General features: G+C 37.6%; 1 protein-coding gene across 4 annotated transcripts; it reads left to right on the top strand.

Annotated features, from left to right (window-relative positions):
* Positions 1-80,814: 80,814 nt before the first annotated feature.
* On the top strand, positions 80,815-274,597 carry enox2 (ecto-NOX disulfide-thiol exchanger 2). Of its 4 annotated transcripts, XM_023328395.1 has the most exons (17): positions 80,815-80,986; positions 85,222-85,317; positions 120,163-120,252; positions 169,819-169,965; positions 205,766-205,897; positions 224,549-224,704; positions 235,616-235,822; positions 238,683-238,916; positions 240,464-240,676; positions 246,510-246,616; positions 250,910-251,024; positions 255,337-255,524; positions 259,702-259,842; positions 263,657-263,713; positions 265,541-265,646; positions 268,044-268,129; positions 272,764-274,597. In XM_023328395.1, exons 3-17 carry the CDS (start codon positions 120,219-120,221, stop codon positions 272,893-272,895), a joined length of 2,055 nt encoding a protein of 684 aa, XP_023184163.1. In that variant the 5' UTR covers positions 80,815-80,986; positions 85,222-85,317; positions 120,163-120,218; the 3' UTR covers positions 272,896-274,597. The 4 variants fall into 4 exon arrangements, with proteins under 4 accessions (XP_023184163.1, XP_023184164.1, XP_023184165.1 ...); XM_023328396.1 differs by lacking the exon at positions 85,222-85,317; XM_023328397.1 differs by lacking the exons at positions 80,815-80,986; positions 85,222-85,317 and adding an exon at positions 120,361-120,389.
* Positions 274,598-288,358: the final 13,761 nt, after the last annotated feature.

The following is a 288,358-nucleotide window of genomic DNA, read 5'->3' as shown; positions in this document are numbered from 1 at the left end:
TATTGGTGCCGGGGCTTTTTTTAAAGAACTAGTCTTTAGAAAAAGTATTTTTTTAAAAGACTTTGTCTTAATTTTAAAGAAAATAAAGTATTTTTTTAAAAGACCAGGTCTTTAAAAAAAAAAAAAAAAAAAAAACCTACGCAGGAAGCGTAAGGTAAGATGATGGCGGGATGGAGGAGGAGTTTTTGCCCTGAATTATTTATTCTATGTTGGCAAATCAGCCTTTGTATAATCACTGAATATTGTAAACACTGAACATTTTCACTAATGCAATTATCCTCATTTATTTGTTACTGTGACAGGACTAAGACAGTAGTATTAATCTTAAGAGTAGTTTAGAAAATTACTAATAAATATTACTAATAAATCCTAAAATATTGTACATATAAAAGAACAAGAGCTACACTTAAATATAAGTATATTTCACATACAGTAAGTGCTTAATAGCAAAATATTGCAACAACAACAAAGAGAAATTCTTCATCTTTCAATCATTGACTCAGGCTTGGCCACTGAAGACTACTCTATAGACCAACACACAACAGTTGCAGACTGAAACAAACTACGACAGAACAAAACGCTTTAAAGTGTCACTTACATGATAAAACAAACATGATTTAAAAATATTAACTGCTTTGCCTTCATTTTATTTACAAAAAAGCTTTTAAGCCCAATATACTGAAACCACATGTGCCCCATATAGTGTTCCCATTTCTGTCCCACTCCCAGTTAGCCCACATTAATGCTGAATAGGGCCCGTACATTTAGCCCAAATGGGCCAACAATATGGGTCCCATTTTAGGTTAACCTTATGGGACTCATGCAGTTAGCCCAGATAAAACCCGTGCCCACTCATCATTACCTACATAGCCCACAACTAAACGATTCAGTGCAGCTTCATTTAAAAACTGCACCCCTGCATGGGTGGGTCCCAGCCAAGCCAGCATGCTGGTTCAATGTACACAGAATAAAAGCACAATAGTTACTCTTTTAAAATCAAGCAAGTGGTTTTAACCTGTCAAGACACTTTGAAACAACCTTCTTGAGTGAACCCATTTTATTCTGCCACGTTGGCGCTCAAATGGACCCGCAAATTGAATATGGCGCCGCTGAATTTGAAAACGGTTTGGCCCACAACAGTGCGGAGTTTGAAATCGCTCTGCACCAAAATATGCTTATCGTGGGTGTAGCTGTGTGTGTTAACAATATTATAAAAATGATCAAAAACAGAAAGAAAAGCAAAAATAACAATAAAAATCAAGTCTCTTTTTGGGGTACTCCGGTCATCCGGTCCGCTACGAGCAGCAAATTCTTTTAACTAGCGATTTAAAATCTCTCCCTAAACTTTTATACAATACAGGTAAAACAGACAGAAGAAATGTACTTACAGATTCTTTTGTAGGACAGAATTAGTAAATGAGCCAGATACAGGACCATATAGCGAGCATGTTTTAGGTTCAAATACAATACACCTTGGTGACCTCCAAGACGAGATCACCATCCAAGGAGAGCCTTTTCTTTAGTGGAAAGAAAAGCTTATGCAATTGCTTCTACAATTTGCCTTATATCAACTCTAGTTTAGGTCAACTATATGGGTCCCATGCAGTTAGCCCACAACAGACCCATGTGGGACCCACCCATGCATGCTGGCTGGGGAGCGTCACACACGACACTGTGGCAAAACTTATTTGCAAGTTTCAGAAAACTGGAAATGTTGCACAACAACCACAAAGTGATCCACGTATTAATCTGTGTATTCAAAACAATGCTAATCATATAGAGAACATTATATAAATAAGAACGGTTGTCCAATATAAAAAAAAAAAATTTCTATGGAAACTTATGGCCCATCCTGTAGATATATGATGTAGATATGTAGAAATAGATATTCAAATCTACATAAGGAGCAGTGCAACTTGTATATACAACATATATGTAACAGAGAGAAAAGTGTGTATGTGAATTTTGCCCAAAATAATAATAATAGTGTGTATGTGTTTGTAATGAGATTGTTGTATCCATGTGTTTGGAGCCACCTAGTGGTGTGATGAGTGACTGCATGCAACGGGTCCTTCAGGCGCTCTCTCGGCTTCCCCCACCAGGATCCTGAGGAACTGCTGGTGGAGGGAGGTGCGTGAGAGGCAGCTCTTCGCTATTGTTTTTACTTAGGGTCATATTTTTCTACTTCAACGATTAACGAAATACTGTAAGATCATTTAACAAATATAATTTATAAAGTTTTCTTGTGGTTGGGCTGGAAAAAATATGAGCCTATGAGTTGGAGCTGCGCCAGTTGGCTTTGCGCTTTTTTTTAAGACCTTGTCTTTTTTAAAAAATACTTTTTTTAAAGACTAGTTCTTTAAAAAAAGCCCCGGCACCAATACTTTTATTTTCCGTCTCCCTTGGCAACACTTGTGAACGAACCCTGATTTTCAGTCTTTGCTAAAACCTAAATCTACAAAGATTTAGAGACGGACGGAGAGAGAGGTAAGAGACGGGAACGATGATCTATCCTAGGATAATCTATCTAGACTGAAAATGAGGTCAGTCTAGATCTATCTAGACTGAAAATGAGGTTTAGATAGATCATCATAGGATAGATCATCGTTCCGTCTCTTACCTCTTTCCCCGTCTGTCCCTAAATCTTTGTAGATTTAGGTTTTAGCAAAGACCGAAAGTGAGGTTTCGTTTACAAGTGTTGCCACGTGAGACAAAAACAAAATGATTAGTGACCGAGTAGAAAAATGATGCAGAGGGTCTACATTCAAAGACTCCGCTCCGGCCGGTCTATGACGTCAGTCTGACGTCAATCTGTGACGTCACAGATGAAAAAGTAAAAGGACCTGCACTCAAATACTGTATGTAAATAGGATTGTGTGGAGCGGTCGCCTGCACCTGATTTGCTCAGCTGGTCACGTGATCCTCGGGTGGCATATTCAAACTCCGAATCACACGTCACAGACTGACGTTTTTTGAAAGACAAATTCTTAAAAAAAAAAAAAACCTACGCAGGAAGCGTAAGGTACGATGATTGCGGGATGGAGGAGGAGTTTTTGCCCTGAATTATTTATTCTATGTTGTATATACAAGTTGCACTGTTCCTTATGTAGATTTGAATATCTATTTCTACATATCTACATCATATATCTATGTTATGTGACTATTAAAGTTTAGTCACATGACACGGATTGCCGTAAGGAAAAGCAATAACCTGCTCAGCCAATCAGGTTTGGCCTCCAGGACGCGCAGCGCCACCGCAGCAGGGGCAACTACTCTTCTCCCACCCGCAGAGCGCCAGTTTCGTGAGGTATGGGGCTTTAAAGACAAAGTCTTTATAAAAAAGACCTGTTTGTTAAATGATAATAGGAGGTCTGTGTCATGTGATCATGGTCACATGACATGTGGGAGGGGGGACAAATAACGGGTGGGGAAAAAGTTTCCATACACAGGAGAATGTAAAATGTATATTTTTTATATACCCAATGTACCCAACTGAAAATAGATCAATAGCTCCTACACCAAAGAAGATGCGTTTGACAAAAGAGCAAAGAATTTAAATTATACTGATGGCTGAATCGGGAAGCTGTCACATGGTTGTACGAAACTTTAACAGAAAACATGGAACGAGCGTCACGACACTGTGGAAAAACTTATTTGTAAGTTTCCAAAAACTGGAAATGTTGCACAACAACCACGAAGTGATCCACGTATTAATCTGTGTATTCAAAACAATGCTAATCATATAGAGCACATTATATAAATAAGAACGGTTGTCCAATACAAAATGTTTCTTTTTTTCCTATGGAAACTTATGGCGCATCCTGTAGATATATGATGTAGATATGTAGAAATAGATATTCAAATCAACATAAGGAGCAGTGCAACTTGTATATACAACATATAGAATAAATAATTCAGTTCAAAAACTCCTCCTCCGTCCCGCCAACATCGTACCTTACGCTTCCTGCGTAAGTTTTTTGTTTTGTTTTTTTAATTGTTTTGCATGCCTTACATCCACTCATTTAAGGCATGCAAAACAACCATGCAAACCTCAGTCATATTAGCCATTAGTCTTAAAAATACACATGTGAAACTTATTTGCTGTGTTTGCAAACTAGTGAGAGCTATTAAAAAAAACATCTTTGATATATTGCGAGAACATGCATGCTTTATGTGGAAACCCAGCTCCAGTTTACGGAAGATTAATATCGTGAATGAATGGGGAAAAAAAAATCTAATATAATGTAAAGCTACTATTGTTACACGGGGAGTCTGTTCTGGATGCACAACAAAGAGCCCAAGACTGAACAGTTTCCCTTAAGTCACACTTTGAAAGGAGCTTCCTGCCAGCAATACATGAGAGAAAGTGCAAAGAGCCACTTCAACTTGTTTAAAAGCCACTGGCTACTTGTGATTTTCACATCCATTCTCGTGCCTTTTCACATTCTTACCGCCGTAAACATTCATAAATAAACATGAAGTGAAGAAAGGCTTCACCTGATGGAATTTTTCACACAAAAGTAGTACAAAAACACATTTCACCAACTTAAAACGAAAAGCGAAAGGGTGAAAAGTTTTAAGTCAATTTTGACAACAGGGCTAAACAAAGAGGAAGATGGAAAAAAAATTAAAAAGTGAAGGGATGTTAAAAATGAAACACTGCTGACAGCTTTAGTTTTACAACTGTCTGTAAGTCTGAAGGGAAACAATTGCTAATTCTCTAAAATTTAATATAAATATGTATGCAGTAAGCTTGTCTATATATTGTATTATAGTTTCCAAGTACTAGAGCAACATTTCTTACAGTAAGTGTCAAGAGAAATTTGTCCTCATACACATTACATTTTTTCTTCAGTCAGCTCTGAACATGTTTTTTTTCTCAATTTGAGCTCTGAACTGAAAACCATTGTTAACTTGAGAAGCAATTAGCCTTCCTTGACACTTGTTATTCTTAACAATAAATGACTTCTTCCGTCATTAAATGTAAAAAGCTTCCATGTAACTGCTGTTGTAAACCCATAATATTGTTGAAAGAAAGTGCATGAGGAGCTGCTACAACTTTAATGAATCAGAATGACAAGTGAGCAATTGCTTGCATGAATTCCAGGACAACAGATCCCACATTGGGTAGAGAAAGCTAGCTGGTGCATCCAGCTCACACCTGCGCATACCAATTATTCCACAGGCTCTGGCACTGACTGAATACCACAACCCAGGACCAAAAAGGCAGCAAGAAGATGTGGGAATATTCTAGAAAACAAAGGAGAAAAAAACTAATCTTTTTCCCATTTGAACTAAACATGCACAGTGAGATCTTCATCAACAAATTATTTAGTTAAACTTTCACAAATTCCTACCAAGAATTTGTGGTACAGCTGGTGACTAGGGGCCCACATGTACCAAACAAATAGAGCCAAAATTGAGGCTCTGCATTCTTTGAAGGCCACATTTGAGGGTGATTACATCACAGCGTTGGGTTGAAGGCTAACTAAATTGGAAGGCTCCTCCAAGTGCAACCCACAAATGTGTCCTCCTTCTTTTCCCCAGATTTGAGGGGTGTGTCTGTTGTATCCTTCGCAGTCCACCAGAGATTTATTGGAGGCTGAATTGGAGACTTTTGCTTCCTGTGACAATGACAGATAAAGTGGGAGTAGGCTACAGCTACAGTAAGTATATTAAAATCTGGGGGTTGTTAGAACGGTTACATTGTTTGGCTTCCGTCATTTGTCTTAGTCTTAAGAGTAAACATGAACCTTCAAAGGCAATCAAGCTTGACATTATGGGTGTTAGGTTTTTGATACTTCCTAATATTGTATTTATGGTTTAAAGATTATCAAGAAAATCACTCACTGGCACATCTTGATGTCCTAATATCCTTATCTGGTCTGTCTGAAGAGTGATGCAGCTGACTCATTGCCACTACTGATGGTAAAAATGCTGCCATGAGAATAGGAGATAAAAAGATAAGGATTCACCTCTAAAATTCTGGTGTTTTCCCTCTCACCGCTCTCCCTGCAGCAGTCATTCTGTCCCACAGCCGCCCAGAAGCAGCTTCAAGCAAACCATAAATAATTCATCACCTAAAATGGACACAATGAATACCAATTCTTTCATATTTTCTCGCGCCATCATCAAGGCCGCTCAACTTGAGGTCACTGTCGTTATTGGGCGCGATATGTCTGCAATATTAAGCGGTCACTGTGGACTGTTGACACCAAGACTTGAAGGAAACTTCTTGAAAATGCTTCTTTCATATTAAGTGACCCTTGTTTGAGAATCCTGTAACGAGTCTGCGGTGCTGGAGGTAAGCAAGTTGGCAGAAAATGGATTAGCTGATGGAGTATGTTTTTAAAGCTGTAGGCTCTCTGGAGAGGTAAATTGGAGGTCATTACTGGTACAAACGGATCATGCGACTGCAAAAGAATACCCAACATGTGCGACGGGATGTCATTGTTAAGCCTATTAGGATTGTTTTTTTTGTGTGTTTGAACACTAGCAAACGGCATAAGGGATGCCCAAGGCAAGGAAAAATGCTGGAAATTCCCAAGAGCTGCTGGAGGGGTTGAATCAAACCTCTGTGTATTTATTTGCGAGTTTCATCCACAGACTACTGTAGATTTTACACAAGACTGTTTAAACAAAGCAACGGGGAACAAAGTGAAACATTGTGTTAATTATGTCTTTTCACAACTCTCAAACAAGAACAACCTGGTTCGTTGGAATAAAAACAAGAAAAACAATGATGAGAATGCTGCTTTCTCTAATTAGTAACGCCAATGGCTTGCAAAATATAAAATAACCATAGCTCAGACAGATAAAAAGTCAACAGACTCATGAAGCACCATATTACTTTGTTCCTCTTCACATTATTTTAGTAATGTTTCTTTTATTTCCACAAAGTCACTCTCATTGTCGTTGCAGAATTGCCTGGTAATGTTCCATGCATGTTTTCTAAGACTGGAGAATCAGGGGAAACCCACACTGACAGTAATATTATGGGACTGACCTTGCTGCAGAGAGCACCACTGCTTGGTCTCTGAGAGAGGCGAGAGGAAACGCTGGGAGCACCATGGCAGCTTCCAATATAAAACCTACTTTTTAAATAAAACATTGCTTTTTAAATATTTACAACAGTCAAATCCCTTTGCAATGCCAGATGCATTTTCTGATATGCAACTTGCCAGGAATAATTAGATAACTTTAGGACTCTGTTTTGTATAATGTGTATAGGGAAATATAAGGATTCATTTTAGGCAGATTGGATTTAGTCCACTCACAGGTAAATTATTTGCAAGACAAAATACGACTTTTGGCAAATGCAGTTCTGATGATTTCAAAAAAAATTAAATAAAGAAAAAAGTTCAGTGAACAATTTCTGTCTGCTGTGGACAAAAACTATCTATTTCATGCTCAAAACATTCCCTTTCCTCCTGTAAACCTGTTAAGTTGCACAAAATTCGAGACCAAACTTCAGCTTTAGGAGATTTCCTTCACAAAACCTTAATATCTCACACAAATGCTCTGGTTTTGACCAAGTGTAAATTTCTGACAAATTTGTTTAAGGCTTTTTCCCTCCTGCCAATAAGATATTGCTGACTTTATTCGCAGATGCTCTGCTAACTTCTTTTGGAGACAAAGTGTTCAATATCCAGGAGACTGAAAACCAAGGTCTGTCAACCATTGGTAACTAAAAATAAGTTTGGTGCAGTAAAACAGACACATAACCACAAGAATATCCCATGAATAGTGGACACTGTTGTCGGTTTCTTCTTTGACATTTTTCCACACACTACTCTACTCTGTGCAGATAAGTACAGAGTCTTGGCCTGTATCAAGTTGTCTCACTGGGGAGAGAAGGAATGTGTTAACAAGGATACGTATTAATCCAAAAGTCATTGGTTAGCTGTTTATATAGTTGTAGATTGTTCTCGGTGAAAATATTTCTATATGCAGTTCCTGATGTCTTTACACTAGTCAGTTTTTCTTTTCACAACAAATTCTGTTTCACATTTAGACAGATTCAAAGCTTCCCCAGCCTCACAGAGAGAAAATTTGTTTTAATATCAATCAATCAATCACATTTTATTTGTATAGCACATGTCAGCAGCAAGGCATTTCAAAGTGCTTTACATCATTACAAACACAGAAACACAAAGCAACATAGAATCAACGATCAAAACACAGCATTAAGTCAAGTTCCATCAATAAATTTGTAATTGATTACATTTCAAATACAATTCTAAACAGGTGGGTTTTTAGTTGAGATTTAAAAGAAGTCAGTGTTTCAGCTGTTTTACAGTTTTCTGGAAGAGTGGTAGTTTAATAGTGGTAGTTTAATAAAAACAGGAAAGAACTAGAGAAATAAAGACCAGCACATTATCAGACATGGAAAACCAAACTTCTATTAAACAAAATAACTTAACCCTGGTTGCTCTCTAAACTCATTAACTGATTTTGCCCCCTGGGTGGCAAGAACTGCCATCAAATGTTTGCTAACTAGTAATAGGTAGTTTACCTCACTGTGGAGGAATTTTGGCCCACTTATTCTACGCAGAGTCGTTTTATTTCAACCTCACTTGGGGGGCTTTTCAGCATGAATGCCCTGTTTAAAGTCATGCCACATCATTTTAATTGGATTTCACTCTAGGCTACATTATGGCATTGTACTTCTTTCAAACCTTTGGCCAAGTTCGGCTTTATTAATTATTTGCAGACATTGCTTTTTATCTTCAGTATTAACAAGGAGATTCATTGAAACCACAGACCACTCTTTCAATTACTGTGTTTACAGACCTTTATTGTCAGTAAACGGTTTTCTCTGTGAAAAGTGGAAAAACAAATAACTGACCTTAACTTGTTTTCATACTTAAATGCAGACCTTTCCAATGTTCACCGTTAATACAAAAGGTCAACCTAATTATTACCAGGATGTACTGTGAGGTATGCCTTTCCTGTCTTATTTTAATCCAGTAGTATTGTTGGAAGTTGTAGGAAGTCAAAGCTGGGGCACAAATGGGATTTCAAAACTGATAGACTCCCATGCCACCAAATTACTAAGAAAATGATTTAAGGAGAATGTTAATGTTTTGGAGTGGCCACTGCAATGCCCTCATCTCATCTTTATAAAAAAGGTTTGAGCAGAGCTAAATAAGTTCACGTGAGAGAGCAAGGTAGCCTTCAAACTTGACTACCATTTCTGTCAGGAGAAGTTGCTCAAAATTCCCACAAAGTATTGTGAGAAGCTTGTGGAAGGATAACCAAAAGGTTTGACCAAAGTCATACAATTTAAATGGCAATTCTACCAAATAAAAACAAAATACATGTAAACTTCTAACTTTGAAGACAGTAAAATAAAATAAAAAATCTGTTTCTCATTATCCAGACTTATACAAAGGAAAGGTTTAGTCCGATTCAATATCAGACTAAACAGAGAGAAGGAAAAAATGTCATGTTTGCGTTTATATTTCTTTTATATTGTATGTAAACAGGTGTCAATAATAGCTGCTATTTGACCAATCTGTAAGAAAATGTGTGGGTTTTTGAGTTGTTTGGGGCAGCAGAACGTGCATTGTTTTCCTGACACTGGTATCAATGTCTATTAGCTTTTTTCTTCTGTGAGACTCCCCTATAAGCTGTTTTCACATTGTTTCTTATCCTCCCACCAGTAGTAAACCATGGCTCAGTTGCCAATACTCTCTGACCCTCTCCTCTTGCATGCAAGCCCAAAAATTCAAATGAAAAATAAAGCTGGCATTTCAAGAGGGATTCTTCTTGGTTTGGGTGTGAGAAGTCCTGGGTTCAAATTCCGGATGATCCCCCAATTTGTTTTGACTAGTCCAAGGTCATAACAAAAACGAGAGACCATGCTGTGGCTAAAGTGCAGAAAAATGAATATTTACTAACAAAAACTACAATGATTGTGAATATCAGTACCTGTGCCGGTTAAGAAATTGTAACCATTTCTAATAAACTATTGCACTCAGGAACTATTGGTCTAACACATAGTGAAGCCAGTAACAGAGCACAAAATATAATATAAAAAAAAGAAATTGAACAAACAAGTCAGAAACTGTGGTTTTAAGCTAACAGTGGCAGCTTGACTTAATATTAGAATATGCATGCTGTCTTTATATTCCACAAACATGTAAGATAGACAAGCAGTAAGAAAAAGGTGCTACTCATTCTTGAAATAGAACATTTTCATTTCAGGAACATTTGTTCACCTAGTCCCCCTTATAAAGCAAACTATCCTTTTGAACACACTGATGTATGAAGAAAATGTATTTCTTTCTAAATTGCTTCTGTATTATTCTCACTTTTTCCCATGACCTTTAGCATTCACATGCAGTGCTATAATCCTCTATTTATCTTTCCCTTTCTGTCAGATTTTCTTTCCACTGGGCTATATCAGTTGTACATGTTCTTACTTTTTTAGAAAATCTGAAAGTTGGGCCAAGGTAAATGGAAAGTCAGACAAACAGAACAACATCAATGTCCTTCAAAACTCTCTTTCTGGTATTAGATTTGCTTGTCTGAAAACAGTAACTTACAGGGTAAGAAATTTTGCAACACTTGCAAGAAGAGTTACATTTCCTGCAACACTTTCCGCTCTGCTAACCATCAATACAACATATCGTCTTCACTTGGTCAGCATATAAATGGCCGCTTTTTGATATTTGAATCCTAAATGAAGCATAAACCACAGAATATAAGGAAAAAATAAAATCTGGTTTCAATTTGCAGCATCACACATTTGACACAAGCCAAAGATTTACTCACAAACAGGATACCTTCACTTGGAAATGTAGACATTTGACAGCTGATAAAAGAAGGGACAGAATTGTTTTTCTAATACTTTTCAGAAAGCCTTTTATTCACGAAGGCTTTAAAGTTCCTCTCCAATAATCTGTAAAATACTGGAAAAAACCTTTAGCCTGACAAGACTTGACAGGTGGTCTTGTTTCCTGCCAGTGAAGAGACACAAAGCTTGATTCAAACTGAATCTAATATTGTCTTAGATTCTGAGCAGCTTCTGTTATTTTTATATCTTTTAATTAGTTTTACTTTGTTTTCTTTGAGTTAATTGTTTGTTGCCATTCTCTCAGTGCAATCCAAGTCATAGACAGCATTAACATCTGACGAATTGCAACAGACTATCTATGGAGTGTATTTTTCTCTGTAAAAGCAGAGGAAACCGCTCTAGCAGGAAAACGCTTTTAGTTTTCAGCTGCACAAGGTAATCACATTCCCCTGTAGTGACTAACTCAGTTTTCATGCTATGTCTTTAGTTTACTTGTGTTCTCTGTGTGTCTTTTGGGTTTGTTGGACTTTGTCCCGTTGCTATTTCTCAAAGTTTTTGTGTGTATGTTGGACTTTCTGTTCTATTGTTTAAGTTTGTCTATAGAGGTTTTGCTGCAAATCTGTGAATAAAATTAGTTTGTTTATCTATTAATACTTTATTTCAGAAGCATTTTTTTCTACTGGGCAATTGACTTGTAGTTAGGCTCAAAATTATTCATAGCACTGGCATATGTACTTTTTTCTGGTAGGTAACGAGACAGACTTCTCTAAACAAAAATGAAGTCTCACTTTTTAATCACTTGTGTCCTTCATTGACATCTATCAGACATGATATAATTGGACTGTTAAGGCCTACAACCTTAACAATCCAGTTAGAAGAAATGTTCATCAATGCCTACACCCATCTATTTTTGAAATGTCTTTACCAAGGCTGGGGTCTATCTGCAGTGGTCATTGTGCAGGAGGGGTTTACACCCTGGTCAGCTGAACACAGGATCCATCCCAGGGCAACACAGAGACACGAAGGGCAAACTACAATGCAAAGAGCAATATAGAGAGACTAAATAATATAGCGCATTATTATTATAATTATTTGGACTGCTGGAAGAAGGCTGAGTCAGAGGAAACATACTGGTAAAATTAAAAGACACTTAAAAAATGCCAGGCGTGCGAATAATCTTTGTCTTAACTGTGTGTTTGCAACATACTGACATGACAAACGTTCCAGACATTAGTCTGTGCCAGTATGATACAGTAACATAGACCAGCCCCTCCCTTGTGGGATACAAATTTCTCTGTGCATCAGCACAAAAGACTCAAAAAGACTGAAACACACACACATATATCCAGAGTAACTGTATATAAACCAGTATTGGCAGTCGCTGTGTCAGCAGAAGAAACAACAGGTGTACATGAATGTCCCAGCACTGCTGTGATTCCCAGAACTGCTGAGTTTAGTTGGTCAAAGTCAGCATTTTACATCATATTCTGTATCATACAGAGTACTTTTAAAGTACTAAAAGGTCTTTAAAAAGTTTTTCAGAATTATTCCTACTAGTCTTTTTAATATATGCAAAGTATAAGAAGTATACTACATGCCATGATGCTTCTCAACAAAGCAAAAAAATGTTTCACAAAGCACTGTCCTGTTATTGTCTGCATGTGATTTTGTTAAGAAGCTATTAACCTAATAAAAAAATGGCAAATTCCATAATTGATTAAAATCATTGATTCCCAAATTGTGTGAATGAATAAAAAAAACTCTAATTCCATAAAAGAATTTAAGTTTAAAAGGACACTAAAGTAGCACAGAAATGCTTAAATGTCTACATTAAAATAATTTTTGTCAGGTAACTTCAGTCAATCATATTGATTGTCCCAAAAGCAAAGACATCGACATGTTGCAGAATCATACATGGCATCCATTTTTAAGCCAATCACAGACCCATTCAATAAATTAGAATATTATTTAAAAACCTAGTTATTTCAGGTACTTTGTTACTTATTGAAACACATTATATACATTAAGTTTGAAAGCCTTTATTTCTGGGTTTTTTTCTTAGACTTAATGAAAATGTAAAATTTAAAGCTAGAATATTGCATCAGATCAAGAAAACCTACTTTTAAAAGCATAAATTCTGTATTATTGGAAAGTATGTTTCATACCACCCCAAAGTTTGTTATTTTCAAAATGTAGTTTTGAGCTGACAAATGAGAATCATCGGGGCATATTCACCAAATTTTAGTTACCTTGTGTGGGAAGGTTGCTATACAAAGTTGCCTTGTTTTGCCTTGACAAGAGAGGAAGGGATTCTTTGGCAATTACAAGTTCTCTGGACTTTTGCTTTGACCAGCAGAACCAGAACTCCCTGAAGAACATGCGCTTCCTGCAATGCAGTTTGGTGAAAAGAAGATAAAACATTCCTCTCTTGTCCTTTTCCACTTTTCAATCTCAGGAATCAAATCTTGGATGAGAGGTCGGAGACTGAAAGACCTGGACTTGTGATGAGGCCAAGACGATTGTTTCCTCCCACCCATTGGTTCTGTGGATGAGCAGTCCGCTCATCTCCGTCTGGCCTTGTTGACTGATAGATTTCCAAACTCTGCATCAGCCAAAGCTATTAAGTGGTCTGCTGGAGCGAAATGGCTTTACCGTTGTTGAGGTGAAGCAATTGGCTCAGCGATTCCTGCTCGCTATTGTTTCAGACCTCTGTGACTAAGTTAATTTCTTGCCAGACAAGCGCAGCCACAAATATGCTGACACACACAACAAATAGCAGGCAAGGAATGCAGCAAATCCCATTCACAGCAACATCGTTTGTTCCACTACATAATCAGCAGAGAATTATGAAAGAGGTGACCCAAATCAGATGAATTTCTCTCTGAAGACCTTTCTTACAGGCCTTCCCTCCCTGTGTAGCTTATGTTCTAACAATAACTTTCCTCCTAAATCGTCCAACTGCCTCTAAAATGGCTATTTCCAAATTACTGTATTGATACATTTTTTCTTATTACTCTGATTTAACAGCCATAAATCAAATCTGACAGTTCTGTGGCACAGAGTCTCTGACTTAATTTTACTGAGATATGAGACATATGAAACTGCTCTCATCTCCCATCAGTGCTTGCTTTACCTCCTCCTACATTATTCATGGTCATATTTAAGTCTGAAGAGATAAAGCCTGGTTTTACATTTACGGTGACGAGCTGGAAAGTGCCCGGTGGAATTCAGGTCCTGTGTGATTTAAGAGCCTGACATGGTTGGTCAGACACAAAACTGGATTTCCGGATTTGCAGAACAAACTGGGTACAGTTATTTCCCATAAGGTCCTTTTACACACGCAAGGGACCTGGAGCAACAGTGAGTCTAAAGAACAAATCAGGAAAGAGAGGAAACTTCCCCTTTTTGTTTAAAACTTAATGTTCAGCAAGATCATTTTCTGTCTCCAGAATAGCTACACTAAAATATTGAACATGACTCTGTTCAATGTATTAAAATGGTTTTTGCTCTTATCTCAAGTCAATAACTCTGTAATTCTAAATACAGACAAGAAAAATGGTTTAATGTGAAAGGATGTTTCTCATGAAAACAAGAAACTAAACTAAGCTGTTGAGATATAGAAAGCAAAGTCTGTTTGGCGCTTTTTTAAATATATCAAATATCTCATTTCAGCAAAAAAGCAGTTTAAGGTGCCTTATATCACAAAAGCCTTCAGTCCTGTATATTCTATGATTATAGAGGATTTATAATCATTCATAAAAAAGTGCAAATAGATCCCACTTTTATCAGGTTTTGTCAAAAAAAAGAAATAAAATCCACAAATTTATTCTACGTATGTATAAAACTGACTGCAACTATGTTTTCTGAGGAAAACAAAAGGTTATTGAGCTCATTCTTTTAGTTTTTATAGTTGTTTTTTTTTGTTGTTTGTTTGTTTTTTTGCTCCTTGGTCCACCAATCTTTGGGGGGAAAAATTATGTTCAGAAATATTTGTCTTCTTTTGCATTATTCAGTAATAAGAAGCAGCTCTGCCATATAGCTCAGGTCTTTTGGGAAATTAAAACAGGTTTTGCAGTTAGTTGAGATGAAGGAGTAATAGTCAAAGCAGTTGATCATGTGCTGTCTTTGGTTTGCCTGATCCATTGTCGTAAATGGGGTCGAGTCGGAAGAGTTGCTCAGACTGGAGGTCTTATCTAGCTGTAGAGCAATGAGCTCTGTGCTGCAGTCTCCATTGACATGGTGATAGAGGGTTAAGGCCTGTCTTCCCAGATAAACCCTCCCTCTGTTCTCCCAGCAGCCTGTCAGGCTTTCTGTTTTCTGCAGGCGTTGAGGGGAGAAAAATGCTCCCCAAACCATTAGACATCAACATGTCTGCTGGCGACAAGCTGGCCTCCAGGTATGGTGAAGATAAAGGATGTGGAAGGAGGAAAAATGGAAGGTAGCAGAACATAAACAGGAATACAGATGGCAGCATGGAGGGGAGCAACGATGAGGGAATGGGAAGCTGATGAAACCAGGATGAAAACTATTAATTTTTCCGAGTAATTTAAAGATGCCATTAGCAGGGAGAGGCAGCAAGTAAATCTTTCTTGACAACTTTGCAAAAAAAAAACTTTTCTACACTTCTCACTCTGACCATGTTATCAGGTTGCTCTTGAACTTCAGTCACATTGAACTCAGTCATCTGAATTATGTAGAAATATGTCCCTTCTGTTTCAGTAGCTAACGGATAAAATAATAAAACTTTTTTTTGGTCAATCTTCCATTGTTGTACTTTTTGCTTGCCGATTATACTGCTTATTAAAGTCTACACATACTTTGAACTTTTTATGTTATTGTCATGTTACTACCACAAACTCACATGTGTTTAACTGGGATCATGTGAAAGACCAAACCAAGGTAGCATACAATTTTGAAGTGGAAAAAAAGTGTTTAGCACATTTGCATTCAGCAAAATTAAAAATATAATTCAGACTGATCATTCTGGCCAACTACCTTTTACTGCAGTTGCGACTCATTTTGGACGAGAGAGTAAACTTCAAAGTGACAACAAAAAGTCTACTTACCTTTATTTACAACTCTCATACAATTGAAAGTATTTTGGGTCATATCTCTGATAACTTTACACCAGGGGTGTCAAACTCCAGTCCTCAAGGGCCGCTGTCCTGCAGTTTTTAGATGTGCCACAGGTACGAAACGCTGGAAGGAAATGGCTTAATTACCTCCTCCTTGTGTAGATCAGTTGTCCAGAGCCTTGCTAATGACCTAATTATTCTATTCAGGTGTGGTGCAGCAGAGGCACATCTAAAAGTTGCAGGACAGCGGCCCTTGAGGACTGGAGTTTGACACATGTGCTTTACACATTTAAAAACTTTTACCCATTCTTCTTTGCAAACATGCTCAAACTCAGTCCAACTGGTGAGGAGATCATCAACTTTCAAGTCTTGTAAAGATTTGTTGTCCTGCTGGGGGAAAAAAAAAGCCTCAGAGATTTTCTTCCATTGTTGTCCTGTGTTCATCTCTCTCTATCTTAACATCACTGTCCAGCTTCCCTGTCTGTACTGAAGAAAAGCATCAACACATCATGATGCATTGATACCAGTGTGATGCATTGATGCATCATGACGTGATGCATCAATGCATTAATGCATTGCATATTTTATGGTAATGTGCATTGTTTATTTTGCTCCACATACAGACTTTTGCAAAAGTTGACCTTTGGTTTCACCTGTCCACATTGCCTTCAGTCACATGTTTGGTGTGTCACTGCTTGAAGAAAACTGTTCTTCTTGTAAATAGCAGTAGTTTGGTTCTTGTCATTGTTCCATATCAGTCTGATTTTGAAGAAATATGAGCCTTATAATTTAATGTTATAACAACCTTTCAGATCTTTGAGTTTGAGTTGCTTTAGAAGACACAATCCTTCTCTTATGTGTCTTTCTGCAAGTAAAACAGTGGAGATTCTGTGCTTGTGAAATTCCATTGCCTAAGATGATTGACATGCAGGTTCCCCTGGTTTAGAGGAATGCATCCCATGGGTACTGGAATAATGCGAGCTCATCTCTGTAGAGGTCCCCCTGTGCACACTCCTGCATTGTAAATTTCCCTCCTAAGCCCTGCTTGGTTCCAACCATCCAGTAAAATTAAAAATATAACGCCTTTCAACTTTAAAGTCACAGCTGTGATGTGGGCATGACATCACCTACAACTTGGCTCTGTTTAGTTTGTCAGTGCTTAATAGGACAGTTCCCATCTACTTGAATGCTCTCGCAAGGCCTTGTGTCCTGACTCTGTCACTCCAGTCGTCAATAGATAGTCGACTAGTCACCCCTACACCTCGCTCAGGACAATCCAGACTCTTTTATTCATTACCAGAAGAGGAGCGTGCAATCTTTCTGCACTTTCCTCCATCCTGCACTCTATTTCCATGCAGTCCCCTTGTCACATCTGCCAGACCCTGACAAGAGGACTTCCCTCTAAGAAGCTTATTGTAAGCTTTGATTTTGACCGCATTGTTTTATCTTCATATGTAGCTGACTTTATTCTACCATATGCATAAATATAAACACATATTGTACAGTATAATTCAACAATTTTAATATAATACAAACTTCCAGACATTCAAATAAATAGTCAGTTATTGCAGCTAACACCAAAGTTAATACTTGAATTTTCCCTGCATTGGTCAGGAGGGATTTTTCTTTCCAAATTAGGTGTTGATTTGTCACTGTTCGGTTTGTAGCTTGCTCCACTTCCTGAAAGCGGATAAAAATGTCTTAACAGACCACCTAAATTTTGTTTACTGTATGAAATTCAGATTTGACCCAATGCATGTGTGCTGCAGGAATGAACTATTTGCAGAAAAGCACACAGAAAGGACAGATACTGAAATTATAACCTCGGGAAGTAAAAATAGATCTGCAGACCTGAGGAATCTAGGCCAAGAAGGAATCAAACTTTTCTGCCATAGTAACAATTTGTGTTGGTTTTTCTTGCACACTGAATGAATCTGAATCAGTGGCCCCTGCTTGTTGATTTGGCTGCCTCTAAAAGGCATAGATTATGTAAAGTATAGGTGCTTTAGAGATGATGTTCCAAGCAGCGCCCCAAACAAATACTGCTACAAGTGAGTGTTTTTCAAGTGACCCTTGAACAATGGAGAGGTTTTACTCCAACACTTATTTCTCTGAAGCGTGATATCACTCGACATGTTGAGCTGCAGTCAGTCAGCTAGGAATTATCTCCCATTTGAAATGTCACTCTGAAAATTTCTTCATTTTAGGATTTTGAGGTTTCACAGTCAGTTCACCAGATTCAAGATGTATTTGAGAAATCATAAAATTATTGAAAAGTTCATTTGTTTCAGCAACAGTTTAACAAGCTACACACAGACTGTTGTTTTTAAGCCTTTATTTGTTTTAATCATGATGATTTTACACTTACATTTAATGAAAACATAACATTTAAGTTTAGAATATTGCATTGGACCAATAAAAAGCATAATACAGATATGTGGGCTTAATAAATATGTTTAATTCTTGCATAAAGGTTCTTTTTTTTTTTTAAAGGTGCTTTCATTCTGACAAACATTCTAATTTATAGAATATGCTAATAAAAACTAAAATGTTAAAACAGAAAAGGTTTTGGCTGGATAGTGTCAGACACTGAGATAAACAAATATATATTTTTTTTTAGCAGTGCATTCGCTTGTTTCTTTTCATGTACGTTTTGAGATTTAGTTACCAGCTGCTTCTTTGCATTTGTCTGACTTACTTCAAACATCAAATCCAAAGGCAAGACTTGAGAAAATAAACACAATATGTCAGTAAATGTACTGTTTGATTTCACACTGGTATCTAGCATCATATAGGATGCAACCGACTCCTCATTGCACAACACCCCATTGTGTTCACCAACTAAGTGTCATTATGCCCCCACACATTCTACTACAGCAAAAAGCTAGGCAATGCAGGTAATTTCTCATCCCACATTTGTGACCTTTTTAAATTTGGTTATGAGTATAATCATGAGAATAATCAATGAAAAGGTCAAGGTTGCAGAAACAATCATCTTTGACTTGAATGAGCCGAGTTGCTGTAGCTTAGCAACACACATGCACTTTAGTTTCATCATGCATTTAAATAAATACAACCAGAAAGAACCACTAAATGTGGTAGCTATATGTTTTTAAAGGGAGATGTTTTTTGGAGATACTAGAGTCAGTTATTCTCCAAAAGAGCAGTTTCGTTACAATTTGCCAGGGAAATGTGCCATCTGCGGACAATCTAAGGTCACTGTGAATGTGGGGTAAACATCCACTTCAGAGCCTCAGCACCATGCCAGGCAGCAAGCAGGACAGTGAACAGGCAGATTAGACCACCTGGCCCTGCCAGGCTGTCAGCCTATTTATACCCAGGGTGGCAATTTGCACAGGATTCCTCAGCACCACTGACAAGGAGATCCACAGAGGGGGAGGCTCTTTGTGAAGTTATCATTGAGGAGAAACGAGCGATCTAATATAGATTCTGATGACCTTCTGCCATCTTGTCCCTATGATCCTTTCCCAGAGGAAAAAAAAAAAACAAAAACTGCCTTCTCCACTGCCAGCTGTCACCCCCTTCACCAGAGGAGAGACATTAATGATCTGCAGAGAAATATTGGCTCAAAATCTACTCATACTCTTCTAAGACATGTATTCACAGTGGAAGAAGAAACAGTACTTATTAATCCCATTTTTTTTAGAGTTATGCACTGAAGCATGTAAATTTCCTTACATTTGAGTTGTACCAAGGGGCTAAAACAAAATAAACTTGTTTAGTATTCAATACTTATCTTTAAAAATATGAAATAGTATGTATGTAGTACTCAGAAAAGTATTCGCTTTTATTTCATGCATGTGCTACTCTAAAAACCATAATTCAAATGTATTTTTTTTATTCGAAGTTTTATGTAAATAACCTTTTACATTCAAAGTTAGTTTGCCCTTCAATTTACCAAATGTTGTTTTGTTTTTTTAATGAATTTTTAAAATCCAGTCACATATTTTATGGTGAAGATAAAGGATGTGGAAGGAGGAAAAGTGGAAGGTAGCAGTTCATTGGATTACTGAAACTTTAACACTGGTCAAATTTTCATCAAGGTGAGGAAAATCAAATTCTTCACATTTTGCTGAAAAGGAAAGCTGGGAAACTTTATTCTATGGATCCATTTGCACTGTTTATGTTTTACACTGGGGTTAATAAATAAATGTTGATATGCCAAAAGGAAATTATTGGTGTTAAAATACATTCAGTGAAACTGTTCCATCAGTTATATTAGGGACATACTATAACAAACGTGGGTTAATTTATTCTCCGCCCTGGTAAAGATGCATAAAAAGCCTTGTAATTTGTTCTTCTTTTGCATTACTTAACCTATAATTTATTATCTTTTTAAGTGTATCATAGTCTCTTGGAACTTTTCATTAATAATCCATCAATTCCTGTTCCCTTGGAATGCATATGAAATGAACCAGAGACCTATTTCTTTCAGCCACTGGCCCTTCAACTGGATGATGATCCATGTTTATCCAGCCACCATCACTATTGTAAACATGTAGCTTGCTAAGCTCTAGTGGCACTTCAAATGGAATCATGCATGTTTATAAAAGGAACTTAATTATCTTTTTTGCCATCAAATGTTCCAGGTTTGCCTGAAATAAATATGTGAAAAGCATTGTTATTGCTTCTTTCAGCAAGATCCATGACAAATCAACACCGCAACAGATGGAAACTCAACCAAAACAATCTACCTTTTTTCTCATCTTCTCACCTAAAACTGGTAGAAAACCTGTTAGTTGAGCTGAAATGAAAGGACGACAATGGAGGATTTGGGACTCTGGATGCTCTGGAGAGACTGAGTAAAGGGGAATGGACAAAGATCCCTCTCTCTGTATCCTGAAGCATTGTCATATATTATAGAAAGCTGTCTTGTTTGCAAGTTGGCTCTGTGACAAAAGCAGGGAAACCAACATTTATATAAATTTTTGTTAAAACCATACAAGTTTACGCCCCAACAAACAAATGTACTTTAAAGTTTATATTTTTCACAAACGCTCAGTGTGAGGATATTACACTCCAATTAAAGATGGGTTAACATAAAGGCATTTTTAGGCATCTTAACCAGAATTACCAAAAAAATGTTTAAATAAGGACATAGATTTTTAGCTTAGGTGTCAATGTGAGAATGGAATTGGGAATAATACAGGGCGACCTTTTTAATTAGCTTACATCCTTTATTTTGGCTCTCCTTTGAACGGAGGTGACAAGGAGGCAGACAAGGCTGAAGATATTGTAATTAGTTATTGAGTGGGGTGGTTGAGTGCTGCAGCGGACAGTGTCAGCCAGCATAACATGAAAGATTCAGTGGATTGGTGACAGAAGTCTATTTGCTTTCTGTCACCTCTGCAGATGCATAATAGCGGCTTCAGATAGTGTCAAGTTGTCCAGATTTGCCTGTCCATCAATCGCATGCTCAAGTCCAAAACAACAATAGAGTCAGTATTAGAGTATTTGAATCCTTATGAGGAAGAAAACGTTCCTCTTGTAAAAAAAAAAAAAATCTCCAAAAGTCTGAAATAGTTTATATAGAAGTGATCCAGATAATATAGTACATTTGTTCAGCTAAATTAATCTAAATGCATGTATTTAGTGAAGCAATAATCCAACAATGGGGACAATTTGACTGGCATGTCAGCTATGGAGTGAAAGGAAACAGCAGCTCTGTGCTGTTGAGCTGTGAAAACAGGTGGAGAGAGTTGTGTGCATTTGTGCATGGACACATAGGCGCAGGATTACGCTCCCAGATTGTGTATTTGTGCATGTAGATTCACTCACCTGTCTGTGTGTCCTGGAGACTCACAGTTGCGAACTGAAGAGTTATTCAGTGTTGGCAAACTGCATGTGAGTAAAGCTTGATATTTTGGAAACTCGTGCAATCTCTGTTTTCCCATTGGCTCCTTGCTGAGCAGTGACCACGAGAAGAAAACTGGAAAGGATCCAAAGCAGATGAAAATAAAGACTCAAGAGGCAAGTATGTAAGCATCTTCTGTTTATGACAAAAGATTTAAAGTTTTATATAAAAAGCAAATCTCATTCACAAATCTGGACACATCTTCATTCTTTAAATGAGACAAAGTATTAAATATAAGGCTTGACATATTAGGAGATAGGCTCACTCGGTTTCTGGCAGGGCGTTAAATGGGAACATTGATACATCTCTTATGTCTTTGAATTAAACACGAAGCTGCAGCCAACACCTTGTTAGCTTATAAAACAAGCAAAGCAGCAGGTTTGGCTCCGTTGAGTGGTTTGAAACCCTCACAAACACTTGATACTGACTCTATTTAGTTTTTAGTTTTAATAGTAATATCTATTCTCAACAGTCTAATTTGCAGTCGTTTACAATTACAATACCAGAGATCCCAGGGAGAAATTGCCTGGAAATCCACTCATTGTTTACAGCTGCTAAACTCTGCTTCATGTGGCATCGCAGTAGCAGCGTAGGCTTTTGTCCATCAGGACTAATCCAATAACAATCAACATTATATTCATTTGTGTTCTAAAATTAAACATATTTCATGTATCACAGATTTCATGGAAATGGAGACGAGATACTCCCTGGACATATCACCTATCCTTCATCAAACCGACACAAACAACCATACAGACGCTCACTCAGCCTGAGGTCAATTTAGAATCACTAATTAGCGCCGCATGCATTGTGTTTGACCTGTGGGAGGAAAATGGAGACTGTGGAGGAAAATCCACCCCAGCCTCAGGTGAGCATGTGAATTCACTATAAAAAAAGCTCCAGGCAAGGTTAAAACTAGACTTTTCTTTTTGTGAGGTGAAAGAGTTAAATATCACTTACAGAAGCTATAAATACATCAGTCTGATCAGTAAACATGTTTGGACTGATTGTGTTGAGCATGTTTTATAATGCCACCTTCAGAATGCTGTAATTCAATGGCACCAAATGTTATGTCATAAACATTTTGAAATCAAATTACAAAAAGATAATTGCAGATACTTCCTTAGGCAATGTTCCTGATATTGGAGATAATTCTCAGTAAAAGTAAAATAAACATCCGTTTGAAAGTAACTTGAATCTTATCCTTAACCTTGATCCCAAAATTGTAAGGCACACAAACAGTGCAGCAGTAATATACTCATATACAATGTTTTCTTTTTGTTTTGTTTTTTTATTTTTTGGGGGGGGGGTTATGGCTGCAGTTGTCAATAGTATTGATATTGTTTGAGATTGACATCACAAACACATTACACCAGAATGCATTGAACAAATGTGTATGTTATATTTTTTACTGTATGTTGCTCTATTATCAGAATCAGAATGCTTTTGTTATTGTACAGAAGCACAACACAATTTTGTTTTTGTATGTTATAATTGCTATTTTTATGATTGTTAGTGTCATGATTCCAGTTTTGATATGCAATTTTGAGTCTTGATATTTCTATTCACTTTTTGTAGTTTTAGTGTCTTACTAACTTGGCTGTCCCGATTTTCAGTGTTCCTTGGCATCAAATTTTTTACTGCTTCTCTCATCATGCTCTCCATACAGTTACAGGGAATTTCAGCAATCATCCTCCCAATGATTTAAGCTCCTCTGTTCAGTCATTCCTTTGTCAGATCTTGCTGATATGTTTCTTGCCAGTTTGCTCCTGGTTATGTGTGGTTTGTGTTTTCCTCTTGAGATTTTTGTAATTTTACCTTTCTGCCAATCTGCCATCATGATTCTGCCATCCTGTTGGCTGTTTTTTATGTCCGTCTCAAAGGCTGAAGATTAATATTAGAGACAAACATTACATTTTGGAATCCATTAAATTGTTTCTATGACCTTGGAATATTTAAAATATTAAAATTTGCTTATAAAACAAGCAAAGCAGCAGGTTTGGCTCCGTTGAGTGGTTTGAAACCCTCACAAACACTTGATACTGACTCTATTTAGTTTTTAGTTTTAATAGTAATATCTGCTCTCAACAGTCTAATTTGCAGCCATGTACAATTACAATACCAGAGATCCCAGGGAGAAATTGCCTGGAAATCCACTCATTGTTTACAGCTGCTAAACTCTGCTTCATGTGGCATCGCAGTAGCAGCGTAGGCTTTTGTCCATCAGGACTAATCCAATGACAATCAACACTACCTTCATTTGTTTTCTAAAATTAAACATATTTCATGTATCACAGATTTCATGGAAATGGAGACGAGATACTCCCTGGACATATAACCTATCCTTCATCAAACCGACACAAACAACCATACAGACGCCCTCTACATAACAAAAGCAACTGGGGAAAAGGGTAAAGGTATGTGTTGCAGCTTTTCCTATTCGAGGTTTTTATGTTAAATACAACTAAACAACATACTCATAATATAGATTCATATTAAACTATCTTAGACAAGGCTGCTAAAAATATCCATGAAGTTGTTTTGATCATCATCCTTGCCTTATTTAGCATGTTTTCAAAATTTGACGGATTTCTTTCAATTGTTTAACATTCAAACATTAAATTTAAAAAAACAAATATTTTTCTTTGACAACAGCCTGGTCTTTAGAGCCTAATGGTAATCAAGGTGAAATATTTTTTTTCTGGTGATGAAATGAATTTGCGGAGAGATCTGCCTTTTTGTCCAAAGAAATTAATTAGACAGTTGAGGGTAAAAGTGGAGAGCCACAGTGTCACTTCTTAAATAATCCTTGGTTTAAAACTTTGAACCCAGTCCTTGATAGAGTTGATGTTCCTCCAAATCCCGATCACCAAACACTCCAGAAAGACTAGGGAGGATCTATTTCAAATCTCAAGTCAATAAGAGGAACTCTAATTGAAAGGAACCGAAAGATCTGGCTGAGAGGAGAGGTGTTATTAACTGATCTGTTGATAGACTTGTTGGCTTCTAAATTGAGAGGGAAAAAGCAGCAGACCTGTTGCTGGATAATCCCTCCTCCCACAACCAAAAACAGAAAGTGTTTTTAGACACAGCTCTGACTGCTAGAGACTATCTACACATAGAATATAGACAGCAGTCGCTAAGCTGAAAAAGATATCAGGTGAACAAAGGAGTGAAAACATGTTCCAAGGGACATGTCAAATATTCATTTGATTCAATAGATTCAAAACTCAAGGCAGTTTATGTACTAAAATAAATGTAGCTGGAGTGGCTGCTGGTATATTGCTTATATCTGTTCTGTTAGTTTAAAGATTTTTTTATCATCTGGAAGTATATGCATAAATATGCAATGTGACATAAGGACAAGAGACAAAAAGTGGGGCTTAGATTCCCTTTCACTCTGAAGAAGGAAAACAAAAAATAAACTCAGACAGGCATCTACAGCTTGATCGTGTGCAACTTTAATTTCACTCCTTGCAACACAATAAGCAGAGGGCATCACAATGTTGTCAATATATTTCTGAAATGTACCCAAGGTAGAATTAGGGGGCTGAATTAATCAGTAACAAGCCAATACATAGGTTCCTGATTCTATTTTCTGTACATACGGCAGCATAAATCATTGTGAACCTCATTAAATACCCAGCAAGCTTGAGGTAATTTCCCTGGGAGGATGCTTGGCTCAAAGCCCTCAAATCCACACGGCTGTCTCTGGCCTCAGCAGGACCTGGCAGTGCAGAGGAAATGAGAGAGAGGCCAAATCAGACAGAGAGGCAGATATAGGCAGAATCTGATAGAGGACTGGCAGGAGAGAGAAATGGATGACTTGTCAAAGCCTTATGTGCGAAAGACTTGGAGCGCCAAAAATATGGGTGGAACAACAGAACCTCCAATAATACAGCAATTTTCACTCATTTTTTGGAAGACTTGCACATTTCTTCACTTATGCTAACAAATATATTATTCCACATTGTAATATTTTAGTCAAACACGTTTGAAGTCCAAGTACAGAAGAAAAAAATACACATAAGGGGCAATTCATGAAGCTATTTGAAGGTGCTGATTGTTTGCAAACCTGAGTTTGGACATCCTTCTAAAGCTGAGAGGCAAAGCAGATCTGCTCCTACAATGATGATACCAATCAAATGACACCTTTCTGCACCTTGCCAATAGTAATATGAGGCATTGCATGATAAAAGCCTGCCAATATATATGTAATACTTCTCATTCTCAAAGCTAAAAGTTGTTTGCATTATGCAGATTGCACAGATAAAATACCATATGCTGAAAGCGTATGGTAGTGAAAACAACATAATCTGCTAGACTTATTAAAAAGTACAGCTCATTCTCTCTTTTGCTAAAACAGTTATGTTTTTTAAAGTATTTTCTAATAAAATAAATTGTCTGAATTGTGCTTAAATTTGTTTATCTAAGTTTTGTTTGTGAGCTAACAGGTTAAGGAAGGGAATGCTGATCTACCTTTCTCCAGATACACTCTCCAGCTCATTCTGGGAGAGTCCAAAGGGAAAACCCAGGCCAGAAGGGAAATATATTCCCTGCCGTGTCTTCTGGATCTGCCTAGGGTCTCCTCCCAGTGAGTCATAGGAGAACGGGAGGCATCCAGCTGGCACCGTAATCAGATTAACATTTCAGAGCTTAAAACTGTAAAACCGAGGAAACAACACTCACATACGGACCCTGTCTCGCTGATGCCCTGTATGAACTGTGAGCTTGTATATGGGGAAGGTAAAGAGAAGAATGACAGTGACACATAAAATGATGAAATGTAATCATTAGTGCAAAACCAGGAATCCTGTTTAGGTTAATACATGCAGCTGTCTAATTAAGCAGCTTTTAGCACTGTTTCCTGAAGCAGTGAGGCTCTGGGTTTGAATTTCTGCAAGAAGTGCATAGACTAACCAGGGACACGAAATAAATAAACTCTAAAAAACATAAGAGCAAAGATCATCTTTGCTCTTATGTCATTGAACAGGGAAAAAAATACAAAACTTCTGCCTTCTCTACAACCTTCACCTGCCCCCTCTTAAGTACATTCCCTCAGTTTGTACTTAATTTTTCTAACTTTGAAAAAATATATAGTGTTTCTTAACCAGCTTGATACAGAAAGAGGATCTGGGGAATTCCTCTCCAGGATAAGTTGATGTCAGGCCAACAAGGCAACAACCTTCCGCTGAGTGGAGTTTATGATTGACTCGGCTGGGGTCCAAAAAGTAGCAATTAATAGACAGGACTCTCAATGAGTTTTTGGGAATATGAAATTTGTGAAAAAACAGCAACTTTTCTCAAAACTGGAGATACTGACACATAACTGTGTTACTAAAATTAGTCTTGAATAGTGTTATTATCAGGATTTCTTGTTAAAGTGCATGACTTTCTCAGTCTCAGCCGGTGAGAAGACCATGGCCTGACACTTTTACCCGCTGACTGTCCCTCTTCAGTCACTTTCTATGTGCAGAGCAGTGACCTCACAAAACATGGTGCTTGTTGACAGTTGTCAACACCCACAACAGTTGGCATTTAAAGTGGCTCTAGAGGAATTTAAACCTGGACTTTTTTTCCTTGGAGACTGGAATGTGAGTGAAATATTACAACCCCAGGTGACATTTATTAATTTTTAGGATCTATTTTTAAGCCTTGGTGGTTATTTTCTCTGTTTAGTAAATCACATCGCTCTTATGTCAGAAAATGGATGCCGTTCTTCTAAAGGAAATACTTTATTACACAGACATAAAATGTGATTGAAGACATTCTGCTTAGACAAATAATCAGCATAAGGTTTATCATTAGGACAACATGAAAAAAGTCACAGTAAGAAAATATAGGAGAGACACTTGTACAGAAACTAGTGGAAGGTATTGACATTTTGGAAAGTTGCGTGAAAAAATAAAAGTAGAGCAGAAATGAAAAAAAACAGACCATTATACATCACAAACTAATCCATGTTTCACTAGGTACACACTGTACTGTTTACGTCTGTGACAAATCCATAATCCTGTCTTTCATTCCTGTGTAAATCTTGATTTTTTTTTTTTTCTTTGTTTTTTTTCCTGTTTTTAATCTGAAAATGTTTTTTACCCCCTTTGCTTAATCCTGTGTTGTTGCTCTGCAGTCCTAATGTGAAATTTGTGTCTTGAAGAGCTGGATATGCCTCAGTGACATGTGTTCAGATAAACAAGTTTAACAATTTTCTGTCTTTAATCAACCGTTCCTTATTATTACGCTCTGGTTTAGCTATTACCCCGGTTTGCCAATGCAGTCATAAACAACAAAAAAGGCTCTCAGGGTCTGGATATTTTACACTAATCACACAAATGTATGCCAGTGCCGAAACTAATTTGAAAAAAGATGTTTGTTTACAGTTTAGCTGATATCACACAATAATACAAGACAAACTGCCTCTGGGAATCATTTCAATTGGACTTTCAGTTTTGCAGTCAGCCAAGCGAGACCCTCAATCTGCTTTTTTGTGTGCGTGTGTATGTGTGTGTGTTTTTTTTAACGACAGTCTTTGTAATTTCTTAAGTAGCTAAAGCCAGACATGTTGGTGTTCACCCACAGGGAAAGCCTTTAAGTGTTGATTATTACTTTAAAGCAAACTGAATTCTTTTTTAAATAATTTTTGTTTATCTGTTTTGCTTTCTTTATCAAAGCTTTATCAAAATAGCAGTAACAGAGGCATGAAATCAAATTTCCACAGTTTAACAGCTGGTCATTAAAATAAGTAGTGCATGCTTCTGCCACGAGAGTGGCTTTATGTTGTGGTTAGTAATGAGCTGCAGAGAACTTGTGGAGCTGCTAAATAACTTTTAAAAATGAGAAACAATTAAATGTAATTCTAGGTTTTTATTAGCTTTCTTCCTACTTTCTGCAGCAGAAGCAAACTCTACTCAAACCTGAGAAATTTGAGAAGCAGTTCAGTTACCAGTTTATAATTTCAGCTTTTCTTAGAAAACTGAAGTAATGTGAGCTGTCCAGAGCCACACAGAATTTGTAAACTTTACTAGCACACGTCCAATTTTCACATAGAGAAAGAATTCAGTCCTTTTGCTGTTAGCTTGAATACTTTGAGCTTCACACAGACTCAAAACTAGCCGTTGACTACTGTGAAAGGTGGCATTTGACTGTCCTAAAGAATACAAACAATGAAATGTCATCTCTTTCTGTTGAGCAATATTTTCTGTAAAAAGTAGCTTAAAATGTTCAGCTTAATCAGCCTACTCAGTGCAACTGAGAGCAAACTTCAGTTTCTAAGCTGACTCAAGTCAATAACTCATCTCATCTAAAAAACATAAAGTGTTTTGTCAGTGATTGAGCACACTGTGTCACTTTCAAAATGAATAAACAAAAGCTCTACACTGCTTAAGTGCTTTAATTTATTTCTACAAAGTGCCTGGATTGTCAGATGAAGTTTCTTAATTGATTTTTATGCAATAAATCATTTTTTAGGACTGTGTCACTTTCAATTTTCTGGCTGTGGATATGTGACACCGGAGTACACTTGTCAAATCTAAATTGGTTTGTTTTGACTGACAAAAGATATTGGCCAACCGCAGAGAACAGGATGGTTGCTTAGAAATTGACCTCTGCTAGATTGCAGCCTGTCCAGCGAGGCAGCGATGTGGGTGGAGGGGGGGGTGATGACAATGCATCATATACTCTGCTTTGGTAGCCACCAGCATCTCTTTCATCACAGAGACTCTTATTCATCTTCGTCATCTCAGCTGCTGCAGTAAGCAGCTGAAATGGGAGAAGGGAGGATGTTAAAAGAAAGATGAGTGGTGGGTTCATTTCGGGAAAAGTCTCAGCCTGCTTGTCTTCAGATCCTTCAGCACCACAAGCTCAGACATCACAAAGATACTTTATGCTACAAAAATTTGACTTTTGAGAGATAAACATATTTTTGTAAATATACGTTTACATACCTGTTTGGACATGAAGAAGACAGACCACATAATTCATTAATGTCTGTTGGACTTTTAAGTCAAACTTAGGTTGCTAAACAATGTCCCAAACTTTGATCATTCAAAAATAAAGTAATTTGCAACACCTGTTTTTCTAAACTGGGTAAGGAGAAAATTATTTTAAGAAAAATATATTGTTGAAAAAAAGTCTTATTTAAGTTTACCACAAGCCATGTAAGGGGCAGCGTGGAAGAAGTCAGTCAGAAACTAACACCAAAAGTTTTGCACATTCTGGAAAGACTTAATGGAAATAATGCACATCTGAAGTTGAGAGCAAACCAAATTACCATTTGCAAATCCAGTGAGTTAAAAATGTTAATTATATATTGATTTTTCTTGTGTTTTCATAAATGGCATAAATGAAATGACAGGCATCTCTTTAGAAAATACATTTAATGAGAATGCATGCATGACTGTTATCAAGACTCTTTCAAATATTAATACATTTTGACTCAAGTCTCACCTTTTTTAAGCCTCTGTATCATTTTCTTCTTATGTTTATTTTCAATTAACAAGACTTTAATGTAAAAGTACAAAACAGGATTGGGATCACTGAAACAGAAAAGAAATCTGATTTTAATTTCAGAATTCTGACTTCCTCTCGCAAAAAAATCCCTGAAATACAACATGTTCCTTCACAAAGGTTAGTTTTCTTTTTGTACAGCTCGAATCTCTGTTGTTGAAGCTGGCTGCAGGTACCCATCTGTAATAAAGTCAGAGGTTATTGAAAGAAGTCTCAATTCTGAGATTAAAGTAATTTTTTTCAGTGGCCCTAATCTTCTGTACAAAACAGAGGTGGTTGAAAATCAAATTTTATTAAATCAGCATCTTATTATAAACAGAAGCAGAAACTCACCGGGCCCCAGGAATGCCAAGTCTCTGTTTCTTCTATGTTCACCAAAATTACAGAGCCTCCTGACTCATTCTCCCTCATATGTACTCTGCTGACTTTTGCAACTCTCTCATGTCTTTTCTCACTGTCGAAATCTCTGATAGCCACCGACAACTTAGCCCTGTAGGCGCTACTAACTCTGAAGTGGACATCCTGTCAGTTATTTTCAAGTTTCACTCTTCCTTCCATAATTGATGTATCAAATATCTTTCAAAAAGCAAAAAACGTCCACCTGCCAGCTTGATCCTCTCCTCATAATGTTAGCTAAAGCTTGTTTCTCCTCATTGGTTCCTCTCATAACCACCATCACCCACTAAGCACTGGAATTGTTCATTCACTTCATCTCTCTTGTTCAGTAATCAATCTCCCCAGTATATATATACAAAACTCATTCTCAGTTACTCCTTGCTGGTTCCTCTTGGCTCCTCCTGTTTAATGACACGTTCAGATTTTAATCATTTTTGAAAATATTCGCCCAATATCTAACCTTACTTTTATTTAAAAAATCATTGAAAAAGTTGTTGCCTCCCAGCTCCACTCCCATCCCAGCAAGCATAATTTTTATGAAGAATTTCCACCCCCACGACAATACAGAAACAACTTTGTTAAAGATCACCAATGACCTGCTGATTATGGGCTTCTCACCATTTTCATACTTCTTGATCTCAGTGCAGCATAATATCATAATATCTTTCTGAACAGCTTTGCATCTATAGGCATGTTTTACTTGTCTTGCCTGGTTTACCTCAGATCTTTCAGGCCTTTCTCAGTTTATCCAGTTTAAATCCCATTCTTCAATGTTGTTTCTCATTTCTGCAGGTGTGCCTCAAGGATGTGTATTAGGGGCCTTTTTATTCATTATTTACATGCTCCCTCTTGGCCACATATTTCACAAGTAAATAAATTTTCATTAACGACACTCAGCTTTACTTTTCCAATTCTACCTAACGCACTGTCGGACTGTCTTATGGAGATTAGATCATGGTTGTCCTCTAATTTCCTCAAGAAAGCTGTTTTACTCATTACACTGCCTCCATTTTAACCAAACCTCAGAGTTTTTCTGATAATATTCAGAACTCCCATGTTCATCCTTCTCCTCAGGTAAAGAGTCTGGGTGTCATGCTTGACATTACCTTATCATTTCAGTCTCATTTTAATTATATCACTCAGTTTGTATACTTTCACTTGCATAACATTAACCGACTCTGTCCTTTCCTTCCCATGACGCCGCCATCCTTGTCCATAACCTTATCACCTCTCGGATCGATTATTGCAGCTCTCTTCTTTTTAGTCTCCCAAACAAGTCCCTCCATAAACTTAAACTTCTTGATGATTCTTCCAGTACGCTATCCCAGATCTGCAACAGCCTCACTGGTTGTCCATAATTCTCATGTCCAAGTGCATCCACAACCTTGCCCCTCTTTATTTGTTTGACCTGCTTCCCACTGTCTGAGATCCTCTTCTGTCACTCATCTTATTGTTCCTTCTGCCCGTCTTGTGAATAAAACCTTGAGCTGCTTTGCACCTCAGCTCTGGAACGCTCGTCCTTCTGTCATTACTATCTTGCTTTTTATATCATTTTTGATTCTTTTTTCATTCATTTGTTCTTTTTTGAAAGGTAACCTTGTATTTTAGAAAACCACCCTCAAATAAAATGTGCTATTGTTATTATTATCAACGAGGTGTTGGCTCCCATATTAATATATTTTGTCTTTTTTTTGTTCGTTTTTTTGCTTCAGTCCTATTGTTATTTACATATAATTATACTCAACAAGCTGAACTACATTAGAGAATATTAGGTATCACTTAAGAAAGATTTTTATGCACAACATACTTACAAAAATTAACACCAATCACTGAACAGACCCAACATAAAGTGAACCTGATATAATTGCGAAATGATCATATTCAGGGTTGTACAAACTGCATTGTTTGTATGGCGAAGTTAATGAATACATTACTGATTTTCAATAGGCTCCATATCAGGACAAAGGTCATTATCCCACAAATAAGCATCCATCAGTACTGAGTTGAATTATCAGCTTATTGATGTGGGGATAGCATAATGAGCACAGGTCCTTGTGGAAAACTGAGGAGCCAACATCTGCGGCTAATAATAGCGCACAAGGACAGCCACACAGAATCAGTGGAAATTTTAAAAAAGGACTCAGTTTTTAGCCAATAAAAATGCAGATTTCCAAAAAAACACAGTTGGTGTGGGATCCATTAGTTTTCCAAAAATGGGTCCATAAAATGTTCCTGCAGATGATTTGAAAGGTAAAGCTGAGTTTAAGGACACTACCACAGCTGATGTGACTTGCTGGATGCTCCACAGACACTGGGGAAATTAGTGGAGACGGTGCTGCCCAAGTTTAATCTGAATCACAGTGAAAACACTCCTCAGTTACAGCAGCCCCACAGTCAATTGTGATGACTTATGTACTTAACAATACCCTGCGAGTAAGGCAATGGTAGCGTTTGAAAATGTATCAATAATGAGAAATATGTTGGGAGACAAAAACATGCATTTAGCTATAACACTAATTTATTTTAAAACAGTATTATTGGCTTTTAAATCGTAAAGCTAAAAAGAAAACTAAAAGCTTTAATTTATCATGCCTGACCTAAAGTATTGTTTTGTACCAAAGAATGAGAGAAGAAAACATGTTTTCTATTGTTTTACTTTGCTCTAAATTAAATGTATTCTTTCACTCCAGAGGAGCAGCTTTCTTTCCTACAGGAAGTCTGGATTCAATGACTGTGAAAGTCTGCATGTGGGAAATGCGTGACAGAGTCAAAGAGTAGGGAATGATAGCACCAGGATTATAAGAAGCTGGCAAAGGCGGCACTGATTGGTCCAAAAACCAGCAGCATGCGATGATCCGCTGAGTCGCTGACAAAGCCCTAAATGATTTCTCTTGAGGAGGTGATCTCCAGCTGAAGCAGGTAGAGCGACTAAAAAAAGAAAGTACACCTTCCCTGTATTAATTATACTCCTTTCCTCACCTTTTTTGCTCAACCCAGCTGTTCTGCCTCCCTCAGATTACACTCACCTGGTTTCAATGTCACCCTGGTTTTATGGTTCTTTGCTGGTTTATTCTGTTTTATTATCCAGCTCTCCTTGTGCCTCAACTGTAAGTGTTCCTTGTTTTATTATCATTAAACTCCTCTCCTTGTCTTGTCTGCTAGTAAAATCATCTCCAGAACAGACCGTGCAATGTTTAAAGAAATTGCAAAAACACCAAGAGCTCTTGTCTGAGACTCTATCCTCCTTCAGATTTCATGTTAAAATTTAAGTTTATGACAGGACAAGCTAATGACAAAACTGGAGCTGTTTCTCTTAAAATGCCAGGAGAATGTTGCCATTTCTTGAAACATAAAATGGCAACATAAGAGAGGTTTGCAAAGCTGCATTTGAATGTACCATAAGGATTCAGGAGGAATGTCCTTTGGGCAGAGGAGAATATAAAATAGTTTTCTACAATGGATAGGGCCAAATTTGAAAAATAAAAACCATATCCATACATTATGTTAAATTCAGTGGTGGAGAGTTGATGATTTGGGCTTGTTTTAATGCCATGGGACCTTGGCAAACTGCAAACCCTGCATAACTCAAGCTTGTGGAAAATTGACTTGTGCAAAAAGACAGTGATCCCAAACACAGCTGGAAATCTCAAACAGAATGACTGAAAAAGGCAAGTGTTGCTGTGTATCAATGGCCACATCAAAGTTTACTTTGAACCCAGTTGTAGGACTTTAGTGGGTCAAAATATATTTGCAACAATGTTCTGAACACTCCTTCAGATAAAAAAATATTTACTTCAAGTTATTGGTCCTGTAAGCTTCTAAAAATATAAGTTAGATACTGAAGCTTTTCACACAGCTTTTCCACTTGTAGAAAAAAATAAATCCTTGTAGATTGTATTGAATTTTCAGTTTAATCCCCAAACCGGATAAAAAAAAACATTAACAGGAAGTTTGCTAGAAGAAAATTTAAGGTGGGTAACTATTTTCCTCAGCAATATGTATTTAAACTGTAAGCAGAAAACTAGCTTAAACCAAAGCTTACTCTAAACATTTTCAAGTAGAAAAGTTTTGAGCTTAGTCTTAAAAGCTGAAAAGATTTGACATTTTGGACCATTGCAGGAAGTTGAGTCCACAATTGATAAATCTGAAAGCTGCTTAGCAATCTGCTATCAAATACTGTAGCAACCATAAGTAAACTTGCCAAGTGAAGAGCAAAGAGCTCTGTTGGGATAGTATCCAACTTTAAGGCCTTTAAAATAAGCTGAAGTTTGATTATTAACAGCTTAACATGCAGGCAAAAATTTTTTATTAAATCCTACGTTTTACAGTTTGCCCATGAAAATAACATAAAGTGGAAGAAATATTTTATTTTTATGATCAGAACTCTTGCTGTCATATTTTAGATCAGGTAAAAATTTTATATATTTTTTAAATAACTTAATTATGGACTAGTACAATTTGGCATCTTCTTTGTAACCTCTGGATTGTTTCACTCGCAGGATTGTGTAAAATGGACGACTCCGTATGTTGGAAACGTGAAATGCTGATGTCACTGAGTGAGAAAACTCCAGCGGTGAGGTAAGTCGATGTAAACACACTGACTTTTTCACAATCCAGAACTCAATGGCCACTGCAGGCAGACATGGCAGAACAGGTGCAGAATCTGTGAGGGTGCAGGTACATGAAATGAGATTCAGAGCCAAAATCAAGGTAGCTCACTGTGTAGACGGGAAGCAGGCAATAGATAAGTTACACAATTAAGGACTTGGACCCCTCTAAGCCTGTGACAAGGACAATGAAACGACCTGCAGTGCGTGAGAGCAGAGCAGGAGTTTGTAAAGGCAGCAACACAGGTGAGAGCAATCAGCAGCAGGCAGGAGAGGAAGGGGCAGAGCAGAGAAACACAGAAGTCATGCTAGAAAGAAAATAATGCAGGGACACCATTTTTTTTTTCTTTAAACCAAACATTTGAAAATTGCTGTACATATATATTCAACTCCTATTATTCTGATACACTTAAATTAAATCATTTGTAAACAATTGCCTTCAAGACTCATATAATTGTGTTTAATTAAAATCTCAGCATAAAAACACCTTTTCTGTGAAGGCTTCAAAGCTTTGTAGCAGAACATTAGTTAGTAAACAGCATCATAAAGAATAAAATGCATTAAAATGTTTGGTTGTAAGGCGACAAAACTTGGAACCACTTCAATGGGTTTTAATACTTCTATCAGACTCTGTAAGTTAGAACACTCAACTGTTTCTGTCAGCATCACAAGCAGACTTTATTCATATATAACAAATTTAAAATGTAACATTTAGGACAGAAAATCGCATCAAAGGCGAGAATGACAGACACACATCAGGACATGGTGGTAGACGGGTAAAGAGAGGGATCTGCAACTTTAAAAAGAGCATTTCCTCCCCACATGATCCCTTTCCAAACCAAAGAGCAGCATGACGTGCATCAATCAACCAAAGCCCTGCAGCAACAATGTCACTCATCTGCACTGTGCAACTGTTTCACCGCTAAATGATGCTGCAGCCTCAACACCAGGATGCCTTTGTAATCCCAGTGCTTGGCACTGATACATGCAAGTTTGAATAATTCTCTCTTAACAACGACAAAGTAGCTATGTGCCCAGAAAGTAACTGCATTCCACTCTGGTCACTAATTACAGCCAAAGGGGGAAATGGGGCAGGAGGATGGAGAGGGTGACACTCAGTTTCTAAGCCACTGAAAAATGCAGGCCTATTTATTACAATAAGTATAAGAAAGAACAGCAGCACATTACAAATCACTGCAGGGGAGATTTCTTTCAGTGGATTAAAAAGAGGGTGCTGCTCATTTCATTTTCCATTTAGTTACCGTATCATATTGGCCACATCTCTGTGGAGGAAGCTGAGGGATTTGTTTGGATAATGATACAAATATGCAAATCCAGTCAGCATGCTTATTATTCTGACCACGGTAACAGACGGCAAACACTTGTCATCTTCTCTGTAACCTATGTGGAAGTGTCCAGAGGCATGGTCTGCTGCATTAATACATATTACTTTACACTAAGGAGTCAGGCTGCTTTTAACACGGCGGTTTAGCTCACAACATCAGGATCTTCTGCTCCCATCAGGCTTCACAGTCCTGCCAAGTGAATCTGCACCAAAACTGCAGCTTAACCTGGACACCTCAGACCACTATTTATGTGGATGTAAGAAGAATTTATAGTAAACCCATCTGCAGGTACTCCAGCTGTGAAGGAAAAGCACAGGTCTGCTGTCTGACAGCCCCAAGTGACATGCATTGATCAGAGAGTCACATCAGATGGGATTCAAGTGTGTAATTCACCATGCCACTCTGTGTTTTTACTTCAGCAGCTGTCAGTTATGCTGCAGGGGGTTTGGCACAGGACAAAACAGGGAGGTTTTCTCAACAAATATTTATGATGTAGTTCAAAAGGGGCAGGGTGAATGGAAAGACCTGACAACTACAAAGTTTCATATTGAAAGAGAACAGAAAAAGATAAAGCAACTCGAAAAAAAAATGTATTACATTTTTTTTCCTTTCCATCTTGTTGAATTCAGATTCAATAAGATTGTGGAGGTGAAAATCCAAGAAGGAAACCTCATCATGTCCAGCAACAGTCTCTATAGTTTGGTTTAGAGCAGTGAATGGTGTAAAGTATTTTCACATAATCTCTAGTAATTTTTGTTCTCAAAACATATGCTTTTGCCTACAGCAAATTCGTGCATTTTTCTTTCAACAAACTCAAATCATGCAGCACATGTGGGCACCCCGATTACAATAATACTCTGTATTTATGTTTACATTTGTTTTGTTGAAATTAATAGACTTTATTCCAATAAAATATGTTAATTTTCTCTGAACTTTTAGGAGAATCTTTTGCAACAACCTCACCCATCCCATTGATATTCTCTCTGATGCCTTCAGGGTATATTTCTAGGATGCATAATTCTTACTTCTGATGTCTTGCAAATGTAACATCTTTTCTTGAATCGGCCTGAGCTGAACTTTCTAATGGGCTATTAAAATCTGAAAAAAACACAAGTTTTTTTTTTCTTTTATATTTTCATCCAGTTTAGAAAATGGAGTCTGTTCATTAATTCGTTGAGCACTCTTGAACCTTTGCTCCATAAAAACGTGCTCCTGTCAGATGTCTGTGTGATGATCTGCATGACAGCTCTTTTAAGCTGTGGAAGTACAGCAGGAATGTTGTCAAGTTGAGCCTTTTCCAGCTGAGTATTACCAAAATGAGATTCAAAGATGTGAGAGAAATTATTCACATTTTTTTCATCTTTTGACAGTTAGAGGATGGGATCTTTTAACTGGCATGAAGAAGCATCTGCACATAACTCAGCCCTTCCGTGTCGATTTACAGATAAATGTGAAGATTTCGCTGCTCACTTTTGAAGTGTTAAATTGATTGGTGCCATCTGACTACACATGTTTTCCACAGATTCACACTGCAGCAAAATCACTGGTATTAACTAACCAGTTGCTTTTCTTTTAAGCATGGAGGGGTTGAGGCATTTCTTCTGTTGACGTAAACAGGCTATGATTTAAATATGAATGAAGAACGGATGGGTCAGGCAGTGGAAAGTAAAGGTTTTATGAGAGGGGGGAAAAAGTCACGTAATGTTTATATATGCAAATATCTTTACAAACCAACATTTCTGCTCTTACCAATAAGGTTAACTAATAAGATTGAAAGGTAGGTTTTGAATTCATAGATGTATAAAACTAACAAGAAGCTCGAGAGACATTCAGCACAAATGTGCTACACATTAAAGTCAAATGAAAACAAATACAAATATTTGTTACAATTAAGCTGCGATGGACTGGCAACCTGTTCAGGGTGAACCCCGCCTCTCGCCTGAAACAGTCGCTGGAGATAGGCACCAGCACCCCTCCCAACCTCTGCTAGGAAGAAGGGTGTACAGAAAATGGATGGATGGATGTTACAATTAAGAATACTGTAAGTCTATGTTCCCAGCAGCCTAATACAAACCAAATCCATTTTTTTAGCCCATATGACCGTCTTTTTGATGGCAGTCTGAGTTGCCCGTTTCCAGTCTTTTCATCCATTTGTGCCACTTTCATATGTGGAACTGAATCTGGAAGGTGAAATATTAATTAGATCAACAGAGGTGAACACAATCTAAGGATATAAAATATACATGTTCAATAATAATAAACAAAGAAATAACAATAAACAAATAAAGCAATGAAAGTAGAAAACTAAAAGGAAATTATCAAAACAGAAACCCAAATGAAATTCAAATTTCTAATACCTAAGCATCACAACAAATTCAGGTTTCTTAATCTCCAGCCACCATAAAAGCATATATCCCCATCCTACTCCCACTGCCACTGCCAATGTGTGTGACTTAAGGCTGAAAAAGCAGCTATGGTGTTCACCACTTGGGACTAAATTTAAAGACCCATTTAAAGCTGCAAAACTGACACTCTAATCATTGTAAACAGCTTATGGGTCATGTTTCACAAAGGATTGGTGGCCCAAGCAGCAGCAGGGGGCACAGATTAGCAAGAAGACATTTCTATGAAGAAAATCACAGAGCAAACTAATCATGGCTCACTCACTCTGCTTAGTGAAGATCTGCTAAACAGAGCAAACTAGACATCTGTAGAGACTAATTTGAGTTTTTTCTGATCCAAAGAACCTGTTGGTTTACTGAACATTAAAGTCTGAGGGCATCTAGCTGAGCAGTCAATGTCAAAGTGTTTACAAGGACAGAAGAAAGCATCAGGAGTCACATTGGCTACATATTTCTTCTTTTCTTCATCCATAATTTTATCTCTTTTTGACTTTAACAACAAATTTGAATTCTTCTACACACTGATCTATCTTATTTTCATCCTTTGACATTCCTTTAACCCTCCGTCTCCTCTTCCCTCTCTGTGTCTTGAAGGTTATCCTGCAATAGTCAGCCCCGCCCACTCCTCACTACTACCCAGGGCTGCCTACTGACCAGTTCTCTGTCTAACAGGTCCGGAAAATCTCTGAGACCTGGGTATTACCCTAAAAGTACTCTATAAGAGATAATCTATTTAAACTGGTGGCGAAAGTGATTCGTCTAGCTCTAACTACCTCCAATCCAGAAGTTATGACCCTTTACAGTTAAGAAACAATCAGCTGAGTAGCCCTCACAGCTGCATAATTCCAATAACCACTTCTGTTAACGGTAGCCCACTTTCTAAATCATAACTTGCACTTGGAACCGGCTAGATTATGTTTAGTGACTTAGATGTAAGTCCCAGGGTCATTATTTATTCTCACCAAAGGAAATTATGAAACCTCCTATTTACTGGAATCATGTACATTAGTTTTACCTTAATTAAAAGAACTGAACGAAGATTAAATGACTCTATTAATTCCAATGTCCACCAACCTCTTTAGAATTTTATAGTATAAATTTATTAAGCAAGCTTAAGCAGGGATATGCGACATACAAATCAATAATCAATCGTAAATAATTCAAAAACAGTGTAATAAAATTTACATGTACAATCATACTACCCTGTCCTCTTTTCCCTGACTAAAGTCGCAAGTTCTGAGATGGAATTTCAATGAGCAGATTCAACTCATACCCAGACGATGGTGGATCTTTGGCAACAGGAATTTCTAGCATCCTTGGTTGAGGTCTTTGCCTTGTGTGGAAAAAACCCTCTTTAGAAAAGAAACAAAGCAGAACGGGTCCGAATCCTTTTGCAAAACCCAGTTCCTCATCCCTGAGGGAGCTTTGTCCTTCCTCCAAGTCTTGTTGCAGAGTTTGTAATTGCTGGGCTGAGACGAGACCGACGATCGAATGAAGAACCAGGGATGGGGCGATGGAACCCAGTCCTTTCTTGGCGGTGTGAAGTCCGAGCTCCCCCGTGGTTCTGAAGTGCGGTCCGTGGCTCAATCTGCTTCAGCAAGTTGTCTCTCCTTCTGCGCCGTTGGACTGGGAACGGCTGGTTCCTCTTTTCAGCCCCTTTTTATGCATCTCTCCACCATGTGTGTGTATGGGGAGGTTTGGCCTACGTGACTTTCTCCACATCTGCTGTATCTCATGAAAAAGTCCTCACATTGCCCAATCTATTTCTGCTGACCATAGTGGAAAGTCCCGTACTTCCCCTTTCTCCGTTGCTTCAGCCAAACTCAACACTCCAACCATCCTATGCGCTCTGACCATCTGTTCAGAACTGCTTGCGACATTTCCTGTTTCAGGACTGTGCTGTATTCCTCTCTTTTTCTATAACCCACTATTATGTATTATAGCTCATTAAACACATTAAATCTGTTGTTAAACCTGTTTGAATTAATTTCAAATGATTACAACTTCACATTATCACAAGTTTGATCCTTAGTTAACAATCAATCACATCTCTTACTTATTATAATTCATCAACCATAATCTTTCCACAGTTAATTCATTACAGAAATCATTACAGATCACATTTCAGATAATACATTTCAGAAGGTTATTATGTGATTACTTGTATTCATTTTACTATTCCTTCATATTCAATTTAATTAGCTTTTAATCAAACTACAAGATTACTTATTTTCTCTCAGGCCTCTATGCACCTTTTCTGCATGCACCCGGAAAGATCTCACACCCTATGCCAGTTTTCTTGACACCCCCTCCATGAGATCGGACGGTGCTTCGCAGAAAACACAGAGTCCAAAGTCAAAAGAGATCAAGTCCATCATCACAAGTGATAGTGAGGATGTCCCGCTCATAGCAGGTAACCGGAGACAATGAAGGTGTCCAGGAATCCACAACCGCATACTCCGACAGATTGGATGGCGGAGAAAGCCAGCGTTCTGCGCCCAAATCGTTGTCAAGTGTAGAGTCACCTGAGACGGAAAGGGTGGAACGTTCCAGCGGAGGCGGCAGAGGCGAAGGCAAGTCCATGCCGAAGTCTGGCAGCGTTGATGGATTGTTGCAGTAGCCGTCCAACTCTGCCAGCAGATCCTGGAAATCCATATCACTTGGTGATGGAGATGAAGGGGAAAGGATGTCCTCAGTCTGGCATGCTTGGGGAGATGAACTGAGGTTCTCAGTTTGGGTACCTCTCTCGTTAGTCGCACTGCTGGCTTGGCATCCGACGTCGATAAACAAATCCGGAGACACGGGACGTGTAGGCGGAAGATAGTCGCCCACCGCCACAACTCGGCCATCCAACAGATGTAAAGTTGGGAGGCATTGCCGAGTAAGTTGGTGTTCCCACAACTTATGAATTACGGGCAGCCGTAGCCCCGTATACAATGGAGATGCTGGGAAGTCGTCGTCGGCTAGGCCAAATGCAGAGGTCCACACGATTTTGTGCACCCGTTCCAGGGATCTAGATGTGGAATCCGCTATGTAGGGCAAATCCTCCAGCCCTGTGGCGCAGAGAATTGCCGTTACATCATTAAAATGGCTGCTCACGCATTTGTGACACCAGCGGGCGGACGATGCCACCCAAATGAATCCATAGGATTCTGCGGTGATCCCACATCCCACACAGCAGGTTGATGCCTGAGGAGAAACAGCAACCCAGGTAACTTCATGATCAGTGGTTATTGATTAACTACATGTACTTACAATGACGAAAATGCTAAAGCGAAAGCTGAGAGAGTAGGCTGGTTTTAAGCCCGTGTGCCAGCTTGTTTTGCGAGCCAAGGTGAATTAATCACAGGAGCCGAAATGTCATGATCTGGTGCTGGTTCACCTCGATCATAGACATGAGCTGAATCATGGAATATTGCCGCGTAGGTCATCAGCCAGACAACAATGGCGAGGTCCGAGGTCTCATGAAGCCAGTAGAGGACCACCAGGATCCCCCAAACCGTTGCCCAAAGAGCCAGAATTACCCACTTTTGCATCCAAATTCGCCGTCCTCGACCCTTGATAGCCAAGGCCTGGCGCGCTAAGTAGATGAGGATAGATACTGCGAAAAGCCCTTCTAGAATGGCTGTGAGAATCTTAAATGGGGCGGTTCGTGTAGCTTGTGCGCCCCCCAGGACCAATTCCAGTATCAGGGCTGCGGTATCGGTGATGAGCCACAGGCAGACCACAACGCCCCTGCGCCAATTGATGCGAGTACGGCCCATCAGGTAACAGGCGAAGAGGGACGAAGCCAACCCCCATCTGTGGAGAATGATTGGACGGAGGATAAGCTTGGCATATCCTTGTAGCGCGACGAAGATCCTCATAGGATGTCCCTTGGGCCAAGGACCGGTGTGGCAGAAGACGAACCAGGCCAGGGTAATCCCTAAGTGCTCAATGGTACTCACTTGAATCGGTGCAAAAAGTGAGTTGGGATTTGATGAGTTGGTCGAAGAGTTGTTTTCCATGATGTGAGATGATGGTCGCTCTGGATCAGGTCCTGTCGGCAGCTGCGATGAAGGTTGAATGGCTCGCAGGCACACGGCAGCTCTCTCTTATGCAGAAGTAGGCTCCTCCTTAGGGGGGAGGGGCTGGTAGTTCCTCTTTTTGCAACGACAAAGTGCTTTCAGCCACGCCTCCAAGACGATTTTGCCGATGAGTATGGCTACGGCGACGCCCAGGAGACCTAAAAGATATGGCCATAGCACGCTCAAAGCGTCTAGCAGCCACTGTTCAACAATGTTGAGGCCTTCTTCCACCACATGAGTAATTTCTTCCACAACCTCGGTGGCGACGGCCACCAAAGTTGCTCCCATAGTCTCATACCAGAAACAATCATGTTTATTAGAGCCTTCTCCACATTGCTGCCAATGCTCCATAGTGGTGGAGCAGGTGAGATTGGAATACAACAGGTTGGGTCCTACCCAGTCAAACCCTGGGTCGATGTTCCCTTCACACAGACTTTTCCGAAAAGCATGTCCTTCGGCGATGGCTATAAGGGGATTTGGAATGAACGGAACGGGTAGTCCAAGAATGCTCTTGCGCTTCTGGAGATGATATCCTAGGATTGCATCGGTGCATGTCCGTCCAGTCACTATGGCCCTCCGCCATGTGCCATTGATTTTCCGCCAAGTAACCTCAGAAGAGTGAGTGTCATACTCCTCTGCATAATGTTCCTCGCAGTAGCTTTCCCAACCTCGAACGGTTTGGCAGGGTCTTCTGGCCAAACTGATTGTGCATTCGAGGACCCGTCTCGTTGTGTTTCTACAGGTCATGCGCCAAGGTCTCGGGTTGACATAACTGTCAGGTCTCCAAAAAACCCCAGGCCAAATCATGCGGTCTTTCGAATAAACCGTGGCGATGTACTGGTACTTAACCCAGTAGTTTGTTGATTCCGTGAGGCATGGTGTTACCCAAGCTTCGAACTCATCTTGTTGGAGTCCCCACCACTCGTATTCCCAATTTCGAGTGTAATCTTCATACCAGGCCCGCAAAGCCCACTTAGCAGTAGGTGCTTTGTCAGGATCAGGGCAGTTGTACCTCCAGGTGGAGTGAAGAGCGTTCCCAGTTTGCCAGAGGTCACAACGTGGCGATGAGTGGGTTTTCCTCCAACAGGTGTCATTAAGGCTCTCAAAAATTCTTTTGGCGACACATTTGTCAATTTTTGCAAAGTCATTTCTAGGAACTTTCAGAAGGTCATCAGGAGTTGGAAGGGGTTGTGTACGCAAATTGGCAATGTGTAGCTCCTCCAAACCCGTATGGGAGCGAACCGTTCCCTCCGGGAAGTCTCCCATAAAGAACGTCTGGTCTTTGGCTATGTATGTCCATGGGAATGAGTTGTTCAGCCAGGTTTCAACTTCTGTGCGGACTGTGCGTGTAGAGTGCCACAAATCGGCCCAGTATTCCTCTATGGCTGTAACTATGTAATTCTGTCCTGCACATTGCACAAACTTATTCCAGAGGCAAGGATTTAACCAACTGAAGTGGTGTCTATAACAGTGCTTTTGCTCATCTTCATACATAAACCGTCTAGGTCCTTGTCTGATCAGGAAAGCCGTCATGTTGGTCAAATTGGCTGATGTAGGCAGCATCGTTGTATTAACTGGAGGATTACCTCGGGAGGCATTTCGATAGGTCCAGTTGCCCGTTGGTGCTGTTGGGATGATGTCATCCTTTCTGCAGTTCAGGTGGATGTCTCCCCAAAACTCCCCTCGTGGAAGCCAGGCCCGACAGCCTGAGGCCCTGTGTGGGGCTGGGTATACTACTTCGGTATCCCAGTACCCTTGACTTGGCATCAATAGCAGCGATCGACAAGCCATGTTGCAATGCCATTCTGGCATACCTCGGTCCGGGTGAATCCAGTTGCATCTGACGGTCCGTCGTTCTTTGTTGTGCAGAACCCGTATCCAGCAGAGCACTCCAGTCTCGAGGAAGTCATAGTTGTAGATCTCCCAGGTGCAATTCAGAAGGTCGTCCAGTGTGGAGTCGTTCAATTTGAAGGCTCGGCGTTCCACGTACTTTTTCCCGTTGTCCTTGCTGAATAGGCTGGTTCGATTCTGGACAGAAGTTTCGTTGTCCCATGGCACAAAAGTAGCCGTGGTGCTTGTATTCCAACAATTGAAGTTAGCGTACTTAGAATGTCCGTAGGTGACTCTTGTATGCGTAAGATACCACGGTCCAACTCCGATGAAGTAGAAGATAGTAGCAAGAACAGCAGCAGCAAACAGCAGGGCAAGAAGCGTTAGCAGCCCTTTCAGGCATAGGGATTTTCCTGTTATCGTAGTCGTTTTCCGTAGCAAAGGTTCGTTAGAGGTTTTCGAGTCGTCGTCAGTGTCAGTAGAGCTGTCTGATTCCGATGTAACATCCAGCAACTCCGGGTCTGTAGGTCGGCGCCTCATGCCGATAGCATCCATCCTGGCTAGATTAGTGCTTCTCTGGGATCCGCTGTATCAGGCGCTGTACAGATTTTTCTCAAAGAGTTGAGGTGGCCTTGGTTGGCAGGGTTCTTTCCAACCCGTCTGGTGGCCCTTCTCTGCTGCAGGGCTGTATATATGGGAGAGGGGTAGGGTAAATCAGGCTCCAACCCCCTCCACACCCACTTCCAGTGGAACACCCTCCAGTAGTCCGGCCTAGGGAATGGGCCTGGGGCGGTTCCATTTTTCAGCGCCTGGTCTTGCCAGGATTCGTGTTTGTACCCTATTGGGGCAGGTACTGAGATATAGGTGTACAATGATTGTCCATGCAGAGTTAGTCTAGTGCGGTACCCCCAGGTTGACGGAGTAAAAATCCTCTGGTGTGGTGGATTGGGGTAGACCCTGTCTATTTCCAATTTCAATGGAAGCCTGGTGTTATTAAATATATAACATTCTGGATTTATTTCCCTCTTTACTATAGTTCTCGCCATACTTCGTGAAGTGGTCCAAATGACCATGTCATTGAGTGAAATTTCACAATACAGTCCTTGCAGTGGTTCAAGATAATGGGGACCCCACCTAATCCGTAGCTCGATCCCCTGTAACCTGAAATACACTGTATTAAAAGTCCATGGTAGAGATCTTGGGCACATAGGGGAGATTGATGCAACATTAACCGTGTTGTCGGATCCTCTTCCTTTCCAAGCGGGCGGTGCAGTAGGGATAAATAAATGTGGCTTCATGGCAGGGGGCGTCGTGTATTCTTCACTTTCCCCCACCTCTTTTACGTTTTGGAAATTGGTGGGTCGGAGATATATGAGATACTTAAGAAAATAGGCCTCAGTGAGCGGATTGGAAACAGTGAAATCTTCTCTTGGCATATCTAGTAGAATGGAGGTGGTAGGGAGTTTTAAAAACGGGCCTCTGTCTGATAGTCCCGATGAGACTCCAACCCCCACTTTGAACAATCTAGTCACAAAACACTGTCTCCCCTTTCGTTTTTTGGTTTTTTGCTGACCTGCAGACTCGACGACTCGTTTTCCTCCTTCCGGTGCGTCCATCAGTCTTGGTTTGTCTTTCTCCATGGAAATGCTGAGGCGAGCTTCTGCCAGGCGTGAGTTTTGGATTTCTTCTTGGGAGGCTCCGGCTCCGTACTGGACACGGTGGCGTGAGTCTGCTCGTCTGGTACCACTTTGATGGCTGCTCCGACTGAGTAGATCCCTTTATAGGGGACGGTGATCATGCGCACTGACAGCTGGACATGACAGGAGGTGCTAGGATCAGAGGGCGTACTCGCCCTGTGAGCCACGCCTCCCGGGTGTTGCAAAACTCCATCCCGAAACTGGGATTCCGCTGTCACCCAGTATAGGCAAGACTTCTCTTTTGGTCTCACCGCATTGCTGCCCCATCCTTCCACCTCTGTGGTGTAGTAATACATATCCGAGCTGCGCACCCCATCTTCTCTTGGTACATCCGGCAGATCCACTATGGGTATCGTGCAGTCATTGATGACCTCCAAAATTAGATGTGCCCAGGTGGTTAGTTCCCAGGGGCCTGTCCACCCACCGTTAACGGCTTGCTCTCGGGCGTCATCTGGGAGTGCACTTAGCTCCTCAGCTGATGGTTGGTATGCATGAGGCCGATGTACCCGGAAGACCACAGGAGAGTGGTTGGCATTCAATGGTGGACACGACAGGGATGCTCTAGCAGCGTCATATGGCCAGGCGGCCTGAACAGAATCCCACAGGACATCATGGGGCCCTTCTTCCCTCTTCCACACCCATGGGTCCAGTTCCTCTGGAGTGTTCGGAGGGGCGGAAGGTCCTGGTAATATTATCGGTATGGAGCTCCCATAGTTCGGCTGTACTTGCCCATAGGTTCTGTAATATCGCAGCGAGCTGTAAAATCTTGTCACTTGCCACCCTTCAGCTTCGCCTGTCAGTGTTACCTCTCCACTCTTCAGCTGTTCCTCGCACACAGGGCAGTGGTGTAGCTCATCTCCGTCCCACGTGCAATAACAAGTTCTTGGTTTTTCCTGGAGCCACCCCCATTGGGTTTCCAACTTAAGCCGGGGCAGGTAACCCACTCGGCAGTTCCCACAGACTGTGTTGTTCAATACCGTGACTGGGGAGACGCGAAGGTGTTGTAGCATCTCTGCGGTAGCCTCCTGGTGTCTTGGCTTCTCACGGCCCGGTCCTTCCCAGATAATGGGAAGATGGTGGTCGGCTAAACAAACCGGGCAGCCGCTTTTAGCTTTCCTCCAAACCAGCATCTCTCTGTCCTCCGACAGGACTCCATTTTTGGCCCAATCCAATTTCTTCAGGGCTCGTCCTGCCCAAATCCCTGAAGGGGTTCTTCTAATTACAACCACCCCTTTCACGGTGGCCAGTCCGAGATAGGGTGGAATGGTACATGATTCACTGGCCATTTCACCGGCTTCTGTTTCGCTTTAGTCAGGAACCGGCTTGAGCTGCTCGACTCCTTGGATCCCTTTTCTTTCCAGCAATACTGTGTTCCTATCCAGTACTCTCTTGACGATGTCAGTTGTCTCAAACTTGGGTTTTACTGCTGCATGTACAGGTTGTTCTCTTGCTTTGACCCACACGCGCTGTCCCTCTCGGAATGGCACTCTGGGCGTCAGCTTCTCCTTTTTGTCGCTGGAGCCCCGCCCCACTTCCTTCGTGGTGAACGGCCGTTGGTTGAGTTCCATCGCAGGGGCGGGTCTTTCGGCTCTGCTTCTGTCGTTCAGGGCCTGCCCTATTTCCACCGCTTGGGTGCTCCAACTGTTGGTGTTAGCATTTTTAGCTATCCAGCTTTTCACTAACCCTATGGCTCGTTCCACCACTCCGTTAGCTTGTGGGGTGTAGGGTGGCGAGTAAACTCGCATTACTCCATACTTCTGACACCACTGGTCAACCTGTGAATTACGGAAATGAGTCCCATTGTCCGTGCGCAGCTCTTTCGGGATTCCCAGGGCACTGCATACTTGTTCCAGCATGCCGACAACGCTATTGCCGTTTGCTTTCCTGGCTGCTTTTGTAGTTACAAACCCCGACATAGAATCCACCAGCACTAAGAGGTACTTCTCACCTCTCCTTCCTGTTATCCCCATGGGTCCTGCAACATCCATGCAGACTGAGCCCCAGGGGACCGTGCTTTTGATGGACAACCCATCCATCCGCTGCCCTCGGCGACCTGCGTTGTATTGACCACACACTTCACAGTCCCTTAGCACGCGTTGGACTTGTTTCACTGGGATCCAAAGGTCTTGCTCCTCCAGTTCCTTACGGGTAGGTCGCACGCCTGCATGTCCAAGGGCCTCATGCACGCTCCGCACGACCTCGACCACGTATTCTTCTGGGACCTCCCGTCCTTTGGGAGTTCTGTCCCACTTCTCGGTACCGACAAAGACGATCTTCCTTTGTTGGACATAACAGTCCACTTCATCATTCCCACGCCAATGAGCTCCCTCATGCGTGTGTGCTCTTTGGTGCTGCACTTCTATCTCCAACTGCAGCTTCAGCTCAGCAATCTTTTTCCACAAATCTTTGTGTGCCACTGGCTTGCCCTTTGCTGTCTCGAACCCATTTTCTTCCCAAATGGCCAAGTCCTCTCTAAGGGCCTGAGCACAGTAGTAACTGTCGGTTACTAACCTGGCACTTTTGATTTTCCTTTTCACCAGCTCCAGCAATCCTTCCAGTACTGCCGTCACTTCTCCGGCTTGAGCACTACCGGGGGCCTTTCCTTTCTGACGGCATTTCTCTTTGCCATCCTGCTTCAGAATAAATCCCCAGTATGCCGACTGGTCGGACCCCTTTCTGGATCCATCGGTGTAGATTGTCCATTCCGGTTGTCCTGTCTTTTCAGGTGTCTCTTGTGTTCGTTTCTTACTGGTGGGTTGTGCTGGCCCAATTTCAAGCTCCGGGTCCAGCAAGATGTCCTCCCATCTTCCCCACCGTGTGTTGGTTGCTTTAGTACTTTCCACAGTCCCTTTTCTTAGGTATTTGTGAACTTGGCTCTGTGTGATGACCTTAACTGGTTGTCCTTGTGCTAGATCTTTCAGCACACCCCAATAACGAGCTAACACCGCTAGCTCTTTCTCTTCCTGCGGGTATTTCTTTTCAACAGAAGTTAGGGTGTAACTCCACAGGGTAACCAAGCCTCCATTTTCATTACTCACTTTGATCATGGCATCGTCATTCTCGCAGCTGATCTCTGCCACCAGCCTTTCTGACAAACTCCTTGGCTCCAATCTCACAGCTGCTTGAATGGCCCTTCTCAGTTCCTCTAGGTTTTGTTGATTTGCTGCTGTCCAAACCCAGGGTCTTTTTCCGTCTTTCTCGTCGTCCTCACTTTTCCTCAGGCAGTGGTACAAAGGTTTGGCATATTTCTGGTAGTTGGGTACATGGTCTCTGACATAGTTGCACAGTCCCAATATTTTCTGCAAGTCATTTTCTGACTGTGGTGGTTGAATGCTCGTCAGCTTTTCTCTGTACCCATCCGAGAGTCCCAAGTCCGACGTGACTTGGAAACCCAGATAGTTCACTTGGAACTGTCCAAATTGACATTTCTTGAGGTTTAGCTTCAAACCTGCCTTGGTGAGATTTTCAACCACTTTTCGTAGCCTCTCTAGGTGTTCTTCTTCTGTGTCATCAGCAATAAAAACATCATCAATGTACACAGTTGCACCCACGTCCCCCAATACTTCCATCACTGCTGACTGGAACACGTTTGGGGAGTTCTTGTACCCCTGGGGTAACCTTTGCCACACATAGCTCTTGCCTTTGTGGGTGAATGCAGTTTTACCTTGCGACTGTCTGGCGAGGCGTAGAGAGAAAAATCCATTGGCTAGGTCGATGCATGACTTGAACTTCTTGACTCGAAGGGTTTTCAGCGCTCCTTGTGGATTAATTAAACTGGCTCGGTTTGCTATTGTTCTCCGATTCAGGGCCTTGAAGTTGATAACTGGCCTCCAACCCCCTCCAGCCGATTCAGGTTTCTTCACCGCCTGGATGGGGCTGTTGGTGATCGGGTTGAGCTCCTCTCTGATGATTTCCAGGGCGCCCAGTTCCTTCACGATCTTGTCCATCTCCTCGACTGCTCCTGGGTTCAACGGGTACTGCCGAACAGGTGGATGAACCCCACCTTCGATGTGATGAACAAACTTTGGGCCCAAATCTCCACAATCGTTCTTGAACCGTGCTACCTGTGCTGTAGCGATGATTTCACGTAGCTCCTCTTTCCCAGCCGGGGAGAAGTCACTCTCTTCAAGTTTCTGTTCTGTCACCGTTGGTATGTCGACCGGTTTGTACCAGTCTTGCTTCTCTGATCCTGTTTGTGTTGGGCCGACTTTCACCAATCTTGCTTTCAAGCTTGTCAGCCTTCGCTCCAGTCGGCGATGTGTGCCTTTCTTTTTACTGAGTTCGTCTAAGTCTTTTACTGTGAGGAGATTGTAGGGACCTTTCACCCACACTACTCCTTTCCAGGTCCCATATGGCATTTCTTCTATTTTTCCATTGGCAAACTGAACCTTCAGGTGTCCTGCTGTTTTTAGGTCTTTGCGGGTCATCGACACCTCCGCTCCGGTGTCCACTAGGTAGGGCACTCCTTCCACTTTAGCATAGATTTCGTCCCCTTCCCAGTAGGCATTTTCTAAAACGACCCGCGACCTGGACGCCATTACTTTGGTGACCCTCCGGCCCCGGCTTTACGGGACTCACGGAGGGCCGTCCTCTCTTCTGGGCTCAATTTCCTATACTCCTCATCCGTCAGGAACTGACCTTTTCCTGGCTGGTTTGATGTAGCCGGAGGGCTGGTCGGTTTCCCTTGTGGTCCTGGTGGTTTCTGCTGGAACGGCCGGTTCCGGAAGTTGGATGGCGGTGCTCCTTGTTGAAACGGTCTGCTCTGGAAGTTGGATGGCGGTGCTCCTTGCTGGAACGGTCTACCCTGGAAGTTGGCTGGTTGTCTGATGTTAACCCTTCCAGGTGGCTTTGCCGGTTGGCTAGCCTCCTTCTTCCTTTTGTCCTCGTAGTACTGTTGTTCCAGGTCGAATCCCTGCACCGCTACATCCATCTGAGCGACCGTCGTGCTTCTCACTGGCAACTTCACGAACACGATCTCCCCTCTGCGTCCTTTTGTCACCTCACGCAGTACTTTCACATATCTCGCAGGGGAAACGGTCTGCTTAAGTGTGTGCCACAGCGGTTCCAACCGGCTTCCCTTGTCCAGTCGTCCTCTAGCTCTCTTCACCTGGGACTCTTCATCATCCATGTCTTCCAACACCAGCCTTTCATAGTTGCTCTGTGCTGAATCTGTTCCAACCATCGGGTCCGAGGTCACGCTGGTCAGCCACAACTTTTTGGCTCCCTCGTGGTTGGTGGTAGACAACACGGTTGGCCAAACATCTTTCAGATACTCCTCATTGTTTTCGTCTGCGTTTTTACTCCTAATTACCAGCCTTAGATTCTTCAACTCGGCGTAAGCATCCTGTCCCGTATTAGCGGCAGGTAGCTGAGCCAACGCCCCTGGTGGTCTCACTGGGATCTGTGGTCCTGGCTCCGAAGACGTCGCCTGAGGTTCCTCTTCATCAGCCGACACTTCGTCCAGCTTCTGTCGAGCCTCCCTGGAGTATTTGAAGGCGGCTTTCTTCAGTCGTCGCAGCATCACATCATACATAATTCCAATGTATGCATTCCTGAAGTTGGTAGTCAGGGAATAGTGTGCTGTCAGAGTGGAGCAGGATGGTGTCATCAGGATGTTAGCCCATTCTCCGATTGTCGCTTCCACCTCGAGCTGCACCCGGTCTCCCAATCTGCTGGCCCATCCTGCCGGGATCTGGTACTCGGTTTGGCCGACTTCTGGTACATACGTACGCCGTCCGTCCTTAGCCTGCACGGGACCCCAGGTCACGTCTCTTGCCAGTCTCTCAGAAGATCCTTCGATGTCAAAGGTTTCTATTTCTTTCTTCTTACCCCGGTGCTGTCCTGTTCGGAGTGTCTTATGCTCGGCCGGTAGTTGCCTTGGGTCGGAGAAGACGCTGCCGTGATCGCTCTCCTCTTCTTCTTTTCCCGGATGTTCGATCTCCGGTTGCTCCTCCTCGTCCTCCGAGTCGCTGATGTCCTCATACTGCTGTTGTCGAAGAGGTTCTCTCCTGGGGGAGTTCAGCGGTCGAATCTTAGCTGGTTTCATCGGTCCTTCTTCTATCGGGACCGTCGGCTGCTCATTCTTGACTTTTCCCGCATTGGGTTTTTTCAGTTCACTGCGGCTCTCTTCAAACGAGAACTCCTTAACGTACCTTGCTGCGGAGAACCCTGGTTCAACAGGTGCCTCCTTTATCTTTATCCTGGGTGGCTGCACGGCTTTGGCTTTACTGATCTGGGTGGTGTTTGAAACCTCACTCTGTGGAATTTTTAAGGGATATTTCTTGATTTCTTGCGATGGATGGCTAATGCGGCATTGCTCCTCCATCTCAGCTGCCAATTTCACCCCTTGCTCAGTGCGGAGTCGATGCAGACGGGGGTCAACCACCACCACCACTTCTTTGAACACAAAGAAATGACTGTTGGTCTTGGCTATATTCACCACTCCGTTCTCCGCTATTGATCTGGCGGTGTCCCTTGGCAGATCCGGCGATCTCAGTCCCTGTACACTCACTATGACTCTTCTCATGCATTCGTTGCTGGCCGCCGCTAAGCCCCGCTCGAGTCCATGCCACATCTTCTTCCGATATTCCTCCAAACTCTCTCCTTTTCGGTAGACGTCAATCGGGACTAGGATTACAGCACCATAAGGGAGACTATAGCCGTTCATCAAGACTACTTCTCCCCTTGTCTTTGGGCTACAGGTGGCTTCTAGCAATTTTGAATCCGCTTGGTAATATTGCCCTGCTTGGTCCTCAAGGCTGCGTCTGAACTTTCGATTGTGGATCTTGTATCTGTCATTGGTGAACACAATCAGTCCGTCACCCTCAAGATCCCATATTCTTCCAATAACCTGATAAATCCGGAGGCCGGTCTGCAGTCTAAAGTTGCTGGCCCCCGGTGGTATTTCGGCTAATTCTCGGGCCATCCTCCAGGTGTCCGATTTCTGAGTCTTCTTCTTAGGGCGACCGGGGTCCCGCTGCTCCTCGTCCGATTCCTCCCTGTCCTCGTCGGAACTGCTGGCCGCTGGGGTCTCCGTAGGTGGTAGTGGATGCCTCCTCTCCGTGCTGTGGGCTCGGGGATGAAACCCGGGCTCCAGACCTCGTCGCAGGGACCAGTCCCTGGCCGCTTGCTCCAACTGCTCCTCAGTGAGGCCGCCGACGAGCGCTTCCTCGGGGTCTTCCTCATTGGCTGGTGCAGGTGGGATGTCCTCGTTCCGCGATGGACCTGGTGGAGCTGAGGGACCTCCATCGCTGTCGTCGCTGCTGTCACCGCCGGCGTTGTCGTCGCTGCCGCCCGTCAGGTCTATCAGATACCTCGGAGGTTGCTTCGTCTGGCGAGTCGGTGTCGTGGTTCTGCTGGGCAGTCGGGACGGAGGCTCAGCCACCTCCGACCCTGCCTCTTCGAGGGCTCGCTCCTTTTCCTTGCCCTCTTTGTAGGTTGAAAGTCTCTGCATGGCCTCAGCGTAGTCTTTGTACTGGTTCACTCCCTTGGCGTTTGGGTCCACCAGGATTCCATCGATGCCCGCCGCCAAGGTAGCTGTTTTTACTACACGGTCATACTTTTCGGAGGGGCTGTGGACAATTCGTAGCTCACCATCCGCCCATCCTTCAAGGAGGTCAGCGAACCATTCCAGCCATCCTCTAACCTCCGGCTTCTTAGCCACTTTCACCGGGCATCTGACGACCCCCAGTCGGTGGCCGTGTCTAAGCTGGGTGCAGTAGTATATCCGTTTTTGCACTATGATTTCCATTGGGCTCCGAGCCACGTCCTTGCTCATGGTGAAGTGAGAATCAAAGAACATCTTTTTATTTATCTCAGTCCAGGATTCCAATCCATCACCAAGTAATATCAACATTACAGGAAATTGCGATAATGTAGATTTGGAAAGATGGGATTGATGATTCTTCCCATCCCGGCTGATGTTGCTTGCCTCTTGTTCCATTGCTGGCTTTTGTAGGGGCTCCAGTTCCCCTCTTTCTTCTTCTTCACTCATAGTTGTCTTTGTCTTTCGAGTCGCCTATCCCCCAAAGCCTCTCTTTGCACTTTCGAGTAGGGATGGGTCCAGGCTGTGTTGGCTACTGGCTTCACTGTCTGGATCTGGTCATTCTATCCTCAGTAGAAGCTTTCCCTCACCTGTATGCTATACAGTTACTGCGAGGGTTGTGACTGATGGCCTTGTCAGTCACCACTAACTCTCTTCCCTAAGAGTTAGAAACCCAAGTGAGCTATTCAGAGTCTCGCATCTGTTTTCACTGACTTGGTGTCTTTGGGGCCCGCCTACTCAGTTGTGCGCCGCCCCACGTTGGGCGCCATGAAGGTTATCCTGCAATAGTCAGCCCCGCCCACTCCTCACTACTACCCAGGGCTGCCTACTGACCAGTTCTCTGTCTAACAGGTCCGGAAAATCTCTGAGACCTGGGTATTACCCTAAAAGTACTCTATAAGAGATAATCTATTTAAACTGGTGGCGAAAGTGATTCGTCTAGCTCTAACTACCTCCAATCCAGAAGTTATGACCCTTTACAGTTAAGAAACAATCAGCTGAGTAGCCCTCACAGCTGCATAATTCCAATAACCACTTCTGTTAACGGTAGCCCACTTTCTAAATCATAACTTGCACTTGGAACCGGCTAGATTATGTTTAGTGACTTAGATGTAAGTCCCAGGGTCATTATTTATTCTCACCAAAGGAAATTATGAAACCTCCTATTTACTGGAATCATGTACATTAGTTTTACCTTAATTAAAAGAACTGAACGAAGATTAAATGACTCTATTAATTCCAATGTCCACCAACCTCTTTAGAATTTTATAGTATAAATTTATTAAGCAAGCTTAAGCAGGGATATGCGACATACAAATCAATAATCAATCGTAAATAATTCAAAAACAGTGTAATAAAATTTACATGTACAATCATACTACCCTGTCCTCTTTTCCCTGACTAAAGTCGCAAGTTCTGAGATGGAATTTCAATGAGCAGATTCAACTCATACCCAGACGATGGTGGATCTTTGGCAACAGGAATTTCTAGCATCCTTGGTTGAGGTCTTTGCCTTGTGTGGAAAAAACCCTCTTTAGAAAAGAAACAAAGCAGAACGGGTCCGAATCCTTTTGCAAAACCCAGTTCCTCATCCCTGAGGGAGCTTTGTCCTTCCTCCAAGTCTTGTTGCAGAGTTTGTAATTGCTGGGCTGAGACGAGACCGACGATCGAATGAAGAACCAGGGATGGGGCGATGGAACCCAGTCCTTTCTTGGCGGTGTGAAGTCCGAGCTCCCCCGTGGTTCTGAAGTGCGGTCCGTGGCTCAATCTGCTTCAGCAAGTTGTCTCTCCTTCTGCGCCGTCGGACTGGGAACGGCTGGTTCCTCTTTTCAGCCCCTTTTTATGCATCTCTCCACCATGTGTGTGTATGGGGAGGTTTGGCCTACGTGACTTTCTCCACATCTGCTGTATCTCATGAAAAAGTCCTCACATTGCCCAATCTATTTCTGCTGACCATAGTGGAAAGTCCCGTACTTCCCCTTTCTCCGTTGCTTCAGCCAAACTCAACACTCCAACCATCCTATGCGCTCTGACCATCTGTTCAGAACTGCTTGCGACATTTCCTGTTTCAGGACTGTGCTGTATTCCTCTCTTTTTCTATAACCCACTATTATGTATTATAGCTCATTAAACACATTAAATCTGTTGTTAAACCTGTTTGAATTAATTTCAAATGATTACAACTTCACATTATCACAAGTTTGATCCTTAGTTAACAATCAATCACATCTCTTACTTATTATAATTCATCAACCATAATCTTTCCACAGTTAATTCATTACAGAAATCATTACAGATCACATTTCAGATAATACATTTCAGAAGGTTATTATGTGATTACTTGTATTCATTTTACTATTCCTTCATATTCAATTTAATTAGCTTTTAATCAAACTACAAGATTACTTATTTTCTCTCAGGCCTCTATGCACCTTTTCTGCATGCACCCGGAAAGATCTCACACCCTATGCCAGTTTTCTTGACAGTCTTTACTTATCAGAGTGCTGCTGAGTGAAACGAGAATCAGAAAATAGGAAATTCAGATGCTTCACTGTATTGTCAGCATTCACTCTGCCTCTTGATACAAGATTTTTCAGATCTAATCATCATCTGCATATTTTACTATGCATGCTAAATTTTAGAGTTAGCAATGGAGATAAAAACACAGCAAGAAAACCTGTTAGAGGCTAAAAGAGACTTCAAACTGTAGCAGAGGTTAGCCATCCATCAAGACAATCATTTTAAAATATGAGTCCAGAGCCACATGGAGTGCTTTTAAATTGTATTTACATGTGTTAGACTATCTTAGTCACAGTCCAGCCTTAAATCCAATCTGAGCTGGAGCCATTTTGCAAAGAGGGAACAAAATTTTCTGTGCAAATCCAGTGGAGATATAACCATAAAGACTGGCAACAAATAGTAACTGAGTTGTTCTACTAAATATTAATAGAGCAGCGCTGAACATAAATACACACCAAATATGAGATTCTTTATAATTGATATACATTTCAATGTTTGCATTATCACATAAGCTCCAAAAAAGCACATCAAAGCTGGTTGCTGAAATGTGAGAAAATGCAGAAAATGTTCCGAGGATATGAATACTTTTGCAAAAGCACTTCTGTTTTTTATTAGACTTCTGTAATAAATAACTTTAGCTCTCTGTCCACTATAATACCTCCTTCACTGTATTACCATGCTAAGTTTAAACGATAACTGGACATTCAAGTTATACTTTAAGACAATTTCAAATACATTTTTTATTAAGACAGATACTTTTAATTTTTTTTAATTTCATAATTAATGCCAGTCTGTGTTGTGTGACTGTAAGCAGATTACAGTGCCTGAGCCTTGGAGGAATTTCTTACTGTATGATAAACAGTAACATCAGTTATAATGAACAGAAAATGGAAAGCAGTTGCGTTTGCTAATTAAATGTAGCCACAGGCTTTTATGATGTTTATCAAACCCCTTCTCTCTTGAACAATTTAATTCTTAAGCCCATCTGATGAATAGCCAGGCATTCCTAAATAAACCACCACTTAATGATACAGTCACATCACAGTGATTACTGTTTGTTAATGGGATGCGCTTAAAAGCCAAACTGACTTCAAAAAGTTTCATATGACATTATCCTCTAAGCATGTTGATTAAAGTTTGAAGTGTTATGCAACTTTATAATAGAAAACATATTAGGAGTATTTGGTAAAGTTATTGCACACGAATTATGAAAAACAATGAATGAAGTGAGTTTTAATTTAATTCATGTTCACAATCACACAAAATCAAAGAGAGTATAAGTGCAGATTTAACAGCTTTATCAGGATTTCACCTCTGGGACCTCCTCAGTTACTGGCTTCGTGAAGCTGTTCTCTAAATGGTCATGCTGAAAAGGAAGAAATCTATTTTTTTATTATCCATTTCCCTAATTTATCATATAATTACAAAATAATCCAATTCACGACTACAGGCAGGCCCCCAGAGTCATCCTTAACCTGTGCACACCTGATTGTCCAGTTAATTCTCTTTCATTTAATATCAGCTGATAACTCGGTTGACACTTTTCTAATCATCTAATTTCCAAATTATAAACAGGTTGTCATGAATAAGCTGCAGTGGCCTGGCTCACTGTCCTGCTGTCTTTGCCTTACTACACTGCTATCATCCTGCTTTCCTTCATTAGGTTTTCTAATTAGAAGGAAACAGACGACCAGAACAAAATAATTGTATTACAATCCATAGATGTTTCGGTTATTTTCCGACTTGATCATTCTTATATCTTGAAATTTTAGTTGGTTCAGTTGCTCTTATTACTTTTCTCAGTAGATTAGTATTTCTACTAGCTGTTTATTTTAGATTCAGGTTCTTTCCCCCTTCTCCTTCTCTTGGCTTTTATTTCTCCCCTCAGTCTCAGCCTACCTGTTCCCTTTCCCAGCTGTTAATCATTTCCTTATTTGCTCCTTCCTGCTGCTTTCCCCAGTTGCACCCACTCACCTGTATTTATCTCTTCTGGTTTCTTTGTCATTTTCACTCCCTCCACAGTAGATTTAACCTCTACAGTTGCATTGCTCTCCACAGGCTCATTCAGTCATTCCCATGGTTCCTTGTATTTTCCTTCCATATCCTCCAGAATCACTTTCTGTACGTTTCTCTTTTTTTTAAAAAAAGATCTTTTAGTCCACACTTTTCAGCACTTGGCTCTTCCATAAAGCGTTCAAACATAACAAGTTGAGTTTTTAACCATATGATTCATGACTGAGAACACAGCAGAGGCGTTTATCAATAAATATCATCCGGTTGATGGATTTTACTGGAGACAAACGAAAGGTTCTACCAAAATCATAAGGATCATGAAGAAGGTTTAGCATCCACCTTTGAATGTTTTAACATTTGCCTCCAAACAAACTTTGATGCAATGTCTTGGGATTTATGTGATAGAAGAACTATTTGTGATTTTGATCATTTTTTTAACAGATAAAAATTTAAAAGTGTAGTCACTCCTTTGTGGAAGCAGATTTTATTACTATTATAGCTGTAAGTCTTTGAGGCATTTCCAAAAGCTTTGCACATTTATAGACTAAAACCTCTGCTTCTCAACTCATGCTGAGTTTGATTGGATTGGGAATATCTCTGTACACGATGCTTTAAGTCTTGAGAAGATCATCCTCTACTTCTCCTATGCTGTTAGTGAATATACTTTGATCTAAACATTGTAGCTCTGGCTGTAAGTTCAAGGTTGCTGCTCTGCTGGAGGATGAACTTCTGCCCGAGTCTCAAGCCTATTTCAGCCTCTTCTTCTATTACTATGCTATATTCAGCTCTGTCTGTCTTCCCATCACCTCTGACCAGCTTCTCTGTCCCTGCTGAGAAAAGGCATCAACACAGCATGACGCACTCATCACCGTACTTCCCCATGGGGATTGTGTGTTCAGAGTGATGTGCAGTACTGGTTTTCCTTCACACATGGTGTTTTGCATGTAGGCCAAAAAGTTTAATTTTGGTCTCATCTGACCCAAACAGTTTCTGCCATATGTTTGCTGCGTCCTGTGGCTTGTGGTGCACAGCAAATAGGGCATTTTGGGGCGTGCTGTGGTGGCGCAGGGGGTTAGCACGCCCCACATTTGGAGGCCTTAGACCCGTGGACGTCACGGGTTCGACTCCTGGTCCCGACGACCTTTGCCGCATGTCCTCCTTCAAAAAAATGGCGCTGGCTGCCTGCAGACGCAGCTCCTGTCGTATGCTGTAACTGCGAAATAATTTCCCTGCTGGGATGAATAAAGTAAAAATCATTATTTTGTGGTTTTCTTTCTCCAAAGTCTAAAGTATGAATGAGATTGAAAATGTGATATCTTCACGACCAGGAAGTAGAGTCACTCTTAGCAGTTGTCTTTAACTTGTTTATTCCGTCTTGAACACAACTTAAGACACTACAGGCACTCACGTCTTCTACCTTAGTCTTGCTTGCTGAAACTCTCCTTCAGGCTTTCCACTACTCCCTCTAGTGGTCTGGGGTAATCCAACTAAACATAAATGAGGAACTAACTCAGTATACTACAGAAAATTAGTTTTCAAAAACTGAAGTAGTTGAACAGACGTTTTGCTGAAAGAGTTTTTATAATTAATGATTAACAGTTGGACTTTTGCTTCCTGTGATGGCCAAATCCATGGCCACACTCTGTCGGTAACTCTTTTTATGCACAGTTTATTTTTTCATACAAACACAACACTTTAGTTTCAATAAAAACATTTATTAGTTGATTTGAATGCATTTGTTCTATTTGTTATCGCGCACATTTAGTTAACATATGTATTTATATCAACTTAAAATTAATTTGTTTGCTTAAGATTAATTCTGTTTGTTTTCCCACCGGTTCTTACCTGCCTTGGAGTTACCAGACAGAGGATGGGGGCCAGGGCTCAGCAGGCTTACATGCTGATTGGACTGAACCACTAGTTCCTGCTGGCAGGGGGAATTTGTAGTTTCTTTCTTTAGATAAGTTTTGTATTTAAGTAAATATTAGTATTTAAAGTTTGATATTTTTGATTTTCAGTTTTGGGTCTTTAGTTTAGCCAAACTTAGCTGTACTGTTATTTGTTTTGTGTTATTTGTAATGGTATTCTGTTTAGTTACCCCTATTGTGTCTTAATTGGTCTGATCAGCCAGTATATAAACCCCTGTGTGTCATTTCTTTGTTAGGTCAGTTATGTTTGTTTGTGTAGCCAGTTTGTTTACATTTTTTGCCTGAGTTCAGTTTTGTTTCTTTGACCTCTTTTATGAGCTCAGTTTATCTTTTGTTATTTATAATCTTTGGGTTAAAATAAAAACCCTATTTTTCTAATATGTCCTGTGACTCCTCCTGTTTTTAACTCGGTCCATCACACTTCCCTTTAGACCTCATAGCAGGCCATAAGAGTGGACACCCGGTTTTGAGGGAGTTATGGATTCGAGCAAATAGCTAAACTCTGCAAGTACTTGAGACCCCCTTTAAAAATGCTTATTTTATTAAGTTCAAATACCAATATTGACTTAAAGTTTTACCACAATATTTTGTGTTGCCATTGTGATAATGATAACTATTTATTACCCTTTTTTGCATGGCTGTGACTGCCTGGCACAACAATCATAGCCCCACATTCACAAATAATGCTCTTGACAAACACACCCATTTGTTATGCGCTTTTTTAGAACACCAGTCATTTAAAAAAGTGTTATTTGTATCACTAAAGTGGACACACTATCTGTGTTTAATCACATTTTCAAATATATTGATATTTATTGACACACCTTTACTGAAGAATAGATAACAATCTCGACAGTACTGTCAGTTTTAAGGGTTTTTAAACATCATTAATTGAATTTTATCATGGCATAGATAAATCATAATCTTATAATCATTAGAAAGCTATCTTGATAAATAATAAACAATACAATAAATGCCCACCAATACACCAAATATATTTTAAAATGCATTAATGCGTAGAGTGAAAATTGTTTTAACATGACCGCCAAAGCTAACATCCACAGTCTTATTTCCACTCTTTGAGGGACAGCCAATCAGCAACAAGAAAAATAAATGGTCCTCCTGGATCACCTGCATTGCAAATGTATTGTGTCAATGTATTTCAGCTTCCAAAGCTGCCTTTTCTTCAAGTACTTTAAATATGATATATGTTTTTCTGAGTCATATTACTCAGAAAAACTCACTAGTAATGAACCGTGAAGAGGTGGTGGTCCACTGTACATTATATCAGTGTTCCTATGTGAGTAAATGCAAACAGACAAAGGATCATCAAAGGAATTGGATTTTTTGAGGAACTAACTCCACTGATTTGAAGTGAACACCAAAAATGTCTAGGCCAGATAAATGAAAAACCCCTCAGATTATCATAGCAATGCCAGGGGAGGAACATAAAATACCAAATCCTCTGATAGCTACAAGAATGTTTTCAAAGAATCATTGACTAAATAAATGAAACAACAACCTTTATAAAACAGAACAAGCAACACAAGTTTAATTTGGCTGACTTGAGGACTCAGATTGTGATCAGGTCTGAAAAATGTGACAAATCCCCTCCTGTGTGACAAAAAATCTAACTCCCATTAGCCGGAACTCAGAGGATGCACTTCAGGTTATTTACGACCGGCACAGGTGACTGAGGTAAAACACGGTAATGATCTCTGTGTCACTTTTACTAGTTTATATCAAACAGCTCATATTTCATCACTGCTGGCCACTGATGGCTCAATTCCAGCAGCAAAAAATACAATCAGAGCCAACATTGACCAGCTGTCTGAGTGAAAAATATGGTGTTTATGAGACAGAGGCCAGGAGGTTCTAGGGTGATGCTGAGGAGTAACTCAGTCAAAGAATTTACAGAATTTCCATCAAGAGCAGAAAGTCGTTAAAGAGAAAAAGATAAACGCATAATGTTGCAGCTTGTGAACATCCCCCCATCCCCGGAATGCAAACATGCCTGGGGTTGGTGTGACACCGCAACACGCCTTTTTCTGCTGAGCAGGATCTGCATGGCACAGTTGCCCGCCCGTCAACCCCAATCAGAGTGACTGTTCAGTCAGAACTGAGTTTTCAGGCTTACTGGTGTATAAAATTCATTTACTTCACACCTCTTTCCAGACTTCATCTTAAATCAGCGGCCATTCAGCACTGATCAGAGGACTCCTGACATGCAGTCGCCTGCAGCACATTCGACAGAGAACTCGGCGCTCAAGAGAAAAATATTGGCAGAATTAGATGTAGGTTTAGTAGAACGAGATGTACCTCGACTGTTATCTTTGGAGGAGATCTGCACAATGGCACAAGTGTTTGTGTCTGTGCTGCAGCAGGGAGCTGTGAATGAAAACAGTCTGATTTTAGCTTGTGCACATAAAACCATACAATGATCTACTTATTCATTTCTGTTTTAGGTTTACTTATTTGCATTTGGGCTGAACAGTGGCTGAATCTGTAATGATCTGTGCAAGCTATTTGGAGCTTTTTCTTGAAAATGTATTTTACGGTTCCCTCTTAGGTAAGCAATGCATGACAACTAGGCAGCATTAGTGAATCTGATAATCTTTTCAAAACTTGACAACGCTTGTGCTTCATACATAAAGATTTTTCAGAGTGACAAGTCAGAGAAACAAGCTTCTTCCACAAACAAATTGCCATCATTTTGTCCAGGCAGGATTTTAAAAAGATCCTCCCTGCCTTTCTTACATCGCGCTCTAATTATTGTAATTCATTGTATTTCAGGGAGAGACAGGCTGCCCTCTTTCGCCTTCAGTTTGGCCAAAATGCAGCTGCTCATCTTCAAATTCACTCAGACAAGAAAATATCACATCTTATCAGACTGCTTTTCACCTGATCCCTGTGTGCTACAGAATTGATTTTAAAATTATTTTATTTGTTTTTAACGTCCCTGTTTCACCCTCTCCAGTGAAGTTGATTTGCCCGGACTCTCCTTCATGGTCTCTACGATCAGCTTCTTCTCTGTCTTCTATTAAATCCTTTTATAAAACATATTTTTTTCCTCTGAATTTCAAAGAACATGATTTTTTTTGGTTCATTTAAATGAGGTGTTGTGTTGCCTAGTATTGTTTTATCTATTTCAGCTACTATTTTTGCTTCTTTGCTTTCTTGATGTGCTTAACTTTGATCAACCATTTGTTGTTTTTAAACACTGAAAATTGTGGTATGATAACTTAAAGATATTTGTGATGGGTCTCAGCAAGTTATAAAAACAAAGAAAAAGACATTTAAAAATCTACAAGGAAAGCAAAATAATTGTGAATGTGTTTCCTGTCATTTCATACTTTAGTAATAAATATGCGTTATAGGGGGCTTGCTATGAGTTATTGTCTGATCTGTGTAAGTTTATACTGCCGAATTTGGAAGATCTGGTGAACTCTGTCAGAAAACTGAAAACAGGTAATTAATGGGTTTTTCAACAGAAAGCCTATTCCATTCAGCTTAGTCTATTTGTATAAAATTCACAGCATGTCATAGCAAGGTACTTTACAAAAAAATCAATCCAGTTATACATCAATTCTACTGATTGTAGAAATCACACAATGTAGTCAAAATAGTTAACGAGACATAAAATCAGCCTGATCAATGGCGATATTAGTCCACAGACCTAAATCTTATAGAAAACCTGTGTAGTAAGCTAAAGAGAAGTGAGTATTAGAGGCGATATAGAACCTTTTTCAATCTAGAGAGATTTTGTGAAGAGGAATAATCAAATATTAGTCTTTTTTTATTGCTTAACCTTGTGAAATGTTACAGAACAAGAATCAGTGATGTCCAATTAGCAAAAGAGAAGTTATACAAAGTATTGACAACAGTGTCAAGATCAGTGGGGCTTTGAGTTTAGTTTGGCTGTGAGTTATTCCTTCCTTTTGTTATTTAGCTCTCTGGGTTTCTTTGATTGACAAAGAAACAAGAATACATTGAAGAATAGTTATTTTCCCTTTGTGGTGTTTTCCTGGTTTTTTTGTTTATCTCAGTCAGCCGTACTCAGTTGCTCCAGTTCAGGCTCTCCCTCAGCTGCAGCACATTCAGTTAATTAGACTCAGTTTCTTGTTCCACTAATTACTCCTCCCAGTATATACACTCTCTCTATCACTCTTCTTGGCTTTTTCCTTGTTTCATCATGGATTTTGTTGTCTGTCTCGCTCTAGATTTTTCTGTGAGTTGCCCCATTACCATTAGTTTGTTTTCCTGAGGTTCTTCCTCCTGGATTCTTCTGTTATTCACACCAACGTCCTTTTGTCTCCTCGTTATTCCTGCTTTCAATCAGTTTATCTCTTTAACAGCCATCTCATTATGATCATGCCTGCAACTGGGACCAATCCAACAACAAACCGTGGGGATCGGGGGTACCAGTTATTGTGCCACCAGTTATTAGATTAGATTGTTTATCTCCCACTGAATAAATGTTCATAAATTAAAGTTTGTTCAAGCTGTTCTAATGTGAGATCATACAACTGTTATAAAAGACAATTTCTCGACTTTCGAGACTTTGTAGAGATCCTTAATGACAGTTGCCATTGAATTTTGATCACATATAGTCTTGTTAAAGCCTGTTGCAGTGACAAAATTGATCAGATACAAATTGAGTAGATGAGATAGAGGAAAGTAAGTTTACCAATATGCAAAAGCAGCGTTCTGCAGTCGATCTTAGCATACAGAGCTTGGATTTTGATGGTATCCCAGCGTACCAGTCTTCCCCTCCCCTCTTCTCTCTTTTTAATACTCTACCTCTTACAAAGAGTCAGAAGTACACTTTTTTGTGTCAAGTAGCTCAGCTTTGTTGATCATGATTCTATTTTTGTAAAAGCAAAGTGTAAAACATCCAAAGAGCTGAACACTTTTTATGGGTACTGTATTCTTGCAAAGTTTATTTATTTAATTGGGGGTATGAAGTCATATTCCACTTATCCGCTCTTCAAAACTATTTGTTAGACCATAATAAAATCACAGCTGTGTCTGGGCATAAAACTTTATTGTCCTCTTTTACAACACAATTAGACACCCACACATGTTCTAACAGACATGAATAATTCTCCGACCACTTTTGTTTTAAAAAATGTTTCAAACAAAAGGCCAAAATGCCTTCATCAGTGTGTAGTTGTTTTTTTTTCATTTCAATACTAATCTCACTGTTTCATCAAGGACTCGCTGATTTAGCTTGTTAAGTTGCAATATGCAGCCTTCCAGTAACAGCTAATATAAATGTTAGCCTTACAACATTATACAACATACTGTATAAGGCTAGTCTTGCCAATTTGCCAGATGCAGGCTTTTGTAAAAAAAATTCCCTGTCATTCTATCGTCAAAAGGACAAAAAGCATTAAAACATTATCTGTACAGTTGAACCCAAATTCAACGGGAAAATACTGTTAAATATGCTGACACGGGAAACAGTGTGAAAAATTACAGAACCACAGCTTTGGTAAAACAGACTAATAGGGTTTTTAGTTTAGTTATAATTGTCTGTAAACACAACCACTCCTTAGCATCTTCAGAGTTATAGTCCAAGCCATAAAGTACAGCCTCCATCTTCTATGAACATTTCTAATTAAAACACTATCAGAGGAGCTCTTTCCTCCATCTAACTGTGGGGTTATTTACTAGATTTGTTGCAGGTGAGATTGTCTCACTGGCTTTTGTAATGTGATTTGCTATCTTTTAGTTTCAGAATTGATGATATCTATTAATGGTCTTAATACTTTACTGCAGATAATGTAATTCTTTATGAAGCAGCTTAATTGTTTTTCTTGAGCAGGGTTGTTTTGTGCAGCTGCAACGTCTGTTGAAGCACTGACCAAGAATTTACAACCAGGAAGGTTTTCAAGTAATAACCAAAACCTAGTGTTTAAGTTCCTTTCCTCTGGTCATCTTCCATGTTTATTTACTATTAGATCAAGGTTAAAACAATATTTTTCTTGTTTGTTTTTTGTTTAAATAGATGTGAATTTATGTTTCCTTGCTTGCTGAACAAAGTTTTTAAAAAATCAACAATATCCCACAGAGATTGAAGAATTCTGTCCTTATATTGTCTTACATGTTTTGTACTGGAGATTAACTCTGCTGCTAAAAAAAAGTACATTTACTTATAATGAGCTAATAACAGGAATAGCAAGGGAGATTTTCAAATTCTTTCACTATAATTACTGTAGATAAATGATTAAATAATAGGTCAAAACACATATTTTATTGGTCAACACAAATTTTGCAAGATGGTACCGGATTATTTTTGTCTTATTTTTAATTGGAAATTTTGTTTGTTTTGTTTTTCAGATCAGAGATATATTTTTGCAATAAAAAACACCTGTCTTACTTTTAACTTGTATATTTTTATAATGTTCTGAAAGATTTGCCCCCTTTTTAAGACAACAGCAGAAGGGGCTGATTGAGTTGGTCAGTGGAAAGTTGACTGACACACGACTCTCCTACAAGTGCAGCTTGTGCACACTCATGCCTGCAAGGAGTAGTTGCAATGCACTATGGGATTTGCAGTGTGATTGACTGAGAGCATTTCAACCAGCTGGTGGGGCATTTATAGCAGATACTCATTCACCACACTTTTTCCTTCCACAAAACCTTCCAATAATTTGTTTGGATAAACATCTTTGTATAGAATGTCAGTGAATGGCTGTTGGCTGAGCATTTGTAAAACGATTTCCCTTTATTGTGTAGGTCAAAGCATAATATTTCTGGGCTGAGAATTATTTCTTGCGTTGATATTATGAAATACTTGTACTTTTTGAGAAAATAAGCTTCTGATTTCAATAGATCCAAGCTATAAACATCAAAATGATCATAAAAAATTTTTATATATCACTGTATGTGTCTGTGTGGAATTTTGACTCTTTGTAACAACCTATAAAGGTTTGATTTTCATTTCTTCCAAAAAATATTTGCTTACAAATCTTAATATGTACACACTTGGGTCTCTTGCTTTGCTCAAACGGCTCAGAGCACTGACTCCCTGACAATTAGTCTGGCAACACTCCATAATCCAATCAAAAGGCATCTGTAATAACCTGTGGGATACTAATTACGGTGACGCATATCACCAACACCAAAGTTTCCCTCCTGTGTACTCAGGTTCATTAATGGAGCTCAGTGGTTGCCACAGACAAATATACTTCAAACTGAAATGGGACACTGTTAAAAATGATCAAACAACTCCTTCAGGGACTGAAATGAAAACTCATGTTATGAACAGAAACAGAAACAAATTCCTGAGCTCTGATCCACATATAACACTCCATGATTCAGCCGCTGGTGTTGTGCAGAGGGTAAGGCCGCTTCTGTTGTTCCTCTGACAGAGACGTACGGTCTATAAAAAGCATATTGATTGAACAGAATAAAACCTCCTTACATCTGTATCACTCCTCATCATGCCACTGCCCTTGAGAGTCAACACAGTGTCTTTGGTAATTGAAGGTACCTACCAAACACTTACTGTGAAGGACAAAACCCATTTGGCCAAGATGGCTGATAAATGCACCTAATGTCTTTGCTATTCAGATGCTGTCTGCAGGACTGAGGTTTGTGTATAAAGCCTAAGGCAGCAGAAATGTTGGTCTTCTCAGGTCAGCTCTGACAAATCTCTGAACCCAGGCGGGTTTAAACTTAGAGGAAAAATGAAACAGCGAGCAGCAAATGTGGAGAAAGCCACAATGAAAATAACCCATATCAATAACATTGACTGAGATGATGCCTCATGAAAAACAGGGCTTCAGAAATAACAAAAAGAACCATTTGACAAAGGTTTTTTTTTAACTCCTGAAGCGTGGCCAGATACCTAAATAGCTGCAGTAACACTTGATGTTCTCTTTTTTTTAAAACTTATTTTTATTTTAGATGGAGTAATAAATATAAAAAGTGAAAAAAGCTTCTGGTGTACCTATCTACTATGTGGTCTCTTGTGAATATTTGAGTTATTATAGCTGTTTAAAAAGTCCAAAGGTACATCTGAAAGTAATGAAAACTTTGCCTCATTAGTGGTACAATGCAAAATTACAGGGCCTTTCTTAAATATTAATACCCCTTTAGCCTTTTCTTCATATTTTGTCATACGACAACCACAAACTTTAATGTTTTACTTTGGGATTTTGGTCAGCAAATACAAAGTAAATCATAGAACCACCCTTTACCACAATAGGAGTTACAGGCATTTTGTGGTATGTTTCAAAACTGAAAGTTTTCTCCAAATGTTCTTGGTAAACTAGGGCAACCTCAGTCAGATTGGACTGGAAACATCTACCACCCAAAAAATCTTCAAGCCTTCTTTAAACTCTGTTAGGTTTTAGAGTTAGGCCACTGTATCACCTGAATATGGTTTGACCTAAACTCTCTGAGGTACAAGAGCTCTATGTTTGTGTTTGCTAAAGGAGGTTGCATGTGTGGAAAACAGAAGTGCAGTACTAGCAGATGGTATCGCATAACTTTTTTTTTTTTTTTTGTTACTGAAAACGTCTTATTTACCCCTGTGGTCATTCTCTCTAATATCACTATTTTGCTACTTTGTGTTATCTATCACAGAAAGTCACATTAACTAACTTAAAGTTTTTGGTTATGTGACAGAATGTGAAAAATCTCAATACTTTAGGAAAGCAGTGCACATTTATTTTATACAAACAAAAAGTTCAAAAAGTGCCTAACTGTGTCACATTCTTATCATTGTTCTGCACTTCAATATCTTAATGAAACCTGCTTGGCTGGACCTTCCAAATAAAGTTATCGTGTTGAATAATCAGTTCACTTGTTCCCCCATTTTTATCCGTATGTAGTATTACTCCAAGATCACAAGGCTTAATAAATGAGAGAGGGTTTTATCTGTAATCCAGAGGCAGTGATTGTAAGATTAGATTGTTTATGCAGTTTCACAGTGTAGGCTTAGAGCTGGTCTAGCAGGGGAAACAATCTTTGTAAAAGCTCTGTAAGTAATCTGAAATGAAAAGAGTTTTCAGCTTTGAATAAAAATTTTCATCAATGCAAATGAAATAGGCCAAGCAACGGCAGGTTATTTCTGCCACTGAGGCCTGCTATCAATATTTAATAAGCTGTTGAGTGAAGACATAAAAGAAAAAGACATAATCAGATAATGATGGACTTGTAAAGCTGAGAAATAATTTATTCATTTCCAACAATTTTAGAATTCACACAGGAAAATATTACAAATGTGTTATGAAAATTAGTTATTAACATACTTTTTAGGTAATTGAAATTGTCAAAGGACTCAGGGACTGAAATGTTTGCTGAATGTTAGTGAAAAGGGGGGATGAGGTGATGATATGACTGACTTACATGCAGTGTGGAGTGAGGTTCTAGAGCAAGCAGGATCAGTCAAGCAGTTTAATGATATGCAGAGATGCTGACATGACATAAGTAGAAGTCCTGTGGCACAGCTGGCAGTAACCTACCCAATCTAAATTATTTAATGTATGAATTTGTGCATTTTCAGAATCTCTAAAACTTGAAAACATCTCTGACTTTGCCAGGTTTGTTCACATTTACGGTTGGAATAACAAAAGCAAACTTTTGCTGCATCATTTATGACCACTGGGTTCAAATTGAAACGTTAATACACCTTAGTGCTTTTTTGGCACAGCATGGATAATGGAGAAAGTACATTTCAGTTCATGTTTGAGATCCTTGTAACCTTAGATGTTCAAGAAGTCCATGCTGAGCTTACAATGGATCCAAAAAATATTTACAGTGCTTCTCTTGTCCCACATTTTGCTATGTTACAGCCTATTTCCAAATTGTTTTAAATTAATATACTTCCTGAAAATTCTGCACAAAAGTGCCTCACTATGACAATGTGGAAGAAAGTTTTTGAGAGTTTTGCAAATTTATTAAAAACAGAAAACCAAGAAATTGCATTTAAGTAAGTATTCTTTGGTTAATATCCACCTTTGGCAGCCATTACAGCCCCAAGTATTTTTAATATAATGCCACAAGCTTAGTACACCTCTCTTTGGGTAGTTTCTCTCATTCTTCTTTGTAGTATTTCTGAGGCTCTCAGATTGTATGAGAGATGTCTGAGCAGATATTTTCAAATCTAAAACTCTAAAATCAGACGAGGTGATTACAGATAAGTAAGCAGTTTGCAGCAGGTTAGCCATGCCTTCCAGCAGAGATCCTCTATTCACGGAAAGATGTTTCACATACAAACTTTCCTTGTGTGGGTGTTAGTTTGTTTCACATACAAACAAACACCCACAGTACAGATTGGAACAGGGACAAATCTAAAACATGATAGATAGTTCTGGAAGAATAGAGTTGGACGCTATCTCTGTAAACTTTTCAGGAGGGGATTGGAAGAAGTGTAAAACTTCACTAAATATTCTCTTTTACATTAATAAAGTAGATTTATTTTATATAAATTAATTTCTGTAAAATGCTAGTGAACTTATGTGAACTGCCAAATTAGCTTTTTATTTAAATATTTTCTAACAATATGCAGATATATTCAATTGGAATCTTTTGAGGCTGTGCAGACAAGTAAATTTCTTCCTTTTTTAAAAACTTAAATCAGTTTATCGCATTTTTTCCTTGAAAATGGGAGTGTTTTTATTTTAATTTACAAAGTAATATGAAAGACTGAAATGCTTTTGCATTGAGAGATGCCTCAGTGAAGACCAAGAAAACCAGAAAACAAGTTTACCAATATCTTTTGTTCTACAGTGATATCTAATACCGGGTGTGAACAGGAAACTATAATCAGATTTCCTCTGTCTGTCAGGAATGAACATATTTCTCAAAGTGATTTGTGAGAGACACTTTTCAATTTCATTGCATTCTGTGCAGCAGCATCTCCCAGAGGCGGATTTTCCAGAGACAATTATTTGCTGCTATAGTGCCGTTTGCGCGCTTGCAAACGTGATGTGACCCAGTGGCAACGATTCTGCTCTACAGGAAAGCATTAAGTGTGAAATGTGATGTGTGGTAATATGGATTCACTGTCTTACTGCAAAATCTAATACCCTTAGATAAACTGCAGTTGTTTGCTTTCATCAAGTTTCAACATGTTGCTACAAGGATAAATATACATAAGAGAAGACCCTGCAAAGATTAATATTATGTAATTATTATGGTAGTAAGACTCTATGTATTTTGGATGTCCACTTCCACCAAAGCTAATTATCAACAATGTGGTGAAAAGAGAAAGTATCTGATAGATTATAGGGACACCTTAGTCCTCAGTATAGGATAATCCATGTTCCTTAGAGTCGAATTATGACATCTGACCTAAATGTTCCTTCCCTATAGATGTTTGGAGTGTTTTTGTTATGTTGTTGAACTGAGTCAGACCTGAGAACCAAAGCAAAGCCAGGAAGCATTTATATCCCATGGTGGGTACTTACACTAATAAATTAATAACGAAGTTATTTTTTCATTTAGCGTTTTAACTAACTTTGAAAGCAATTTGCACACTCCAAAAAATACATTTTTCCAGGTACATTCTGAAGTGCTAATTTACTTGGCTGTTTTGTAAACTTTTATTTGAATAATGTTCGACTTTTTTGTTGAAGTTTTGATTGTCGACACTTGTTAAGAATTCAGTTTAGATGTTTATATTTGTGCTCTAATTTTGATAAGTGAGTGAAGTTTATGCTGTAGTTCTGTTTCTTCTCCTCACATTCTTTCTCTCTCTTTTTGCCAAATATATTGGAACAAAATAAAACATGAACAGTAGAGAACAAGATATAAACATAAATATTTACAGGGTAACAGAACAATTAACTGATTATATTAAAATTAAATTAAATTAAGGGCAAATATAATTTGAATAGAAGTTAGCGGTTTAGCATTAGCAGAACTGATGTTTATGATTAAAGCTTTAGGGTTAACGCAACTAAGTGTTTAGTTGGCAGTCCCCACCGTATCAGCTTACAACTCACTGTGGTAAGCTGATACGGTTGGTCAGTGTACATGTGCTTTGTGACTGTGGAGGACGTTTCTCTGTTTATTTTTTCTTTTTCTTGTATGGCAAAATCAAAGGCTGTAGCCACAGCAAGTCATGTTGTTGTCTTTGCTCTAATCTGTCAAACCTAAGATTAAAAGCAAAACTCTCAATTTCCTGATCTGTGTCCTCACCTGTGGTCATGAGATATGAATCGTGACTGAACGATCGATTTCCTGCAAACAACCAAAATGAGCTTCCTCCATAGGGTTGCTGAACCCTGCCTTGGAGAAACATGGAGGAGTGAAACCGCTGCTCTGCTGCATTGCAAGGAGCGAAATGTGGTGTGAGTTTCTGATCCAAGGTGCCTTCTGGATGCCTTCTTTTGGAGCTTTTCTGGGCCCTTTCCAAAACTTGCAGGGACTAGGTACTTTCTCAACTGGAAATGTTTTAAAGCAGGAAGAGGGAAGCCTATAGGCTTTCCTTTTACAACTGATATTACAATGACCTAGTCTCAAATAAATGAAAGATAATTGATGGGCAATTATGATATGCGACAGTGAAGTTATGTGGTGATAACTATGAGCTACTGAAATAATAAAACAATTCATTTTATCATTATTATACAGGAAGAAGTAACCTGTCAGACAGATATAGTAAATTCAGGGAGAATAATGTAAATTCAGAGGTATTTAGCTAATACAGGTGAAAAGAAATCTGTATTTTATTTCAAAAAGTGAAGTTGTAATAAACCATCTGTATGTCAGATCTCATTTCTTCTGCTCTGGGGATGTGTCCTCACCTTGAATTTAATATAAAACTGTGATTTGTCATGTCTCCTGGCTTTGGTGTCCTTATCAAAGGCTTATCTTTCAGGCATTTTAGGACTTCCATTATAAGAGCTTCTCTCTCCTCTAAGTCTCATGAAAACATGTGAATCATGAAGCAGAAATCTGTGCATCTTCAGACCAACTGACCTTAAATTTGTTATGCTCAATGTTTAAACTTATTTCTTTTAGCTGCATGTTTTGTTCATTTTTTCATTTCACCAAGATGTTCTGTGTCAGCAATCCTAACGGGAGAGTTGATGCAGTCATTTAAGTGCATGTTCTAAGAGTGGCTATGTTTTAATTATCTTAGGCAATTGCTAGTGGTGTGCCAGCTGAATTGGGACATTCAGTGTTAAATGTTTCATTTCTAGATTCACCTTGCTTGGTTTCAAGTCAGAATCCATGGCCTCTCTGCTGAAACTTTTCATTTTTAGCACATCTAGGTGATTATAGATAGGACTATTGTGAAACAATACTTTTAAAATATATAATAGATATTTTTTAACTTACCTTTGGCTGTCTTCTGAGGAAGACCTTAATTGCTGTGCAGTATTGCCTTTATTAGCACTTATTTTTGTACAATAATGAAAATAAAGATAAAAACTATTGTCTTTTTTACTGTTTTGAAATTCCTCGCAACCTCTAAATACAGAATAAATCCTTGTGGATTAATTGTGAATATTTAAAGAATGTTGTGACAGCACCATATTTTTGATGAACATATAACAATACACTTGTCTGCAGACTCAAACTTTTGGTTGGTTTTCAGTTTTCTTTTGACAGCCAATGTTATTTTTTCCCCTCTTTCTTTTCTTATCAACAGTATGTTTACAATTGACTATATAGCTTGTGGACCCAGATGGATTCAGAAATCTTCTGAGATTTCAGTGGAACATTCTTTGATACTATGAAACATGTTATATTGGTGGAAGTCGTTCTTTCTGGAAAAAATAAATAAATGTTTAAGTGTTTTGGCAGCACTGCTTTTTCAGTGTGCTGAGGATTTGTATGACATAATATCATAAATTGTGGGCAAACACAATTTCTCTCCAGAAATTAAGTAAGTTTTCCCCTGAGGGCATTTTCAAATAGTAATGTTTGAAAATGCATTCAGGCATTTAATACCATGTCAGTATTGAATTTATTTCTAAGTGAGAAAAGAAACTTTTTTAGTGTATATAAATATATTATTTCAGCTGTGAGTGGGTTACAGAATAAATGTTATTATAATTCGCAAAATCATAATTTGCAGGTTTTTCTATATTCAATATATAGAAAACTGCAACACTACAAGGACAGACGGAGGGATTGATCGGTGGATGGGTGGTTGTACCTTTTAGGTCCAACCTTTCTATAATAAGGTTATTTTCTCCTACGATTGTTTCCTGGTGCATCTTTCAAATAGATTCTTGTCTTATTGAGGTTTGTGTTCAGTATCAATTCAGGATTGTTAGTTGAGCCTTACTGATACTTGATTCAAATTGAAAACACTTGGAATGAGCTTTCTGTCTCACATTTTAATTTACTAACATAATTTGTAGACTGATAGATCATTAAAACCATCTGTGAAGCAGTGATAGAAACACAAATTTGGTTAAGTACTTGATTGCTCTTTCTTGTTTTTTCTTTAGTCTTCCTTAACTAATTATTCCTTAACCTCATATTGTTTTCACACAAGGTTGTGGAAAAGTACCATAGAAACAGGATGTTATATTGTGTTATATTTGTATCTACTCATATCATATATTATTTTAGCACTATTAATATACATTGACATACACACTTAAACAGGTGTTTAACACTTAAAGTGTTCCCTTTATTTTTTTGAGCAGTATATTTTAATATGATAAACCAACGGGTAAAATTGCAGCTCTTTAAGTTTAATGTTTTGAAATTTTGTTTCACAATGAATCTGTGGCAATGTATTTTTACAGAAAATATCACAGGAGCAAAGGGTACATGTTAATTACTAAGTCAAACCTTCTTGTAGTTACACTGTTGTTGCTTTGTAGAAATAACGTTAGATTCCTTTTCTTTTTTTTTGTCTATTTCACTCTTCAGAAATTAAACAATGAAAGTGGGGACTTTCATCTAGGCATCAAAAAAAATTCTTAGTTTTAATGCTTTGTTTTAATGCTTAGTAAAAGTGAACAGCTTTTTCTTTCAGCAGAAGAAAAACATCAAATATAGCTTCATTGAAGAAAGCAGAAGAGAACAAACGTGGAATGACTGAATAGCAAATTCAAAACCACTTAAACTTTAGCTGTTGTTGCTGACACATGCCTATTTGGAGCTTTTTCCATAAATGTAATTCTATAATCAAATAAGTAGCATTTATATAATGACAGAGGAACAACATAAGCTCAATTTCAGACTGCCTGTGGCTTGGAGGGTGCACACAGACCAGGACTGAGGATATTTCTAAATGGTGGAAATAACACTTTAAGGATCTTCTCATTGTTCATCCTCCATGGATGTTTGGAGAGTTTGGGGGAAGTTCAGGGAAAACAGTCGGAACTCCATTAGACAGAGTTCAAGTATCTTATTTATGACAGATGGAGCAGGGAAATGGAGAGACAGATTGGAGCTTCATCTGCACTAATATGGATGGTGCTCCAGTCTGTAATGGTGAAGAAAATGCAAGCCACTAACAGTTTACCATTATGTCTGGGCAGAGGGACACAAGCTGAGATGTACTTTACTTATAGGGTGGTATAGGTCACCTGTAGATGTAGGAAGAGTAGTTCAATCAATTAAAGGGAACTCAGAGTTAAAGTAGTTAAAACATCTGAAATGGATGGCTCATTGGCCCCTCCCTTTGGTCATTTTTCATTAACGCACCAATGGTAGGGCCTACAACTTGCTGGATTTTCTATAAATCCCCTCCTGTGCCAAGAATGCCTTGGAATATAAAGTTTGTTATAGCTTCAGTAAACATGGCATCAGCTTCCTCTGCATTTTCTTGTCTGAATGAGGTGCACGTCTCCACCAGAAAGCTTGGAGAGTGATAAATTCAGAGGGCTCCCAAATGCCATGAAATCATTCTTCCTCCTCACACTGGTAATCAAGGCACAATCAGCTGCAGAGACACATGATGAAATCTATCCATGACTGTGACCCCTCAGTGTGAAAGACAGGCAGATGGCTTAATTTAGCAATCACCACACAGCTCAGATATATGATTGGGTCCATTTTGTCCATGTTCGTGTACAAATGATCAGTCTGTAAGAGTGGGGCTACATGCACTTCAGCTTTCAATCAGGAGAAGAAAACCCGTTATTACTCTGGTTTATGATGAAGTGCTGTGGCAGGGTACAACAAGTCTCTGATTTCTTGTAAACACATACCAATTTGTTTATAAGAAGGCATGCCCAGGGGCTGTAAAGCACACTAGTGATGGCTCTTGCCAATGCCCAATCAAAGGCAGCTTTTACTGGATGTTGCTAGGATACAAAACTTTTTCTACGTGAATCACCTGAAACATGTTGAGAATTGTACAGGCACGAAACTTGAATAGGTTGCATTATTCAAGGTATTATGTACTTCAAAAACTAATTGGAATGCATAGAAGTGGGAAACCTAATGAGAAAAGCCTAGGAGAGATGTGAAGGGACTGCAGCCCAAAAGGAGATTGGGCAGCATGCGCAGGAGGTACTGATTACTGAATTCAGTTCAGACTGTGGAAGTGATGTGACATGTTGTCTCTCCTCAAAAGCAAAAGATGCTGCGATGATAATCCTTTTTTTCATGTCCCTGCTGGGATGTTTTGGATAAGCTGAGAAGAATGGCAGGAAAATCTTCTTGAATCAAGATCTGACAACTGGCTGTCCATTTTCAACCATATATCCATCACAGAAATACTCAGTCTAAATAAACAAGGAAATCTTCATGAAGTAATCTTAATTTCCTCAGTACTGAGAACATAATTCCCTTGTAATCTTGCTGTAAAACCCTTTTGAATGAACATTTCCTATGTGTTTTAGAAAGTATTCCATTTAGACAGAATGAAAGACTGAGGTATGTTTGCATTTCTTTGTCTCTTTAATTTCTTCACTGATCAAACAAGCGTATGCTTCTCAACATTCCCAAAAATATAAAAAGCTCTCAGAAATATTGACCATGCACTCACAAAGCACCTGATAGTATTACAAATTAACAAAAGAAATTGCTTTAACTGAAGAAAAAGATCTGCAACAGTTCTATACATAAGTAAATGCTCTGGTCAGAAGTTTACATACATTGTCATTGGTCTCACTGTCATTTTAAGTTGGGGCTTTTATTAATTTTTTTTTTTTTTTTTAGCTTTTCCATTATTATGTGAATTGATCACAAAACTCACAACTGCAACAATTTTTAAAGGCCAGAATTTGTGCCTAGTTTGAATTTATTGTGGATTTTATGTCATCTTAAAATTTTTGAATTTTGGAATACAGGGTCAGGTACATTCAAACATCTTAACTAGTATCTCTTAACAAGTTGCAGAGAACCCACTTTTCATCTTTTTGCCAATGAGGTTTTGGTAAATTACCAGTCTAAATTAGGACAGAGGTTTGGTAGTGTCTACAAAAAGCATTTGACCAATGGTGCAATCTGCATTTAAGAAAATATATGTTTGAGTTTGTATAAAGTGACCGTAACTGTTTCTGCTTAACTTTTAAAGAGAGTTTCAACTGCATATTTAAAAAAAAGAAGGAAAAGAAGAAGACAAAATAAAACAGCTTTGTGCATGGAAGCTGAGAAGTCTGCATTTATTAAAGCAACATGCTGGGAACCAGCACATTTCTCCAGCTGAGAGTGACATGCTTACTGGGACTGCTACTCACTTGGCACTATTATTGGATCAGCAAACATTAATAGGAATCTCAGATAAGGATTTGCGCTTCACCAGATTCTCCCTTTCAACTCGACCACATGACACAGAGAGATGTAGTTTGCATTTATGTCTAGTCACACTGCAGAAACAGAGCTGAGCTACAGAGCAAACAGTGATTACCTGGCAGAGCACTCAAATGCAAATAAATCTAGCAAGATAAATGTGTATAAGCTGACAGAACATGTTAAACATAATTTTGAATGTGGAGAGAAGACAAGTGGCAAAACCAGAAATTACCACAGTTACCACAGTAATAAAAAAATCTTAGAGGTCTGTTCATTTATATTAACAACAATTACTGGGACCGGAAATATGACAAATACATAAAAACATCAAAATCCCAACATCCACAATCATAGCAAAAGTAGAAACATGAAGATGAATAGCAATATCCTGAAATCACATTTGATGCTAAACGTTCAGTTAATGATGTAGCTGTGTGATACATATGATAATACTCACATTTCATTGACCTTTCACATGTTACTGCATTTATAAAACATTTACCAGCCTGTCCCCCCTCATGCCCCATCAACAATAACAATAAGAAAAGAAGCGTGAGTCATGCAAACTAAAGCACAACAAATAATTACAACACTTCCTTAAAATTAGAATTTGTCGCATTAGATGGGGCTGAAATGAAATGGAAACCATGTTTTCAGTGTAATGATGATTCAAATGTGACATTTATGGGTTAACACTTCACTTCTGCTTGAAAGAGCACTTTAAGTGGTGTGGAAGTATGACAAATCATCCTAATGAATTGTCAGTCTTGGTTGTTAAGCATTAGGAAAAAGTCAAAGTACAACTCAGACCAATGCACAACAAAGACAATATGAAGTGCATAATTTGTATGACAAAGGAAAGTGAAAAACTTTTTTTTGTAGTAAACATCACAGTTACCACAGTAATAAAAAAAATCTTAGAGGTCTGTTCATTTATATTAACAACAATTACTGGGACCGGAAATATGAAAAATACATAAAAACATAAAAATCCCAACATCCACAATCATAGCAAAAGTAGAAACATGAAGATGAATAGCAATATCCTGAAATCACATTTTAACTGTGTTCAAGATATAGGGATGTTTGTCTATAGAAGTTGTTGTTGCTGAAATCCTTTTTATTTTATATCTAAAGGATGGTTATATAAATAAAAATGCAGGATTTTCATAAATACGTAAGGAAGTCTATTTTTTATTTTGTGTCATCTTGTACTTTTTAAGAGTTTGTCACTGAACTAAAAATTGTAAAGATTTTTGGTTTTTGGTAGCAGGTAAAATGTAATTGCTACAGAAAAACAAAAGTATTGGCCTTTTAGACTGTTTAGTTATTTTTTATGCTATACATTTAGCTTCGCCAAATTCATATAGAATTGCATTAACATATCTTTATATCAAAACATGTGACTGACAATTTTCTTTGGGAGCTTTATTAAAATCGTCCCATCAGTTTCAATTTTATATTACATCATAGCCTGTCTGTATTCATTTTAAATAGAATTTAGAGTAAATCTAACAAAGCACATCAAATAAATAGCTAATGAGAGGCACTAACACACACAAAGCCTAAGCAAAAATGAGAGAGCTATTTGGAAAAAAAAGGTAGGAAAAAAAACATATTTTGATTAAATAAATAAATAAATCAGTTTAATAATTGTCACAATGGATAAAATATGGGAATGTCATCTGATTCCAACAATCTTAATCACTAAGATTATGATCTTTGAAAGTAAAGCTTATCAAACAGTTCAGTTCACCTTAAATGGAATCAAACTACTTGATGCCTGTTTATGTCAGAGTAATCTGATCCAATTACAAAGAAACAAAACCATTTTTACACGGAATGCATCTTAAGTGCACCAATCACTTTGTCAACTGCAGAGTTAGCCACGCCTACTGACTTTGGTACGCATGACTGATAAACAGATCTCTAAACGGTCTTCCTTTATTGTTCACTTGCATGCGGATAAGTCTTAAGTATAAACAACATTACAGTATAATATTTATAACCTTAGCTAACTTGCAATGTATGGACCTTTGTAAATAAAATATGCTAAAATTAAATAAACAAACAAAATACTTCAGTAATAGCATATTGTATAATGAATAAAACTATTATTCTCATAATATTAGTTCTGCGTCTAGTAGATGAAGGATTTTTTTGGTTATATTTACACATAACTTAATATTTAAAAATAGATATTTATTCAACAACAAATTTGTTTTATTGCGCCGTGGAACTTTAATTTGACCAAGACGTTTGTTTTCTGTCTGAAGTAAGTTAGTTTTACATGCTTTATATGTGTTAATGTGGCCCAATAAATCCATCCTAATTTTTTTTTCATTGCTCGCACAAGTGAAAGTGCCTATTAATTTAAAGAACTAATAGTTAAAAAACACGATTTCCAGTCATTAATTACAGGAAGTGTAGGACTGCAATACATGCTTTTATTTTGAAAGTACGTTTTACTGATATGACGTATCCTAAAACAAACCAACCAAAACACAACGTCATCGAAAAGCACGTGTGCACCTTCCACTTCCCGTACTTCGCTCCTGTCACAGCTCCGCCATTGTTTGACTTTTCTCGTTGCTAACAGAGATGTTACCTAGTAACTCGGCGAAGCAGTGAGACAGAAACTTCACATTAAAACATGCGTTTGTGGGAAACCAAGCTCAGAGGGCATAAAAGAGGACACACGCCTCAGAAAGGTACTTTTTTTCCCCTCTTCGCTTTCTTATGTCACTTCCTTGGCGCTACCGTTGAGTTTGAATACATAAATACATGCATACGTTTTCTTTTTTTATCGCGTTTTGCAACCACAGATTGTCTTTAAACTACTTTTGTATTGTTTTAATATAACTTTTAGTTTAACTAAGTAGAGTCGCTGTTATGCATCTCTGTCGTAGTAATTTGTAGGTCCTGTTTTAGAATAAATATCGGAGTATCTGCTAAATCTTGAGAGTGTACTTTTTGCATAATACATTAATGCTAGGCGAGAAAGTTGTGTTGTTGAAGGCTACAAACTAAATGTTGCAGGTGTTCAGAAAGTAGGAACATCGTTTCCAACTTTTACTTTGCACAAAACATGGGAGATGCAAGTTTTGAAATGATTGAAGGCAAGAAATTTAGAACAGTTTCAGTTTTTCTGAAAGAAATTATATTGTAAACAACTCCTCGTGAATATAGCCCACGGATCTGTAAATTGCAACTCGTGAGTTAGGAGTGCCTATCAAAAGCTTTGGCTAAAATTGAAGAACCGGTTAATATTTGTACATATTTGTTAGAACAAACACTGCTGGTTTTAGCAGGTTTTTTTTCATTGAATTACTACATTGACACAACTGAATGACACTAAAAGTTATTTATTTATTTTTTTACCTATTTTTCTTTTCATCCGGTTGGAAATTTTGTACTATGTTTACATAATTTTCCACAAATATTTGTCACAAATATTAACATCCCACAGAAGAAAATGTATCCATCCTGAAATATGACACACTATTTTCAATAATTTTTTAAAAATATAAATCTTAAAAGTGTGGTATGTATAGCTCAGCAGTTATATGTGATAAATGAAATTAGGCTATTTTTTTTCTTCTTTTTTTGCCTTGTGAGTTCAACTAGCAGACACAACAAGCATCCGACATGTTACTTGTGACTAAAACAACATACATGCGCTATTCCCACTGTGACACATGGTGTTGGCAGCATTATGTTATAAGGCGGCTTTCTTCTGTAAATGTAGGGAAAATGATCAGAGCTGATGGAATGATGAATGGACCTAAATACAGCCCATCCCTGTACTTAATTTATTCCTGATCCTTAATTTATTGGTTAAAAATGTGGATTCGGACCCACAAATAGCAAATTTCACAAAGACTTGAGACTCCCTCTAAAATGCTTAGAGCCACCTATTTTAATAGTTCATGCACCAAATATACCTTAATATGCATTAATACACACAGTGGAAACTGTCATACAGTGGAAACTGTATGACGTATCCTAAAACATCTGTTGTCATACTACAATAGAAACTAATATTTACATCTTCTTCATTTCCACTCTTGGGGTTACAGCCAATCAAAATAAGATGTTATTTTCCTTGACACTGATCGGAAAATAACATTTATTTACGCTTAACTGCCTGCTTTACAAATGTCAGCCAATACCATGTCGAGTAGCATTGAACATAGGTATTTCAGCTTCCAAAGCTGCGTATTCTTGCAAATATTTCAGATATGTGCTGTGAAAAAAATCTATGAAAAAGCAGGTTTTCTGTGAATAATTGAGGCGAGTGTCTGCGTTATCTATTAGCAACATATTTTTGTTTTTGAAAGTGATGATTTTATCTCTTAATAAAAGAGATAAAATCTTTTTTTTAATCTCTTTTAAAGATAAAAAGAGATAACCCAGATGCAGCTGGGGTATCAGCTGCATCTCTTGATAGTGCAAAATTTTCTAAAATTACCTTGTGGAACGATGGTGCTACTCTTGCCTTATTTTGACTAATCCTGGAAGAAATGACATGAGAGTGGTGTGGAGGTTAACATTCTTGCAGGAGAATAACCCTAAATACACCAGAAGAACTAGAATTTAGAGTTTAGCTCAAATCATATTAATTTTGACACGTTGGCACCATAAGAGTACATAGCTAAATTCCATGGGTCTTCAAATCCAGACCTTGAGGTCTGGTGTCCTGCATCTTCTAGCTGTTGCATTTTTGACAGTAGAGTATAGAAGATGTCCAGGCCTACTTTTAGAGTCTGAATCAATGTCGGCATTCAGCCAAAATCATTAATAATAAACATACGGCTTAAGATGGAGCTCAGAGACTAATGCTCTCTTCCTCAGTTATGTCTTTTCTACAGCTATACTGAATACCCACCCTGACTGTAAAGGACTACAGCAATGAAAAATTGCTTGTGTGAGGTATCCCTTCTGTGAGCTTTATTACTTTATGAGATTTGTTCTGACAGTAAAATAGAAATGTATTAGAATATTTTAATTATTTTCCAGAAAACAAACTGATTGTTTTTTTAGTGAAACAAATGATCATGTTTTTTTGCTATAACAGTAGTATTAGCGCATAAATAGTTAGCTTAAAGAATCCTGTATGTCGACAAGATTTGTGCAATATGGTTTACTTCAGCCATGACAAGACAAATGCAGAAAGAAAACTTTGCCTAATGAAAAAATGGTTTTAGTTACATTTTTGAACCAAATCCCCAATCTTAGGAGATAGGAATGGCAGTCTTAGTGAAAAAAAATATAAATTTTAGTGCATTCAAATCCTCATTCCACTGTGGCTCTTCACAGTGTCCATTTTCATTGTTCTGTGAAAGGAAAATATATAAACTATGATAAGCTCTAATTGTGTAATATTTGTGCATAATGCTAAAGCAGTAACCAATATTTTCTCAGCAGAGATCTATACATTTTTCTTGTTTCCATTACAGGGCTGGTTTGAATTTGTGAGACACACATTATGAAGTGAGGAAGTGTGATGAGTTCTGTAATGGCAATATGAAAATAACAACAACCATTATGGCACTTATCTCAATGTTTAGAAGACCAGGCTCTTCACAGAAGAGTGACGAAGCTTTCTCTAAAAATATCGAGGATCATAATTGTAGACACCTCTTTAAATGCACTCATTTCCAGAAAGGCTCATGATGAGCTGCATTTCCTTGGGGAGATTTGAAGGATTACTGAGTCATTAATGGTAACTTAATGCCGCTGATTTATGGTGTATCATGCAGGTCTGAAGATCTTAGCCCAATAATGAGCTGAAACACATCTTCTCAGGTATAATCCTTGCTCTCATCTCCATGCTTAGCATAGAGAGGCATCTTTGATAGAAAAAGGTTAATCCTCACATTGATTAAAGGAGGATGCCAATTGTTCTGAGCCTGCTGTCAGAAATGCAACCAGAATCTGAGGTAGAGGTGTGAAAATCCTTGCAATTTGCTGTAAACCTGAGTAAACAGGTTTACTCGGGTAAAATCATGGACGTGCACAAGTTACTTTTATTTTACTGATTCGTAGCATTGCTTGTTTAATTAAGAGGACTGAAAAGTAAAAGGGTGTGACGGGATGTTCATTTATGTCAAGTTGACTTCACATTTAAAATGCAACGTGTAACTTTGAAAGCTAAGAAGAAAACCCTTGAGAGTACCTGCATGTCTTACTGTAGTTTAGCTAAGAAATAAACTCACTAAGAATTTGCTAAATAGTTTGAACATTGACAAGATGTCTGTTAAGTTGTTGTAAATAACATTATTAAATGCAATAAAATCTTGAGATTCTATTAACTAGACTATATAGTCACTTCGTCTCAGACATGACATGACTGTTTACCATCTTTGGATGTAACATCCAAGATGTTACATCCAAGTAACATCTTGGATGTAAGTGTTAAATATTTTACAATCCCAAGCACTGCAGCTAAACTGCTTCTTGCAAACAGAAATCCGTTGTATTAGCACACTGTGTGCTGCACAAGCTTAAACACACATCAGTTTTGTTTAACTCAAAATCCAAGCTGAATTGAAGCTCTCTGGATTTGTGGAAGGATTCCCATCATCCCTGTATGTTCCCTTTTAGCAGTCCTGTGTGTCAGTGCAAACCTAAAAACAAATATTTGGTGTAGAGAGACTCAGTTGTGGGTCATTTTTCTCTGCCCTTTCGACTTGCCTGGTTTACTTCCATTCTTTTCAGATGACCTAATGTTGGGCCTTTGTTTACAATTCATTTTATGTGTTAAATAGAAAATGCATTTAGGATTTAACCCAGGGGTGTCAAACTCCAATCCTCAAGGGCCGCTGTCCTGCAGTTTTTAGATGTGGCACAGGTACAAAACACTGGAATGAAATGGCTTAATTACCTCCTCCTTGCGTAGATCAGTTCTCCAGAGCCTTGCTAATGACCTAATTATTCTATTCAGGTGGTGCAGCAGAGGCACATCTAAAAGTTGCAGGGCAGTGGCCCTCCAGGACTGGAGTTAGACACCTGTGATCTAATGGATCAGATAAATCGGGTGGTAAGTTCTAATATTTCTAATATTCATTTTAATTTCTATTGTGGAGTATTTTATTTTGAAATATCTCTTATTTTGAAAAATATGAACTTTGCCCTCCGTTTTTCCAGCAAAAACCTTTCACACACGTCAGTAGTTCAGTCCTCTATTGCAGTTACTCCAACTGAACCGTTTGTAGTTTTCAGCAGCCTGCACTAGCGATTCACTTTGTTGTTTATGCTTGGAGCATTTGGTGAGTAGTACTAGGTAACTAGGAAAACCTGTAGTGGAGTTTTAGTGGTATATATATTCTCTTATCAATCAAGTGTAATGGATTCTTTCATGAAGCAATAGAAACAGCACTGGGAGAAGTAATATTTTACTGTTTATTAGCATTTGTAGATAAACTTTAATTAGAATTTATTTGGGTTACTGTTTATTAGCATTTGTAGATAAACTTTAATTAGAATTTATTTATTTTGTTAGTTTAGTGTGTGATATACTTTAAATCAGGTGTGTTTTATTTATTTGATTTTTTTTATGGCTCATTTGAAGACAGTCTATACATAAATTAAAACAAAAATTAAAACTTCAAGAAAAAATGAACAGAATCAAGTTGAGAAATAAAACCCACAAAAATAGCAGTAGGTTTTTTATTTTAGGCATACTGAATAATAAAAAAATCACAGAAAAAATATATCTCAAAGAAAAATGAGATTGAATGAGTTGCATGAACTGTCAGTTCAAAATAAGAGAACAGGTGAAAGACAAGATGTACAGCACTCTGGAAATGAAAGTAAAGGAGCCGCTTCCAAGTCAATCCTGAACATTTCAGTCTTTTTAAAGCAGCTATAAAGCAATGCTTTTATTCTAAAATGCTCACATAAGGTAAATTTAGTTTTTTCTGATTAATGTTAAAAGCATAAGCTATCCTTCCCTTTGCTTTTCTGCACATTATATTTGATATTTTGACTAGATACACTTAGCAAACCTAGATAATAAACATTTATTCTTTAAATAGTAGGAGTCATCTACTTTATTGGGTTATTATGTGTAGAATTATTCCTAATTCTGCAAAGAGAGAGGTGTAATTTTGTCAGAAGTTACCATTTTTAGTCAAAGTCCTAGTTTTCTTTTTTCCGCATGTGCTCCATTTGTTTATCCTTTGTAAAATGAAGGATGAGGTTCAGAAGTTTACCCGTCTACTCTGACGTTGGCCTGACTTATTTAAGCCCCGTTGAGGACAGCAGGACCAAGATGTAACAAGATTGTCAATATTCCTCATGTCAGCATGTAGTGCTTCATTAATCTGTCTCATTGATCCTGCATCAGTGTGTAGTTCAGTGACCTTGCTTTGCACCAAAAGGAGCTGCACCCAGGCCAGTGTTACCCAGTGTATTGCTCTTCTGATGGATCTGGGCTTGACTTATTGAAAGCTTGGGACAGAGAAGAACGAGGACACCTCACCTACGAGTTCTAAGTGGATTGTACTGAACATCAGAGAAGGTGGCTTATCCTTTCATATTATGAACTGATTTAACAGACCAGAAGGCAGTCATCTGATCTGCAACAGGTTCATTTCACATTTTCATTACTGTGGGTGGACATGCAGAGTTTAAAACATCCTTGGTTTAGCAGCTGGTGACATTTCATGTTGTTAAACAAATTAATGGTCCTGCTGCCTTTTGTGGCAAAGCTTTTACTTCATGTTTTGCAGATAAACACATTTGTTTCCCCTCGGGAAATCTGAACCACTACCATAGCAAATATGATATGTACCATATCATAGTAAATATGATAATGATTTTCTTTAAGGCACATCATTGTTCTCTTCTTCAGTTACTATCTCTGCAATCCTTAACTTGTTTAAGCTTTCACGTTTTCCTTTCTTTGTGTTTCTTCTCTCTCTTGTTGATACATAAATGACAAAGGCAGCAAATGACTGAAGTATTTATTTGACAACTTTTTCTTAATGCCTGTGGCACACATATTGTTGTAATTTGACATGAAAAGAACTTGCAGTGTGTTAAAAGAGGGACAGTCTGATCAATATTAGGAATACGCTTTGCTCATGCTGTAACAGTGCAGAGCTTTGTTTGGGAAACGTACATACGGGTTGACAAATAGATGTTATTTTTCTGCTTTCCATCTTACCAGACCTATTATACCCAACATGTAGCAATAGTCCATATCTGCAACAATCCCTTAGCAGGAGAGCCAAGTGCCTTAAAAAACGGCTCAGTGAGCACAACAATTTAAATCACTAAATTTGGCACTTCTTTTTCTACAGATATAGGTATTATCAATAAATCCAATACATATAAAATGGACCCCAGCCTATCAGTGGTTCAATATTGACGGATTGACCTATTCACGGATTTTCAGTAAAACGTAACTCCAAATTATTTGCTAAACATTTGCCTATTTTCAGCAATGTTCAAAATACAAGATAGCTTGGAAAGGTGAAATATATAGGAACTACATGACATGTTACTAGCTTGTGTTTGCAAAGCAGCCAGTCCAGGAATGCCGTTATTTTGCCTTGGCACTGATTGGTTGCACCTTCAAGATTGTAGATGTTAGCTCATATGGTAGCACTAATCTGGTTTCCACTGTGTGTATTAATGTACATTAAGGTGCATTTGGTGTATGAACTACTAAAATTTTCAGTTATAAGCATTTTTAGGGGGGATATCATGTGTGTACACGGATCTTAGCTATAATTCAATATTCTATTAATCACTTTGGATAAATTCAATATTCATCACAAAGAATTACTTTGGCAGTAATCCAATGTTACTGCCTGCTTGTATTAATATTACCCAATACCTGTTAAGGTTGTCTTAACACTGTTAGGGAAACATATTGTCTATTCTACAATATATTGTATTTCTAGTCTATTCTACTCCCAACCACAACAAAATATACCTACCCATATCTTATTGTTGTTTTACTGGCTTTACACAGTATTTCTTAAAAAAAAAAAAAAAACGTATCTCTATTTGCATTCAAATCACTTGTAATGTTACATTAGGAAACAAGAGCAAAGTTAGATTCTAACACAGTTTCAGTTAATTTTTCTTGTCATAATCTCTGCTTGAGAAGAGTGTAAAGCTGAACAGATACAGAATATGTGGTAATGTCCAGCCAGTGGATAATTTTACATTGTTTTATTATATTTTGTTAGATGTCTGTCTCCTTTTCTATCAGACAAAATTAACCGTTTTAAATGTGAGGGCTATGAATATTTTGCCCTCAATTTTAATTATAGTACAATTGAAGTAAATAGACAGCCCATAGTAAATAAATTAACAAAAGTCAATACCAGATTAATTTACAAGAGTTTCATTGTCAGTTTTCTGAATTGTTAGATGAGTTGTATTGGCAGGATGTACATTAACTCTATATGAGGTGTTTGTTGCAGTTATTCAGACAATTGGTTATAAATTACACACATAACCAGCTCATTAACTGTCAACAAATTTCTGCCGATAGAAACCACTAAAGAAAACCCAGAGATTAACATGTTCATCCTTGCTTAGAATATATATTTAGTTAGATACTGATGTTTACCAGCTAAAGTTGGATTCACAGCAATTAAGGTTTATTAATGGATACCCACCTGTGTATGCAGATAAGCACTTTATATATGTGAAATTATCTATGTTGGCCATGTTTCATATGTGAAAAACAGTTTCCTTCTGCATCGTAATGCAGTTCATTAAATTGCATTAACATAACAGGACGCCCACATTTCACCATATGGTCAGTATTTCACCACTTGTGGACTGTATTTTATGCTCAAAACCCACATATATTGTGTGTCCTTATGCATCACTGGGATGTCTGAATTTTCTTCAAGAATAAATTAAGTGTACAGGTTTATATTATTCTGGCATATATTATTGAAGCAGTTTATAGAAAATGTTAAGTACTGAAGTAATTATTTTCTATTAACTTCAAACATTATCAAAAAAACTATTTTTTTTCCAGATGAGATCAGTCTTGGTTAATAGCATTTTTCCCATAATAACAGTTCTTAATTTTATCTTGCATGAAGTTTGTGGTTGTGATGTCTGTTCATTGTGCTATTTTTTTCCACCCAACATAGATTAGCTGTCATTACCATGTTTTTCAAGAGAAACACATTTCCGCCATATCAGGTCTTTAATGGATGCAATATTTCCTTTTAGAGCAAATTAAGATGTTTTTCCCTCTTTTCCTTTTATTCAAGGCCTTCTGTCTCAAGGGCAATTGACTATTTCTCCCTTTTTCATTTTGTACATTTATAGTTTTGTCCATTTTATACAGGACTTTTCGGAGAACGAAATCTAGCCTTTTGCCACATGCATTTTGTATTAACCATAAGCTGATTTGTACCTGCTTCGACAATTCAATTTAGTTTATTTATGCAGCACTATTTCTCAACAAATGTGGTGTCAAGGTACTTTAGAAAAAAAAGTTGTTTCAATTCAGCCACACAAACACTCCAAATTGTATATTATGTAAGCTCAACTTATTCTGTAAATTAGTTTTAAATGTTTTCTGTCCAAGTAAACTCAGCAGAATTCATCAAGTCACTGACTTGCAGCATTCACTCTTGGACGAGCATGAAGCGACATGAAGACAATCGCTTGTGTTGTCGTTGACTTCATAGCAGTTCCTCATTTCAAGGATGCATTTCACGAAAGTAGAGAGAAAAACTCCCCTTCAACAGAAAGAAACCTCCAGCAGAACCTGGCTCAGTAAGAAGCAGCCATCTGCCACGACCGACTGGGTGTTTGAGAAGACAGAGCAGTACAAAAAAAAGAAACAAAGGAGAACTGACATGGCAGTACTTTTTATACTTAATTACTCCCCCTGGATATCTTAGGCTCAGGAAACCATTATGCTGTTATGTTGATTACAGTGTTTTTCCCTTTCTAAGCTTCGACCACCCCCCAACACACCCGCCTCTGTGACCTTAGGTGACTCTTCAGCTTTTTCTATCTGGAAGTTAGATTTTTATATCTTATATTTCAAGGTACCAGCATAATGATGAGATGAGGCCTTTAGGTCGTAACAAGGAATTAAATAAAAATACCTTGATCCTAAATAGGGATTTAAAAAATTGTAAAAGAACCCTGTTTAGATTTAGCTTTATGCTTACTGCTTGGATTAAAAGATTATATAGTTGTGTAAATGACAAAATTTTGTTTGCATAGTAACATAATTTATTGTGCTTCATCATAGTGGTCTTTGTTTATCTTCTGTTTCCTTATTAATTAATTCAAATCCATCTTAAAAGACTATTAATTCTGTGAACCCTGCAGTTAAAGCAGAACAGCACAAAAACGGGCTTAGACAAAAGTCTTGAAGCATATTCTTCATTCTTGTCAGGAGACTTGAAAAACAAAAAGCAACAAACTAACTACATCTGCCACTTTGAAGATTTAGAAGTTATTAAATTGTCAAATGTCCTTGCAGTGCACTCACAGTAAATAGATGTAAATGTGCTACATTGTTTTCACTATGAGGGCATAGCTGTGGGCTTTATAATGGGTTCCCTTTAATTTTAAACACTGACCTGGAGTACACCACCAATTTTAGCCTGAGGCAGTTTGAATTACTGTTGAAAATTGTCTCTACAATACAATTCATCGCTCCCATTGGTCAGTCATTTTAGTCTAGTTTGATTGCTGCTTTAGGCTTAATCTCTTCATCAGATCTCAATGAGCGCTGATTTTGTGTGAAGTCTGCAAAAGGTGTGAAGTAAATTAATTTCATACCTGAATAATTCTGGAGACTGCAGTGACATTGATGGGTGGAGAGGTGCTGGATGCATTTGAAGTTAATTCAGCACTGGAAATTGTGTTGTGTTGATAATGCCAAACAGATTTCAGATATGCTTGACCTTTTCAAATACATGAGCTGATCAACACTATGAACTGTACCCTGGTTTTGTACAAAAGAACCAGTCATCTAAGGTTCCTAAATCCCTTTGGACAGGGCAGTTTTTTTTTTTACTAAAAGCCATATTTTTGAAAAAAGATAAAAGCTACTGTTATTTATAGGGTATTTATGGCAGGTTTTAATTCTGTTTATTAAGCTAAATACTTAGTTGTGATTAATTATGAAGGTTACTATGGCAAGAAGGTGCTTACTTCATTGTTGGATAATATTTCCATTTAAAATTTTTCTTTTATAAAAATTAATATTTTTATCTTTGTTGTTCAGCTTGCGTGTCTATCTCTTTTACTCCCAGTGGTAAATCCCTCGCTGGCCGTCAGCCAGCTCTTCCCCAAACGATAAAAGTTTAAATCACTAGTTCAACAGAAATGCCATGTTATCCTCTTAGATTTCGTTGACAGACTCTCGGCTGTCACTGCAGTTTTTTGATGAAAAATTGCTCCTTAGCGGCAAAAACAATCTGAAAAGACTTCAGCTGGAAAGCCAGGATACAATTCTGGCAGAGCTTTGTCTGACAAAGACAAGCATTAAGAGCAAAAGGAGCTTACTTGTTTCTGTCCTTAAGAGCAGGTTTTGAAATCAAATATTTGAATTATATCATAGATCAGCTGTTATCCCTTTCAATTTAGGCCCTTTTTTAAAAAAAAATATTTAAAACAAAAGTATTTTTTATTTTTCCTAAAATTGTGTTTTGAACCATTAAGGAGGGTTGAAATATGTTAAACACACTAATTAATACTGTAGGCCAGTTAATTCTGAATTGTGGTGGTTATCCACTTTGAGGTATCTCCTGGCATGTTTTTTATGCATCTACAGTACCTTCCCTTTTTACATTTTCCTCATGTCATGACCACGAACTGGGTGGTGTATTTGGACGGACTAACAGAAAGTAGCACATAATCCTGAGATGGAAGGGATCTGATTCTTGCTTTTCAGGGTTTATTTTACAATTGAACATAGTTTGCCTTGCTATTGTATTCAACCCTACGAGTGAATGCTTCTATCTTTGTATAATTTAGAGACAGAATATTTTCTTCTTCTTGAGTTCATTCTGTTTGGATGAAGAGAATCTGTAAACGTCAGTTTTCAATTGTTGCTACAGATTCTCAATTTGATTGTTGTCCTTTTTGAAGGTGAACTCAAGCGTCTCAAGCGTTTTGTAACCTCTAGCAGCAGTAGTCTCCATTGAAGAGATTTGGTCCATCTGTGGAAAACCAACATGGCTTTAATATGTGAGTCTTAAAATTAGAGATACGTGATATATTGGCATTAACATTGGCATTGGCTGATGTTTATTTTTAACATATTGGAGCATAAGTAAAAGTGGGCAGATTTGACCAACTTATGTGTGTTTCAGTCTTGGTGAATGTGTTTCGGGAAGGTTGACTGTGTAGTATTTATTCGGGCATGTGATAGTGATGGAGCATTGGATTATGCTGTTTTTACTGAAGCAAAATATGTATCCTTTTCCTTTTTCAAAAAAAAGAAAAAGAGAAATATAGATCCGTATATAATATTGGTACTTATTATATGACACCAGATATTGATATCGGCCCAGATTTTCATATCAGTGCATCCAAACATTAAATAATGTGCAGAGTGTTGAGAGGACGTTACTCTTGAACCTAGAGTAGAAATAGAAGGAAAACAGTTGAATATTATAGGTTATGCTTCATTTGCTTCAAGTGTGTTGTGCTTTTGCTCAATTCAGAGAGATTGAGTTTTAATTTTTTCCTCTTATGATCCAGGCATTTTTCCTTCTGAGTCTTAACCTTTACCACTTTGTGAAATGGGTGATGCTGACCTCAGTTTACCTGGAAGATAACTGACAGCTGTTGAGAACGAGGAATAACACAGACTATTAAGAGGTTGGGCATTACTTGGCCTGACCTTCTGATCAATGCACTGCCTTTTAGAGCAGGCAGAAAGGAGAGCAGCACTCACTTTTTCCCTCACTAATAAAGATGTCTCAGAGAGTAGCTCCTATGCTGAACTGCCAATACTTTTAACACCCCCATTGATTCTCATTACTGGTAATGGTTTCTTTGCTAGTCTGAGGTGGACTTTGAAGAGAGTGTGGGTAGAAAGGGGTGTAGTTAAGAGTTTTGGTCAGGAGTTGAGTTATGTTATGACCTCAGTCAGTTGAATTTGCAGAAAAGATCTCAGGTGTCAAAGTGTTGATTCTTCCTGTTATTTTAATATCCAAAAAGTGTTTGTGACATTGTTCAGAATTTCATCAACTTAACAAGAAAAACAGTATTTCAGATTTGTATAATCCTTCCAACGTTATGGATCCATTTTTTACACTCCTGAATAGCAGTCATGCCATAGGTTATTATGGCATGACTGTCTTACCTGTCATGCTACCTGAAGTAGCTTCACAAGACAGTGGACAGATCTACAGTAGCAGGTTGAGTGAATGAAGTGAAAAACCATTGTTCTAATTGGAATTTAGAAAAAAGAAAAATGAGAACACAGCAAAAGTCTTATTAAAAAGGGAGAAAAACCATTCCTCAATTGCTATTGGTACTAAAATACATATGTATTTATCTTGAGAAACAGCAGAATTGTTGTGAGACTTTCTAAAAAAAATCATTTTCTCAATTTTTCCTTCTTGCTACAGTATTTTTAATGACATCTGCTGTGACTGCTTTAGGTCTGGCAGCTAGGGTTACACAAGGTTAGTGTAAGTCTTATTCCTTCAGCAATATAACAGCTGGACCGTGTATTGTTATTTTAAGAAGAAGGAAGAACAGCATAGGGCTTTTCTTAGTGCAAAACATGTTTGTTTTTAAATGCTAATAGACATTCATCGCTCACTGGTACCAAGGCATTCCACGTTTTTTTTAAAGTTACAGTTTTAAATCTTGTAAAAATTTTCCATCAGGATATTCCTACTGCTTCAAGTCCTTCTAATGAGATGCCAGAAAGTACAGACTTTTTCTGTACAGACTCGCACTACTGTGTCAGACTACTTTACTGATTTTAAAGTCAGAATTCTGACTTTAGTCTCAGAATCCTTTTTTTTTTTTGGTGGCCCTAATCCTCTTCCGTAATTAGATCATATTTTTTTCCTAAAACAAAAAAGATCTAATTTAATTTAAATACTTAGATTCTTCTGTGAATGCCTGAAAATGTGCTTTTTCATTGACTTTTTTTGCAGAACATATTTAAGACATCTGTAAGAAAATGCAGATTTCAGCTGGTCGCATTTAACACATTACGTGTGTGCTAATACATCAAGCTTTATTGGCTTATCTCACTGAAAGGAATGACTCCCCATAAGGTCTTTAAGTAGTTTTGTGATTCCTGTAAGTCAGTCTCTTGGTATCAAGGCAACATTTGGCTCTAATCATGAAGAAAACTTGACAATATTGTTATTTTGAGAATTCATGATTTGCCTCATTTTGCCTCAGTGAATTTACTGTGCTGCAGCACACTGCCTGTGGCATTTTTTTTCTCCTCACTCTAATATTCAGGGATTAAGAAGACATCAAATAGTCCTCATTTCTGTAGTACATTAGCGGATTCATTAATGACAATAGCACATAAAAAACATTGCAAATGATAATGGAAGTGGTGGTGTGCTGTTGATAAATGCATGTAAGGAAGATGTCCACAAACTGAGCATGTAATGTCCTTGTAACTCCAAGAAGTTTTGTTGTACTGCAGTTATTTATAGAAGAAATAATTGTTCCTGCTAAATCCTCATGCTGAGTAGGTGGGCCACAGGTTATTCTGACAGATCTCAACCTTCCTCAGTTTGCATGCTTGTAGATGCTTCATTGAGCAAAGTGATTCATAACCAGTTTGGAAATGAAGATGACATTTGTTGCCTTCTTTGGCTCAGTAACTTATGGAAATGAGTCTAGAAGCTGAAGAAGTACCAAATGTGTGTGAAAGTGTTTGTTTTGTGTGTTATTGTCAACCAAAGCAAAATGTTCTTTGTCTAAATGTAGTTTTAACCGCTTCAGTCTCGTCACCCAAAGGCTGGGTTGAAGATTTTAGAAGTGTCTTGTGTATTTTATATATTTTAAATATCATCTTTGAATTACAGGGTGAATTTGTTTTGCACATGTGAGAAGCTTTTCTATGGCTACAACACTACAGATATCATCTCCATCGAAAGCAAGATCTGTGCTCTTCAAAGCTGAATAATGTTATTTCTTATGGTTCATTAGAGTTGTGTGATGATGTTTTTGCCTGCCATGACCCTGCCTTCTCTTTGTATCTTCCTTTTTTCTTAGTAAGCTGATTTGTTTGAGACATTTTTTTTTTCCTGCTACTGCGCTTGGCTAATGGGTTTGTAATCATAATGAATGATGCAACTTGTGTACAAGGATCATAAAAACTTAAGCTAGTTCAAATTATGATGTTTTCCTCCTTTGGTGTCTAAATGTACGCTCTCTGCTGTTTTGGATTTCTTATTGTTGGTATAAAACTCTTATGTTGTCTGAGCCTACCTTGAGCCAACTCAAGACTCTATGAGTCTTACTTGGAGCTTTAATCTGAGCTGCTCATGAGTTTTTGATCTTGTGGCTCTTGTGTCATGCACATGATATGATATGGTACTAAATAAACCTGACTGAGTGATTTTCACCTAATAGTGTGTGACAAGAATGTTCAATATTGCAATTGCTTTCTTAAATTAGAGTATGTAATGCTTCAGGAGTCTTGCATTCAAAGTCTGCTTAAAGATATTCTATTTGGCTGGCTGGATTAACTGGTTTTTACAACTCTTGATATAGAGCTCAGTGACCAAGATGCTAACGATATATAACAAAGATCTGGCTTTTTGGGACAACCCAGATTCCTTACAGTCTTCCACATTTCATAGCTGATGCTTTATTTTGGATTATTTTTTTATATCTCATTTCAATTCTATAAACCAGAGTACTACTTTTGTTCCCTCTGGATCTGGACAGGCTCAGTAACTTTAAACAATTTCAATTGATTTTATTCTTCTTTCTGCTACATCGTCAGAAATGGTTCCTTTCATCACAAGGTATGAGGATATCAGGATGCTTGAGATTAACTTAATGAACTATTAATGTTGCATTTTATTCAGAACAGATTTCCATATGATTCTCAGTCGACGAAATGACGTCCTACTTTAATACCCAGTGTGGAAGCAAATGGGTCAGAGCTCGGGTTTTTAACTGGGCATGGAGTAATGTGTCCATTAGCGTGGATCTGGATAAAAATATTCAAGATTAAAAATTGGATAAAAGCAGACACTAAATGCTGTTATTTGAGTTTTTAATCACAGCCAGTGTCTTTCTGTCACTACAAAATAATTTTAAGTTTTTTGACGTTATGCATTACAAAATACCCACTGGTATCATCTGTGAAACATACATGCTTTATTTTGTGTTTTATTTCATCAAACTCTCATGCAGAAATACTCTGTGTTCTTATTTCCCGTCATTCATGGTACTAACCACAATTAAATATCTGCACTTTTTCTCTTTGTAATATTTATTCCAGTTATACAGACTATTACTGCTATGCCCTTCTTAAAAATAATTTTAACTTGTTTCTTTATGTGAGCATAAGAATGTATATATCACATATATTTTTAATTAGAAGTGACCTGAATGTGCAACCAGTTGTAACATAAAACAGTGAGCAGTATTTGGTTCTCTTCCCTGGATGCTATTGTTGACCCATTAAGGCTAAACTCCTTTTCATCTCTCCAAGCCCCTAGAGCTTGTGCAGCCTCCTGATCTCACGGCTCTATTTACTGTGTACTTATTTCTGTTGTGATTTTTATTTTATTTTATCACCTTTCTTGCTTTAGTTTCTACTTTGATACTTTTTAACACTTTGAAGAACAAAAGTTCTTTAATAATGACATAAAAAAAGACAAGAACATATCCTTATAGGTTTTCCACAGCATGCCTTATCAGTGTGTTATAAATATTGCATTGAGCTTACCGTGATTTTCAAGTTAGGTACATTAATGAAATTTTCAATTTTGAACGTTTTTGTAACCCATCAGTTGATTAATATTTCATATTTATAGTTTGTAAGCTCAGAAATATAATATTAAGTAATAATCCAGTTAAAGACATGCCAATTTAAAGCCTACAGATTAGGGAAGCTCAATTTCATGCAAGTTTGGTATTATCCTCTCTGTTTCATGACAGTCACTCAGCAGAAAGAAGTGTCTCTTTCTGCTGAGTAACGTAATGTAATCTTACAATACTGAAACTTTGGACTGTTTTTGTTCACTTAGTAACAGTAAGTCTTGTATGATAGCTTGTATGAAGTTTTGACAGTTCCAAGGACATCATAAATCATTCCCTCCAGGATTGCACACTTGTTTTTGTGATTTATTTATTTTTTTTGCAATCAAACCACTGATTTTGTGGTGCTATTAGAGAAATATTTGCAAGGAATCCTTAAATTTGTGCTCATGTATGACGGTAAATGTGACTTTTTGTTATTCGCCACTTTAACAACTGTTTAAAGACAGTTAAACCCAATAGCAAGATAAAATATAGTACATGCCATGTATAAAACATATTCTTAAATTACCTGGACACAACAGTGCACAGTGGCAGAGATTTATCTAATTTAATTTAATTTAATTTAATTTAGTTAAAAAGTTATTTGTAAAAAACATCAGGCAAAAATAATTTGCAGACAGGAATGACTTTTTGACTTTTTTTTTCTAATAATACCAGGAGCATTTTGTCTTTTTACCTGACTAAACTACCTCCAGCTTTTTCCAGCCCCAATTTTTTTCATAATTTGCATAACACGTCTCATGTAGGTAAAGCGTGTTACTACAGAGTAACACTGCTTCCTTGAGTTCTCGTTTGGGAGCAGACCTGCCTTTAGGCCTAGTTTTCGAATAAGAAGCACTAGCAAACTTGGGTTTATAAACATTTAGCACCTGTAAGCAGATTTGTGCATCTGCTTCTTATTTTCTAAAGTTAACTATTCTGAGCAGTATTATTGTTACTATTAAGGTCAATAAACAAATCATTAGACTCACTCATTTTTTATCCCCAACCATTTCCAGAGCAGCAGTTTGTTGATGGTTGTTGGTAATTATAATATCTTGAACTCATGTCTGCCTCCAGCCTTTTGTATTTTTAAAGAGAAGTCTGGGGGTTGAATTACTGGTAGGCTGGAACAGCTTTTAAAGCACCTACACATACTTCAAAGCTCTTTTTGCAACACCCACACATATTATTGAACATGATTTCTTTTTCTCCTTTTGTCTCACCAGGAGAGGTTTTGCGGAGCTGCTTTAATGGTAGAGAACAGTAAAGTATGTTACTGCTAATTTGAAATAAGTTTTAAACCTCAGGTATATGCCCCTTATGAGAAAGCTTGATCTTTCATTAAATTCTGCATCATTCATTTTTTCATTAAAATTGAAATGAAAGGGAAGTCATGGTCAGACTGGAATAGAAAATAATCCCTAGAAATGCCAATATTTGACAGTATTGCATTTTCACAAAAGGACCATTTTTATTTTTTAACATATTTATATAGCACCATATTACATAAATATATTTAAATAAATAGATTCAATCATTAATCCAGTTCAGTCCAATTTAAATTACTCCAATTAATTCCAGTACAGTTTTCAGATTCAGATCAGTTACATACAGTTTAGTCGGATCCTGATTATGACACATTACAATGAAAGCCTGCCATAACATGCCAAACTTTTTATCTCAAGTAAGCCCTGCTGATTTCATACAAGCTTTGAATTTGCATGCATGTTCTAAACTCGTATTACAATATAGTCCTACCTAGTAGTCTGTAGAGAACACAACGTTTTCTATTTCTTAAAAGAGAAATTTTAAAATTGAACAACAGTTGTCAGGCTAGAGTTAGGCCACCTAAAGATGGTCAAAACGTTTTGCATTATTACAATATCACTTTGTGCAATATACTTATTATGAAGAACCACACTGGTTGAAGTGTTGGTCTATTTAAACTCTGTATGGCTGTGATATATTTTACAATTGTTACAAATGCAATTGTTTTAAGGCTTTCAAATGGTAAAGAGATGGTAAGGTTGTCAAGTCACTAGGTAATTACAAATATGTTGCTTCAAAGGCAAAGCAGCAGATGACAAGAAGTTACTTTTTAAAATAAAGTCCTTGTGATAAAAACTTTACAAACTAACCAAACATTAATTTTTTCTTCCTGTAGCTGGATGGACCATTCGTTTTCTGGGGTCTATGAATGTTGAGTCATATTGCTATGGCAACTTTAATAAATATGATCAAATATGCATGTTTTCCTAATATGATAGCCGTAGTGGTATGTAATATTCAAAGTACCAAGTTTGCAGTTAAAAACACTTACAATAATACATCACATCGGCTAGCATGGACTTTTGTTATTTTTATGTAATTATTGAACATGCTTCAGCCAAAATGCCAAGCTGGACACATTCACTCTCAGGCATGAGATTAACAGGTAGTTGGAGGCTTCCAAGTCAAGCAAACTCAAATAAACAGGTGTACACAATTTTCAGCATGAAGACGGAGGTAAATCAGGGTCTGCAAAAGATAAAACAGCCTGACAGCAATGTGTGTGTGCTATTCAGAAAGACAATCAAGTTTTTTTTCACTGTTGACATTTACTTATCAAAGAAATTGGCAGTAAAGGAGTTGTTAGCTTTCAGTCTCAACGACACAAAATAGCTCATGGCTACTGTGTGTATTTGAAAAGAAAATAACATATGGAAGTTTTTATTTTGTCTATCTGTCTACCTATCTCTTAAATTAAACTTAAATAAGTGCTACATCCTTTATTTAAGGATTTTAGTTTTAGAGTTCAGAAAGGAAGTTGTATTTGACTAAATTTAAAATGTACTTTTACCAAAATTGGTATTGAGAATAACTGTGGTTAGTTGCATTAAGAACATTGGAAGTACACCCAAGAAGCCTGTAGATTGACCTTATTTCACACAGATGCCATCTGATCTTGTCATGGTGGCATCTAGTCACTCTGTAGCCCAATTGAGCATCTTTGTTTTTTGTTTGCTTTTCCTCTGCCAAACATAGCAGTCTTCGTGGCTTTACTGCTGGTGGAGGCAGCGACTGTCAAACAGTGCTGTTCCCATATGGGGAGTTTAAATGGTCTGTAAAATGTTTGGGTGGGTTGTTAAGTGTCAATGTGACATCCAAGTGAATGTCAGCACACAGGTGTTCCCTGGATAGCACATTAGTGGAAGACAGAGCTGCCTATTTTCTCTTTCTGTCTGTGTATGGCTAATTAGAGTTGACTATATGTATATATGTTGCATTTTTCAATTTAGGTTTATCTTATAAAATGATACTTGAGCATTGAAACATGGTGCAACATCAAGAAAAATGAATTGTAACAGAGGACACTGTCACTAATTGCCTTTTCATAGGAAACCTTGCACTGGCCCTTTTGGTCCTCATCTCTCTGCCTCTGGGCACTGGGTGTAAATTATTGTCCTATAAATAGGTTTCCAGTCTGATTACACCAGGTGGTCTAATCTGCCAGTTCCACGTCTTGCTCCTTGCTCAGGAAGGTAGTGAAGTGATTATTTGTCTACATTAACACTGGCTGCAGTCCCACAGATGGGCATGTTGTTTCACATTGACAAAGGTGACAACCTAGTTTATTTTTACATTTCACACCACCATAAAAGGAAAGGTGTCAAACAGGACTCCCACTCATTCTTGAAAAGTCGAAGAAGTTCTGGAATTTGATTTATTTATTTATTTTTTCCGTTTTCCAGCTCTAGATAGTTTTATGGCCAAGAAAACTTTGTATTTTCCTGAAGTAAAAGTTTGAAAGTCTTAATCTTCAGTTTGCCAGTTTTTACCTTGATTTCAACTTTTCACACTCCAGCATTTTGGTTTTTGATTTACTACCTGAATGAACAGTAATTCAAACATGAAGAAAGGTCAATGAATAAGAACTTAAGTCTTGAGAAAACTACAAATACAGATTTAACTGGACCCTGACTGTTGATCTGATTCTTAAACTGGGTCTAAAATCCCCAGCAAAGTACATAAAATGTTATAGTTTAGTAAGTTTATATACCAAACTGGAACTAGAAAATTTCTGAAGAAATTTAAACAGGGCCTGCCAAAGTGTGCCTGTTGGTTGGAACTGATTCTGATGCTAAAAATTAGCATCAATGCTAAAGTAAGCTACAATGTACTCAATAGCATGTGGAGAGTCACAAGCAGGTTGAGCAACATGGACTTTCAGTATATTAAAATTAGTGTATAAGATAAAATTAGCCAAAATGCTAATGTTAGCCTAAATGCTGCCAGTGGCATGTGGGGTTTAACTAGCATGTTGTCTTACATTGACCTCCTCCACTCAGTGAGCTAAACATGGCTAACAAATAAGAGAAATAGCTTAAAAAAAATAGGACTTGCCTTTTAGGGAAAAGGCTTCTGATTTTTACTTTTGCAAAAGTAAAAGTCAGATGTTTACTACGTTGCACTTGATTGCCAGAAAAGCTCTCATCTCTTAGCAACAGATTAACTAGTATTAAGTAAGTAAGTAAGTGTTATTGTTAAAAAAAACCATAAGATTTCTTCTGCTCTTTTGAAATACCACTTATCTTTCACCACATACTACTTAACAAGAATTGTGCAGTCGATGAATTTGGCAGAAAAGTGAAAATGTTTTGTTTTTTTGTCATTGATGATAAATATAAAACAGACATTCAACACAAACCCAAAATTAATATTTTAATTATTTGCAGTCAAATGTCTTTTGACACATGTTCTGCTTATTAATATGACCTTTTGTATGAACACAAAGTTTAGCTATCTTGCTTATTACTTATTAAATATGTAACTGCTACTATAACAATGTCATAATATCTGTGTATGCAAAATATAAACTTGTATTTTCCTTGCAAATATAATGTTTAGCCCATTGGACTGTATTTTCAGCAAATATTTACACTAGGGCGATGCTGTAAATTGATTTACATTTGCAGAAGATTTATTGTTTGATGCCTGAAAAGTTTTCAAAGACTTCAGGCACTGAAACAAGCTTCAGCAACATAATTGTGGTATCTCCTTAGTTTATTTCTTTGATTTTTTAAATAACTTAACAAAATAATTTAATGTTCCCTGTATATTTAAGTTTTGCAGTTTTATTATTGGGTTAGGATAATTTAAATATTAATTTAGATGAGGTTTTAGCTATATTTATTATCCCAAAAAAAACCCAAAACTTTCATGCAGTTACTTTTTGTATATAAATAGTGTTTTTGCTAGTTTGCCATCTCAGTCTAAATCACCCCACTCATTCTGTCGAGTTGTGTGTGGGGTCTGTCTACCTCGCAGCTACTCCCATCATCGCTTTTCTCCCCGTCTTCAGTTATTTCCTATCAGAGATGCCAACGTGTCACCAGGAGCGCTAAAGTCTAATGGCTATGGAAACATTTTCTGGGACACCTGCAGCAGACCTGAAGCCTGCAAGTCTGCTGAGAGAACAGAGGGAGGTTTATCTGGGCTGGCAGGCCTCGCCTTCAGTGCCTTGCCAATAGAAACAGCCGCACATAACTTGGTGCTTCACAGCCAGATAAGGCCTGCAGACAAAGAAGCACTGCTGCTAAGCTGTGCTCAATATGACTGAGGGAGAAAATAAGATGTATACCTAATAACTCATTTCACTTTGTTCTAGTTACATGTTTTACTTTCTGGCTTTAAGTTGAGAGCTTTGATCTTGTGTGAATGACAAGGGTCAAAGTGCAAGTAATTCAGGACACAAAAATAAAGTTAGGGTAGCTGGTTTGAATTCTGTCACTTTTTGCTAAACTTGGACTGTGGAAAAATAGAACAGAGAAGAAAAAGTTGGACCTAGAACTAGATGGACAGTGATATAGTTTATTTTTCTTTTGAAAAGAAATATTGAAAATGTTGCAGTTTATAAAAACAGATATCTAGATCCAGTGTGAGTATGGTTTATAAACAAAAGGTTCTCAGTATGTTATTTGCTTGTCATATAAAAAAGTACAACAGACAAAAATGAAATATGTCCTCAAACACTCCAGTTTCAATACATATATTTTAGCTCTGTTGAACATTTTTCCAACTTTTTCTGGTGCAGGTTTTAGTTTTTCTCCTCAGCAAACTTGACTAACACTGAAATAATATATTTTACTTTTTTTGTTGTTACTTGTAAAGTCGTGTCTTGTTATTATTAGATAATAATGCTTTTTCCATGAATGTTGTCATCCTTTGGCAGGCCAAAAAGTGGAGAATTGTTGTAGTCTATTCTGCAGAATATAAAAGCAAGTTTTAAAGTTGTTGCATTGGATAATCACAGTCAATCTCTGACAATGTTCTTTATATGATTAAATTACGGTAATTCCTGGCAACATTTTAATATGGGTTGAAAAGTAAAAGTACATTTTCATTTATTTAACACTAAAGTCTTTATGTGTTTAGCATATTGCTAAGCTTATTTCTTGCCCGATAGCTGTCTTTTGCTGGATGTTTTTTGTTGACCACAAGAAACATCCAAAGACACAAAGGAAAACCTACCATACCTCCATGGAGACTTGGCCAAAACTGTTCGATAGATTGCCAATATTTACACAGAGTTGTTGTCTTGTACAAGTACCAAATTAAAATAGTAGGATCATGACAGTAGTGGGAACTAAAAATTTAGAAGGCAGACTTTCAGTTCCTGTAATTGCCAATAAATTTTTAACATCTTTGCTGTGCATGGACTCTGACACTTTCTTTGATTGCTTTTTTTGGAGTTTGTTAGGTTTTGCTTTGTGTCTTTGGCATTATGACTTTAGATTGTGAAACCAGCATTGTTTCTTTACCCGTATTGAATCACACTCTACCATAACATGCCTGGGCCACACAGTCTGTCACTAATAATAATACAAATGGATGGATACACTAACAGTCATATTTGAGAATAATGAGAATAACCTGAAATAGAAGAGGCCCATCCTGTTTGCCAAAGTTTCTTATGTTTACATGTTTTCATCTGCTGCTTTTCTCTGTGGATTGTGTTCTATTTTTCATGGTTAATAAATTTAAGTAATGATTATAAATGAGTGTTTTACCTCTGAGCATGATGTTTATCTAACCAAACACCTTCTGGATTATCTTTAACTTTAATAGATAGAGACAGTGTTAATTAGCTACTGTACATAGCAACACAGGAGCTTCAGTTTTAATAGACTGTGTTTTTTTTTTAATGCTTAAGCACACAAAGAGCAAGCAATTTACTCGGATACCTTAAAGGGAACTCATTTGGCACGCATCATCTAATGTGACTAAAGTATTTGCCTAAAGCAGTGGAGAGAATAAAAGCATTCAGATGATTCAGTTTTTATATTTGTTATTTATTGTGTGTGTTGGCATAAACGTTTCTGCTTGTTTGGCAAGAAATTAACTTTGTCACAGTGGTCCCACACACAAAGGCAAGCAGGAACTGCTGAGCCTAATGTTGCGCTGTAGGGACAGTGAAGTTATTTTGCTTCGTTTGAACACTTGGCAGCTTTGGCTGATGCAGAGTTCAGAAACCTATCAATCAATAGGGCCAAACAGAGATAAAGAGTCTTTAAAGTAGGCATGACCCTTCAAGAGATTCTGATCTCAAACATTAAGTGCAAATACAGTTATTCTAAAATGTTACTGCTAAAGCTATAAAAAACTTCTTTTAAACATAGTCTGTTTTTTACTACCCGACATAAATCATGTCAAGGTTGTCAAGTCGAAACAATAAGTTACACTGCCTAGCAGCAAAAGACTAATCGTGCTTCTTCATTTAAAGAACAATAATTGGATAACGTTAGTATATTGATTTTGCTATTTCAGTAGTTTTACGTAGACGTACACGAGAGTGTGTGTACAAATTGATGCATCAATTTGCATGTTGATACCACACACAGAGCCAGATGTACCTTTCCTCTGTACAGCACTCCACTTGTCTGCAAAGTTAGTAGCCAACTTCTTCGATCTGATTTTTCAACATATCTAATGGAAAATTTAAAACAAATCAATTAAAGTATTCACACAATCACAGTTTTAATGCTTTTACCTTCAATTACTGATCTGTGGTCTACTTTTACTTGACTTTCTACATAACTAGCTGTAACAATTCACTCTTTCTTTTTATTTATAAAAATGTCTGACTCTAAACAGAGTAAAACATTTACAACCGTGTTACCATAGAGTAAGGAAACTTTTGGGATCGTACCACTTTTCGACTTCTGAAGATATATGAAAAGTTTTAAAATTGCAGAGAAAAATCTCACACTGAAAAATTGTGTTTCTTGGTGTAAGTACTATATGACAAAGTCAGTTCCTTATTACCAATGACCATCAGGATGGATAAGGACCTAAATTTATCTCACTTAAATACACAGTGAGGAGGATATTGAGTTCAATGTTCAATGGTCCTTTTCCACTAGCACTAGCGTGGCTCGACTTGCCTCGCCTCAACATGGTTCGGCTGGTTTTCTATTTCATCTAAGTAACATCTCTAGTGGGTGGAGTTGTAGTTACAAGGCTGCATCAGAGTCCAAAACGTAGCAAGACGTGGTCTGTATTTGCATTCTAGAGAAGTGCAAGAGAGTCTAATGCAACCAGTGACTCCATTCGATCGCTAACTGCGACCGCCGATCTTGCATCTCGTTTGCAATCTTACTTGACATTTTTTGAAGTTCTGCAAAGTAAGTTCTAAAAAGGGGCCTGGTAGCATGTAAACTTTATAACAGGGTAATGCTGAGTCAAGTCGTGCTGAGTAGGCACTAATGGAAAAAGGCCATTACTGGTGCAGGGCTGCAGAAAGGGCTACAGTATCTTTGGGTCAACAAGTCTCTGTAACAACCATTCAATGATCTCTGCATGCCAACTGGCTGCTTGGAGGTGATGCCAGAGAAAAAGCCTTTTCTGTCCAACCGTCAAAGACGTAATTATGTGAAGTTTACTAATTGCTTTTATGGCTCTATCTGAGCTTTTCAGGCAATACACACACCCTGGTTAGGAGAAACAAAGACTGGATATGTGCAGAAGCATCTCATACCTGCTGCTAATTTATTGGACATAAATGGGATCTGTGATGGTGTTGGTGTGTTTCTCTTCTCAAGGCCTTGTGAACTTTTTTAAAGTACTCAAGTATCACGCTTGAGCCTTTTAATCTGAGTTAGTTTCCTCGAATAATCTGGTTCCTTTGGACAGGTGTGAAAGCTCATCTACCCTGCTGTGATCACAACAGCCAAACTCTGGTTCAGCTAAGCAGCTGGGTGCTCGGGTGCTAACCGTGTTCTGTTCTGAGTGGGAAAACAAACAGGCTTTCCAGCAATCCATAGAGAGGAACCCATGTCTCCTGTATGTATAATTTATGGACATACAGTACATTTGATCTTTTCTCAGTGTCTATGTAACCCTCAGCAGTATGTTGGTCTCTTTCTTTCTATTTCTTTTTTTCTGTTATTCTGCATTTGGCTCATATATAACCAGCAACACACTGATGGCTCACTGCGTATGTATATTTAATGTACAAAGAGGATATTTAAACCATAAATCCATAATCCATTTTCTTGTAAAAAAAATTCAACTAATTCAAGCATTCTTCCTAAGACTAATGTCACGTTTTATCCATTAATGTTCTCAAAATTTATTTATCGAGAAATATTTTTTTTTACCTGGAGTATCTACAGTAGAATACCAGCAGTTCTTTGATTAAATATTAATAGGGCTTGCCATACTCACTTGCTGCTGATTTTGGGCAGCTTGATTTGATAGCGCTCCAAATGAGCTGCTATTGTAACTGTGCGATTATTTTCCAGCCAGTTTAGTTTGATTTTGAAAGTGCAGTGTAAAAGTGAGGCAAAGAAAATACAGTGAAATATTTCAGCACTCACTGACCAGTCAATCCTCAGCCCCTGAATAATATAGCATAACCTGGTGGGAAATCAAATATGTCAGATATACTCTCTAAAAAAACAAATCAGTGAATCGGTGGGTTTTCCACAAAAAATAATCAGCAAACAAGTGAATCCGCAAATACTGAGCTGTAAATAGAGTCCTTCAGTAAAAAAAATACATTTTTAATGACAAATCTCACTGGTCTCTCACAGACCTGGGCAATTTATTGTAATTTTTTACTAGAAGAGTCTAGATAAACACCTGAGCGATTTTGAAAATTAACTTGTTGACAACTTGTTGACAAAACATTGTTGAAATATTTGGGTTCTTAGCAACATTCAGAGATCTGTTAAAAGTAGAAGTCTCACCATATGATTAAGAGGGTGCAGTAAAATATTTAGTTGTTTAGGCTCTCTGCTGGCAAAAATACATAATCCAGAGATTACAAATCATGAGGTGATCTCATTTGAAAAGGATTTACAACTGGCAGCTACAACAAACCACCTTCAAATTTTCCAGCAACGGTAGGTTTATTTATCTTTGCTGTGGGCAAAGATGGAACTCCATTATGCAACTCAGGTCTCTGTGGATCTATGAAAACCTAAAAGACACTGTCTTTGCTGCACTGGTTTTTACCGAATCTGCATAAGTCAACCTTATATATGCACATTTACTATTTTTAGAATTACAACTGTAACTAACAAGGCAATGCATTATTACTGACTTTAATGGTTTAAGATCAGTGGATAAGCTTTTGAACGTAACCTCATTTTCAACAAAATTACCTGACTGGTCAGGATTGCAGACACATTGCTTATAATGAAGTGCATAATCTTATGTAACTTAATCAACCATGATGATGCTAAGTGGAATATGTGGGAATTAGTATTCACTGTGTGTCAATATGAATTATTTATACTTTCCTTTCAAGGTAAAGTAAGTATTAATGCATGACTACCTTCCTTTTCAAACACCTTTAGAATATTGATGAGTAAAAACTGGTAATTTTGATGTATTTAACGCCTACTGAGTGAGAGAGATCTGGTTTAGCCTTTATGGCAGAATATCAGTTCACTAAACAAAATGAAAATCGTAAACTATAAAGCTCTGTGTTTTTATTAACAGCTCTTCTTGCTATTAAAAATTTTGTGGATATTACAATAACATGTTCACATGTAATTATAAGAGACAGTTATATATTTTCCAAAAGCAGTTGGCTTTTCCTCTTTTTAACTTCACATCTGACCGTATTCTGCTTACACTCTTAGTCCACAATAACAAAATTATTTTATAAAAGAAAAGTTCTCATTATTTTATTGTTGTGTGAAGCTAACCAATACTTCCAGTTCAGGCAGGAATATATCAGTGCTGTAGCCCCACAGTGCACTCTGTAGATGTGCCTTAGCCTGCCTCCTACATTTCGGCCCTGACTTAACACTTTGTGACAAGGAGAGCTGAGTCCCATCTTCCTTTCACAACATCTAGCTCTGCCTTTTTAAACCTGTATTCACTATACTTCTTGTGACTCAGCACTCTGTTTTTTCTATTTTGTTTTGTTTTTTGCAGCAGTTGCCAGTGACCTAAGTTACTTATATTTAAACTGAGAATTTTTTATGTGCTTGTGAATAAAAACAAGTTTATGTAATATTTATTAAAGGCCAAACTTATGGGTAATTTTTGAAGCCACCAACAATTTCACAGTATGTAAATTTGAGATCATTAAAAAGACCTTCAAGATACACAATTATGCTCCTCCTCATATAGGTCTAGTGTTCAGTCATTTACTCTTATTATCATCAATATCCTAGTTTGCCAAACACAATTAACATGATACCCTTGTATTATCTGCTTCAGATTGTCCTTAACCTTTGTTCTCAAAGGAAACTGAGTCATGTGAAATAAAGTTCAGTCAGGATTTAGCTAGCTAAACATTTTTCTCTATCTCTTGTTCTTAATATTAAATCTTGAGTAGTTTCCTTTTTTTCAACAAAATTCAGTCTTCTTTGGCATTAACAAATGATATCCCAAACCAAAGCTCACAAGGACTGTGAACAAGTGTCCCCAACTTCCTCGGTGGGCCATGAATGCAAAGACGGCACGTGTCTACTGCTGCTGAACAGCACTCACTGGCTTTCAGCCCACTCATAAATTACAAAGCAAAGTCTCTTCCAAGACCGCCTTCAGTTAAACAGTTCATTGAGTGAGGCTGGTTCCTTTGAGCACACCAGCTGTCAGTTAATAGAGTTTTTTGATCAAGACTTTGTTTCAAAAGTAAGATTTAAAAATGAGACTTCTTGGATAAACAGAGTAGATGTAAAACGGATGAAGAGAAAATATGAAAAAGCCAAGGCCTCAACTGTCCGAAAATCATTACCAATTCTCTGACACGGAGCAATCAACCTCTCAGGTTACGTGCGTTGCACTCGCATGGGACGTGCTCTCTCTATTTCTGAGAGTGATCCCGCAGTTTTGTTCTATAGATCCCCTTCCAGTCTGATTCCTCCATATTGCGCTGCTGATAATTATGGTCTTATACTTGTGCTACCAATTTGAACATACAGTTAGACTGATGTGATCATATATACCTACGTAAAACAATAATTTGTGATGCATGGGTTTTAAAGCTCACACACGCTTGGTCAAAATGCGCTCCTGTCTGACTCTTTGTATGTGGGATTGTCCCAATGTCTGCGATGCAATGTAGCTATAAAACACATTACATGCTGCGATAAATGCTCTACCCAGGTGGCCAAACTCTCCACTGCCTTTCGCTACAGGCACCAACAAACAGATCGTCAAATGAGTCAGAGTTGGGGATCAAGTTTAACGACGTCTGTAGTATTGCAAAAGAAGAACTTCCCTTCATTAAGTTCAAATCTGAAATAATTCTTTAAAAAATAACTTGGACGTTTGGTATTCAGTTTGGTATTTTCATGAGATGAAAAGCTCTTAAAACATCTGCTCTTTTAATTTGGTTTTCTTTTATCTCATCATTCCATTTGTTTATTTTATTTCAAGGATTTTTACATTTAAACTGCAATTCTTTGAAGCTAGCTAAGCATTTTTTCAATAAGTTACTTGTCTTTACAATTCCTCAATTCTTCTCTCAATTAAAGAACTTTTTGTTTACTAGATTATTAATAAGCTGCAATGTTTAATGTGATGCCATCAAATACTAGGTTGTATGTAACTTTGGTTCTTGTTTTACCTAAGAAAAAGAAGTTAGCTGCACCAGTGCAACCAGTTCAAAAGGTTGGTCCAGAACACTGAAAAGCACTGATAACCAGACTTGGCAATGCTTTGATCTTTAAACTAAAGTCTTCTATATCTGGGAGTGACATTCTTAGAATGCATGGATCACGTTTACAAAGCAACATCGAATCAAATAGAAAAACTGCATTTTTTTTATATCAGGAGAACCATGTTTTATGTGTCTTTTACGAAAAGTTTAGCCTGTAATTTAACCTTGGTTTTCTGAAGACAAAAATAAAGGCCTTTCTTTCAACGTTTACATGAAACAAACAAGATCAGTGTGGTGAGAAGGTCACAGTTAGACCGAATCGATGGTGTCTTTGTAGCGGTTGCCAACCAGTAGCTGTGTAGAAAGACACAGTTTTAGAGAGTTTAGATGTCTGTCATCAATCATTCAAATATATATATATATATCTATATATATATATATATATAGTTTTTGCAGGTTTAAGATACTAAGAATGCTATTTAGTTGAACCAGAATTGAGCCACCTTTAGAGTGGAGTGTAGTGGGATTCAGTTTGTGCTCCACGTGTTTGCCTGGTTCTTATTATAGCTGCTGAAGGTAAATGAGCCATTAACTCAGAAGTAAGTAAGCATACCCAAATCACTGGAAAAGCTGCTATTGCCATCCTTGCAACTCCTTTGCTGCTTGTGGTAAGAAATGCAGACTTCACTCAATTTGGAAGAAAGGAAAAATCGTAATGAAAAAATAATAGAGACACAGTCGGTGTAATCCTTTTCAACAATTTCTTACACTTGGAAACTATAATAGGTGACAAGACATATCCGATATATTAGGAAAAAGTGGCAATAACACAGCAGTGGGTCTTTATTCCTTTTACTATCAGTGGGAAAGCTGTTAGGACCTGAATTACTTCCCTTGTGGCCTTTCCACTGGAAAGTGGCATTGAATCAATGTTTCGTTTGCTACCAGCCAGAAAATATTTTCATTATTGAATCAGTAACTCGCAGCACTGGCCTGTTTTATGTTATATAAAATTCACTTTTTAGGACATTTGAATAGAAAAGAAGAAAATAGAAATATATCTTTGTGTGAGAATTTAGGTGTGACTGCAGCAAAGTGAAAGGCAAACAGAAATAAATAAATAAAATAGATAAATAAGGGCAAATTTACAGCACAAGAAAAATACTTTGCAGTTACTAAAAATGACATACTCTGATTCAAAGAAGAGCGCCACTGAGTAGGATAATTTAAAAATAATGAACAAAATGTGCATGTATATTTGTACATATAAAACAGAAGCCTATTTACAAGAAATTGAAAAAGTTTGCAAATAACTGCAAGAAAGTAAACACTGAGTTTGTTGATAGCACTGATGGTTATGAAATCTAACATCAACTAGGAGGAAGAACCTACTTCAACACTCTTTTGTCCACATTGGACGCCGTAGTCTGTCACTGAAGGAGCGGTCCATTTTGAAGAAAGAGTCTGCTCTGACCCTTCCTGGAAAGCACATCATTATAGTGAGTCCAGTCTATTGATGAACTTGTAGCATCCTTTTCAGACTTACCAAATGTCAACAAGTAGCTGTCTGTACTTGTCTTACTGACTCTGTAGGCTTGGAATTTCTTAAATTTGGACATTTCTACAAGCCAATCTCAAATTTAGAAATATCACATTTTACAATTTTCTTTTATAATTGTGTTTTACAAGTGTAAAATACAATCTATTTTACAATTTACACACACTGCTAGACATTTATTGAAATATCCTATCGTTATCTATCCCTAATTCTACAATAAGAACAGTTTTGTTAAAGAAATCAAACTATGCACTGTACCTGCATGCTTAAACATGTTGGTCAGTCCATCCAGCTCCCCATTCATATCAAACCAATTCATAGCTGTCACAATAACAAATTTTGCTTGACGATAAATTGTTCCAGACGTTAATGCAATAAACAATGATATTGTTGTTTTGAGACTATTTTTAAGTAATATAATGGCAATGGCAAAATAATAATGCAAGAATACATTCTAAAAGATCAGAAAACTTAAAATTTTAATGAACATTTAACACTGAAATACTTTTTAAATATCCAAAATAAATAAACAACACAACAAATAAAATGAATTTTTGTTTTTGTAAACAAAATTGTCCTTCAAAAAAGGGCCAGTTGAAATCAAAGCACCAAATCATCCAGCTTTTAGTAGAAAGAGAGAAAAAAATGAGATAAAAGTCGGCCTTCTATCACCTGAAGAACATTTCCAGGATTAAAGGACTAATGTCTCAGCCAGATCTAGAGAAACTCATCTCTGCGTTCATCTTCAGTCGTATTGATTATTGCAACAGCGTCTTCACAGGTCTGTCCAACAAATTAATCAAACAGCTGCAGCTGATCCAGAATGCTGCTGCTGGCGTTCTCACTAAAACCAGGAAGATAGAGCACATAACACCAGTTTTAAAGTCCCTCCACTGGCTCCCTGTAGCTCAAAGAATAGACTTTAAAATACTGTTGTTGGTTTATAAATCACTGAACGGCTTAGCACCACAATACATTAAAGATCTGCTTTTATTGTATCAACCTTCCAGACCTCTCAGGTCTTCCGGTTCTGGTCTGCTCTGCATCCCCAGAACCAGAACCAAACGAGGAGAAGCAGCTTTCAGCATCTATGCACCACGAATTTGGAACAAACTTCCAGAAAACTGTAAAACAGCTGAAACACTGACTTCTTTAAAAATCTCAACTGAAAACCCACCTGTTTAGAATTGTATTTGAAATGTAATCAATTACAAATTTATTGATGTAACTTGACTTAATGATTGATTCTATATTGCATTGTGATTCTGTGTTTGTTATGATGTAAAGCACTTTGAAATGCCTTGCTGCTGAAATGTGCTATACAAATAAAATTTGATTGATTGATTGATAAACGATAAATTATGCCAATGGAAATTATTGACTTTATTTTAATGTATCATGCAATTAATTGATTTATTGATCATGTGGACAGGTATTGGACATCAATTCATTTCTCTTGGTTGTTTATACTTTCTGATGTACTGCAGAGTTGAATAATAAAAAATGCAAAATCTCATGTAAATTTCATTGTAACAGTGATTTCTAAAGACTCAAATTACACAATATTGTATTTCCGTTGACTGATTTTGATTAAAGTTTTTAATAAGCAAACTCTTATGAAATATAAAAGATTAAATTAAACTAATATTCTCACACTCACAAGCTTATATTTGCCAATTAAAAACAGTTCCTTAAAATTGTTAATGGTTTTATTTATGAATCCATGGTACCTTACAACAATTGTTTCATTTTAGGCACTCACATCATGGTTGTTCTGCACATAAATTTTTCTTTTTTCCTGTCTCTGGATGATAAAAATTGGGACTGTGTTGCTCCTCTGGCTATGTCTGTTAACATTGTGGAAAATTGTTTTCTTGCACAGCATCAGGGTTTTCAGTGTGAGACATGTCTAAGAGATGGGAGGGATGAATCCCACTTGTAACCAGCTATTTCTCTTTGATCATTATTTGCCAGAAAACTGTCTTCTTCGCTCTTTCTGCCCTCTTGTTGCCCTGCCTTTGCCCTCTGGCTGTTTCGTATCGCTCAAGTTTTTTAACTCCTTATTTCTTATATTGTCAATTGTGAAATTCGCTCTACTATAGAGTATATAATGTCAACATAATTGTACAAGTGGCCAGTCTGAAGTATGAAATAAGTACACAAATAATTCATGGACACTTTTTTGTTGTTGTTTTAGACAGCCAAAGTTGAATGGAGGGAATATCATCACGTTCTAGTTGACATTTAATAATTTGAGCATTTATAACAATGAAAGCACTAACAGGACTTTGAGGAAGTGCAGCCAGTGGCCACAGATGAACGCTTAATGACCAAAAACAAGCAATGTGTTTCTGTGCAATGATTTAAAAAAAAAAAAGGGTTTAATTACTTCTACATAATATCCTCACATATTGATGTGCAGTGGTGCCGCCCTCTCTTCAGTATGTTGTTTCACTGTGTGTAGGAAGGTTTGACAGATTGTCATTTCTCCAACATGTCAGCAGAGGCTCACTAATGAACATATTGTGCCACAAGATAATGTGTTTGTGGTGTGGGAGCATGTTTGCCTGCCTTTTTCTAAGGATACTGTGCGGTTTTAAGCAGTAAATGATTTAAATAGGCTGATTTAGCTTGCTGGTGTTGCAATAAGTTAAATAGAATATCCCAGATACAGACATGTAATGTTTTTTCTGTGCAGTAAAACGTGCAGAGGTTTTACCTCAACCTAACTGTATAGCCTGCAGGACTTCATAACCAATTATTGAGTTTTAACTGCACAAATGTCTAAATCAAGACTTTTTTCCCCCTTCTATCCAAGTTAAGTTTGATATTTTTTTCCTTACAAGTCATAATCTGATACTTAGACATAAATTAATGTGAATAAAATCAGTGTGTTTTTGTTGCCTTGAATATTTGTACTTACCCTCATGGTGTTGCTATAAAAAAAACGTTTGGTTCACATCCTTCTCAGTTGTGCAAAACGGTGTGCTCAAAACCCCGTGTCCTTCACTTTCCCTTCATATTCTTTGCATTATCACTCAGATTTACGTGGGCGAGCCTCTTGTCTGTTTCCCAAACATTAAAGTCTGACTGATGTGCTTTGATGTGTTAAATCTACTGATCCTCTTCAAAAAGCACTAACCTCATTATGCAGTGTGGCTAACCAATGATATCAACCAAAATCTACAACTCTAAGTGACGTCAATTGTACTATCATATGAAACGGCTCACAGATTGTGGAAAATTTCACTCTATAAAGGTAGAATATTTGTCTTGAATATTTTTTTGTACTTTTGATTAAAATGGGTTTTATAACACTTGCAATTTTTTGTTCATCCAGAAAAATAATTTTCTTTTCAGATGTTTTTCAATTCTAGCCAAGTGCTTAAACTGCAGAGGCATATTTAAATTCGCAGCCTAAGATGAAGCTGTCACAAATGCTTTACAAATAGCTTGTATTGCAGATATTAAAACTATCTATGCATAAAACCTTTGTTCATAATAAAGCAGTATGGCAGCCAGTAGAAAAAGATTGAAGTTCTGCCTTTAATCAGCGACCCTGATACTGAGCAGAAAAAGGCCTTGGTCATAACTCTTGAGACGGGAAAACCTCACTAGACTCTATTGTTTCATCATTTCCCTTATCACGGCTTTTTTAAGCAGACGTAGAATTAACATTGCTGTAAAGGCTTCTTTCATGAATGCATGTTGACTGTGAGTTATACATCTTATAGTATAACTCACACTCTTGGTGTTTTACTGTATATATTAAATAGATATATATATATATATATATATATATATATATTACTGTATATAATAAAAACACCTCAAGACTCATCTGTCTGCCTGTATGTTCATATAAAAATGCATATCTGGGCAGAAAGTAGAAAATACTCATTAAAGACTGTGGATGGGGGGCTTGAAACTGTTCTTGTGCTGTTTTTTTCCTGGACTTGACCTTTCTGGATTCAGTCTTGGTCCATGAAGAACTTGCCTTGACTGCATGCCTAATGACAATTATTAATTTAATACCAAGAAATAGTAGTAGTAGTTTTGGCTCAAAAATTAACCTTTTTTTCCATTAATTTTTGCATTTTATGGTGTACAAAAGACCCAATGTGCTGAAATATTAGCCAAACTTTAAACATTCTGCCTTGGTCTTGGTCTCAAAAAAATAGACCTCGACTCCGTGCCTGGTAAAGACTTAAGAAGATTGAAAGATGTGAATCTTTGCTGGTTCAAAAATTAAGTATTGTTTCTGACAGGTCATGGTTGGTCAGTTGACCCACTCATTGATTTACTGGAGATAGCAACCTTGTACGCCAATACAAGGATTGCGCAGGTGATGGATGGATACATGGATGACAAAATGCCAGTTCCTAACACCATTCTTGGTCAAAATGCACAGGACATTTCAGATGTTAACACTGTTATTGCCTTCATGGATAAAATCCTTTATTTGAAAATCTGAGTGCAAACAATCCACCCTTGTACTTGTAGAGGGCTGCTTAATCTGAATCTCTGGCTGACACATTTGCAGCTAGAATCCTATCTCTTACCATAGGCCATCCACCTGGGAAACCTCCATCTTCTCCTTAATGAGACAAGAACGCAATAGGTAAGCCCTCTCTTACTTCTTGCCTCTAACTAAAAGTTTCATCAGAGTGTGAAAAAGTCCAGTTGCTCTCTACAAAAATGGTTTCAGAGCCAAATAGGTGGATTGAATTGAAATCTCACACAAAATTGCATTCCTGCTTTTTGTGCGAGAAACAATGTTGTTGCTGCAGGACTCAAATTCTTTGTATGGAATCTTGGATTTGATATACAGTTAAGCCACAATTATTCATATGCTTGGCATATTTATATTTAAAGTAATAATTTAATTTACCAACAAGAATCGAAACTTGAATCCAAGAGTCTGTGGGAGGAGCTAAAGATTATGGAGATGGCAAAGAGGCCATCCAGCGTCAAATAGTTGGAGATCATAAACAATAATATATTGTCAAAACACCAGAAGGAATAAGCAGACTGGTCTTCAGTTGGGTTTGATTGCTGTAATACTAATAAAGATTTTCAAAAGATTTTTGAATTTTGATTAGAAATTAGGCTTCTTTTATATCTTATAATAATGTATAAGATGTTTGTCTCATTTTTTATCATAAACAATTTTTTTCTTGAATAAAAACCATCTTAATCGGAATCGCCTATACACATAATAATTTTCCTATGAAGACCCCAGCTACCTGAATTTCATGCACTAGCTTACGTGGTTACATCTTCCTTAAGTCAGCTGGTTTTGTGCCTTTAACTGCCAATAAATGAACTATGAACTGGTCCTTTCAAGTACCTAACACAGGTTGTACACAGGAACAGGTTGGTGCTCTTATGCAGTTTGGTCACAGTGCATGAGGAAATGACGAGCATATTGTCCAGTCTCCATGGTAAGGCCCCGTTATCCCTGAAAAGATTACTTACTTCCTTGGACTTATAGTCATATAGACAGATAATAAATCATTTATAGCCTGTACCCTCAAGACTCTACTAAAGACAAACAAGTCCAGAAAAATATGGCTTCTGAGAACCTGAGGATGCACAAACTCTGCGCCATGATAAGCTGAGACTTTCTCTTGCTGGTGTCTGTAAGTTCCTCCCGATAAATACCTCTGCATAATGCCTTAAGGTAAATTAATTTCTGTACACATGTAGTTACTTGACAAATTTGTTCGATTTGTCAAAAGTAGCATCCTAATCTCCCCATTTTGTTTGCCATGATCTGAAAAAAAAAAGCCTGTAGGCTGAGGGACGGCAACAGGAAATTAAAGATATCGGTGAACTACTTGTGAAATACTGATTAGTCTTTGTGATGTCACTCTGTTAACTCAGAGGCAGCAAATTGTTTCACAGGACAGTTTAATTTCTTCCATCCCAGGTTGCCAATTCTGTGCAATGGAGACAAAAGATGAATTAACCCTTTGAGACTTTTATAAGGGTTTCTCTCACTCTCCATCACTTTAGTAATCCTTTTCACTGAGGGAATCCTCAAATCCTGGTCTGACATATCTTTCCTTAATCATTTATCATGCAAAAGATCATATGTTCTAGATAAGTAGCCATGCCAGAGGAGATCATGTTGACAACTAAAATATTTTGTCATGCATATTCAACAATTCTTCTTGCATTTACTATATTTGTAAAATTTAATATTGCATTTCTGCAACAAAGAACATGTTGATTTTCCTCTTTGAGAAGTCTCTCCTTTTAACGTCATGAACATTTATACAGGCAGTTGTTCCCATTGGTAATCTATTTCTAATGCTTTGCTTATTCGTCTGATTTACATCGTTGGACTAATAACACAAGTCTTTGTGAAACTTCCCAGCTGCTTCATTCATAATCATTAGTGTGCACATTTGCTCAAGTTTGCAGCTAAAGCTTCTTCTGAACTGCAGAAAAGTATTCTTCAAGTGAGTGAGTGAAAATGAAAAATGCTGGTAATAAATGGTGGGAAGTGGGTGCCTAGAGAATGATTATTGCCATTAGTTTTTTGTGCACACAAAAGAGTTTGAAATCAGATTTTCTTTGCACTCCTCCCATTAAGCAAAAATCTGTTTTCCCATATTAAAATAGCTGTCATTATTCTCCACAAATTTTATTCTCATGTCATCCAAGTTGTGTCATAGCAGCCACATTTCCAGTTTTCACAGATGGGAAAGTGTGCTTTAGTTTGTCTTCTGATTGTTGCCAGTCCTTAAAATGGTTTGCTTGTGTTTTTGGCCATTTGGTTGCTTTTTATTAAACCACCTAAATGACCTCATCACTGTCTGCAAAGGCAGCATTACACAAGGTTGTAGGTAGAACTGTTTATTTACACAAACAGCATAGTGACAAAGCATATTTTTATTTTCTTTACTGGATATCTCTGGGTCTTAGCCATCTATGTAGATTTTTTAATTGTACTTAAACGGTCTAATCTGACAAAGAAATTACTAATATCTCCTCCTTATTTTTGTTTCTGTTGTCCTTAGTTGTCTTTGTTCCATTTTTTTAAATCTTTTTTTGGTTTTATAATGGTTGGTTAAAACTGCTTTGTACAGAGGCTACGTTATTGTGGCAAAACAGTTATTTTTTTCTGACCAAGAAACCGAAGTATCTGTTCCTGGCCTGTTTCTTTTTTATGCTAAGCATACTTTCCTTTTTATATATTTATACATTTGTTTTGTATTCCCAACTCAGAAAACAATGGCACAGTCACGCAACCCTGACAATCGCTGGTTCAAATATGCAAACATAGCTAATTATCTACCAAAACAAGGGCATAATGGCAACGCAAACAATTTCAACCTCTAGATTGTTATTATCAATTTATGACCTCAGCTTGTTTTCTCTCTTTTATAGAAATTAGGACAAAAGATCTCATCAATGATTTCTTTAAATGAAATCCTCTGTAGACACTTCACAGAGTGCTTAAATTATCCAGTGCTCAGTCCCATTTTCTAATACTGGCCTTGAAGTCTTTAGTCTTAACCATGTTTTTTGAAATATCTCACAGACCGAAGTCAGCTTAGTCACAAGCAAACGTATTAAAACGTAGATAAAAAATGTCTTGCCATGCAGGTCCTTGAACTAAAGGTAAAATTCATGAGAACGGTCCAGTAATGTCCTCCTCTCAGAATTCAGAAGCTGCTGTCAGCTGTGCGGATTGAGGTTTGGGGATCACTGTGACCTTCTCAGTGGTCTAAGAGTGTGTTGGCAAGGCATGACTGATGCAGATTATCATAGCTGGAGAAAGCCAATTACTGTGGTCATCACTGCTCCCTGAGGGTGTCTCTTGGTGGAGTGAAATGCATTACAAAATTCTCTGTGCACCCATCTGGCAGCGTTTTGTATTTCTTCGCTGATCCTCCCAGCCTGAGTGTTAATAGTGCAGTCAATGGGACCCACCCGACCCTCGGAGCTGTCTCTGGCTCCAGCGAGCTTCTGCTCCACAAAGCAGGGAGGTTGTGCCTTTTAGAGAAGCGTACGAATTACAGTCTCCTGTGTTTGTCTTCTGTCTCTGTTCAAGACAAAGCCTTCTTTTATTCTGGTCCCTTCTTAAAGCTCATCTCACTCAGTGTCCTTGAACGAGTGCCGAATGAATAAGTTGTGTTGCGGAGTTGTGGCATAGGAGACTCTGCTGTTGAGATTTGTGAACAAATGCTGGCTAATCAGGAATTTGTTCTGCTTGGTTTTGTTTCCCAAAACAGATTTGCTACAAGACCAGAAAAGCTGAGATCATAGTCCACAACGCTGCATCCGTAGGATGTATAAAGACTACAGATCAGGTCGAGTCACAGGTAAAATGCCTCTTTTTTTAGCCATTTTTTAAACCTCTGCACACATTATTGTATTGAAGACCTCCTGCAAAACTTTTAAATGCTGAAATTTCTGATCTTTCTTTTAAGCATGGAACACGTGAAACACTCTTCTACAGGTATTTTATTCTATCCATCTTGGATGATTGTACCTCACTAATCTGTTACAAATCTTCCCCTCTAACTATGTTTTTTTTCTACACATTTTACTTTTCAGTATACCCCTCCGCCTCCCACTCCCTATCATTAGAATTGAAAAATGTTCCTCAATCAATCAAGAGGCTTCTAATTTCTGATAATTATTCTGACTGCATGTCAGACTATTGTTCTGGGCAGAATTACTGCATTTCTGACGACTTCATGCAGAGACCCAGCTATTAGGCATAATCACAGTTTCAATGCGGTTAAAGTTGGTACCCTTAGCCTTCTGTATGTATTCTAAAACGATTGTTGGGGTTTGTTTTTGGAACATTGGGCTGCTGGAAAACCCACTACGTCAAAGTTTTAACCCCCTCCGTCCTAAAACCAAGCATAAAAGGACATTTATTTGAAAGTATAGGAACAAAAATGTCACAGTTTGCACAAGAACAAAGATACCACCCTTAAGGACCAATTTATATAGTTCATCTGCAAAAATAGTGGTGGTAGCACCATGTGTTGGCATTGTTCTGTCAGTAGTTTAGTAAGAAGACTAAAGCAGGATTACCAGTAAGGTCTTCTTTATACAGAAGAGGATTAGGGCCAGTGGAAAAAGGGAATCGTGACTTTAAAAAAAAGTCTGAATTCTGAGATTGATTTCATAATTCTGAGAATAAAGTCTCTTAGAGCCACTGGAAAAAAGTATCTGACTTATTTTTCTTTTCATGGGTCAGAATTCTTTAGGTTTTAGTCGCCCTCATCCTCTTCTGTATCATTACGTCTAATCAGATATGGTTGAAAGTTAAACATTGTTGGATGTTCCTGCAGGAAAATGTTCCCAAACCCAAATCAGAACTGGTTTTGGAAAATGATAATAGCAGGATAACACAAACGTTTGGAAATAACCCAGGCTGCTGCTCTGTGCCTCCATATTCTGGTTAGGTGACCCACTGCTGATTTTTACATTTCTTTGACAGCAATTGAGGCATTTCATAAGAGACAACATCTCAAGAATGCAGCAAGAGATACTTTCACAAAACAAATATGTTTTTTCATCCAAAGAGAATAAAATAGTGAAAATTCCATTCTGAGAACAGAAATGTCTTCAGCATTTGCAGAAATCATTTTTCTATACTCAACAAATAAACACGGCATTTCAAAATGTCAGCTCAAACTTGAATGTACAATCACTGGTGATCCATCAGGTTTTAATAAAGATGATCCTTAAATGCTTAAATAAATTTTTTACATAGAAATACTCAACAATCTACATCATAATGTTATTTTTGGTAGCATGTTCACATAAGGTCCAGAGCACCGCTGTCTCTGGCTCTCGACACCTCAGCCTGCTCTCAGCTCAGTCACCTCATTATAATGCCTCCATATAAGCGGTAAATGTGATTCAGGACTATATCGTTTTTTTTCCTGCCATTGCACATAGCCTAACACGAGTGCTCAACACAGGAGAAAAGATAATGATTTCCATTAAATGCATAATTAGCTTTTATACAACCCTGCTATTCGTTGTGTGTGACATTAGGCATGATATTACTATATTTCACTAAGTATCTGTTATTGTAATTTTGGAAACAATGAGATCCTGCAGCGCATTGTGTGAAAGTAGAAAGTGACAGATTACTTTGGAGGAAAGAAGCAGAAAGGGGATAAAAAGATATATTTTTTTAATGCTAAGCTTTGGCCAATGAGTGTGTCCTCCCCATTACTCTCACACAGTGCAATATGCAGGTCAGTCAGGTGATAATGAATGCTGTGTTTGATACTCAGCCTTTCTCCTTCCCTCCAGTATGTCTGCTTGGCTCTCTCGGTTACATCCTCTCAATTTCTGCACTCTTACGTTAGCGAGTCGGACTTCAGTCAGTTTAATTATCTGGCCTCATCTGTTCAGGAGCGTCTCACAATAGAACTGTGGGTAAAAAGTCGGGAAGGGAGCCAATGAAATTAAGCTTTGTCTCTTTGTTAATTAAAAAAAGCTCCAGTGATCTTGGTGTGAAATCAGGTTTCGTCAAGTTTAAATGTGACAAGAGCAACGTCTGGTAGGCATATAAATCTGTCCCTGTTTTCCGTAGCACAAAGTAACGACGTTCTCAACATGCATGAGCGTCTATTAAGTCCCTCTTTTTTGTTAAATTTCGCAATCCTTTTCTTTGTCTTTTCTCTGTGTTTTTACCCTTGTATACCACAAGTAACACCACCAGCAATCAAACATAGCTTAAAAATGACCCACTGGAAATATGTACAGTACGTGTCATTTGTATTTTCACATAACTTCTTTTTTGAACCAGTTGTTTCTGAAAGTCAGGTGCACCATTTAAACCCTGCAGGTTGTGTTGCATAAAATACAACAACATCCAAAGTGCAGGACATTTCAAGGCGTAGTGTCAAGTTTTAAAACTTAAAGCAGCATTGGTAAACTCAATCTGGATTATGTCTTCTGTCTGTGGAAAGATGCAAAGAGTTGATCTTTTAAATTAAAAAAAAGTTTCAATAAATTCTGCTTGTTGGATGTGCACATTTGATCAAGTATCACATTTAATTTGAAATAGTTTTAGACTTCACCAGCTATTGTAACGCTCTCAGCAGCATATTTGATTTAAAGTAAATGGTTGTGAGCGGTGACTACATTGTTTTTTTTTTCTTTGTTCTACAAAGTTTTCTTTAGTCTTGTGGAGATAAAAGAAAAAATAATTTGACCACAGAAGACTAAATTTCCATCAAAATTCCTTGATTAATTTCACTTATTTACCAGTACTAATATTATGATTGCTAAATTTTTTTCTTTTCTGTTTTTTTTTATCTCTCCTATGAACCAGGACTCCAAGCCTTTAATAAAGCTTGAATTGAATTCTACAAAGGACTTGAGTATTCTCTGATGTCAAAAAGTTATAAATTTGCAAGAAAAAGTTATTTTCCTTGACTAAAGTCATACATTTATAAACATTAAGATATTCTATGACACTGTGAAGTCAGAAATTGAAGAAGACCTCCAGTTTTCTGAGATCATAAAATCAGGCATTTTTGACAAAAAGTGACAGAAGATTGAGGGGGTAAATTTAAAAAGATGCACATCTTGATATTTTCCAAAGTGTTAGTGGTAAATCTGGGCTCTTTTCCTGCATCTAGGATGAGATCCAGAATGCATACATCAGACAATGAGGAAGACGCTGCAACATGGCTGCTGTTAATCCAATAATCATATGATTTGATCATTTTTAAGATATCAACTATCAACTACTGCTATCTGAAATGTTAGGCTGTAAAAAAAACGAAAAGGAAGAAATAAAATAAATTTAGTAAAAAAAAAAAGGTTGAGATAAAATAAACAAATTTTACATTCTTAATTAAGACAGCCAGTGTTGATTCTTACATCAGTTTGGTTCTCTCCCTTGATATGCAAATGTTTTGTGTGTTGCAATTTAGACCCAAACTATTTGTAAATTCATGCCTGTCAAGGCACTTGATTTTTTTTAATAGAGTGGCTTAATTTTCCAGTTAATGCTTCTTTTCCTTGGAGGTTGCGATCAGATTCCGTCACTAGTCCCTGACCTTTGACCCATACTCTAAACTCTCCTCTCTAAGTGGCTGTAGACTATGTGACTAAATTGCCTGTTGCTGGGTTTCAGCACTGTTAGTTGCTCTTCAGCAGAAACGTCTTAGTGAAAACTTTCTCCCATAAACTGATTATGCTCCCATGGGAAATTTTTGCCTTATTTAAATGTAGTGTGTTACAGTTGTAAAACTAACAAGCCAAATGTTTAATTTCCTCTACTTGAAACTATTTTGTGGGTGTAGTTTTCAAAATGAGTGATTGTCTGACCCTGTGGGATGGTAGAGCACTGCTAACAACATTTCACCAGTGCAGAGGGGTTAACGCTTGTTTTGCACTCCGTGTGAGACCCATTTCCATCAATATTCATGCGAAGGGGAATTTCTCCAGAGGAAATCCTGGCCTCTTTTCGGCTTTAGCCTAATCCTGTTCTCGGAACAGATTCTGCTGTCACCAGGACACCTGCAGTAGTTTCGTCCACTGCTATTATAATGAACACTGAGGCAAATAAAGTTTTCCCTCTCAAAACATTTGGACTAAACTTACTTTATTACTTATTGTAAACTCATTACACTTATCCTCCCAGGAAACAGCTGTATTATACTATGAAATCCACCCGGGATTTCATAGTATAATGAAAAGGTAGAGCACAGGCCCAGTGCTCTACCTTTCTTGTCTGGATCATCACCTGCTAGCCATCAGTCAGGCTGCAGGGATGTGAGATGAGAAGAGGCAGAAGGAAGAGCTGGAGATTTGTAATTAGAAATAGAAGGAATGAGAAAGAGAAGGTCAAAGACAAACTTATGAGAACCGTCTGAGACAGAGACGTCTTCCCTAACCTGGGGGATTTCTGCGTTGACTCTTGGTTCATTCTGTGCAGTGAAGTAAATGACATTTATTATGAACTCGTTATTTATTGATCTCTAAATGGAACCACAGCGAACACAAGCTCTTTAAGCTGCTGACCAGGCCTTCTGTAAAAACATTTACACCAGAATGTTGTAATTTGGTAGAGGAAATCTACATTTTGTATGGATTAGATATCAGTATTGAGTCATACCAAGATTGTTTTAAATTTTCATTTAAAATCTGCAAACATTTCCTGTGATTGAAATTATTTTTGTTTAGATGATGAGGATGCTAATTTGCGCTCTTCAACACGAGCTTATTATTTTCACTTTTCTCCCCAAATTTGATCTTGCTATTATGAAATATTTTTTACAGATTTTGATTGCAAAGGTTTTCCCAGCTGTTCATGTCACTGAAAAACGGCACTCCCTGTCTGCCACCTGCCTGTCTGCTGGGTGATAGAAAGTGCCAACACTTTTCCCTCAGAGCCAAAAAATAAAACTTTGACTGTTTGGAAATATTTCCAATAACAAATAACATTGATTGTCATGTAAGAATGGACTTTAATCTTTTTCACAATATTTTTGTTTTATTTATTATGACAACAATAAAAGCAATGATCAAAAAATGAGTTTGATCATTTCCATTCTGGTGATTAATATTTTTAAAAGGTAATTTTCTTTACAAATACATCATCATCCATTTTATGTATAGGTTTTTTGTGAGTGGTTTTTTATTTCTGTTTTGTTTATTGGTTTTGGATATTTAAAATATATTCCATTTCAGTGATAAAAGTCCTTTACAAAATTAAAATTTATTGGTCTTTGGGATGTGCTGTGGTGGCGCAGGGGTTAAGCACAACCCACATAAGGAGGACTTAGTCCTCGACACGGCTGTTGCAGGTTCGATTCCCGGCCTGACGGCCTTTGCCGCATGTCTTCCCCCTTCTCTCATTACCCACTTTCCTGTCAATTAACAATCAAATAAAGGCCACTAGAGCCAATAAAACCTTTAAAAATATATTATTGGTCTTTGAGAGGACGACCTTGCATTTTTATTCCATTGTCAATATACTACTTGAAAGTGGTCATAAAACGACAATATCATTGATTATTTCAATAATTACTTTGACAATTTATTGTACAACAAAAGTTATGGTGACAGGCCCAGTGCTATTTTTCGCAATACATCCATCGCTGCCTACAGTCAAAGCCTCACAAGCACAAAAATAGCTTTACAGCATACAATCTATTGTAAAGGCCAGATTGAGTGCTCAGGATATTAATTAGTGCAATTGTACCTCTATGGACTCTAATACTTGCAGCCATATTTTCAAATATATTACAAAACATTAATTAATTAACATTAATTATCAACATATTTCAACCTATTTCAACAAAAAACCCGATTACCTTCAGTTGGTAAACACCTCAGCAACAAAATATGAATTCATATCAAACTGCAATGACCAGTGTTCTACTTTAGCAACAATAGGAATAAAAGTTGCCTTCAGTTCTAATCAAATCGTATTGGCCATTTATGTTTTTAATTGCTGTATAAATCAGTTTTTACACAGGTTGTCACGCTGTCATAATTTCATACTGGTCCATGCCCAATACTGCACTCTTAAAGAGGGAAAAGTATTACTGTGGGATTTGGCAAGTAACTCCAAAAAGTCAACAAACATTGTGAACATCCCCAGAGAGAAATAGTCATGAATATGTAGTGAAGAGGCAAATATTGAAGGTTATAAAGGCTTGATAAGACAAGAGAATGGCTTTGCCTCCCCAAGCCCTTGTTAAACTTTTACCGTTATTGTTGATCAGATGCAGCTTTAATTTAATATGCACTAATTAAATTTAAATTATTGATTATATATGATCTTCCTTTTAACTAACTAAATGTGTTTCACCTGAGATTTAGTTCAAATGGGATTTCTGTGTTTCCGCTTTAGTACATGAAACTAATATGACGGGGCTGATTGGAGTCATGATACACATATCGGATGTTTAATATCCAGACTTTCATTGGACTCAACAAAACTCGGATGTCACCGAAAGCACTCGCTCTTCTGACTGTAAAAGCAAGCCAAGGCTGCTTTCATCTTTCGCAGCACAAAAACTGAAATTAGCGTTTCATTTCAATGCTTTGCTATACAAAGCTGGCCACGGAAATAACATTGTTGTGAAAATAAAGTAAAAAAAATAAAATAAAAATCAAGACATCAGGCAAACATTGTTCCCCACGGACACCAAAATTGAATGAGAGCATGCACTGGCTGTTACTCATTATGACTGGCTGACAGGGGTAATTGAATTTGCCTGGAAAACATTCACTTTATTTTCTGACCGATCTTTTTGGGTTTTTGAAAAAAGAGCAACAAGACAGTCTGATTTGAGTTGGTTGTCTTGTTTATTTCACTATCCTGAATACTAAATGAAATATTTAAAAGCCGTGGCTGATAGGAAACCGTGTCTTCTGATGCCTTGTTGTATAATTAGTCCAAACTTTCTGTACATTATGTTCTGTATGTTATTTTTCCTGACCTATTTTAGCTTGTGAAGCTGTTAGTTTAATCATCCAATATTTTTCAAAGCCTAGGATGCAGTCCAAATGTTCGAGGAAAACAAGTGCCCATATTTCAGCATAAACTTTCTGAGGTGTTTCCAAATATCCAGCATGGAACATATTCTCCATAATAGATATTATAGTACTGGGTTGCCTGCCTCTAAATGCTGCAGCTTCGCCTCCGTTAGTCTTCTGGAAACTATCAAGTTTAATTTTGAGCTTTAGGATTTGTGTAAAAGCTGTAAAGGATTTCTGAAACAATGGTGGGTGCAATAACAAATTAAGTCAGGGGAAAAGATTGTTTTTTTCCTTCTTTTTTTTTCATCTGCCGCCTGTAGTTGAGATTCCTGTTAAATTGTTCCAAGACAGGGTGGCTGACAGGCAGCAGTGTATTTTATTGTGATATCCTTGAACTGCGTACACTGCTTATCCTAATCAATCAAATGGAAATCTCATGAAGCATTCTTCAATCCATCGTCTGATAATATAAAGAACATGGCACAACTATGCACCTTCCCAGACATGACTCTCTACCTAAGCTCAGATCCTAGTCAAAATAGAGCGATAATAACAGAACTAACCAGGAGGTCCATGTAACTTTGGTGGAGCTACCGAAGCCTAAATTGAAGAATGGCAAAAAGGAAAAAAAAGGTCACCACTCCTTACATGGCAACACAGAGACGAACATAAAAATAAACAATGTACACACACTTTTAGAGAGAGCAGCCGATCTAACAGTCATGTTTTCGAACTGTGGGAGAAGCAGAGGGAGAACATGGTAACTCCATGCAGAACGACCACAGGCCAAGTTTTGAACCCAGGATATCTTTGGTGCAAGGCAACAGTGCTACCAACAGCAGCCATAACATGTTTAGCCATACTTACAGAAAGAGTTTTTCACTTTAAAGCTTTAGTAAGTAAAGCAAAAAACAAAGTTGTAATTTCTATGAATACTGGAAACCATCGTCAGTGCTTCACACAGCAGCTCGGGAACCAGTGAGAACGAAGAGAGGAAGATTGACTGAAAAGACCAAATATTCATGAAATTTCAACAAACTATTTTATTTGAAGTCGGGAAAATTTGACACACATTTAATGGACAAACCACATGTTGAGAACATATTAAAATCACATGAAAAGTCACTTGTTTTTGACGCCTCTGGCTCTTCATACTGGAGTGCTGCATCGTCTCCAGGGACGCCAGAGGTTATTTACTGGGAGCAAAGGGAAGAGAGACTCATGTTACAAAAAAACAATTTAACAATCCAACAATTTTTAAACAACATCATGAGACAGAAAAATTCAGATGGAGTGCAAAATCATAACTACAGTGTCAGGATGCTTCACAGCTAAATTCTGTTGCAAAGAATATAAATATGATATTTGCTCCTGCTGATAATTTACCAACACTACGTTGTGGGAAAAATCAATTGTTAGGTGAAAATCACTGTCAGGTTTGTCTTATACCATGTGCATGATATGAGATCATGATCAAAAACTCATAAACAGATCAAATTAAATCTCCAACTGAAGCTCAGAGTCTGTGTGGATTCTTTCAACAGCCAGACAACAGTTTTATGTGGAGGACAAAAAATCCTAAACACTGGAGACAGTCTGGCCCCTGCGCGGCTGCAGAAAACAATATCTAACCCTGAGTGTGAAGCCCAGAGAAGTTCATTTGGTGAGAGTTCATAAGCACTTAGAATAAAGACACAACATACCATGACCATCAGATTACTAAAGTGATAATGACATAAACTTATAATAAAGTCTTCCACTGTAATTCCAAAATATTGTGAGAAGAGATAAACAATGTTTGGACAAACAATTGTCCAAAAACACAACGAAATTAACAGATTAAAAATGACAACCTTTCTCAGGTATTAAACATAGTCTTCTTTAAACTGACATTTAAATGTTTTTTTTTTATTAAACTGATAAGGAATTGTAATCTTAAATCTCATGTTTTCATTAACTTTATATGTAATAGTTGTTAAGATTTGACTGTATTTAACCATTAACTATTATGTCAAAAAATCAATGCATTTCAAAATGTAAATAAAATTAGTATATAATTTTGAGGAAGATTTTAATCTGTTATAAATCTTTCTGGTAAAACTCAAAGGAATCATCGTTAAGTCAATGAGTCTTTGAAAACAACTGATGTCTAAACATTTTTTAATTATAGATTGCTTATTATGGCATTTCTGTAGTTTTATTATTTTTTTCCATCGGAATAGAAGAAATGCATTCTGATTAAATTTGCTTTTGATTCTAAAACAACTACACAATCTGCATCATCTTTTAAAGGTGTATCAATAAAATAAACTTCCAAAAAGTGCAGTTTGCTGTGAAAGACACTAAAATACAAGAAATGTAAAACATCAGAAGTAGGTGAAATAAGCAAGAGTCTGCTACCTCCTTGCAGATTTAATGCGTTTTAAATTGCACTCTTCCTCTGCAGTGCTTTCAAGCAGCCAACTGAAGAATTACAACCACCATCTGTTCGTGTTGATGTACATTAATTCACATTTTCTCTTTCACATTTGTGGCAATTTGCATTAAAACTCACTCTGTGTTTCTAAATGTGGCTAATTTACCTTTGGGTCTGCTTCAGTTTATGTAGTGTCATGTTATTGTGCACAAAGTCATTTTAAGTCTGAACTTCTGCATTCGCAGGTAGAAATGATCATTTTAGAGGGCTTTTCTCAATGCAGACAAGTGCTGGTGTTGTGTAGCTGACCATAGCTTGAACATACAAGGAATTTTTGATTTTTAGAATGTTTTAATACAATAGCACTGTTTTTTAAATAAAATATTGTTGAACTAAGAGTCAAAATGACTAGAATGAGCGAGTTGTAGCCTTATTTGACATTCTGTTGACATTAAATATTTCATGAATTATTCATATTAAGAAGTCATTGTCTCTCCACAAGCAGTTTTTGAGGCAAGAATAAAGGAGCCAGCTGACCGCCGTGCTGATACACGAGATAATGTTCCCATTGATATTTTGCATGTCTCAGTACACAGCTAGTGCCTAATTATGGAAGCATAATAGCGTTTGCTCTGCTGTTTTTCTTGTGTAATTAATCTTTTGACTGAGCGTTGATGAAGCCTTGTTCATGTTGCTTTTATCTAATGTGTTGTTCACAGTATGAAAACAGCATAGCATAAATGTTTGAGTGAGGAAGATATTAATGCTCAAAGAAACACATTTGATGTAAAATTAGAAATGGCTGAATGTAGGTTTTATTATTAGATCATTACAAAAGGCAAGACTGCTGACTTAATGCATTGGCGTAAGCTTTCTTACACTCTAATTCACTCATACAGATGTTTATATTGGAATGTAGTAGGTGTGGTACTACAAGCTAGTTTTTCACTGCTGATTGGACATTTTGCTACTATTTGCACCATTTTACCTGAAGATGAGAACTTTTTATTTTATTAAAACAGCCTAATAGTCCATCCTCAAGCTTCTCACAACGGTTTGCTGAATGTTTGACCCATTTCTCCAGACAGAACTGGCAAATAATTGGATGGTAGTTGTTTATCTGGAAGGCCCAATGTGCCCAACCTTAACCATCTTTAGTCTTGAGATTTTGCTTCAATATTTTCACATAATGTTTTTGTTAACATTACCATCAATATTATAAAGTGAACCAGTTCCTCCTGCAGCAAACTCCAACAGGACATTATGCTGCCACCCCTTAGTTCTCAATTAAACAATTAAGATGGTGTTCTCAGAGTTAGAACCTTTTTTCTTTGTACTCCAAATGTCAAGGCGGCCATTATGGCGAACATTTCAAATTTAGTTTCATCAAATAAATGTCATTCTTTTTTTACATTTGTAGAATAATAACATAATCTGACTTTTATATTGCTTATGATGAAATGGCTTCTTCTTCTCTGAGTGGTCTTTCAGCCCATGCCAGTAGAGGTCTTGCTTCACTGAATATAAATGCACTCTCTTGCCAGTACAAGTCTACGTCTCACATGGCCTTTTTTGTTCTGGGTTTGCTTCACACATTTTGCACCAAAACACATCCATCTCTTGGACACCGTTTATTCCCTGATGGGGCCGATGGTTCCACATTTCCATCATGTTTATACTCGTACGTAAATGTTTGACCAGATGAAAGCGGCACCAGCTGAAAATTGTACCCAAGGATGAATCAGACTTGTGGAGCTGCACAATTCCCTTCCTGCCATTTTGCTGGATTTCTTTTGATTTTTGCAAGATATTTTTTATGTATGAACTAACTCTACAGTATGTTTTGTTGTTGTTGTTGTTGTTGTTTCATGACATAGTGTTGTCCATTAAGGTTTTTAAGACCCAAACCAGTTATAATCACAACTTGTTGGGTGAATTGAGGGCTATAATATAAGAAAGTAATTTAAGTGAATATTTTTTGAAGCCACAAAAAAAAAACATTCACCAAAGAACATCATGCACTTTAGACTTCTACCACAGACTGCTAACATTAATGTACTTTGTGTTGTCCAGCGCTACTGCCTTTTCCAAATTTTATTTTTGAAAAATCAGAGCTGTATGGGATCTCTACTAGCGATTTCTGAGTGACCAGAGGCAGCTTGTCTTTGCTTGTTTGTGTCAGGAATGTTTTGTGAAAGCCACACGTTTTCCTTCCACCAGACTTTATTAATTTGCTTGGATACAAGACTGCAACCAGCCATCTTCTTTAGCAATGACCTAACAATGCTGAACAACTATCAAGTCAGCAGTCTTCCCCATAAGATTAAAATGTGTGATAAATCTGATTTTCACTGTTCAATTTGGTTTAAAATCACATTTAAATGATAAACTACTTATTTGGCATAAACATTACCAAGGACTTGACATCTTTTAGAGGGTCTTTTAATGCCTTTTCAAATTAAACTTTGTCTTTTGTTATTTTTGCTTACACAGTTCAGTGTGTAGATCATGGTTCAGAAATGAGAGGAAAGGGGTTTTACCACAGTCTGCATGTTCAGCATTTTACACTGAAACGTTGATTTCTATGCTTCTCCTCCTCCAACTGGCAAACTATTGAATGACACCTTTTACAGAAGAGCTGCCAGAAGTTTTTGACACATAGCTTTGTCTCATTTTATACAAACGCCGCTTGACAAAAATTCTTATTTTTTCCGCAAAGCATGTCGGGGCTGCGCTAAATGAATTGGATTTGCCTGGGGAGACCTGGGGAAGCTTGGAAGCAGCATTATTCCTTTGCTCTTCACTAACGCATGAACGCGCCTTATTATCGCAAGGTGTAAAAGATTAGGAGCAAAGCGTTTTTCAGCAGCAGAAACAACGGAACAGTGTCGCCTGCTCGCGGTTCGCGCGCACCAAGCGAACTGTTCGTCTACATCCGGCGAACCGGGCACGTCTAGAGGGCGGGCTTCGCCTGCCGTAGTCAAAAAGGGTCCCGCTTTGACTGGCTGCTCTCATTGCAGTTCAGTCTGCCGAGCGGAGCACAGCGGAGCGGACTGACAGAGAAACCAGCCCCGGCTCCATTCAAGGATTTTTTTTTTTTTTTTTTTAAACCTCCTACAGTTCGTCCTACAACACAGGACCGATAAGGACTCGCACCTCGCCTTCCGTGGAAAATGTTCCTCTTGCAGTACACGGGTACATTATTTTTCCAAGTTTCATCCTACTCTCGCTGGCTGTTTTCCTTCGGTGTCCTCTTCCAGTGTTGTGTTGATAACGGGGGGTGTTATTGTCACACTGCTGCAGGCTATAGCGTGTGTCTCTGCACGCCTCTTACCGCAGCGTTTCGGGACATTTATGTGCGCATCTTTGTTATTTTGGTGTAAGTTACAACTGCGAGCCAGAGGATTCACTTGCCCGAAGTGGTCGGGCGTTTTCCAGCTGTTGAGACCGCAATGCAAGAGAGTAGGGCAGCCTCTCGGTCTCAGTGTGGCTGCGCTGTTGTTTCTCTTGTCTTTGGGGCTTTTTGATGTGGAATGATCTGATTTATGATGGTAGATGTTCATGAAAATATCCCCACTCGCATTATCTCACCCGTCTCCAGATGCTGGTTTTGAATGGAAGTTTTAGGAAATGACGCCTGATCTCTGCTGTAAGATGTTGCATATTTCTCACCTCCCTTGGGGATCCTGTTTCTGAGAGGCTGCATTAGTACATCATGATCGACCTCGGTTAGGCACATTAAAGTAGACAGGTCTATCTTGAAGGGAGTTTTTTGCTTCATAAATACAAGGACTTTGGTTGGTTTTGTTGTGGGATTTCCGTGTCATTTATTCCTGAATCACCACAGCTCCATAAGTAGCTCCCTTTAAAAAAAAATGGGTCATTTTCTCTGGACTCCCAGGATCTAATTAAGCGAGGATGATGTTTTTGAACTCTGGCATTAACCTGCTTACTCTGCTTGATTCTGGCACTTTGTTCCCCAGCTTGCTCTGTTTATGGTCATGGTAAATTTAACTCAGATGTCCCACCGCTTTTCTTTATTACAATGTTGTTTATTTATTTGGCTCTTGTTTTGTGTGCTCATAGTGTAATTACTGCCTTCCTTAAGCTCATAAAAGCAAAGCCTTGTCAAAGAAAAGTCTCAAGGCTATAATTCCCCACTTCTTTTAATGCATCACTAATTAGCCCTTATATATTCTCATCCTTTTGAGCATTTAGGAATTTACTTCTCATTTCTCTGCCAAGAGCAACGATCAACTCAAACCACCTGCAGTAAAAATATAAATGAAACACTTGTGTGTTTGCACTAAGTCCTTTCAATCATTTTTGCACTTGAGGTATTTTATGCTGAATGTCAAGGTATTTTTGCAACTCAAGCAACTTGATTAATTGGAGAGTTTTGGATCGAATTTGGATGTTGATCTTAAGGGCTTGAGACTTGTGGTGTAGCACTACCAAGGTTAAACCAGGAAATCCTTTTGATGAGATGCAGGAGAAAGTGCTGGGCAGTTGCTCCGCTCTGCTATTTCCTTTGGCTGAAAGGAATCTGTATATTCTTATAAAAAAGTTGAATTTAGATCTTTAGAAAGATTTCCTTAGTCATGACGTGGAAACAAAAGCAGTGCCACTTATCACTCTTATTAAGGCAAGCAACAAGAAGGTCTGTTAAAGAGAAGATTGAAAACTGGCAACTAGAGCAGATAGCCTGACTACTCACTTCTAGAAATGTCAAAAATCTAAAAAGGCATAATATTCTGTGATTTAAGTTCTTGAAAGACGCTTTTGTATTAAAATCAAAGCAAATAAGGATTAAGTATAATGTCCTTATAAATGTACCAAATATTATGGTATATAATATCTGCAACAGTGTAGATAATTGTTGCTCTTTTGTTTTAAGTGAAAGCAGAGCATAATATCTTCCTGCTATGCTGTTTTGCTTAGGTTAACCCAGTGAAAATGTGGTATTTTAACTTAACGTTATCATAGTGTGAAAATCTAATATTGTTTTATGCCTACTTGTGAGTATTCTTGTTCTCTGAATGGTTTTAATTTTTCCCCTCATACGTGTTGCTAATCATGCACAGACGGAGCTTAGTTTCCTCCCATCCAGAGGCGCAAACACGCTTCGAATCAAATTGAGTGAACGGAGGTCGAGTGCCTCCCCGTGACCACTGGGAGGGAAAAGGTCCATCAGGCCTGGTGACAGCAATTTACCTCTGCACGGCTGCAGTTCCCTCTGATCAACTGGCGCAGCAACTTTAGATTGCCTTTAATGCGGTGAGGGGAGGAAAGCTCTTTGCTTAGATCTGTCAGCGAGATGAGATTTTAAGGTTTTACATGCAGCGCTTGAGTAGAAGCTTAAATTTTTCAGCTCTGCTTTGGCATAGGAAGGAGGTGCTGCAGAACAAATTTAGATTTTATGCAGAGCAATACTTTATAATACACAGAGAGATGTGGAAACTTTTAGGAAGTGTTTTAATTGGCCGTTGCTTGACTGTTTGAGGTTATCAAGTGGGACTCTTACTGCAGGAGTGGTTTAAGGGAAGACAAAAGAGAAGTTGACAACTTAGAAATAAGACTCACCAGCTGCTCTCTAATTTCTGTTTTCTTCAATCAAGCTATGTCAGTGGCAGCTTTAAGTCCATGGTAATGCATGTAATTGACCACTGCTCTGCCTTTTTGGGATTGTTGAATGGAGTTTGAAAGCCTAAACAGCGGCAGCTCTAATGTCATCATGGATAAACAAGCTATAATTTTAGTGTTTTTATGAATGTGGTCAAAGCTAAAAGTAATGCACTCTAGCCTGTCAGAAGCATTTTCTTCTGATTTGTTGAGTTTTTCTGGTTCTTGCAAAAAGCAAATGTGCCAGCAGAATTCAGACCAGCATGATTTATTCATCTGTGTCACAAATAGAAGCTATTTACCGACTGCCTGCCCATCGCTATTCTGCTCGACTGTTGTCACCTGACAGCTCAAAACCGAGGTGACAGATAGGTAGGAGACACTTTAGATTTCTTATGAGCCAATTTCTGCACTCAAACAAATGCCATCTACTTTGAAAGCTTTGCCAGAGTTGTTTGTAGTTAGTTATACCAAACTAGTCAGGGCGAACCATTTCATACTGGCAAGAAAGATTTGTTTTTGGAGGGTATGTGGATTTTTTTCTATTTTTTTGGCATACAACATGTTGACTAATTTTTTCAACAGCTTGAGATTTTTTTTTTTTTTTAATAAATGGATCTTAGTCAGTCTCTCGTAGTGCACAGGCTGTCTCTCTGGATTCAGAATGGATTTCATGAAGGTTTTCCTTCAGTAGATAGTAAAAAAATTTAATGGCAATTGCAATAAAAACATAATTAAAGTAGAAATTCGGATGAATTTTTGATTTTGCTTCTGAAAACATTTCCATAGGATGTCTTTCTGTTGAGTAGATAGCAAAGATATATGAAGTAGAATTAACAGTTTTTTGTATCCATCTGCAACTAAATTCATTTGGATTTGGTTATATTACCATTTAAAGTCTTGCAAACTTCAAACCTCTCCTGGACCAAAGATACTAAGGGATCCAAAATCTCGGATAAAGATTTTGGCCCAGTTTAGTTTAGAAACTAAACTTTAGTTTAGTTTCTAAACTAAAGTTTAGAAATGCAACAGAATTTAACCCAATCCTGTATCTTTGGATTCATACTGTTGTAGATTGTGCAGATACTTTTTAAAAAACACAACTCTACTACTATTTGACAAAAGTTAGTTGATCTTTAGGAGGTTGAACCGAACTTTAATTCTTCACAGAAGTAAGCTGAAGCTCTGAACAACAACCAGATGCTTGTCATTCTGTCCATCTCTTCACTATTTCTGCACATTGTTGGTTGATGGCAGCATCCCTGAGTAATACTATTTGAGATTACTCAACACTGCTGGACTGTGTTTAATGGCAAACGTTTTCTCCAAGTCTATGCGTGTTATTGATTACTGTGACGTTAGTTTCTCGTGGTGTGTGGCCTAATAGCTCAGTGTTCACACACATCCAACTCTAACTTTTTACAAATGTTAATGTTTCGATGTGTTCACATGCTAAAACACCTCACTTTAGGGAAAACTTTCTTTGATTACAAGGTTATTTCTGAGCTGATGGTCATCACAAAGACAATGTTAGTTTGTTTTGGAGTTTTCTTGTCCATTGTGGATATCTTCAGTCATCTTTAAATAATCTGTCGATGTTTGTTGTGTGTCTTCCAACCTTTACAGTTGACGAGTTCTGGGACTGAAGTGCTCATGGCAGCAAGTTGGAGTAGCTCTGTTAAATTTGTTCTGATTTGTTCTTTTTGTAGATTTTTCTTTATAGTTATTTTGGTCAGAGACATTGCTTCTTTAGACAATTATTCCCTATGGTTTTGATGCTGTGCAGCTAAGTGATTTTTGCTCTTACTGTTTTTTACTCTGACAGTGGTTATGATACATAATCGTGGCAACACGATGTTTGTGGTGGGGGGTTTTCAAGCCGGAGCAGCTGATTAGCATCTCAAAAGCTCAAATAGTACCGGAACTACAAACCCAAACCACAGAGGAGTTGAAAAGGAGGCTTCATGGATGCAGAACAGGACCAGAAAGAGAAAGCTAAGACCATCTCTTCTATTAATCATTATAGGCAAAACAGGAGAGGGATGTTAAAGAGAAGATTGTAGTCTCCACCGTCTCTCTGCCCGGCTTTCTAACCATATGAACAAGCAGAGCTTTTAAGAGGAGCAGCAAAGGCAACTGAGGTGGATTAGCAGCGATTGTTAACAACTTATATTGTCAATCAGAGCATGTTACTCACAATATTGTCTCTGCAACCTGGAAATTGATCTGTTAGCATGCTATGACAGTCATGAGACGATCATACAGCAACAGTTTTCAGTCAGAGGCTTTTATTGATATGTTGATGGACTGACTGCTACTGGAGATAGCATCACCATCCACAATGAAAGGAGTTATGACAATATTTACTGTTGAATAGTACCATTTTCAATACACTCATTATCTTAAAAAAATATTTAACATTTTAACTAATATTATTTTAGTGATTGAATTATTGATTGAGAGCCACCAAATGCTAAATGTGCACTCAAAATTATGAAAGGAAAATTTTACTGCTTTCTTGGTGGTTGTACACAAATGAAGAGTATTTTTTGCAGGTCTAGTTTGTGCCAGCAAATTCAGCATTGAAACTGTTTTGTCCTTTTTTAGAAAAGATAAAGAATAAAACATCAAAAACTGTGCTTTAAAGAACTTGTGTTTAGTCCTGTTTTGTCGAATTTAAGCACAATAGATTCTGAGAAAGAGCTACAGTGGTTTATATGTGCGAGGAAGACGTGAAGTAGCTCTAAATCGGAAGCCAACTTGAGCTTTTTGTTGTTGCTTGTAAATTTGCAACTGTTGAAATACTGTCAAAGTAAATGGTTTCTACTCGGATCTTTATAAATTTGGAAAGATTTCAAGAAAAATCTAAAAGGGCAAGGTGTGTAAGAACCCTGGAGGGAAGATGATTTAGTTTTTTCTTTCCCTTTATTCCTGATTGTTTGTATCCTAAATCTCAGAAACATTTGCTATACTTTGAGGCTTACGGTGCTATTTCGTCCTACTACAAGAGATCTTTATTTCTCAATTGAAAACTTTCTATTATCAGAAACAAAATGTTGCTGCGGGTGCTGTTGCGCTATCAAGCAGAAAAAAATCCATATTTGGACTCTTTATATCAAGAAACATTTAAATTCCTTCCTTAGAGACAGTTTGTAAATTTCTAAACCAAGAATAAAATATTTCTGTCATCTTTCCCAAGATAATTGGCAGCTTTTTTTTTTTGTAAAGAAAAAGCTAATCTCATATGCTGTGTTTCTAATGAATTTGACTGGCTTCTTGTTGGGTCTAGATTTGTGTAGATAATTGTCAGGGTTGTAACTGTTAGTTTCTGTGTAACGTTCACCTGCAGTCATATGCAAAGGTACTCACAGTCCACAACTTTTTATCTTTGTTTTAGATGTTTTGCAATTAAGTCTGTTATGTGTTAGACATTTTTATTGAGGCCCCTTGAAATTACAGCAACAACCCTCTTGTCTGTAACAATTTCATACATGTTGAAAATTACATTTCAGCCTTTTTTTCTTCTCAAAGCAACTCGAGCTCAGTCCGGTTGGATAAATTTGAAGTCTTTCCACAGATTCTTGACAGGTTTTAGGTCTTGCTACCTATAACGCATCACCTTGGGGAGGATGTGTTCAGAGTTAGTTTTCTGTTTATGGTGCTTTGCATGTCGGTCAACATGTTCAGTATTGGTCTCAATTCTTCTCTTCCTGAGCTCAGTATCACAGTGTTTAGTGAGATGTCCAAATCTTGGGATACTGTTTTGTTTTATTTAGGTGTATCAGAGTAAATAGGGACCGATGTACAGAAAACCCTCTATATGACTTTCCCTCCTCTTCATTCAGTAAGTTCAGTAGGTATGAATGTCTCCTTAAGTACCTTCTGACTTGGTTAAATTGTCCATTCTTAAACAGCATTAGTATTCTTAAAGGGAATCTAAAACATTCCCAGGTTAAAGAAATCTATGGTAGCTGGTGTAGAAGATCCCTGGGAGCAGCAATAATGCTTGCAGCAGCAGCACTTGAACCTGCCATCTGGTATTGAGTCTCTAAGAGCAGGAGAGCTCAGCAGCCTAGAGGCAACCGATTCTCAGGCTCCAACCGTATCAGCGGGGAGAGCTCTTCATTTCTAATCACTTTCATGATAAGACACCACGCAGAGAACCTTGAAATTGGGAGGTAAGGAATTTGAAAAGCAAGTTTTTAGCCACATGAAAGATGAAGTGGGCCGTTACAGTCTTATTCTGCATTTGCTTTATTTGAGCACGTGTGCGAGGATGGATTTCGACTGAAGTGCAGCTGTGTTTAAACCCAGCTAATGGTCCATTTAAAGCGGTGGAGAAAGGAGACACAGTTTGAGGAAGCTGGATTATGCTGATCAAATGAAGTTGCTGTACAAGTGCCTGTTTTCATAATTTATCTCAAAAGTACATAATTACTGTTTTTCTTTGATCAACAACAATGATATTGACTTCAATTCTGAGGGTGTTGAATATCAAAATCTGACGGAACTATTTGAGAGATTATATTTTTAGAGATTAAGTGGTACTTTGTAACATATTCATTTCTCATTTTCATTGCTTATTAGCATTAGCATTGATCACAATGCTAATGCATTCCAATGTTGCCTTAAGTTAAGGCTTTTTTTGTGATGATTTGACCTGTTAATACCATTTTCTGGTAGATTTACAAATTTTGTCTTTTGGGACAAGTTTAAGAATAGCACTGAAAATATAATTTTTTCTAAGTAAGAAGTCATTGATTATTTATATGAGGATAAGAGGCAATATTCCAGCAAGAGCATTAATGTAAGAGGATTTTGCTGTTAAAACAAAATGACTACAGAGTTTACATTTTAAACTGCTTTCGAGTCATCGTGATCACAGCGGTGCCTGGGTGTGTTCCCTCAATAACACACTTTGACTTTAAGATTTCCAAAAGGCTGGCAGAACCCAGTTTGGCCAATGACCAGCCTCCTTGTTATCTGCTGAAAGTCTTACTGTCTTTCTCAGCCTGAATGAAACACAGATTTGTCTTAGAAAATACAGTTTACTTACAAATGGCTTCTTACACGTGTGCTTCTTGCAATAACTTTTTTAACAAAGTTGAGTTTAACATTTAGGATGGCAAAATATACTGAAATGTAATACTCATTGTGGATGTTCATGAAGTATGCCTGATTATGTAGAGGCCTTAATACTGTGTCTAACTGACTAAATATTACAATTACATTTAAAATGCAAGTTCACAGCACTTCAAATAAACAAGCCAATAATTATTCCACTTCAGTTTTTCGCAATATATTGTGGCGCCTTATCCCTAACATTGTTCAACCTTACAAAGTTTGAGTCTTCTTCTCTCAGCAATAGGGTTCACACTACAGAGTGTTAGGACAAGGCAGGGCAAGCAGAAAATCACCCAAAGACATGGTGCATTTCTATTTTATGAGGAAAAAAATGTCTGTTCTTATTATTCGTTACAGTTTCCATGGTTTAAAGTAGAAGAAGAATACAATGTTACTTGCCAAAGTATTTATTTGGTCATTTTTTGTTGTTAGTAGATAAATGGCTGGACTTTTATTCAGATACTGTTTACAATCTAATAGAAAACCTTTCAACTTTAAGGTAGACCTTGGATGATCTTTTTGTTTTGTTTTTTAAGCAGATATTTTTCTGTCAAATTGTGTGTAAGCAGAAACCCTGTTTGGCTGTCAAGCCCTTGGAACTCAAATATTTAGTGACAGCTTTCCAGTCAGTCTTCAAAAATTGTGCTTAGGCATGTGTTTTTCTAGTGAGACAATCCAGAGTGCAGGTACAGCTGTCACTGTACTGTTCTGGGCACATGTTAGTTTGTCCCCTGAGATGTCCCACTTCAGTGCGTTTCTACATAGGAGAGGGTAACTGTGGTTGAAACAAGACAAAAATGTTGTACTTGTCTGGTAAGAAGGCAGTCTTAAAGACAGAAACATGCCTTTTTTTCTTATTTTCTTGTTTTTTTGTCCTTATTCAGCAGTATCAAGTGAGATGTGCTACTCTAGAAAATATGTCAGATGATGGATCACCAGATACATGGAGGACAGTGCTAAATACCTTTTTGGAGTTACTTCTTTCCAGTGTTGCTTAGGAGACAGCAGGTTATTGTTTTCTTGTCTTTGTGTCTTGTATTTTGTAAGGATTATCTCCCTTAAATTTACAGTTTATGGATACTTTTGATATACTGTGGGTTCAATTGAGAGAGACCAGAATGTATTACAAAGAAATCTCTTGACATTTATTACCCCTTTGCTGCTAACTTATGAGTATGAGTTGCTTCAGAGTTGACCCTCTTAGCCAAAGTTGTTTCATGCGCTGATGTTGAACATTCCTCCCTCATACCTGAGAGCTTGGTTCAGTGGCTCGGATCAGAGAAAGAGGGGTGTCCAGAGATTGCCTGTCTGGAAAGCAGCCATCACTCCACTGTAATAGAGACTGAGAGGCCAGATTTATGTGGCTGTTACTTTAGGAAGAACGAATGGCTTAAGGGGCGAAGGAGCAAAATGGTACCCAAATGGATGGACAGAATGTAACCAAGAATGCATTATTAAAAGGGCACCAGAGGTTCTTTGTATTCTCTCTGTCTTGTGGAGACATTTTGCTGTTCAGTGGAAGTCCAAATGAGAACAGGGGCTGCTTTCATGGGATGGCGAGTTGAGTTGGTCTGCCGGGCTATTAACTTCATATTCTGTTTCCTGTTTACATGATAGCTCAGCTCTCTGAGGGAATGAGGTTGCAACATTATGGCTAACCCAGGAATGTTCCATTTGCAGGACTTTTTTTGTGGTGACTTTGATTTCTTCTTTCTTTTTAATTTGCATCAAGAAACTTAAAGTTTCTCACTGTGCAGCTCTTTTTCACGAAATGTCTCCAGAGCAGCTCTGAAAGGTTTGGTGTTTTGAGCTCAAAGGAAGCCCTGTACTTGCGTGTGTACGGCAGTGAGCCTGGCTGGAGTCAGATCCCTGCTGTTGGATAAATGCAGGCTTTTTTCTGCTCTCAGCATATCTTACTGCCCAGTCGCAGGTCGGTCTGTAGCCTTATTTTCAGCCTCTTTCTGAGGAATGAGAGGTCAGCATTTAGAGGAGGATGATACAACACTGCTGTAACATTTTTACCAGGGAATGGGGTGTAGCTTTCTAGATGGGTTCTTCAAATTATAGCCTTGTCTATTTTTGAAACATTGGAATGCATCTTGAGGTCAGCTTTTGCATGAAATGAGCATGATGACAAGAGCAGATTTGAAGATTCAGTCAGGATTTCACTGTCTCTCAATGTGTTTTCAGGGAATAAATGTCTAACAGTCTCTGTGTTAAAGGACTATAGTTTACATCCCAAACTATTATTATTCCTGAATCCAAAACCCCCATCTGTCAGATTTACTGAATGTAATATTTCAGTTCACAGTTGGTCTTGTTTACCTTAAAGACTGGGGAACAGTCGTATTCATTCACGCTTGTTTAGAAAAGTAGTCCCAGCTAAAGCTCAAATTACGCTCAGGAGAGTGTCAGCAGAATCTCTGAACATAATTTCAGACAGGACGATGCAGGAGGGAGGAGCACCTGTTCTCCTGCTTGTCTGGTATATGAGCCTAAAGTTATAATTCAGAGGAAAATATGTGACATGGAAAACGGCATCATTTAATATTGTAGATGAGGAGTATTTTTCTGCTCATTTAGTCTGTACAGTTGTCTCATTGTCCCTGAGCTTGTTGGCATTTTGTCACACCTTATAGCATGAATGTATTTCAGAGAAATAGACCAACAGAAAGTAGCACATAATTAGGAAGTATCAGAGTTCATGTTTCTTTTTATAAACCGTTACTTGCAACAAAATCTCCAAAGAGAAGCATTCAAATACATTTTTATTTCCATGATGTCATTTTATCTCTGATGTTCTCTAACAGGTCTTCACAGAACAGCCAGATTTATATGAGATCAGAAATGCACACAGGTGGGCTTTAATTGGGTAATTGAATTTTTTGTGGGGAGGTTAACAGAAGTGAAACTGGCTAAACATAAATTCATGCTATAATTTTCAGATTGTAGCATGAAATTGCATGTGCCATTGATCACTTTCATTCCACTTCACAATTGTGTTCTTCTTTGTTTCAAGTAATACTTTGTTTCTCTGAGTCAAAACCCGCAAGAGAAAACCAACATACGCTTTTCTCCTGTATAACATCCTGCACTGCAACACACCAGGTTAGTTGTTTCATAGATCAGTGACAGCGAATATCTTTCAGATTGGATGCTGGGACCTTAAGGACATACGCTGACAATAGCTGACTGAACATTATGGAAGTGAACACAGCCATTACAGACGGGGACATAATTGGATTCACAAATCAGCCATGGCTCCAGGTTTATGGTGGCACTGGCCTTTATGGGTCATATTTCAGAAGCTGCTAGGCAGTTCATTATAGGAGACTTGGTGCAAACAAGAAATGCTGAATAAGACAGTGAGAGGAGCGTCTAAACTTGTTCTTTATTGTTAAAGATATATCAGACGTTGGTAATTGTCATGTTGTTTTACTCCTGTGATACTTCCTATATAGTTTACAGGTCCATTTTGTGCATATTGTAAAACCTGCTGCTTTAAACCAGCCCTTCTGTACTTATCTATTATTTATCGTTCAGTTGTTGTCTCTGTTGACAAATAAAATGCTGTGTAACAAGAAGGCTGATGATATATGTATATGATGCACAAGTGTGAGACTGTGTGGGAGGAATAGCTAAGGCGAGTCTTTTCGCCGCCTCCCGTTCGGTGAGCTGGAACACACTGCAGGTTCTCCGTCATGCTCCCCATGCTTGTCCCAACAGAAGTCAGAGTGGTGGATCGATATGAAGATTAATTATTGTGTCCACGTTGAGGGCTGCACCCAGAAAGTGCATTTTTCAGGCCTCTGGTGAGAGGCCAAATGCTCGCCCTGACGAGTGTGGAGCTGTAGCTTGTTAGTGTGGTCTGTGGACCGGAGCTGCCCTTAGAGTAAATTGGACTAAGCTCCAGGGGTAACGCAGTGAGGCTGAAGCTCAGCTTAGCAGCACCGACCAGCCTACCACAGGTCCCACGGCATTTTTCTTGGCCTAATATAACCACCTGGATATTAAGTATTAGGTTAACGCTTCTCTGAGGAATTGAGGGCTGAAGGATATCCAGTCAACTCTGCTGGAATGAAAAGTTTCTCCTGAGCTGCCGGTCTTAAAATGAAACATTTCTTTATTTTAACTGCATAACTTGTAAATCTCATTTTACAGGCTTCCTATCCATCTGCATGGAGATATGGAGTTTTACTTGAGTTCTTTCCACGTTTGGATAATTCTGAAAAAAAAAGGGCTTGTGATAATATCTACATTTTGAGATGCAGTTCACTGTAAGAATAGTATTCTTTCTTCCATCCTTCCTCTCTTGTGACCTTTCTTTGTCATACCCCTTTCATTTCTCTCTCCTCACTTGCTTAATAGCGTATCCTTTATTTCCTTCCTTGCAACTTTCCTTTCTTCGTCTTGAATTGGGATCTTCCTTCTTTTCTTGTGTCCGATCTTACTTCATGTTGTTCTTTTTGTATCCCCATCTTTCAGTCTCTCTTTCTCCTTGTGACCTCCTTCTTTTCATACTTGTATTCCCTGGTTTGTCCAGGTTACATATTTAAAGCTTACCTATCGCAGAAATATCGACTCTAAAGTCATGGTGAGTTCGAGTGTTTTTAAATGAACACAAAGGACTGAGAACTCTGGAAGGCTGTCTGGTAAAATCTTAAATTTTTGAATAAAAAATGTCAAAGCCTGGATTTTTAGAAAACAGCCTGTTATGGACACATAAATGGACAAGAACTCTTGCTACAGTATATATGTTTAACCAGCCTGTCCCGCATTGAGATTATTTAGTGTTTGCACAGTTTATCAATGTGTCTCTGTTGAAGCATATTGATATATTGTGTCTTAAAATGTCCAGCATGTCACGCCGATAAATCAGCAGCATATGTTTGGGTGCAGGCCTGAGCTGCAGAGGCAGGGAAAAAATGGCCAACAGCAGAATGATAAATTTCCCTCCTGAAGGCCACTGGAGGATTTTAGTTTGTTGAAGACTTGTCGAAATCATGAACAGAACGTGAATCACTCACTATTGCTGGCAGATGCTAGGGTGATTACAATAGTCTAAGTCCTTGATTTGATCAAAGACCGTCAAAGCAGCATGCATTTCTTCTCTTGGTCCCTCTTAACAGACGTCTCTGAATAAATTGAAATTGGTCCAAAGGATTTGTTCATTTTAGGGACTGAATTTGACTTACTAATTGTCATTTCTTTTGCACTTTTGCAATTCGGTAATTTCATGCCAGCATTTTCAAGTTAGAAAAGGAACATGTCTTGACAGATGAATTTTACAAAAATGTTATGATTATAAAATTAACTTGGACTGTATTCAGGCTGCACAATGTCAGAAAAACATGTAACTGCAATGCTATTGCTGAATATTGCAATTCAACATCTATTACATACAACTTTTTCAAGTGATTTTCTTTCATTACAATATCCCCACCAGTTTTTTTAACATCTCAGCCACTAAAAATACACAAACATCAAGTGTGCATCAAGGACAGTGAAAGCTCATCCAACAGGCCAGATATATCATTGGCACTTGAAGTGTAATGTCATACCAAATATTTAAGGATGCACTGAAATGAAAATTTGGGCCAATATCAACATCCAATAGCAACACTGCTTTTATATTTCCCAATATTATATATAGTTAGTTACCCTTACAACTCTGGGAAAAAGTTCACACTGCTGATATTGCTCCTCTTCTTCACTCACATCCCCCTTAATCCTGCTGTGCATCACGATCACTGTTACATGCCCAAACAAATATTGCATGGCCAAACTCCTCTCAAAACGCAAACACACACAAATCACAAGGTCAAATAAACTTTGCTTTAGACTAATATTAATGTCAATATGTTGCTCTTCATCCCTACAAATACTGCATGTTAGCTTGCTTTTGCTATTGCAACATGACAAAAATCCAGAAGGTGAAAATGGTGGTATTAGCTGCATTAAATTCTAAAGAGGAAAAATGTAAGATGAATAAAGCTGTTCTAGGCTAAAGATTGTATTGAAACAATTGTAACTTATGTTTCTTTTTTCCCCCTGTACTATTTAAGGATTTCTTCCAGGCATTAAATTGATCAGCTTTTATTTGGGTTTTAATGGAATCCAAGTCAGGACAAGGCAAGACAGATGTGGGAAGAAAACTTAAAAGTGGGTTCACTGTTGTTAGTTTTTTGCCTGCAGGAATACATGAAAAAAATTGGCTTTTTGTCATAGCTTTTAAAAATTTCTGCTTTAGAAACCATTATAAGAAATTCAGCCAACCCCCCACCCCCAAATCTAACGAGTTTGAGCAACTCAAAATAACATAAATGTTTGTTTTTTTAGGTAAATGATTTTGTCTATATTTCTATAATCATTAAACACATATCGAGAGCAATCTATAATTAAATGGCATGCAGGGAAAATAGAATAAACTGACATTTTTAAAAAATAATTCACCAAACTTTGTTTTCATGTTGAGGCATAATTCCAAAATATGAAATTACTTGGAGTTCTTTTTGCTCTTCCTCATACTGTTGCTTTAATTATGTTCTCATATGACTCATTTACAGTGAAAAATATGCCATGCAGCTACGGCCTTTGGTATATTAAGTGTAAATATCACTGCACAAATGCAAGTCATGCAGTACAGATTCATAACATATTAAATAATCAATCTTTGCCATCTTGTGCTTGTCACAGCGTTTGTTGTTTCGTTTCCATTCTCATCACCTTGTGCGTTAATTAGAGAGCCAGTACAGTTCCCAGTTTGTCTGGTCTGACGTGTGATTGATGCATAACTGTAACTAGGATAGACAGAAGAGAACATGAAAAGCTCATGGGAGAGGAGCTGGGCTCAGCCAAATCATAGCAGCTGGGCCTACCCAGTTACATGATCTATGGCGCTTCATTTGTTTGTTCTGTCTTGGTAATTAAACAAGGGGAGACCCACGCAGTGGTCTCTGGCTGATTGCTTCGTTTCTCTCCCCTAATCTTCCCGTAAGACCACATAATTAATGGCGGAATGACAAGAGAGCCCCCAGCCCTTCTGCTAATTGAAGGGATTCATCTTGTTTACTCAACTTACTCCGTGTTTCTTTATTTTGGGCTCGGCCTGGGTGTCATCTCCACGATCGTCAAAGTTGTGGAGATTTGGCATCGGTCTGGATGTGTCGTGGCAGATGATGTCGTGACAAGTTCTTTCTCCGTTGGGAATATTGGAATCTAAAATTTAGCTCTGTTTTTCTGACTTGATGCTCATTGTTTCAGACACACTCAGATGAAATTATTTCTTTTGTTTGTTTGGTCCCACATAGTTAAGTCAACTCACACTTAATAACAACCGTGAGGCAGTGGCATGTTTATGTGCAGGATGTCACTGAAGACAGGTCCACGGAGATGGAAAGGGGCTTTTAAACATTAACAACACAAGCAAGATAAGATCTTTTCATGAGAAGGAAAATCCCTAGAAGGTGCCATTTGAAGCAGTTAAACCCCTTTTATTGTACTACAGACTGCCCTCTTTTTGATTTAACTTTCCTGTGCTCCTTTTGACTGTAGATATTAAAGCATTTTATCTGTTTTCTCTCCCGGCTATTGACAAGTTTTGGCCTGAATGGGGTCTGTCGTGAGCACTCTGTAGACATGCAGCCTGCAGGTAAACAACTCTGGGGAAATGAGACCTATGCTCATTGTAGAAGTGCTCCTCTGGGCAAAGAGCTGCTCAAGCAATATTTTGACAAAGACTTGTCAGCATCTGCCTCCTGCCCAGACCTTCAGAGGCCCACACCGGCAGCAGGTGATATGGATACAGCTCCACTCAAGTGAAAATATCATTTTTAACTGAAATACTTATGCAGAGTTGTGGGTAAAAGATGCTACAATACTTCAAGTATAGTTCTGATTATGTAGAATGATGATGCATGCAAAGATTTACATTGACGATCTGAAGGAGAAACAATCCTTGAGAGTTGCATTCACACCAGCCCTGCTTAGTCCACTTTAATTGATCTCCGGTTTCTTTGCCTAGAAGGTTCAGTACGTTTGAGTGTGAATGCGCAATATAACTCTGACCTGCCTAAAATCCTAGGACTTGCTTCAGTTGAAGTGAACTCTGGCATGGTTTGAAGTCATTTATGAATGCAAGCGGACCAGAGACCGCTCTCAAAGCAGGAAGTGTACTGTAATGCAGAGAATTCTGGGTAAATACAACAACAACAAAAAAAGTGCAAATCTATTGCTAGTTTAAGACCTTTTAGTTTACATTTCAATTAAGAAGAAAATTTGATCCATGTCTTATGTTTGATGTTGTTTCCTTTCATGGTGCTGCCAGAAGTGAGGAGGTAAGCAGGTTTATTTTAAAGATTTTGGTTTGGCTTCAGCTGCATCAGCTGAAAATGCAACAAATGGTTGTTTTTTTTTGTTTTTTTGTCTACAATCGAGTCTACCAGACTGTCACATGAAAACACCACAAATGTGAAAACCTGGATACAATTTAAGACTTGTCTTTGTTTTGGTGTGTGTGCTTTTTATTTCAAGCACATTGTTCAAGATATCTTTCTTTGTTTTGCTGTTTCTTTTTTGATCAACAAAAAGTAGTTCAAAGCTCTGAATCTGAAGAAAAAAATGACACCTGGTGTTAAACATTATTACAAACTAAATTGGAAAACTATTTGGATTTGTTTTTAGCCCCACTGACTTAATATTTGGAAGTACAACACAGTGTACAACATTTTTCCTCATTATTTGTTTGTATAATGGCTCAAGCTCAGTGTACTTGAATGGTTACCATAAATGAACATAAAAGTTTATGTCGAGTCTTTGACTTGACCTTTTTAACCCAAGAATATGCTTTGGTCTATACTCTAATTGTAGCCAACAATTAACTTCTAGTATGACAACAATTAGTGCTGGAAGGCGACTTTCTACCTGTGTCTCAAGCCTCTCAGAAGTTTTCCTCCAGGATTTCCCTAAATTTAGCTACATCCATCTTCCACTCAACCCAGACCAGCTTTTTTTTTCTGGTGCTGATGGAAGAACCTCCCCACAGCATGGGGTTCCACCCTGGGCAGTGGTCTCGACCATCCTGCCCCACTTAACCGCCTGCATAATCCAAAGCATTTGATGCACCCTGTGGTAGATTTGAGACATCAGGGACGTCTTGCATCATATAAAGAAGTAGTGGACTGGTGTGTTGGTGAGGGCAGCATATATGAAGTGAACATCCACAACAACAGGCTTTGTTTAGGACCACACGCTGGTCTCCTGTATGTTTTTATATCTGCCAAGCATACAACAAATAGATGGATGGCTCTACTTTTTCAAAATGAAATATTTCTGGCATTTTGATACTAGTGACACTGATGCTTGGTGACCCCTGACCTTTGAGATAACGCTTGGGTGGATGCAGTATTAGTTTTCCACCACATGTAGCATTTTGAATGGCATGTGGCAAACAGCCAAGTTGACTTTGTATCGCTACTACGGACCTGCTTCTATGTTTAATGTTCTCTCTGCTGTACCTGTCAGTTTAGTTGGGTGGCTATATTTTTATAGGTAACATATCTGACATACTCTTCACTTTTGGATGATGGATTGAAGAGTGCTGTGTGAGACTTTAAAAGGTTGGAGTATTGGTTTATACCATAACCTTATTTTAAATGTCTGCTGTGTATCTGGGTTTTCACAAAGCCTTTTGTTAATTAATAATCTATTCACAGAGCAGCTGTACAATTTTATTACAGGGTATAAGAGTAAAGGAGATCGTACAGAAATGCTTGCCTCAGAGATTTTTATTTGAGTGATGATAAAACATTAAAAACATTTTTTTTTTTTTACTTAACAGTTGAGCTCCACTTATTTTGGTGTACTCCATCAAATCCTGATAAAACGCCTGAATGCTGAAATATTCTGGGGGTGGGAATACTTTTTGGGTTGACATGCTCAAATCTTCCATTGTCCCCTTGATCCTTGAGAGTCTCTTACAAGGTATTAAAATCTTATGTTTGTTATATTTAAACACAGATTAATACTGAACACAATGCATATCTGCCAACACACACAATTCAGATATAAGGTACCATCTTAGTTATTGTCACCATTTATTTAAAAAGCCAAATGTAGCTATTCAGAAGAGTCTGGTCTCATTATTATGGTTGCATCAACCTAAAATGTTGGCCTGGTGCTTTTGCAGTGGGCAGCTGTTGGTGGGCTTTAGTTTATTTTGAGTTCTCTCTGTGGTGGAAAAGAAAAGTCTGCTGTAATCCGTGTTAAATTTTTCCACAGATCACCAGTGTATCAAATAGATTATTGTTTCAAGCCCCTAAAATCCTCTGAAAGAATTCAGTTTTGACATCCAGATTTGGCATTTCAATAGGCTCAGACAGCTGGACCTGTTCAGTTGGTTGCCAGCAATTTAAGCTGAAGATTGAAAACAACTAATATTAATACAATAAATATTATCTCCTCTTGTTTTAAAAGCTTAGATTGGATTGGACTGGTTGGATCATAGAAACGCTGTTTCTCAAGTGACCACAAAACTTTTGTTGACGACTGAAGAACTTACAAAAACATTGATAGTATGATGTACTGCTTTTTTGGTGTTATGTGATGTCATGAGGTTTACCGTATTTTTCGGACTATAAGCCGCTACTTTTTTCCTACGCTTTGAACCATGCGGCTTTTATACCGGTGCAGCTTTTCTGTGGATTTTTCTTCAACCGCCAGGAGGAAGTGAATCATTGGAAGTCAAAATTGGAAATCAAAGAAGAAAGCGCTAATTTTCATTTAGAACAAGCACATGCTAGCAGCAGGCACAACGGAGAAATGTCTTCAATCTCATATGATGCAGCGTTAAAGTTGAGGGCTATCGATCTAGCAGTACAGGACGATAGAGCCGCTGCACGTAAGCTCGACGTGAACAAAACCATGGTGCGCTGGAGACGCAGGGCTGCTCCTTAATAAATCCAGCAGATTAGGACGCTGCCCTCTGCTGCAGAAAACCAAGAGCAGCGGAGATACCAGCGGCTCAGCCCAGTGCGACTTATATATGTACGTTTCCAGTTTTTTTTTTTTTTCAAAAAATCTATAGGTGCGGCTGATAGTATGGTGCTCTCTGTAGTCCGGAAAATACGGTAATTTATTTAATTTTAGAACATGTAGTTAATTTTTACCGATTCTTTGAATTAATATAGAATTTACTAAATTTGAACATGATTAGATCAAGAAAATGCAGAGCTTTTGACCATCCCTCAAATCCAAGAAGCCATCCTCTTGCTATTATATTTGCTCAGTGCATTAGATGTGTTAATGTATCAATCCTTCAGCTGGAAGTGGGACTCATTATTCATTTGTAAACACATTTCGAGCATCCTCCGCTGTGCTTGGTTTCCTCCTCTAGAGCTGCATAAGTGTGATCTATAAAGTGCCTAATTGCTTTTGTCCTGATCCCCTCCATGACCAGGCCATTTACTGTCTGCAAAGATCATTTCCTGCTCTCTTTCTGCAGTGTTCATCAGGGAGGCTCGGGCGCTGTGAAGTGAAATACCGTGGATGACATTATTGCAGTATCATTGTTTGGTTTATCTGTCAAATTATCGAAAGCTCATCCCTGGAGAGGCGGCGCGGAATGAGCAAACAGCTGGGAATGTCCAGCCGATGGTTGTCTGAGCACATCTTTCATCGCAGATGAATGGCACAATTTCTTACAAATCAGTCCCTGTTCAAGGTCAGGCTGAGATGAGCGGTGTAGATTAGTGTTGCAAATCTTTGTTTGTGTGGCGCTGAGAGGAAATAAGGAGCTGGGACTAATCCCTTTGTTTGCAGTGTCAGTTTTCTTCATTGGATTTTGACTTCAGCTCTTCGGCTACATTCAAAAGACTGACACATCCAGTGGTAACTATTATTCTGTTGACTACAAAGTGTGTTTTTGGCTTGTTTGTCACCATGAACACCTCAAATCTCTCCAGAGACTCTAAACTGAAGTGAAAAATAACTTATTATAAATAACAACAGAAAGTGTGTTTTTAATGGTTAATTCAAAGAAACGGAAATCCCTGTTGTTGTTTTTTTTAATAATGAAGAACAACATCAAATATTTACTACAATGGATTTGAGGCTAGAATTTGGTGAAAAAATAGTTTGGCGACCTCAAAAAAATGTAAGGCAACAGTAGAACTCCTCATTGCATCAGTACTGGGACTGAGCTGTAGAAAAATGAAAATATTGCATAAAAATAGTGTCTTTAAAGAGCTTTCTATCTGAAAAGAAAGAAATATTGTTCTTTTCAGTTCAGATCAATGTTTGGAACCATGCAGATTTCTGGATTAGCCAAACAACCTCAAAGTAATGTCAGCCATATATATCAGTTTTTGTGTTATAATTTCAGAATAATAAATCCTAATTTTAATAAATGTCTAAAATAGACATTTAAAATTTGCTTTTAAATTTGCAATGGAAATTGTTCAGTGGGAGGAAAGATAAATGCTTCACAACTTATTTTTGATCATGAATGTTTTTTTTTTGTACATTTAAATTATCTAAAGTATAATTGACCAGGATGTTACAATTACAGGGATTTAAATCATATGATTGCAAGTTCACACAGCAGAACTGCAGGAAATGTTTCCTAAACAAACAAATTAAATAAAGTAATGAATCAAAACAGCCAAATTTACTGGAAAATTAACCAGGTCTTGTCTTAACAGCTTGTCAGTAAAGCTAGTTATGCCAACATGATCTTTAGGAGCCAATTTCTATGTAGGTGAGGAATTATTCTCACAAGGACTATTAACACATGGATCAGTAGGTGTAAAATTATCTAACACCGCCACATCAACTGTGAAGAAAAATTAATTGACTGACTACCCTATGAGAGCGATTGCCCCGTTCTAATCGGCTGTGTGTTTTGCAACATCCTTATTTCTTTTGAGACTAAACAAGTACATTGACTTTTTATTCTTAGTTTGCATTTAAATAGCCACTCTTTTTTCACATTTAAAACTCTTTGACACATAATAAATGGTCAATGTACATTCAAAGAAATATATAGCAGGAAAACCTCCTGGATAAAGCATTAAAGATATCTTAGCTGCACAGACATTATTTATAAAATGTGTTTTTTGTTTTGACTTGGTAAACTGTCAGGTTTGACACCTATAAAGACAAGTTGAACAATCACAGAAAAGACAAGAGAGTTAGATTCTTTTGTACTCGCGAGAACGGACAGAGATGTGTTTACAGTTACAAATCTCCAACCGCTCTGAAACACATTTGTCCGCTCCTCTCTTTTTATTACTTTCAGAGTCCCTATCACAGAGAGCACTGCAACTCTAAGGGGTGGGGACAAAGCATTTTAGTTGCAGTGCTGATGACAATCACTAACTAAACACATGTTATCTTGCATTAAAACACAGAGTAAAAACAGAACAGGTCATATATCTTCAAGGCGACGATTCGTCAGCTATCTAACCGTTCAAAGGAAGAAGAAGTCCTGCTGAGCAATGAACCCCGTGAGCACGGTTATCACTCTTCTCTTCAGGGAGGCCCTCTTGTGAAGAAGGAGATAAAGTAGATCAAAACATACAGAAACAGTCTTTATGTTGAGGGAAAAGAAAACAATAAAGGAACATCATATAAGTAACACTATTGTTATAAAGGAAACAACAAATATATGATAATATACATATTTCACCTAACATAAACCAAAGAAGGCAAATTGTGAGAAGAGAGATTTCCCAATGTGAAGCTGTAATTGAGTGTCGGTGAGAATATGTGAGCACAGCTTCTTGGGTTGTAACCTGCTGATCCTTATTCTGTCTTATGGATTTTAAATTAGATTAATATAAAAGATTTTTGATGAAGAATGCACACCTTTGTAAATACATTTGTTTGTATGGGAAGCTCAGAAAGGAGAAGATTCTCCACTCAAACCTGCACAGTTTTCACATTGAATCACACTTTCATTGCCTAGAACAGTCTGGTAAGAAAAAAACACTACAGTCATTCTGTCTGACATTAAAATATAGATACTGTAAGGAGAAGCAGCAAAAAACTAAGGCATTTTTATTAGTTATCTTGACCATTAAAACTATTCATCATATTTCCATAATTCTCATCTTAACCTTTATTCACAAGAACGTAACTAAACCGAACTCTCAGTCTTAATTTAGATGATTCTTGTCATTGTTACCCTGTTGGTTCTTTTTATGTAAATAATATTTACTGACCATTAGAGCTTCAGACCACTTTCTACTCTTCTGCAGCCTACTGCATGCAGGGTACTACTGTTAAAATCTGTGGATATTATTGACAATAAAACTATAATCATTCTTTTGCAATGCCTTCACTAACTTGTGTGTCAAACTTAAAGCCAAACTCTAATGAGTTTCAAATGCATTTTACAGATTTATACTTCCTGCAGCCTTTCTGCACCCACTTTCATTCATCTTAAAGGGGTGTACTATGTATTTTTCAGGCGTAGGGCCACAATCAAGTAATTGTTGCTTTCAGTTGTTATGATATAAAGTTAAAAAAAAGAGTCAATTTTGCATTTCATTCCCCTTAATGTGCTGCATTCCTGAGGCGCTGTGTGTTTTATTTGGGCCTCAGAACATAAACATTTTAAAAATACTTTCACATACAGGTTTTAAACCTTTAAAATCTTACAATAATTGAAGAAGTTGCTGTCTGTCTCCGTAGACAGCCAAAAGCAAAAGTCGATTATTTAATATTTGTAATAGTTAACAGAAAATATAAACTGTAGAAAAGTTCAAGCTGCAATTACTGACAGAGTATGCTGAGAATATTCTGCCATTCTGTATTGCTTCCCTTCTCAAAGTTTTTTCAAGTCCTTTTTTTACAGCTTGAAAACAAAGAAATACTGATACAAATTTGAAGTTTAAATATTCAAACATTATTGATTTCTCAATGATGATTTTTGTTTGAAGTTACTCTTGGTTTTAAAAAAACATGTTTGTTTCAGTTGGTAAAATTATAAATATCACAGGGTTGGAATATTTCAAATTCCCGTCATGCTTAATGTTTGGGTATTCCATCAACGAACTGGATTGATGTGTTCATGTTCCTGGACGTTCAAATAGAGCCGATGGGGAAAAATATCCAGCGGATCAACATTTTCTCTTTCTAAATGTGTGAAGCCAAAGAAATAACTATCTGCTGGCTGTAGCGCCTGGAAGCATATCTACATTAATCTGGCTATTATTGATGCTTCAAAAATTTTCTGTCTGCATTTTGATGAATAATGCACTCAGCTGCCATTTTGGCTTAGTGTTGTGGATATAAAGTGTTGCTGTTCTTTCTACGATGGTTTACTTTGTTAGTAAAGTTTCTAAAAAAGATGATTCACCTCGGCCTTTGTCACATTGCTTCTCCTTTTAAATGAGTCAGACCTCAGCCTTAGCATGCATGAGTGAAAACCCAAGGCATTTGAATAAATCAAATAAATCAGTGCTCCTAAGTGGGTGTTTACTTGACTGAGTGCAGCCTGTTGTGACCCCAAATGCTTCCAGCCTCCCCAAAGTATAACAAAGATGTTTTGCACTCTTGTGCCCCACTTGGCTATTTTCTTTATTTATGAGTTGAATTTCAGTGTGGCAGCTTTTGGAATGGATTCTCCCTGACTTGTACCCCGGTCATTACAGAAAAAAACTTTCTCTTGCTTCACTGAATAATTCCTTCTGGCACACTAAAACCCTGTTTGCCACAAACACCTTCTCTACCATTTTCCTCTGACAAAACAACAAGGGACTTCAGGCAACAAGGGCTGACTTTTTTTGCCATAGGGCCCATTAGCACTCTCATGTGTGACTAAACATTGTTTTTTGCATGGTTTTTAGTGAAGGCAAAACACAGAAAGCACTTGTCGGTGTGGAAGGCTAAAAGCTTAGATGCAGGAAGAGCTATTCTTAATAGATGTGTTGGGACTTGCATCAAAAATGTAGATGAAATGTTCTGTGTTAAATAATAACATCAAAATATTTTATGTAGGTCACTTACCATGACATTTGTCTTAATGTTTTTGTCTCTGTAAATCAAAGACGCTTCTTTTTGATGGAACAAAATTCAAACACTGCATTTAAAATTCAATATAAATAAATTAGTTTACATAGAGAAGACGTTGTTCTGCTAAATGCCAAGATGCTGGCAAAATTCCTAAATACTGTTTTATCGGTTGTGTAAATGCCTCTGATATCAAAATTTTTCAAGTGTGGCAAGTTAAAACATTATTATTCATGATATTTATGGTGACATTTATTTCTGACTTGACTTCAAATACAACAAATAAACACCCACTAAGCTTTTATTGCATTGAATGCTACACCTTTTTCACATTCTGACTCTAGCATGTTAATTAGGTAGGCTATCTGCTCAAGTTGCCAACCTGCAGCTAGCTGCTTAACGTGCTTAGCTCACTGATTGTAGTTTTGAAACTCCATTCCCATAGTAAAAGTGGTGTCATTAAATGTACCAAAACCTCTTGGCTGCAGATTACTGCAATTGCTGTGTTCTAATCTACACAAAGGACCACACCACTAAACATCTAAAGTGTGAAAACACTCAAAATTGTGGGACTCCTTGGTTGTGTCTCTTCTTGAGCCTGCATAGTCTTTTTTTCCATTTATTTAAAACGAGAAAATGCACATTAATTAACAGAAGCACTTCATCATTATTTAGCCATAAATGTTAATATTCATCTGCTCCCCCTCACAGGTAGATTGTTTAAAGCAAAACTATAACAGAAAGTCTCAGTAAAGTAATTATGTTTTGTACTGGCCAGTTTGACTTGAAGTCTAATCTACTTCTGTTGGTGCTTCAAACCTTAGCTCAGGTTCAACACAGAGTATTTGGATGTTTTTACAACAGAGTTAATGCTTTACTGCCAGGATGGAAGAATGTTAGCCATCACCACTGCTTGTTTCTTAAAACATGCCATATTCTGTCAACTTGTTTAGTCTTAAGCTTTCTCAGCAGGATGCCAAACAACTCCTCCTCCATAAGAGGGTATCTATTATCTTCCAAATTTCATTTAAAGTTTTTTTGTTGTTCTTTGAAAATTTTGACATTACCTCTGTACTGTAGAAACAGGAGTCAAAATAAGAGGCTTTTGTTGGGGAATCAGTTAGATACTTACAAATGATACTTAGAAATGTATTCTAAATGTGGAATAAATACACAAAATGTAGTATTAACAACCTAGATAAAAAATAAAATGTGAGAGTGCTAACTTGGCTTCAAGTATTGAGAAAAACCATGATTACATTAATTGTCATTTTGAAGTCAAGAGTTGCAAAAACTGCTACTTAGACAGGACAGAAAGCCTGGTGGCATAGAGAAATTAGTGACAACATGCGTCACTTGAACTTCAAAAGTGTTTTTACCAGAAGGCATTATAATACTGATGGAAAAAATCAAACAAGGAATGACTTCAGACATGAATGAATATCAAGTCAGTAGAGCTTCTTCATGCTTTGAACCTACATTATTTTTAGTTAGAAATGCACACTTTATACATATATATATTTTTTAAACCCACCAATAAATACTTTCATGTTCTGTACCGGCATAACGTTACCAGGATTGTCGGGAGGGCTGGTGTCTATCATGGGGAAGGAAGTGGTGTACTTTGTAGACAGGTCATCTAGTTAACAAAGGACAGACAACAGTGTATGAAGACACACCACGTCCTACAGCCTGCCATGCTTTTAGCCAGTGGGAAAAAGCTGGCGTACCCCAGCCCTGACTGGGATTTGTACTAAGGTCCTTCTTGCCACGAGGCAACAGTGAAAACAACTGCAAGTATATAACAATAAGTGAATAAAAACTCGACTTTTTGAGTGCTCTAAATGTAGCTGTTTAAGTTACTTGCTCATCAATCAGTCATGTTAAAAAGTTATCGTCCCCCTTCTGCTAGATGATGATCAGGATTCACTCTGAGGTCTTGAGCATACTGCACCAGGATTTAAAGCTCTGACTTCTGGAGAATGACAAGTAGCCATCTGGTTATTGTTCACTCCAGACCTGCATGGGAGTTTCAGCCTGAAATAGCATCAAAGGCGAAGAGATGTCTTTTGAAAGTGGGCCGCTGTATCGAGAGCTATAGAGAGATCTCAATTGAGTTGTCACTCAGGGGTGTCGGTTACGTTTGGATACAGATGCAGTCACGCTCATTTCCCTTTTCATTGAGGAGAAGAGAAATGAAGCCGCATTCATAAAACAAACACAACGAAGGAGCACTTTTTACGAGTATTAATTGACACACAAGGGAATAAGGTCTCTTATCTGCTCTCCTTGAAACTAAGTACAGCCTCTGGGATGTTCTGAAGTGCACTGACAAGGTGTGAGTGTGAAATCCAATCTCAACAATCTAACCCTAATATAAAAACATATTTTTGTCTGGAACTATTTTTTTCAATTAGGTTTTCCATAAAAACACTGAAAGTGCCTCATTGTGAGTGACCATTGCAACAATGTGGTTATGTTTGTATAATGTACAGATTTTTATAAAGGAGTCTTTCAAGCAGCCGCATCCTTAAGAGGTATCAAAAGCTTGATTTCATAATGTTAGCTATTCATCATCAATCTCCTAAGGCCTTTGCTTCAGTCCATTACTTTACAAGTGTAAAGCATTGATGGTCTGAAACAAATTATGGAGCAACTGAGACTTCAGAGCGGTAAGGAAATAAAAACTAAGTAGGTGGCTGCCAAGTACTTGAGAGATTAGAAAGGCATAATTAAGCAAAGACAGCAGAGATTTTGAGGTTATTTTGTCCATTACTAGGCATAAATGACAAGTATATTGACAAGAAGGCTTTAGTGGGTATGGGATTCTCACTGCTTAGTTACCGTCAGTAAATATACAAAAGAATCATGGAATACATTTATAGGGTAACAGAGTATAAGAAACAAAATGATCTGGTTACTTAAGGTAGATAAGCCATACTACAGGATGCTGGATGGTTGAAGTTGAAAGTGCAACTGACGACTTGACCTACATTTTGGTGCTAGTTTAGCTTGGATCTTTAAAAAAAAAACACACACACACGAGGGAGCTTTCTTTCAGGCCACTGATCAACAGTGAGCAGCAATCTGAGGGAGGGAGCATTACTTAATACTGACTACATCTGGATAAAACTGCATCTCTAAGAGGACTTTTATGCTTAACAAAGGTTTATTAAAATGTTTTGATTGCTCTTTGCAAAACATTGGTATAATTTGGAATTAAATCTATTAAAAAGAATGTACTTAGTTTGCTTAAGCTTTTTGTCTCCAGATCTATCGAGGGTGTATCCCGTTTCTTGCCTATTAACCACTGGAGATTGCCACCACCCATCACCAAGAAAATTAATGAGTAAGATAAATGTTGTTTCCTCCCATTTTAATTGGCTGGTAGAGAAGTGATTGTACTGCCAAGTGATTTTGTTTCTTCAAATCACACGTTTTAGTGTCAGTGGGAGTTAAAACTCGGATAAAAAAAGACATTATCTGGATAGTTTAGACGAAAGTGTTTGTAAGCATTTGCTCATTTGGTTGAGGAAACGGGATGTAACACTGTAACACTGAGAACTGAAAAGAGTGTGCTTGGAAGAGTAGCAGGCCTCAAGAAGGACATGTTCCTTTTGGAGCTTGTGAAATGCATGTTTTAATAATACAAAACTATAATTTAAAATCAGATGTGCCAGATTCTACCAATGATTGAACCACACCCCAGAGCTCTTTAAAGGCGGCCATTCACAGCTGTTTCTGTCGGCACTGCGACACACACTCCCAACAGCTCTCAGTGTGCCGTTGTTGAAGTTCATTGGAGCCAGTGAATGTCTCATTAGCCAGGTCTCTGGAGCACAAAACCACATCAACATAGGCTGGATGTTTTTCTGACAGACTGCAAATAGCTTCAGCGACTATTTAAGGGAACGATGAGCCTTTCCAAAGTCATTAGCATTGGAACACCGGTGCCAATCATCACAAATGCTATGCCTGTAATAATGATGCAGGACTTACTCACATAGCCAATATATCCCTAGTACTACACCTCAACTGTTGATGGCTTGATCTGACCAAACCCTACTTGCATTATAGTATCCTGTCATTCAAACGAGAGAACAGATGGTGAGAGCTTAGACTTTACTGTGTCCTTGAGGATAGTAGAAACTGTATGTCTTATAGGGGAAAACTTGGTTCCTTTACTGCCTGCCATGAGTGGTTTGTAGAATTATTGGTTCAATGTTATGCACTTCTCTCCAAGGACTCCCCACATGCATGTGTAAGTGAACATGACCTTATCAACTGCTGGGTTGCCTTACAGACACACAGTTGTTCACTCACTGTATGGCAAAAAGGGCAGGGCCCTTTGACAGCAGAAAGAGGATTAGACTGCAAACCAAAGATTCTTAGTCAATTTAATGGAATAGAGATGAGTGGATGGGAGATTTAAATAAATTAACCTTCAGTGAATTCCCAGAGGCTTGAAGGAATGATGGAGGGGGCCTGAAGAAGAATATTTTCACTGTCAATAATGTCATGAATAGTCATGCCATTCTTGTGCGAGGTAACTTCTGATTGTGTTCAAAGCATGACTTGCATGTTGATTATGTGTATTAACAAACAAGAAAAATTTATTCCCATCTTTGTCTCATCTGTTGCATGGAAGGATTTTTCCATTGTCTATCATCGCTACATGTCTGTGTATTGGCTGAGTTAATGGGACATGCAGAGCCACGTGAATTCATAAATGTACAGTGATATACTCTGATGCATGCATCATTTCAAAATGTCAGCACAACATCAGGGAATAGATTAACCTTTACCAAACTCCCAACTGTAAGAAGCTAATTCTTCCTCCTCAATTATCATGACACTAACTGTCATTGTTTTCCTTGACACCTAAAAATACAAAACTTTGAATATTCTAGATATCCTTACAGCTGTTGAGGTGATAACACATGGCTTAAGCTCATTAAAAAGTGGACAGTTTATTTATTATCTCAATTTTGTCTGCTGTTATTAATGCCAAACACTTCAGAAAAAGTATTTTACTATTTATACTCATGAAAAAAATATTTAGCAAATCTGAACTGTCTTTAACCTACTTAGATGTAATGTACCATACTGTATGGACAGAAACCTCCCAAGTTTAGAAATTCCCTTGTGTCTGAATGGATTAAATCCTTGGAATGTTCTTTTTTCCACTTTGCAGTTGCTTTAGTGATTCATATTCATAGCTTCAGTGTTTTGATCTTTGCCGCCTTGTAATTCTTCACATTTCTGTTTCACTTTACAGACATTATATTGAAAATAGTGAAATATTGATTTGTTGCACATGGACTAGTGGGATGATTTTCCATTTTAACCTATGGCCTCAAAGGAGTGTACAGTGCTTTGCAAATGTATTCACACCCTGGACTTTTTTCCACATTCAGTCAACCACAATTGGCAATCTGCTTTCAGTGTGCTGTGCCTTTCCATGTGAATTACTGTACTGTGATGTATTTAAAAAAATCTAAAATATTTGTAGCTGTAGCTGCAGCAGTCCAAAGACTGAATGCAAATTCACGTTTTTCTACTTCTGTTTTTTGTTTGTTTTGCAAATGGAAACACCCCAGTAAAATACAGTAAAGCTTGAGGTTTCAACATGACAAAATGCAAAATGGCTGAATGCTTTTTGCAAGACACAATGTACAAGTAGAGCCCTGCCTTGCAGCAGGAAAATCTCTTTGGAGTTTGCATGTTTCCCCTGTGCCTGTATGCTTTTCCTTTGGGTATACTGACTTCCTTTCTCGTTCCATCCCTGTTCATTATTAAATTGAACTAAGCGAATGTTTCAAGTCTTTCTCTATTTCACTGATCTCCTGGGAAAGGCTCAAACTTAACATGCTCATCTTGTTCCACCTCTTGGTGAGGACTGTGTCATTGTGCCCTTGGAAAGGAGTAGAATCAGTTCTAGCAAAGTTATGTTTCTAGTTTTTGATTAAAAAGGTTTACCTTTACTTAGATGACACCTGTCATTTCTGAATAGGAGAAAGGACAGGCACCTAAAGCTATCATCTTTCATTACTGATTAACTACCTTGTAATTTCATCGAAAGCTTACAAACTTTATGACTAAATGGGGTATATAACCAGAATTTAAAACGCTGGTTGTTTCCTCTGTAAATATGTAATGTGAATCACTGGCATCCAAAGACAATAAACTACTAATGTGTTGCCCTCTTCTGTGGAAAGGCATTAGAAAAATACTCAGGATGATCCCAGCCATTACTTTTATTAAGATGAGCCTATTGTGCCAGATGATGGCGCTTCTCAGAAACTGATCCCATCTACTCTCAGTTGTTTGGAGAGCCTGTGTTTCTAACAGCTCTTTGTCTTTGCTATAACTGGAGGTGAAAAGCTTCGCTAATAGTCTCTTGAGAATACCACTGCTGCTCGGCATGCTTTGCCATCCATTGCTAAGCCGCTTCAGTAAGACACCTTGTTTATGCATCTGCTAAGGGCACTCATGACTTCACAGTCACCTACCTTTTTAGGAAGGTGTGATCTCACGCCAACATTCCTGGGCGAAAGTGCGCTCTGACGTTCTAAAGGACACCGCGGGCTATAACTGGTGTGACAACTCAATTTATTGTGAGGAATGATGTGTACCAAAACTTTTTTAGCAAGCTCTAATGGTGGTATTGTGTCTTTATGATGTCTGTAACCTTTCAGGATATTGAAGGCTAATTTTGTAAGCTGTTTGTTGACTTGGCAGCTGCCAACAAACAGGAATTTAGTCTGTGACTGTAACAAAAAGGGTCGAGCTTTGATGTTAACTGAATTTTTAGTACAAAATCAGACATTGCTACCACTTCAGGTGTTTGATTCATCACAAATTAAATATAAGGATATTTTAGAAAATGGGGATGTGAATTGGGAATTGAGCTTGCTTTTAGAGGAAGGTATAATTAAAGTACTGCTGTAAATCAATACTTCAGTGCAAATCAGTAATAAGCTGCTACCGCTCCAGTCTTTTTCATGCTGTGAATTGTGTGCACAATTATTAGGCATACTTTAACTCCAGGATGGATAAACTTGAATGCTTAATGGATTCAAGCAGATGTGTATTTGTATCCATGTGAGATATTTATTGGAAAGTTTTGAGTTGTTTTATAATTCTCACCTAGAGATTAAAATACAAGTGAGATGTGAAAATGTTTGTTTCATTTAATTGCATAATAATTCTCCACAATAATAGTTATCTCAGCTTTCTTGGGAATATCTGTCTCTCATTTCAGTGGTTAGCTCATTAGAGCAACTAGTATTGCTAAGACAAAAGTTTGTCGTTGTTCCATCGAGAACATATATCCTAACCTTAGCTATTCTCGAAGAAAAATTACTGGATCCCTGGCATTCATTGGGGTTATGGACCTCAGCTACCTGGTAATAATACTAGAAATCACTCAAAAATGTGTTTAACTTATAAAATTATACCTATTTTAATAGTTTAAACACCAAATATGCCTTAATATGTTTTAATGCACACAGCAGACACAACCTCTGCAATACCGCAGAAGCTAACTTCCATGGTTCTCCTTATTTTTGCTCTTTGAAGGGGTATAGCCAATCAGCACCAATAAAAATAAATGGCCTGCCTGGATTGGCTGCTTTGCGAACACGATCCCATAGCATGTCAAGAAGCATTGTGCTTGTAGGCATTTCAGGTTTCCAAACTGCATTTTCTTTAAAATGGCTTATATACTGTATGTTCTGTGAAAGAGTCAACAAATTATACGGAATTCATTTGGAGTCACGTTCTACAATGAAAAAAATCAGCAAAGAGATGAAGCTGTGAATTCTGACCCACGAATAGCAGGGACCACACATTACCAAACACACTTGCACTCAAATCTAAAGAAAATGAAGACATATGTGGGAAAAAAAAAAACATTTTTAAAAAAACAAGTGAGGAAGTTGTCATTTTTGTGAAAGGAGTGGCGCTGAGAATCATTTTGTTAATGAATACCAGGAATAATAAGCTTTATAGTTTCTTTAACACTAATTAAAAAGAGGCAACAAGCTGAGAGTTCACAGTTTTACACATTGAAAGCAGTATTTGTAACAGTATTATAATTATCCTTTTGTGTATATCTCTCTTCACTTTACAAATTGTAATGGTGAAAAATTTTGAGAGGGGGTTTTCATACCTGTTGAAAACTGTGAATACTATCCAAGTATCGTTTTAAGCTGCCGTCAGTCAGCTGTGAATGCAGCCTTTTGAAACTGCAAGATCACAATGAAGATAAATTTAACTGTTAAACTTCCACAATCTTTGGTTATTTTCAGGACACAGAATTTTAAAAACTTTGGTCTCATTATGGTCCTAAACCCAATCGTTCCACCTTGTTCAATTGTTCCTGCTTAGTATGGAAAGTCGGTCTTCACCTTTCTGCGTAACAGGTGTGTTTTCTCAGCCACTTTGCCTGTTTGAGGATATAAGTCAGTGAAGCAGAAAGGCAGTTTGATAGACAGAAAAGGTTTACTAATGAAGTGTAAAAGTCAGGGAAGCTAATATATTTCTGCGGTTGAAAACATGTTATGTTAATGCCGTATGCCACCATCTGGCCCCTTGTCTTGCTCTGGTTATATAAACACAGCAGTCTGCATGGTCAGTAAGTTTCTGAGTTCTACATTAGGTTAATAGTCTGCTGCTTCGGGTATTCCCCCATTGATGCCCTTCCTCTCCGCATTGAGCTGATGCACATTTCCTTTTGCAATGCATTATTCATCCTTTACCGTTGAGTTATTAGCTGATAGGAATTAGATGAGGCATTACAGGAGAATTATACAAATGTGCTGCTAAGAAAATTAGCGCAGCTCAGTGCTGTGCTCTCTGACTGAAAGATCATAAGTTCAAATCCTGAACCTGCCAAAAACCCTTGATGCATTATTAAAGACTAATTATATCAACATTATTTAATGGATCCTATTATGAAATTGAGTGTTGGAGCAAACATGATTATACCTTTTAAAAATAGTGGGACTGGCATGTGGGATAGAATTCATTTAATATTATTTTGGATGTCTTATGGTACACTCTCATTGAGATGAGGCACCGTATTTGCTGTACATTGCTTTGTAAGGGATTTTTTCTCTCCCTATGCCCTTAAAAATTAACCATAATTTATCCAAATGCCTCGTTTACATTTTTCAATCTTTTGTCTCACTCAAAATTAGGTCATAAAAGAATATTAAGATAATGTGTGAAGTTTGTTGACAGAGTTAGAACTGTCCATTTCAGCATCAAAATGCATCAAAAAAGATATTTTTATTTTTATTTTTGTTCTTCCACCGTTCCTGCTGGGAGATACTGTATGTCACATGCTGACGTTGCAAAATAAAATCTAGTCCTATTTCAGCCTGTTTCTAGGCTAATGGACATGGAGTTACAAATATCTGATTGTGTTTTTGTGTGTAGGTACACCTGAAGGGAACAAAATGCAACTTGGTGCGCCATCAGTGTACCTTAACAATGAAATGCATTAAATTGGAACATCACATTGTCCCTCATTCTGCAAGGGAATACACAGTACAGACTCTGATTGAACTCCAAGGTGGTCATATGCCGAGTTAATGACCCACTGACTTTTACCGTGTATTTTAATGTGCCTGTGCTCGCCTGGCTCTCCATCATTAGTGCTGCATGTTATTAATGTGTCCTTGATATGAGTGGGTCACAATAATTTGCCACATTTCTGTGATTGCATTTTCACCACATAAAGTTTGTCTCCATTTAGCAGTTTCATTGCCTTAATTTATTCTGCAGCCACTCTGTTCGGGCTCCTCCTGTCTCCACCCTGCCTCCTGGTATTTATGTTCTTCCTCCCCCAGGGAGTGATACTCGCTGACATTGCTCCTCCCTCCTGGCCAGATGTTGAAATTTAAACAGGCCATTCATCAGCCAGCAGATACATGAGTAGCAGGAGAGACGGGGGCAATGACCCTGCAAAGACGTTGTTAATATGCAGGTTTACACGCCTGTGCTGAAAGCGTTCTGTTCTAAAGACACGTACGGGGCAGGAATGGACGCTCGGTTCAGCTGAAACTCGCAGAACTGAGCGTCAGGCTGATGATTAAAATGTTTCATTTCCTCTGTGTCCAATCTTCACACTGAATTACTGTGGTTACTTAAGAGCCAGATGAGATCTTGGATTTCACTCAAGATTTTCTGGTCACATAAACTCAAGTAGATTTAGTTTTAAATTACAGGAAATGTCTTTCTTAATTCTTTATACAACCTCGGTGCCACATTCATAAAGTTATATTCCTAAGGGAGAAAAATCCAGGAAATTTTTGGGTATGCCTTCCAGTGGGAGCAGAAGTGAACATTTTGTCCTTCATGACCTGTAATAGGACATTATCCCCTGAAGCTGAGTGGTATTTCCCTACCAGCTGTTCAGTGTTGTCTCAATCTTTCCACTGCTTCTCTTCTGCTCTTTTCCTGGGAACTTCTTCCTGCCTTTAGTGACTGAGAGCTGTCTCCCTTAATGTAAGCCGTATCTGTTTATTGGTGACAGAGTTAACATTGCCTGAGTAATGGATTTGTTTCACTCTAGAGGATTGACGGTCATCTGTAAATAAGCGTGACAGATGGATTTTCGGTAGAGATCGACTGGCGAGATGTGTGAGAGCCCAGACAGGAGATCCATTTAAACTGAGTCTGCAGCAAATGCAGACCCACAGATCTGCCACCCACACATTCAAAGTATTTGAATCCCTTATGTCTCATGTTCTTATCACTATATGCAAGCAAATCTTCAGCTTCTCCCATAAGGTGACTGTGAGGCAAAATGGTAATCAAAGTATTCATACCCACTGAATCATTCCACATTTTTCCATGTTGCACCACAAACTTTCATGTAATTTATTATAAATGCAATGTGGGAATGTTTTCAAACATTTATACATACAAAAATTAGAATATTGTGGCAAGCCTTCTTGTTCAGCCCACTTTACTCTGATGCCCATAAATAAAATGCAGCTTCACCGGTGTGCAAATTTGTTTTTGTTTTATATGATTTCAACATTTTTAAGGTCAAAATCATTTAATTTTTATAATGAATTTATGCATTGCCTGTTGAAACCTACAGTAGATGCTATTGCTGCTGTTTTTATTGCTATCTCTCTTCATTAATTACAATGACAACAAATGGAGCCAAATAGAAGATAATCGTGGAAGGAAACTTTTAAGAAGCTGGTGAAGTCTTAAGACTGGGGCGGAGGTTCATGTTTCAGCAGGACAACGACCCTAAACATACAACCAGAGCTTGAATCAAAGCAACTGTCTGTGTTGAAATGACTGTCAATAAATATCTTGAAGTCTTTAGTTCTAATATCACAATATTTAAAGTCCAAGGAATATAAATAATCCTGCAAGTCTCTGTAAAACTTTATGTGAGATTAAATAAATATGAACACACAAGAGAACATATTTGTTGACAGCAGCTTGAAAGTTTGATAACATTTGAAATAGAAACTTAATAGTTTGCAGCTTAATTTCTTGTTTTATTTGCTTTGTGTAACTTAATTGTTAGTCAGTCTTGCTTCTGGCTGATTGAAGTCATAAAGCGTAAAAACAGATGACACCGTCTCATTTGGGTTGTTGCTACATGGAAACCACATTAATATGGCTATTTTTAGAGCTCTGCTGAAGCTGCAGGAGTCTGGATCTCCTGCTCATTTGTGCCACAGAGGGAAAATAAATTTGAGCACAAAGAAATGTAATAAATTTTTCATGAATGTAAACTGAATCTTTCTAGGATTCTGCTCTGCTCTGACAGGAAAAAGTGAGACATTAGACAGAAAACACAATTTAACTAGAAAAAAAAGACTCAGGAAAGTTAACTGTTTTTTCATGTATGCTCATTGTCTTATGTTTGTATTTTGGACAGTGTGATAAATATTAATTTATACTTTATGCTTAATAAAACATCATTTAACGTATGCACAGTTTACAGTTGAATGAGCAAGAAATGTTGGTTTTATGAAAGTGAAATTTCTGTATACAATAGATTATTCAAATATCAGCGCTTTTACATGGAAACATTTTAAGTGTTTTTAAATACCCATACTGCCGACTTTATCCCAAAAATTTTTAAGAGAGTCAGTTTGGTCTGTTCTTTACTGACCTGAGTCATGATCTTTTAATGGATTTCTGCTTATAAAAGATAAATTACTGCTATGCTGGAACTTATATTTTTCTAAGAGGCCTTTTACGTATTGCAGTGATTCCCAAAGCTGATCCTGAAATTCTGCCGTCCTTTTAGTTGTTTCCCTGTGGCCGCACACCTCATTTAAATGAACAGGCCATTAACGGTCTGCTGTGGAACTTCATTGCATGCAGAGGGGGAAGAACAGTTATTAGATTCGGGTGTGCTGGAGCGAAGAAACATCTAAAACATCCCAGATAATGGACCATGAGGACCAGGATTTAGGACCTCCTAAACGAATAACTTCTTTATGCCCATTTTGTAGTTGCCGGTTATTTTATTTTTTGTGATTTCATGCTTTTTTTTGTACAGTTTTGGTCCTTTTGAGCCTGACTTCTAGGTTTCATAAAGGAAGCATCCTTGAGATGTTTTGTGCTGACAATAGCACAAAAATTATTATTTTTCATTACAAATGTGTGCAAAACCGTGTCGATATTTTGCAAAAAAAAAACAAATTCGCAATTGCGTTGTTTCCATCTAATAAGAAATGCAATTAAAATCACACAGTAATAAATTTGTTCACGTACTAAGTCATTAGAAAACACTCCATCATCACTCCACTCCATCATCATCCTATCACTTCCTGTCATTGTATTCATCTTTTCTGCCTGTAGTAACAGCTGGTTTTTGATCATATGAGTGGTGTGATGCAAAATAAGTGTTTCCATTGTTGTTTTTAGAAATACACTAATTTCAATACAGACTCAAATCAATTTACATTTATTTATATAGCACATTTCAGCAAAAAAACAGTTATTAACCAAAATCAGCTGTAAACAAATGGGTTTTTAGCTTTGATTTAAAGGAACTTGGTTTTTCAGCAGTTTTGTTTTCTGGAGTTTTTTTTCCAGATTAGTGGAGCTAAAAATAAAACAGAATGCTCCTTCTTCATGTTTAGTTCTGGTTCTGGAAATGCAGAGTAGACTAGAACCAGAAGTCTGGACTAAGCCTGTTGCAATAAGTAATGAATCAATTCTTATTTTTTTCTTGTCTGTCTTTCAGGACTCAACGCTCTGCCCTTCGATCCAGCAACCAACAACGATCCTCTTCAGTTCAACGGTTCTAGTGGTCCACTTGGGACTGAGTGCGCTCCCTTGGATAACACTGCTGAAAACGGCAAAAAGAGAAAGAGAGCCAGCCTCCCTCCAGGTACCGACTACTCCCTCTCAAGTATTCCTCTACAGCAGCAGGATTACAGCATGTTCTTAAATCCTCATCATTTTGTCCTAAGCCATGTCGAATTTCAACCCAAGTGTCTAAAAACTCAACTGGAGGACTGTTCTGTTCGCTCGGGAGAGTTTTTTTTTTTACCTCATCTAGCTTTCATACCTTGCTATTTTCTACCTTCTTTTCTACCAACATTCAGTACCTTAAATGGGAATTGTGGCATAATCCTATTATTGGGTGGCAGTATGGACAAAAAGTGGCTTATTTTTTAGTCTTTGCTGTTTCCTATTACCTTGCCATGTCCTGAGGCTCCAGTTGTCTGGCCTGTTTAGGGGTCATGCAGCTGCTGCAGGAAAACTGCTCCTTTGAGATTATGTGTGTGTACGTGGGTATTTTTGTCTGGATGTCTGTTACCGTGACAACACTGCCTGCCAGTCACAAGCTCCTGCACGCCCTCGGTTCTCCCACACAAAACACTCGACTCGTCACCCAGGGAGTGGCGCAGCGAGAAGATGTACGTGTCCATGTGTTTATGCGAGTTCACTATAATTAAACAGTCATTTGAGTAAGTGGCTGGTCGCATGGTAATGTGTCAAATTAAAGAAGGACTTTCTAATTAAAGAATTAAAGAAGTTCTGACTAATTAATTGCTTTATAAGTAGACAGAAGAAAGCCCCTCAGACAGGGAGGTGGCGTGCCATGTTCTCTGCTTCTGTGGCCATGATAATTGGTCTGGCTTAATAACGTGCAATTAGAAAAAAAAAAAACCTAATCAACTTTTTATCATTTCTTCTCGTCTTTACTTGGATAAGTTCATGAATTGATAGCTATTTGATTTTAATTCACTGATACAGGTTTACTGTTGCTGTAACTATCATGGCTGATGGTAAAACTATTAATTATGATTGGAACGAATGATGCTCATGTGTACCGCATCTTTTCTGTATTCTCTGTTTGTTAGGAATATGAAATATGTTTTTTGTTTCATTAGAGATATAGCATGCCCATCAAATGTATCATATTTAATTATGTTGCAGCTACAGACATCAGTGTATTTATCTGGATTTTATTGCATAACCGTGAAGTGAAATGAAAAAATATTCCATATTTATCATTTTTACAAATACAAACATGTGAATGATGGCGTGCATTTGTTTTTAATGTTTGAATCAATGTACCAATGGTTACTTTTTAGAGTTAAAGTAGTATGTTTCAGCGAGTTCTAGTACATTTGTAGACCAAAATCTCTGCCTTTGTAGCCATGAAAAGATTTAGCAGTCACAGACATTTATAACAGGTTGCTGTTTTTTAGTGGATTTAATTGTAACTTTACAAGATGGGCAAACCAAGACCTGTGCAGTTATGAGGTGGAAGAAAGATTTTACAAAATTTTGAACATTTTCACATGTGAAACTCTAAAAAGTGTGGTAGCATTTGTAGTCCGTCAATATTTTGTAAAATGTTCTATTACTGTATTTACCACTGCATTTTAGCCTATGTCTCTACAAACTTGCAGGTGTAGAGACGATATTGTTGCTAGTGCTTCTTTTCAAAAGTGGTTGAGTTTCATCAGATTGTGTCTGTATGTTTGGGTACCCTGCTGGAAGGCAAACCTTCACACCAGTCTCAACTCTTTTGTAGCCTCTAACAGGTTTTCTACCAGGATTACCTGTCTTTAGCTCCATCCATCTTCCCAACAATTCTGTCCACTTTCCCTGTTCCTGCTGATAAAAAAAATGCTTGCTGTCCCCCTCTAAATGGCTTCTAGCAAACCACAAACAGGACTTTTCTGTGGCTTTCTTGCAATAGTAGCTTTCTTGTTTTCAATCTTGTTTAAAGGTCAGATTTGTGGAGTGCAGGACTAAAAGATGGCAAATTGCCCCACCAGAGCTTCGGATTGCTGCAGCTCCTACAAGGTTACCATGGTGAATCTTGTCTGCTTCTCTGAATAATGTTCTCCTTGCTTGGTCTGTCACAGCTTGAGACATTGTTTTGCTACCTCACCCTTCCTTAACCTCTCCAAAACATTACCTTTGTCTTGTTCGCAGTGTGCATTGACCTTTATGGTGCTGTTTGTTCATTAATGTTCTCTATAAAACCTCTTGAGTCCCTCACAGTAAAGATGTATTCATAATGTGACTAAATTACACACAATTAAACTCTGAATTGATAATTATGTGATTGCTAAAACCAAGTGGAGAAGTGCTTCCAGATGAAACAGAGGCGAGTACTTTTGCAAGGCTTTTTACTTAAATAGCAAAGAAAAGATTAGATGTAGGACGATAAATTATGATGTCTGTTCATAAGGTTGTTTTTTTATGACAATTTGACTCATTCTTATGAAAAACAAGTATTTGAGGAGCTTCATGGGAAATAACTTGAAGTGCCTGCTGTGTTTCATAAAAAAGAAAACATCATTGTAACCGCTATAGATACATTTTGTGAAGAGACAGATCAGTTTAAGTGTTGGGAATTATGGTCTCCATTCAATGCTGTGATTTATATATGAGCAGTTGCCCTCTGCGGCTCTGACAGCTTGCTATCACATCATTAGTGTGACTCTAAATGACTGTCAGTGCCACCAGTGCAGGATTTTCTCTGCCATTATTGTTGCTGAAATTGAGAATATTTTTGCTTTCTTCTGCTGTGATGGGGTACCGTGTGATGGCTGTGAGAATATCCAAAACGCTAATAAGACTGTGTACCAGTTTGTAGAATTTGTACCTTTGGATTGGAGATTAAACTGTACCAGAGGACACATGTAACCAACCAAACACACTGTAGTCCTTCAGAAAGTAACACTTTGAAGTTATTGAGCATCACAACCATGCTTTTCTAATTTTGTGTCTTTTAAAAGCAGTGTATACACAACATCAGTTTTAGGCTCATTTTGAACGAGAGTAAAGGCGCGCCTAATCACATTCTGCTGTGAGGAAAACCTGAGGCTGACCCAGAATGCTGTTAAGAAAATGGATGCATTGGTTCCCCTCCTGGACCTGTCAACTCCACAACTGACTGGATGGATGGATGGATGGATGGAGAGCTACAACTATCCATTATTTTAGTTATTGATGATTCAGATGGTTAATCAATTAATCAGATATAACCACATTCTGCAGATTTCTCATTTTACCACTTAAATCTTTTTTGACAATATTGGAAATATATTAAAAGACACAAATAAATAAATTATTCAATTTATTTTTAAAAAAAGAAATAAACGTGTATTGCCTAAAATGCCAAAGCAGCATTTCGATTGTAAACACCTAATCATTTGCAGATTAATCCGTGAATTTTTGGATTAAGTTATTAACAATTAGAAAGAAAAGGTGCTTAATCTGAAATTTTATTTTTACAGAATCTGAACCAGGTGAAGCTAAATCTGCCACTTGAGGAGTGGTGGGTTGAACAGATTTAAAGAAAAAAAATTTCTTTTCAAAATGTTCATATTTTTGTACAGTTTTGTACAGTTTTTTATTTTTGTACAGTTTTTATTGCTGCTCTGTGGTGTTCTTTTAGCAACTGGCCTTTTTTAGTCTGTACTACAATTAATCGATTAATAAATTAGTTGGTGATTATTTCAATAATTGATTCATCACGATAAAGCTGATTAATTGTTTAAGCCATACTGAAATAAAAGAATGGATGCAAAGATAAGTGGATGGATGGTTTTAAAATGGGACTGATGCATGGATAGATAGATGCATGGATGAATAGATAGATTCGGTTCCCTGGATCTTTCTCTATTTTTACCAGGTCAGTGGTCAGTTGCATGAATATGAGACAATTATTGTAATTATTTCCTCTTTCACAGTGAAGATGTAGAGGTCAATCAGGAATGTCAGATCGTTGCTGGATTTGTGTTAGACAGCAATTTATTTCTGCTTCCTTTAATTTTCTCATTTTGATGTAATTATCAGGTTAGAAGGTCAGAAGCAGTTTAACAAAACAATACTTGCAGCCCTCAAGCCTGTGGTGTCATATTTATTATTATGGTCCTCTTTATGATTTCTACTTAAATGCAGAAGCTTTAGCAGTATTTGACTTCGCTGTGCTCCGTGATCTAAGCCTCATATCTGTGACGTCTCTGTGATGAAGTTTAATTACAAATTTCTTTGACTTGACCTGCCATAATCAGAGGGTCTGTTGATGCTTCCTTGAAACCTTTGAAGTACTGCAAGGTCTGTCAAGGTCTAAAGCAAATCAATGTGAGGACTTTACTCTCTTATAATTTTAGATTCTGTCGAGCTCCTGATTGTCTTTGGTCTCAGTCAGGTGCTTCAACCCCTCATTAACAACCCGATTGACCAAGTGCCATTAAGGAACAGTTATGGATTGTTTTTTTGTTTTTCTCTCTTCTCTCTTTGCAACATTACTGCGCCTGTAAATCTTTTGTGCATATTTACAGCCATTGAGGCTCCAGGTAACTAATTTAAGAGATTTAAAAAACAAACTGATATGATCTTCAAAGGTTGATTTTCATCCTTTTTGCCTGATTATTTATTGATGTCCACCAACGTTTTTACTGACAGAGCAGCACAAAGCTGGAAGCAAAGTTTATACATGGGTTTTAAATTTTTTAAATAAATAGCTGCAAGAATACATGATTGTCAAAATTAACCTTTCATGCATTTATGTAGTTTGCAACAAGGAAACATGGCAAACGTGTACAAGAAAAGCCTCTGGGTAAAATTTACTCACAGAATCTCATTCTAGCAAGCAGCAAAGTGGCTAGATTAATTATAATCGTGTTAAAAATGAACCAAAAAAGTCGAGACCAAATTTTATGGAAAGTTCTTTGGCAAGACTTGAACATATGTGTGTGGTTATTCTCCATCTAATGTGACAGAGATTCCGAGTTTTACAAAGAAGTGACAGAGATTTGAGTCCCTAGAGGTGCAAAGCTGATAGAAACATACTTCAAAAGACTTCCAGCTTGAAGAACCATGTAGACCATGAGTCATTCTCCTCTAACTTCACAAATGTGCACTACTACTATGTTTTTCACATAAAGAATGACAAAAAATATATATAAAATACACTAAAGTTTTTGGATCTGATGTGACAAAATCAAAAAGCTCACTGGATATAATCATTTTTGTTCGACACTATATGAAATGATGAGCTGTCAGCTGCTGTAAACTAACAAAACGTCTCAAACGTTTGAAGCAGAGTTCATATTCTGTTCACAGAGCCTTAAAATAGACACTCACTCGACACTCAGTGTAACTAATTATACTTTAAGTTCAGGGAGAAAAAAATAGTTCCTTAGAATTTAAGTGATTGCAAGACTGGAAGGGCTGTGCTTAACTGTCTCAGTCCTTTAATATCAAATTCATGAATATTAACACTTTCTTTTAATCAAGCATTACATTTTTATGCGTTTTTTTCCCTCTAAACAAAGAGGCGAGGTACTTGACCACCATCTTTGCCCTTTATCCTCTCTGTTTGTGGACACTCAGTGTGCCTCTGTGTGCTTGTCTTTTATTAATTCATAATAAGTGGGGCCTTGGGGCTGCAGAGATTTCCCTACTCTGTTCTCTGTTATTTTTGTCACTTTCTCAACGCAGCTAGAGACGGCCATTTCCCCCTCAAGTCCTGCTGTGTTTGAGCTGCAGGCAGTAAACGGAATGAGATTTTGAAATGATGCACAATTTTTTAAGAGGCAATATCCCCCCCCCCCCTTCGATGAATTTAAATTAGCAGGATCCTTGCAAGCCCACACCAATCTTCACTTTTGCCTTTATAAACAAACTTTGCATCCAGAGAAGCATAAGGCAGAAATTAAAACATTTTTGAAGTTATAACTTGTTATGAAGTAAGTTGCTTGGATTGGAGAGTGGTATTTATTTTTCAGGTGAGAGCAAGGAGAGTCCGAAGCTCTGGGAGGTTCTGTCAACTACAGTAATGAGGTGTTTTTACTCACTGCACATAAACCTTGCCTGCAGCACTCGTCTGCTAACTTTCTGTATCCATGCAGCCCTTGATAGGTCAAAGAGAGTGCAAACACATTTCCTTTTGGTGGGCGGAGGGGATTGGATGTGGACAGAAGGCTGCAATATACCCTGCATATTACATTTATTGACACCCCTGGTAAAGATGTGTCAAAAGTTTCAAAGTAACATTTTGTATTTATTTATTTATTTATTTTATTTTTTGCAGTTTTAGAATCTCACAGTGAAAGTTTTAGAAGAATCCAACCATTAATTTGAGAACATTTCCCCAAAAGGTTAAAAAATCTGACATTAAAAAAATATATATTTTTCAGCAAAGGTGATACAGTTTTGCACACTTCTGCTTTCATTACTTCACACTGTAAGTTTGCCAGTAAGTCAGTGTAGTCTTCTGCTTTAACTTTTCAGAAAGTTAGTGGTTACAGACAGAAAGATTTTTGACCACCTGTCATCACATATTCCTCCTAAATCACCCAGAGTCCTTGGTTCTCTTCAGGTCTCTTCAGGTCAACCCAGGAACCAGGCATCTGAATTTATGCCTGGAAGCCTGATGGCTTTGGAAAAAATGGTTGTTTTTGTGTTTGGTGAATTGTGTCTGTGTTGATTTGGCTGTAAGGCTCAGTGATTATTTCTGTTTCCCGGCAGTTTTCCTGTCATAAAAATCTGTTTAATCAAAGACACCAAGAAGGTTTCCAGACCTTTTACAACATCCGCACCACTGTAGGAGCATTCACCTTCTAAATTTATGCATTAGGTTAAGAAGCTCATTTTTAGTGTTAAACTTTTACTGGGTGACTCCACATTTTAATGTTTTTGGTATTAGGAGAAACCTATTTTACTACCCACATCATTTACAGACAGCTAGTTGGCATATAGATGCTGTTAAATAGAAACCTGGTGAATCCCAGATAAATATGGATCCTCATCCAGCCTACTGTCCTGAGGCTAAATAACATGGACTTGTGTGTGTGAAAGTCACTGATTATTATTTAAGTTTCTTGAAACTCTTAACTTAAGAAGAAGTAAATTATAAATCGTAAAATGTTTCAGTTATTGTTTTATTTAAAGCATTTACCTTAATGTGGGATTTATCTTGATGGGCTTTTTTGTCACTGCTGGAATTTTATGAAATTACTGGATGAAGTTTCTTCATCTTACAATGAATAAACTATTAAATAATTATTTAAATGTGGCATTTAAAAAAAATAGAAATACAGAAATAATTTATTAACATGGAATTAATTATTGGTGCCTCAATTATTCATGTCAAGATTTAATCAAATATTTTGTGTTCCACAATTCAGGCTTCATTTTCCAAATTGACCCAGAGTCATTGCAAACTTGGAAGAAGCCAATCAGATGCCAGGGTCTCTATATTAGCTGTCTTAGTCCCGCCCACTGATTTTGATCGGTGAAATCGAAGATTTTAATTTATTCATGATGTACTTCAGCACAGGGACATGAAAAAATTAATTAAATTATGCAATAATTGCATATAATTTCTAAAATAAAATCAATTAATTCTATATACAGTATATTTAATTCTGTATGAAAAGTATTTCTGTATTAATTTCCATTTTCTTAAATAAATTGATACATTTAAATAACCACTTTGTAAGTTCTTTACTTATTGTAATTTGACACGTAGAGCACCATATATATATATATATATATATATATATATATATATATATATATATATATATAAAATGTATAATATGTTCAACATAAAGACTGCTGCCACTGAAGTCTGGCTCCATTTCTGTGCCGTAACAAATAACCGCTTGATAAAGCTCCACCAAGCAGAACATTTGGCCTTTTCTTGAATGGGTTTCATGTAACAAGGTTGTTAGACGGGAGGAAAAAGTGCTGAGTAGTGATCAGAGCAGAGGTGTATTTTCGAACCTGAGGCCTGTTGTATGGATTTATCCAGAGCATTTTTAATACCGGCATTGCGTTGATCAAAATCGATCAAACTTTTAACACAAATGCCAATTCACAGGCAATAAGAGAATTGTGCTCTCACCAATCAAATCGCTGATGCATTAACCTTTCCTGGGAGCCAAGCGAGGGGGGATTGAATAAAAATGCTATTGATTCTGCAGGCGAAAGGTTAATGTCATTGAGCTGATGAAAATAAGAATGCAAGTTGTGTTGGTTGGCTGTTTTAATACTTACCAGACAGCTGCTACAGCATTATATCACATTTAGCAGTCATTGTGATTCAGCGTGTATTTGTAATTGATATGCTGAGTTTTTCTGCGGTACAAAACATTTTCACAGTTTGGACGTCAAGGCAGGCATTAGTCCTGTGAGGGAGAGAGAATGCTTTTCTCTTTCTGATTTACTGGTAGTTGTTGTGCTGCTGCAGGTGGCTCTGGCAAAGAAACAATGCAAGACTGTCCAGCTGAAAAGGTAAACCTGGCTCAGTGGGACACTGTCTGAAATGATGCCAAACACACACATTCTGAGACTTAGACTTAGACTGACTTTATTGTCATTTTGCATGCACAGAGTGTACGCTTCTCTGTAAGATTACAGTGTTGCACAAGAAGGGCAGTTTTACTCCTGATTGTCGTTACCACTGGAACAACAGTGACTTGTTGTAAACCATGCCGTTGTGTTGTGGCATCTGCTGGAGGTATTTTAAAGGTGAGAACTATGAGGGAAATCTGTTCTCAGGGTTTGTATTAGAAATTCTCAAAGCTATTTTGTCAGTATAAGGTCTGTGAGAGCGTGCAGTTTATACCCGGTCTCTTTCCCTCTCTGGCCTTCTTGTGATAAATGGTTTTCAGCTTCACTGAGTTTCTCTTGTGTGGAGCACCAAACACCAGAGAGATGCACTTCGCTAAACTGAATGTCGGCTCATGTTCTCATACAGTGCAGTAAAAAAGTTTCTGGCATTATGTGCTGCAGTATTTCTTTTTTTTTTTTTATCTGTGATCTCTTTTTCTAAGATGATGAATTAGAGCCTAAAACAATGTAGTGTGGTGTAATTCGTAGTCAAGTAGCAGTCAAACAGTGGAAGATAAATAATTCAGAAAAATGTTAAAACTGTCACAGATGACAGTCAGGGTGATGTATGAAGAGGTTGGTGTCTCAAAGAGTTTGGTGTGAAATGAGAATTACTGTGATTTTTTATTTTTTTTAATGCCGTGGTGGAAGTGTTTAATTTCTACTGCAAAGTCCCTCAGTTAAAAGAAACCAAACAGCACCATTTATACACGGTAATTCAAATAGCTTTGAAGAAACGAAGGAACAGAGATAACACACATTAGAAACACGTTTGCATTGAAAGCACAACACAGTTGTACTAAACAGAAATGTGTTTGAGCTGTAGAAGATAGAAACTAAAGGCTAACCCTCCCTTGTTCAATTCAGGAACTGAGTGAGCAGGTCTTTGATGTCTTTAAGCAAGACCTTTCAGTTCTTTATAGATCATTGAGGAGACATTAAATACCATCCCACTGCTAACAGTAGCAGTAGGATAGGTAGTCTTTATGCACCAGTTCACTTTCCTCTCCTCATATTCTTCTCCTTACAACAAAATTCTCATTGATAAGCTCCAAAGTTTTTGAAAGTATCCTGTAGACTGATTACATTGGTCTTGTAAAGATAAAAAAAAAAAAAAAACACCAAGCCGACTGTGAAACATGGAGGGGGCTGCTTTGCTGCATTTGGCACAAAGAACTTTGAGTCTGTCCAAAGCACGATGAAGTCTCAAGACCACCAAAGCTTCCTGGAGCAAAACGTACTTCAGTGACAGAAGACCCAACATCAGACACAGTTCTAGGGTACAAATGTGGGAAAAGGCGTTCAAGAATAGCTGTAGAAAAACAAAAAAACATTCCTAAAAGTCTGAGACCAAATGTAATCTTTTTGAACTTTGTTAAAAAGATGTAAAAATTTCAAAATGTCACGTTTCAGTAACCCCAGCTACTGTTTGCAAATGCAGAGAACAGATTGTTTGCATTAATTACTGCAAAGTGTTGCTACACAGTATCTAATTAAAGTCAAATCTGTTTTTCCAATTAATTTGATTCTTTTTACTATTCAATATTCAATTTAATCAGTAATGACACACTATTGGGTCATATTAGGTCAGTCAAACACACGGCAAACAACCATGCTACATTCCCACCTAAGGGTGATTTAGAGTGAGTAGTAATTGTGCTTTTGGACTGTGGGAGGAAGCCAGAGTACCTGGAGAGAACCCACACTTGGATGGGGAAACCATGCAAACAGGAAGACTGGATTTGAATTCAGGACTTCCTTGCTTCAAGGAAACAGTGCTACCAACTCCTTTCTTCTTCTTATCCAGCATGGGTTACTCTCTCTCTCTCTCTGTTACAAGAGTTCAATTGTTTCCGCGGCTGCTCTGGGAGAGATAAAGTCAGTGCAGAATCTGTGTATGTGTCTCCACGAACAATGTGTCCTCGGTGAAATTGTTCAGCTCATAGAAGGATCCTTTGATCCGAGTTGGAGCAGAGTTATCTGATCCTATAGTCTCGATCTCCTCTCCTGATGATCATCAAGGAAGGAAATTAAATCCCCATTCATCTTTTGTCTTGTTGTATCACTTATCTCCAGTATGTATTTTCTCTTTTAATTGTGCGGCCATGCTCTCTGCCACTTTCCTGCATGCTTCAGTGGTCTGGGATTTTAGCGCTATATCCCCTCAACTGGCAAAGCCTACAAATGTGAACACTAAATAATTCAAGGCAAAAGGGCACTCTGGTTGTCTGTAGGCTCAAGCTGAAGCTAATGGCAAAGCTCTCTAAAGATCCAGCTATACGCCCTCTTCGTTTGTTGCATTTTATTTATTTATCATCTTGCATGATGAAAAGAAAAAGATCAGAGATGTGCACGGCCTACTTGTACTTACTCAAGGTATCCAACCAGATGGGAAAAATACGATGGCTCATGAATTACTTTTTCTTCCTGATGACGACAGCCTGGTTGTTTCGAGGGTTCTAGGATTTCAAGGGTCGTACTGATTTATTGGTCAGTGACTGAAATTTGAACAGTTTCCAGCACTCAAAAATAAAGCTTGTGTTTCCAGGCTAAACAATATTCCTGCATCAGTGCAGCAAGTTTGTACTGATGGAGAAAGACCCAAACATTTACAATGTGTCTCAACAATGTCGGAACAAGTGGGGTTGTGAGGATTAATCCATTTCTAGCTGTTCAAAAAATAATGAATTTGTTTTCGGATTAAGTCTTCCAGATGGAAAACTATTGTCATCTATTGCTGTGTGTTTGTGAGGGTGGAGGGATGAGGGAGTAATTACCGTGGTAACAATAAACACAATCTGAAAAAACTGTAGCTATGGTTGAGGAATAATCTGGAAAACATTTTTCTGCCCCTTGTTAGAGGCTGATGTTGTATGCCAGATTTTTCAAATTTCTCTAAGGATTTTTATTTTTATAGAGTATTATTTTCTTGCTAATTTATCTTTTTGTGTCTTATGACTTTTCACTTCAGTATTTTGAATCTGTTAGAATGCTGCACGTCTTTGTTCTCATTTTTTTTAATTTAGGCATTTTCTCAGATTTTGCAATCTTTAAACTGGTGACATGATTTGTTTTTCTTTGCATAGAAATAGAAAACCTAGATATTTTGTAATATATTATTTCTTCATCTAATATTTGCCAGTTCGTAGGAATCTTGAACGATAGCATCTCATGTAAATGGCACTTACACTGCATCCTATACATGTGTAATGAAGGGCTCTAATCTTGTGTTTTCCTTTAAACCACTCCACCCTCTGTTGAAATAAATATGCCATTTCCTCTTGAGTGCATGTTCTCCAAAGGAAACGGCTGGACCAAGATTCAAGGGCTCAGATGGTTCAATTACAAATGTAAGAGCTATTGAGAGGTTTTATCTACAATGTTTCATCAAGCCACCAGCAGCTCTCAGATCTCTACAAGTCTGAGGTGGCCCTAAAACACCAAAGCAGAAGCACTCACCCAGATAGGTTGAATTACTTGATGAATTATTTACCATGTTGATGCAGATAAGCTTTGTTTCTACCACTAATGGAGCTCAATTTCGCTTCTGCTAGCCTTTGTAGATGTTTGAACTGGACTGTTTGGCCCAACCAGACAAGGTTTTTCTTTCAATTTTAGAAATCAAAAGCAACTTTGGCCATTTGCGTTTAAGTTGGAGTTTAAATTAAGTTTTCAAGTGGAATCTAAACACAAAAAGGAACCTGAGCGTGGAAAAGAGTAGAATCTGCAAAGATCTCCTTTTTTTTTTCTTTTCTGACTGGCACTGCGCTCTCAGCAGCGTATTCATCACCGTCACCCTGCAGCTCCACTCTCCTTCGATCAACACCTCCTCTTCTCCTTCTCCGTCTGCCTTCCCTTGGAGCCTCCAGCAGGGTTAACTGATCCATACCAGCTGCTTCTCACTGCAAGACATTAAGACTACCACCAGTTTAATGAGCATGTCTGGTCCCCCTCCGATGTCATCCTGCTCTCTTTTATTACCGGTCTGTGCACATGTGCTTTTACTATAGAGGTTTCTACAGCCAGGTGGATTGTCATATTTCAGATATATTCTTCAGCTGTACAGTGTAAAATCAGAACTGGAACTTGTTTGTTTTTCTCTGGAAGGAAGCGCTCCACCCCTGCAGCTTTTTGGCCTAATCCCCAATGGTCGTGCAGAGCATTGTTTGTCAGAAAAGTTGTTTGTGCTTGCCTTACAGCTGCACTTCATCAAATATTTCAGCAGTTGTCCTATAAAGAAGAAACTACAGAGATGAGAGAAAACAGGAGACATTGTGTTATATGTGCATAGCTAAATGAACTGCTGTGGGTTAGCTTTCAAGCTGAATTGGTAGGTGTTGTTGCTATACTGTATTTAATCTGACTTGTTTAATTTGCATGTTTTCATAACCGAAGATTTTTAACAGTGTCTTTTGAATGCTTGTTTCATATTAGGCTGTCCTCAACATAAATTGAGTCAAACTAAACAATGTCTAAGAATGTTGTTGACTGCTCTGACCAAAAGACAGCAACAAAGGCAAAAAGCATGGTGGAGAACCTGTGATGATGACGATCCCATTTCTCTCCAAAAACCTATGGTTGGTGTATGGCATGAATGTTCGTATGTATCAGGAGATTTAGATAATGAATTTGAGCCTTCATCGGGTCTTTTAGTAGGGTAGTGGTCTAAAAGGCTAAATCAACACATGATTCACCAAACAATATGTTGATCTTTTTCCAAAGTTATCTCAGTTCCCAGATCTAAATCAGGGGGGATTTAGATTCTTTAGTCCATTAAGCTGAAGAAAAGGGGTGAAGAATTTTCTCTTTTTACACATTTTCCCTAAACTTTCAGCAAGTGTTTCCAAATCCTTGAGCTCCAACTTTACTTTTTATTGTAATTTAAATGTACTTAAAAATATTAAACCGTTGCATTAATTTTACTATGTGACAGCTCCCTTATAGTATTCAAGTGTCAGCAAAGCAGCGGTAGCTCTGCTAACTGCCTCCTGGCCTTCCCCTGCTCTGTGTTGCCTCTCAACTATTTAAATTGTATAAGTAGAGCTAATTAGTTTAATCTGAACTTGATAAGGTTTAAAATTTGAAACGTGTTTTTTGTATAATTTTCCAGCACCATGTTTGAGGCCTCCAATACAACAAAAAGTTTGAAAATAAAATGGAAAATTAAATAGTAGTGGTGATTCTAGATGAATGCTGTTAAACTTGATAAATATTATCTGTTACACAGTTTAATCAAATAAGTTGGGAGAATTTGTATTTTTTTATGCAGTATTTGGCACATTAATTACCTCATTAGTCCATTTAATTATTCCTATATTGGTTGCTTATTTTGGCTGGATCTGTCTTCCGTACATTACAGGCGGTGTTGTGAGTTTGTGCTGGTGTGGGATGTGACACAGGGTTGCAGGAAAGTCTTTGCTGCAAGCCAAGTGACGAGACTGTTCACCTGGAATCTGACGCATTTCTATACCTGAGGGTTTTGTGCTATTCATGCAGTTATAGCTTCAGTCAATCACGGTGCCTTAAAGGAAAAAATGAACCAGTGAAATGACCTCAGCTTCCTCCCATTCGTTGAGAATTAACAGAAAAAGATTCTCAGGAACAAAGCTAATTTCATTTATTCAACTTTTCCTGAGTGACTGTCTGCTTGAATACTGCATACGGTCATAAGTGCCAGGCCATTCTATACATATTCTTTATCCCCATTAAATTTTATGAACAATCATGATGGAAACTAAATCTGCCTGTTTGCACCTCATACCTTTACACTTAGTGTAAAGGCATCACATGATAGCTTTCCCTCTCAATTGTCTGAACTATTGCTGAATATTGAGGTCAAAATTTTATACCAGCATCACAGCCGACATTTAATATAGTTTGATATTATCAAGATTCGGATATACAGATAACTCAGTAATAAAAATAACAATTAGTGGTTCTATTAACTGTACCACAACTCATGTGGTAAGAAGGTATAGCAAAGCAGCTATAGGACAGTTATTTAGCAAAAATGACTTAGACCAGGCAATGAAATTTTAAATTGATATTTATGACAAATTAACTCAGATGGGTATAACATTTATAGAAACACATATTATCATTGTATTTGTTCTGGTAATAGGACCTTGCCTGCTGCAGAACAGTGATTCTGTATCATGTTTTTATTCATATAGAGATAATTCAACTTAAAGTATTTACACCATCATGTAAAGATGGTGCAAGGGAACAGAAAAGGGTGTGGGTCCTGTCAGAGGAGCAGCAGCCCCTGTAGACTTATCATCTTTTTTTCAATATATAATTGATATAAACATATTATCAATAATGGTCAGTTTGCAGTTGTTGAAACGTTTTAATCTTCCTAAATAAGTGACTCAGTTTTCTGCTGTTTTCTCTGCTGGACTGCAGAAATGTGTCCCCATGTGTACTTTTACATGTCTAGTTTTTTAACATCTTTTATAACCTTTGCTGTTCAGTCTAGACACACACCCGGCTGAGGTTGAAAATGAAAGAATTTCTTTGCTTTTTAGTCGTCAGCTGTCAAAAACCTGCTAAAATTTGGCAGCTCTCCGGAAGTGTGGAGTCTTTCTGGGAGGCTTGCTCTTTAGAGACCCTGTTATTCCTTCAGCCCTTCTTGTCACAACATTGCTCTGGCAGTCATTACTGCCATGACATACTCAAAGAAAGCTGCCTGGATGAAGAGGCGTGGCCCGATAAGAACCCTGGCAAGTTCACTGAGCTGTTGACATTTTCTCGCTGCTACTCCCTTGGTTCTAATTGGCTGCCGCTGATAAGATTCCCACGTTGTAATTTGCAGCTCCTGATAAGATGCTGTCACCTGCTGCAGATGACAACGGCTCAGCCGTCACGGGGCGGACAGGGCCAAATCCAGGGCCCGCACCTCATTTTCCAGAGACTCTCATCCAGCGGGGGAATATAGAGTAGATGCAATCAGCTTGTTTGTTAACACGATTGAAAATTTTATTTCATGCCTATTTTTACCGCCTTCAACATGTGCTGCTTTAACACTCTTCCTGTCAATCTCTGCTTATAGTTAGAACCACATTAATTTGTGAAAATGAGTTTTGTAATTCTCCGTTCCAGTGGAAATTGAAAATGATTAAAATTAAATCGATAAATTAACACAAACGGTAAAGGTGGGTTAAGTGTTTTGTCTAAATATTTGTTAAACTATAGCTGCATTAAACTTTTAATCAGGAATCGTCATATGCATGTGCACTTTACTTTTCTATACAGCAGTGCTTTTTGGCAAAGTACTGAATTCTTAAAAAAAAAACATCCTTATTGAAAATGTAGTTTAAAAAGTAAACGAATCCAAAAGATGCCAAATTATGAAGTTGACACGGATATGTTAGTGTACCTTCAAACTCCATCCAAATTAATTTTCCAACAGTAAGACTAAAAGATAACATAATTATAGTTCTTAAACTGGACCTAGAGACACTTTTTTTCAAACAACTATAGAAAATGTTTGCACCATGTCATTATATTTGCCTGTATTTGCTCAGTTGAGGTCAGCAGATACTTTTCAGAGATAAAAGAATTTGTTCTTGTGTCGACACCTTTTGAATATACAGTAATGAGTATTGCTAGCGTAAAAAACCCCAACATGAACAGGCCTGTGTGTGTAGTGGCTGAAGAATTCAATTCTTTTTACTTCCCATTAAACCCCAAATTATTCACAAATTGACAGATACAGATACAAAATGTTCATTCACCAATTTCTGATAGACAAAGAATGCAAAACATCAGATGATAATAAAATTATACAAAAGAACTATTATTTTTGAAAAGGTTTTCAATTTCTATTTTGTTAGAAAAATGTCAATAATTAATCTTATACATCAGTGGCAAAATACAAATCAAATCCTTATTACTGATAAGCAGCTTACTGTATGTTTCCACTGATATTTTGACAAGTTATCTTTGATAACGAGCTTCAAGTCTTTTAAAGTTCAAATAGTTCTTGCCATCACTTTCATTTTTGCCTCACACAACAAATTATGTATGCTGGGACTCCAAAGATGTTGGTAAAATAAAAATTGGTGTGAGCCAATTTGGTGGTCTTTCAAGGCAAACCGCAATCAGCTTTATTTAATAAAGAAGTTTATTTAATGTTAAACCTCTTCTTCTTAATTGCAGGTTGAATCGTATTTTGTTATAGTTGCTCATTTCTACTTCCTTTTTTTGACTAAAGCTGAATATTTCCTAAAGGTTGTATGACAATTTTATAATTTTAGGTGCAGTTTTAAAACTTTAACTGCTTTTTTTGTTTTTGTTTTCTTCTATTTTGAGAAAATGTATTGTCTCATAATTTAAATCAGTTTGTTATTTAGTCAATGGATATGTGTTTTTCTTAATCTTCTTAATCTTATGATGAAGTGTGACAGGAAACGACTATTTTTTTAAATCAAAAACATACAAATTAAAAGAGAAAATCACTTTTTTTCTGCTCACTTTATAGTCTTTGGATTGGTTGAGCTGCTTAGTGGTTGTCATGGTGACAGAGTGCCCATTGGGTTTCCTCAGTAACCAAGAGGAAACTGAGACTGAAAAGAATGGTGGTTATATCCATATATGCTGATGTGTCATATATTTTGATGATGGACCTGTTCTTTTAATAACTACGCAGATGTTTGCAGGTTTGTGGTAGTTGTCATGTCACATGGAGAAACTAGGACATTTTTTCCTTCTTTACTGTGGAAATACACTCCATCTGATCTTGTTTTTAGGCCAAACTTGAACATTTTGCAGATGTTTTTGCCAGCAGAAGTAGCCCAGAGTCTCGTGGGTAAAAGCAAAAACCGCTGATGAAGACATTTTTCCTCTATTGTCTCCTTATCCTTAAAGTCGACACAATTAATACACTCAACGGTCACCCTAAAAGTTTTATCTTCTCTCTTACCTTATTTCCTCTCTGCCCACCTTACGCTGCATTCTGCATGTGTCTGTATCATTTTTTATTGATCTCAAGGAAGTAATTAGGCTTCTGTTTTTAGTTAATGGAATTCACAGAAAGCCTTGTCTGGCAGGCGAACTACTTGATGTGAAATTTGCTCCAGTCCCCAGAGCTTGTGTAATGGAAGGGCATGTGGGTGTGTGCGAGTTGGATGAAGAGGATATGAGACAAACGCCTTTGCCCACAGTTAGTGCTGGGAGTCAGGGAGGCAGACCCGTCTCTGGAGTTTCAGCGTGAAGCGCTCACCAGCAGCATGCTGGCTCACTCAACTGCAATAACGTAATAAGTTGCGACTTTGAAGCACGCAAATGTATTTATAGTGTCCTCAGTGATCTCAAGCACTGTTTGTCAAAGTTTCTGATGATTTTCTTTTTCCTTTGGCCTTTGTCTGCCTTTTTGCTCATTTTCAGCTTTGCATCTTTCCATTTTGAGTACTATATGTAACTATGATAATCATTCAGGCATAAAATCCACTTAAACTTGAGGGATGAACTAGTTTTGTCAACTTAAGAAAGAAGCTTTTCAAATTAGACATAAAAATGATCATCCTTTAGTTTAAGAGATTAATTTAAAATATCTTATGTGACTTATGACGGCATTGAAAATGGCTGAAGCATAATGACACAAAGTACAATATCATAGTTGAGTTTTGCAACTCATAGGCTATCCTGGAACAAATATAGTTTGGAGTGGAGCCCCAGTATTTCTGGGGTTTAGGAGTCACAACTGGACATGAATAGTAAAAATCTGTGATTATTTTTGACACTTACAGCTTCTTATATTAATAGTTACAGTATATGGCTTATTATGCTTTAATGCACATTGGAAACTGTTTTAGGTCTACTCCAGAAGCTAAAATCTGCAGTCTTCCTTATTTCCTTTCTTGGCGGTGCAGCCAATCAGTGCCAAGGAAGATGTTTGGTGTTCCTCGATTGGCTGCTTTAAAAAGGCCAGGCAATATTGTGTCAAGTAGCATTTTGCCAAGGTATTTCAGCTTCCAAAGCTGCATTTGCTCAGCCAAATATTTTAGATTTGCTCTACAACAAAAATCCACAAACAGCCAAATTTTTTCTCAAAGAATTTGGAGCTACAACACACAGAAAAATATGTAAATGTTGAGCCGTTTATGGTTCACCAAATCCTGACCCATAAGTGGTCTACTGTTGTAATGTTTACATCAACATCCTCAGCTTAAACCCCTGATGCATTTAGATACCAATGATGTTGTAAAGTCAAATGCACAGCTTACTAAACCAAGAGAATGGATTTCACATACATGCTGATACAATTACCTAATTCTTAAGAAAAAGTTTTTACGTCCTTCATTTTTCCCCTTCACTCTGCAAATATTTTTCCTCTTAAATATGTAACCTTGAGATGGTTTGGATCTGCTATATTTAGTTTATATTGGCCAATTAGACACCATGGTTAGGACTGGACTGGAAATGAGCAAAAGGGAAAAGCTGAAAAAAAAAAAACATCAAGAAAAATGTTGAAAGGTCAGATGTTTTCAACTGAAACAAACTTTGTTTATAACCTCTTTATGTCATCACAGAAAGGAAATTAAAAGGTTCCTTGGTTTCTAAATTTATGTCTAGAATGAAATTCCCTTATATTTAACCACAAGTTAAAATTTTTGTTTAAAAGTGATTCATTGGGCATTTCTTTTATTTGCAAGGAGACTCAGCTGTGGTGGTCTTTTTCTGTTTTAATGCTTTGACAGTTTGCTTTGGGCCATTTTCAGCTGTTCATTAACCATGACCACCAAAGACTCACCCATATTTCTCACACCTCTCTAAAGCAATAGACCCTTTTCACATGACGTCACACAACTTCCGTTTTGACTCGAAGCTGTGTATCCTTAGTTCCGGTGTACATAGTAAGTAATGATAAAGTTGTCAGAGAGAGAGAGAGAGAGAGAGAGAGAGAGAGAGAGAGAGAGAGAGAGAGAGATGTATAAATCTTTACACAGTCTCTAAAACATTTGCCTAAAATAAGATTTGAAGATATATCACGATTTGCAAACCAGTTCTCTCTGACAAAAAAAATCTAAATTAGACAAAGGCTACAAATTCTTCACCGAACAATACCTGTTTGACTATGAAGGTAGGTATTTTTGTTTTGCGTAACCGTTAGCTTAGCATTAGTGAATTTTGTTAGCTAGCTAACTACGTGACATAACTGTTCCTTAACCAGAACTTTTTACTGTTTTTGAACTATAACGTTTTAGGCTCTAATCTTGATCAGATTATTAAATTATAGACTGGAGTTGCCACTCATCCCATAAAATAGGGATTTGTTTGTTATAAGCAGAGATGTCCGGTGCCGCCGCTGCTTTGTAATGCCTTTAATCGGACCACTTTTTCGGTAACGAATAATCTAACGAGTTCGTATTTCAAATCCAGTAATCAGATTAAAGTTATTTATCCAAATCATTGCACATTAATATTTTCTTGTGTATTTATTTTTATTCCTTCTTTGCGTCTTTGGGAGAGACTCTGTGACAGTTAGCAGTGACAGAAACATGAACAGTGCATGGAGATGCGCATTTTGTTGCTGGAAAAACAGAAATATCGTCAAGCCCAACTGTTATTTGTGGCTTTTGTCTTGTTTTTATTTTCCATTAATACAGAAAATGAACCTCTAAACGTTACATCACTGACAGGCGGCGGTGTATATGTTTCCTAACTGTGGCTAAAGCTGCTGCTAGCTGGTTTACTCATGATCGGAAGCTGGTTCCTTTGAATACAGTTGGAGAATGGTAAATTGACAATGACTTATAACGGTTATCTAGCACGTAAACACTGTTTTATAAAACACAGAAAGTGAACCTCTAAACGTTACAGCGCTGACAGAGAGTATATTTTTCCTAAATGTGGCTAAAGCTGCTGCTAGGTGGTTTACTCTCCGATCGGAGGCTGTTTATTTTATACACAGATAGAGAATGGTGAATTTACAATGATTAGTAACAGCTATCTAACACTTAAATGCTGTTATTATTAAACTTACCTTTTATTATATCCTTAAGATTATGAGAATGCGGGAAGTTTTCAGCTTGGTTCCCAAGGCAAAATCACACCGGAAGTAAAGATACCCAGTTTTGAGTTATGGCGGCCATTGTCTGACGTCACTGTGAAAAGGGTCTATTCATCCCCACCCACCCAACAACACTAAGGCTACAAACTAACAGTCCTCTGAAAGCTTTGACTAGCATGAACACTGACAGTCACACAACTTTTTTTTCCCTCTTTGGGGACATATAGTCTCCACTCCTGACAGTTCAAACTTCAAAGCAGACAGAAAACAGACCTAAAGAAATGTTCCAGCTTGTATTTTTTTCCCCCTCTTAGGTTGTCAAACTGTCCTTCAGGCGTCAATAAACACGTTCAATTTATGTTTCTTGTACTGAGCAATGATTTGCCTTTGTAGTGGTTGCCTGTTAAACACCAAACTCCTTCAAGGCTAGCAACCAGATGCAGGCTCCTTTGAGAAACTCACACTTTCTGCAGTCGAGCGATGCTTAGAGATCCGGGTTAAAATATTAAAAAGTAATCCATTCATGTGACCTTCAGCCTAAACACCTGAGATTTAGGTTTTCTTTCTTTAATTTTTCTCCTCGGTGGTGTTAGTACTGCATCAGGAGAACATAAAAGAACAGCAAAGATATAATAAAAATGTTAAATAAGAGGAAATTAATCAGCTCTTCCGAATTTAACTCTTGGTCACTCAGGAGATTTCTGCCCGTAAACCGTAAGATGGTTAATTTCTCCAACGCTCTGTTTCTTTTACTGCTTTGCCCCCACTCGTAGAATAGTTAATCTCAAAAGCTGGGGATTTGCCTTCAAGCTCCTGTCTCAATAATGATGCTAAAACTGAAGGCAAATTAGGGTTGGAGTGGGTAAACAAAGCAGAAAGTGTATAGTAAACAAACATTGAGCGTGTTTATGTTATGTACTATAGGATTATCTAGAGCAGTGGTTCTCAAATGGGGGTACGCGTACCCCTGGGGGTACGTGGAGGTACTGCAGGGGGTACGTGAAGCTTTTCAAAATATCTTTAAAAAATCAGTAGGCTCCTCATAATAAGTCTTGGGAAAAATTATTTTGTAAAAAGTTCGATAAAATATAAATGTGTGTTCATGCACTGAATTTTATATTCAGTATTTACAGGGTATTTACAGCACTGTACCTCTTTTTTATTCCAAAAACGTTTTGCCCGTGTCAGGGGGTACTTGACTAAAATTATATTTTTAAGGGGGTACATCACTGAAAAAAGTTTGAGAACCACTGATCTAGACCATATGAGAAAAAGGAGAAGAATCTAGACTAAGATTTGAAGGTTTTAGCAGACCTTTATCTACGGTATACAAGGATATTAAGTCACAATGAGCGGCAAAGAGAAATGGTTGCACTGTTTTTCCACACCTAACTAAGGAATTTTAAGTTGTGATTTTATATTTTCATACATCTGCTGAAGTTAATGAAGGTTAACAGATGAAAGCTGCACTAGCAAGCTGTAGGAGATCCCAATCCTTAATCTCCGCACAGAGACAGAAGTATCAAACAACACATCAGTGGGCTAAACGTTAAATCCAAGAAGGCTAATCTCTCCTGGCCCTGCTGTTCTGAAGAGTACTAAGCACTTACAGAAACTTTGCTCAAAAAAGACTCTTATTTTGTCTTTGAGTTGCATTACATGTGGGATCAATTAAACTGCACAGCTGTTAGATTCCCCATTAGGTTTAGCAATCTCTGAAGTGTAAACCGTATTTTGGTTTATACCTCATGCACTGTTTTTCACCTAAAACACTTGGAATTTTTTATTTATTTTGACCTGCAAAGCTTGACTCATTTTATTGATCTTTTTTCTGTGCTTTAAGTTTCTGTATTGGAGGCTTTTTCCCCCAGATATATTGTTGAAGGCTGTGCCAACTCAGAAAGCACAAACAGCACTTGTTTGTTTGTGTCATAGTTCAGGACTGAAAGTAGTTCTGCACTTATGGCTATTTGGAGGCATTATAAAGTATAGCAATATGAGAAAAATCAAAGGTACAATGGCACCTATTTGTATTGACACCAACATTTGCACCAACTCTCTGCAGAGTGGCTTTCATGCCTCTAAAGTTCTTTGGATTGCAGTTCAGACAGATGGTCACTGGAAATAAGGGAGATGGAAAATCTCCAGCAAGTGATTAGCTTTCATTTGGAAGAATGGATTGTTGTCCCAAGATCAGGGCAAATGTAGTAGGAAACATAAACATTCTCTGCATTGCTTTACACTAGAGGGAAATGTAATCTATATTTTTTTTGTTTATATGTGTTACTACGTATAAGGTCTTAAACATTATTTTAATTAATCTGCTGTAATATGTCTACTGATGACTGGAATATACAGTGATGAGTACAGAAAATCAGATGTCAAGTTCAAACAATATCAATGCTTGTATGACCTTACAGCCTCAGTTTTCCTGTCATTATGAATCTCAGTAGATTAGTCAGAAAAGTTCAGAACCCTGTCAGTTTTTGTAGGTTGCTGCCATTCAGCTGAATAATTATTTATTCTAGCTTTTTCCATGATATGCCATTTCCACACACTTTCAGTTGCTTGATCGTATCAATATTTAAGACTTGTTATATGAGAGGGAGCATGGTGCAATAAATACGCTAAAAATAATAATTATTGATCACAATCAGAATATCTGGTGTGAAATGATGGGGAGACAAAATGTAATCTAAAAATCATGGCACAGATGTTTTTTGTTGTCTGCTCTGATTGAACACATTTGATGACAGTTAATTTTTTATGCCACATAGACACTCCAACCTCAGTTTGTTTCCCAGATAGAGGTGTGAACCTATGCAGGGTTTTTTTGTGTTTTTTTTTTAGCATATGCATTATGCTTGCTGATGACACATAACTTTTTATTTGTGTCCACAGTCACTAAATAAGTTAGTTTAGATATCAGTTTAGTTCAGATTCTCTTAACTAGACTAAACGATTGTAAACATCACAAAGCTCGCTAGAAACTACAGTAGGTGTCTGTTTGAACTCCACCTTTTATTTTAGTTTTCAAATACAGTTTATTACTACATAAACTATTGCCAGGAAGGACCAGAGACTGTTGGTTTTATTTTGTGCTTTTCCCCTTTTTTGCCCATTTGTAAACTAAACCTTGAAAGATAAATCAAAAACATAACCATAAATGAATTTTATTCTAGATTCCCGCCATATGTTTACCACACTTATGATTAAACCCTGATAGTGTAGCATTGCACCTTGTTTGCATTGCTACACTATATCATGTATCTGTGCTGTAGCTCCGTCAATATAAATGCTGATGAGATCCTGCAGCCAATTTCAGATTGGTCTCTGCAAGCTGTCTAATAAAACGGAGAGCATTCTTTATTGAAGCCTTGTTACATGTGCTTTAAATGCATGCAGAATTATATGTACTTCATCAGGTTTGTTTTTAAGGTCTTAACTATTGCATAAATTGTTGGCTCAGGTCCCTCAGGACTCATGGTGGGTTTTATCTTCTCCTTCTGCACAGCTTGAAATAATAAAATAGCCTATTGCATCTGTCCCTTTTTTAGATTGATGCGCTAGTAATGGTCTACCTCTCTACATCTGTACCATCAAATTGACTTCTCACAAATCAGTATTTAATGATGTGACATCTTGGCTACTTTTAAGAAATATGTCAGAATCTGTCTCCTTGCTTCTCATCTTCTCTCCAGCAGAACAGTCAAATAGGTGCTTTACATCCTTTGCAAATTAAAATGAGACAATTTTCCTTCTGCTCCGTAATGAGATCTCCAGGTCTGTGTGTCTTTAACCCCTTTGGTGTCAGTGTGAGCTGGGTATTTTGAATTAAATGTGCATCGGCAATGTGCAGCATAATTTGCTTCATCAAGCTTGATAAACCTGCTCTGGTTCATTATGTTCATATTAAATTAATAAGACAGCAGTTTCATGTCATGGGTTAGGGGTTTGACTGATAAGTTAGCAGCTGATAAAGAGACACATCTACTCCAATGTATGTTCTCCAGATGTCCCCGCTGTGTTGTACTTTTCTCTCAGATGTCGCAAAAATGCAGAACAATAATCAGTCTCTTGGTGATTGGCTAAATCTTCATTGCTGTCAGTAAAGACAGAAGGTTGTCAGACACATCCGCGAACATGTTTGTCTCAGAGCTCATCATTCCTACAGATCAGCAGCAGATGTTTTGTGACAGGATATGGTCAATCAGCTGGCTCCTACATCCTGTCAGACTGCTGGTGCCTTCGTTAGCGCCACTTCCAGTTGTAAAAATATTCACATCTTTTTCCTTTTCTTTTTTTTTTTGTCTTTTGAACAGTATGTGGAGAATTATAGTGCTCAAAAAGTTTTTTTTTTTGCCAGAAGTAAGCTTGTTTCTGAAGTGTTAAAACAATGACTGCTGTCACATTTATTTAGATTCAACAAAATTTGAGTTTCAAACCATTTGCATACAGAGAACTTGATGGTGCAGCAGCTCGAGCCGAACCAGAGAAGTTAAACACCCGTCTGCACAGATATGAGAAGCTGCATCCCTTTAAGTCCTGTGCAAACACCCAGAGTCTCCCCTCATTTCTTTTTACTTCGCTTCAAAGCAGCAAGACTTTGATGTATGCTTTAAAGTTGTCTTGATCAATATTTCCTCAGCGTCCTGAACGTCTTCTAGAGCTTTTCTTTGGACACTGGCTTCTGTAGCTGTAACATCCTAGAAAAAATTAAGAAATAGTAGTTTTAAATTGAGTTTTCAAGATGGTTTAAAATGTTGAATTTGTTTTTAAATTATTTAACATATTGCTTTATTTGTTCTGACTGGAGATGAATAGATCAGAGTTTTACAGCCCACTTGCAATCTGGTGTTAATATTTACACTAGAATATGTAATTTGTGAGTTTCTGAACAGCTGGTTACTATTCAGAACCATTGAAACAATTAGGATCTTACGCAGTTTCAAATTTATAGAAATTTAATGAATAAAATGGGTTTTATACTCCATCTTGAGCCTGAGTTTGCTGGGTTTAGTCAGAGGCAGACTCCTGCTGATGTTTGGACCTCACAGTTCAGCCACTATCTGCATGATGCAAACATCACCTTTTCAGAACTGGCTTGTTTTTTTCTTCTGTTAAAACTGTCTTTTTTCCACACATGAAGCGATACAAAATCTTGTATTACAGCCTCTATTCAGAACCTCACATCATTATCACAACACATTATTCAGAGAGCTTCGATAGCCTTGTTGTGGGGACTTTACAGCCCAGTTTGTAATCTTTTTCTCTCTTTCATGTGGTTTTATCTCTCATTCCTTTTCTCATCCCAAGATATCTGAGTAATCTGTTCATGTCCGTCTCTTCTCTCGGCCCGATAAGGTGGGAAGAGCTTTCGCCTGTTCAGGAGCAGATGTTCCTACTTGACAGCATTGACACAAACACAAGGGCCTTTGCTCTGTTTGTATAAAATGCCTCCTGATAAGGCAGCTGAAATTGAGGTTGTTTACTACAAGTAATCTGCCTATTATGGAGGGTTTGTAGTCTGCTAGACTCCTCCTTCGTGAGATTCATGTAAATGTTGAATGTCAATAGGACTTTCTCTTTGGCTGGTTGTCATTTCAGATATAAACAGCTGCTCAGCATCGGATGTATGGACAGGCCTAGTACACATTCTTAGATAAAAAAGGCCTCAGAAGATGATTTTATCATTTTATTGTGACAAATGTAGCAAAGCAGAGCTGCTTTTGTTGAACCCAAATTGAATTCAATTCAAGTATAATTTATCTTTCCCAAATGGAGATTAAATATTGCTGTATCTTAAGATACCTTGTGCATCGAAGTGTCTTGAGAGAATCATTGTGGACGGTGATGCTGTCAGTCTGGCAACGTATCTAAAGATGCCTCTGACTGAAGACAGTTGTATGATGCTCTCATAGCTCGGTTTGAAACCAAGGTTATTTGGATGCAGAACCACCTTAACTGAGAAGAATAAATAAATTCTCATTAATTTTCAAAGTAAGGAAAATCCTGAACATGTTTAAATGGTAAACAATGTTTATGCACCATTTTTAGCAAATGAAAACTAATTTATCTGGTCAAAGATATTTGTTGTGAATTGTTGTTATGAATAAATTTTATGTAACTGACTTGAAACCATTCATGCAATCTCTTTCCATTTGTTTTTTTTTTTTTTTTTGTCAATTTCATGTTCTAAAAAATTTTTTTTTTTAATGTGTCTAAGTGATTGATGTAGGTTCTGTTGGACTGTTTGGCTTCCTATCAGACTCTCCTCTCTGATTTGGTGCATGGGCTCATAAACTCCTAATAAATGTTTAAAACTACTTTTGTGATGTACAGAAACAGATCACATTCTGATGAGGATCTCTGTGGGTCATGGGTGTGAAATTGTGAATTATTTCACTTCTCCAGGAAAGGTTTGTTTTGATGCCCTTGGACTTTGATTGACTGTTGCAGTCAGTTGAATAGCATTAAATATGCATTAGTCCTGGACTAAGGAATTGACAGTTCACCTTTGCTGAGGATTGGGTTCATGTTGGCTTTTACAGTCCTAATTTTGTAGCCTGTCATTTGACCTTTGGAACCATCTGCTGGGTTTGGTGTCTACAGCAATCAAATTGTGAAACACTGAATATGATTTGCTTTCTTAAAAGTCTCTTTGTTGCAAATTTCCCTTAAACTCACTTTAAAAACTGCAGATAACTCATGTAGGATTTCATTTATTTGGTCTTTAACTATCTGGCTTTTAGTTTCTGGATTGAGGCAACAGGAATGTTTCAAACAACAATTTCTGCTGAAACAAACATGCAACGATTTAAGATAAAGAGCTGATTAGATATTACTAATTTCCTAACGTACCTGAATCTCATTATTTCAGATTGTTAGATCCAGTCTGGCTCAAGTTAACTTGTCAACTTTGTTTTTATTATTTATTAGCAGAACATTTTATTTAAAAACATGAAACAGAAAAGTATGCATCAAACTCTAAAATCTGCATTATGTACTTATTTCTCCATTTTGGACAATTTTTCCAGTTTTTAGTCACTCTAATGAGTTGAGGCAATTAAAAAAATAACAGCAGAGGGAGATCCTCTCCAAGTTTATTCCTTCCTTGAGGTCAGACTGTCTTCTGGCTTCTTCTGTCCTCCTTACATTCTCACTTTGTTGTCACCGGTGTATTATAACGTTCAGGGGGCTCCTCACTGTGCTAGCACTAATCATCAGACCCCTAGCAGTTTCATCATAATTAACAGATCAAAGAACTGGAGAAGAGGGCAGTAATACATTATTAAACAGACACTGAAAATGTGTACGTTAATAAAAAATAAATGGATCTACTTTGAAAGAGTTTCCATAAATAATCAGAGATTATTATGAAAATGCATGGAGGTTTTCTTTCTACTCTTTCTCACCACCTCTGATACTCAGAAACACAAACACGCAGACTTGCATTCAGGAGAAGATTAAGGTCAAAAAAGGTTAGCGAGGCTTTCTGTTTGCGTGCATAAGTATGCAGACTTCACACAGTCTTTCAAATGGAAAATGCCAGACTTCATCTTTAATACTATGTGGAAGACTCAGGAGTCAACGGCAAATATTCAGAGATTTATTTATTTTTCTTTGGTTCAGGGGCAGGTAGGAAAATGTAATAAAATTCATCTGTTTTCTCAACATTGAATTTTGATCATTTCACAGCACAAGATCTAATAATCCTCTAGATGCAAAAAAGAAAAACAAAACAGGAGAAACCCACAAAATTAACAAATAATCAGGATTAAGACAAAGACAAAAATTTTAAATACAGCTATTGTAATCTTAATTATATTAATAAGACTCATGAGACAGATTGTTGTCGGCTTAAACAGAGAACCAATTGAGGAACTCAGTTAAATCTGGTGAAATAGGTTGTAAAATATTGAACAAGCACCAGTTAAATTTAATAGTTGCTGTAAATATGCTTGTTCTATTTAGTGTTTGCTGTCATTAGGAGCTTGACAAGCTAATGACGAGTAGTTAATCCTAAACAGGTCCTGTTAAGCTCTATATTTCACTGCTGAGAAATGTATATTAATATTGTTTCCACTTTTTTACATGTGCTTTAGCCTGAAATGTTAATATCAGATTATCAGTATATTTTGGGGTAGATAACTCTTTATTTTTAAATTGAGAAATAAAACAAATCATATTCCATAAAACAATTTTAATTTAACATTTTATTGCTATGATTAATATTAGGTCCTGAAATGGGTCACTGATTGACAGTAACATTGATTTTAATACTGCCTGGAAGGTGTTTCGAAAAACAAGAAATGGTTACTACATATTATAATAACAATAACATATCTTTTCTTTTCCATCCTTACAATTACCTCCATCGTCTGGAGCTTTGCCATCCTGGTCATTAATGTCTAAATTAGGTGTTGGCATGGGTTCCTGATTATGTTGTTTACTTGGAAAACACACATTTCTCCCACAGCCATTCCCAGCCAGCCACCACATTGTTAGCCACAAAACAAAAGGAATACAGAAGCAATCTCTGATGTATATTTCAATTAATCTATTGTCTTCCTATTAATTCAGGGTTTGGTAACGAGGGCAACAGCCTAAGCAAAGAGACCCAGACTTCCCTCTTCCCTACCATTTGGCCCAGTTCTTCTAGGGAGTGCCAAGGCGTTCCAGACCAGCTGAGAAACATAGTCCTGGATCTTCCTCCGGGTTTCCTCCCAGTGGATTGTTACTGGAACACCTCAACAAAGAGAGGCATCCTAACCAGATGCCCGGACCTCCTCAACTGGCTCCTCTCGATGCAGAGGAGTCGCAATGGGAGAGTACAGATACCTGTGGAGGAAACTCTTTTCTTCTGCTTGAGCCTGCTATCTTATTCTTTTGGTCACTACTCAGCGCTCGAGACCAAAGATGAGGGAGGGAACATACTGTAGTTTGACCAGTAAATTCATCTTTCAGCTCTGCTTTCTCTTCACAGAACAGTGCAGACATTGCACCAATCCACCTCTAACTCCCATTTTTCTCATTCATGAAAAAGACTCTGACAGACATAAACTTCTTCACTTGGGGCAGGACCCTGTCCCTGACCCAGAGAGGGCATTCACCCCTTCTCTGGATCAAAACAATGGTCTCTGTATATGTGCATTATGCTTTTAAACCACTCATCTGATCTTTTAATATAGTATATAATAATGATAATAGGCATATAATAATAGTGGTCAGCTGGTTTTGCTTCTGTATGCACTGTACAATGACTGCTGGAAAAGACAAATGTTTTGTTGTTGACTTACCATTCAGAAACCATTTGGTGCATGCTGGTTGGTTGTGCAGGAGGCTCCACTTCTGTTTTTCAAAGATGTAAGGCTGTATAATGGCACATCTTTTTGCAGCCGTTTTCACGTGAATGCAAACGTTGAGTTGGGGGATGTGGCCAGCAGCAGCTTATTTGGATTTAAAGCAAGAAGAGGCCCTAAAACAGTTCATTCTGAAATGAGCTCAAAATAGTCAGAACTGACCAGACTAAAATAAGAATAATTTTGTGCAAAAAATGTAAAGAATATGTTTTGTATAGCCCAAAGACGTATCCTAACATGTTGAAGAAAGCATAATAGGTCACCTTTAAGGAGTTTTCATGTAGAAAGTTAGAAAGTTTGGTGTTTCTGAGTGGTGAGGAGTAACGACAGACATATCTGTGTAGAGAGAGAACAGGTTACATGAGCACTGGCCACTTTAATGAGCTGACAAAAGTAACAGTCACTCATTTCAAGTTCACTCCCTGAACTTAGACATGTTGTCTCTGCTTTTTGTTCCTTTGAATAAATGTTTGATGAAATGTTTAGACAAGAATCTGGGCTGATGTTTTTTTCTCTAATGGTGTGTCTGTCTGTGTTAAAATGCTGACCGTGTTCATTTTCCAGTTTTAGGAAAACAGAAACCAGTCGATGCTCTTCTTCTGTTTTGTTTTTTTAACCAAAACTTAAGGACTGGCTGAATAAAATAGTTGCTGTTTTTAAGGCCAGTCTTCTGCATTTCATCAGCTGTTGCTGTGTCTGAATGTGAGCTCTAAATGCTCCCCTCATTTCACTCACTTCTTTTGTCATTCTCTTACATCAGCATCGCAACCCCCCATTAAAGGCAACCTTTTCTTTCTCATTTTATCTCCATCCCTCATCTCTTTAGCTCCCCCTTGAATTTACTCTCTAGGGGCCATCATGAATCTCTGGTTAGCTGTTAAAACCATGCACATTTTAGACTAAATGGCCCCCAGCGTCTTTTTCTCTGCCTGCTGTTGGGGCTTAAGGCCAATGGGGCCTTTAAATGACTGAATTTCCTATCTACCTCCTGGGGGAATTTTAGGGAAGCTAAAAGCTGGTCACAGCCTGCAGAGAATGAGTATCAGGAAAGCTTTGGGCTGGATGGACCCGAGCTGAATGGAAATCACTATTGCTTTAATTGCCATGGGCAATATCCTGAATGCAAACAATATACTCTGGTGGTAAAGGTTGCTTTCATACAGGGTGGCCTGTATTATTCTCCGAACATACTTTGATTTATAAAAGCGCTTTAGATAAACATTTGAATCTCAGTAAATTTAAAAACTATTGGAATGTTAATTTAGTTCAAAAAGAGAAACTAAAGTCCAGTTGCTTTATTGGATGTGGACTCTCTCCTCCTTCTTGACTGCATAAATTATCTACAAGGTTTAGATTGAGCTGGTTTGCTGGTTCTAATTAAACTAGGTATTGGAACTGCTAGCCGTAGGCAGTTGGCATGTCATGGTGGAAAATTAAAGCGGCATCTCTGTAAATCTTGTTGGCAGAGGAACCGCTGTGTTGACTTTGCTCTCCAGAAAACCCAGCGGACCAACACTGTCAGATGACCCAAATCAAAGTTTAATTTGGTGCCTTTCCAATCTTTTTCCAGAGTATAAGATCTTGATTTCTCAATCAAATGCAAAATTTACGTTCATTTGGAGACTGGATTTTGGGCCTCTTTTTCACATTGATGATGATTCCAACATTTCCTTGGTTCAGTTGCAGCAGTGTAACCTAAATGTGTCTGTGTGAGGTGACTGTTAAATTTACAATCCCCCAATCCTTTTGCACCTTTTTCCACCTCTGTTTTTTCTTCCACTCAACTTTTCTTTAATATGTTTGCATCCAGCAATATGAAATTAGCCAGCTTCTTGAGCTGTCTTTTCGACTCTAAAAATATTGACTCTGAGTCGATATTAACCAAAATAAATGCTTAAATACATCACTGTATTTTAGTAAATCTGTGCATTTCACTTTTTAATTGAATTACTAAAATAAAAAGAACTTGTCTAGCATTCGGTTTTTAAAATCTCAAAAGGGTTTATCCGGATCACTTTTTAATATGCTAAAATATGCAGCCTAATAAAAGCAAGGCACATATTATTATCCTGTTCATTTTACTGTATTTCGAAGCTTTGCATTTTGAAACAGTGTCAGGCGATCCCATGAGAAGAGGGAAAAATATGACCTCTGCACCTCTATTTAAATGCAGCCAAGCTTGACCAGATTGACTTATTAAGTTCCAGTCTTCAGAGCTCCACATTTGGATCTCAGTGTCAGGAGGTCTTGGGCTACACATGCTAAGATTGTTCAAATTGTGTAATTAGATTTGGCATTTGCATGAAACAGTCATTTCAGCTAAGAGCCGAAAATCTTTTTTTTTTATTATTATTATTATTTTTATTGATTCTTTTTCTATCTTTCATTTACCCTTGCTCTGAGCTCTTCAGCTGGATGTGCATGTTAATGGCTTTGCTAAGACCTCATCTTCATGTTTCATTGTTGGATATTTACTGACATTGATTTCCTTATTGACAGCGTTTGCTGCTGGTTCTCCTTTCCGCCAAGGTGAACCTGTGTGCGTCTATCCGTGTTTTCATGCATTTGCAGCCCCTGTGTGTCTGCAGCTGTTTGCTATTCCTTACTGGACTCCACATATCAATTCATGAGTGTCACATGGCGCGTTTAGGGGGCTAAACTGTTGCCCTCAAGGGCATGTTGTCATATCAAAAGTACTGAGGGATGGACATGCACAGGTTCACCTCCAAGAACACAATATGAACAAATAAACGAGTATATTGTGGAAATAGGAGAGTGGATTGACCACTAATGTGTGGTGAAAACAAATTGGAGTGGAAAATGAGAGAACTAAATGAATGTGTACTGCAGTAAACACATGAATTGTGGGACGAATGACTCCAATGGAGACTTTTTGTCAGCAGGGTCAAGAGGCTAGCATAGTGGAGATAACTTGACCTCCACTCCAAGCGCACTTGAACATTTCTGACTGAATCGATTAAGTGCGTGGGACTTTAATTTGAGCTGCACAATCAATATGTGCCCTGTCTGGTGAGGAATTAAAATGGATTCTGCTTCTGTTTTTATCTAGCAACCTATTAGATAAAATAATAAGTGGGCTTTATAAATTTTTTTTAGCTTGCATTTTGAGAACAGATGAGCAGAATGTTTTGCAGCAATTATTGGTGTTTAGTGTCTCACTGGCTTTTAGACAAATTGTTTGTAAAATCCAAGCAATATTAAAAATTATTATTTTGTCAAACTGCTTGTTTGTTCATTCCAAGCTGTTCCAGAAGTCACACATGATGACTTGTTTTTTATAAAATTTGACACATATTTAGATTTATTTTCAATTTAAATGTAACAAATGCGTGGAGGAAAAAGAAAAAAACTTCAAAAAACCCTCAAATGCCGGGTTTCATCTGCTGTCCATTCATCTATCATCCAGCTGTTCATCATCCATCCATCGTCATCCATCAATTTATCTGCCATCCATCCATTCACCGTCCGTACAACTATCCATCATTCATCCATTTGTCTATCATCCATACATCCGTCCATCATCCATTCATCCATCATCAGTCTGTAAATAGGATAAACAGTCATATTATGGACACAATTTATTCTAATTTAGTTCTTAGGGAAACTAAAGGACTTCTCTAACCAGAAGACATCACCTGTCCACCCGGGAGTGAGTGTACTCATCAGCTCTCTGGAGAGTCTGGTTAATGTACTGTAAAACTGTAATAAAACAGCTATAAAATAGCTCCTCACTGCTCCTCTCCTCCTTCATTTTAACTCCTGGAAAAGTGTCCCCAGTTAATAGGGCTGTGTTCGTTAACAAGCCTGTGAAGTCCTCGTCAGCAGCATTATCACAGCGACACACAGGCACGCTTGGTTTTATCAGGCCTCTCTGTGGCAGCGACAGCAGACAGCTCTGCAATTAGTGACTCAGAGAGGAAGGCAAAGAGGCACACAGCATTATTACACATTGCCAGCTGTGTCTCAACACCGAGAATACCAATATATTGGCTTGTGTTCAGACAGAAGCACATACAGTACATTCATACCTGTTGGCTCTAAAGTGTGCCCTGCCTGAGACCTTCTGTAGTGTAAAGTGTGTGCCGAGTACAGCTCTTCTCATTATTAACAGTTGTGCTTGCTTTGGCATTGTAGAAGAGGGCAGTCTGTCTTGGCCAGCAGTCACAGCAATTTACAGGTCTGTCAGAGAGAAAGAGGTCGACCAGAGGAGAGAATTAAAGAGCATTTAGAGCTGTGAAATAGACTGCAGACAGGAAGAATGAGCTGCCAGTTGACATATGATGTGTACATGTTGACCTTCTTGCAGGATTTTTATTGTGCAGTCCTGAATGCATTTGCTTTATTATGCAGCACTCGAATGCACAAACTCTGGTGGCGGTTGGTTTGGCAAGATGTGTGCATAATGTTAGGCTAAATAGAAGATTTATCGACATTTTAGTTACAGACTGTCTGAGGAGTGCCTGATGGCATCAGGATTTATGCTTCGCACCATAATAATCTAGTTTTAGACATTATTTTCTGTGCCCTGCAAAGAAAAGCAGAGCAGGGGATGCACTGCTGTTCTTTTCTATGTTATTACTAATCTAATCCCATTCGTCAACCTTTACTCTTCCAAGGAACGTTTTGAAATCGAGTTGAAGCTTTTCCTCTGTGATACAGTATCATTTCCAGGGGGCTCTCAGTGCTGGTCACTGAGACAGGAAGAGTCAAAAGGCCGGCCAGCTGAAGCTACCAAACAAACAGCAGCACAAAGATAATTAGATTTTCCGTGACAGTACTGTTGAAATCAGTGTTCAGAGACTGACTGCAAACTAGTGGTGGCCTCCTCTCCCCTCAGAGAACAAACAAACAAAGGCTGGAAACTGACTTTAGTGTGAAGCTCTTACTTCAGCTTTACAGTAATATATACATTTTGAAAAATCGTTTTTATTCTGGTTAATTTAGACTTCTCAGGTCTTTCTTAAAAGTGTGGAACTTTATATTTTTTTTCCATAAAGGGGATTAATACTTTATTTGGTAGCTGATTGCTAGATTACTAACTATTCATCCCAATAACTCTCTCAATTAATCTTGATGTTAGATTTTCACTTTATGGTAAAAAGGTAGTAAAACTACATTTTTTACTTTTTGGTATTTGCACAAGACCTGATCTGATTGCATTTTTGGAAACAGAAAAGCAATAATTTCCTCTGCTTTGTTGGTAAATATCTCCACTGTGACATTGGTGATATTTACATAAATCACCCATGTGATTTTGGTAAATACATATTTGAAGAAAGACTCACTTAATAATTTCAATTCATTATCAAAAATCATAACAAGCTGGTATTGGCTGATTAAGTAGTGAGGCTATCTGCTCATGTAAGCAATCTCTTGCTGTTTTTCACTACCAGAAATATTTCAAAATGGAAAAATTATGTTTTTCTTGTAAGCAATTGGATTTGTAGTTGCTTTCTCTCAGCCACTTGACCATTAGTGTGCAGCAACACACTGGCGTTGTGCAGCATCTCTTTTCTCTATGCTCTAGAAGAGAAAACGTTCTTCCCTGCCATTTTACTAAACTTTAAACCATAAGAGCTGCATGCCTGAGAGGTTTTAGTGTTTTTTTGAGCTGTAAGATTTTAAACCTGAGTGTACATTGAGACCAGTGATAGGGTCATACCTTACTCTTATCATTAACTTAATGAGGGTTTGGCCTCCATGCTGGATCATATTTTGTCTATATACCATCAAGTTTTGTTGATGTGATGAAATGATGGACATTATTTAGGGTTTTAAGGCTTTGCATATGAATAAGTCATAAAACGAGGTGAATACTCTCCCATTGAAGTAGTACAGTAATTGGTCACCAATATGAGCAGGAATTCTGGCGGTTTGCTCGTTTGACAAAGATTGTTTCTTTTTTGTTTTCTCTGCAGAAGGGATCTGTAACATGACAATGGACTCCAACTCGATGACGATGCCCATGTCTGACCCCAACCCCTGGGCAGCTGCTATGAATAACATGGGGATGCCTCCTATAGGAATGACAGGACAGCCACTTCTACCAGGTACAACTCTTTTCATTCCCATACTAAATGTCCACAATTCAAATGTGAGCATCATTTGGGTTTAGAGTATTTTCAGACAATACATTTTTATCAAATATCCAAATTTCTGAATTAATAATCTGATTAGTAACTAGTTCAAGAAGTGGAGTAATAATGTAACTGTGCAATTGTGTTGATATAGCTTCAGCTACAATTTTTTTTTAAGTGATCATGTAATAAATGGAATAATTATCTAAATAAAAGCCCCAGTGTTTTCTTTCTTAATTTTCATCTAAAAACATTGCTTAATTTACAAAAAAATTGAAAATATGCAATGGTTAGTTGTTTTTAATCTCATTTGGTTCATTTAACGGAAATATTGGATTTTCATACCAGCTGAAGCGGGGGTTTCTCAGTATGCACCACTGTCTTTGCTTTGTTCACTGAAGTCTCTTGTAGTGTTGCATTAGAAGGTGGGGAAAGCGCGCTCTCTCCTGTGTCTGTGCTGCTCGTATAAAATAAATATGCTGGAATAAGCAGGATGAGCTGAGTCATCAACGTGGAATTGCAAGCTGGTAATCAGTTATGCTGGCACATGCAGGCAAACTCTGACTGACGGAGGCTGATGTGACTCAATTGTGGCCGGATCAGAAAACAGAAACAAGACTTTGCGCTTTACAACTATTACCATATAGAGTCCACAGAGGGCAAACAAACTGTTTTATTTGCCTTCCCTCGCATACAAACCTATTCAATAGATTCAAATATTATTAAAAAGCTAATTTATTTCAGGAATTTTATAAACTAACACACAGTTGATGTTTGAAAGCCTTTATTTCTGATGAGGATTTTCCACGTAGTAATTTGTCTATATAACAGTTTCCACATTGACAGTGCAGGTCAAAGAGCAAAGATGAAACATAAAATCAAATTGTATGCAGACATGCAAGACAGAATTGTCTGGAGGCACAAATGTCGGTGCAAAATAAATTAGTTCATGTTTGAGGTGTATAAGTAAAGTTGTTTTTGAGCTGGAACTGTTCTAATGTGGTTTAGATGCATGAAAAACGCTAAACTCGCCCTTTATGGAATCTTCAGATATCAAATAAAGGTTTCACAAATCACAAACAGGATTTTAAATATCCTGAAAATATTATTGAATAATCTAATCCAGGTATGAAGTGCCTGAGATTCATAGTTCTTAAACTAGAGCTGATTAAAGATGCTCCGGGTAGTGAAAAATAAGGTGAAATTGCCCTTTAGCCATTTCCCGAATTGGAAGATGCAATCAGAAGCCAACTTCCTCTGTGTGGCGTTCAATCAATTCTTCAACTTTATCTGCTGCATGGCCTGGATGACTCTCCTGCTTTCATGTTGTCTTATTGTAAAATCTCACCAATGAACTCACAGAAAGTTTCCAGAACTTTCCAGAGGATTGAAGATTTTCAAAGAATCAAGCTAAGCTAATGAAGTTCAATAGATTGGTGTTTGCCCCGCCCATCGCCCCACTCTCCGATGGACAAGTTTGACAAAACGGTGACATTGTATGAGCACGGACCATGAAATAATAACAATGCATTTAATTAATTATGCACTATAATAACTTTTATTTTAATGATTTAATGACATTTATTAATTTGTCTTTTGCATACATTTTCAGTCATTTAGTTAAACATTTATTTATCTTATGGTTACCTTTAATCGATGATTTGATGATGTATTTGTTGATTTAATTTTGTCCTCTGTAGCTTGCAGTGGTTTTTTTCCCCTATTTTTCCATCTAAAAATGACATTGGTTCATAGATTAGAGTTGAAAAATGATTCTGCAGATGTCGACTAAAAGTACATACTTAGCTAGTTTTGATTCTAATTCCTGATCATATTATCCTGTCAAAGGCATATTGTTGTTTTAACACAAAGTCTGAAGTCACTCGGATGCAGCAGTTAAAATATTTCTCATGTTTGTCAATATATCTCCCTCTCAGAGGGTGTGAGTCTCCGTACTCTTATCTTACCGGCACAATATCCAGTCCAACCGATTGCAATGCTATCTATAACATTAGGTTCAGCTTCACCCTCCCACTCTCCCTTTCTGAAGAGGCATTCTGCTGCATCTTTTCTCTCTCCTCGGTAGAAGCCTTTCCCTAAAGCTTTTTATAAATCACTTCCCACTTCTTAGCTGAAATTCACTTTCATATTTGAAACACGCCAGCCTTGTGTGTCTGTGTGCAGATTCATGTGTGTGTCTGCGAGCACACAGAGACGAACGGCCTTCCAAATGCACTCCTCAATAAAGAGTAAGGGTAACATACTTTCATGCTCTCACACACATAAACGTAAGCATGATATATTTGAAACATGGTAAATAAAAGCCTTTCAACCAAAGAAGGAGAAGCGTTTCATAAAAGCGGAAAGCGACAAAATTCTTTAGAATGTAAGTGGGTTTTCAGGGTTATCTGAGCCTTAAAATATCTGAACAAGACAGTTTATTTTTCCGGCTCATTTTCTTTTTCACACAGTCAACCTAAACGCCACACTGCATAAATGTTTGCTTTAGACTCGCGTGTCTGAAGTGAAAGTAAACCCCTAGAAGAAATGCTCAAAAATGACAAGAGATGATTGTTATCAGGAGACCAATAAACTTTGTTATTGCAGGGATTGCTCTAATACCATTAGTATCTAAAACGAAGCATTTTTGATCTCCTGTTGCAAAAATAATCCTTGGCTTTAGCTCTTAGATTGGTGGAAAACAAATCAAACCAATAAGGAAACAACCCAAACTAAACGTCATAGGTTGTAAAATTTGTTAAAAGGAGAAAATCATGTAGCTGGAGCCTAGACAGCGGACATAAACACATCTTACCTAGAGTCGACATTACAGACGAAATGTCTTTGATAGAGGCTGATGAACCCCCACTGAGATCCTTGCTTTGAACTTTATTTGCAGCGGTTTGAGACCTTTTACAGCAGCCATTTAACTCCCTAGCAGGAAAAGCGCTCCTGTAACTAAAATCACTAATGGAGGCTACGCCAATGATGCAATGTCAGAACCGTGAAGCTTGCAACCATAAATGAAACGTAGTAATTAGCGATGTTATAAAGCTGCACCTGTGTTTAAGTTGAAATACCTGCTGCGAGGAAAGCTAATGAAACAGCTCTTACACTTAATCAAGTCCACTGACAGTTTTTCTAAAGCCACCAGCTGAAATAACCAGTTGGCTTTGGTCTCTGTTATAGTATCTGATGTGAAAAGAAAAGCTCAATAATAGACCTTAAGCTGGAGAGGAGAACTCAAAGGCTTTGCACTCACACAGGTGTTTGCACTCTTTAGACCTTTTTTATGTCACACATCATGTATCGTTTATTGGAAATAGATTTTTATTCTGCAATTTCAAATTCACAGGATTTACACTACTGTGTCCTGATTTGAACCAGTTTTATAGAGTGGTGGCCTAACATATGTAGTTTTCCATACAAGACTTTATAAAAGTTATATCAATCTAACACAGAGTGAACCACTTTATTATACATGTGCAAAAGATGGCAATAGGATTAGAAGTTTGAAGTAAGTAATTAAAAACTGATATGGAGGTAGAAAAACAACCAAATGACTCGTACACATCCACCAGGAGACAAGGTAAAGAAAATTAGGCAACAATATCTTGTTACTTTAATTACTTTTATCTTGAAATGTTTATGCTTGCTTGAGCTTAAGTTTGTCCAAATTTGACCGTTTCCGGAAATGTTTTCATCCACGTGGAGAAACAGAGATTGGCCCAAAACATTACTTTTACTCCCCCGGACCTGTAAGTGTCACTAAATATGGAGTAAGGAACAGCCGCATAAAGCTGCCACACCGCGTTAGCTATAAACACAAGAAAACAACAACGGCAAACATAGTGCAAGTGGCTTCTTTTGTAAAACTTTTAGCTGCTGCGACTGAATCTCCAACTCACACACAGATAGCAATGAATTTTGATCAAGACTACAGCAATTTGATGAGAATGTCACGAGTAAGTCAGAAAGTGAGACCTTGGCAAAGTAAAGCACATCCACTTTGGGGAAAATGCAAACTAAAATCTTTTATTTGCAAAAAGCAGAATACTTACTCACAGTAAAAAAAAATTAAACAGTGCAACGAAGTCTTGTTGCAGCTTGTGTTGCATGGGTCTTTTTAATTTGACAAAAGTATGTGTAATTAGTATTTAGGTCAAAGCAATTCTTTATTTACAATGAATGAAGAACTTTAGCTCATATGAGGCTTACATGCTTTTTAGGAATGTTGGAGGGGATTCTCAGCGCTTATCTAACCAAGATAAGCATTGAAGCATTAGTCTGTAATTTGCCACTAAATGTGTTTACGCTGATGTGAACGGAAAAAAGCAGAGCCTCACAGTTGGCGTCACAACTTGGATGTTGAAATGAGTGCTATTCACAAGTGGAAAACTGCTTATTGCAGGGTCCTCAACACAACGCCCATCATTCATCTCCTTTCTGGTTAACTAAAGAATGTAAATGTGATTACTTTATCTGATTAGAAAATAGAGCAAAAAGAGTGTGCAGTCCAGAAACACCAAATCTACAATCAACTAGCAGAAGAGTAATTTCTTACCTTAACAGTGAGAAAGGTTGATGCTGGGTTTTGATAGAGAGCTTTAAATTAATGAGGACATATGACACATTATACACTAAAGGTTTAGCTACAAGGTTGATGGAGAGGAAGTGAGAAGCATTTGTGTTAAAAATAACAACTATTCTTGTCTATTTCATTCCAGAATCCCTTTTCTTCCCATTTTGTTCTTAAATTAACTCAGAACCACAATAGAAGCGCTGCTGTTTATCTCCTCCCCTCACTGCAGAGCTCAATCAGACCATCTACTACATTATATAGATGCCCAACTATGAGAAACAACAAGCAAGTACTTTAAATGCTCCACGTTCATTAAGTTTCTGTTCCTCAAACAAACTTTTACTAAATAATTTTGATAAATGAACTTCATAACCGTACTTACAGTATTTGCTGTGCATATATATATATATATATATATATATATATATATATATATATGTCTGTAGTTCCCACACTTTTCTAAATGGCCCATGCCAAGAAAAGCTTTCCTAGTGAGCCACAGGAGAAATGTGAAAATGTTCTCGCTCTCCTCTTTTCACAGTTTATGATAACATTTAACGGCAAAGTACCTCAAAGTTGGCTTCTAGAGCAAAACCTCAACTGTCAGGTTGGCTTTTATAAGATAAGTTTTGTACTAAAACAGGCCAGAAGCCTTTAAACAACCAGCCAAGTTTTATCATGAACTCTTTCTTTTTTTGTAAGAAAAGTTTGAACACAAAGCTTTCAGCACGTTCAAACAATGTCATAAAGTCTTACTCTACCCTGTCAGGCCGTAGATTTTCCCAAAGCACCTTCAGCTTTGAAGTAATCCAGGTAGATTAGCTATTGACTCTCTATCATGACAGTACATCATCTCTTTCTTTTCTTTCACCTTTTAACTACAAGGAAGGATTCACTGTCACTTCCTTTATTCTTACCTTGTGATGTTTTTTTTTGTTGTTCCTTTTTTTATTAAAATGATTTCAGCTTTATGGTGGAGGGTTGTGTCAGTTTTAGGCACTTTCAGTTGGGTCTCTCATGGCTTTCATGCGACATTCAAGTTTGCTTCTGTTTCATCCACAGTTAGTCGAGATTTCACTTTATTTTCCCCCCACAGCTGAGTCTTTTCCTGCCTTCAGCCAGGTGGATTTATCCAGACAGACAGCTGGATAAACGGACCGCTCTTGGCAGAAACGTCAACACTGCAGCCTGACAAAACCCAGCACACATCACCTATGATGACAGTTTTGTTTCTGCAGATGCACAGAGCACAGCTGTATAGTAGAAAGTCGTTTTTTTATATTTGTGTTGTATATTTGGGAAGTGTTTGGGTTTTTTGTGAGAGATACGTTTCAGGCCACAGGCAGGAGAAAAGATTGTGCACACTGTGTGATTTATGTTGTTGTTCTAGAGGTTATTGTAGTGTGTATCCAAGCATCAGTCATAATGGTACCTAGAGTTGTACCTAAAAGTAAAGTTTTTTGGGTTATTATTCTGATATATATAATATAAATATTTGCCAATAGCATTTTTTCCTGGTTCGGGAACTATTTACTTTTATTGTTGCTTTTTGTCTTGAAAGTTAATAAGACTAAACCATAAAGGCGCTGTCAGCTATACAGCTACACTTTGTACCTGCATGATAAGCAGCATAAGTAACTTTTTTTCTAATAATACCAGATCCAAACTATATACTGAGACAGGATTAGTGTAACAGATTTGATAAAAATAAAAAAGCTAGGTGTAAAATATTCTGAAATGTCAACATATTCAGAAATAAAATCTCTTAGCAATGTTAGAATTTAACAGGTCTTTTACTGTGAATGTTTAATAATTATTCATAAGTGGAGACATTCCATAATAGCCTTAAACAATAAAATGAATCAATTTCCTGTGGCTTCAGTCCAGTCAGCCTCCCCAGTCCTTCTGCAGCATGTGGTTGCTTCTGTGCTGAGTACCATTTGTAATAATTGTGTAATTTAGTATTATCATTTGGGTCTACTGATTCTAGAAATAGTCAAAGCACTAAATTAAGTCATTTAGCTGTTTTCTGGCAATTTGTTAATCTATTCTTGGTGTCTGGAAAACAAGCTATTTCGAAAACCTCCCATTTATTAAGCTTCAATCAGTGGACAGCATGGAGAGCCTGCAGTTGCAGTAACGTGTTTACAAGGCCAAGCTCCTGGAAGCAATGAGACCCAAATCATCTGACAAGACGACACAGGGACGCAGCTGGGAACCAACATCCCAACACAATATTGATCTACAGGTCAGACTTCAGGACAGTTTACTGTAAGGAATCTGACCCATATCCGACAGGGAAGGAGGGGTTCATTGTATCTCCGGCAAAAAAAAAAAAAAAAAATTGATCTGGTGTTCAGCTCAGGTTGTAGCTGCAGTTGAATTTTCCACTTCTTAACCTGTAACATGATTGATTTTTATCTTTAAGTTGTGCTGCTGTACGGTTTTTGTTCCATTATGTTTTAGACATTAAGTCGGTGGCGACTATAGAATAGCACATTTGGTTTTCTGGAAGTCAGAAACGTAAATAGCAACATGAATCTTTTGTCTTTTTCAGTCAGGAGTTAAGAAGACAAACTTCCTGAATTGAAAGAGACAGCAGAGTAATTTTCTTCTCTGGCTAAACAAGGTATCAGAAATAAGTCAAGGATTCATTTCGTGGCTACAGTGGATGAGAAGTTTTTTCTGAGTGATTATGACCCCTCTCTTTGTTTCTGACATCATGGTGTCTGCGGTTTGGTGAGTAAAATCCCTGATACGTTGTGGAATCAGTAGGAGTCAGCATCTGGTTTTAACATATTTGACATCTGACAGAGAGAACAAAAAACTCCTCCTCTAGCAGAGTTCATTATGTGTTTCCCCAGCATTTATCAGTGTTTTCCCTTCTACAAAGCAGAACCAGATGTAAAGCTCTAGCGTTCTTCTACATCCGTCTCCAAATACAGACCTCTCAACCTGGTCTTTATTATCGAACACGGCATATTTTATGTTACTGCTTTCTTGTATGTACACGGCACTTCGTTGGAGTTAGTTGGATGTATATTCCAAGTAGATTCCATCTTTTTATGGTTTTAAAATCTTTAATGTTACTACTTTGAATCATAACACTCAGTAACATTTGTTTGCTATTTAATGGCTCTGTAAGTTTTTGGCTCTAGTTAACATGAATGCTACCCAGCAGGAGGTGTTTGATGCTTTAAAACCAAAATATGGCACAAAAGTTCAAGTTAAAAGCAATTTTTGAATTACAAACTTTGCAACAGCAGTTCGAGAATGATTTATGCGTTCCAGATACAGTTACTTAAGGGGTTTTCTGAAAAGTTCACATATTTTTACTTCACTATGAACGTCCCACTATCAGTTTTTACACAAAGTCTTACAGATTGCTACATTACATCTTTTATGAAACCTTGTCATAGCTTCTGTCTATCTCAAAAACAGTCATGCCAACGTGATGCCAGAAAAAATAAATTAGCTGGCTTTGCAAAAACCATCATAAGACTGATGCAGAAACTCAGCACTTTTTAACAGCACCTAAGCAGAACGGAGAGAAAGTGAAATGTGCTGAACTATGTTTCACATGTCATTTCGGCTTGGTCCTCCACTGAAACACCATCTCATGAAAAGCCGCCACCTTTTTCATATGAAGTCTGAAAACAGCTCTGCTCAGTCTTCTGCTGATGCCTGTTTTTCTATTTATGTCTATTTAAACCTGAAGAATAGATCTGTGGTTGAAAGTACAAAGTTATGTCATAATGTAAACACAGCTGAGGGAAGAATAACTACACCAAAATAAGGGAGAAACCACTTGATCTAAAAGTGCATGAAATACTTTTGCTAACCTCTAATCCACCCTCTAATTAGTTTGAGATTTGCATAAATGTTAATTATAACAGCTTTGAAAATGTATTTAAATCTTAACCCAAATGTACTGAACCACACCTCATAGATTCCATTTAATTGGCCAACCTGGAAAAGCTAAGAGTGAAAAACAAAAACTCCCCCCATGATTCTGTTCCTGGTAAAGCCATAATTTGTCAGGCTCACACTGTGCATCATTTTTTTATAATGTTTAAGTTAACTGACTTTGATTTGTTTTCCACTTTACATTTGATTTTCTTTTAGCTTCAAGTTACATTTAACCTGCCAAACCTATATTGTGATGTATGTAATTCAATATAACTCTAAGAGGATATATTGTCTTCTCTTAATAAATGAAAAACACCTAATTTTGGTAGGTAAAAATCAAGCTCAATTCAGTAACACCCTTTTAAGAAAAAAGAGGCTCAGCAGGAGTGTTAGCCTTAGATATAACAATTTTTCTAGAATCATACCTCTTTGAGTGTATGGCTTTTTTCCTCTTTAAACCTGCTCTCCAGTGAAATTATTAAAGTGTCGGCTGTCACAGTCACACTCCACCACGAGGAAAGCACTCAGCTTTTCACACATGTATTTTGAAGTTATCAGAATTAATTTAGATACACGTAGTTTTGCATGGACACACACGTGCTCAGACACTCTGGAGAATAGATAAGCAGCTTCCAGGGGCTGTCAAGTGTTCACTGAATAAACAAGCATCCCTTTTGTCTGTTACATCCCACTCACCCTCATCTGTGCCTCACAGTCGCTGCAAACCCCAATGCTCGATACGCAGTGAAATATGTGGAAAGTTAATGTCATGCATCATTAGATACTCATTGATAAAGTCCCTTATATGTTATTTTAAGACTAATGGATTATTCCCACACGTGAGTTTACCTGGATTAGCATCAGGAAATGGAGGCAGATCTCCATAAATTAGAATATAATCATAATTGTATTTTACTTAAGTAATTTCACTTTTAAGAAAATTAAAACTGAAACTACTGATGTGTGCTGTAGATTTGTTATACACAGAATAATACTTTTTACGTGTTAATTTCTGTTTATTTTAATGACTAACTTTTATTCACACCCACCTTATAATTCAGCTTCTTCAAAAAAAAAAAAAATAGAATAATACATATGATCAATAAATGCAATATAATGGAAATATCTCTTGACAGTGAGGAACTTCACATCAATAAGTTAAAGTAAATGGAAGCATAGATATTCACACAAGGGTAAGGTAAAGTAAAAATATAAAAATCAAAAGGAGATTGTTCAGGAAGGGCAATTTTTTTTATATAAAATACTGTATCGTTATTAAAAATAGCATACTCAGATAAAAAGAAATGTGCAATTAAGTCAAGTAATACAAGTAATACAGTGTGAAGAATCCAAGTTGCTTGAGATCCAGTGTAAAGTTTCCACAGTCATGAATCTGGGGAGCCATGTTTTCTGCTGGTGAAGGTTGAAGGGCAGCAGTCTAGATGTTACAACTCTTCATGCTTTCCTCTCCTGACAGTTATTATGGAGATGCTGATTTCATTTCCCAGCAGGGTGTGAAATATATCACACTGTGTGCAATAGTTCTATGTAATGTAGTTTGTTTTTGAATTGGATTGCTGAAATAAAATAACTTCTCCATAGTGTTTAAATTTATTGAAATGCATTAGCTAAATGTATGAAGGTTGTGGCTGTATGTAGGTGGAAGATCTCCTTACCTCAGGCTTGCAGTATGTCAGAAAGAAACAAAGCTGCAGCTTTACTGCTCTTGAAATGGGACTTTTCAGAGCGTACTTCTCCGTTTATGACAGCCATGTTTCCCCATTGAAGGCTGGGTATAGTGAAAGGCTTATGTGGCAGACACAGAATAAAGGTTCCACGGGGAGATATAAAGAGGTTGATTATTATTTAGATGTTATAAATTCAGGCAAAGGTGTAACTTTTTTGACAGAAGGAAAGTTTTTCTCTTTGGCCCCTGGGCAACGGCACCCAATAGGTTGCAGTAAAAAGAAATCAGGCTGGAGATGTTCGGATGAAAAAGCAGAGATGGTGACTCCTGGCAGAGATTGTGAGAGGCTTCAGCTGGCAGGGTTCCAGGTGGCATGGCTATCTCGCCTCATTAGAGAATATTATTCAGAAACCCTTGCAGCAATTGCCTGTCGTCCCTTCAACCTCCCACCCACTGCAGAGAGCTAGAAGGGACGTTTACCCTGGAAATCAAGAGGAGGGGAAAAGGGAGGAGTGAAGACGATGACATTAATAGCTAAGGGCTTAACACAATCAAGTCTTGTTTTTTTTTTTTTTCAATAATTTGACTTTTTTTCTGTCTTCACATTATGATTTACAGGGCACTCAAAATGCAATTACTTTGAACAGACCTCCAGGACAGAGTTTAACATCAAAAGGACATGATCAAAAGGAACAAGAAGGAAAAAGAATGAGTGTAATAATCTCAGAGGCAGTTACGCATGTGTCCGTTGGCACATTTCAGAGCAAGAAGACGCATTTGTGAGTTTCACTTCTCCAACATGACAGAAAATACAAAGCAAAGCTCATTGACAAGCTTGGTAAAAAGAATCAGACGGATGCGTGGCCACGTGTGGGTGGAACCAGCCCCAGGTTTCTTTTATTGTTCTTCTTCAAGAGAAGCTCTGTGCTCTTTACCTCTCTGTGGAGTTTCTACAAAAGCGAACTCATACAGCCCTCCTCCATCACTATAAATGCACAAAATGATGGCTAACAGTACAGCTTATACCTAAAGTGAATTATTCAATAGGCATCAATTATTAAACCATGCTTGTATTGATTAGTTCACTGATGAGTTTATTTACAGATGAAGCCTTTGGCTCTTATAGTCCTAAGACTTTACTTTGATATTTGATGTTTATCCTTGGTTTTTCTTGAAAGAGTGAATCTAAAGCCAACAAGCACACCATTTAGCCTTCAAAAAGGCAAAATGATTTTTCTGTACTTTAAATACAGCACATTTTTCCAAGAACATTTTGTTCCAAAGGCTTTGGCTACTAAATTTGTGAGAAATCTAGTCATTACAGAGTCTACTTTTGGCTGGAGTCATTGTATCATGTGGTAAAAGTGTGAAACATTTTGTTTCTGTTCTACTACAATGCTTCATTGAGGGCTTTGGATTTTCTTTAGTTTTCTTTAGCTGTTGATCTTTACTCTTAAGATTTTTGCCAGGAATGTCTCCAGCTGCCTATTTATGCTTAGTGGTAGATGTTGCTTAGTAACCTCATTCATCTTCCACACTATCAGTACTAAATTACAACATTGATTAATCGATTTTAAAGCCTTATTGATCTCCTGTAATGCAGTTTGTGTCAACGGGCTTACTCTATTAAGGGGCAACAGTAAATGATGACAGCCAATAAATGAGCTAGGTAAGATATCATCCAAGACATTGCTATTACATGAGTGAGCATGGCGAAGAAAAGCAATATAGTCATTTCAACTACTTAGAGAAGAAAGCCGTAAAAGAAAATTGGCAATAAAAGTTCATTTATGTTGTGTCAATGCTTAGCGTTTGAACTTTGAACTCATCTGTTGCAGAAATAATTTCTGAAACTACTGCTTGACTCGCCACCTTTTTAGTCTATTACCAACAGAGGGGTTAAAGGGATCCCTGACGAGTTGAAAATGTTGGTCTTAATATGTTGTAGTTTTCCTATAAGCCTAAAAGTTGTTTATGATACATAAAAAAATCTAAATTTCTTCAAAAACTGTACATTTTTATTATGTTTTTCACCTAAGGAGGTCACTATTTCTTTACCTGCAACGCATGGTGGGGAATCGAGGAATACCATTAGCGGGAGCTAATGTGAAAAACCAAATTGGAAGAAAATAAATGGATCTTTAAAATGACAATGAAACATCTTTCAGTTTTTGTATCACATCATTGTAATATATTTAAAATTATATTACCCCAGTGCTTACTTCAAACAGGTTTAACTAGAAACTGGAGCAGTTTGCAGCATACGCTCTCCTTTAAATAACAAGGCGACATCACAAAAGTTCAGATACTTTTTTTCTGAATGGAAAACACCACAAGTTCTCTTGTGTTAAAAACGTATTTTCTTATCGTACTTCTCTTTACATATAGACGGACGGCATCGTTACGCTTTCCATTCTTCTGTTTCACACATCCTACTCTTGCATAGCAGTAATAATGTTGGTGTCATAAACCAACATTATCAACAACATTATAGTTGCAAATCTTAGTTTTAAAGTAACAGGGTATCAGGGTAGTTAACGGGTTTCTAATTAATATTTCTTAACTATTTTTTAGGCTTTATCCTAAAAATATCTATTGTAAAAGCCATTGTTTTGGCTAACATTAGTTTGCACTATTAGAGCTTTTCCTAACCTCAAACTCACAGCTGGTGTGAATATGCATGCTAAGGGAAAAAAAATACTCCTTATAAATCAGTAGTTTGTTGAAGCTTTTGAGTCACTTTAATTATTTATTTCATATACACCTTCATTGTCCTCTCATATCCTTGTGGATGAATTTTGCTCCACTGTTCTTCACAACGAGATTTTAATTTGTTTTTTGCACAGACATTTTTACTTCTGTCTCATTTGTACAGAGGACATTTTTCCAGGAGTTTGTTTCACTGAGTTGAAACTTTCACAAACATAAATTTTGCTGTGATGTTTTTTTAGTAGAAAAGACTTTCTGCTGGCACCCCATCCAAACAGGCCTGCTTTTTTCTAATTGTTGTCAACTTTAACATTTATCATGCAAAGCGAAGGATCTTATGACTACAAATGTGGAAAACACAAAATCACAACATTTGTCTATTAGAGTAGAAAAACCTGAATATGGTTTAATTTATGAATTCAGAATGATTCACACTGAAAGCCCTTCCCTGTAGACTCAGTTTTTTTAAGCACTGTGACATTAAGTAGTTCAATATGTACAGCATATGAAGCAATGCTTTGAGTTTATGAAGCAGGAGAGAATTTTTTTGTCTGCACAGGAAGAACCAGAAAGAACAGAGAGAAATATTATGAGCTGAATAATGAGGGAGTCAAATCGCTGACTGTCTATGCAAAGATCGGAAAAAAATTGATGTGCTTTTACTAAGACTTTTTAAAGTTGTTTCATAAAGCCAACCAGATATCCATAGACTCTAATCCTTGCAGAGTTATGGATGGAGTGCCGGGGTACACCCTGGACAGATCACCAGTTAATCGCAGGGCAACACAGACACACACAGGACAAACAATCTTAATGGATCACAGAAAATGTCTGTGTCAAAACCAGGATAAACATCCTGAAAAATCATCATTGATGAGTGAGTTAAATGGAGCAGAGTGACAACGCTACAAAAAAGATTACGACAAATAGTCACAGGAAAAACTTTAAACTTTAAAGATTTTTTTTTTTAACAAATTGCATTTTAATCCCAATACATTTAGGTTGTTTTTCTATTAAACTGTTGAAATTACATGCATGATTTAGATGCTTCAAATTAATCTACCTACTAAACAAAATAAAAATGGAACATGGGGAGAAATTAAACTGATTTTGTACAGCTTGGTAAGTGAGACTAGCAGTCCTTTCCTCATTGGTTATTTTTGTAACGTCACTCAGGATCATCCTGTTCAAAGTTTGGGGATGTTCATCCCTGGGAAGTTTGGAAGCATCTTAGAAGTTGGCCACTTTCTTTCTCACTCTAGTACAATTCAATTTAAATAGTTTAAAAATATGCTTATAACTCTGTATGAGATCACACAACCTCTTTTAAGATATAACCAAATATTGTCAGTGCATGTGAATCTGCTAGAGTTTTAAAGACTACTCAGAAGCTGAATAATCTACTTCTACTAGTATATCTTACAGTATACCTTAAATATTTTTATTTTTCAAGTGATCATCACCTTAAAGTCCTTGTTTTTTTCTCTCTCTCTCTCTTCTGCGACTCACCAGAAATAGTAGTGGTATCCATTGATGACAACCCAAACTGTATGGAAGAAATGAAAACAGCTCATTCTCTCACTGCCGCCCGAACCGTAAAACGTTTCCAAATTCAAATCCGGATCACAGCAGCAAATCCCAACAGTAAGAGCAGCTATTTATGCAGAAAACTACATGCTCATCTGTGTCCACTTACTGCTTGCATTATAATGAGTTGTTACTGAAGGAGAGAGAAATAATGGATTGTCAGTGATGAAACGTGTCCTCGAGCTATTTTGTTCAAAATGGAGATGAGAGAACTGTGGTAAGGCTGGAAATCCTGAGGAAGAAGTAAATAATCTCCTTTATTACACACAGCTCTGCTACATTTTTGCTTCAGGTCCCAAGCTTTTAATGGCCAGGGATAAATACACAGCCGAACACGCACACACCACCACTCATACACTCTCTTTAGTGGTGAAATGAGCAGCACCGCTGTGAAATAGCACCCTGATGTAACCAGATCGCTTTCTCCATGTGCTCTGAAATCTACTTTGCTTTCCATCGATGTAGGAACTCATAAGCATATATCCTCTTTATACCACTGGAGAATTGGTGTCAGACAATAAAGCGTGTCTTCCAAGATCGGTGTACATTGTTTTCTTTGGGTAATCTCCCACAACACTGCTTTTGGTGTTGATATTCTTTATTTTTTGGCGGGGGAGGGTTCTGTTTTTTTACAGATGTTTCAGCTTTCTCAATCCACCACCTCTTATCTTCTCTCCTGTTCTCCATCTTTATTCTTCTGTCTACTACAACAAGAAGAAGCAATCAATCGCCTAGCAACAAAGATACTTATCCCAGTTCCTCTCACACCTGGTTAGAGACTGATGCTGAGGTCATCAGTAGATATATAGTTTTCATTCATTTTCTTTTAATCTTACTTGATGGGCTCATTTTTCCCCCTCTCAGCTTTGTCCTTCAGCCGGTTTTATCTGTCTTAATATATTTATTTCATCCTGTCCTTTTCCAGGCACACTAATCTGTGTCTTTAGGAGTGTGAATATTTCTTTATTCTCCCTCACTCTCTGTCATTTAACTCATCAATTTATTTCTATTGCTGTGTGGTTAAAGGAAATTGGTTTCCAGGGAATGTTTCTGGATCCATTTAAGCCAAATAGATATGAAGGAAGTATTTTCTTTGACTTTACTGTCACTGAAGAGCCCAAAGATAGATGTGTGCACCCTGGCTTGAGGCAAAGTTATGCATTGTTTTGTGTTGTACGACACTGTGTGCACAATTTTTACTGTATATTTATTATTGAGGATTATCTTTGCGTAATCACCAACCACATTATGGTTTATCCAAAATGTTAATAAACCCCAAACATGAATGATTAAGAAGATAAAAGGGAGGTTCTTACTCTCAAGAGAATATCAATATGTGTAAAGTTATTGGGCAGCTATTATTCTGCAGAGTTATTACACAGCTAAATGAAAAACACAGATTTCCCATCTGACTTTTATATTTTCATCTGTTTAAGTGAAACAAATAACCCAGTGGTTTCCCATACATGTCTGACATTTAAAAAAAATTAGTGATCAACATAGCCACTATTGCTGTGATCAGTCTTCCATTCATGGAGCCTATCAGTTGCCTAATCAGTTTGATTATCAAAATTTTGTGCAGCAGCAACCACAGCCTCCCAGACACTGTTCACATCCAGTTTAGTTTGTTTTCCTTCACTGAAAATCCTGTTTAAGAACTGTCCACATGTTCTCGATCCGGTTCAGATCAGGTGAGGAAAGGACTCTTTACTGGATAGCCACTTACCGTAATACTTGAATGCATGTGATGGAGCGTTGTACTCCATTAAGATTATTGTCTTTTTAGAAGAGACAAGAAACTTCCTCCTGCATCACTGTTTAAATAAAGTCTTCCTGTCTAACTACTGGAAAAAGGTTTGGAATTTATTTTGAGCCCATCTTTAAAATGTTCCAACCAACTTATTTTTAATATTATCCGGTCCATACCAGTATCCCACTTCCACCGGTGTCTGACTGGAAATTGAGCTCTGTAGCTGTTATTGATCCAGCCACAGGCCCATCCAAGAGTCTCTTAGTTCATCGACAAAACCTTTGAAGAAGCTGTCTTCAGATATTTCTTGGACCAGTTTAGACGCTTCAGCTTGTGAGTCTTGTTCAGTGGTGGTCGGGTTTCAGCCTCTCTTACCCTGGCGATGTTTCTGGGACCTGAACGTTTTTTTTACTTCTTGATACTTCAGGTAGGTTGCAGTCATGGAATATGACTGAACAGGGTGATAATGGGTTCCTGGTGACTTCACACTTGAGTATTCTGAAATTCTTGATGGTTAATTTCTTTTCTCAGCACATTTGTTGCAACCCTGTTGACCATGTGCAACAAATTGTCTGATGGTTTTATGATCGAGCCTCAATATCGTTGCAGTTTCATCCTTCTGAAAGACTTTTTGTTAAGTTTTGACTTCAGAGTCAGTTAGATTTTTATTTTATTTTTTGCCATTGTTGTCTAAAGAAAATAATCTGCCTAACAATTATGAACACCTTGATGTAGGGTGTTGACCTCCTCAGGCCCACCTTCTAATTACACAGATACACATCACCTGCTGTGCTTAAATCCATTAAGCATTCAGGTATGTCTAGCTTGAAGTAAAAAAATATGAATAAAAATATGGTCATAATATGTGTGCACCCAGAACATGAAATCCAAATAAAATACATTGAATTTTGTGGTCATACCCTTGAGACAGTCTTTATAACTTCATGGCCTCCATTAGTTTGTTTATTTTGGACTTTGTGCTTTGATCCAAATCAAGCCCTGAAGGGCTACTGCAAAGAAAAAATCACAGCAATAATAAAAATCTTCAAACACGTCTTTAAAACAAAGTGAGAATTGTTGAGTTGCCTTTAAGGTTTTCACAGTACGTTATGCTGTAGTGGTAAACAGGGAGCGTTTTTCCACCATAATTGCAACACAGGCGCTGACATGTATGCTGTTTAAGTTGAAAAGTAGTAATTATGACTTTACCATGAAATTAGTGGGTAAAGTGCAGCAGAGTGGTCACTGCAGACAAAAATGAAAGGCATTTATGCCTGGAAAACTTTACTAAATGTTATTTTAACATACCACAAACGTAAGAAAACATCACCTATACAAATGATGCTCCGGCAAGCAGAAAATGTGCTCTGAAAATATGTCAGCATTTGTCTCAATAACAACTATTTCCTGTCATTTTAAATAGTTATGATTCCTTTTGGATTGAACTGCAGTTTTAATCTAGTTACATGATTCTATTTTGTACACAGTTTAGTTGTTGTATGTAACCTGTTTTAGTGTTATTTATAATTAGTCGAACATTAAAGTAGCGAGGGTCTCATCTCTCTGGTGTTTCTGCCCAGACTGCTTTTAATAACCCATATGGGCATTTTTACGTCCAACCTAAAATAAATCATTTAAAGACGCATGTTTTGATACGTCTGATTCATCATGTTGGTTTTTATTTATGCACATCATGATACCGATTCCGTTGACTCTCACTTGCAGTCAGCAAATACCACATTCTGTAAAGTAGCTTTTCCCCCTTTCCTCTTATCTAGGATAGTGCAGCGTGCACATAATTTCTGGTGAAGGATTTGTTTTAGTGAGCGGTGCTCTGCATGCTCGCACGCAGGTGCATACGCATTAAACAACCTGCCGTATAAATGTCAGCTCCAAATCCTCTGCAGGTGAAGCCGAGGCTCATAGTGCAGGATGCAGTGATTTGCATTTCACAACGTTCCTCGCAGGCACACAAATGCACTTAAAAAGCCAGTGTGGCAGCTTCGGATGCCACCGTTGTTTATATGCATGTGTTTGTGTCCATGTAGTCACGCCCCTCTGTGTAAATCAATATTGCAAATAAATCTCATCTGTGATGTAGGTTTCAGAGCCAACTACATTATCTGTGAGTTCATCATTCAAACAGCTGGGGTGACAGAGAAGGAGTGACTCAGTGAAAACGTCTTAAAATATGCATGTTGTTTAACAGATGATTTATTCATGAGGGGGCTGTGTTTGCCATTAAGTATAGGCTGCTGCTAGGTCACTGATGTTGATTCACAGAGAGGGGGAAAGTACACAGTTTGGAATGCAATGCAATAGATTCTGTTTGTGTTTAATTGGTATTGGACCAGAGTTCTGGGTTGAGTTAGAACATTTCTGTGTCTGTCATGCTTCCAGATTTTGATCCTAACCTTGGCATGATGGCTGGAATCACCCCCATAAACCCCATGATGCCCGGCCTCGGCATGGTGCCCACACCCGTCTCCCAGGACGTTCCAGTCGTGAAGGAGATCATCCACTGCAAGAGCTGCACTCTTTTTCCTCCCAACCCTAGTAAGTCACAATACCAAACCAATCCTACTTTAGGCCGTTTCCACATGTGAAGCGTCAAACACGCTAAAACACTGCAGGGCAGGAGCCAAAAGAAAGAAGAAAAGGGATCTTTATGAGGTCATCCACTGTTGACAAAGCCAGAAGAAATTGATTGAAACAGAAGAGGCTTGTATTATCTAACAGTTTTTGTAATATAAAAACTTGCTGTTCATTGCCATTTGCTTTTTAGACTCAATGTTGGCCATGAAATTGTTGGAACTCTCCTTCCAGATCAGAGCAGATCTAATTTTGGTCCTGTACATTACCACAAAGAATTTTACATAAAACAACACAGATGCTGTTGAAGCTCAGATTTCCAGCTTTAATTCAGAGGATGAACAAAAAAATTGCATAAAAATGTGAGGATCTAGAGCATTTTTTATTTTTATTTCCAGGGCCTCAAAAGTAATTGAATAATTAAAAAAACTGAAAACACACAACGTTCATTCAGAATACATGGTTGAAAAGCCTTTGCTCATAGACATCAGCAGATGTTGGGTTTCCTCATTTTTAAAGCTCCATCATGCCTTTGCTGTTTTTGGGCCTTTCTGTCCGAAGTTTAATCCTCAGCAAGTGAAATTTCCAGTTGGAATCATGTCAGATTTCTTACTCGGTCATTCAAGGATGTTCCACTTCTTCGCTTTAGTAATCTCCTGGGTTGCTTTGACTGTATGTTTTGGATCATTGTACATCAATATGATTAATATAATCATATCAAATTGACTGTGTTTAGTTGGATCTAAGCAGACTGCATGTCTGTGGCCATCTTCCAACCAACTAAGCGACAGTATGCAGCAGCATGTGGGGGAGGGGTATCACTGCTTTGCATATTTGACCCTGTGCCTGATTGAATAGCTGAAATTTTTCAGCGGATTGAAAACTTTAACTTTCTGAAGTTTTATGCATAAAAGATCTGTCTCTGAATTTCATAATAAAATAAGATCAATTTTTTTCTTTGCTAATAATATAAAGAGACACATTGTGGAAGATTTTAGGTCACAGTGCCTGCATGCAATTTGTCTAGAGATGTGTGACTTAGTCTGTCATTTATGAGTGATTGGTGGCACCTTTTGCTTTTTGATTATATTGTTTTTCCAACAAACGTGTATTTTTCAAAGTAAATATAATCAAAATCTTGGAGTGTTTTCATTTTTGCACAGACAGAGCATTAGTTCTATATCTCTAGTTTGTATTTTCACTTCAGTAAGCCCTTAGAAACATATACAGCGGCCAAAACACGCTAATTAAAATTTTACTTCAGCTGCAAGTATTTTTTCTTATACACCTCTCAGGAGTAGGAAGAGAAATGAACAGTTTCTGGAGAACTTGCACACCCTAAGGTTAAATAAAGGATCAGCTTGCCTTGAAAATCCCCAGAACCTTAAATCCTGTCACAATCAATCTCTTAAACAAGTAAAACTTTTTTCCCATGTTGCTGCTGCCGTGATATGCATACATGAATGGAAACGTCAATGAGATTGCTCATTTTGTTTTAGACTTGGTGTTTATCTGCATGTCATTGAATTTGTCTAACATATATCTTTTTGATGTGGGGTTCAATCTTTACTCCAGCTTCACTTTCCCACCTCTTGTTTTTCCACCATCATTTTATCTTTCCACTCCTCCGTTTCTTTTTGTCCAACCTGCTCTTTGTTCCCTGTTTTGATCCCCATCGCCGCATAAAATCTTTGTTCTTGCCTTCTCTTTCCTTTTAAGAAAGAAACAGCTAATCTTAAGGCCCAGTATTTTCATCAGCCGGGCAAAACCGTCTGGACTTGATTCCTCTCATGAAAATCTACTAACTCAACAGGCAGACACCTGGCATGTGAGATGCCCAGAGGGAACCGCCTTCTATTACGATGGTGGTGGATTGATAGTGCAGCTCTGCGACCCTCGGAGATGTGCTGCCAGGGTCTGCAGAACCTCATGGTGTCTCTTCGAACAAATTAGTCTTGAAAAGGGCCAGGAGAAAAGCAGCTCATGTCTCTCATCCATAAGTCGATAGAATAGGTTTTTTCATCATGATGTGTCGTACGGCATGCTGACATCACAATCACCAACCAATTAAGATTGATGTAATGAAATGAATGCTTCTGATGAACATGTTTGCCATGGAAAGGCATCCCAATCAGCATACTTTGAGAACCGATGTGATGCAGGTAACCTAAAGACTTGCCTTTAATTTATGGTCACAATAGTATTTCTGTTGATACCTTAGTTGCTGATAATTTGTCCTTGAATTGTTTCAACAGTGAAAGCTAGATATAAAGAAATAAGGGTTAAGAAATAAGGCTGCAGCACCTTATGTTAGAAATCCCCTAAATGAAAACCTAATTAGTCAAGCTTTTGTCTTTTTTAAATTAAAGGAGTACAGAATTGAGCATCTTCTTGGAATATTAAGTGGATGTCTCTAAATGCAGGTATTTTCTCTGAAAAAGTCAACAAATGCATCTGTTTAGCTTAGAATTTTGTTTTGGCAGGATTTTCTTATAAACTGGCATTTAAGGACGCTGCATCAGCCTTATGCTGTGTTCAGACTAAACGCACTCCCTATAGAATTACCGTCTTTACTTTGACTCGACCAACATTTTCTAAACCAGCCTGTTCTATGACAGCAATTTTTCTGTATTCATCCTTTTTGATATGAGCTGAAAGTTTTGTGCTCTCACTCTCACACAGCTTTTCCATTAATCATATAGTTGTGCACACTGAAATCACGAACATAAATTTGCTTACTGGATAAACTGCAATTTTGAAAAAAATCAAAAACACTTTTTTCAATATAAAGTTTTTGGGCTAAGATGACATCGTTTTTCAGTCTTTTTGAAATAGATGATTTCCCATCACGTGACACATGATCAACAGCCAGATGTTACTACTGGTGAAAACAACAAGACATTTATCTGGTTCCAAGGCTCTCACAGTATTTAAACGCTATTCTACTGTTTAAAATTTTTAAAATGCTTTTTTAAAATGTCTGTTAAAAGGATAGCTACTTTCAGCAGGAACTGTGGCTTATGCGCCCAAGAATAAGCCTGTCTCTGATCCATTCTATTTTTATAGTATCAGACATAAAAATTTCATCTCTTAATTCATTTCAGTCCTACTGTCAAAGGTCACTGGGACATACCCAGAAATTGCAGTGCAGATTAAATGACCGAGCTGGACTGAAAATATTTCATACTCTGACATTAACTTTCAGCTAGGAGAGGAGAAAAATGGGCTTGATTACCCTACTTTGTATTTTTAGTACTGTTTTTGTCCTGTAATCTTTCCAGCATTTAAAACTGGCTTTCTGCACAAAGAGGCAGCCGTTTTCACATGGAAAGAGAGGTAAAATATGAGTGGTACAATAGTTTGATTTCTGAGGATTTTACGTTTTAGTGTCTGTTTCACTGAAGCTCTGGTTTCTCCCAGTGGGACACAGCAGACAGGTGCAATATTATAGTGGCATGTCATTATTTCAGACCGCATGCTGTCAGACGTTCTTTCAGATGTGAAGTTGAGATTTTAAAGGAGAATCTATCAAGAAAGTGAAGTAAGTTTTTGGTGCGTGAAGATGTAAAAAAATGAAAACTTACAACTTATTTAAATTTTTTTGGTTCAAGTATCTTTTATTTAAACATGAATTAATCAAATAAAAGGGGGCTATTGTTTATGGAGCACCAATCTACCTGTTTAGCTGCCCATTCAACCTGACTCTAAACTAATTTAAAGCCTGGGAGGCCACCTGTTGGAAGCAGAGGAGCGGCTCTCAGTCGGTGCTGCAGATTTGCTTTCAGCAAACATCAGAGGGAAAAGCACTTGTGTCTTGACGGCCAGGTTGCACATATGGTGTCCATCACAAGTAGTCATTGCCCTCTGGCTGCATGCTCTCAAGCTGACACTACGTGCAGCATCCTCGCTCACTGACCTTTTAGTTGAGAAACAACAGCCCCCTTCAGTTCTCCTCCCTCAGTGTGCATCACCTTTAACACACTTGAGATTTACATCCTCGAGAAGTTAGTTTTTCTTTGTACTGTCCACTTTAACTTTTCGCTAGACATTCATCCTACCTATTTCCACTTCTGCTTTCTGTTAAAGCACTTTTGTTGCTTTTTCTAAATCCTTTGTGAACTTTTTTTTACTTGACTTAAGTTCTGTGGAATCAATTAGATTTTGTTTGCTTATCTTTTTCATTTGAAGCTCCCTGGGTACTCCTGGGTACATGGGAGGTTTTTATATTCTTCAGATGATAAAATCAATTTTTTACACATTCTGTTTACCTGTCACAGGAAAAACAAAACACTGGTTATTGGTCTCTGTGGAAATTGTTAGGAGCTAAATGTGAAGCTCATGGGATTAGAAATAATAGATTTTTTTTTCTCTACACGCAAAAAGAGATTGCCGATGTTGCAATATCCATGACTCATCTTATTGCTGTTCAGTCGTCCGTGTGCTAAATGGCTTTAAAAATAGACAATCTAACTTTATTGGTCAACAACAAAACGAGAAGAATTGTCAGAACATCCACAAATGGCTCAAGCTTGTTGTGCTAAAAACCCTGATGCATTCATATCACTGCCTGCTGTTTGTTCCAATATGACATAAATTAACTTAACATGTTTACTTGAGTGTGTCTAAGAGTCGTTTCTGTTAGCTCTATAATGGCTGACGCCTCCCTGCTGTGGCATCGCCTCACTCCAGGAGTGGGTGTTTATCGAGTCAGGCTGATGGATGGTGATCACCTTTCCTCAGTGAAGCGGTGGCCACACATACCGGCTGGCTCCTCGGGCAGCGATGAGCTACGAATGAGCAGACTTGTTTGCTTTCATCAACATCCATGCAGTGGCAAGGGAACAACTTTGGGAGTGTGTTTAGGGTCGTCCTGTTGGAAGGTGAACTTTCACCCCAGGCTCAAGTCTTTAGCCTGTTTCTATCTCCAGCTATCTTCTCATCAACCCTGGTTAGCTTCCTAGTTCTTGATGACACCAAAAAACATTTCCACAGCATGATAATGCCACCACCATGTTTCACAATAGAGATGGTGTGTTCAAAGTAATGTGTAGTGCTAGTTTCCTACACTCAATATATTATTGAGTGATAATATTGATAATTGATCATTATTGACTAGTTTTTTGTTTGAAATAGTTGAAATACTGCCAAACCACTGACATGACAATTCCTGTTTTGTCTAGTTTCCTCTCGAAATGTTTTACTCCTTTACCCCACATTGTTGTTTATTCTTAAGCAGTTATGAGGCACAGTGGTGAAATATTAAACTGCTGCTGTGCATGTTACTCAACAGGTTGCTAGGTAACCAAAGAGTGAGTGAGTTAGTTGATGCCACCAGCCTTGCTTAAATGGCCTTGAGAGGTTAAGCTGCTAATACGTTTCCTCTGCCTACATCTCCCAGAATGCTGTGCAACGCTGGATCGGAGTTCAGGAAAATTATTAAACATTCTGTCGGACGCGTGTCTATCGCAATGACAAAATGTCATAATAAAACTTTATCACCCAGCCCTACTTGCTAGACCATATTCTTCTATGTCTTACATGGAACCCTACATTTTAATGCTTTTCTTTCAATAATTTCTTCCTTCTTAGCTGTGCAGCTCTTGCAAAGTTACCTCTTGGCTGCTTTTCTGATTTTATCCTCCAGGCTCTTCAGTTTAGGTGAATGGTCATGTCTTAGTAGGTTTGTAGTCATGCCAATAAAACTAAAGTATTTCATGATATTTTACAAACTAGAGATGTTTTGTTTCTAACCTAACCCTGTTTTAAACTTTAAACAGCTTTCTCTGTGACCTGTCTGGTGTGTTTCATGGTCTCTATGATTTTGTTTGCTTACTTGTTTTCTTTAAGAAACCTCCGCAGAACAGCTGGATTTATCTAGAGATTACATAACACAATGGAGTCTATTGGGTGTTTGCCATGTTACCTCAGCCAACTTCCTGTCCACCACCAGGAACAGAGCGATAACGAGAAACTTCAACTGGAATGTTTCTAAAAGTTTTTCTTTTATATAAAATAGTTTCTGTGTTTTGCAAACTGTGGCCATCAGAGATACAGATGAGAAAGACATCAGATTTTCTATTCCACAGTCTTGATGACTATTAAAGAAATTATCTAGACAAAGACAATCTGGTTGTCATTATATACATTAAAAGGTTAAGTGTATTTAATATTTTTTGATGCAAGAGAGGTCTGTTTTTGTAAGCCATCATCAGGACATCATGGTCTAAGCCAACCAATGATGGACAGGTGAACCAGATGACCATTTTTAAATTGCTTGAAGATATTGCCTTAGACCACGCTATTAATTTTGAAAAAAATATATATTAACAGTAATTGTCAAATTGCTAGTTGTTGGTTTTCAACTGAAAAGCTAGTGGCCTTAGCGATTGCCCAAAAAAAAGGAAGAAAGAAGCACTAATTCAGAGTTTTAATGTCTTTTATCTAATATGGTTCTAGTCCAGAGGTTTGAAACCTGCAGCTGCAGAACAGCTTGTGGCTCTTTAGCATTTTTGGCCAAAGCTTTTACAAGCCACAATTGAGGGTCTAAAATGTAAAGGTAATAAATTCTAGCTTTAATAGTTTTTCCTTGGTATTTTCATGCAATATATGTAAAAAATTTCCACAAAGAAAGGCACTAATAGTTCATAGCATGTTCCTTTTTTTTTGTAAAGTCATATTTTTGTCTTTTAGTTGCTAATTACATGCATTTGTGACACGTTCTATAAAAATGAAGAAAATGCTTTTATTCTCTTTACATACATGTGTTGATTTTTTTAAATTTTAAATCGCAAAAACAAAAATTAATTAGCTCTTCAATTTAAAAATGCATATTTTATAAAAATCTAATCTGTTTCAAGTAGCAAAAATATCAACTGCTGCTGTTTTAATACTTACTTTCTTCAATATTCCTGAATTTGTTGCTATGGTTATGCTTGTTTTCTCCCAATATTGCCAGGGGATACTTTATGTCACCTCACCGCAAACATCCTATTTAGTAATTAGCTGTACTGGATTTTTGTTTATGCAAACGGTAATTAATACAAATACACACCTTTTTTAGAGATGTATTTATAAAAATCTTTATTGAAAACCATAAAATCCCTCTAAAAAACAAGTCTGTGACTTCAGTGTGGCCAGGTCGTGTAGTCACAGAAGCTAATCATCACATTATAGCCTCCTGTAAAGTACAACTATTTCTTTATGTTTATAACATTTCTTTAAAATATGGGTGTTTTTATGCCTTTCCTGCTAAATCGATGTTTTTCAATCTTTTCCTATTCAAATAAATTGAACGCAATGTAATATTATGTGTACTTTAAAACCTTATACATCTCAGCTCAGGGCTATGCATCTTTGTTTTCCTCCTGTCTCACCTTTTTCTCTGTTGTTTCTTCTTGGCACCAGATATTAGTGATATAATTTCCACAGTGATCGCTGTGAGGGGAAAAAAATGCTTCCTGCTTGCTCTTGCTCTTGCTCTTCCTCTCCGTCGTTCCCTCAGGTTTCAGCTGCTTATTATTTTTCCATGCAAATGCAATCACTTGGAACACTCACCCATGTTTTTATAGTTATTATGATATAATGTATTTATTGTAATCTGAAAATCATGAATAGTTCATCCGGATCTTGTTTGTGGCGCATTTGCATAAAATCGTCTTTTGCCATAACAGTGGGAGTCGACACAGCGGGAAGCCGAGGGGATTGCGAAATGATCCCACTCCGACTTTTTAATGGTTACCAATTAATTACCAGACAAAATAACAAGAAGTTTTCTTTGCCAAAGAAAAAAAAAGGAAAAATGTTTGTATTTAATTTGCAGCTTGGCACATTTGGACGTTGCTGCAGAGCATCTGTTTCCCCTCTCTTCGTCCTCGCTGCTTTATCAGCCACTCGTGGACCGAAAAGGTCACTTAATTTGGAACTCTTTGTTGAATATGCCAGCAAAGCTGTTTCCTGCCATCACAAGCGTTTTCTAAACCACATTTTTCTTCTCCTTTTTTCTCTGCCCCTCTCAACTCAAAACTAGTTTAATCCACCAGCTCCGGAGGTCAAGGAAAGACACCTCTGTGAAAATTTTGCTACCACAGTCACATTTTAAGAAAAGAAGAGGAGAAAAGACTGATGCTATTTTGTTAGTGTGAGAGATACAAAGATTAAATCTTTGTAAAGATTTTGCAGAATCTGAGAACTGTTCATAAGTAAAAAGTAGTTCTTTCTACAGTGGCTGCGTTGATAATAAGCAATGATAAATCACGTTAGCTAAATAAGTTATGTATGACGAATTCGTCTTTTCTGAAATTGTAGCTGGGGGTTTTAAACTTCTACAGAAAGAGTTCCTGCATAGTTGGAAAAGTATTTACGTGTTTTATATGTCTGGATGTTTTATTTTAACAATATTATAGATGTGAAGTTTGTCAAAATTTGTTTATTTATCCTTTGAGTTTATTTTGTTAAGTTGTTTGTTCAGACATTTATTGGTGTTTTAAGTTCTGTTACTGCTCTTGGCAGTTGGTGGTTACCATAGCAACCAGTAACTGACATCTCCTCCCTCTTTTTCTGTTGCCGTCTCCAACTGTGGGGTAGAAGCTGCTGGACTGATGTTAATCACCAACTTAATTTCCTCTTTTGTTAGAATAAATACAATGAACCTGACTGTGTCTGTCCTGAAGTCAACTTACTGGGTCTGAGATAAACAAAGAATGGCTACGTATATACCCATCAATCCACCTGTTTGTGTTTCCATCAGAAACTGTTTGAATTTGAGATTCAGTTGCAAAAGTTAAAAGACTTCAGACTAGACATTAGAGTAGTTTATTGCGAGACAAAAGACTTCAGTCTTGATTTGGACTTAAAAAAAAAAGACTTGTCAGCATCTCTTATATGCATCCATCTAGTACGTTTTTCAATGTTCCATACCATAAAATTACAATTTTGAATTGATATTTTTAAAACCTGTTTTGTTGTCTGGCTTTTAAATAAATGCGTCTCCAAACCAGGCAATGTCAGTGGAAAGCTACCTTCCAACGCGGAATGACTCCTAAGAAGCTTCTTATTTTGTTTTGCAGAATTGGATCAGCCACCCTGTTGAGAAATCCCTCCAGGTTGTTTTCATTCACCCCATTGTTACTCAGATCTCTTTGCTGCAGATGAGGGTTAGACTGAAGATAAGGCTGTCTGTCACTTTATTTGTGTAGAGTAGCTGTTTGTGCAGCTGTGAATTGTACAAAAACAAAAGTGTGACCTACGTCTGTAAAGAAGAAGAAATCAAGAATGGAAAGGTTTGAATGAGTTAAAACACTTGTTGTGACCCAGTTTAACAGTTTAAAAGAGAAAATGCAGCAGCCGTAGTCAGTGTACCTAACAGGTTCTCAGTTTTTAAATCATGTTGGTCACAGTTAACATATCTAAATGAATCAACATTACCCCACTCACTTCTTATCTCCTCTACACTACCCATGAGATATTGAGCCAAAATCAACCCATTTCGGCTCAGAGTATTGATATTTGCTAGGATGGATACAGCAGTGTGCAAGGCCATTTTAGCAGATATCTAGAAATACAGCATCCTCAGCGTTCCACTGATTATTCGGTTCACTCCTCATAGACCTCACTAATCACATTCATCATGGATGAGAAGCCTGATCTATTGGAGATTAGATCAGTCAACACTCATCTGTGTTGAATAAGTGATTTCTGCAGTTCAGGGAACCTTCTACATGAGAGGATTCGCAATCACATTGTTGCCAAACGGATTTCATTTTCATGCTTTGGATGGTTTGATTTTAGCATTTATCTAACAAAAACTGATCTGAACATGTTGCTCCAAGTTATCATTATGCATGCTTTAATCTTTATAATTTTTTAGGTCATAAGTGTTATGTTTTAAATGTGACTTAATTGAAATTTGCAGCTTCAACCTTCAGAATTTGGCTGTTTCAAAGGTCTTTTTTTCCATGTTATGCTGATTTATGTCATGTTTCTGTGCAGACCCATATATTGTGAATTGATGAAACATTTAGAGAGTTTGTTAATGACTGATAAATAGACAGCAGCAGACAAAAACTTTATGCTCAAAAACACCTACTGTTTCCTCCTTGGTCTGGCTGTTGACTTTTCTTAATCTGTCTGTCCTAGTAGTGGAATAAATTGTGTTTTTCCAATTATTTTATAATCATTTGGCCCATGCAAAAATAGAAAAAAAGAAGAAAACCTTGAACTTCAGGGAAATAACTTTATGTTGAATTCATTTTCAAGGCTACTCCATCTAATCAATAAATTAGATTTATTTATGCATTCACTTTTTCATACTTTTTGGGTTAAGCACATTGTGGCTCTGTGTATTTTCTTCTATTCATTGAGAATAAAAGCACATTTATCACATCTGAGGTAAAAAAAAATAAATAAAAATCAACCTGGCACCCTGCCTATTGGCAAAATGAGTAATGAAAACAATTGCTGCCATGGTGCATATTGTTTTCAGCTTCTCAAAGAGCATAACTCATTCAAAATTAGATTTCACTTTTGCTCAAACAGCTTCAGTTTGTGTATTTCATTTTTATTATCTCTGCATGATTGTCAATGGGCAGCAATACATTAGTTTGTTTATTTATTCTAACTTTGCATTTGTTTATTTCTGTGTGACTCACAAAGCAGCATCTGGGTTGTTGAGTTTAAGCCTGATGGTAGTTTGTTGCATCGGTTCTTTCTATGTGGCGTGCATGTTGGATTTGTCTTTAAATCCAACTTCCTGTAAAAAAAGATTTGAGGAAGTTGCCTGGAAATGCTCAAGCCTCACTCCAGGAACCACACACTGAAGAAATCCATCATAAATTACATTTTCCACATTCACTGACTTTATATTTCCACTTTGAACAGACCTACCTCCTCCTGCCACAAGAGAACGCCCTCCAGGCTGCAAGACTGTGTTTGTCGGCGGTTTGCCGGAGAACGCCACAGAGCAGCTCATCATGGAGGTCTTTGGACAGTGTGGCGATATCACAGCGATTCGCAAAAGCAAGAAGAACTTCTGCCACATCCGATTTGCAGAGGAGCCCACAGTGGACAAAGCTCTCTTTTTGTCTGGTAAGCTCTCATAGCTGTTAGACCTTGGTTGTGCTAATTTAGTGCTTATTGAGCACAGTGCTTGTCAGAAATGTACATGTACCACTATTTGAACCCCTTTTTTCCAGGATTGAACGATGACACAATAAGAACTTTAGTATTTCAAAAGCAAGGTTTAGAGTCACAGGTTGGAAATTACAAGCTCATGTCATGCCTATAATTGTAATTAGATTTTTGACCATTTATATCAAACATAGTAGATTCAGGTTTTAATCACACTATCTAGACTTTAAGCAGGATGGATGTCAGGGTTGAAAGATGCAATATTTCAGTTTTATATATTTTTTAATTTTTTATACATATATTTGTTGAAATGTGAAAGTATGGTATGAGATGGAAGATCTGTGAAAAAAAAATCAAGCTCCTCTGCCTTCTTCCAGTGCTAACTAGAAACAACCAATCAGACCCAGGAGGAGGGTCTTAGCGCTGTCAATGACCCTCTGAGCTATGAGCATAGCTTGTTGTGAATGCTCAGGCTGCTAATTAACATGACCACTGATGATGGAGGATAAAAGATTTTTCTGTAATGGTTTTTTCTCCGTCATTAGCACAGTAAGCAGCGAGTACATGAGGATGATTGACAGCTCTGGTAATAGTTGAAACTTGGATAGAGTCGGGTGTTCTAATGCCAAAATCTTGTTAAATTCAAATATTATTTGAGGGTGGATAAAGATGTTTGAGTCTGTGTTTAATATATAATGTATGTGTAGAGAAAATTCATGGTAAATTTAAAGTTTCATGACTAACAAATGTTTTGATAGTCATGAAATCCTCTAAAAAGTAAACATAAATATTTTAAACTCTTGTGACTTTTGTTTGGAGTTGTGAAGGTTGTCCTGATTCATCCCGAATTAACACGAAAACTGACTTTTCAAAGCTGTAATGAGGGAAATGAATAGTTGCTTCATAGAGACAAATACTTAGCCATGTATGTCATGTTGCACATATTAATATAGGTTCACTCTGGAATAAAAATGAAATCATAACTGAAATAACTTTCAACTAGTGAGAGAAATCAGAGTTTCATGAGGAAAAATGCAATTATTTGGTTTTAAAAAGCATCCATTCCAACTATCTGGCCGCTGCACCTTGTGTGTTTTTTTTTTTTTTTATCTCATCTTCATTTTCAGCCTGAACAGAACAGAGATCCTCAATCTCTCTGTGCAAACTGATGACCACTCGCTCCTGCTTCAAAAAAAGCCCACTCGGATGAGCCGCCCTCTCAGAAACATTCCCAGCATTATTGCGTGCGCGCACAAACGCATGAGAGATAGTGAGTTTGAATGAGAGATCCCTTGATTTCAACAGCCTCTCTTCTTACAGTGAGGTGTGGGTGCAGAGGTCCATATATTAGAGCGATGTCAGAGCTGTGTAGTTTCCCCATAAATAATCCCCCACCCACACACACTCAAGGAGAGCCTGTGCAAACAACAATACCCAGCAATGACACACACTCCGGCAGCTCCAGCACACCAGCACCTCCTCATATGAAATGTTGAAGCAGGGGTAGATTAAGAGTCTGAGGCAGTGAGAGCAGACTGGAGGAGAAACTCCTTACTTTTTCGCTCTTTGCTTTTTCTGGTTTGTGTTGGTAATCTCTTTCATAAAACACACTTGGATCATTTAAGCCAATTAGATCACATAATGGAGCAAGGTTTCACTTCAGTCCACAACCGGTCATTAGTGAAAATTGAGAAAGGGGGATAAAGTAGATATAGGAGGGAAGTTAAGAGGAAAAGAGGGGTTAATGAGGAATACTGAGCCTATAGAGAAGTAATTGGCCTCTAAGTCTCTCTTATGTATTGACCAGTTGATACAGTTACAGTTTTTCTTTTCTATAAGAACAATTAGGCATTAACAGCAGATGGCGGCTCATACTCGGTTGGTTTCTGCCGGATGCTTCTGCCTGGTAAGATTGAGTAATTTCTCTTCACTGTCGCCATCTGCTTGCTCGGGGTAAAAGGTTGTTATCAGCAACTTTTCAACTGAGCTGACTTACAACTGCTTACCAATAGACATTATGAACTAAAGTTGACTAGACTGTATTCTAACTGGGTTCAATTGGAACTGAATGTTGAATTTCAATTGCTCTTGGTCTCCATTTTTCTGCTTTTTATCATATATTTATTTATTATTGGCTGCAAATTTGATCTGTTTTTATCAATAGTCTTGAGATATTTTTTTTTTACAAATTAAATTAGTTTTTAAAACATCATGATAAACGGTTCACTTTAACATGATTTACTTTTGTTATAAAAGCATCAAAAGTTTGAAGATTTCCACAATGGATGCAAATAAAAGCCCTTCTTTGTATTTCTTTTTATCAAATATTCAATTTTTCTCTGTCAATCAAATCTATTAACAATACTTAAAATTAATCTTTGAGTGCTTTTGCATTTTGTCTCTGATTTAGAGGTTTGCTTTTTACTTTTTCGTTTTAAAAAGTTCTTGTTTTGCTTTGAGCTCAAAAAGTTGCCTTTTGAGACTTTCTAGTAATTGTGACTGAACTGCAATCTGCATGTTGGGTTTTTGGGCATTTTATGGAAATGCACTTTCCAGCTAAATTTAAAATATGAACCGTAGAAATGCTGGAACGTAGTGTGGAGAAATTTTAACTTATTCCTCCACACAGCTCAACCCTTACAGGTTGATAAATGCACTACCTCCCCACCAGGTCTCTTTGCTTCAACCCTAGTAATCTGTTTTTACATTGATAGATACAGTGGAAATGTAAGCGGGGTAAAGAATGACTCTCTGCATTTCTCTTTCATCTCCTTCTCTTGTTTTTCTGATTTTTAAATCAAACTCATATGTTTCCTAGGATATCGAATCCGTTTGGGCTCAAGCACAGACAAAAAGGACACCGGGCGGCTCCACGTTGACTTTGCTCAGGCCAGAGACGACCTGTACGAGTGGGAATGCCGCCAGCGCATGTTGGCCCGAGAGGAGCGTCACAGGCGCAAGTTGGAGGAGGACCGCCTGCGGCCGCCGTCCCCTCCTCCCATCGTCCACTATTCAGAGCACGAGTGCAGCCAGCTGGGAGACAAAATCAAAGGTACCTGGACATGGATGCTGGCAACCGTTGGGACTTCAGCTGTGAAATATTAGAGAACAAACACTGGAAACTGAGAATCACGGGGGGAGGATGCTTAATGGCTTAACCTGACGAGGCAACAGGGTTTCTACACAATCTGGAAAAGCATAGAATCTGGTTTAGATATTTTACAAGTCTGGACAAGTATGGAAAATGAAAAAAGAGAATTGGGAAATGTGTCTTATGTGAGACATTTTTTCCTATTCCTTTGTCTTTATGTTGTGTCCTGTTCTTTCTGTCTGTCTTCTTTGTATTATTCCTTCTTTCCTCCTTTCCCGCCCTGCCATTTCTTTCTTCTTCCCTTGTTTGTGTCCTTCTTTTCTCCCTCGTTTTCTTCCTTCTCTCCTTTTGTTCTTTCTTTCTTCATGTACTTCATTCTTTCTTTCCCTTCATTATTCTTTGCATTCTTATGCTCCTTATTTGTCTACTTTCTTGTGTTCTTCCTTTCTACTACATTTTCTTTTTGCTTTCCTCCATTTCTTCTTTGTGACCTTCCTTTATTTTTTCTCTGTATCCATCCTTCGTGGCCATCCACTTTCGAACCTTTATCTATGGTGCTTTGGGTATTGACCAAAAGAACGAGATGACGGATATAAGCTGTTAACATAAGTTTCTTCTGCAGGGTGTCTGGGTTCTCCCTTAGAAACGGGGTGAATGTACAAGATGGTGACTCTTTGCAAAATGAATATAACATGGGAGGAAACCTTGAGTCCAACAAAGCATTTCCAGCCTTAACAGACTGTGTGAATTTGTTGTAACAGATTCTGTTAAACGCCGTATGAGTGGATCCCAACAACATGCTCCTGGTTTGTGTCCTTCGTCCGTTTTCAGTTTTCTCTCCTTAACTTTCCTTTCTGCCTCTTTACAGCTTTCTGTCGACTTTCTGCCTGAATAAACTTGTTTCTCTAATGAGCAGTGGCACTTCCAGGTCTCAATCACAGTGGCCTGATAACTCGGCTGTGACTTTCCGCTTCTCTGCTATCTGCATGTGTCTTTTCCAGCTCTCCGCTGCCCGTCCTTAGCAAAAACAAGGAATAAACTCAGCCGCTGTGCTGTTTCAGCCAAGAATGTGTTTGTGATCTCTCCAGGCTGCTGTTGGGAGCAACACAGTCATTTGCTGTAGATTTTTCTTTTTTTTTTTTTTTACCCAGAGGGGAAAAGAGATCTTGCTGTTTTTACTGCCAGTTTGTATTACTGTACTCCAAACTCAGTTACACTCTATGATGATAGACCACCTGCAGTAGAAATGGGTTTTATAGCCTATTTTGCCTTCAAGTTATCATTTTAGTCCACGATGTTGTTTTGTTAGCAAAATATATAGCTGAAATTTGCCATCTTTTTTTTTGTATTCATTCACTCAACTCATAATTTTGTCCTAAGAGCTTGAAAAGCAGCGTTTTATGCCTAATTGTCATTTTCCACAGGGGCAGGAGTCCGGTAAAGCCTTGTAGATTATGTCCAAAATTAACTTCTTTCTTCCGTTTCATCCCCCCTTTTTTTCCCTCCAGACGACGGTAAGTTTCCAGAGGCCGTCCGCGTGCTCCTGACCTGGCTGGAACGGGGCGAAGTCAACCGCAGGAACGCCAACAACTTCTACTCCATGATCCAGTCCTCCAACAGCCACATCCGCCGGCTGATCGGCGAGAAGAGTCAACATGAAAAGGAGATGGAAGAGGCCAAGGACAAGTTCAAGTCGGCGCTGGCTGGCATAGTGGCTCAATGTGAGTCTTTAATGTCCCTCTTACCACTTACTGCAGTGCCTTGGCCCTTTAACTTTTTCATTGTTTGTCATATTTCAATTTGAGGCTTCAGTGTGTTTTATGGGGATTTTATGTGATAGTACACAGAGTATTCCATAAATTTGAAGGGAAGGGGAAATTATTCATGGTTTGACTTTTTTCCCCCTCATATACACAACATTTGGAAATCTGCATTTGTATCTTTCTTTTTTTTTTAAGCCCCACCAGCACGATTCATTGTACAACCGCTTTTCACTATGAGGTTTGGGGTTAGTTAAGAGTATGACTCCAACCAGCTTTCCAAATGCGGAAGCTGAAACTTCAACCCATTCATCTTTGGAAAATACTCAAACTAAGTCATTTTGGGTGGAGGTCGTCAGTTCTTAAGTCTTCCCAGTTATATTCAGGTTTGGCCTGTGACTACGCCATTCTAATTCATGAATATGCTAAACCAGTGCTCTGCAGCTCCTGCTGGTGGGCCTAGACTCTCCCCAGACTCTCCCTAGTTTCAAGTCTGTTGCACTCTTCCTAACAACTCTGATCAGAGTCCATTTCTCTGCTGAAAAGTATAATCGTTAAGTTGTTGGGCTTATCCGACCAGACTACCATCTACCACCATGTTTTACTTTGAAAATCCTTTGGGTTTCTTTAAGCATTTGTTTTCCTTGCCCAGATTTGTGTTTGAGTTCTTGTTTGGACAAATTCTCCCACCTCAGCTGAGGATCAGATACACCTCCACCCTAGTCGTCCCATAGCTTTTCTTCCAGGATTTTCTTGTTTTTATCTTTAATTTTCTTCCCATCAACTCTGATAAGCTCCCGAGTTTCTGACAAAGAAAACCATCCTCACAACAAGATCTGTATTAATCAGAGATTAAATTAAACAAGCGATATTTATGCACTAAACAAGAAGCATCTAAAGTGAATTAATTGACTTTCATTTATTTAGACCAAAGCAGCTTGAATACAAATACACCCCACACTTTTCACTTTTCTATTTATAAAAACATTTGGAAACTAGGGTTTCCAACGACATTACTGCTTAAGCACTTTTAGGAATGTAACTTAAGCATCTTGTGGTAATAAGCCATCATCCTGCTGGAGATTGATTCATCACCTTTTTGTTCAAAGACAAAACTCTCATTTACTGGCCTCTTTCTTTTCTTCTTTCTTTTCTTCTTTAGCAATCTGAGGTTGGACCTCCAGTTTGACTTCAGTTATCCTCTGCTCTGTGTTGGTCTATCACATAAAATCTAAATACAACACACTGAGGTTTTTTTTGGCTGTGAAATGCCTACATATGAAGCCCAGAGAGTAAAAATACTGCTTGTGCAGTAGATATCCAGGTCAGATAAATGTTTTTTTTTTTTTGCTTGCTTGGTGTCATTTTAAAATCCAAATTAGGACTTTTATGCCTGGAGTGCTGAAATCCACAGAAAAAGTAAGTATGACATTGTTCATAGCACTGAGAGTATATGTGCTAACATTTATAATTACCGTACATTAATTGTATTCTTCCTTAAACGAGCTACCACAATCTTAATAGCTGATTAAAGAATGGTAAGTTAAATCCCTGTCTCCCTCAGACGTTCATGAATGTTTCTGATCCCTTTGACTTTCAAAATGCCAAAAAATCTGACGTTATTTTATTATTCATGAAAGACGTCAGGAGTCGATTGTTAAGGTTCCCTTCAGATGAAAGAAGTAAGTGGCTTAACACATTTTTTTTCTAGAGTACAATAAAGACCAAACACAAACATTTAGTACATGCTTAGTTGTTTTGCATTCTTATAGGGCTAAAAAAAAAAGCCATGCTTGTGCAGCACCCACCTTTGACAGCTTCAGCTCTGCAGCTGCTGGTTTACTCCACAGCCTGCGGCGCTCAGTCTCCACTCATCCCACCACAAGTATGTTAAACAAAATGTAAACATCCAGACAATCTTCTGTTGTTGTTGGCGATGTTTCATGCATTATTAGTTAAAATAATCATGGAGAGGCAGAGTGTGTATTATCCATATTCGATTATTTCTACCAGTAGAAACGCATTCCCATTCACGGTGTTGCCTTCCCTTCGGTGTGTTTCCGTTCTTTTTCATTATAAATCTTAGCTGGCCTGCTGGATCTAGTTTACAGGCTTGAAAGGGGTAGAGCTATCTTCTTTTTGGTTCTGGTCTTCTTATGGGATGCAAATTTTAAAAAATGTAGTTGCAGAACTGTAAAGAAGTGTATGCACTCTTACCGATTTCTTCTTTTTCTTTTTTGTAATCTAGATAAAATTATGAAACTTTGTAAAACAGGAATATTTCACAAGGCTTTTGAATGCTTCTATAGTTCTGAAAGAAAACTAACACTTGATTTCAGAAAATGGAAATTATAAAGACAATCAAATCTCATGGTAATCATGTAGTCTGGGGCTACTTTGTAGCTTTAGGATTTAAATAATTCACTGTAATTTGAAGAACCAACAATTCAACTAGAAGAAGAATGTTTGCCATTCAGTTTGTGACCTTAGCTGCACCTGGGTTATGCAGCAGCATAATTGAAACCAGCTAGTCCACTTTGAGTAGTTTAAAAGATTAAATACATGAAGGTTTTGGAGTGACCTAGTCAAACGCCAGAGTTAAATACATCCAGCTGTGGTGGCAAGTCCTTAAAAAGGGCGTTCATGCTCAAACCCTCCAGTCTGTCGACTTTTAAGCAATTCTTCCTTAAAATATGAAAACACTTGATGGCGGTTGTTTTTGCTCACAGTGCCAGGAAGACTTTGATGGCTTTTCTTTTCTTAATAATAAAATCTTGATTTAAACACAGTTTTTGTTTGATGATCCAAACTGTTTAAGTGTAACAGTTAAAAGCAAAATCATTTGAAATCTGCAAGAGGGCATATTCTTTTTAACAATATTAATAATATTTGCTGTAACAAGTGAGAAAACATGCACTTCTAATATTTTCTACATTGAATGAAGAAGAATTTCTATTTTAGCACTTAAAAAAATGCTGCCTCACCATATTTCTAGCTGCATAGGAGCTCACTTAGGAGCTGAAAGTTGATTTTTTTTGTGTGCTCAGTGTCTCTCTTTGCCTTCATCATCACTCTGTTCAGAAAATTACAGGGTGCTGGGAAGATGCTATTGATTCCTGAGCTGTTCTGTCTCTCATCACCCTGCAAACACACGTATTCATACAGAACCAGTTTTATTGATTTGTGTGTGTATATTTGAACCTCAGAAATGCACAGACCTCCCATGCAGTTCTCTACAACCACTTTAAACAGAGGTGTAAGCTGATAGGAGGAAGAGTCAACACTATGCTGCAGATCACCGCACAGGTAGGGTCTGCAGTGGCCCTAGAGTCGATGCTTGTGTCTCATTCAGTTTTATCCTAAAACAACTCTTACAGCTGAGTCAAAGCTTAATTCTCTACACTATCTGTAGAGCTGCAGCTTGTCTGATGTGCTCTTACCTTTTTGTGAAAAAGAAAAAGGTCCTCTGCAGAGGGATATGTAATCAGGAAGACTGTAATGCGGCAGTAAGAAGGCGTCCTTGGGTAAGGTTCTTAAGAGACCTGTTCTGCAGTGGAGCTGCACCGTGGTCAATGCTGGCAGAAGAACAGTGGGTTATTTTTGGCCACCGGCAGTCTCTGAGCAAATCTAATAACAAACTCGCAGTGAAAAGCTTCAGAGAGGAAAATCAGGCATATCCTCATGGCTTATGCCACGAAGGATCTAAAGGCAGTTTGCCAGAATTTGATACACTCTCATATGGACTCAGTATCCTGTAATAAAACAACTGGCTGCAGTTTTTGTAAGCTTTGTTCCTATGTGTAGCTGTAATGCTGGCATGTTTGCAGTAATTAATTTATTTAATATTGCATACCTTTTTTGTTTGTCAGAAAGTTCCTATTTATCAGTTTCACAGTTATTTTTCCCACAAAATAAAACATTCTGGCCGTGGTGACCCTATATTCCTCAGGAAACAGTACTTGGCACTGCTCCCATTCCACACTGTGCAGGTCATAAGACCATCTGTCTGTGGGACTCATCATTTTGGCATCACCTGGTTTATTTTAATGTACAATAATTGCTAAAACATTTCAGTTTTATAGTTGAGAAACAAATGTAGAGCAAACATAATAAAAGTTAACAGTTGGGATGTGAAATGCTGTGCATAAATTTTAAACCACCACCTAAGTTCTTTATATATATATATATATATATATATATATATATACACACACACATATATTTACACACACATATATTTGGACTGGTGGTAGCTTTACCTAAAAATTACATTTAAAATGAAGAATAATCATAAAACTGATTTGATTTCAGTGTATTATGTTGTAAAGGTTTTTTACAACATTACACCACCTTTCCATTAAGTCTGGTTCTGGCCCACATTCAAAGTCTTACAGTGGCTTCTCAGTGACGTCCATTCAGTGCATTTTTACTCCGACTTTACGACTGCTGAGATTCATTTGATTCACATTTGTACACAGTTATTTTGGCAGCATACTCGTTTTAAGCAGACCTCTGTACTTTGACTGGTGTCATATGAGAGAATAAAATTAAAATAATCACATCCGTTTATTTATTTAGTGCCAATTCACAACAAATACCCCAAGTCCCTTTGCAAACCAAACTGATGCAGTTTATATACAGAAATATTGAGTCAAGTCAGTCCCAGTTACAAAACAATTCAATGAAGTTTAGTGTATTACGTTGCGCTTCAGGAAGTGATTCTTTGCAACAGACCTTTCACTCATGATTTTAGTTTTATAGTTGTGTATTGCTAACACTGTTGCTGATTTTGCCTAACCGACCACATTAGGGCTTCAGTCAAAAAGCACATCAGGATATTAGTAGATTATTAAGTGTTTACGTTGGAACTACAGGCTGTAGCTCTACAGCAATGCATTCTGGGTACAGAATTCACCACATCACGAGTGGAGAATATGAGGAGAGGAAACAACTGCAGAGTAAACAGTTTTTATCCTCTTCAAAAAAAAAAGAGCAGGAATATAAACATCCAACTACTTGAAGATTTCTTTTAGAGTTGGTAACCAAAACTTCAACACAGAGGTCAAACGTTATTCAACTTAAAGTTTATGAAACTGCCAAGTAAATTAGCTCATTAGACTTTATCTGGAAAAATTAATTTGGGCAAGCTAAGTGCGGCGATGTTTTCAAAGTCTGCAAAAACACTAAAGCACTATTAGCAGGGCTTTATATTATCAAAGAGAATATAAAGATATGAATCTTTATATTTATATCCTAAGATATGAATGGTTGGTATGAAATGACGCATGGCCTACTAGAAACATCCAGTGGCACCTTTTCCTATCCAAAGTATTTGTGTAAAAATAGTAAACACACATGGTGACCAGCACCCATTTATAAAACATCCCTTCAGTTTAGCAGCCTTTTTTATGTCCAAATGATTCATAAGTCATGCTCTAGCAAAGAAAGGTACAATGTGAATAATTCCTCTGAAAATGGTCAGATCGTTGACTAAAACTGAGCTAAAAGGCGACTGAAAGCCAAAGACTTTCAGAGATCTGAAAAATTTCACGTTAATTTAACATGAATGACTGTGTGATTACTCAAAATTGTCAAATGTGACTTGGAACATCTTTCCATAAGGCGATGCCATGGCATCAGACGGTATGTATGACACACACAAACATGCTCACACAGAGTACTGATGCCTAGTTGACTCCACTTTCTCACTCCTCTGCTCCCTCCCAACTGCTCTCTGTCTTTCTCTGTCTCTGTCTCTGGGTGGTCTCTGCTCCTTCCCTGCATCCCGCCACAGTTGAACAGATTGTGTCTGTATTCCAAGCTGCTTCCAAACAAAAGGCATGGGACCATTTCTCCAAAGCTCAGCGCAAGAACTTGGACATGTGGCGCAAACAAGTCGAGGTTGGTACACTTTGGTTTCATTCTGTTGTGCGTGTAAAAGATGTAAAAGTAGACGTTCTGCTTTTCTGTTTCATGCTTCATTGACAACTTTATTATGTTTTAACTAGTCCCACATTATGGCATGGAAAAGGAAATCTTTATTAAAATGTTTTAAGAAGAAATACAGAAAAACAGTGATATAGTAAGTACTTTTAACCAAGAAAGACAGCAGAACAGGTGTCTGCTCACTGCAGAGGTCCAGACATCTCCCCCCATCCTCTTCCTCTCTTCTCCTCACCTCTCTCCACCTCCCCTCTGAAGGAATACAAGCTGCTGGGTGAGTTTGTTTCCATCTCTAATGGTGTCCTGCACACAGGTAAATCTGTACAAGCTCTTTTCCCTGTACCAGAGGATGCCAGGATTACAGGAAAATGTCAGGAACAGCATCTTGAGAACTGAAAGTGTGTGAATTTTGTTATTCAAGCAGCATTTCTTTGTAATTTACTGTGTGCTTGCCGTGTTCTTACTCTCCCAAATGGAACATTAATTGGCATGATGGTTTGTATGTAATGGAGGGTCTGGAGTGTGTTGCAGTCCGGGGTCTAATGGACCATTTATGATCATATTTCGATTGGTAAGTTTCTTTGAACTTCAGCTCGACAAACAGATTCAAGCTGCAATTTAGGGGCACATTAAGTCGCGCACGCAGAATAATAACAGAATCTGACATGGCAGAAGCAGCAATCATCCTGTACTAAAACCTCTCTTTATAAGGTAGGTGATGAAAAGCAAAACTGTTGATGTAATTCTCAGTAGTATCAAAACAGTCGACCTGAAATTTTATCTTCCATCTGTTGCTGAATAATAGAAGCTTGTGTGAAAGCCAGTTTGCATACACGCCGGGAGGATGAGTGATGAATGTTGAGTACCTCTTCTATACCCTTTATGTTAAATTTTAGATCAACATAAAGTAGCTTATGTTTGCTTTGTAGAATGAAAATACATGTTATTTTCTTCAATTTATTACAAATGACATTTTTAGTTGATTGTTTTGCCCATTCTTCTTTGAGTTAAACCTCAGACAAATTGGACGCAAAATGACTATGACTAGGTCTGGACTTTGACTGGGCCATTATAATGCATAAATAGCAGCTTTAGATGTACGTTTAGGGCCATTTTCCTTCTGTACGGCAAACATCTATACCAGTCTCAAGTCTTTTGTCGCTTTTAATAGGTTTCCTTTCAGGATTATGTTATAAAATGTTGCCACTTTTACTTAACTATTCTGAAAAAAATTAAGAATAATTTTTGTATATATAATTGTGGCCTGGTTGAAGACTGACAATCTTTGGGGAAATGGCAATAACTTGCTTTAAAAGAGACTGAATTAAAAACACACAAACAGTAGCAATATAAACACTACACTAAGTGAATGTGTTACCAACTACATTTGGAAAGACATATGTAAGTAAGGATACTAAATCTAAAATGTACACCACACTTTCAACATGTTTATCTGTAAAAAAAATAAATAAATAAATAAAATCAGGATTTTTGTGTTCTATCACATCAAATCTCAGTAAAATACAAAGAAGTTTTTAGTCATAAAATGAAAAAGTGTGAATACTTTTGCCAGATTCTGTGTGCTGATGGCTTACGGCTCCATATTTATTTGCCCTCCTGCTGTATTTTGCCATCTTATTACAAGCCTTCTGTATCTAGGTCTCACCAGAGCTCGAATTTCTTCAGCAGCTACTTTACTTCTGCTCTCTGTCATTTATTTCTGAGCACTCAGCCTCCTCAGAACTGAAAGCCTGTGGTTAAATATGAGGAGGTAATACAGTAAGAGCTACAAGATGCAACCATACATTCGAAGGTCAGAAAACCGTAGGAATTGGTTTAAGGTGTGAAAAAGCTACATGTGGCCTCACATGTGTGTTACATCACAACAAATTACTCTTTAACTTGCAAAATATGGCCTGATGCAACCCTGTTTCCACAGTAAATCAGACTTGGAGGTTCCAATACTGGAAGCCTTTGGTCAGAGCGAAGACAGGCCACGACAGGAAGTGTGTTACTTCATTCAGATTCTGTGGCAGGGAGGAAGAAAAGGCAGCAGAGTTGAATAGATTCAGCTCTGCTCCTCAGTCAGACAACAGCTGCCGCCTCCTGTCAGTGGGCTTCATGCCCACCAGTGGGTTGTTTCTTCATGTGCTAGTGTGTGTGGAGTTACCTGTGTGACTTCTTCCATGAGCTTTGGTTGGTGACGTCAGCTGACAGATGGTTGAGATACTCTCTGCTACCTTTAGCAAAAAATATATTTTTGTTTCAGTTTTCAGTCTTATAGAATTCACTTGAAGCTTTTCAACATTCCTCTGATTTTTGTTGTTGTTGTTGTTGGAAATTAAATGAGAATGCTGCTTAAAAATCTGCAATAGCAGGACAGTCTGCTTTAACACAGCTGTTTAAAAATAATATTTTTTTTAGTCATTTTGTGGAAAAACTAGTTAATTTCTTGGATGAAAACAAGTCAGTTTTTACACTTTTAAAATGCTTTGTTAAATCTTTGCAGCTTTAGTTTTGATGGTGGCCGCTCTGAATAAATTAGCTGTGTCACTTGACTTTTTTTCACAGCAGTGTGATTTCAATCAGTTTAAGTAGGAATCTCTCTTATCCTTAGCTGGAGATGCAGCAGCTATTTACTGAGAGTCTTTATAAATTTTCTTGATCTCAGCACAATGACAACATATTTTTACCTAAAGTGTGATAGCGGCCACAAAAGCAAAATTTTTTGTTTCATTTCTTATTTACTACAGTAAGTAATTTTAGAGAAATCACAGTATTTGTTTAAATTTACGTGTCTTTTATCTTTCCAAATTTTGTTAAATGTACGATGCCCTACAAAAGTTTCAAACTTTTGCACATTCTGTCACAATGCAGTCACAGGCTTTAAAGCATTTTATGCAGATTGTATGTAATTGCTCAACACAAAGTAGTGCATAATAGTGTGGGAAGGAAAGGAATATGTGGTTTTTATTGTTATTTACTAATTAAAATCTATTAAGTGTTCTATATTAAGCCACTTTTATTGTTTAATATACCCAAAATAAAATCCAGCTGCCCTCAGAAGGTTCTTATTTAGTTAATTAAGTGAATCTGTGTGCAATTTCATCTCAGTACAAATCCAGATGTTTTGTGAAGGCCTCAGAGGTTTGTTAGAGAGCATTAGTAAACAAACGTCATAATGAAACCAAGTAACACAGCAGACTGGGTCGAGATGAAGTTGTAGAGATGTTTAAAATTGAGTTTTAGCTTTTAAAACCTAAACTTTGAACATCTCGCAGAGCTCTGTTCAATCCACCATCCGAAAAGTTTTCATAGCAAACCTCCTTATTTAATAGGGCAGGCATTAAAATTGACAAAAGAAGGAGCCAAACAGGCAGCGCTAACTTTCCAGAAACTTCAGAGATCTACAGATTGTCTTTATGTAAAGTTGGCAAGAAGAAAGCTCTAAGAGTTTATGTTTAAAGTTTACCACAAAGCAAAGAGGGGACAGAACACACTTGTCAAAGGATGTGCTCTAAACACAAGCAAAAACTTGTTTGACAGAAAAATAAACACTTTGCATCACCCTGAAGACATCATCTCTGTTGTGTATTGTGGTGGTGGCAGCAGCATGCTTTGGAGATGCTTTGATCAAAGTTATCCTGAGGGAAACCCAGTTTGATGCTTCAAAAGGCTTAAAACTTAAGACTGATCACCTAAATCCAATTAATAATTTATCATAAGGTTTGCTAACTACTTAATTTAACTGAACTTGAAGTATTTCACAAAGATGAATGGGCAAAATTTTCAATCTCTATTTATGCAAAAGACAAAATTTGTCTCAATTAAGTATTGTTACAGCAAGTTGAATAGAAATGCATGCCATACATTTTTTATCTTAAATGTAAAAAAGTTTGAAATCCGTTTACCATTTTCCTTTCACTTCCCAAAAATGTATTGCTAATAGAGTATATTGAACTTTCAGACTCTATTTTGTCATAAAGTTTAAACCCATGTTGTCTCATTTGCAGTCTGAGCTGTAAAAAGAGAAGCAGCTCCGTAGTTTTGAAGCATTTCATCTCCATTCAGCTTCATCCTCCTTCATCCTACTCTGACGTGTTAAAATATTCCTCATAACTTATTCTCCACATTAACTATAGAAGAGGACTCTTTCCTGATGATTGCACCCGGTCAAGTTCAGCACCTCCTTAAAAGTCCTCATGAGTCTTGGCAGTTCTCACCCACCGCTCCCTTCGCTGTGTTTCACAGGAGATCAGAAACATGCACAACGAGCAGCTGATGGGCATCAGGCGAGAAGAGGAGATGGAAATGTCTGACGATGATATGGAGGACGTTCCTGACAGCAAAGACTCTGAGGACTCAGGTATGCATATGCATGTGCGTATCTGCAGCTCAGCGCTGTTGTCATCTTGACAGGAAATCTACCAATCGAGATCTCCTGAGGACGAACGCATCGATTGTTAAATAACTGAGGGAGATGGTTGTGTTTGACTGGAATGACAGTGATCATCCTCTAAACATCTGACAGCCTTCCTACAGCTCTACACGAATAAAGAAACAGGTTCAAAGTACATCACGCCTCACTCCAGCAAAAATATACACAGAGACACAGAGATATTTCAGATTATAAGGGTGATAATAATCAGTTTTTTACCTCAGAGGAGTCTATTTGTGTGTGTTGAAGCACCTAAAGCTAATGGTGTTGCTTATTTCTCAAGCCCCATAACAATAACCTGAGTAGTCACCAGGTGCAGCTTGAAGAAACCACTCAGCGCCATGTGTAAGGTCGCTGTCAGCTGTTCCTTATGCAAAGCTCTCCTCATATACTCTTCCTCCCTGTTCATTATTCCGATCTCTGCCATTTGCCAATATGACAGCATCTCTAATTGCCATGCAAATAAATGTAAACGCTGCAGTCTGCTCATTTGCAACCTTTCTATTTAGCTATCAGGGATTAGTGCTTCTGTCAGTCTTGTCATTTCGCTCGATTCCACAGGATCGGCGGAGGTGACGGGTGTTAATGTGACACGTCCTGATATTTGTGTTAACAGGCTGAAGTGTTAAGCCCCCTTTTTCCTCTCTAACCTTTAAGAATGAATGTTTACACGTCAACAAGCCCTGCTGGAAACACCTGTGTTATGACTGCAGCCTCTTCAAAGCGAATCGAAGCTTCGCGTCTGAGCCATGTGCGGAATAGAAAGACGGACCGCCGGTTATTGTTGGCGGATGTGCGCCCGGAGGCGTGTGCGTGCATTCCTGCGGGTCGATAGCACTGCTGGTTATGTAACCGAATCTGGCCACGCGGTTGACATCTCCTCTCGCCAAGCTGATGAGGCTCTCAGATCAATACCCTTTTCACCTCAAACCTTCATTTTGCTGGAAGAGAAGCACACACAAGCTCCATCTGGACACGCACACTCGCCCAGCAAGAGTTCATTAACACTGCCAATGGTCCTTGATGATAGACTGCTGGCAGCTCTCATGAACACCTACACAAACCCTAATAAGATACCCTTTTATATACACACACAGAGATAGGATGAGGATTATCTCCTGTTCAGACAGCGAATTAGCTTTTTTCTTTTTTTAAAGCTTCTTCTCTAAAGAAGGCGAGCGAGCTGATAGTGCTGGACGTCTCAGGTGCCGGGCAGGTCTCACAATAATGAAGCCTCCCTCTGTCTGCCGCCTCTGCACTACAGGTCAGGTCAAATATCCAGCAGAGAGTTATTGGACAGAATATTCTGGGATTATTACACTTTCCAGTCATTGTCAACACGTTCCTGGTGTTTGATTTATCAGATATGGCATGAATCCAGACACCACTAAAGACTTCTAATGAGGCAAATTGTACTGGGAGATTGGGAACACAAATATTTTGAATGCAAATGTCACTTTTTGAGATAACAAGGTTTAGTTTCTTTAAAGAACAATCTAGGACAGGAGTCTGCAACTCCAGTCCAAGAGTGCCACTGACCTGCAGCTTTAGGATGCCTCCCTGCTATAACACACCTGAATAAAATCAATAATTAATGATAAGGCTTTTGCAGAAGTTTGCAGGACAGAGACACTGCAGTACTAGAGTTAAAGACCTCTGATCTGGGATATCCATTTTTAGTCATTTTGATTAATAAAAGTAATTTCTTAACATAATTAGAGATTTTCTCAAAATCCCAAATGATACAAAATAATTATTTTCATTTTCACTGGTTTTTCAAGCTGAAAATTTCACATCAAGAAACATCCAGCAAAGAAACACAAACTCCTTTGACAGTCCCCATATGTTTGTCTAAAACAAACCGCAACCGTCAACCTGCGGAGCCACAAGTGTCTCTTTAAACCTTTTTCTAAAAATGATAATTAACTTTTTAATTTAGGATTTAAGTAAAAATCTTAACAGAAGCAGGTTTAATTGTTTTTTTCCCCAATTTTTCTCATTAAATGTCATCAACACTATGACTCAAAAAGTATCAATTGATCTATTTTTCTTATGTCTTTCAGTTCTTTATTTTATTTAGCTGGAATGAGGGCAAAATGAGTCTTTGGAACATTAAGATTATAGACAAGAATAAATTAAATGCATTTTGGCACATGTGAAGCACATTTATTATCTATTGTGCTTGTTGTTTGCACAATAGATATTGTTGCATTGTTTATTCGCTTAATCAAATTAGAAATTTGAATGAATTTCAACCTTATGAAAATCTTTTAACAGCTTTTATTGAAAGTGAAAAGCTGCTGCATGTGAGCTTTTATATTTTATATACAGAAAAAGTCATCTGTATTTTTCTGCCAATGAAGGATCCATATGTCTGTTGTTCAGTGTATCTCACATTAAAATGCATCCAATGTAAGCATGAGAAATAGAAAGTCAAGTTTCAGTGTCTCTCAACTGCTTTGACAGAAATGTTGAGCTTTTGGGCTTTGAGCCAGTACTTGTTAAAGGATAAATTAATGCTAAGCTGCTGGTTAGAACTGAAGAATCGTTTTATTTTCACCCCATGATTCTCTCACGATCACAAAAATGCAGCTTGTTTTCTTGAGTGCGCCAATATTCCGACTGAACAAGAGCCCAAATTCTCAGGATAATGGAAATAGACCAACTCTGGTGTCTTGACATGAAAATCATGCAAGGTAGCAAATGAAAGAAATCAAATATACAGCGTTAATTGCAGACATGGCTGTCCTTGGCTTGTGTACAAACTACATCAGGATTTTCTTTGAAAGATGTTATTTTTCAGAGAAATAAGTCGCTTACCTGGAAACTGAAGCGGGCATGTGGATTTATTTTTGTCTTAATTGATCCATAGATAAAGAATTCATGTTTTTTACACATTTTATGATATAAAATACCAGATGTGGTGTGAGGCAGAGTTTATTTGTTGAATCTGTCATTTGCATGTTTTGGTCATGTATGCAGAAGAATGCATACACTGAATAAAAAGTTTTTTTAAATTATCACTGTCTGAAGTTAAATCTCCTGGTTTAGGTTAGTTAGAATTACCTAAATTATTTATATTTGATAAATGTCACAATAATGAGAGAGCGAAAGAATCTGTGACATATTTATTGTATTCTCTTCAAATCAGAAGTTTACATACCTTTACCTCAATACTTTACCTCAGTATTTTGTAGCATCGCCTTTAAACTTCATGATTTGGGTCAAATCTTCTGGGTTTACTTTTACAAGCTTCTCAGTAATTTGCTTGGGTTTAAGTGCACCAGTTCCTCCTACAGCACAACACACTCACAAAATGATGCTGCCCCCCCCACCCCCACTCATACTTCACATTTAGGATGGTACAAGCATCTCAGTTCTTCCTCCAAATGTAACAATGGTCAATATGGTCAAACATTTAAAAAATGAAGATCTTTGTCTTCAATGTTCTACTGGACTAATGGCTTCCTCATTCAGCCCATGCCACTATGTGTCCTTTTTTTATTCAGTATATATAAAATTCTGGTTTCAACTGTGTGTTTTAATTCAGTTAATGACAGGAACATTTAACATTTAAAAACATGACTTTTAATACAATAAAAGTCATGATCTTGGATTAAAATGTAAAATAGTTGATCTAGATTCGGATAAAATTGTTTTTTTCCAGTCATAATCTTCACATGCTAGAATGTTTGTCGCAAGTTCTTTCTTTCTTTGTCACATACTTATTTGTCAGTCTTTTGTCATTTTAATTCAGGTGGGAAAATGTCCTTCTGATCCCAATAAAAGGTGCGTTGTAGCAGTAACTTACACTGTGTTGTCTTTAGGGACGACACAAAAGAATTAAGTGGAAAAAAGCTGTTAGAAGTTTTCCGGTTCCTGAGTGTAACCGGTTTTATAAATAAACACAAGATCTTTTTCTGACTCTGCACTCTGCACTTTGGGAATAAGCTGAGAGGCTTCTATTAGCAAGCATCTATCAAATAGATTTGTTGTTATTCTGGCTTTCAGGATGTACTGTCATAAAATATTGTCTCACCTTCTATACCTGCAAACACCCAAGAGAGTAAAGAAATTTACTGTGAATGTTACTATCCAACTTTCAGGTTTTTAGTTTTTATTCACAGTGCAAAGCATAAAAACCATTAAAAGCTGTTTATTTACACTGTAACCAAATTGATTAGTCCCATAACACTCAGCACATTTAAAAAATATGTGTTGTGTGTCTTTATGTCTGTAGGTGTTTCCCAAGCAGAAGCCTTAAAGGAGGAGAACGACTCGCTACGCTGCCAGCTGGACGCCTACAGGAACGAAGTGGAGCTGCTCAAACAGGAGCAGGGAAAGAACCAGCCAGTCCACAGCGAGGAGGATAGCACTCATTCACAGCAGCTCAGCTTCCTGCAGCAGGCTCTGCAAGGCATGCAAAAGGTAGTTCTTCATAAACTAACCATCCTGATGTCCAGCAATGATTTAAACCCACTTTTAAATTACCACTTTATGACCAAGGACTTTGTTTTTGCTTGCTTTTCTCTGATTGAAAACTAAGTGTTAGTGGGTGCTGCTATTTTAAAAGGCTTGCATAGACATACTTGGGGAAAAAACCTTGCAAATCAAACAGTTTTTGGTCAATTTTTAATTCTTTTCCTTTCTAAAAGGTTTTGAGTCTCATCTTTTAAGCGCTGCACCACATCGTAATGGAGAGCTACTTCATTCTCTCATTTTTCAAATTACAGCCCATCTAAGCCGTTATTATAAGCTTTGATAAATCCATTAAATACAAAAGGATTCAATGCTGAAGGTTTTTCCTGCTGTCTTCTCTGATGTTTAGAAATCGAACAACCTGTGAGAAAGATGCACATTAATAGATTAGACAGGCAGGGAAAACAGGAAGCAAAATAATTACAGGAGGCATTCAGCAGCTCCATAGATGGAGTAAAAATGTAAGCAAGAGATGAATTTGATGTGTGCAGATAACCGGAAAATCGATGCCTTGCAAAAATATTCATTCCTCACATTTCTGTATATTTCATGAGAATATAATTTGAAAGACCGACAGAGGATTGCATAACTTTGAAGTCTTTGTAATAGGATTTTAATTCCTACAAATACAATTTTGAGATGACTGTTTTTCATCCACCTACCTCAGTCTGAATCGACCCATGTGGCATATCCCTCTCTGTATTCTCATTAAAAGACATTTTTATTAACTTTTGCAAAATATCTCATGCCCATATAATGAAACTGCCACCATGTTCACTGTGAGAATGATGGATTACTAATTTAACAAACCATGAAAACAAGTTCTCCAACCTGAGTTGTAGATCTCTGTAGCTCCTCCTGAGTTACTATTCACAGAAAAGGTTGTTTATCAATAATCATGAGTCAGCATGAAGTAGTGATCAGGCCTGAAATCTGGGTGTAGTGATGGACTCAAACCTGAACCTTGACAGTTACAAAGTCGGCCTTCTACCACCTGGAGAACATTTCTAGGATTAAAGACTCATGTCTCAGTAAGATCTAGAGAAATTCACCCATGTGTTTATCTTTAGTTGCATTGATTACTGCAACAGTGTCTTCACATTGATTCCAAGAAAGTCAACCAGACGGAATGCTGCTGCGCACATTCTGACTAAAACCAGGAAGCTGGAGCACATCACACCAGTTTTAAAGTCCCTACATGGGCTTCCTGTAGATCAGAGAACAGATTTTAAAATACTGTTGTTAGTTTATAAATCACTAAATGGCTTAGCACCACAATACATTAAAGATCTGCTGCTGTTGTTGTATCAACTTTCCACTCCTCTCAGGTCTTCTGGTTCCGGTTCTGCATCCCCAGAACCAGAGCCAAACATGGAGAAGCAGCATTTAGTTTCTGTGTGGAACATTGATTCATTTTAGTCTGTATGCCAACCTTTCTTTTATTTGGTTTTATTAAAACCGTTGGATTTTATTGATTTGTTTGTGTAGGTCTACATAAAACAGCACCGTTGCCTTGCAACAAGAAAGTCCTGAGCTGAATCCCATTTCTGACTTTGCACGTTCTCCCTGTTTATGTGGCTTCTCACTGATAACAGCTAATACAAATAGGAAATGTTTTATCAATCAACATTTTGGAAAAAATGCTGATTTTTCTCATTCATTTGCTTTTTCAAATGTATTCTTGAAAACAACATGTACCGTTTTGTCACCATTTCATAGATGCTCTAAAAGTTTCAGCAGTAATTCATAATTTGGACTTTGGAACCTGAAAGGAAACTGAAAGTTTTTCCAGTTCACCTAATGAAGCCAGCAGTTTTACTTCTGTATCTTACAGAATAATAAGCAATGCTTTTCCAGGTATCTGTTAAATTTAGATTTGATAAAAGTAAAGTGGCACTAAATCGACTGTGGTGTTTGTCAGATGTCCTCTCTCAGCTGTCTTTCTTCAGTAATGGAAATTATGATCGACTGGCGTTTAGAAGAAGAGAATCCATTAAGGCTGCGTTTTTCCTTTCTGCTTCTAGAGTAATTACCTTTCCAACATGCGTCTCTCTCTCGCTCTCTCTCTTTTTCTCTCTCTCCGGGTGTGTTTATGAAAAAGATGAGGCGAACGGATAAAATGAAGTCGAATGCACTGAAATTGGATACCTCGACCTGGCCGGGTCCACAAGGTGTTTTGCCGCAGTATCCTGGATTTGCAATAAAACTTTATCAGCATGTATTGACAGCTTGTTAGCCTCTCATCAGCCGTGGTGTATCTGGCAGTATAAGCACTCAGTTTCTGATTGTGCAAACAGTACTATCACCACAGGAAACTGATCATTTAATCTGTGCTCAACAGATAACTTTGGAGGCTGTTGTCTCTTAAAATTTTCTTAAATCCAGTTCTCATACTTCATCCTAAAGCACGTCCTAATTTTCTTAATCTTTGTAAAAAAAAAAATAGATGTGAAGCTTTTGAATATTTGGCAAAATTTGTTTTAGATATGCAATGTTCTTCACATCTTTTGGCTCAAAATGTGTAAAAAGTCTGTAATTTTCATCTTTTTATTGTAGTAGTAAAATCATGATTATGTGATTTAGAAAAATTGACCTTCATTTCAAAGGCATTTATTTAGAGGGGGAAAAAGTCCCAAGTTAGGATTTTTGTATTAATTTTTTAATAAAGTCACATAATTATTATTACCCGCAGCAATCTCTTCAAAATAAATTTAGCTTGAGAATTTTTCATCTGGACTTTAACTTTTTTAATTGATCAGTGTTTCCTAGAACTTTTAATTAGCAGTCCACGACTCTTTATTTTCTCGTGGCAAAAATATGTCATCCAGGGCTCCTACATGAATTAGTGGAAAGCAAGAAATTTCCTTTAATTATTTTTCATGTCTGGATAGGTTTAGAAAAGTTTTTCAATTTTAAGCCTCTTTTTCCCTCTTCCATTTTCTGAAATATAAAACTCTAATAATGCAGAACTGATTTCAGTCCAAATTGACACGTTTTATCTTTCATTTGCAACAACACACCTTGATTCCAGTGCTTTATTAATCATCACTGTTTTGTTTTCAACTTACTGACTGAATGCAGATTTATTCAAAAATCAAGTTTGGGTAAATTTACTACCGTTTGGTTTCTAGACCTGTTGTTTTTAACCTGACTCTAAAAACTTCAAACCAAGCTCTAAAACTGTTATTCTTTGGATGTATTGCAAAGCAAATTTGGATATTTATGTTCAAAATTCCAACATTTTTTATTTGACCAGTCTAAGAGTAATAGATCTAGAAATTGGACTCATCCTGTTTAGTCTAGATACCAAAAAACCACTAGAAGAACACTGTAAAAATCAAAAAGACAATTTTAGCAATCTGTAATTTTATTATTTCCGCACCTTACAGGTGATGGCAATTGAAGCAGAATCTTGATAGTATTTTGTTTTCAAATGTCCAGAATGTTTTAAAAACCACAAAAAATGGAGAGAAATGTGAGCCTGGAAAAGTATTCTGCAATGAAACTTTTGTAGGAACCCTGCATATCATTTATGTAATTTAAATACCATTCCTTCAAACCAATGGTCATTTCATTGTTCCCATACACAGAGAGGAGAATGGTAATGGAGGTGGAATTAAACCTGTAAGAGAAAATGTAAATTTGGGTCTTGGTTAAGTTCTTTAACAGTAATAATTTTCCAAAGTATGGCTGAATCAACACAATGTAGAAAATGAGAATAGAGCATAAAATAGGAGGAATATTGGGGACCTAGAGATATTCTGAAAATAGGAAGAACCAAATATTTCTCTCTTTAAGCTCAAACCTTTGATTTGATTTGTTCCTGGATAAATGTACTGCAATTAAAAGTTTCAATTTTCAGATTTTTTTATTGTTGTTTGAGATTATGCTACAGCAATAGTATTTTTTTTCTATACATCTTTACCTCGGGGGGCAGAGAGGTCATTCATTATTTAATTTATTGCATTTTAAGATTGATGTAATAAATTTTTACCCATGCAAAGTTTGCCTGCTCAACAATAATGTGTAAAATGTGCTGATTTAATTTTTTTTTATTCCACCTCCTGGTGTTTTTACGGCTGGTTAGTTCTCAGCAACATTAGTGTCTTAATGTCTGTTTTCACAGCAACTTTTAAAAATGAGGGACGAACTGAAGCAGCGGGAGGCGGAGCTGGAAAAGAGCCTGGAGGACAAACAGCAGCTGAAGTTGCAAGTCCAGAATCTGAAGGAAGGTCTCCAGAAGCTGCAGAGCACACACACAATGCAGGTCAGTGTGACAGATGACATCCCTCACTCTGCTGGCTTTCACCAGAGCCGACACGGAGCGTTTACTTAGCGGGCTTCACAGCAGGACTCGTCTGTGGGTTGTTCTTTAACAGTAGAGAATAAGAGAATAAACTTTGCAGTCTGCGCTTTCATGAGAGAGAGGTTAGCTGAGGACGTCCAGCATTATGCAAATCCTGAATGAAAGTAAAGGAACAAATTACTAGTGAATCAAAGTGATGATACTTACTTTAACCATTTTTCTAAGCTCCTAAGAAATCTCCAAATACATTCTGTGCATATTTCTATCATGAAACTGAAGGAAAGCGCTGACAACAGTGTCATTGATTATCTGGCTTCATTCAGTGTTCATTTTCACCTTAATTCATACTTGTATCTTTTTTTTATGTAAATTGCATTCAGCTCAAATTTCTTATTGGATCTTTCTCATTTCAAGTGTCTCATTAAATGGTTCTTTATAAGACGCCTCAGTTTAACTTCTCTTATTTCATAACAATAAAAAGCCCAATTAACACACACTAAACACGAACCAGTCCTGTGATTGCCTACTTTCACATATTTGCATATAATATTTTTCTCTTTATGTTAACATTTTAATCAGTCTTTAAATAGCAAAAACAGTGGGTCTTGGATTACAAATTAATTGCTGCCTTGCTGGGAATTTTAAAGCAGTCACTCCAGAAAAGGATCTATCTGATGATCTGTCAATTAATATTTATGCTTTTTCACTTTGTGTACAAACCTATGGATTTGTTTTTAAGGAGCCAAAACTGTGAAAAAAATCCCATACTTCTTTTTGATTTGCTTCTGAGAAGCCAGACTTTCTTAGAATCTTTAAAATTCATTTGATGCAATGCAGTACAGGAACCAATTATTTTAAGCAGCTTATTTGAGTGGAAATGTTAGATAAAATGCTATAACTTGCAGTTGCAGAGGTCTTCAGAGGCAGAAGGTGCAAACATTCACCTCAAAACCCCCTTTTTTAAGCATTTTAACTGATATTTTACATAATTTGCGTTGCAGTATATGATTTAAAGTAATCAAAGCAATCATTAATGTTTTGCATGTCCAATTTTGTGCTTGTAAATAACAAGGCACTGCTGCCTCTGAGACTCGGCGTGTGTGTGGGGGTGTGGGGGGCGTGTGTGTGGTTCATGGTCCTCTGGGATGCACCGTGCAGAGTTGTATCATGTAAGATCTGTTCAAATTACAAACTTCCACTTACTTTGAAGTCGTTTTGACCCTACCACAGGATTTTACAAAATAAAAGTAGTTTAAACTGGCTCGGAAAAATACTGCTATGTGTGTATCTGTATTGATGACATCACAAGAGTAACTGGAATTGAGATTAATTTGATTAAAACTAGGGCTGGCACTTTAACAACACAATTTCAATTAATTAATTACATAGATTTTAATGCATTAAAGATTTGAACACAATTAATATTTGAAATTAATATAATTCATATATTTGGAACTTTTTTATTCATGTGTTTCTTGTAGGCCTGTAAAACTGACGCACAAGCATCATTCATAATTGACAGAAATTGACAGAAAAGCCGATTCTCTTGGCCCACTGGGGGATAATTTTTGCTTCAAAAACCAAACACGATGTGTCCAAGTTGTGCTAAAAGTTGTATTAAAAGGAGTTGATCTATCAGCAAAGCTATTCAAGTCTAAAATAGCATTTCAGCTTTAAGCATATTGCAGCAATTCAAAGGGATTTTGATTTGTAAATGTTCCTTAGTTTGTCAATATATAGTTTTCAATTAAAATTGGATTAATTGCAATTAATGAATTAATTACAGAACCTGTAAGTAACTCCCAGCACTAGTTAAAACATGTAAAACATTTGAAAACATACAAAAAATACAAACAGGCACACATTTTGCCTTATGTGATGTCATCAAGCATCTGTGTGTTTTGCAAAAGCTTTTTTTGGAGGGTAGATCATATTGTGCGTAGATAACCATGTCAACAAAATAATAAAGCAAAACCTGACCATGACACGGTGTCAAACTATCCAAGGTAAACTTCTCTTATTTTTACAGAAGTGTCTGGTGTGCAGCTTTAAAACTGTCTCACGGTTGTAGCTGGTCTTTGCAGCGTCCAGAAGAGCTCACTTTAAATTAAACCAGAGCCGTTTCAGGAGCCTGAATCATTGCTTACAGACACTTGTGCTTCATTATTTATTCACTGGATGTGTTGCTTATGTTAAGATGCTCATTTGCCAGCAAAACTGAGCCTAATACTAATTAATGCCCGGTTGTTTAATAACCAAGCTGCAATGCTAAATACCCAGTCTTAAAAACATTTTCAAGTGTCAGGGGTCATTTTTCTCCGGTAGCCCCGACATGTTTACTAATGTTTCAGGTGTTGTCCGCTATCCCCGGTGGTCTGCTATTTGTTTGTTAATGTTCCCTCCAGCTCTGTTTAATGAGAGCAATGGCTGTCATTATAATGAGCCTTGGTTAAATCACCTCTTAAACTGATAATACAAACTAAGGGCTCTCACAGCTCATGAGGATTCCCTCCATGAGATCGCCGGCGGGTTCCTTTTAACCTAGAGCTGAATCAGGAACGTGTTGGCAGTCCCCTTTATCAGAGGGACGCTTGTCAATAGCTTGTTAATGGTGATGAGTTTGATAAGAAATGTGTCCCCACGCCTGTGAGCTGAAGGGAAATATGCTAATTAAAATTCCTGCATGCTGGCAAACTTGAATCATGAAAGACAGTCTCATTACAGGCTAAAAGAGAAATCAATTTTAGGGTTTGGGTTTCACTGAAGATTAGCAGACACTGTAGGACGATTTGTCATGTTGAGGATATTTCTTTACGGCCTCAATTCTCTTTCATCGGTGCAGTGTCCCTGCTGTCCCCAAGCTGTCATCACACATTACTCCTGCGACTCGACTGCAGGTCATTGCGGAGATTAACCTTCTTATTATTACGATCAAAACAAACTTTTTCATCAGTTTTTATCACATTTTACTGCTGCTATTGACAGTTTTGTGTTTGATTTATTTGTTGGTTTTTTCGTTCTAATTAGATGAGCACTTCATACACTTTTTGATTTAATTCCGTCGAGTTGAACGGCTCCAGTCCCACACATTGAAGGATGTCGCTTTTGAGCTATCTGTCTCTTTACTTTGAGGTAAACTTTTTAGTTCTGATTCTTTATATAAATCAGGGCGTAACAGATATGCATAAATGAATTTCCCAAAAGATTAAGGTAGAAACTTGCAGCGTTGTACTGCTAATAAAATTTACGTGGCTACTTCCACATCATGAGATCATTTGATCACCAGTGCGAAAGGAATCAGTGTTTGTGGATTTTTCTGTGGAACGTAACTTTAAATTATTCATAGAAATCCCATCTATTCACTAATTTATTTTTACAGAACTTTTCTAAAATATTAGAAAGAAAATGCTGCTTGGGGAATTGAAACAGCTATAGACACTGCACTATTGGCTGGTGTTTTTTAAAGCAGCCAATCCAGGACTCTATGTTAGATAACTACTGGTCAGGTAATTTGATGTCGAATAATTTGGTTGGATTTCTTAGAGGGCAGCCATTCAGGAAAATCTGGACACAAACTGTTGTATGTTCATCAGATGATTCATTTGTTCCCGTTTTGACTCAGATTAGTTAAATGTCTCCATATGGGGTCGAGTGATTCAGCTTTACTTGTTTGTTTGAAATCCACAATTTTTCTGGACTGTATTTTCATAGTAAACAATGCTTGATTGGGTACGGCAGAACTCTTCATTGCTGTGTCGTTCCTCATGTGCTGCAGCTGGAGATGTCAAACCCGGGCGATGGAGGCAAAGATGACGGCAACAACAAGACGGTTGTGAGTGGAAAACTTAGAACCCTTCCTACCCATTATGATTTTCATTCCTCATTTTTTATGTTTGTCATCTTTCTCCTTATCTCCTTTTCCTTCCCTTCCTCCACTGACATAACAGATCATTGTAGCCTAAAGAGGCTTAACATCCTGTAACTACATTTGTCATTGAATTAATCACCCAAACTCAGCCGAGATTGGAAATAAAGCAGCCGTAAACACTAAAATGCCTTGCACATGTGTATACGTCTACACTCCCACACACTGGTGAAACGGGGTGTGATGAATAGATTAAAAACTGCAAATGGCCACCAGGCATCCCACAGCATGAGTGGAAACATTACACACAGTAATATGTTGGACAATAAAAACTCCTCTGTCTTTTCTCTGCCACCTGTCAGAGATCTGGAGCAAACTGTTTAATCATTTACCGTCTAAGTCTCTTCCCTCTGCCTCTGTTTGCTTCCTTAAAGCTCATCTCATTTTGTGACGTGTGTGTGTGTATGTGTGTGTGTGTGTGTGTGTGTGTTTGACAAGTATCACTTTGTTAGAAAAATAGCTGATGTCTGAATTTCCTTCTGAGCTTCACCCGTAACCGATTTATTGTTTCTCAGGATTGATATGGTGAAACCTTCTGATGTTTTCATATATTTATCACAGACATGAATACATTAAACTTTTAAAGACACATTTCTTTCTCTTTTTTTCAGGCTGAAATTATTAGACATCAAAAAATCAAAAAGTGGGTGCACAAGTTTGAATTTATTATGATTTCATTAATCAGATGTATTTGATTTATAAATGTAAACATAAATTCTCCATATGTTTAGACTAAACTTGAATTTTAGGGCAACAATTCCAAAATGAATGTTTGGGACAACAAACTCAGCCCATCACCCAGTAAAAGCTACCTAAACCACAGTGAAACATGAAGGTGGCAGTATCATAATGTGGGATTATTTTATTTGGATAAAATAATCCAAATTTTATCCAAATTTGGATTAAATTTGGATACATTTCTGGCGAATGTATCTCCAGAAAGATACATTCGCTCTTTCTGGAGCAAATGTGTAGAAGAATTGTTACAAATACATTTCAATTTTGGCCAAAATTGTTTAGTGTTTGCTAGTAAGATAAAAATTAAGTCACGTTTAATTTCTCAGCATCGGTGTGAGTCCAGTTATGCATCCAGATCAGATGAAAAGTGGTTTCACAACAAGAAAATTAAAGTTTCTGAATGGCATAGCCAGAGTCCAGAAATTGGATAAAAAATCTATGATCCTGAAGAGGGCAGCAGACAACTGACTACATTACAATCTCATAGATTACAAGAACCTTTACGAGTTGGAATGGACATATTTTGTCAAATTAAGTTGTTGGACGCTGTCAAAGAGGACAAAATGGTAAAAGTGACTCATGGTTTAGTTTAAGGGCGAATAATCTTGTGCATGGTGGTTAGATTTTCTATTTTGCTTGACTTGTACATTATAAATATTTGATTATATGTGGAAAATGTTTAGAAATGATATTGGGGAATTATTGCTATAGAACATAAACTTGGCTCTTCAGTACCACTATTTATGATTATTTGATTATTTCAATGTGTGGATAAGAAAAAATATAGTTAACTTGTGCACCACCCTTAAAAATACTTCCTTAAATAAAACATGGGAAATTCAATACATCTGATATTTATGATGACTGAATGTAAACTGCAGCTAGCTGCTTATTTCCATATGATTCTTAAGCCTTAATCCTATTTTAATTTGTTTACATCAGCGACTAATGCCTGATTTATTCATGGGTTCTCTTTGTGTGTTTTCATGTTTGCAGGAAGCCACACTTTCAGCAGTGGTGTCCTGCAGTCAGGAGAAAAGAGGTCCCACAGAGAAAAACTCAACAAGTCCCATTCACTCAGAGAGGGAAGCCCTGCTAGTCGGTAAGCTGCCGCCACTTTTGCATCAATGTCTTCATTCAGGCTCAATGTTCTGTGCAAACTGAAGCTCTGTGGGCTTTTTTTCACTCTCATTATTTTACAGAGTCTTGTTTAAGCAGATTCACTTTATTAGCTCCTTCAGTTGACAAAACACATCTCAACATTAAGGTTACTTATTCATCTATTCTTTTTTCTGAAGAAAAAACACTAAGACTGCTTTCAGTTTAGCTGGAACTTATTAAATTAATACGTACTGGGACTATTATCATTGTAGGCTTTCCTATAATAGAGATTATTATCGAATAATACTTCCATGCCCAGTTGTCTGTCCTGTGACTTTTGTTGAGCAAATGCTTCTCTTTGTTCCACTCAGCTTAATCATCTCTAATCGATAGAGTGTCACTCTGATGGTCATTATTTCATCATGCTTGTTTATTTGCTCAAAAAAATCTATCTATTAGTTAATGGAAGGTCAGTTAGTAAATGTTTTGCTGTGCCCCCAAATCTATAAAGTCTGCTTTTCATAAAGCAGACTGTTTGTAAAAAGCTAGTGTCTTTTTACAAACACTGAGTTAAAAGACATTAGCTGCATTTTAATATGATTTTCTGCAGAACTTTGTTATAAAATTTGGTCTGATTTAACTTCAAACAGTGAGAAAAAAAAGTCCTGCAACTAGCTAAGTATTTCATTGATGCTTTTCACCTGGATCTGTGCATCCCTTAAGCTTTTCCGAAACACACACAATGGAATGGTTTAGATCAACATATGTTCATGGATTGCAAAGGCATATTCAAAATCCACACCTAAATTCAATTAAGCGTTTACAACAAGAATTAAAAATTGATATTCACAGATTCTCCCTGTCTAATCTGACTGAGTTTGAGTTATTTTGAAAAGAAGAACGGTCAATATTTGTCACATTGTAGCAGTGGAAAGCTGCTAGAGACATACCCTGAAAGACCTGCAGCTTTTTCTGATAAGTATTGGCTCAGGGGAGCTGTGCACATTTTTGTTTCACTTCACAATTAGGCAGTTTTGTGTCTGGGTCTAAATTCCCAAATAAAGGTGATTGACAGTCCATTAAAATATCTTCTGATGTTTCACTGGCAGCCCTTGTAGCTTAGTTTAACTCTGACATACAGAAGTGACTGTGACACATTAGACAGATGCGTGGCTTCCTAATTAAGTTCATTAAATTAATTGAGCCGTGCGCAGATCAAGGACAAGTAGAATTAACAGCCACTGTCTAAACACATTTGTAAATTAGATATTTACATGTATTATTGTTAATAAGGCAATTTGTGGAGGAAAATTGAGCTGTGAGGGAAAATAAAAACAAGCAGTGGGGAATAAAAACTTTGTTTATGCCTTTCAGAGAACATGCATTATCACCGCTTCACATTCCTACCACAACACAAGTGTTAAAGTTCTGTATTTGAAATAATTCTTGTCTCTGCTGCAGGCTTTGTTGTATTTCCATAGTTGACAGAAAGCGTGGTGTCAGAGTGTAAGCTGCAGATGCTGCTCAACGCCTGGTTGAGTTTTCAGACTACAGGAACTGAAGGACAAAAACAAGGAGGAACACCTGCAGTTTCTGTTAATTTATGAAAAAGGAAAGCAAGAATTACTCATATTTAAATGCACCGACTTGAAGGGAAGATAAATCCCAGCATACAGCTCACACAAACTGGAAGCTTTGTACAGTTGGAGAACATTTTTCTTTATTGGCTTTTTCATGGCATACATGCAGAGTAAAGGGTTTTTTTTTGGTTTTGGTTATTCCAGTGGGTAAATTCAGGCGAATAAATCAGAGATTTGGACTTGTTGTTCTATCTGAGTTCCCTATTAAACTCCCATTCAGCTGAGCAGCTCCAGACAAGCTCGTTGTTTGTGCTCGAGTATTGATTGACCTCCTGCAGGTGACAAAAATGAAGTCTTGGTGCATCATTTTGCCTCTTTAAAGCTTCAAGCGACGGTTGTGTTTTTGCTCAGCCAGAAGCTGTGCGTATTGAAATGTGCTGCAGCTACGTCGGTGGTTAGTGAGCGCAGACAGAGAGCTGGCTCTCCTCTGGTCTTCCTCTGCGAGCTGATGGCAGATGGTTTGTTTGTGCTGGGGGAGAGTGTGGCTTTGATCAGAGACAACAGCATCAAAGGCATCATTAAACTCTCTTTCTAATCTGGAGCGACAACATACAAGAGGCTTTTAACAGTAATGGGACTCTGGGAAGAAGTCGCTTAAAGCAGCTCCTCCACTGAGCCCTAGGAGACGGCGAAGAGTGGAGAAAAAAAGAAAAAAACACAGTTGCTCCAAACGTCCTCTGGTAGTTTGTCAATGTTTAATGGTTGAGTGAAGCTGGAAGTTAAGAGCTTTGCATGACTTATTATTTTTCTCTCCTCAGGGATCATCTCAACGTTCCTGCACGTCCACCCGTTTGGAGCCAGCATCGAGTACATCTGTTCCTACCTCCAGCGTTTGGACACCAAGGTAACGCTTTGAATCAAAGCTTCCACTGAGGAGCGCTGGAACACCGCTGCCCTTTGGTATAAATCTAGATTACATGCATTTATACAGACAGCGTGTTGGTCTGCCCTGCTGGGCTGACATATGGGCTTGGATATTCACTCTAACTTAATCCAAGCAGACCTCCCTAATGCTTTTTGCAGGCTGTTCCACAGAGGTGGATGGATTTACCAAAAGTTCCCTGAAACAAAATCACTTTAAAGGACAGTTTGACGTCCTCACGTCAAACTGTGAGGACGCCAAGTGCCCTCACTTGGGAGGCCTCACTTGGCCCCCCGCTGGGAGGTAAATGAGGGGACGACAAAAAAGTAGCACACGGCATTAAATATTTAGTCCTTCATTGAGAAATGTTCCTATGTTGATGTGATTTTTTTTCTGTAAATTAAAGGATTTAATCACACTCAACAACACTGAGCTAATTTTACAGAAGATATTAACAAAAAATAATTTTGTTAAAGTTAGAACACCCTTAAGAGTTGATGCTTTTAACAATTTAGTGGAAATAACTTCAGTGAGATGTTTCTTGTGGCCATCTACAATCTAATGAAGGTCTGCCCCATTCCTCACTCTCTCCTGCATGTGCAGTCGGCTTCAAATCACCTCTAAGCATCTTAGGATCAAGATCTGGGCTTTGACTAGGCCCGGAACATTCCCTTTCCTAATTCTCCACCAGTGCTTTGGTGGGTTTACTGGTGTTTCGTGGGCCATTGTCGATGATGTCTGGTTCAAATACTTCATCATTAGACTCATTTCCTCACAGAGAATTATTCCAGATGTCCTGATCTCCATATACGTTCTCTCTGCTTTCTTAGAGTGTTTATTACTTACTTCTTACTACTTATCATATTTCACAAATGTTTTTAAGTTAGATAAATACACAGTGTCCTATTTTTCCCCACATAGCTATATATAATATATAATTAACTCGCCTCAGAATAAAAACTCTAATGATGAGAATGAACTATTAAGGCTTTTTCGAACTGTAAGAAAATGTAATTCTTATTGCTTATAAAATCTTAAATTGGTATCAGATTTTCCTGATGTTAAGTTCTGTGAAAATATTAAAACTAACTGTGAGCTTGTAGTAAAAAGATGCTGTAGTAATGAATTAGTAGAAATTTGAAGAAATCCTCAGAGCAAAGGAAATCTTACAACTAGTCAGACACAAACCTGTTGTTAACTGATTTAAGTCATTTAGAATAATTAATTCTGAAAATTCATAATGGTTTACTATCTGAAAAGCAAATGTCTTCACTTTTACAAGAAACGGTTTCTGAAGTTGTTTTCTCAGCCAAACAACCTGTTTCATTACAGTAAAGTTACGGCTGCTGAAATAATCCTCCTGGTTCTCAGGATAATTATCAAACTTGTTCAGGACCTGAGAAATCACAGGAATGTACCTTCTCTGATGCCGTAGCATAAATGTCAGCTTGATGCAAAATCAAAAAGTTTACTCCACTTAGGTGGATTTGGAGTCACAGCTGATCAGGCTGATTGAGACTCAACAAACATAACTGAACTGTAAAACGGCAACAAACCATAAGGTTTCTTCGGAAAATGCAAACGTTTAATATCTGCTGATATAGCGTTGTAGCTCACTTATGTGAGGATTTTCATTTTTACATGTTTTAAATGGTTAAAATCGTCATAAACAATCATCAGTCTGGATGTTATACCACTGCCACTGCTGAGGATTTATTTACTTTTCTACAATCTGACAACAATATGACTGCAGCTAAAGGTGCTGTTACTACACAGAACCTCAATTCAACAAAAATCTGCAACTTTAATAACTTTTTTTGATGTGTACAGCCTGTTCCACATCTGGCTTTAATAAATGTTTTTTTATGTAATTAGAAGCCTCTTAAAGATGGTGAATATTAACATAAAATAATTAAGGGTAGGCATTTACAGCTCTGTAAAAAAAAAAAAGAGTGCTTGCCTCCATGGAGCCAAACTTTAATGAAATGTTTACAGTCGTCTGGATCAGTATTTCTCCAGGCATTCTGAAAGTCTTTCAAAGTATTTCTTTAAACTTTTTTTTAACCAGCACCTGAACTTTTTTTTTTCTTGAAGCAACTTGACTTATATTTTTCTCAAAGGGAAAATGGGTTTTCAGCAAGTCAGTCAAATCCTGACATTCATAACACAAGTTATATTAAGTTAACAATCCACCAACTTCAGAATCCAACAACTTCCTGTTTTCTGACACTTTGATTGCACCAACCAGAGCCAGGACAGCTCCTCATAATAAATAAGTATTGAGTTAAGGCCCTCTTGGATTTAGAAGAGAACTAGTAAACACAATTTATTTCAACTTGTTTAATTTAAGAAGTATAAAAGATAAGTTCTGTTTCTTAAAAATCATGCTGTTTAGATACTGCTTAAACTTAAAATTTGTTCTTTTGTTCTTATTATACCCACTTGTAATATTTTTATTTGTTTTAATTTATATTTTGGTAAATATTAAACCTCACTTTGTAATGGTCAGGCAAGAAAAGTTCAATCCCTGGTCAAAGGACCAATCCCTGAATCTGCACACACCCACTATTTAAATCTATTCTGAGCAGCAAGAACAGAAAATGGCTCACCCTTTGTTCCAAACCGCTTGTTGTTTAGGTTTAAAACAGACGTACTTACGACTGCTGTTGAGTGAAAGTCTATATAGTTGTGGTTATAATTCACTGTTAACTGAATGCAATAAACTTTATTTATAACAGATGGAGATTGTATGTTGTACTTCACATTTTCCATTTGCAGTAAATTGTCAGTCAAAATTTCTCCCTGAAAGACGAAAACAAATCCTGTCTGTCTTAATTTTGCACCATTCTTTTGTTTTAGTTGTTGGTTGTATAAAATCAGTGCAACGGTTAAAAATGACCTATAAGCCTTTTGCTTTTAAATGATTGTGTTTAACTTGAATTAAATCCCAAATACTTTTTGTTCTGTACTTTTAGAGTAATTTACCTTTGGAGAACTTTAATAATATTTAACACTTTTACATCTTGACATCTCTCCCTTGTTGTGGGATTTCTCCTCATGCCAGACTATATTAAAACCGATCCATCAGTCTGTCACTGGAAGCCGAGCACCATCTCAGTTTCTGACATTCGTTTTTGATGAAGTGCAACCACATCGTCTCAGCTTTCTGATGAGGCATTTCACTCCCATTATGACTCCTCTTTGGCACCAAGATTGAAGCTTTCAAATCACCACCTTTTAGCGTCACCTCCAAAGAGTAGGACTAACATTAGTCTCCATCTGTGTCGACAAAAGTATTATTTACCTCATCACTTAGATATTCAATTTGTCATCTTTAGAAACTTTTTCTTGCCTACTAAAGAAGTTGTTCTTGTTTGTATATTTTCATCACCGGCTTGACTCATTCTCACGTATAAAGTGAGTGTGACAGTCCTCTCGTGCGTTTATTATTATTATTATTATTCCTCTATTTTATGTTCATGTGTTGGCTTGTGCGCCCGCCCACGCTTTTCTCTCTGCGTGCGTCTGATTTCTTTTTTTTTTCTTGTGCATCTGTTGTTCCCACGCTGACTCTCCGCCACACACACCGTGCAGCCCACAGAGTTTTGTCAATATCCTTGGCTAGACTCCCCAACTACAAGCTCGGTCCTCTACGCTTATCTACTGGCTCCACACACACCGCTTCATTGTAAAATGGCAATCTTTTTTGCATGGCGGACCTCTATGTGTCACAGTATGAACACTCAGAGATTAATTAAAAACACCGCAGGTTGATCGTAGATCCTCAAATTGTTCATTTCGACGTGATCATGTGGGATTTCAATTGGCCGGCTGATCCTCACCCCACTCACGTCAGAGGATGGTTTATAAGAGCTGATGTGGTGGAGTCAGAGGAGAAAGCGTGTTCGTAGGAGCTGCTCAATGGATGACACATAGAGGTCAAAAGTTTTATTTTACAGTAGTTTAATCATTTTCTCGACAGAAAATGATTCTGTGTGATACATTTAGAGGGTTTTCTGAAAACACAGTGGCGTCATCACACTACTAAAACGTCAAAACTGATATTAACAAAAATACTTGATCACAGCAACATTTTTTGAGGGATCTTTTTTTGCTCTAGTTAAGAGCAAAAGATATGACAAGTTACAAAAAAAATAGGAAACACTTCAGCGCCTGTTTATAAAATATGATTTAAAAACGTCACTTCCTTGTTTGGTTAAACAGTGGACAAGCTAACACTTACACAGTTATTAACACCAATGTTAATAACTTTCCAGTAATATTTTTTTAGGTTATAAACGTGGCCCTTCCTGTACTGCACCATTGCTGATAAAGGAGATTTACTGACCTTTTTAAGCTGCTCTCTAACATTAGTGTAACTTACTGTTAGCATATAGCACTAGCACAGCTAGCATGTGGCATCCTTCGACATCTTATTTCTTGTCCTTTTGCCTCAGAGAAAAAGCACCTCTCAACACTGTTGTGTTTGTCTTGTTGACTAAAAAGTCAACACTCTATACGTATGAACAATCCTCTTCTTTTCATAACTTTTGCCACCTCTTAATGGGGCTTCTATCCCATTAGAGACATGTGAACCTGTCGTCTTCTGTCTGCAGATTAACCCCAGTGAGGTGGAGGCTCTTCTTTCCCGGCTGCCCTGCACCTTCAGGCAGGAGCTGACTGGCGTTGGAGCGAGTTTGGAGAAACGCTGGAACTTCTGCGGCTTTGAGGGCATAAAGAGCACTTAGGCTCCACAGGTGACACTTCTGCGGCTTCGAGAAGACGACAGGCAACACAGACTTTGTAGCAATGTGAAAGATACAGTATCTAGCTCACAAGTATCAAAGACTCGGTACTGAACCCCGACTGTACAAGGGACACAGAGGACTGATCTCAGATCAAGCGGGAATGTTACATGAGCACTTCAGGGACTGTGTAGGTGGCAGAGACTTTAAACATCATCGCTGTTGAGACCAAGCACCCATGATGGAGTCCTCAGAAGCTTGATCTCCGAGTTCCTGTGCATCTGCAAAATATTTTTAGACATAAAGACTCCCTGGGAGTCACAGAGGAGCACCAGTTTCTATCGTCACTGGATCATCACGTAGTTTTTCCCACAGGAGCAGAGTGCGGTGCGTTTGGAGCCGACACGTGACTCTGTATGGTATCAGGTCTACAGGGCTAATCCAGGAGGAGATGAGGGTGTGTCCTCCCAACCCGTCGACCTCCTTCTCTTCTCTTTTTGCTGTTGCCGGTTTGTAACATAGATCAAAAACGAATATATTTCTTCATTTTCTGTAAAGGCTGTCAGCAGTTGCATAGACTCATTTGTTGTAATACACTGTAAATGCTTGGATGATATTTTTGAATATAAAAGACATTTGAATATAAAGAAAATAGCAAAGTGTCTGTATTTTTGTGCATCTGGCTAGCAGGTAGAGGGTTTGTGTGACTGATATGCACAAGACAAGAAGGCTACCTCTAAGTTTGTGCTCATTCTTGCTTGAAGAGCTGTGTTTTTTTCTCGTTTCCTTCATCTATCAGGAGCTGTACTCAGAGCTGGGTTTAGAAGCTTACATAAGGGCATTTGTGTCTTTCAGAAGCCAATTAAGCCCGTCTGTCAGCCTGGCGAAAGGCAGAACGTTTGCATCACACTTAAGTGGGAAGCACACCTAGGGGATTGTGTTAATGATGTTTAATTGGAGAGGCAGTTGGTGTGTGTGCTTTCTGGCACCGAGTGAACGGCAAACTGTATTGTTTGTGTACTGTGCCTGCATCCTTGTATTAAATGGTACTGCAGAGCTTCACGGAGTGAGGGAAGTCGTCTTCTGCACTTCCTGCAGATAGAGAGCTCACCAGCACCAGGACCGGAGGTTCCCCCCTCACTGAAAACCCAGTCGAGCATTCTTAATGCGCCGCCACTGGGCCGTGGGGCGGCACGCTCTCTTCCCCGATTGCTCTGAGAAACAAAGATTTATTATAATGTGTGATTTGCTCTCATTTAGCCTCTTCAGACTCCTGCAGTCACTGCTTTTGAAAAATTAGCGCCTCTGCATACTATTCTTCTAGCTCAATGTAATGTTTTAAAAAGAAGGCCTTAACTTGCCATTTGGACAAGCTATTATTTAATTGTTTAGGATGCCCATTGGCTAGGCTTTACACCCAGCTGCTCTTCCTTATGTCCATCATTAAAAACACACAACATAGAGTAAAAATCTTTCAATGGTAGATGACAGATTTAACATGCATATCAGTAAATTTAGCCATTCCAGTTAAAAGTATGTTGCTCCTAGAAAACTTTTCAGCTACTTTTGTAACTTTGCGTGAACATTGCATCATGTTATAATGTTATTCCCTTATCAAAAACATACCTGCAGTGCTGCCTTGATTTTTTCATGCATGTTTGAGAAATTTTTTATTTTGTCACGGCAATCATTCAGGTGTGCACAACGCCTGGTTGGACCTAGCACCGCCTTCGAGGACGCAGCTCCTCCTCATAGCTGCAGTTTCAGCTCCTCCAGACTAGCCAGCAGCAATGGGCAAACATCTTGTGGAACTACCAATTACTAAACGTTGTTAAAGGGTGAATAGAGGAGTGATGTGATGAATTCCTGAAGGTGGAGTTTTAGAAAGAGCAGGAGCTCTTAAAGAGACAGAGGCATTAAATTACAAAGTAAAATTTCCTTAAAGTCATATTTTATATAACATTTTTATAATGACTGTGATATAAACTTAGTTTTATCACAATAATTTGAGGTGCTATTGTGGTAACAATAAAAGTGACGGTAAAAACTCTTTATTACTTTTTTTAAGTAACTCTGTGACAAACAAACATTTCTATTTACAACATGTTTCTTTAAGAAATGAGTCATGTAAAGATGTGTTGTTGTAAAGATGTGTTGTTTGTATCACTACACTGAACATAATAACAGAATTTAAAAATAACAATTGTGACAAAAAAAGACATTTTTATTAAAAATTTACATTTATTGTGAAAACAATAATTAAAAGTGATCATAAGAAATGTATCACAATAAATTATACTCGATACAATAAACGCCCACCCTGATCAGCTCATGTGGGAGATATATAGGAATGGACAACTATTATGCATGCACTCAATAAATCTGGACTTTATGGAGGAGTAGAAATACAAAAACCCACTTTTGAATGTGAGGCATAAGGAGCCATGTTTAATATTTTTTCATATACCATGTAGGGGACACAGTAAACTTGTCCTCTACATGGAGGCCAAAGATTATTAGTTGGTTCTGAGTTTGAAGTTGTTCTGCATAGAGTTAGCATGTTGTCCCGAGTTTTTTCTGTATTCCTCCTGTGGCCCAATATAATGTATGTAACGATTGCCCCCATGTATGAGGTTATAGGTGAATGGTTTCCTCCATGTTACTCTGTGATGGACTGGTAACCTGTCCAGGTTTCTCGCCCTGTTAGCCAGCCAGCCATTCCCCAAGCTAAACGTTGCAGAAAACCTTGACAATTATTCATGACTGAATTCCCAATGAGAAACACTGAAGTTTATGGTTGTGAGTCATGTTAAATGAAAAAGGTATGAATGCTTTTACATGGCGCCGTATGTGCAAAAAAGCTCCAACTTTCTCTGTTTTATATAACCCATGCTGCAGTTATTTGTGGTTGTAATGATGTTACTGAAGGATGTGGAGGTTTATGTCCACATTTTTCCCGTTTCTATCTGCCTGACAGAGCACTTGGGATTGTGCGAGATGTTGCCCGTGCACCACTACGCTTCCTCTCCACGCTGTATGAGCCGAGCTCAGCAGAACATCCCCCAATGACAAACTCCAGCACACCTCACACCGACCTCTTCCTTCCCCGACACTCTTTACCTTTCTGCTCTCACTGACACAAACAAAACACCTATACGGCGCTTTCGTGTCTTTCAAAAGCTGCTTTTCTGTGTAGAGTTTCCTCCCAACTGAGCTGCCATCCCCACGCGCTGATAAACTCGGGGCGTTCACAGTTTATCTCCTTTACAGCTGTCTGTGACGGGAGCATGAAGACACAAACATGCTTGTGATCGTGCTTTAGGTTCTCCGGCATCACACGAGGAGGTAAACAAAGACTAATTAAATCCATCGGCAGTCCCTGGTGAGCGCCCCTCTCCATTTGCTGTTGCCTTCTCATTACTGTGACACAGTCAGGAGTCTCCTCGTTAATTCAATTCAAGGTGTATGCAAGCAAAAGGAGGCAGATCACCTCCCCAGCAGTGATTATGCCGGAGGAGGACTCTTTCCTTGTAAAAGTGCTGTGAGCGATATAAGAGGATGTCCTCAGGCATTTGCTGATGTTAAACTCCAATAACCTCTGCTCCCCAAATCCTACATTTCAGGTTATTTGTTGTTTTAGACTCAGATTTTCAGGAGTTTTTGCTACTTTATTTCACATTTGTCACGTTACAACCACAAACGTACATGTATTTTGTTGAACTTTTAAGTGATGGACCTTAATAAAGTAAATTATTGTGAAGTGATACTTAGTTGTTTACTTTGTTTTTGTGAATGTAAATCTAAAAATATAAATTGTGGCCTGAAGCTGTACGTTTCAGCCCCTTAAGCTCTTCTGTAGAACCTCCTGTCACTGCAAACGCAGCTGCACGTCATTTGGGGTATTTCTGTTCCACCTTTACACGTCGGCGTACTGAAATCTTTGTAATTGCTCTGTAGCTCAGTCAGATTCTTTGATCTAAACCACTTCCCAAAATTGAATTCAAAAATACTTTGTTTATCCCAAAGGGAAATTAAATTATGTCATAGCTCATATCATCCAACTAGCTTCAAAGAGTCATTGTGGGTGGTGATCTCCAGTAACAGTCAGTCTTGTAATGAATCAGACGAAGCCTCTGACTGAAGCCTGTTGCTGTATGACAGTTTCATGACTGTAATGACGTGCTAACAACTCATTATCTGGGCAGCAGAGATGATAGCAATAACATGACATCATCCTTTGTTGAGAAACGTGGCTAATTCACTTTCTTTGCTTTTGCTGCATCCATAAAATCTTTAGTAAAAATGTGTAGCAGTGTCCTAAAGTAAAAAGGTAAAAGTAAAAAGGAGTAATTGTCTTAACAAGCAACGCCTCAACAACAAACAACAAATCGGAACAAAGATGCTGCAACAATAAACCAAGGTTTTCAAATGTCTTCTCCAAGAATCTGTGTTTAGCTCTATCCAGCTTCATATTAACTCTCATAAGTTTTTCTGTCCCTCCTTTGCACCACACCTGGTATGGTGCAACCAGGTGTGTTTAGGTTGATGTGCAGCGTTAACTTTCTCCATATTTTGCTTGTTGGCCTACCAGTTCAGTTTCTGTCTTATGTGACCAGAGCAACAACTTGATACATGTCAAACTGCAAACAAGACTCCCTTCGTGCCCCTTTTCTTCCATAAAGCCCAGCTTTGTGGCCTGCATTCCTACCTGCTGGTCTGTCTGTCGAATTCAGTTACGCGCTACTTTATGTTGGTCTACCACATTAAATCCCAGTGTGAAAGAGTTATGCTTGCTTCATGTTGCAGACGGATTGAGTTGGATGTATGACAGGTCCATTTGGGTGAGATCTTAATACTCCAGCTACACTTAATTACTTTTTTTCTGCTCACGACGGCTACTTAATTATGATCAGGGCGCCTCTTGAGTGAGCAGATGAGATGGGACGCCGTCTTTGTATTCATTATGTGGCCCAGAACAAGATAAACAAAGACCCCTGGAAGAGGATTAAGAGAACATAGAGGGGCTTCACCTCTAAGCTTGTCCACATTAAATTCACAGGCCCACAGGTTCACAGTTGAGGAGTTTGAACACATTAAGCACCATCTCCCTGCCCACTCTGCTGCTGCTTTGGCTGTCAACAAATAAATCAATGAAAGTGGCTCAAACCGCTCCGTGACAGGAAGTGATGAGTCAACAGCTCCTCCTGTTGATCTCAACAGCAACTACACTCACTTCTTAGCTGTTTCAGACCAGGACCAGGTATGATTCACACTGAGCGGAGGGATGTCCCAAGCATGCTAATTCCGGTTTCGTATGCATTTTAATATCCCACAAGATGTTAAAACTCATCGTGTTTCCACTTCCACAACCACTCGAAGCAACATCTGCTCTGTCTTTTCTACATATATTGTTCCTGTATGGCTGAAAAACTACAGTTTTAGCACAAATATATGTGGATGGTGTTAGAGTAACTGCTCTAGACTGTTCTCCAGGGTGTCTGGGGTTTTAAGCCGCAGATTTCAGTGGAGCATGTCGTGCTATGCATCCTTCATTTCTCTGTCTGCCTCCTTCCTTTCCTCCCACTATAACCTAAATGGAGCCCCATACAAAGCAGGCAGGAGCTGAAAGCACGCCGTGAATGCCCATAAGGTATTTGCACCCGCTTAGCAGGCTCCCTGTAACATTAAATGCCTCCCTGCAGGTGAGAAGAATTGTACGAGTTAAGTAACATTTGCCAGAAAATCTTCCATTATACATCAATACTTTCATTGAATTCCTCCAGAAAAGGTGTATGATTTAAACAGCGAGGTCCTTCACTTACTGAAGCTGGCGGGTTTGATTGGTGCTTGATCTGAATGTCAGCGCAGTGTGACTCATGCCAGCATAGGTAGGAAAGGGCCGTCACTTCTAACGAGCGTCACGCTGTTGTGAACAGAGGGGACCTTTAGCAGAAAGGACCTGACACCAATTATCTGCACAGGTAAAGGTTCATTTATATTTGTGTGTCTAGAATTGCCAATCAACCAGGTGTGGACAGTTTGGTACTTTTACTTAGCTGACGAAGAAGAACCTCCCTAACCTGAGAAACGTTTAAATGTAGAAATCGGATGCAGTTATCTTGCTCCTTTGGCATTTCTACTGACATGCAGGAAGTATATTTTGTTTATTAAGAATAAAATACTTTGATGGGGTGAAGTGGTTGTGAGATTTTCATCAAGCTTCTGTTTAACTGCAAACAAGTGGCAGCTTCCAGTTTCACCAGGTGTGTTTAGGTTGATGGCAGCAAACAGCAGCTGGTAGATTTTAGTTGTGATTAAACAGTCGTTCTTATAAAAGCAGGTTATTCCTTCCATATACAGTATATGCAGAAAGATCTCAGTGTGTCTTGCAAAAACAACTTTACGAATTTTCTCCTGTTACAACCTCTCTAATCTGTTTTTGGTATTTTATGTGGCAGACCTAAGTTGAAGAATGATGATTTTCAATATATTTTAGACATAAAAATCCAAAGTGGTGGATATTTCTGTTCAGCCCCGTTTAGTCTGGTAACCTAAAATAAAGTCAGTACATTTATTTCCTTTCAGCATTCACCTAATTAGTGAATAATGTACCCTTGTGTGCATTCCACACTTTCCAGATGTTCACTATAAATTGAGCTGCTCTGTGAAGGCTGTAGGTTTGTTGGAGAACAAGAAACGTAGCAGACAGGTCAGGTGATAAACTTCTGGAGAAGTTCAAAGCAACATTTAAACATTTCATATTTCTCCTCACATTTCATTACATGTCATGATGATATCAATATTCAAAAGAACATTCAGTGTCTAGATGTCCAAATCTGGAAGAGGCATACATTTAAATATTTGCTTCTGCAGTTGCAATAAAAGATGCTTCTAGGAAGTTTTGTCTCTATTACGCTGAATACAAATGCATGCCACACTTTCCAGATTTTACCAAATTCTTTAAACGTAAATGGGAATGAATATTTTTGCTAATCAAGTTTTAGAGATTTTGCAAGCTGATGTGAAACCTTTAGTACTGCTGTCTCTTAATCTTCTGTAGATGGCATGATAAAAATAGATATATTTCCATAAGAATTGAACACAACTATCAAATGCTTGTATTATTTTATATGTTTAAATAAAGTATGCAGAAATAAAGACTGACCATTAGCCTGTGAGACCTCTTCTTTAGGACATTGGGTCATGCTTAGTGGGTTCAGTATTCTCTCTTTTTGAGGATATGAAGGATATTTGAGAGCCTGAATCTCTTCCCAGTCGAGCTGATGATTGCTGGGGGTGAGAAGCAGGTTAGGCACGTCTGGATGACACTAAAAATGACAAGTGAAACACGCCGGAGGAGAAGCACTTTTCTCCCTGCTGTTTGGATTAATTACATCATATCTGTGATGTGTAAGTGCCTTTGTCAGTCAAACCTATTGAGATTTATTAAGGCGTCGTTGCATTTTTCATACATTAAGCCTCTGTAAGGATCTAATTATCTTTTATTGTAAATACGAAGGTGTTTTCTTGACTCTGAAAGTAGCTGCAAACACCTGTCAGGCAGTGAAGGCTGCAGACTGAATTAATCAATACATCAGAAATCCTGTCTGGAATATAAATAATGTATTTCAAATATTATTCAACTGAGGAGACGTCATTTTAGGGAGGGAAGTCAGAAAAATGCCAAATACACTGGGTTTCTCTGTTAGGGAAAGGAGATTACATTTATTATGTGTAAATTGTTTCCCTGTGATTCTCATTTTAAAGTTAATCATAAATCATTAATCTTGTTTTCAGAAAGTTCCTCTCTACCGGAGTTGCTGACAGAATTACCTAATATTAAATGTGGAATTACCATATTATGCCCTTTTGAATCAGTTAATTTGAATCTCATGCAGAATGTTTTTAAAGCACGTCCCAGATTGCCAGCTGAGCTGCAGCTGCTGTCCGCATTTGTTTGTTTTTTTATTGTTCTCTGTTCGGTGTCACATTCAGAGTCACATTGCAATCATGCAACTGTACACCTCCTCAAATCAGCAAGGTCTTTTCTGAGATATGAAATGTCATTTTATTATTATTCTATTTTTTTATACTCTTGTGTCTAAATTGATTTATTTGTTTTCGTGACCTTTTAAAACATCCAGATCTAATCAGATAATCCTCGGTATTAAGTGGGTATTTGTGTTTAATATAAAGAAAATCTCAGTAAGTATTCAAACAGGCTTGAGGGAATGGTGTGGATAAAGTAAAAAAGCTGTACTTTTGTTGCCTAGTAATTAAAAAAAGAAAGAACTCGTTATTCCGTTAATGTTTGTGAAACAAACAATAAATACAGCATAAAATTAAGAGAATTTAAAATGTAAAATAAATTATATATTATTGAAAATGATGGGTAAATAGAATTTACCAGGACGTTAGCCACAGTGGTAGCTCAAAATATGCCATCACTATATATTTCACGCTGATTTACTAATTTTCTGTTACATTAGATTGGAAAAATGCAAAAATCTGTCTAACAGCAGCTCATAAATTAAAACTCTTTTGGTACATTTTACAGTCACATTTATGCAAAACCTCAATTAGAGTGAAAAGACTTCAGGCTACTCTAATTATTTTATACAGCTGGACTTTTTGGCTAGCTAGATAGATAGATAGATACTCCCTTTGTTTGATTCTTCAACAGTTATATGTTAAATAATTGGGTGTTAACCTTCATTCCGGCTCCGGCATCATCAGCAATTGTAAACATGAACTCATCCGGTGAGGGAATGGTAAGACATTCTTTGGTCGTGAACCTTTAATCGGTGCCAGTGGATGTAAAGTTTGACGCTCACTGGAAGCCGATTTGCCACTTTCACAATCAAAAATGACCTTTTGCAAAAATTAAACTGTCTGACATTTTCTGGGAAATTTGTGCAAAGTGACTACTGCTGCAAGAAACAACCGACTGTCCTCTTTTGACCAGCCTGAAATACTTTCACAGCTGCCTCTTTTTCCTCATCCTCCTTCCCCTCTTCTCTGTCTGAGTCTGACTCTAGTGATAATAACAGGAACAATTTGTTTTTATTCACTGATATTTCTCATGACATGATTCAACAGCAGCAGTAAATCGTGCTGTCTGACCTTTTCTCGTCCACAGAGGTTACTATCAAAACTTTGTAATAATGCATTGGCATCATGTGCAAAATCCTGTAGGATTTTGCAAATAACATGGGTTTTTTTTTAAATCATTTTTATCATTAGTGGTTCTGGATTAAGGTCTTTTCTTAGCCTATGTGAAACCCTGACTAGGAAGACAGTAGTAAATCTGTTACTCCTAATTTGTAAGTAACACTCCCCTCCAAATATGCATCATAAATTTGAGCGAAGGCTTTACAGAGCACATTGTTTCTATTTCTGTCTTCATGAAAAGCACAGTGACCCAGACAATTTTAAAACTGAGCTATTTTTTACCATAAGAACCCCCATAAAAGTTCTGCTGAATGTTCAGGTATACCCTTTGACTGAAATATCAGTAGCAGATTCATTAACAATTTTAGGTTCTTTTTCCAGTGTGATCTCTTTTATGAGAGAGATGAAAGACCCACTTTCAGTGGTTTTATTTATAGCCATCTGTGCTGAATTTTTTCTTTGAAAACTATTAGCTGCTTTATTTGATTTTTTTTATGGTTGCTACAGACATTTATAGTTGCCAGGAAACATGTGAATCTTGTCAGTGCACTGGTCCAGTGGCCTTTTACGTTTCATACAACTTCAAATATTTGAGTTTCTCTAACATATTGTTTTACAACCACCAGCAGAACTGCTTCCCATCTGCCTTTTCTCAATATTGGCTTTGCTTTGTCTTGCATTAACCAATGCTCCAACTAAATGTACTTTCCATTCAACTGCCAGACAAACTTTAAGGAACATTTCAGGATGTTTGAAACAAGCAATATCAAAGCTGCAGTAGATAATTATTCTGTTATCTTCAAATACCATTTGCTCCTGTACAAATTCCTTCTATTTTTCTTTCTGTCACCATTAAGTTGTAACTTTTAGTATCCGACAACGATAATTTAAGTAAATGTAAACAACACAATCCAAACTGACTTTATGTGAAAAACTTATTGGCCAATTGAGTAGTTGTGCCTCCATTGGTGAGAAGAAATTCCATCCAGCATTTTCAATAACTGTCAATAACTATTTTATATCACTGTGGAGGAATTTTGGCCCAGCAAAATGCTAATGTTTTTAAGGTCACCAACCAATAGCCAAACTTTCTTCTTCAGGATTTTTGAAGTAGAGAGAACAAGTCTCTCAAGTCTTCCTAGTCTTGAATCAGCCATAGAGCCTCCATCTATTATACCACTTTGTTTGACTGGATGACAATTTCTTTTGGTTGAAATGCTATTGTCTCTATGCCAGATGTTGCAAAAATCTCCGTGTTTGACCAACTATAACCCTTGACTAATTGAAGAAGTCAACTATTAACTGTTTCTAATGCAACTTTTCATCTAAGTGCACATTCAAAAATTCTGAAAAACCAGGCAAATCCTTCAGAAGGAATACTATCATGGCATAATTTGCATACATCTGTCTCTTACAACTATGCAAAAATACTGATTACTATCAGGTAAGATGGATATATTTTAGCATTTTCAGAAATTTAGCAAATTTATTTCAACTATAGCTTTGTATGTTGTCATTAAAAATCTTTCAGTTTTCTGTCAGCCGGTCAGCTTGATCAGGATCTCATGAACACATTTTAGCAAAAATTCAACAATAATATGCAGAGAGCTTTCACTCTGAACCTTTATTGAACTTGCAAGCTACTTCTAAAGTTACCATCAGAGGTTTTGCAAAATCCACCAGCACTTCCAACTACACACAATTAAACTCAGTAACTAGGAAATCATGCATTTATAGCAAAAATGTTTTTTTTAAGTCATTGAGCAAAAGAAGTCTCTGCTCAGGCGATACATACACAGTATAAGAAAAACTTTTTCCCAACCTTCACTCTGTGGATTGAATCACTAAAATCCCTCCCTAATTAAATGTATGTTTCCTTGCACCAGCTGCACAACGTAAACACACCAAGGTCGAGTAATTGAAATGTGCAGTGCTGCAGCTTGAACGTGAGTTTTAATATTAATGCATATCGGCAGCTCAACAAATCGAGCTGTCTTATGTATTTATCCACTCAGAACATGATAGTATTGTTAGAGAAAAACCTCTCTGCTCTCTTTTCAAATACTGTAAAAAAATTATGTTTTCTTCTTCTTTAGTTTTGCATTCACAGGTACCTTGTCATTGACTTAAACATCAGAATAACAGCAGTGTTTAAAGCATGGGACATTCCCGTTTTTAGATGTTGCACTGAAAGGAAAGGCCATAACAGAAGAGAAAGTTTAATAACTTTTAGTAGCTCCTAGACATAGATAGAAAAATGTTATACACCTTAAATCCACTTATAAAAGATTCAGTACCCTTCATTCACCGAACATATCCATCAGCCACAGCCCAGTTCTCCCCTAAATCACGAGAGGCAGAGGCAGAAAAGCAGAAATAGAGGGACTTGTGCTGTGCTCTAGCCTGAACCGTGGCTTAGCTTTTATCTTAAGTGTCTCAGGGGGTTGATAACACAGTCCGCATTCAGAGCATTGATTGCAGAAGTTCTGCAAATTTCCCAGCTCAGTAAAGTGAGACCCTATCGATGGTTTTCGTCGCAATTCGAACTATTGCTTTTTTTCTGTCTGCTGGTCATGCAGGGATGGCTGGCAGCAGGTTTGCAGTACCACATTACACCTTAAAGATGTTGAAGGATGATCTAAAAACGGTTTATGTTGTTACACTAATTTTATTATATGTAACATAGTACTTTTTCCTCACAGATGGAACCAAAGGGTTCCCTTAATGACGTATGTACTTTTTTTTTTCACACTTTGATATTTGGTCCGACAGCTTTAAATTAATTGGACTCTTTGTTAAGAAAAAGAAAGTTGCACTTTTTTCCCTGTGTCAATTTCAGGGAAATGTGAGGACAAAAGTAGAGAATCATTTGCAGAAGAAGTAGAGTATTTATTCTCTGTGCACAGAAAGGTCTCCACACAAACTGCATCACAATGCCACATCATAAAATGTCTTCAAAATGTCAAAGGTTTTGGGCCTGATGACCTTCGGTGCTCACTGAATAAACATCTTCTTATATAAGTTTTGGGTTGTTTGATGTGTTTATGAGCAGAGAATATATTTGGCCCCCTTCATTTCAAGGTTCACTCAACATTTTCATCTTTCTTGTGATTCAACAAAGGCGGGCACACTTTTGCAAATAGTGGAGCTAACCTTTTGTTTAGCACGTTTGCTTTCTACTTTTGTGTACTTTCTTAGATCTTGTAGGGTCCTTTTCTTGATCTTAAACACGCTCATATGGAACTTACAGAGAACCTTTTCAGAACATTCAGGTACTTTCCTAGATAGTGTAGGATGCTTTCCTCATATGGATGACCTTCCTGTAACACACATGGTACTTTCAAGTCCTTACTTGTAACTTTCACAGCTCTTATAAGGTCATACAATGTACTTTCTTTCATGATAAGTTCAGGCTTTCAGAACTCAAATCATACCTTCTCAGCGTTTGGACACCTTGAATATTTACAGGATACTTTCCCTACATTTTTAAGGTTTTTTTACAATGTACTTTCCTGGATCCTGAACTGTACTTTTCCAGATCTTATAGGTCCAGTACTTATGCAAAACCTGCAGCAGATATCCCGGTACTTACAGGGTACTTCCCTGTGTCAATGTATCCTTTGTCCATGTGGTAAAACTCCTGCCTGTGCATTTATTATTAGTGTGCGATGCCTTCAATTACAGTAGCCGTATGAATACTCTAAAATGTTTATGGCAGATATCGTCATGTAAAATAGGCAATGACAATGTCCGATCAATGCAGCTTCCTGGAAGATGTTATTGTCCATTCCCCAGATGCCCTCATCAGGATCTATGGTTACTGTATCTGCGGTTACAGCAGCAGTCCAGACATGGCCATTAAAAACCGCTAGACAAATTATATTTCCAATCTCATCACCAGTAAGGCGTCCTTGTTCTTTTTAAAGATAATAAATTATATGACCAACACACCTATTCCCTCTGCTGTGTCTGCTGTCTGATAAGTTCCTTCTACTGGTAGGTCTTTACTTAAGAGGTAGCTGCTGTATATGACTGGGCAACAGAAGAGGAAAAACTCTATACCTTAATCCTTCCAAGAATGGAAAAATAAATTGTTTTTTTTTCTTTGCACAGCTTTTTAAAACTTCCATGAATGAAAATGACAGATTATTTAAATATTATTTAAAGATTTTCATCCTTTTTACTTTGAAATCCCTGTGTTTTGATGTAGTGGTAGTCTACATTTATAAAAGAAGAGCTAAATCTAGGTCAGAGGTTTGCATACCCTCGTCATTAACATGGAAGTCATATTATTTTGATCTTTTACTAAATCTTTTGTTAGTTCAATGGAATGGCTATACAACTACAGTGAATATTAAAAACAAGGTTGAATTTGTTGTGATCTTTCTTTATTTGAATCCATTTCTTTTGGATGTTGCACCAATTCATGTGCTTTTTGTGTACATCATCAAAATTCTGGTGAAATTCAAGCAAGATATTTGACTCCTACTCTCATCAGAAATACTAAAGTCCACTTGAATTGGTTGGTTTCATGTTACAAACATTTTCAGTGGGCTTAATGTTATTCCAGATAGTTAATTTTATCTTGTTTTATCCATTCTCAACCAGTTTTGATGTGTTTTGGGGTTTATTGTCCAGTTGTAAAACTCATCTATCTCTAAGATGCAAAAATCTAGCTGTTGAGCCAAGATGATGTTTAAAGATTTGGAGCTAGCCATAGTCCTTCAATATCAACTTTCTGCAATTCACAGGAATTAAAACTGACCTTCAGCATAATAAGTGCCCTGTCCAGAGTGACATTGACAAATAGCAAGAGGAAACTAGAATCAAACCCACAACTGTCAGTTCGCAAGACACTGAAGGTTGTGGGTCCACAACTTGTATATTTTGTTTCTCAATAAAAACTTAGATACTTAAATTTAATAGTTTAAATTTAGTACTTTAAATATCAGGACTTACTGGTTTATTTTTAAAGAGGGAAAGGGTTAAAGTCATTTGCAGAAGAAAAATCTCTGCAAATGACTTTAAAAGTGGTACAAACTTTTCAGGTTGTACCACCCAAACTGAAAAGGTACAGTTAACAAAGCACAGTGAGGAAAGTTTCCCTGTCAGAAACAGCATGTTTATATTATTTAATATTTTTATGTTCCTTGAACATCAAAAGGCTCTCTGCAGGCTTTGGAGTTGCTGATTCCTTTTTTGTTTTGAGCCTTGAAATGTTTGAGTCCTCATGCTTTTTAGATTTCTTTGTGATGTGTTTTTATTTATTTATTTTTTTACATATCCTGTCCTTAGACTTTTTAACAATTATTAATGTAATGCTCAATGTATGGTATGAATTTTAACTATGTGCCCAAAACACTGCTTTTTGAGTTTGTACACTGCAGCATAGAAACAACAAACATCTTAATTCTGGTTGTTTTTTTGCAGCAAATAATTTACCAAACAGTGAAGCTGTGAAACTGAAATAAGGGCAAGACGATCTCAAACTATTTTAAATTATTTTAAAATTACATTGTTTTACCCACAAAAACTTCAGTTTTATGTTACAATGAATTTGAAAAATGTACCTTGTATTTGTATCCCCCCCCCCCCCTCTCCCCCATCAATTTGATACCCCTAAACAAAAACCAGTGGAACCAGCTGTGCTTCAGATGTCAGTTAATTGGTAATTAGTCTTAGTCTGTTTGGCTGTTCGGTGAAGGCCTCAGATGTTTGTTAGAAAACCTCAGAAAACAAACAGCTCTATGAAGATTAATGACACACCACAGGGATCAGGTATAATGTTGTACCGAAGTTTAAAGAAAGGTTAGATTCATCTGCAGCAGATGGAAAGTTTTCGGCAGACACTCTTCATCCCATTACACTGAGTTTGAGCTACTTTACTAACAAGAATGACTGTAGATCTGAAAAACTGCAGTGACGTCTAAAGACACACTATTGCAAAAGAAGGCTCTACAAAATATTCACCGACAAAGGTTAAATAGATACTGTGTGCATTCAAAACAGTTTCAGATTTTTATTTATTTATTCTTTTATAGAAACTTTCCTTACACCTAACCACTTTTGGAAAGCACAAATATGCTTCTCTGTTTTTAAAATACATACAAGTCATCTGATTTTAGAACAAAGTGGCAGTTGAGTAAAATTTGTAACCTTTAAAATCATTCAGTTATGATTTTAAAAAATGCCCTTCCTACCTTTAAGACCTGTCGGATTTTTTTTTCTTCTTTATTGTTCACAATAACATTTGGTTGAGACTGTAATTACAGTCTACAAACGCTATTCAAACAGG

This window comes from Xiphophorus maculatus, chromosome 23 (genome assembly GCF_002775205.1).
Source record: "Xiphophorus maculatus strain JP 163 A chromosome 23, X_maculatus-5.0-male, whole genome shotgun sequence".
Classification (NCBI taxonomy): Eukaryota; Metazoa; Chordata; class Actinopteri; order Cyprinodontiformes; family Poeciliidae; genus Xiphophorus; species Xiphophorus maculatus.
The sequence above is the reverse complement of the archived record's forward strand: the minus strand, read 5'-3'. Positions and strand labels throughout refer to the sequence as shown.

Coding starts and splice junctions, on each gene's coding strand:
- enox2 (XM_023328396.1), top strand. CDS start 120,219: ATGTATAAAGACTACAGATCAGGTCGAGTCACAG. Junction 120,253..169,818: donor CAGATCAGGTCGAGTCACAG/GTAAAATGCCTC, acceptor TCTGTCTTTCAG/GACTCAACGCTCTGCCCTTC. Junction 205,898..224,548: donor AGGACAGCCACTTCTACCAG/GTACAACTCTTT, acceptor TCATGCTTCCAG/ATTTTGATCCTAACCTTGGC.